This window comes from Cheilinus undulatus, linkage group 22, assembly GCF_018320785.1.
Source record: "Cheilinus undulatus linkage group 22, ASM1832078v1, whole genome shotgun sequence".
Taxonomy (NCBI): Eukaryota; Metazoa; Chordata; class Actinopteri; order Labriformes; family Labridae; genus Cheilinus; species Cheilinus undulatus.
In genome coordinates this window covers 1,705,442-1,993,799 of record NC_054886.1, presented here as the reverse complement: position 1 = coordinate 1,993,799, position 288,358 = coordinate 1,705,442, and the positions used below count along the sequence as shown (strand labels likewise).

The window sequence follows — 288,358 nt, the reverse complement described above, 5'->3', positions numbered from 1 at the left end:
TTCTTTAATGCCTTAGTAAATAGCCATCATTAAAATGTAATCCCCTTTTCCTAAAAACTGAATTAAAATGTGTTAAAATTGAATAAAATTTCTGGGAAATATGGGGAAATTGGATTTTGAAAGCAGCAGAAATTGGTTAAACTGGCAAAATTTAGATAACAGTGTCAAAAAGATTAAGCACAAAATGGCAAAGATTGGTTAAAGTGGCAAAACAGGCATAAAAATTGATAAAAGGGGAAAATAAAGTGGCCAAAATAGATGGAAATAGGAAGAAAAGTTGGTTTAAACTGGCAGAAATGGGTTAAACTGGAAAAAAATGGCATAACAAATCGTGAAATGTGGTTATAATGGGCAAAAATAGGAAACATAACTGGTTACAAATGGTAATAATGGGTCAACAGAGGCAAAATAAGGAAAGATTTGGTTTAGAAGTTGCCAAACAGTAAGAAAAAAATGGTGAAAAGAGTTTAAAGTCAACAAAAATGGGTTAAAAGAGCAAAAATGTGTGGAAAATTGGTAAAAAAAATGCTTAAATGGGATTCTGAAAGTAGCAGAAATGGGATAAACAAGCAAAATGAGATTAAAAGGGCAAAAATACGCACAAAATGGCTGAAATGGGTTTACAGTGGCTAAAAATGTGTGGTTAATTTGGTGAAATGGGAAGTAAAATCGGGTTAAACTGGCAAACATAGAAGTAACAAATATGAAATGTGTTAAAATGGGCAAAAATGGGTATATTTAACCTGAATAATAACCACTCTTATTAAAGAAACAAGACAGAGTTTATTTGTGTAGTAAGTAGCCTTCTTAAAAATGTAAATCATTTTGTTAAACACAAAATTAGAAATACATTAAAAATAGCTAAAATGGGTTATTAATGGCACAAAATGGTGGAAAATGTGGTGAAATTAGATTTAAAAATAGCAGAAATGGGTTAATAATGCCAAAAATTAGGTAAAAATGTCAAAAAATTTAAAAAAAAAAGGCAAAAATGGGTTATAGTAGCAAAAATGGGCATATTAAGTGGTAAAAGGGGATTAAACAGTGGCTGAAATGGCATTAAGGTGGCAAAAATAGGTGGAAATTTGGTGAAATGGGATGAAAATTGACATAAACTGGCAAAAACGGGTTACCTTAGGCAGAAATAGTGGGAAACTGGCAAAAACAGGCATATCAAATTTTAAAGTGTGGCTTAAAAGGTGGTTAATAGTGGCAATGATGCGTCAACAGAGCCAACAATAGGCAGAGAGTGACAATATTTGGTTTAAAAGTGGCAAAAACTGGCAGAAAAAAGTGGTGGAAAGGGTTTAAAATGGACAAAAAATGGGGTTTAAGTTGCAAAAATGTGTAAAAGTTAGCAAAATTAGTGAGAAAAAGTGATAAAAATGGGTTCAAATTACACAAAATTTGGTGTAAATTGGCAACAGTGTAATTCAAAAATGTTCTCTGGTTTTTAAGGTGTCTGGAGACCCCCTCTCAGGGTCTTGTGATCCACAGTGGGGTCTTGACCCCAGTGTTGAGAACCCCTGCATTACAGTACCACAGACCAATACAATCTCTTCATCATTATGGTAAATATTTCTACAACACTAATCCCACATTCACCTATTTCCACTTCTCTTTCCCAGCCTTTGGCTCCCCTGTCTTTGTGCCTCACGCCTGCTCCTGTTTGAAGCCTCGAGGAGACGAGATGAGCTGAGGAAGCAGAGGAAGAAGAGGCAACGCTCAGTTGAATGAGCAGAGTGTGGAGGAGAGGACGCGATCTGGGAGGGACGCGGGGAGGGGCGGCCATTAGCCACGCCAGCTGTTTCCCTTGCATATTAATACGCCAGCAGACAGGCAAACACACATGCACACAAATGAAGACAAACATGCAAACTCATACCAGGGAGACCAAACCGAGCGAGACAGGCATAAAACTCTGACATACTGTACTCCACATAAAACATCAAAGCCGTGCAAGAGATTTACAGTGGAGACATGCTGCACAATGGGCGGATATTTGATCATGCACACGCTCACATACACATGTATCACAAAGGTAAGTGGGGAAATCAGAAATGCACAGCGCAGAGATAAAAGGACACGCTTCAGATTTATAACAGATATGTCCATATTCATATGAAATCCATTCACATGCCAAAACACACACGCAACACGGAATATTCCCAGGATTCATGAGCATGAAAAACACATGCATGAGATTTACAACATTGAGACATGCTGTTCAGATTCATAGCAGATACAAAGGAGCACACGCACACGAAAACATGCTGCCAAGGCAAAGGTAGAGATCGGACATTTAAATACACGCATGCATAAAACATCCTTACATAGGAGATCCACGCATGCAGACAGCAGTCTGAAGAAGCCAGCAGTGCAGTACGAGAGGAAGACAAACAAGAGGAGCAGAGTGAGAGGGCAAAGGGTCGCTATGATTGTGGCTGTGGCTCCAAGAATTCCCCAAGTGAGCATTATATATTGAAAGGGGGATAAAGTGCAGAATTGGCTCTTCCCTTTTTTCTCTCTGTTGTGTTTCCGCAACAATGAACAAACACTGTCACAAGCCTGAAAGCTTTCCTCAATGCTGTGAGTACAGTATGTAATATTAGATGATTCCATATAGAAGAATACAGCACACAATGCAAAAATTAAGCTTTCGCAAAACCACTCAGTGGAGTTTTACTGCATAAAAAGCCTAATGTTCCACAGAGAGGCGCTTTAAATATTCAGTTCATCCAGTTTATTTGATTGGTTGTACACAAATATTAGGAGTAAGGCTAAGTAGAGCCACAGCGGTACCAGTTAGAGCCTCTTAAATGACCATAAAATCTATAAAACAGTTTAAACAAAAACAATAATGGGAATCTTCAAGGACTGACTGTGCTGCATAGGCTGTAGCTGTCTCTATTTTATATATGGAAGCAGCTTCTGCATGAATAAATCCTCTTAACACGAGGCGTCATAAAGAATGCAATAAGAGCTGTTATTGGAGACTCAGTAATTCATCTGTGGACTAAATATGTGAAGTTTCCATCATTTCCTGAATAAAGAGCAGAAACAACTCAAGAATGGCTCCACGGGTTCATCCAAAAATCGGATGCAATGATCACTGAGGGGTTTTTTTTATGCACAAGTGTCAACAATGTTGTCTTCCTTTCCTTTCCTTTCTTTGTATCTCTTATTGATTTTGTTAAACATTAAAATTTCAGAGATACAAATTTAAGAATTCAGTGGCAAGGAAAAGAAAAGAAAAATCATAGAAAGGGTGTGGAAGAAATAACAAACAGCTAGAGCAAAATAAAGTGGAATAAAAGATAATGGGGAGTGAATCAATACCCCCTTTTGAATACAACCCCCATCAGTATTATCATCCATCTGAGCACATGTGCAGAGTTATGTCAGAGTCCATGTCATCACAAACACGCCTTATTCTAAGTTTAAGAGCACAGCGCCAGGAATGTTCCAGTCAGAGCTGATCGATTTAGGATAATAATCCCATTGTGATTTTTCCCCAATATTGTGATTATTCCTTTACTTTCTTTTATTCCTAAACAAGGGTTGAACAATTCTCTAAAAGTGTCTAATTCTGGTGAATTTGACTTCTATCACAAATTTGATATGAATTATTGCATTGAAGGGTTTTGTCAGTCTTATATTTGATTTTAAAAAGTACCAAAATGATAGCTTTTTTGTTAAATATCCTAAGAAAATGGCACCTGAATGATTGCATATGTTCTGCATAACATCTCTGTTGCAAAAAAAAAAGTTTAAAACTGGTGTTTTGACACAAACTTCAGGTTAACGAAATATTACACCTTTTGCAATTTGAAAACTGCAGCAGGCCTTATTGCGATTTAATCTAATTTTTGATTAATTTCCCAGCCCTAGTTTCAATGGATTAATGTTGTAGGAATCTGCTGGTTTCACCTGAGAAAGATGCATGTGTTTGCCATTCATAATATTCTACTCTGGGGAAATAAAATAACCAAACTTTTGCAACTGTTTTTTTTTTTTTTTTTAAAGTTTAAAAAAGTGCCAGTGCCTCCACAGGGGAAATGAATTATTACTTTTAAAAATCTCTAAGAATTAGCTTTTAAATTAATTATTTAACTCAAAATACTCCTCAGTGAAATGCAAAACACATCACAAAGTCTAGACTTTCACTTCAAATTTTCAGTTCAATTAAAAATAAAAAGACTAGAACAAACAAACAAAAATGAGAGTACAATACAAACTCTTCTTAAACCTTAAAAGCCAACTGATCATACTGGATACATGACTGTGTGAGACCTCTGTCAGATCTACATGATCAATAATTTCCTTTAAAACCTTTTGAATACAATCTGATAAATGATTAAAAAATGCACTTCAGTTGATTATCAGTTGCAGAAATGGCTACTACATCACATGTGATACAAAAAAAACATTTATGTAACAATTTTTTTTGCAATTTTTCTGTTTTAAATTTTAATAGAAGGCTAAATAAACATCTAATTTCTGAAAAAATTGAGAATTTCCTGGCTTTTCTCTGAGGTATCAGGCTTTAAAGCAGTGAAGCTCGACGTGTGGCTCTGCTGTGATTATTTGTGGCTTTTTTATGTCTTAATTTAAGATTTTATTTCCCCAGAAAACCTTAAAAATGTCAACTTTGACCTCAGAACTTATCCATTGCAAGTCACATAAATCAGTTTGTTTTCCACGCTGCTACAGTTGGCTTTAAATGTCAACCTTTATTTTTGTCTATATATTCTCATTGCCCTTATTTGTGATTTTTTGCCCCCTTTTTTCATTTTTTTGCCACTGTTATCCAGTTTTTGCCCTTTTCCCCATGGTTTTTGACTCTTTTATCCAGCTTTTTGACTTTTTTTTGCTTTTGCTTTTTCCACTTTTCTCCCATTTAATCAGCTTTTTACCATTAAATGCCCTTTTAGTAACTTTTCACTCATTTTTTGTCATGTTTTTGCCACTTTTTCACCATTTTTGCCACCTGTTACTCTTTGTTTTGTCACTTCTCACCCAAATTTGCCACTTTCTGCCATTTTTGGCCACATTTTCTTCCCATTTGTGTAACTTTTCACCCAGTTTTTGGCATTTATGCCTACTTTTCACCCTTTTTTTGATGCTTTTTGACCATTTTGCCTCCTTTATCTGAATTTTATTGCCCCTTTAACCCCTTTTTTTGCCACTTTTCACCACTTAGATTGTGGCTCTTTCAGAGGTATTTTTCATTATTTTGGCTCTGTGGTTGAGCAGGGTTGAGTAACGCTGCTTTAAAGGGTTAAGGACTGAAGTGAGTTTTGGCCAATAATACCCTTAAATTCAGATTTAATCTACTAAATAAAACGTTGCAGGCCGGTTTCGTTGCTTGTGAGCGAGTCCAACAGCTGCTTTACTCGCTGGTGTGCAGAGACGATCTGACTTTATTTCAACAGATAAATCATGTTTCATATCAGAGACGGTATTTCATGTCAAGTGAATAATGTGACTAGTAATCAGAGCAGTTGTTGATGCTTATGCACTGATTTTAAACAAACACTTCCGCTCCAAAGTTTGGGATCACAGGCAAATGTCTTTGTTTTCCAAGGAAAAACATTTTGATGCAGTTCACAAACAGTTTTCATCAACTGTCAGTCCTCTGCATCAGTCTCCTAGTATGGCTGCTAACCAGTTAATCATGCTGCACAGCTAAAAACCATTTTACTAATAAGGGAGCAAAAAGACTGGACACTGGAAGACCAGAAGAAGGGGTCGTGCACAGATGAGTCCAGGTTTGAGGTCTTTGGATCAAACAGAGGAACATTTGTGAGACGCAGAACAAATGAGAAGATGCAAGAACAGAGCTTAGGACATCAGTCAGAGAGGTGGAGGCAGCGTGATGGTGTTTGGAGGTGGTAGGATAGGAGATATTCAAGAGTGGAAGGACCCAGGGAAGGAAAGCTATCACTAGATTTTGCCATACCCTGTGGACAGCACTCGCTTGGGTCCAGTTTCATCCTGCAACAGGATACTGACCCAAAACACACCTCCAAAATGTCTGCGAAATGTTGAAAGAATAATCAGTCAGCCAGAACTCTGACTGTCACGGAGCGGCCAGCACAGCCTTCAGATCTGAACCCGACTGAGCTGTTGTGGGAGGAGCTTAACCGTACGGAGACTCCATCAAGCCAATGGGAGATTCTCCAGGAAGCATGGAGGGAAATCTCACCAGATTACCATGAAAAACTGACAGAATGCCTCAGGTCTGCATGGCTGTAAGTGCTGCAGAAGTTTTCATTAAAATCTTATTTCTAACTGTGACAGTGTCAGCATGTCCTGTTCATTTGCCGTATTTCCTATTCAGACTAGTTTCATGAACTTTTCCATGGAAAACAAGAAAAATCCCAAGTGATCCCAAACTTCTGAGGGGTAGTTCACTTGTCCTCTGTTCCTTGAATGCATGCATTTTATGATTCTAAATAATGTTTTTGTCCTCTGATAATTATCCCTTTGTTTCAGATAATTGAAACTAATTCAAATCAAGAAGCCACCTTGTAAAAGGCACTTTCATGTTATTTCTCCTCATCTGTTAAACCTAGAATCAAACAAACAAACACAGGAATGAAACTTTTAGCATCCATATAAAAACAACATATGGTTATTTAATCAGCGTCTGAAATAATCTCAGATGTGGTCCTCTTTGGCTCCATTATGCTTTTTTGATAAACTTGGCGTATCTGCAGTAAAGGAGCCACAGATGTTCCACATAAAAACACCAAATCTATGAAACTTTTAATCGCTGTGTTGCAGTTAATAGTGTGTTTCATATTTCCATTGGAAAATACACCATCCGTCCTATGAGGCAGGGGTTCTCAACGTTGGGGTCGGGACCCTATTGGAGGTCACAAGACGGGGCCGAAGAAGATTTTTGAATTTACACTGTTGCCACTTTACACCAATTTTGCCAAATATTAAACCATTTTCATCACTTTTTCCCACCAATTTTACCAACTGTAACACATTTTTGCTACTTAAACCCCATTTTTGTCCATTTTAAACCCTTTCCCCCACTTTTTCTGCCTGTTTTTGCCACTTCTAAACCAAATCTTGCCACCCTCTGCCTATTGTTGGCTCTGTTGACACATTATTGCCACTATTAACCCCTCTCACCACTTTTTACACCACACTCCAAAATTTGATATGCCTGGTTTTGCCAGTTTCCGACTATTTCTGCCTTAGCGAACCATTTTTGCCTGTTTATATCAATTTTTCATCCCATTCCACCAAATTTCCACCTATTTAAGCCACTTTCTAAATCCCCTTTACTACTTAATATGCCCATTTTTGCCACTTTAACCCATTTTTACCACTGTTTGGTTATTTTTTGCCACCTTTATCTAATTTTTGTCATTTCTAACCCATTTCTTCTACTTTTAAAATCCAATTTCACCACCTTTCCTCCATTTTTGGCCATTATTAACCCATTTTAGCTATGTTTAATGTATGTTAATTCTGTTTTAACAAAAGGATTTACATTTTAAGAGGGCTACCTACAACACAAATGAATTAAAATTTGTTTCTTTGATAAGAGTGGTTATGATTCGGGTTAAATATAAAATACTGCAGCTCAACTTTGCGATGGACCATGATTTTGCTGGCCCCCAGAAAGCTCTCCCGTTTTTACCTCCTTATGGACGGCCTTGTCTGACTCTTCTTGAATGTTCATGGCTGTGTTCAGCCACCCTCAGGTGCAGTCCCCGGTCTCTAGCACCTTTATTTTGGGGGTCATGGGCTGACAAGGTTGAGAACCCCTGCTACAAAGTCAGAAAAATAGTCAGGCAACCATCACAAAAATTCTATTTCAGCCCCCAAAAATGTATGTATGAGCTTAACAAATCCCATATCAGGACGATGGCCAAAAAAAGGAAATAGACACAGCGGTAGAAATCCCCCTCATGCTTTGCACCTACATCTATAATGCATTAGTACTGCAGACAATTCTTTCTTCAATGTTCTATACTAGAGGCAGAAGAGGCAGATGAGTCTATTGAAATATAAAATATAAAACCTCTGCTTCTCTGAGCCTCCTATCGGGCTGCGACTTCTGACAGCCTGAGAGAGAGGAAAGCCTGTTTTTTACCAAGCAATTGCTCGTGGGGATGTGCAGCATTAGTTCAGATATTGTGCCACAGATAGCATCAAGGCCTTGGAGACTGTGCACCCTAATGGCAGGGATACCTGGACAAAAGCAGAAAAACAACTGGATAAAAGACACAAAAATGGGGAGAGTGGGATAAATGTGGAAAAAAACGGCGTGTCATCTTAGCCCAGACGACAGGCAGACAGGCTTATGAAACAAAAGACAAACAGAATGACAGTGAGAGGAATTCAAAGGAGCACATCCTCACAGACTCAGAGTATGTTCTTAGACAGGTGCCAGCAAACAGGCGCACACACATGTGCACAGATGCTGCAGAAAGTAATAAGTGTAGTGACATAGACACTGAAACACTGAGACAGGGAAAAGGATGATTGTAGTGTTAGCAACACACACACGCACACACACACATCTCTGGTGTTAGCTTGACTTATGAAACCCTAACTGTGGCTCAACACCGCAATATTGTCTGAAAATGTCAAGGCTTCCATGGAAGCCCCGCTGGGACAAAATGTACTGTCAACGCACACAGGGCTCAATCTGTTCTCGCTCAGACATATGGCTTTCATTTATCACATTCTACGCCAAGACAAATAGTTTCTCCAAAACCTCGACGTGCAACACAACAAGAATGGTAAAGATGAAGAAGAAATGTGACCATGAAGGAGGAAGAGCCCACAAGCAGAGGTAACGATTCTGCTCTCCAGAATTAAAGCAGTGGTTCTTAACCTTGGGGTCACGAGACACTGACAGGGGTCTCAAGATCCCCCCCCCCCAAAAAAAGGAAGAATATTTCTTAAATTACACTGTTTCCACTTGACACATATTTCACCAAATTAGAACCCATTTTCATCATTTTTTCACACCAGTATTTTCCAGTTAACACCTATTTTTGCCCATTTTAACCCCTTTTTTCTTCCTATTTTTGGAACTTAAGCCTAATGTTACGATACGATATGATACACATTATTGTCCCCTTAGGGAAATTTGTCTTGGACTCCAAGAGCTGCACAGGTGAAGCTGCCAGTTAATAACACAGAAGTTATAGACTAGAACAAAGATACAATAATATAACCCACACATATTGCACAAGACTCTTATCTAAATACACTGCCTGGCCAAAAAAAAAAAAAAAAAGTCACCACCTTGATTGAACTAAGCTAATAGGTACGAGCCTCCTATTGGATAATTACTGCATGGGCGATTATCTGTCAGCTGGCAACAAGTTATTTAACCCCAGCTGATGCAATGAGTAACTTCTCATTTCTTAAACAACCATGCTGAAAGACACATCCTGTGGTCGTGGAGAAGATGTTAGTCTGTTTAAGAAGGGTCAAATCATTGGCATGCAAAAAAGGCTTCAGTTTGCTAGGGAGCATAAAGATTGGACTCTGGAGGAATGGAAGAAGGTCATGTGGTCTGATGAGTCCAGATTGACCCTGTTCCAGAGTGATGGGTGCATCAGGGTAAGAAGAGAGGCAGGTGAAGTGATGCACCCATCATGCCCATCATGTGGGGGCGGGGCTATGATCTGGGGTTGCTGCAGTTGCTCAGGTCTAGGTCCAGCAGCATTATGTGGGTCAGCTGACTGCCTGAATATACTGAATGACCAGGTTATTCCATCAATGGATCTTTTCTTCCCTAATGGCACGGGCATATTCCAAGATGACAATGCCAGGATTCATCGGACTCAAACTGTGAAAGAGTGGTTCAGGGAGCATGAGACATCATTTTCACACATGGATTGGCCACCACAGAGTCCAGACCTTAACCCCATTGAGAATCTTTGGGATGTGCTGGAGAAGGCTTTGCGCAGCGGTTAGACTCTCCCATCGTCAATACAAGATCTTGGTGAAAAATTAATGCAACACTGGATGGAAATAAATCTTGTGACATTGCAGAGGCTTACTGAAACAATGCCACAGCGAATGCGTGCTGTAATCAAAGCTAAAGGCGGTCCAACAACATATTAGAGTGTGTGACCTTTTTTTGGTGGCGACTTTTTTTTGGCCAGGCAGTGTAGTTCAAAAGATAACACCATGACGTTACTGAACTGTCCAGCTACACCCTCATGAAACTTTATTCAAAACCCTAATTGAGGTCGGCATGAACGAGTTTTTAAAGCGATTCAAGGTTGCCTCTGTTGACCCATTATTGGCACTTTTAACCCCAATTTACCACTTTTTAAGCCCAATTTTTCCAATTTTAACCAAATTTCACTGTCTAATATGCCCATTTTTGCCAGTTTAACCATTTTCTGCCAATATCTGTCTAATTTTTCTTACTCAGTTAACACTTTTTTGCCAGTTTATATACATTTTTCATCCAATTTCACCAAATTTCCACCCATTTTTGCCCATTTGATGGGCATTTTTGGCCACTTTTTAAATCCCTTTTACCGCTATTTATGCCCATTTTTGCCTTTTTATTTTATTTTATTTTATCTTTGCAATTTAAATCTAATTTTGCCACTTCTAACCCATTTCTTTTCCTTTAAAATCCAATTTCACCTCCTTTTCCACCTTTTTTTTTGCCATTTTAAGTCTTGTTTTACCAAAGGGGATTTACATTTTTAAGAAGGCAATTTACTACACAAATGATTACAAAAGATATTTGTTTCTTTGATAAGAGGTTTTTTTTCAGGTTAAATATAAAGTATAGATATCACAGTTTAACTCTACAATAGACCAGTACTCAACCAAAGAGCCAAATTGTTGAAAAAAGACCTTTGCAAAAGCCACAATCAAAGTGATGAAAAGTGGGTGAAAGTGGCAATAAAAATAAGATTAAGCTGACAAAATAGGTGAAAAAGCTGCAAAAAAGTGGCCAAAAATGGGTGAACGGGGTAAAATAGGTAGGAAATGGCAAAAAACTGCGTAAAAAGTAACAAAAAAATGTGACGAAAAAGTGGCAAAAAAGGGTGAGACATGACAAAACAACTTACAGGTGGCAGTAAAGGTAAAAAAATCAGCAAAAAGGTGGAGGAAAATGAGTGAAAAGTGACTAAATTTGGCAAAAAGCAGCAAAAAAGTGGGGGGAAAGGAGTGAAAAGTGACAAAAATTGGCAAAAAGCAGCAACAAGGTGGGGGACAATGAGTGAAAAGTAACTAAATTTGGCAAAAAGCTGCAGAAAGGTGTCTCCACATGACTGTTCTTGAATGTTCATGGCTGTGTTCAACCACCCTCAGGTACAGTGGGGGTCCCTGATTTCTGTCACCTCTTTTTTGGGGGTCACGGGCTGAAAAGGTTGAGAACCACTGTGATAAAGGTTCAAGACAATTAAAACAGCACAAACTAAACATCCTGCCTGATGGATTATTTGCCTCCTCCTACTAGTCTGCCCCTGAGGGGGAAGCACAAAACAAATCATAATCTAGTCTGTTAAACTTTGGCTTAGCATAATAGCTTTGTACTCTTATAATTAACCTTCTCTGCTGTATGAACAGTTCAAAATGCACACAAAAATAGAATCTCAGCATCTGCCCACACTGCAATCTGCCCCAGTTATTTCTTTTTTTCTGTTATGCTTTCCAAGCATCACTGACTTGGCTTTAAGACGTTATAATCTGTCTCTGTATACCCATAAACCCTTGCGTTCCAGAGCAATTTCCTGTTCAGATTATGTTCTCACTGCTACAGAAAACATGCTGCAGTTGTCTGGGAGAAGGGACGAGATAGAGCTGCGTACAAGGTATCTGTGTAAAGTTCAATGCTCCTTTTAAATCAGAATAAATCTATCAGAATCTTAAAAGTTCAAGAGTTTAGTAAACTGCTGCCTGATGTGCTCCAGAGAGCTGAAAATGAGAGTTTAGGCTTCAGAGATGAGAAAAGCTTTAATCTGTGAGCTTCAAACATACAGAAGACATGCAAGGTGCTGAGCATGTGCAGAGCATTAACTCAGACGGCAGCATTAGCGTTACCTGCGACACCACAGGGATGCAGGCGTACGGTGCATGCTCTAACACACTTTCATGCACCATATGTGCACACATCCAGATCCTGTGCTTAATTACAGTTCCCTATATTTCACTACTGTGCTTCACACTAATTAGACTGAAGTGGTGTGTCGCGAGATAAACGATCCCATGTGGGTGCCTTATTTTGACTTTTATCATGCCCACACCCGCACACACACACACACACACACACACGTGCACAATCATAACACTGTTTACATCTGTGTAAGTGTGAAAGCATGCTGGACGGATGTACCGATGTATTTAAGCATACATGTACCCATGCACAGGCTCTCACATAGGCGCACGCACATGGATGCTAATTAGAACCTGCTGGTTTTTAAGTTTTATAAAAAGAGAAAAAATGCGTCGGCTAACCTCAGTTTCCTGTTCAGAAGGGCTGCTGGACTTTAAAATGTCTTTACAGGCTCTCAAAGCAGGGAGGTGCAACACGCTGAGTGCATGACGCCAGCCTCGTAAGGCTCACCGCGGCGCTGCCACTGTCGCCACCGGCCTCTAACCTGTACCTATCGCCAAACACGCCGCCCCAGCTCTGGCCGCAGGACCGCACCCTGGCCTGCTCCTGTGTTTATAGATGGGGATTTGAGTGTGCAAAATGTTTCACTTTCTTCCCCCTGGGGCACACTCACACTGTGACTTCCACCTTGTGAAAGCCTGCGGTGCGGCAGGCGGGGCGACTCAGAAATGAACCTGGCACTGCACTTTTATGTGCCCTCAAATTGATCCAAGATGGCAGAGAAGATTCCAGACTCACAGTGCAGATGTGGGCCACTGTTGCTCATCAGAGGAGGCCTTATTAGTTTAGCCTCGGGTTAACGCACAGGGGATGATGAGGCATATTAACTTTGGGCTCCTTTTCAATGGGGTCTTAACCTTCCCCCCACCACCACCTCCATCCCTGTATTCTCTTCTTCCCTTTCTTCTGACCTCTCCGTTTGCCACTTTCACTTCACTTGACCCCTGACCTGCCAGCTCCACCCAGCCAACGCCGGGGTCCTGTGTGTCAAACGCCGTCTGTAAAAACACAGTTAAGATAAGCCAAAGAGAGGGCCGGCCCAAACAGCAGCAGGGTCCACAGACCCAGCAGCCCTCCACTAATGGACAACACAATGAGATAAGCCTGTAAAGTATCAACACTGTGGCAAAAGTGATTCAATTTTGAGAAAACATTGCACTGAGATAAGATGAACAAACTACCACACATTATGATTGTGTTTATTTCCACATTGCAGATAACAAGATGCTGCTGGCTGGAAGATAAGCCGGTTCAAGTAAGCAGGCAAACATATAGCTTTGAGCTTTTATGCATAAACACGGAGAACAGAGGGCTGCAGGAGGAGCTCTGGGCCGCTGACATGACAGCATGTACTTTATTATAGAGATTAATCTTCAATTACGGCTCTGTTTCAATGAAAGCAGGACGTTTCCAGATGACAAATGTTGGTTTTAAGGGCTTCAGCCTGACGTCACCAAGAATGCCAGACAAAGGCAGTCATTTTATTATTGTGGACCAATGAATTTCACCACAGTTCCTGAGTACGGTTGGTTTTGTATTAATGTGGCCTTCCCCAGGTTAATTCTCATGCCCTCCTCAAATTTACTACCCTCTGGACGCCTTTGTGGCAAAAATGGGCACGTACAAAAAAAAACTGCTTTTAAATCAGCATACATCAATATTTTTTCTACTTTTTTTTGTAACTCTCTTTAAAAACTTCAGACTTGCTCAAAACTACCAATCATTTAATAATGTTCAGAATTTTAACCCTTTAAATGCCAGTTTGATTATTTGTTATTTTTATTATTTGTTCCCTGGGAAGACCGGATGGAGGAGGCCTATGAGAGGAAGAGGGCCAAGTACGAGGAGCTGGCAGATGAGTGTCGGAGCAGGGGATGGCAGACCCGTCGCATCCCCATTGAGGTTGGGTGCAGAGGCTTCGCCGGCCATTCTCATGTCAGGGCTCTCAAGTTGCTGGGAGTGAAAGGACTGCACAACAGGAAGGCCATCAAGAACATCACCGATGCCACAGAAAAGGCATCGAGATGGCTGCGGATCAAGCGGGGGGGATCCGTGGACCACTCTTGCTTCTCAGACACAAGTCGGGACTAGATCACCCCGGCTGGGTCACCTTGGCGAGGGTGTATGATGTCGAAACACCTGAGGACCCCAGGAACATCAGAGGATGTGTCTGAGTTGCACCAAGAGGTGTTTGCCAAAGCATTTGAAATATTTTAATTTTTCCTACAAAAAAACACAAAAAGTGGATTATTTTCCATATAATAAAAAGTAGAAAGATGGGGCTTTGGGGGTGATAGGAGTCTTGGATGGGTCAAAGATTAGCAACAGAATTGATTTGATTGCATGTGTATTTTTTACGTAGTACCGGCTTTAACATCCGGACACCCTCTGGACACCTTCGAGGCAAAAATGAACAATAAAACTGCTATTAAATCAGCATACATCAATTTTTCTTCTGCTTTTTTTTGGGCATTATTTCAATAAAGAGAAACTCCACCATTAGCAGCGGCGGCGGTAGCCTGCTAGCTCAAGAGGAGAGCATGTGTACTAAATCATTCTTGTCACTCTGATTGGCCCGTCATGAATATGACAGACAGAACGCTCCTCCGATCAACGTATGACGATGTTTTGAAAAGTCCTTCCCTTCCCAAACACTTTCTATGGGAGCTTTCCCAGATAAATGTGAAATACATCCATGCTATGGAGACATATAAGTCTGTCTGGCATTGAAAACTAACTACTGGTCATCCTAGAACAGGGGTGTCAGACTCAGTCACAGCAGGGTCCGGATTCTGGGTCTAGGTCCAACCTGAGAGCCTAACAGGGCCAACATTTAACCAGAACTGTCAACCTCATTTTCACCAGTAAGAAAATATGAAGAAAAAAAAAAAAACACTGATGATAAATCATTTGGAAGTTTTAAAAAAATTAAAAAAGGTAAGTTTAAAAGCTCAAATCTGAGATAAAAATTCCAACTTATTAGTTCAAAAGATGATATTAAAAATAGAAAAATAATGTTTTTAAAGAGCAAATATATAAGGAGAAAGTTCAAATCAAATGTCTGAAAGGTCAAAATATGAGATCAAATTTGAAATCATGAGTTTAGAAGTCAAAATATAACTAAAAAAATTTAAATTATGAGTCTGATAGGTCAAAATTTGGGATTAAAAAGCCAAAATTAGGAGTTGAAAATGTCAAAATATGAGCTAGAATTCAAAATGATGATTTAAAAAGTTAAGAATATGACTTAAATTTAAAACTGGGAGTCTAAAAGGTCAAAATATGATATAAAAAGTTAAAAAAAAAAATCATTTAAAATGTCAAAATATGGAAAAAAAAAGTTGAAATCATGAGTTTAAAAGTCAAAATACAGGATTAAAAATCCAAATATGACCTAAAATTTAAAATTGAAAATGTAAAAGATAAAAATGTGATATATAAAGTCCAAATTATGAGTTGAAAAGGTCAAAGTATGAAATAAAGACTCAAAATCATAAGTTTGAGTTGTAATCTTGAGATGCAAAATTAAAAATAGTACATAAAAACACAAATTAATTTCTTTCCCCACATTCTTGACTTTTATGAAATTACATTTTTTACTTTTTCAGATTTTTATGGTTTAAACAGGATATTTAAAATAATTAAGTTGAAGTTTACATTTTTATACTGGAGGAAATCTGCAGACCTCATACTGGTGGACCAGTAATAATACAAATATGATCTTGTGGGCCGGATATTATCGTTCCAGGACCGGATTTGGCCCCTGGGCCTTGAGTTTGACACCCCTGTCCTAGAGCCAGGTGAGGATGAGGCGGGGCTTAAACCTCCTGACCAACCTCGAAGCTGTGAGTCTAATGAGCTTCAGATGTCATCGTTCCTCATCTTAACGTGATCAGAGCGTGTGGGTGGTATTCACCACTCCTCTGAGGCCTCTCTCTTGTTCATGTGCTGTACAGATCCTTACGTATAGTAACATGTTACTACTGTATTACTGCAGCCTCTGATTTCAAATATCAGACTGAAGCTCAATTATCATCTTTCCATTTTCCTCAGAATTACCAGTTGAACTCCTCTGCTGGGTTCTCTTCAAATTCAAATCAAAAACTTTCCTCCAAGGTCGTACTGGGAAAAGAAATATTATCACTTTTGAAATGAGCAAATGGAATGAGTCATGTGTCACTTTGTCACATTTTACAAGCCCAGCCCGCTCCCTGCTATCCCTTTAAAAGGCAAAAAATGTCCAACTCTTTATTCTGAATAAGAAGGCTCCAACAGGTTTCTGTCACTGGGATGAAAAACCAAAGCCCAGACACTCAGCGCTCTCGAATAGAGAGCCTTTTAAATCCTCTGACAATGAGCGAGACAGATAAGGAGAGAGAGAGGAGGGCAGGAGAAAGGGAGACACACACAAACAGAGAAGAGAGAGATAGAAAGGTGTAAAATGGAGAGGATAACGAATGAGTGCGCCGCTGAGAGGGAGCCTTAATGATGTCAATGTGATAAGTCTAAAACGAGGTGAAAATTGAAATGAGTGCTGCTACGGCGGTGGTCGGCGGGGAGACTGAATAGGAGTTGTGCCGCCATCGCCGCCACATTCATTCTCTTAGATTAGCTGGGGGAGAAAATGGAGAGGAGGTGAGAAAGAAGTGAGATGTGAGGGGGGGTGAAGAGATCTGTGAACCTGTAAACAGAAAAAGCAGAATGAAAGAGCAGGTGATGAGGTGGGGACAAAGCCGGGACGAGACGGAGAGGGACAGAGGCTAAAAATACAGAAGGAAAGAAAGAGAGGAGGGAATCTGGTGGAGACAAATGGGAGAGTGGGAGCTAAGTTCAGGCCAAAGTCAATTGAACAACTAATGTGAATCGATTTGTTGCCTCTGCTTTTGCTCTTTCGGGAGAGAGTGACATTTTAAAGGCATATTTTATTGTTGGGAGGAGGTGGGGCTGTTTGCCTGGCAACTGAACACACTGACAGCCTGCTGACAGCCGGACGGAACACACTGAATAGAAGAAATACTGCAAATGGCCTGTGTGTGCACAGGGAGCCATTGTGTGTCTGCTGAGCGGGGTGTAATGTGTGCCTGATAACATGCAGGAAGAACATGGAAGTGTGTGTGAGCTTATTTGTGTACATTCTTGCATGAGATCTGCATCTCTGTGTGTTTACCTTCACAATAAATACTGCAAACGGCCTTTCACTGAGGGGCTGCATCATCGTTAGCATAGAGCAGGGGTTCTCAACGTTGGGGTCCGGACCCCATTGGGGGTTGCGAAACACTGATAGGAGGTCTCCAGATGCCTTAAAAAACTAAGAACATTTTTGAATTACACTGTCGCCTATTTTGCCTAATTTTAAACCATTTTCATCACTTTTTCCGAACAATTTCGCCAATTCTAAAATATTTTTTGCAGCCTAAACCCCATTTCTGTCCATTTTAAACCCTTTCCACCACATTTTTTCTGCATGTTTTTGCCACAAACCAAATCTTGCCACTCTCTGCCTACTGTTGGCTCTGTTGACTCATTATTGTCACTATTTATCCGTTTTACCACTTTATAAGCCACATGTCACAATTTGATATACCCATTTTTGCCAGTTTCTAGCTATTTCTGTCTCAGCTAACCCTTTTGTGCCAATTTATGTCAATTTTCATCCCATTTCAACAAATTTCCACCTATTTTTCCTCTTTTACCGCTTAATATTCCTATTTTAGCCACTTTAACCCATTTTTGCCAACTTTGGTTATTTTTTGCCCCTTTTGTCTAGTTTTTGGCATTTCTAATCCATTTCTACTACTTTTAAAATCCAATTTCACCACCTTTTCCACCATTTTTGCCAGTATTAACCCATTTTAGCTATTTTTGATATATTTTACTTCTGTTTTTAAAGAGTTTAAATGTTAAGAGGGCTACTTACAACACAAATAAACTCAGATTTGTTTCTTTAATAAGAATGGTTATTATTCAGGTTAAATATAAAATACCACAGATTAACTTTACATTGGACCATGATTTTGCTGGCCCCCAGTTTGGCTGGGCCCCAGAATGCTGTCCCATTTATCCCCCTAATGGGCGGCCTTGTCTCCACATGACTATCATTGAATGTGCATGGCTTCAGGTACAGTGGGGTCCCCAGTCTCTGGCACCTTTATTTTGGGGGTTGAGGACTGAAAAGGTTGAGAACCACTGGCATTGATGGTGTGTGTGTGTGTGTGTGGGGGTGGGGGGCGGGGGTGTGTGTGTGTGTGTGTGTGTGTTGCATGTTAAATGGCCATACAGAGCTGCAGAAAAGTATTCATCCCCTTCCAGATTTCTTAGTTTTTGCATTTTTTTACACTTTAATGTTTCAGATCTGCAAACAAATGTTAATATCAGACAATGATAACCTGCATAAATGCATTTTTTCAGGTTAATTTTTTGCCGTTTTTGAATGATGGTTTCATTTATTAAAGGTGCAGTGTGTAAAAATAGGACTATCAACATCTAACAGTCAATTCTGGAGTGTGATGATCATTTCTCTGGTGATAACTGTGGGAACCAGTGAAGTTTAAAATCAATGCATGCTTAACTGTTATTTGGTTCCTTCTATGGTGCCATAGAAACAGGCAAAATGCAAAAATCCAAGATGGCAGCTTCCTTGGAGGGGACCCTTTCTATGTATGAATACAAGGCTTATTCTGAGTTAATTTAAAACATACATTTAAAAAATGTGTCATCAGATGTCAACACTACTTTAGACCAATCTACTTATAAATGTTATGTTTCATTTTAACCAAGCTTGTTTTGCTAAATGCTAATAGGCTAAATATTACACACTGCACCTTTAAGGGAAAGAAGCCATCCAAACCTACTTGGCCAAGTATGAAAAAAATAAATGTCCCCTAAACCTAATAATAGGTTGGGCCATCCTTGGCAACAGTAACCGTAAATAACTGACAGAATCACTGTGGAGGAATTTTGGCCCACTCTTCTCAGGATTGTTGTAATTCAGCCACATTGGAGGGTTTTAAGCATGAAGTCTAGACAATGACTCGGTGACTCCAAGCCAATCAGAGTTGGACCCTCTTCTGTTTGGGATCGCTGTCCTGCTGCATAACCCAAGTCTGCTTGAGCTCAAGGTCACACATGAATGGCCGGACATTCTTCAGGATTTTCTGGTAGAGAGCAGAATTCATGATTCAAACAATTACAAAAAGTAGTCCAGGTCCTGGAGCAGCAAAGCAGCCCCAGACCATCTCACTACCACCTTGACTGTGCTATCATGGGCGTAGCACGGGGGGGAAAAGGGTAGGGAGGGGGCCTTGGAAAGCCTGCCATGGAAAGCGTGTTTTCATTTCTTTTTCTTATTCTTAGTGTCATTTTTGAATAAAAACAAAACTAAATGCATCAGTCAACAGGCTGAAATTTGTATCAAATAGCATGAAATAAAATGCTTAGGGGTCCTACTCCTCCCTTATAAATGTCCAAATGGTACAGTCCAACGCTGCAAAAATAACACAAGTAAATTTAATTTAATCCTTGTAAAAATATCGCTCATAAATTCAGAAATTATGGTTCAAAATTACATTCAAATGCAGTGATATCTGTAAAAATGATGCAACATTTGTTGCTTGGTTAGCAGGTTAAGGAGGGCCCTGTGTAATTTTCTTTCTTGGGGCCCTAGATCCCAGCTACACCTCTGGTTGCTACACCCCTGGTTGCTACACCCCTGGTTGCTACACCTCTGGTTGCTACACCCCTGGTTGCTACACCTCTGGTTGCTACACCTCTGGTTGCTACACCCCTGGTTGCTACACCCCTGGTTGCTACACCCCTGGTTGCTACACCTCTGGTTGCTACACCCCTGGTTGCTGTAATTCTCCTTTATGAAATGCTGCGTTAGTCTTATGTGACTGATTTTTCTTTATTTGGGTGTCATGCACAAAAAGTGCCCAACCCTCATGGGTTTAAAAGACACCAGAAATACTACTGCAGTGTTCTAGAAAAAATCAATGTATTAAAGCAACTATAAAGTTACACGATCTTTCCCCAGCTCAGTAATAAACTAGACGCTCTAGCTTTTCTCCCAGGCTTTGCCGATAAAATCTGCTATAAAAAGGTTTCTTATCTGAAGCAAAACTCAAGTTTTCCATCGTCAACCAAATAAGTCAGTATTATTCAAAGACATTTTCCTTAAGAGTGCCTCCCTTTAACCAGTGTTTCCCAACTACTTTTCCTTGGAAACCCCCCCCCCCCCCCCCCCCCAGGACCCAAGAGAGAAGACAAACTGACACACTGCCATCAAAATCAACAGATTTTATTTATTTCACTGATAAAACCCTAAAAAGGCTTATTTTCTTATCAAAATGCCTTTGTATGAACTACTTAATAACTGCTTTATCACAGTTTTAGTCGATATTTACAAATCTAATTTTGGCAGCCTCAGAGCAGACAAAGCCCCGTGCCCCCCTGGGGGTCCCGAACCCAGGCTGGCAGCCTTAAATCATCATGAATTGGACCTAAGTTCCCTCAAAGTCACACAACAAAGTCCCACATCCTCCACAGTGTTTACATTTTTTCTTGTCAGCCCACAGAATATTTCCCCCAAATTCTTTCTTTCTTTCTTTCTTTCTTTGTTTATTTATTTATTTATTTATATGATTCATGCAGTGGTCTTAGATCTGTCCCATGGATGCCATTTTGCCCAGTTTCTATCTTATTGTTGAATTAGGAGCACTGGTCATAACCTGCAACCAGCGAATCGTACTGCAGAGCACATCATTCCCTTTCTAGCCAATCAGAGCAGTTCCTCTGCCCGCGCTCCAGTCCGTCTGTGAATCGCCACATCGCTGCACACCTTGTTGTAGATATGCTCCAGGTCTGTTTTCAGCCCTGGCTGCTGCCAAACAACATCAGTTCCAGTCAGAACGCTCCAAAGAGGAAGTCACAAACGTAGAATATCAGGTTCTTTCAAAATACAACACAATGCATGTACTCCTGATCGTACGTCTCATCCTGCAGCGAGAGCAAAGGGTCACTGAGAGGTCAGTGGGTCCCAGAGCTACAGCAGCACCACTGAGGAGGAAAAGTGAACTTTTGAGGAAATTTAGCCAAATAATTTTACACAAAACCACAGATCCTTCAAGCAAACATTAACCTTTTAACTTTCTAATGTACTCACCCAGTGGAGGAAACAATAATATCACGGACTTATACCAGAACGGATGATAAATGAACCCAAAAAGATGAAATAGTCTGCTGGTGACATCCTATTCCTGTGTGAACTTTCAGATCTCTGCCCTCTGATCAGGACTGGCACAGCACTCTAGACACGTTTCCAGTGGGCGAGGTCGCTCGCCTTCAGTCAGAGCAAAATCGTGGTGCTGCAGAACGCGGCATCCATGTTTTATATGGATATTGTGAGGCCTGCAGGTCTTTAGATATTTTGAGTTCTTTTGTGACCTCCTGACTGAAACATTAGTGCACTCTTGGAACAATTTTGGTAGGTTGGACACTCCTGGGAAAGTTAAGCACTGTTCCAATTTTTCCCCATTTGTGGGTAATGGCTCTCTTTACCTACCCTCTTTGTCAGAAAGGCCTTTTTAATGGATTTCTTAAGGTCCAGCAGTAATCAGACCTGGGTGTGGCTAATGAACCTGAACCCAGGAAGGTTTGGATGGCTTTTCCCTTAATAAATGGAATAGTTATATTTTACCCAGGTTATCTTTGTCTTATATTAAAGCAGTGTTACTCAACCCTAATCAACCAAAGAGCCAAACTGTTGGAAAATAACTTTGCAAGAGCCACAATCTAAGTGGTGAAAAGTGGCGAAAACAGCTTGAAGTAGCAATAAAAAGAAGTTAAAGGTGGAAAAATAGTCAAAAAGCAACAAAAATGGGCAAAAATGGGGAGGAAAAGTGTCAGAAAGTAGCAAAAATGGCTGAGAAGTAACCAAAAAAATGAGTTACGGGTCACAAAAAATGGTCAGAAAGTGGAAAAAATGTGGCCCAAAAATGAGTGAAAAGCAGTCAAGAGAAACTAAAATGTGGAAAAAATGGGAAAAAAGTGGTATTTAATAGCAAAAAGTAGCTTAAATGGGTGAAAAGTATTGCAAAAAAGGGTCAGACATGGGAAAAAAAATAAGAAAAAAGTGGTATTTAATGGCAAAAGGTATCTTAAATAGGCAAAAATGGTCCAAAAGTGGCAAAAATGTGGAAAAAATGTGGCCCAAAAATGAATGAAAAGCAGTCAAGAGTAACTAAAATGTGGAAACAATTGGAAAAAAAGTGGTATTTAATAGCAAAAAGTAGCTTAAATGGGTGAAAAGTGGCAAAAAGGGCAAAAATGGAAAAAAGTGGAAAAAGAAGTGGCTAAAGTGGGCAAAAACTCGTAAAAAAAAAAAAGTGGTATTTAATGACAAAGGTAAATTAATGGGTTAAAATGGGGAGAAAGAACTGAAAAATGGCAAAAAAAAAAAAAAAAAACAGATAAAAGTGGTAAAAAAAATGGGTAAAAAATTGCAAAAAAGCGTCAGACATGGGAAAAAATAAGAAAAAAGTGGTATTTAATGGCAAAAGGTATCTTAAATGGGCAAAAATGGTCAGAAAGTGGCAAAAATATGGCTCAAAAATGAGTGAAAGCAGTTAAGAGTCACTAAAATGGGCTAAAAATAGGGAACAAGTGGTATTTAATAGCAAAAAGTAGCTTAAATGGGTGAAAAGTGGCAAAAAAAATTGAAAAAAGGGGATAAAAGTGGAAAAAGAAGTGGCTAAAGTGGGCAAAACTAGGTATAAAGTCGTGTTTAATGACAAAAGGTAAATTAAGTGGGTGAAATGGGGAGAAAGAACTGAAAAATGGCAACAATGGAATAAAAGTACTAAAAAAATTGGGTAAAAAATTGCAATAACGGTTCCAAAATGGGAAAAAATAAAAAAAACATGGTATTTAATGGCAAAATGTAGCTTAAATGGGCAAAAATGGGGAAAAAGTAGGAAAAAAGTGGTATTTAATGGCAAATGATAAATAAAGTGGTTGAAAATGGGGAGAAAAACTGTGTGAAAGGGCAAAAATGAGATAAAAGTGGCAAAATTTGCAAAAAGTGTCTAAAATGGGCAAAAAAGTAGGAAAAAAAGTGGTATTTAAGGGCAAAAGGTAGCTTAAATGGATGAAAATTGGCAGTAAATGGTGAAAAGGGCAAAAACATTTCCCTTTTTTAAGGTTTTCTGTGGGAATAATATTTCAAATTAAGACATAAAGAGCCACGAATCATCACAGCAGAGCCACACGTTGAGTATCAGTGCTCTGGAAGGTAGAAAATAAATCCTAAAGGGGGGAGAATACTGTATTCTGTTATGCAGCTGAGCATGCCTGCCTCCACAGTGGGCTTCATGCTTCATCCACGTGTGTGATTGTGTACAGGCATGTCTGTGAGAGTGAGCGTGTTCTTGGAGAATAATTCATGGAGGCGAGTTAGTGAAATGTGGTGGCTGTCCACGGGCAGCCTGGAGTTCTGCCAGTATGGAGGGCCAGCATTAATAATTAAATACACTTTAACAGGGAGGATCTCTGCAGCGTCTGCTGTCAGCTGCTCTATTCAAGGGCACATTCAGGACAATCACACAGAGAAAAAGTTTGGAAACATTGCAGAGGGAAAATCCCAAATATAGCTCTGTGCTATGCAGAAAGGTCATCTTACCATGGCAACAAAACTTCAGCAATAACAAATTTTAATGTCTTCCCCTGTCTGAATAAACCGGCTTCTTTTGCAGCTTTTTTAAAGGTGTTTCTTCTGTTCTTTTCTACCAAGAATGTGATCATTTTGTGTTCAGGACAATGAAAACTCAAAAAGGCGGCTCAGGAATTCTCTCCCTGGCAGGGACTTACATCCAAAAGCAGGGCGCCAAAATAAATAATTGAATCAGAGCAGTCTTAGCGGACCTCATCTCTCAGCAGCCTTTGGTGGGATTCCAGTGAGTCCTCTAAACTACTTTCATGGTATATGTAATCCTGTGGATAGTCTTCCAAGCAGCATGCTGTGCTGAGGAGTGGATCAAAACAAACAAACAAACCAACATAGCTGTTCACCAGCGTGGCTGCGTTCCAACCCAAAGGAGTCATTCTTAAGCCCAAATGGCTGGCCAAGTATCTGCACTGGGCCAATCCACGCTTTATTGGAAACACTAATGACTAGCGTGGGAAATCAGCTTTTGCATATTACAAATTCCGAACCACTCATTATGGCACATTGCGGACACTTGCACATAATTTTTTGATATGCAGCTAATTAAAAATGAAGACATTTTCCTCTCAGTCATAAACCAACAGCTTGTGAGTGGTGTCTCGCTTTTATATTTAACATTCTTCCATCTCAAACAAGTGGAGGAAAATCTGAAATATGTTGAGGTTGTTGCCTAAATAGAGCTGTTCACAACATAAAATCATTAAGTTTGCCTCCAAGCTCTAGGACAAAATCCATCCAACCACTAATTATACTTATAAAAAATTAACCCAGAGCAGTCAGTTATCTTATAATGTCATCTTCTAATGACAAGAGCCTGCACAGCTACAGCTTTTTACTGATAATGTCATAGTTACCATTATTGACTGCAGTTAAAGTTCACTTCATTATGTTTTAATGATGCTGCATGCTATCAGGAATACAAACGCTTTAAGATCTAACATCCTATAGGCCAGGGGTTCTCAACCTTGGGGTCAGGACCCCCTTGAAGGTCGCGAGACACAGAGAGGGGGTCTCCAGACCCCCTAAAAAACTTAGAATGTTTTTTGAATTACACTGTTGCAAATTCATGACAATATTGTCAAATTTTAACCCCTTGTTGTCAGTTTTTTCCCATTATTGCTACTATAAAACCCTTTTCCCACTCTTTATGCCCATTTTTTTCCATTTTGACCACATGTCACTATCTAATATGCCCATTTTTGCTAGTTAAACAATTTCTGCCAATATCTTTTTTTTCTTTCTCAGTTAACCCATGTTGCAAGTTTATATCAATTTTTCATCCCATTTCACCAAATTTCCACCCATTTTTGCCAATTTAAAGCCATTCCAGCCACTTTTTAGCACCCTTGTTCCACAATGTATGCCCTTCTATCGCCAATTGAACATATTTTTGCCATTTTTTGCCATTTTTTTGCCAATTCTAAAATCAAATTTCACCACCCTTTTCACCATTTTTGCCTTTACGAAGACATTTTTGCAATTTATAAACCATTTTAATGATTTTTTAAACAAAGGAGGATTTACATATTTAAGAAAACTATTTTACTACACGAATGATTAAAAAAATACATTTGTTTCTTTGATAATAGTGGTTATTTTTTCAGGTAAAATATGAAAAATGGATTTCACAGTTTAACTTTACATTGGACCATGGTTTTTCTGACCTCCATGGGCTCCCAGTTTGGCTGGGTGCCAGAAAGTTCTCCCATGTATCCCCCTTTATGGACGGCCTTGTCAACCACCTTCAGGTACGGTGGGGTCCCCGGTCTCTGGCACCTTTATTTAGGGGTCACAGGCTACAAAGGTTGAGAACCCCTGCTATAGGCTGTGAATAGGCATGTGCATGACAGAAGGCCATGTGGGTGTGAAAGTAGTGATGTTTGTAGTTAAATAGTTCAGTTTGCTTCATACTGGTCCCTATACAAATAAACATTACAATAAATAAAATATCATGTAAACAAAACTGTACTCAGATTTTCTCAAAGCACTTTTTCTAGACTTGTAATTTGTGACTTCATTTGTCTGATTTACATTTATTATTAGTTAACCAGTTAGGAGTCTGCTCATGTTTTTCTATATGCAGATGACACAAAACTTACAGACATGATCCATAGTAACAAAACACCGACTACAGTAAATATATTCTGTACTAGTATATTTATGGTTGTTTCTATTCCCTTCTCCTGTGGATTCATTCATGATTTCATCAATTATTAGTCGGAGTCAACTCAACTTTTATCACAGCAGTTGAGAAAAGTCATGTAACCCCTATTATTCACCAATTTATCCAATCAATCCACTTTATTTATATAGCACATTTCAAAAACATCCAAGATCACCAAAGTGCTGCACAGCAAAATCAAAGAAGTCACAAACACTGCAGAAGTAAAACCATCAAGAGGAAAGGCATAAAAGCAGGCAAGAACAACATAAAAACATTTAAAAAGAAATAGAAACACATTAAACAAATAAAAGCCATAAAAACACAGTGATTAGGAGCATAAAAGACATACAAGGACAGAGATCACACAACTCTCATAAAAGCCAAAGAATAAAAATGAGTGTTAAGATGTGATTTAAAAGCCGGTAGGGTGGGGGATGTTTCAATTTCGAGGGCAGTTTGTTCCACTATTTGGGAGCCGCCGCAGAGAAGGCTCGATCACCTCGGGTTTTTGATCTGGTTTTTGGGACAACGAGGTGAAGCTGATCAGCAGACCTCAAGGACCGTGAAGGGGTGTAGACATTTAAAAGGTCAGAGATGTACTGGGGTGTTGATCTGTTTCAAGATTTAAAAACAACAATAAAACTTTACAATGAATTCTAAAATGAACGGGAAGCCAGTGGCAGGACGCCAGGATCCAGTGATGTGGTCATGTTGTCGTGTACATGTAAAAAGACGAGCAATAGCATTTAGCAGTGTATCATCTGATGTTTTTTTTTTTTTTTTTTTGGTAAGAGAATGACTGCTCCTATCTTTTATTTTTAGTTGACATTCCTCGTATATTTCCATCAGATTTCAAACCAGAGAAATTCTAAATCTCTTTAACTGTAATACGATGGTCTTGTACCGGTTCTTGTCATGACAAAGCTACCATAGCAGACGCGACCTGTTTACCGTTGCCATGGAAACGCTGGGTGTAACATGAAGGACTGCTACATACTGCTAATGGAAGCTGCCATAGTGCTGCTACATCTCATTCATGTTTTATGCTGCTTACTTGTGATCTACTGTGATTACTCTCTGCCATCTGTTATGAGCTCAATCGCTCAAGCACACCCCATAACATGACCCCCCCCACCCCCCCCCACCCCCAAAATGTTGCAGCCCCACCAGGCACTTCAAGGTTGAGTAGACACCAATCCCATTGCTCTGCACGACAACCTCCATGACTCACTTCTTAGTCTGGATCTGTTTATCAAGAATGACGTTCCTTATGGCGTATTTACCAAACAGTTTACCAACATTCTGGGTTGCTTTCATATCAGAGCTGTTTGGTCCACTTTAAACGAACCCTGGTTCAGTTCCCTGGATAGTCCAGTTCATTTGGAGAGATGTGAAAGTAACTCTAGTGTGGACCAAACAAGTGGCCCACTTTAAATCAGGTTCTCAGCTCCAAACAAACCCTGGTGTGGTTCGTTTGAGGTGTGCAGAATATGTTATTTCCTGATTATTTTACAACGGTTTCACCCAAAATAACATCGAAACAACACGTCCTAAACTTGGCTTTTTCTATTGAAGTAGAGTTTCTGAGTGTCACCGCTGTCCTCCATCAAAGCATCAACTCCTTTGGCCTGTTTGATTCACCGGTGGACAATTATGTTGTATTAAGTCCCTTTATCATCTCCTTAGAATGTTAAGGTTGGCGTTAAGGCCTTTGCAAACCGACTCCTATTGTTTCCTAGTTAAAATAAAAAAAACAATCTCATGCTCTAATCTTGACAACAAAACTTTTATCACTGTTTAATGTCTTATTTTTGGAAAAGGTTAAATTTTGTGCATTTTTCGCTTCAGGCCAAGTCATTTAAAACAGTGATGCAAAACCACATCTGCTACTTCCTTCTCGCTTGCTTGCCCGCCACTCGCCCCTCTCTCTCTTTAACACTGGAACCTCACCTCAGACACAGATTCACCTGTGTGGAAATCAACCATGGGGCATAATCGATAGTGTGCCAAAGTTTGAGCTCACAGCCTGGTAACAGAGACAGAATTAAAAAGTTGCTCTCAGACTCTGCACAGCGCTATGATGCGTGAGCAGGGCTGATCCATCTCTGTCAGGACGGATCCAGAGTGTTTTTTCAAGCAGTGAAAGAGGCTCAGAATCATCTTCACTATTTTTTCTCTGAAACAATTTGCCATCTTCTGGGAATTTTCACAGGGAATGCCAAAAAAATGTGACTTTTTTTTGGAGCCTGAAAAAATGCTTGTGATGTAGGAGAGAGTTAAAGTCTTAAGCCCCGAGCTTTAAAAAAACACCTTGGTAAATAAACGCTGCATGCTGTCTGATAAATTACACCAGCCACAATTATCTGTGGTTATTTTGTGGGATATATGAAGCTAAAAAGTTATCATAAATTATAGGATTAAAGGGTAGGTGCAGCTTAACGTCTCAGTTGTTATCGTGCTACATAATTCAGCTAAAAAACTTGAATAATGCTGCTAAAAGCACGTTGTTCTAATCTTTAAATTCCTTTAGACCACCAGACGGGTGCAGTGAGGGACCTGACATGACTCCAACTGATCCTCAGATAAAGAGAAGGTTGTTTTTTTTTAACCAATGGATTGATTGGTGTGTGGGAGTGATCTGAAGTCTTCCTCAGTTTGACTTCAGCCCTGTTAATTACAGCTGCTGCTACCATGATGGCTCTGCTGCCTCAGAGCCTACAGCCTACATGAGCAGGAGTCAGGTGTGACTCATACCTGACAGCATCATCTCTCCTATAGACGACCATCTTTGTGCACAAGAAACCTGCGCTGGAGCCATGCTGGCCTGTTTATTCAGACACGTCAAGAATGCTTGTGCTGTTATTTCCAGGGCTTTGGTGCAGACGGACGCTGGTGTAAACCAGTGCAGACCGTTCAGACAGACATGATCTTTCCTTAAAACACAAAAAGGCAGAGATATGTACACCTTTCACATTGAATGTGAGGTTCAGAAATTGATCACACACCCCTCTTACCCCGTTTGCTCACTTAGAGTCTTAAGTGCTGGACGTCTTGCCTCAGGAAGAGCACATAACCCGAGGCTGTTCGATACTTGAACTCTAATGCATTTGGACTTGTGGTAGAGTAAGCATTAAGGCAACAAGCACTTTAAAAGTGGGATGGTTTCAGCAGTACAAAGCAATAACGACTAAAAATGATCTACCAGCAGAGCACTCTGGGACCTGAATGTATGTCAGGATGCATAAATGCAGCGACTGTTTACCATCCTCAGCTTTTCAATCCTTTTTTTCTGCTCTAGCTGATATTAAGCTACGCTGATATTCTGAAACATTTATCTCTCTGATGTAACATGAATTCAGAGACTTTGTTCTCAGTGCGTCTGCTGATATTGCTGCTAATTGCTTTTACTCTTCAGTAGCTGTTGCTGTGTTAGAAGCCGAACCACGCCATCCACCATCCAAGCCCCCGGTCATACTTTATTTCATTTTGTTCAAAACATAACCGCTGTGAGCCATGTTTGTTGATAAGTCCACACTAGCCACTGGCTAGCAGACAAGGCTGTCATGCATGATAAGCTGAAAAAAAAACATCCATCACACAAACCCTCTGCCATGCTTTTTAAAAAGAGACTCATGTTAATGTTACAAACGCTGCTGCAGCTCTTTATTTACTCTTATATTCAAAATATTAAAGACCTACTTCATTTACCACTTTCATGCAACGATTCTATTCTAAATGTTTATTTTACTGGATCATGTGCCATGCCTCAGCACCATTTAAAAAGCTTTTTTATAACAAACAACTGCTGTTTACAGATCAGTTACACCAGTTTACATCCAGTCCACATCCGTGTTTTGACTTCGCACAAAGACAAAAACTACTTGGCTCAAAGCTGAAGGCTTACCAACACCATCATGTCCATTTCTTAACCTTCAAAATAACAGCGCATAATGCACATAATCTATTATAGCAGTGGTTCTCAACCTTTTCAGCCCGTGGATGTGGCTGAACAGGCATTACAGTCGCAAAAATAGGTGGAAATTTGGTGAAATGGGGTGAAAAATTGATATAAACTGGCAAAAAAAAGGTTAGCTGAGTCAGAAATAGGCAGACATGGGTTAAACTAGCAACAATGAGCATGTTAAATTATGAAATGTGGCATAAAAGGCGTCAAAGAGGGGTTAATAGTGGAAGTAATGGGTCAACAGAGCCAACAATAGGCGGAGAGTGGCAAGATTCGGTTTAGAAGCAGAAAAATGTGGTGGAAAGGGTTGAACACTGACCAAAAATGGGTTTTAAGTGGTGAAAATGTGTTAATGTTGTCAAAATTGGTGGGTAAAAGTGATGAAAATGGGTTGAAATCTGGCAAAATTGGTGTGAAACAGCAACAGTCTATATTAAGAAATATTCCTAGTTTTTTTTAGGGCATCTGGAGACCCCCTCTCAGTGTCTCGTGACCCCCAGTGGGATCCAGACCCCAAGGTTGAGAACCACTGTGTTATAGTGCACTCAGTTATAAGTCCTTATGGACACTGGCATTATGATTGGTTATGCTTATTGTTATAAGGCATTATAAATAGTCATTAATGCTGGTAACTATCTGTGTGTTCTAACACATATAGATATATGTTATAATGCATATAGAGAGTGGGGGCATAGACAGTGTTACCATACTTCTGTATGTCACAGCTATTCAATGTTAAAGCACAAAAGAGAAAAGTCCTTTTTTTTTTACATCTAGATCTTCATGAACCCTCAGGCATTACTTTAATTTACTACTCTTTAAAGCCATTAAGGACAAAAATGTCCATGTCCAAAAAACTGCAACAGATTAATATTTTTTCTCCTTTTTTTTTTTTTTTGCATAAATCTCTTAAACAACTTCAGCTATGCTCAAAGCTACCAGACATTCAATCATTTTGAGGATTTTAACCCTTTAAATGCCAGTTTGATTACTTAAAGTCAATGTTGTTTTTTATGGGTAAAAAAAAAAGGATAAAATGTGATATCTTCCTCAAACCAAATGTTGGATGGCTGGGGCATTATTTCTAAATCCAGCTTGGACATGTCAAACATTAGCCAAAATATGGACTGATGCACTGTCAGTTTTTGTGTAGCAGCTGATTTAACATTTACTACCCTTTCGAGTCATTAAGGACAAAAACGTCCACTTCCAAAAACTGCAAAAAAAATAGGATACATTCATATTTTTTTCTGCTTTTTTTGGTCAGATCTTTTCGTCAACTTCGGTTCTAATCAAAACAATTTATTATTGAATAACTTTCAGGATTTTAACCCTTTAAATGCCAGTTTGATCACAGAATGTTCATAATTTTTCTAAAAAAAACACACAAAACATTAATTATTTTCCAGATAACTAATGTTGGGGGGGGGGTTGTTGTTGTTGTTGTTTGTTTGTTTGTTTGTTTGTTTAATCAGTCCTGGGTATGTCAAACATTAGCCAAAATATTGACTTTGATGCACTGTTAGTTTTGTGTAGCAGCTGATTTAACATTTACCACCCTTTCGAGTCATTAAGGACAGAAACGTCCCATTGACTCCCATTAAACCACATTTTTTGATCTCATGCGTGATATAATCATGCATTCTGTAATGTTATGGTTTCATTATTGAGGAAAACAGTCAAATCTATCATTTTTACTGTTCATTACTAAAATCAGCCATTTCCCCATTATAGGCCGATAGGCCTACAGTGTTCCCCTGACCTATTAGAGCAACTGAAACCAGACCATATGCACTAACACAGCCAAAATGATGAGCAGATAAGGAGGAAACATTTGCCCTGATGGACAAAAATGTCCCTAGTGATGCCTGAGGGTTAAATGTGTTACATGTTAGCTGGATTAAAACCAGGGCTGAATTACTCAGCCTCGTTTGAACTCATAATTCTTTTTTCCCTTTTGAATGAACTGTTTGTCAGATTTGAATTTGTGATGTTTTGGAATAATGCAATGACAAGTCTAGTTCTGCTACATTAAGAAGAACGTACTGTATGATAAAGTTTCAGTGTTGACCAGCCTCGGTGTCTTTGTTGTTTACTGCTGCAGACTTTCTGTCTAATTATGCTGCAGATGGGAAAACAAAGAATGTCTGATGAAGTCCTAATGGGGACCTCGAGCCATTAAGTATTAAGAAATATCAAAAATTAATAGTTTATTACCAGGAGATTGGCAAGGTGAACACCCTTTCTCTGCACCCATCCTTGAGCAGCTGTTCTTCTCCTCACCGTCCAGATGTTTGTGAGGTCGACACACAGGAGTGGGTACCTGAGTGAAAGGTCAGAGTGATCCCTGTTATCCTCCCATCAGTAAACTGAGATAAACTGTACCGCTGTCCTGGTGCATCATGGTTCCTCATTATAAATAAAGGATCAGACTCTGTCAGGCCTCTTAGAGGTGCTTGTGTTCGGTAATAGGCACAGATGTTTGCCGAATGTGGATCTCGGGAAAAGACAAAAAAAAAAAAAAACATGCCAACATGTCAGTGCTCAGAGGGGTGTGATAGGAAGGCTGAAAACGAATCCCCTCTGCACACACTCACATCCATTACACACCGCCCCAGCTCCCTTCCCCCCATTCTCGTGGGTGTCGGAGTGAGAAATTAAATTTTTCTGATGAGAAAGTTTTTCCTGCCCCCTTTCCACTCCTCCCTCTCTCTCCTCCCATCCATTCTTTAATTTATTCGCTTATTTATGAACTATTAATTTATGCACTGAGAGAGAAATTAACAGTTGTGCAGTCAAGTGTTAGGGCTGCTGCCACGCTCACAATAGATGATCGTCATCAAGGGATTGGCGTGAGTCACACACACACACTCACACACAGCAGCACCATACATTACCTCTAGAAAGCAAGGCAGGTCTTGCATAGCAATTTGTAGCAAAATTTTGTTTGAATGAAGCTTTGAGTGGGGATACGACACACTTCCACTTGGTTTTAATTGTTACATCCAAGCCTGATCACTCCCAACAATTATTCTGACAGCAGGAGAACAGGAGGTGTGTCACATGTTTAATGTGGGGGAAATTAATTGGATGAAGTGTTTCTCCTACACTGATGTATTATTTTTTAATTGCTGTGTTTATACTATCACAGGTAAGATGGAGAAATGGCTCTAAAAACACAGCCTATGTGAATAAAAACACAAAAGTTAGGGTCTTATAAATTTTGCTGTCTTTTAAGAGCTGGTCAGATCCCTTTTTTGCTATGAAACGTGTTATTAAAGCTAAAACACACCTTTTAAATGGTCTAGTGCAGTGTTACTCAACCAAAGAGCCAAACTGTTGAAAAATAACGTTGCAAGATCCTCAATCTAAGTGGTGAAAAGTGGCTGAAAGTGGCAATACAAATAAGGTAATGCTGGCAAAATAGGTGAAAAAGCTGCAAAAAGTGGCCAAAAATGGGCGAACAGGGGTAAAATAGGCAAAAAATGGCAAAAAAAATTGGCAAAGAGACAGAAAATGTGGAGAAAAAGTGGCAGAAATGGGTGATAGGTGACAAAAAAATGACTTACAGGTGGGGATAATGGTAAAAAGCAGCAAAAAAGTAGAGGGAAATAAGTGAAAAGTGACCAAAAATGGCAAAAAGCAGCAAAAAGGTGGAGGGAAAATGAGTGAAAAGTGATCAAAATTGGCAAAAAGCAGCAAAAAAGTAGGGGGAAATAAGTGAAAAGTGACCAAAATTGGCAAAAAGCAGCAGAAAGGTGGGGGAAAATGGAAAAAGTAACTAAAAGTGGCAAAAAGCTGCAAAAAGGTGGAGGGAAAATGAGTGAAAAGAGACCAAAGTTGGCAAAAAGCAGCAACAAGGTGGGGGAACATGGGAAAAGTGACATGTATTAGCATGAGACACCTGAAATGGGTATAAAAAAGGGAAACAATGCAATTTGCAAAAACCAGGATTAAAGTGGCCTAAAGGGTAAAAAAGGGCAAGAAATTGCAAATAAGGGCAATGGAAATATACAGCCAAAGAAAGGCTGACAATTAAGTTCGAGAATTAAAGCCTGCTGTAAAAGTGTGGGAAACAAATTGCAATGGATAATCCTGAGGTCAAAGTTTCCCCTTTTTACGTTCTTTTTTTCTGGGGGACTCATATTTCAAATTTAGCCACAAATCCTTACTAAAGAACCACATGTGGCTCTAGAGCCACGCGCTGAGTATCACTGCTCCAGTGAGTCCCATCCTTTAAGACTAGTTAGCTGTCCTTCCTATAGGAATACTGAGGAACATCAAAGGGAGATTGGAAAAGGAGTCAGGGGCCAAACACAGAACTAATACAATGTTTAAAGGCTAATTCTCTATCAGCTGCAGGGCCTCTGTGTCTTCACACTCCAGCCTATAGCCGCAAGCTTCGCCTCAAATTCCCACGCCCACGCTACCCCAGCATGCTACATGTTTATCCAGTCACTCATCGAAAGGATCTGTCAGTAATTCAGCCAGTCAGTCAGTCAATTAGGCGAGGCACTCCATCAGACAGTCGGCGTGGGCGGGAATAAAACCGACACGCCGACAGGTCGGCCGGCCCCGTGGGGGCAGCTGAACACGACACAACCCATGCCGCCTCATTAGTAGGTTAACTGGCACGTGTGGGCGGCCAATGACTGTGGTTACGTGTGCATTCATGTGTGTGTGTGTGTGGGAGGGCAGAGCGAATGGGCGGAGCTACAAGTGAATGACAGCGCGTGGGCGCAGGTTGAGTTTTGGTGGCCTGAGAGCACCCCAGGGAAGGTGACAGTGTTTAAGTGTGTGTCTGGGGGAAATTAAGTGTGCTTATGTGGTCACGTGTCGGCGTCTACAAGGTTTTCAGAGGAAAAACACCCGTGGGTGGACAGGCCGTTAGTCGAACACTCAGTTTCCTTTTAGCTTGGACAAGAGAACCACACAGGGCCGGACGGCTCAGAGGCTGACTACTGCGACACGTCAGAGACTTCAGTGGCCTCAGCTGGGGTAGAGTTGAGCTTTTCAGTGAGCAAAGTTGAAAATTCTTGGTTTCCTTTCCTTGAATAAGTCCAGAAAATCAAAAGAAAAAGCTGGGGCACTGTGTAAAATGTCATTAAAAACAGATTGCAATGATTGTCAAAGCTCATAAACCCACATTTTATTCATAAAAGAACACAAGAATCATATCAGATGTTGAAGCTGAGACATTCTTCCATCTCATGACAAATTATTAGCTCATGTTTTAATTTGATGGCAGCAACAACACTTAAAAATGTGGCAAGACTGGGATGATCAGCGGCACTTATGGCAAACAGCTGGAGGAGCATTTTGCAACTAATTAGGTCAAAGGTCAATATGTCAGTAACATGACTGGGTATAAAAGGAGCATTTTAGAGAGGCAGGTGGAGGGTGGAGGTTAAGCAGTCTGATGAAAAACTGCATCTAAAAATTTGTGGAAAAGTTTCAGGAAAAATTCTCCAACACCAAACTGCCAAGACTTTGATTCTCCCACCATCCACAGTCCATAACATCAGAAGAAAGATTCAGAGGATCTGGAGAAATCTCTGAGAGCAAGGGACAAAAATCACTATCTGTCAACACTGTGCACTGTGCAAACCAAGAAAACAATGCTTTAGTGGACAAAAGCTCATTTAAATATGGACTCAGGCAAAATGGAAAACTGTTTTGTGGTCAGATGAGTCAAGATATTAATTTTTTTTTTTTTTTGTAAAACATGGGTGCTGTGTCCTGTGGAGAAAAGAGTAGAGGGGAAATCCAACTTGTTATCAGTTCAAAAGCCTGCATCTTTGATGGGGTAGTGCCTTCTGGAAAGACACTATCAATGCTGAAAAGTAGAGAGAGGTTTGAGAGCAACGTATGCAACAGAAGGGCCTTATCAAGATGATGCTAAACTGCAGACCCAGAACCCTACATTAGACGAGAATGGGACAACATTCCTCCCTGTAACTCCAGCAACTGGTCTCCTCACTTCCCAGACATTCACTTAAAAGAAGAGGGGATGCTACACAATGGTAGCAATGGCCTTGTCCCTACTAAAATTAAAAAGGTGATATTCTTGTGTCCCAACTTTTTTGGAATTGGAGTTGTGGATGCAGAGCTTCCCTGTCGTATCTTAGCCGAGTGATGGTTGTAAAAAAACTGAGACGAGCAGCATTAACAGTGAGAAATAGCAGCTCTTTCTTTGATTTGAGTGGTATATTTTTGTTATTGGCCTGTCAGGAAAAACGCTCCACCTAGCATTCAAAACGGCGTCGGCTTTTATAAGAACACTGACACATCCTGTCACAAACAGGATGTTGCTTTTCATCTCACTCACTGTCGCTCAACCTTGTGTTGTGGAGAGCAGAAAAAAAAAAGAGATAAGAGACAATAAATATCTTTTGCTTTTATACGTTCTGACAAGTTTATTCACTGTGGATCTGGAGATATCCTGAATAAAGAGTGGAAGCGGAGTCACGTTTTACATAATTTTATATTATACCAAAAGAGTTTGTGTTTGTGCCTTCCAGCTATCTCCCAAATTTAACCTGACGCCTCACAAATATGTTGAAATGATTTATTAATGTCAAAATATTAGACTTTGTTGTGCTGAAGCGCCTGAAAGTGGACATTTCACTTGGGGGATAATTAAACACAAGCCTTTGTAGTGTGTATTTAAGTATTCACCATGTACAAAGATGCTGTTTAACATTATCTAATGTCTTTTATCTACTTTATAAAGCTGCAGGTGGTTGGCTAATGGTTCTTTTGTTGCAACTGCTCCAATTACTGGACCACATGGGAAAATTTGGATGATCAAATGCTCTAACCTCCTTCCACAATTGATGTCAAAGTGCCCTTCAGCACAGCAGTTAACCCAATATTCAGCGGTGGGGGGATTGTGGTCTTACTGTGTTGTGACATCATCCATCCTGTGTGTTTGTGTGCACAATAATTCCACAAAATTTGACCTAGAAGTCAAAAGTTTCTGGAGTTATCGGATCTGTTTGAATGGGAGTGAAAGGAGGAACTGGCTGACCCTGAGGTTATATATATTGTAAACTTATATTGGGATTTCATTCTTTGCAGGAGTTATAAGGAACTTAAAGTTGTTGTTATTCATGCACATACACATATACATGAGACAGATGGACCATGCAGACACATAATATCTCATCTGAGTTTAGCACACAAACACCAACATTAGCCCCCTTCAGCGTCCTAGATAGGCTCGGCCAGAGCGGACCTATCCGCACTTTCATGATTGACGGCTTGGCCTAAATGAACTGCTGCAGAGGGCTGTGCATGTGTGTGTGCTACTGTGTGTGTGTAAACCTGCAGCGGGGTTTTAAGTCAGGTATCGATCCGCGCAGCCCCTTAAGGCCTCTAATCAAATGAGGCGGGCGCTGAGGGGACACGAGAAGCACTCCAAAGTTTCTCAAGTTTCTTATTCTTGTACAGCAGACACACAAACACACAGTCTGTCGATCTGTTGTTCACTTTGAGAATGTGTGTATTTTGTGTGTAAGTGTGTCTACATTTACCCCAACAACCTCCCTGTCTGTCTCCGCCATCCATCTGCCCCAGTGACTGATGGGTTCACTCCATCAGGTCCAGCTCCACAGATGGACTTTCCCTGCCGGTGAAGCCCACAGGGAGAGGCCTTCCCAGGGCCAGGCCTGTGAGGGAGGCTGGGTGTCTGGATGGAAGCCCTGGAGCGTTGGAGGTTGTCAGAAAAGAGGATCAATGGTTGACTTCGAGGCTTTCTGGCCATGTGAAATTGATATGATGCGAGTTTCCAATACATATAGGGGCTGGTGGTGGGCGGTTAACCAGTATCAATACTGGCACCAATAAAAATTTAGCCACAGAACAGATTTTTGCAACACCATCATCACTGGTTTGAATGCATGCACTGTGCTGAAGAGCACACATGACCTAACGCCGCTGTTATCATGGCAGAGTGATACGTGACCGAGGACAGCTCAGGCTGAGTAGAGTTTGGCTCTATCATTAGGAGCAGCCAGGTATACTCAAACGTCAGCCACTGGTGCTGTTGTATCAATGTGCAGCTGAGTTAAGAGGTAAAAAGTGTCTCCCTTCCTCTCCAAGAGTGATGTTTATAGTGGGGCCCCCCCACAGACCTGCCTGGGTCCCTGAGTAAGCTGGTGAATGGGCCCTCCCCAGTTCTTATGTGCTGGAACAGTAACAGTGGTGCTAGCATCCTGGCTAATAGTCGCCTCATTTTGGAGCTGATGGAAAGTCTGATGTTCAAATTATTCATTCAAGCCATTTCTAACCCCTTTTCATCACTATTCCCACCCCTTTTGCCACATTTGTTTCCATATTACACCCATTTGCAACTTCTACATATTTTCACTACTTGAGTCGCCCAGTTTGAACCTTTTTGCCTCTTTTAACTGATTTTTTTGCCATTTTCTAACAACTTTTCATCATTTTTACCACCAATTTTGCCACTTTTGATACACTGTTACCACTTTCAGCCCACGTTTTCCTCTTTTTACCCTCTTTGAGCAAATCTTAACCAGAAGTTTTACCACTTTTAAAACATTTTTGCCTCTTTAAACCCTTCCTTAACTTATATTTACTTAAATGTCAGAAATGGCATAAGGAAGAACTGATTAGATATTGGGACTGATCTGGATCACTGTCTGGATCCAGGAATTTTGTACTATTGGGAGATAGGGCTAATGGCGGAAGTCTGAGCTGTTACCACTTTACACCAGGAGATGGCGGACATGAGTAACTTCAATCCCAGCAGCATTTTTTGGTGTGTTTCTATTCAAAGTTTTGGAGTTTATAGAGTTTGAAAGACGCATGCCACGGTCGAGGAAACGAGTCGGAGCGTAACAGAGAGAAAGACAGCGAATTGTAGCGAGAATACTCACAATGCTGGGAGGAATAGAGGAATATTCACCCTCTGCCATGACTTCCAGTCGTCCAGTGAGACCATGGGTGCTTCCACCATGACATCGCGAAGCCAATGCTTTGCCTCACCCTGTCTCCACCCCACTGGAGAGGGAGTAATCAGCGAATTAGGTTTTGGGAGTGATCCGGATCACCGTCTGGATCCAGGAATGTTTTTAAAGGATTCTTCACTATTGGGAGATAGGGCTGATGGTGGAGATCTGCGCTCTCTGAGTGCTTTTCTAGTTGCTACTCTATTCCTTTTTGACCCCTTTTAACCTATTTTTGCCACTTTCAACCACTTTTTGCCACCATTTAATCCCTTATTGCCAAATTTTGCTACTTTAAACACTTTTTTTTTAACTTTTTAACTGCTCTTTGCCATTTTAACTCTCAATTTTCTTTTATTGTAATCTCAGGCATCCTGACATCTGTGAGAACCATGGCTTAGCTATAAGGTCTGGCATTACTTTCCAAACAGTTTAGTTCACTGAGCCTATCCACATTGCTAACATCACCTAAAGAAAATGGGTTTACATTAAAAAGGTGATACTGTACTCAGGCCTGTATAACTTGTTTTTGTTTGTTGCTTTGATAAGAGTGGTTATTATTCAGGTTAGATATAAAATAACGCTGTCACAGAACTTTTCAATGGACCATGATTTTCTGACCTTCATGGTCCCCACATTTGGCTGGACCCCAGATCCCCCCTTATGGGCGGCCTTTTCTATAACAGCAACAGAGGAAGTGTGGCTTAAAACTCAGGTGCATCTCAATAAATTAGAATATCATCAAAAAAATAATTTATTTCAGTAATTCAATTCAAAAAGTTAAACTCATATATTATATAGATTTATTTCACACAGACTGATATACTCCAAGTGTTGATTTTTTTAAATATTGATGATTATGGCTTACAGCTGATGAAAACACAAAATTCAGAATCTCAGATGATTAGAATATTACTTAAAACCAATCAGAAATGATTTTTAAAACTAAAATGTTGGACTACTATAACATATGAACATGTACAACACTCTGTACTTGGTCTGGGCTCCTTTTGCATGAATTACTGCATCAGTGCAGTGTGTCATGGTGGCGATCAGCCTGTGGCACTGCTCAGGTGTAATGGAAGCCCAGGTTAACCTGATAGCGGTCTTCAGCTCTTCTGTGTTGCTGGGTCTGGTGTCTCTCATCTTCCCTTCACAGTCAGGCCAGTCTAGGGATACCGTGGTCTTTTAACCAGGAAGAACCACATAGAGACAAACAACCAGATATGCTCACATTTACACCCAATTTAGAGTCACCAATTAACCTAACAAGCATGTTTTTGTTAGTAGGAGGAAGCCGGAGTACCCGGAGGGAACCCACATGTGCATGGGGAGAACATGCAAACTCCACACAGAGGTTCCTGGTTCGCTGTAAGGCAGGAAGGTTTAGAGTTCTTCATGCTTCAGCAGAGGGAATCATGAAGAACTCTAAAACTTCCAGGTAGATGGCTGCGCTGACCTGTGACCTGATTAAAGACAGTGGACCAACACCAGCAGATGACATGGCTCCCCAAACCATCACTGACTGTGGAAACTTCACACTGGACTCTCTTCCTCCAGACTCTGGAACCTTGATTTCCAAATGACATGCAAAATATGCTTTCATCTGATCTACTCTCAGTTATTGAAATGCACCTGTGTTTTGACTTAGTATGTCCGCAGTGATTTAAAGGGTTAAAAGACAGTTTAAAGGTGTGTTTTAACCCATGGCTTGCTTGTCATAAATTCATGACATGTCAAAGAGTCAGGCTAAGGGGTTAATCTAGACTGGAGAACCAGTTTTAATCTCCCTAGCTGAATAGTTACCAGTACAGCTGCTGAAGCTCAGTTAAACCAATGACATTGTATTATTTCCATTAAGTTCCCCATAAAAACCTCTGCAGTGTTATTTTTCTCCAGGGCACCTACATTAGTAAATATTCTATCATCAATAGAAGCTTGACACCTCAGCAGGAGAGAATGAAACTTAAAACTAAGGTGCAGCTACAGAGAAGTGAAAGCAGAGGGTTTTATAAAAATCATTGTCTGTGATCTAGTGCTCAGACATGAGGTGAGTATGTCATTACAGGCTTGTTTGGATGAAGAGGAGGGGTTGAAACATCTAAACGTACATTTTCTCTTTAACATTGTGATTCTACCATCACCATGAAGGGCAAGAAAAATACTGATAGAAGTTTTAGGCCTTACGCCCAGGCCAAGGGGATAAATAATGATTAATAGGACCATGGCATGAATGAAAGGGTATAAAGAGAACTGTTTCAGATCTATCAGGCAATGAGAGGAGAATGGCTGCTACTCTAGAAGAGCTACTTAAAAGTGAGGTACCAATACTAAGACGTCACAGGTTCAAGTGTAGCTCAGGACTCTGTACTGGGTCCTTCCATTTCTGCAGCCACTTAACTGCAGAATAAAGAAGAAAAGATTTACAATTTTCCTCAGACAGAATAGCAAATTGCAGGCATTTGGAAAAGACTACTCAGTGTGATTCAATATGCTGGGAAGCAGAGCAACAATACAGCACAATCACTCTTCCCACATCTGTCGCCGGGGTTAATCAATGACTATACAGTAACAGCGAATAGACTGCTGATTCCATATGCCCGGCACAGAATAGACAATCATCGACTAATAAGAGCTTGATAGAAGCCACACAGGGGGGAGGACAGCTGCTGTGCCCAGTGAGTCTGACTGTAATCATATTATATTTTATTGATCCGTCAAACTGAGGATTATGGCTTCTGATATTTCTATTGGGAGTGAGAGGAGTCACAGTATGAAGGTCACTGTAGCATGGCTGGGACTGCACTAGTTACCACTAGGTTTATTAAACGCTTGGATCAGTGGTGCAAAACAAGGAAAAGCAGCTGAATGCATGCATCAACCACTTTGAAGGGTATACTTGTTAAACTGCTCATTGATGCAAACTTTTCATCAGCCAATTACACGATCGATGCATTCAGGCCTGCAGACATGATCAACATCTGCAGAATGCAATGACTTGCAAATCAGCTGAACCCATTTTGATTCTAATTTCTCACAAAAAAAAACGTCTACAGTTTGAATTTGATGGCAGCAGCATGCAAAAAAAGTAAACAAAAGGCTGGAAAGTGTGAGTGGAGTTAATGAAAAACAGCTGGAGGAGCATTTTGCAGCATATTAGGTTACCTAGCAACAGGTCAGTGACATGACTGGGTATAAAAGTAACATTTTAGAGAGGCAGAGTGCAAAAAAAATTGCAAAAATTGAATAAAACTGGCAAAAGAAGATGCAAAATTGGGGGAAAAATAGGAAAATAGTGGTATTTAATGGCAAAGGTAGCTTAAACGGGGCAAAAATGGGATAAAAGTGGCAAAAAATGGGGAAGAAGTATCAATAAGAAGTTGCAAAATTGGGCAAATTAAGAGGAAACGTGGTAATTAATGGCAATTGCTGGAATGGTAAAACAAGGCAAAAATGGGAAAAAAGTGGCAAAAATGGTGAAAAAGTTATAACAAGAAGTGGAAAAAAGGGCAAAAAATAAGAAAAAAAAGTGGTATTTATTGGCAAAGGTAGCTTAATTGGGTGAAAAGGGGCAAGGAAATGTTAGGGCAAAAATTGGGTAAATGTGGGAAAAATGGGATGAAAGGGACAATTAAGTTTGACAGTTAAAGCCTTCTGTATAAGTCTGGGAAGGAACCTGATCAGTGTGATTGATTTCTGTGGCCAAAGTTCCCTTTTTAAGGTTTTCTGGGGGAATAATATTTTAAATTAAGACATAATAGAGACACAAATCACAAAAGAGCCACACATTGAATATCAGTGATCTAAAATTTCAGAACAATTACTTAAAAATGTTCCTCCCTGTTGAGTTACATAGACTTTGACTATCCCAGCACCTATAGAACTCAATATCATCAAAAGATTGAAAGGATCTGGGGAAATATCTGCGTGTAAGGGACATGTCAGAGGGTCAGCACTCCTCTGCCAATCACTGCATGGGCTCAGGAACTCTTCCAGAAATCATCGTCTGTCAACACGGTTGGCCGTGCCATCCACAAATGACAGTTGAAGCTGGATCTTGTTCAGAAGAAGCCATATGTGAACAGGATCAAGGAACCTGGCGTCTTCTCTGGACCCAAGCTCATCCAAAATGGCAAACTGGAAAACTGTTCTGTGGTCAGATTAATTTGCAATTTGCTTTTTGGAAACAATGGATGCCATGTTCTGTGGTTTACAATGAGAGGAATCATCAAGTTTGTTAGTTCAAAAGCCTGCATCTTTGATGGTTTGGGGTTGTGTCGTTGCAGAGTGTGGGCAGCTTACTCGTGTGGAAAGACACTATCAGTGGACTGGGTGTGAGGGAATGACTTTAATTGTCTATGTTAAGCAAAAGGTGGGGGTGGGTGGGTTTGAGGGAATGTTTTTATTTTGTCTATGTAAAGCACTTTGAGTTACATGCTATGTATGAAAAGCGCTTTATAAATAAAGTTTGATTGATTGATTGATTGATTGACTATCAATGCTTAAAAAAGGCAGAAACCACTTTCTGCATCCATCACAACAGAGTGACCCTGCAGTAGAAGAGTCCAGGTGCCAGGTCCAGAGCAAGCGGAAACCTCCGGTCCTGAAAAGTGCAAAAAAAATTGCAATACAGCGAGTGTCCACTTGAGTCTGGCTGCAGGAACACCAGAAGTTTTTGTCACTAGAAATAAACTGGTTTCCAGCCTGGTTCAAAACACCAAACATGTCTCATTAGCTAATGTCTTCATGTGCTCTCACTGTACGGGGGGTGAATTTTTTAACTACAATTGTTTCGGTTAAATTTAAGAAGAACCTCACTGCGGACTGATTGGCGGGTCTCATTTGATTGACAGCTAGCTTGACGGGCAGAAGCTACGTTTCTGTCAACCATAATGCTAGCTAGCTAGCTGACAGGAAGTCTAGCTTAGTGGACGGGCTTTTAGGTTGATCCAAAGTTTGTTTGAGACAGAGATTTCAATATGGTAGCCCCGTGGATTGGCTTCAAGAGCCGTTTGAGTCCACCTATTGTAAGCAGACAGCTGACACCACACAGGGTTTGTCCAGTTCTTTCTGCAGTCTATGATCCAGACCTTTGAATAATAGAAAACATTGGCAAATTATAAAACATAAAATCTGGCAGAGACCAAAGACTGCTGAGCAGCTAGAGTCCTACTTCAGAGTTACCTTGCAAGCAGTTTGGGCGCTGTTAGAAAGTGACAGGACCAATCAGCGACGAGGAGCAGTACTTTCAGCGCAGTGGAGTCATAACGTAGGCAAGCAGCAACAAGAGGCCGGTGCAATTATGGCTGAAGAGATTAGTGTGGATGCTGCTAAAGCGCCAGTTTTATCAGGACTTGACGACATTTCTTTGTTAAAAGAAGAACAAAGAACAGCAGTGAGTTGTTTTCTTTTCAAAAATGACAAAAGTCGAGTACTGACATGTCTACAGTCGCCATGGTTGGCGTTATGCAGTTATGGAGTTTACTCCTTGGTAGCGGCTACATCACGTGTTTTGTCGCTCTGATTGGCCCCTAAAGATGTGACAGACAGAGCGTTCATCCAATCACCCTCTGAGTTTTATTTTCAAAGGCTCTGCCCTTTCCCAAACGCCGTGTAAGAGAGGATTACCAGATGGATGTTTGAAACAAATCCATTTGGTCTGCCAGGTTAACTTCAGACAAGAATGGGACAACATTCCTCTCCTAAACCTCCAGAAACTGTTTCCCTCACTTCCCAGATGTTAACAGACTGTTGTTAACAGAAGAGGGGATACTACATAATGGTAAACATGGCACTGTCTCTACTTTTCTGACATGTGTTGCTGCCATCATACTCAAAATAAGCTGAGATTTTTCATAAATGTTTTTTGTTAAAATATGGATTAATGAGAATTGCAAATCAGTGCATTCTGTTTTATTTACATTTTAAACAGCATCCCAACTTTTTTGAAAGGTGACTTTAAACATTCCATGGTTGTAGTTGTTGCCAGACAGGTATGTAGCAACCTCAGATTCTACTATTAAAGTGTTGCTTTAAACACATGAGTGCTTTTATTCTCTATCTAGTCTTCTATTGTCTACTCTCAGTGAGCATGTGCAATCATAGCCTCAGTTTCCTGTCCTTATCTGACAGGAGTGGCACTTAGTCTGCTCTTCTGCTTACCTTGGTTCTAACATGGCCTGTCTATTAGCTAAACTAGCCAGGTTATTCTGATGCGACATCTACAATCAACAAGGTGTTTGTGAGAGAACTGCTCACAAATCAGGGTTTTTTTTTCATCCTCTTTTTTTGACCATCCTCTGTAAACCCCAGAGACGGGCATGCATGAAAACCCCAGTAGACCAGCGGTCTCTTACCAGACCATATGGTACTAACAACCCCGCCACGTTCGAAATCATATAAATCCCCTCTCCCCAGTCTGATGTTCAACTTCAGCAGATCCGCCTGAGCATGCCTACATGCCTGATAACGTGATTGGTATTTCTTTTAGGCACCGTTAAGGTTGGCTGTACTTATAACTGGTCCCCTGTGTAAGTTTTCAGCAGCCAACGTTTATGTCAAACACATTTACACAAAGTTTACTTACATGCACATACTGCTGCTCGGTTATTAGAGTTGGTGCTTCAGGCGTTAGAAGTGTTGCTGCAAACTGTCTGCACTGCACTGCAGAGATATTGATGTCTTAATACAATAAAAAGCAAAATAAACATTATTATCCTGATCGTTATAATTATCTTCAGCCCAGAGGCTCAAACTGAATTATTCATGGAGTGCTTAATTAAATGGGTAGACTAGGCTGTGAGTGTGAGTGTGTGAATTTATGTATATGTGTGTCTCTGTTGCCTAATTTCTCTTGGACAGTAGCATTAAATGAGAGTAAATATTCAATCATTCTGGAGGGACTTAGAAAGAAAGTGATGATGTGACAGGGAGGGAGAGAGGAAATGGATTACACGCACATCCTCGCCTGCCCTTCACTACACTCCCTGTCGAGGAAAAGGAAACCGACAGCCGTTTAACGTTTCAGAGCAACTGAGGCTTTTTTTTTTTGAAGCATTTCTTTCATTTAAACCCGCACATATAAGCAACCAGTCACTGCACTCCACAGCAATGCTCATAGGGCCATAACACACAATCACAATCACCAGCAGAAATGAGTAGCAAAGTGGAATGTGAAGCCTCAAATGCAGTCAATAGTGAAGTCAAGGCCGCAGAAGTTAAGCAGCTGCATAGACAGTCATTATTGCTTCTCCTTCACTGTGATTACTGTATCAGTGAATGAAAGCACTTCCTTTAGTCCTGCCACTAATATTTCTCTTGGAAGATGAAGATCAGGTCAGAAACACACAAACTTTCTAAAGCATGCATGCACAAAGAACACTCATATCATACTAGCATGAGTTCATTTGCTCAGCATGCACACATAAAGGCTACCTTGAAAACACTAACGCAGTGGCACTATTATAAGATCTTTAATACATCTGAAAGGTCCCACTCATTTTTTCCTCTCCATTTCGCACTAGCTTATGCGCTGGCGTTCTGTCAGTGCTTATGGTTCTGTCATCTTTTCCTCGGCGATTGATGTGGCGTCGTTACACACAGCCACACGTACACATGCATGCAAAGCAGCGAAGTGCTTATGTGCCAAACGGCCTAGCCTGGACAATGTGGTAATGTAACAGCCCATTCGCTTTATTATGCATTAGTACCAAGGCTGCTTTTTCATTACACTCTAATGACATTTGGTAGGGTCCACTAATCAGCCTCATGGGACCCCTGCTGACTCTATTATACACACACATATAAATCTATATAAATACGCAAGAGCTGGTCCCTGTAGGCCAGGGGTCATCAAGTACATTTGCACAAGGGCCAGATTTAGTCTCGACAGAAACTCTGGGGGCCGGACTTTCAAATCCACAAAAAGTCAAAGAATATTTTGGTCTGGTTCACATGTTATTGTAGTAGTATTTGTATTTTCTTTCAAAAAGCAGGACATTTTTAGGCATTACCGGTGAGATCAATCCCAGTTATCTATAATGCAGCAGGCCACAAGGAGACAGGCCTGACAGCAGAACTGGCTGGACTCCTGAAAATCACAGAGAATTGGCCCTCCACAATTGTAAATTACACCGTTATTAACTCATTTTTTGTCTCTTTAACCCAATTTTAACCATTCTTTAATCACTTTAAACAACTTTTCCTGCATGTTTTATCCCCTTTGTGCCACTTTTCTTCTATTTTTGCCACTTTTTAACCTATTTTGACAACATTTTTTCAACAATAGTTGCAAATTTTAACCAATTTTTGCCACTCTTTAACCACCTGTTGCAACTTTCCTGCCAACTATTTCCCTTGTTTGCCACTCTTGAACACCTTTTCACTAATTTGCCAGGCTATATTTGCTGTATTTTTGCCACTTTTAACCAATTTTTGATACTTTTTGCCCCTTTTGCTTGCTAAACCCAAGTTTTAACATTCTTTAACCCATTTAAACCATTTTTTCCACATGTGTTGTGCCTCTCTTTTATCCATTCTTTGCCACTTTTCTTTTATTTTTGTCCATTTTTAGCCCATGTTTATTTATTTATTTTTGAACCCTTTTTGTCATTTGTAAACAACTTATGATACTTTTTGCCCCTTTTTCCATCTTAAACCAATTTTCGCCACATTTTAACCTCTTTTCACCACTTTATCTTTGCAGCACTTCTGCCAACCTTAACTCTGTTTTTAAATATCTACTAATTATGACAGTAAATTTCTGTAAAACCGATCAAATATTAAGCAATTCTCAAACTTTTTCAATATTAATTGTTCGTGGGATAGATTTAACAGCTGCAAATATTAAAAGTCAAAGGATACTCCTAAAACCACAGCATCTTCTTTCCTCCTTTTCTGAATTTAATGATCTTTTGGGGGCTGGACCGGAAGCTTTCCATTGCAAGTCACAAATCAGTTTGTTTCCCACACTTATACAGTTGGCTTCAATTGTCAGATTTAATTGTCAACCTTAATGTTTTGTCTGTATATTTCCATTGCATTTATTGCAATTTTTGCCTTTTTATCGCTACTTTTCGTTGATTTTTGCTGCATTTAGCCCATTTTCCCCTTTTTAATCAGTTTTGCTTCTTTTATCCTTTTTGCAGTTTGCATTTTTTCCCCTTTTTACAATTTTTTGCTACTTTTTTTGCACATTTAAGCTGCCTTTTGCTATTTAATGCCACTTTTTACCCATTTTTGCAACTCTTAGCTGCTTTTTGCCCATTTTCCCATCTTTTTGCTGCTGTTTGCCTATTTTAGTCACTTTTCATTCATTCGTTGCCATATTTTTGCCAATTCTTGACCAGCTGTAACTCATTTTTGTATCACTTTTCACCCATTTCTGCAATTTTTCCCCCTATTGTTGACACTTATCACCCATTTTTTCACCAATTTTCACCACTTAGATTGTGGCTCTTCCAAAGCTATTTTTCAACAATTTTGCTTTTTGGTTGAGCAGGGTTAAGTAACACTGCTCTATGGGGTTCAAGTCTGGAGGTTGACTTGGCCAGTCAAAAACCTTCCACTGCTTCCCCTGATGAACTCCTTTGTTGTTTCGGCAGTGTGTTTTGGCTCTTATCTTGTTGTGTGATGAAGGAGATCTGGATAATATTGGTTGCATCTTTCTTTAAAAATGGCAGACAAAATGTTTCTGTAAACTTCTGGGATCATGAGCAGGTGCTGTCTAACTGCAAACTTTGGTCTTTCCATCACTTTGGTAACGTCTATTTTGGTTCATCAGTCCATAAAACTTTGTCCAGAATTGTTGAGGCTCGTCCCTGTAACTTTTGGCAAATTCCAGCCTGGCCTTCTTAATTTTCTTGCTAATGAGAGGGTGATACCTTCACTCCTGTCCTCAGGAGGTTGTTGTTGATGTCACTAACAGTAGATGGTGATACCTTCACTCCTGTCCTCAGGAGGTTGTTGCTGATGTCACTAACAGTAGATGGTGATACCTTCACTCCTGTCCTCAGGAGGTTGTTGTTGATGTCACTAACAGTAGATGGTGATACCTTCACTCCTGTCCTCAGGAGGTTGTTGCTGATGTCACTAACAGTAGATGGTGATACCTTCACTCCTGTCCTCTGGAGGTTGTTGTTGATGTCACTAACAGTAGATGGTGATACCTTCACTCCTGTCCTCAAGAGGTTGTTGTTGATGTCACTAACAGTAGATGGTGATACCTTCACTCCTGTCCTCTGGAGGTTGTTGTTGATGTCACTAACAGTAGATGGTGATACCTTCACTCCTGTCCTCTGGAGGTTGTTGCTGATGTTACCTTGTTAATAGAATTGAACTAATGTTATCAGGTTTTTAAAGGCCATTCTGAATGCTACTAAACTGTAGGTAAATTGTGGGCTGATGTAGAAAGACTGAGAAGCAGGAATGTAAAAGGCTCCAAGGCCTAATTTTCCTTTGGCAAATAATCAACTTGCACATTTTTAATGTTTGCTTCTATTACACCATTACTCTGTTTTTCAGACACAAATTTTACTTTGCAAAGCACACACCTGTGTTCTTGGACTGTATACGTAAAGCTTCAGGGTATCTACTTGTGTACAAACATGCACACAATCGCCCCCCACCACACACACACACAACAAAGCCATCTGTGGAGGGATTAGGCTGGCCGTGTATAGTGCAGGAGTGTTGCCTCCTCTGAGTAATGAGTGATTAGTTTAGAGTTTCAACCTTGGGGCAACAGTGGGCAGAGAGCATGGGTGTGAATGTTTGTGAATGGCTTGGTGTGTGTGTGTGTACTTGGTGCCTGAGGCCTGGAGTGTTATTGTACCGGGGCTAGGTGTATCGTTTCAGCCCTAGAGTGACCTTCTTTGCAACAATCTGTTGACCTCTCGCTGAAAGCTCTTAAAATTATTTCACAAACAACACATTGGTATGCTCTGCAGTAATCATCAGGAGAGAACGCATCATTTAAAGAACAATTTCACCAAAATAGAGGACCAAGGATGTTTTTTAATCCACTTTATTGTTTTCCGAATATTTTTTCTATATTTTAATTGTGCCATTATGTGTGTTACCTTGTAACTGACCTCCGTCTCAGCTGATCCTGCAGGGTCATACAAATAAAGAGCTACTGCACCTGGTCTCTATAATACCTTTATTTTTGTAGCTAATTGTATGCAACATTGCACAATGAACTTCTTTGTACTCTTAATTATTTTTTGGAAATAAAGCTCTGCCTGACAGCGCACCCACCCTCTCCATGTGGTAAGGAGTACATGTAATTGGAAGAGGGATTAAATGGGGGGAATATTTTAAGTGTTCTGCCACTAAAGACATTTTTATTCAGCGTCTGTTTTTATTTTTGTCCTTTTTGCTGTTAATTTGGTGTCTGTTACCAGCCAAACCTAATGACAGCAATGATAGCTCACTATTACTGGCACCGAGCATTGTCAAGCTTGTGGTCAATCTAACATTAATTCTACCAATAACCTTTAATCATTTATACAGATGACCAATAATGCAATGGTTAGAAAACATTTCTGTTTGTTTTTCTTTATCAAAAATGGAAAAGGGATGCACATTAGAAAGTAGACACCATGTATTTACTGTATGTAAACTGTTACACTGTTTATCTTTTCATTTGTATTTATAAAGCATAAGCCAATATCAATCAGATTTAACAACAAAAATCATTTTCAGGGGTGTTTTTTCGACACAAAAACTCAGTGACTGGGCCCTCCACAGTAGTGATTTATTGATGACATCAATGCATGTGTGCTGGATCGGTGAAATCGTGGTTTTTTTTACCCCTTTTCACCATGTGAAAAGGGGTTTATTACACTTTTTCCCACTCTATGTCCATTTTTTCCACTTTTAATTCACATTTTTTATCTTTTCTAATTTTTTTTTTTTTTTTTTTTTGCTATTTAATCCCATTGTTGCCTCTTTCAAATCCTTTTCACCACTGCTTTCACCAGTTATGCCACTTTTTTCTACATCTATTTCATTTTTTTTGTTTTCACTTTTAGGTTGTTCAACCAATCACACGACCACATCAGAACGTTCAGTCTGTTTGATTCAGGGACTTTTTTAGTTTAAGTCAAGAAAAAAGTTGTGCAAGGTCTCTTACAGGACATTTAAAGGTCATGTGACACCTGGGTTAAGTTGGGTCCTTATGGGTTAAAAACAGTACATTAAAGCTATCATATGTAATAGGTTGTGAATGAGGGAATAACTGCTAGGAAATCAGGGGAAGACAGGATAAACAATCACAAGGTAATCGGCATCTGGTCGGGTCTGGTATGGGAGCACATGCCGGTTTGGCACTTTGCTGCGTCAGCATTGGTCCAGTACTTCTCCGGCCTCCAGATGGCCATCCTCAAGGCCTTTCCCAGGCCTGTCCCAGGCCCATGCCCCTTCTCTCCACGTATTCTCCCAGCTACCCCCAGCATCTGGACCAGCCCACCAAGATCCACCATACAGCTACCTGGTCAACTCTTGTTGCACAGTGGATTTCCTTGGTTGTTATCAGGGTGGGACAATAGCACCCACCACCCGCCGAATGCAGGTATTTTATAACAGTGTCAGGTAAATTTGCTCAGCCTACCAGCCTCTGAGACAGGCAAGTTAAAGTGACATAAAATAATGATTTTGTGATGGTAAACAATGTAAACTCAAGTGCCATTTTTTTGTACTTGTTTTTTTACCAACTTTATGAGCAGAACCAAGCAGACCTACTCACTAACTGATCGATGGACCCTCCTGCTCTCTCTATCTCTAGACAGTTAACCAAGGCCTGAACACTGGTGTCAAATACAAAAAATGTAATTCTCATAAGTCTGACTCTCATAATGCAAGAAAATACTGCATGAATGATAGTAGCACTGCAAAGGTTTGCATGGATGGGTATCGGACAAAGTTTAAAATGAGCACCAGTGTGTATTCATTGCTGCACAAACTCCCAATAAATGTACTGATCCTGACTCAGTATATCTACTCTTCTATAGCACTGAATACTAAGACTTAATATTGCTATTCTTTATTTTGACATAATATCTCACCTATTTATGAAAATAAAGTGGCTGTTAAAAAGTGAGAGGCTGGTAGATTTTTGAATCCACCTGCCAAAGCTGAAGGGAGGTGAAAAATTATTATTATTGTTATTATAATTTCACACAATTATACTTTCTGCAGCTGATTAATTGAAAATGATTCATTATCTTGACAGTTCAAATTGTTTAATCCTAATTTAGTACATTATTGTGTTGCTTAAATACATAAGATGAGGAACTGAAAGAATTATCACATATCAAATCACAATTTTGGGGGAAAAATAAACACAATTAAATTACTTTCCTGAATCATTCAGCCCTTGTTGTTTCCCACGTCTCTGCAAAAGGATATAAAAGCATTAAAACATGAAGGTATAAATGACCAATACACCTGTACTTTCTCCTCCAGGAAGAGGTCTGATGTCATTTATATTTAATGAAACCTGTTTTGTTGTTGTTCCTTTATGTAAGTGACTTTATGTAACACTTAGAAGAAAGACGTGAGTAACTACTGAGTGGATTGTTATTTTTAACAACAGAGGACACTAAATGAGTAACTCATGAACCCTTAATGATTAATGATTACTCAGGATTTAGTGAAACCCCACTGATTAACTTAGAATAAAGCATTATAAAAGCTGAGGCTTTTCATCATTCACCCATTACCTAGTTCAGTGGTTCTCAATCTTGGGGTCGGGACCCCCATTGGGGTCATGAGACACTGAGAGGGGGTCTCAAAATTCCCTAAAAAAATAAAGGACAAAATAAATTACACTGTTTCCACTTTTGCTGGGCCCGTCTGTCCCCCTCATGGACGGCCTTGTCTGCACATTTCTCTAGAGTGTTCATGGCTGTTACACCACCTTCAGATAAAGTGGGGGTCCCTGATTTCTGGCACCTTTTTTGGGGGGGCTGAAAAAGTTGAGAACCACTGACGTAGTTGATACTATAGGTCAGGGGTGTCCAAACTTCTTGTACTGCAGACTAAGTAAAAATAAACCTACGGATGATTTTTAATTTAAGATATGCTTAGTGATTGAGTAAGCTCCAGTGACTTGTTCATTGCTGACTTGGCAAACAACCAATCTTTTGAACTATTTAGGGGAGGCCAGTCAGATTTCAGGGGGCTCTGGTCAGCCCTGGCTACTCCTGTCTGTCACTGTTGGCACTGTTATTTGCTTCTAATCAGAAAGAGCCTTATAAATCATTCACCATTCCCAGTGTTATCTGAATTTAGTTAAGACAAAAAATTATTCTTGTCAAAATGTTTGTTTACAGACTTGGCACAGTAGCACCACCTTGTGCTGAAACTAAGAAGTACACTACAGTCATGCACAAGCTTCATGGCATCATGGGCAATGTTTCCTTTTATTTAAGAGTGTACTGTAGGCCATTTAAAAATGGACCGCAGGCCGCCCCTATGGATGCCCCTGCTATCGGTCCTCATTCGTTTCCAGATACGACATTTTCAGTACCTTATGGATCATTCTTTATCTATTAAGTTATCAAAAAAGTTCCCAGTTAGTTAAATACTCTGTATCTCATTCTGTCCCTGCTTATGTAACAGTTATTTACTCATTTGTAGCTCAGTAACTAGGCCAGTCTAGTGTAGACTAAATTGCTATTGGCTGCAGATTTGTTCTCCGGTTAGCAACAATCTATTTGTTTGTATTGTAATAAGTATATCAAGTTTTTTTCTACCTTAATGTTGATTGTTGACCCAATGGTGAGGCTTGCCATACTGTTTGGTGTCCTATGAGAGCATTTTATTTTTATTTTATTTTATTTTATTTTATTTTATTTTATTTTATTTTATTTTATTTTATTTTATTTTATTTCCAGTAATTTAATTTTTCCCAGTGATTTTATTTTTTCCATTCATTTTATTATTTACATTTATTATTTTATTTTATTTTTATTTTATTTTGTTTTATTTGTTCATTTTACTATAGCGTATTTAATTTAATAATAAATCACACTGTGGAATGACATTAATCATTCACATGCAATAAATAAATAAGAATCACTAATTTCCATTTATGGTCCCACAAAGCAAAGCAAGACATACATTTGGCCATAAATATATAATATATATCAATATATATGCACTATCTTGTTTTATTCTCCTAATAGACCAGTGATTAAGGCTGGGATTTACTGTTGTAGCAGTACTGTTTGTCTAAAAACCTTATAATGCATAAATAAAATATCTTTAAAAGGAAAACTAGATCCATGGACAACAATAAAACCAACCAAATCAGTGATCATGAGGCAACAACTCTCATTTTCTCTTCATAATATTTTTTAAATAATTTTGTAGCTTTTAACTTTTGATTTACTGAGAGTTTTAGAAAAGCCATTTCATTGTCTGCCTCTACGACAAAATGTTCCACTGCTTTGTTCTTCTTAAAATAATGGAGATTTATCTACAGTTCTTCCTATTAACTCTGCAAATTCTTAATGTTCCCTGTAATACCATTTGTTTCCTTAAAAGCATAAATCTTAGCTGTAAATTCAGAGTTCCTTCAACAGAGCAGAGAAAATGCTTAGCCCAGAGCCAGTATAATGGTTCCCTCTCCAGCCTGCCCTGAATGCCCTTTCTTATTGTACTGACATAGTGGTGTAGAGCTAATCTAATATTAGTCCTGCTCAATGGAGGCAGGTGACCTTTGAGTCAGGGTACTTTAAAATCCTCCATGATCAACTAATGGTGTATGTATAGTCTAAGCAAGCAGGAGTGGAGGGCTTCATTGGATACTTAATGGTGGCCATTTAATCGAATTCCCTTTTCCTCCTTCTCTTAATTCCTTGTGACTTTTTTATTAGTAATGTTGTTTGAAGGGAAGAAACCACTCAGTGTGTGCAGATGAGGCTGGATGGCAGAACCAGATGTGCTCTTTAAGTGTGTGTATGTGTGGAAAACCCTTTCCAGACTTCAACAAAGTAATGTCAAATAACAAAAAATATGTAATGTCAAACCGTCATGCTCCGTGCAGCCCTGAACAAAGTCTCTACTGGACTACAGTCTGGGCTTTGACTCGGCCGTTCCAGAACATTCCTCTTGTTGTCTGTGCAACTTTGGTTGTATGCTCCAGGTCATTGTCTAGATATTTTTCTGCATCCATTACCCTCTACCTTTCTGACGCATCCCCCCAGCATGATGCTGCCACCACCGTGCTTCACAGTGGGGCTGGTGAGTTTGTGGTGATGTCAGTGCTTGGTGATGGTCTATGCCACTGATCATCAACTGGAGGCCCGGGGGCCAAATCAGGCCTCCCACAGCTTCCAAGCTGGCCCCTAGAGGATTATTAATTCAGAAAATGTGTTATAGGATTTGTGTCTTTTCGTTTTCAGCTATTGAAGGAACCCCAAAAGCGAGATCAAGGGAGATTGAAACCTGGATTGGCTTGATGCTTGAACAGTTCCACAAAAATCCCCTTTTAAATAAATGAGATGCATGACAAACTCATACTCATCAGTCCATTCTTGATTAAAGCTGCTGGTTACCGTATCAACCTACCAATTCAGGTGATTTGAGATTGAGAAAATAAAAGACCAGCTTCATGCTCGTGTTGTTCACCAATCAGGATTTGACATGTTTGACGCAAACCACTGATGAATAAATGCGACAGCCTTAAAATACGGGGCTAAATATGTCAATCGCCCCCTTGTGGCTGGCTGCAGTATAGGCAAGAGGGACTGAAATCACTGCTAATGGCTAAAAAAAGGTACATTTCAAAGGAAACTGAAGATATGTAAATAGATATTATTGCTTATTTAACAATCAGACCCCCACAGTGTCTGCCAAGACAAAATGTGGCCCTTGTGCAAATGAAGTCTGTGATCTTTGGTCTGGGCAGATTTACACATGTGCCATATTCCTTCCATTTCTTTCTTCGTTTTAAAGATTTATTTTGGGCATTTTTGTGCCTTCATTTGATAAAGGAGGACAGTAGATAGAGTCAGAAACAGGGACAAGAGTGGGGAGATACATGCAGTAAAGGGGCCTCAGGCCAGATTTGAAACCGGGCCGTCCGCGTACATATGCCCTCCTCAAATTTACTACCCTGGGGACACCTTCAAGGCAAAAATGTACACATACAGAAAAATTGCCATTAAATCAGCATACATCAATTTTTTTTCTACTTTTTTTTCATAAATCTCTTAAACAACTTCAAACCTGCTCAAATCTACCAAACATTCAATTATTTTTAAAGATTTTAACCCTTTAAATGCCAGTTTGATTATTTGAAATATTTTATTTTTCACTACAAAAAAAAACACAAAAAGTGAATTCTTTTCCATAATATTAATAGTAGAAAGATGGGGCTCTGGTGCTGATAAGAGTCTTGGATGGGTCAAAGATTAGCAACAAAATTGATTTGATTGCACTTGTATTTTTTTTGTAGTGCCAGCTTTAACATTAGGGCACCCTCTTGACACTTTTGAGGCCAAAATGTACACGTACAAAAATACTGCCATTAAATCAGCATGCATCAATATTTTTCTCTACTTTTTTTTCATAAATCTTTTAACAACTTCAGACTTGCTCAAAATTACCAAACATTCAAAGAGCGATGCCTGAGGAGAGCACAAGGGTTAAACCACCAGGCCACCTGTGCCCATTCCTTCCATGTCTCGGTGATGTTGACTGAAGTCTTGGGATGTTCACCGCCTTGACGTTTTTCCATATCCATCCTTTGACTTCAACTTTTCCTATAACATTTTCTCTGATTTGCTTGGTGTGTTCTTTTGTCTTCATGGTGCAATGGCAGCCATGAATACTCATTAACTTGTGACTCTTTTTGTCAAAATGTTTAAATTCAGTGAACTTATTTGGAGCCCGGTTGATTGATAAAGTCCACTAAAGGGTAAAACCTCCAGGGTGTGGTACTGCCTCCCATATGTAAGGGCCCCTTGGCTTAAAGGATAAGACACAGATAAGACAATAGTGTTTGCTGCTGGCACTAAGGGCTCATGATTGGACGCCCCTCCTCACACAAACACTAACGCACACACACTATGAAACCCACACTCCAGCTGGGACGGTACCCAGTGACAGGCACTAGGACTCACAGATGCCCAGGTGGCGCAGGAAACCCTGGAGCAATGCCCAGACTGGCATAAGAGAGCCTGCATACACACTTTAAAGAAATAAGAACACACTCACTCGCACGTACAGAAGTGCACATACAGTTGCAACGGCTTACACACACACCTCTAAAGCTTATGAACCCATGAACTGACACTCACACAAAAGCAGCCCCCCCACCCTCCCCACCTTCTCACAATTAACACTGCTCCTATAGCTCGGGGCGCAGAGGAAATGAGGTTTTGGTATTGTAACTGTGTGTGAGAGAGGGAGAAAGAGTTGTAAGCAGTAGAGGGATTAAGGAGGAGGTGGGTGGAGGGTTATGGTTGGAGAAGGAAATATAATGTGTGGCATGAAACTCAGGGTACGCTAATGAGTGTGCATGTTTTGTGTGTACCTGTACCCGGATATGTGCGCATGCATGCTCCCACATGAAGTCATTCCCACCCATTTTCTCTCTAAGTATCATGTTCAGAGGCTGCAGTTCATTCCTGTCTGTCTGATTGTGTTGTTGTGCAGTCATGGCTAATTACCTTGATAGTCTGTTGACAGCGCTGAGACAATTAAACAGCCAAATGGAAAACAGGAGGGGGAACTTGTCTGAAATGTCCTCTCTGAGAGTTGAACTAAGGAGTGATTCATCTCCAACATGTGTTTATAATAGGAAATCGTTTACAGGAAAAAGGGATGGAGTTTATTTAGCCGGTTGTAGGAGGGATGCCTGCTCCACTGTTAGCTTCAGAGTCAAAGTGATTACGCTTCTATTCGTCTTTGTTAAGACATCCCAGTGTACACATCTCAGCCTCGTAGGAGAGCGGTTTGATCAACATCATTATGAACTCCTGTGCAATCAAGTATTATCCAATACATTAAACCTTGTGTTTGCCAGATGAGCAGAATTAGGATGGAGAAGAAGTGCCACGTCTTATTTCACTCATACAATAATAACATAATAAATAACCCTCCATCAGAAACACATGTTAACATGTTTCTCTAATAAAGAATGACAGGCAGGCGGCCCACAGTCCCAAGAAAAGTCTGTATTTAAAACGCATTTAAGGCGTTTTACTGAAAATAACGTTGTGTGTTGGAATTTCCCCTTTTTGCCTGTATTTATTTGAGGTTTTTGACTCATTTATGTTGTCCAGTCATTGTTAATTTTTCACCTCTCTAGTGGTCTGCCAGGCCTGCCCACAGATTTGGACCCCCGACAGACACACAGATGTTTGATCAGTAGCATCGGTGCTAGCATCATGGCTAACAGTCTCTTTATTTTGGACCTGAAAAATTGTTTAAACTACAAATGGGTTCTGATATTAAGGCCCTGTCCACATGGAGTTTTGAAAATTTTTTTTCCATAAAGATTGTTTCAGGAAATATCCACGTAAGCATGAAACCTCTGAAACGACTGAAAACGCTGTAGTGCTTATGCTACGCCTGTACGTGGCGCTGTGTTGCTGCCACGGAAATGCACCAAAAGAGAAGAAGAACATCACAGAAAACTGACACAAACTTTCTTCCAGCTGCCCCTCTGGTTGTTCTCCACGTTGGATTTGAGAACATCTGGTGTGTGTGTTTCACGGTGGTGGTAAAGGAGCATCAGATTTTTCTGTAAAAGCCATGACAAGCTCAGTAGCTTCTGCAGCGCGAACACAACCGTGTAGACGCTATTATTGTTCTGGCCGGACCCACGCAAGCGCCTTAAGGGCGCTACGCTGTGTGTGACATAATCGTTTCAGGAAAGATGTGGGTAGCTGTCCACACGGAGACAAAACGGTAGTCGTTTACGGATTTATGCACTCAGGGACCTGTTTTCAAAAAGTATCGTTTACAGTCACCCGAAACGCCGTTTCCGTGTGGACGAAACGCCGATACGACAAAAAACTTTTGCATATATGCCTGAATTCGTCTCCATGTGGACGGGGCCTAAAATTATCCATGTGTGCCACTTTCTAACTACTTTTCCTGCCCATTTTTACCACTATCATGCGCCACTTTGAATCAATTTACACAGATTTTTGCAACTTCATATCAAATTTTACCACATTTTAACCCGTTTTCATCACTATTTTCACCCTTTTTTGCCTCGGTTCCCAATTTCTTCCACTTTAAACCAGTTTTTGCCACCTTTTAACCAACATTTGTTGCCTCTGTTGGCCAATTATTGCCACTATAAACCCTTTTTACCACTTATTACATTCACTTTTGCCACTTGTAACACCTATTTGGCCTATTAACCCATTTCTGCTACCTTTAAAGGCCCATTTCGTCACTTTTTCTGACCATTTTTGCCATTTTTAACTCATTTTTATTCTGTTTTAACCCCTTAAAGCCTGAAAACACAAACTATAGCCAGAAAATTCTAAATTTTTGGAAGTGAAATGTTTATTTCATTTTCTACTGAAATCCCAAAAAATCGAATTTCCATAAAATTTAACATTTATATCTTTTGTATCTTATTTATTACATTAGATGTTTTTGGTAACTGATAATCCACTTGAGGCCATTTTTATCATTTGTCAGATTTTATTCTGATTTTTTTTAGTAATTTATTGATAATATTGATTAGATAGAGGCATCATTAAAGTATGCATCAAATATGATACAACAGGCTTTAAGGGGTTAAAGAAAAGGTGTTTACATTTTTATAAAGGCTATATTTTTTGCTTTGCTAAGAGTGGTTATCGTTCAGGTTGGAAGAATAAAACATGGTCACTACAGCTTAACTCTGCAATGAACCATGGATTTGCTGGCCTCCATGGTCCCCCGCTGAGCTATCCAGCCCCCATGATGTTACCGTATGAGTGTGTGTCCTTGGTGTGTGTATACTTTTTACAAACTTTGCCACACTTTAGAACAACGGAGACACCCTTGTTGATCTTCTTTAGAGCCCAGCTTAGTCCACAGGAAACAGTCATCATCTGACCGTTGTTAAAACTGTGTAAATATTGAGAAAACCACAGGAAAATCCAATTCTCCAATGTTTAACCATGGAGGTTAAGGGTTCTGAGTGAATCTGTGATGTTGGAGGATGGGGCTTCATGACGGCTAAATTATTACAGCACTTTGGTTTTTGAACACATAGGTCTAAACTAATGGTATTTCACTAATATAAAGCATCATTACGGAAGGATTTGGTTAGAACAAGATTTCTACATACGTCTGAAATGTAAAGCACAGTTTTTGCTGAGGTTGGCCAAAGTGGCCGAGGCTAGTAAAGATGTGAGAAGCCAAAGAATGACGTTGACTGTGAGACATTACAGTAACTCTGACTGTTTGATTAAGTATGACTGTACAAGTGTTTACATCTAGTTCTTTTCTAACTGTATTCATGTGAGGTCCGTGCATGTTTGTCCTCCATACAGTAGCAGCGTAGCCAGTAGGGTATCAAACATGCAGTACCTGTTATGAACAGCTCTTGCTAATGTGCGAAAGCCTGTCATTTGTTCACTCTGTCTCTGAATAGTTCCAGCTGACACTATCTCAGTGTCAGCTCCTGTATATAGTAGCACAGAGATTGGTTAGCCTCTTTCTTACTGACTGGAGGTGCTGTAAAGCCAAATGCACTTGTTACTAGAGAACTGCTGCCTGCTGACACGCTTAGAGAAGGGGACATGAGATGGATGCCATCCTCACTGTTAAAGTCATCCTGCTGTGAGTTTAAAGTTGTATGGTTTTGCTTTAAATGAACAGTAAGTTTGTTTGAATTAAGACAGTGAGCAACACCAAACCTGCTTGAAATTAATGTCTTCATATTGTCTTGAAATATGAAATGTTTGTCCAAGTGCTGCTAACCAGACACACCATCCATTACGTAGATGTAGTTCATATGTTTCACATTAATCTGGGAACCTCCCATATACAAAGCCTTTGGGATGGAAGGACTTTCTTGGAAGGTGATTGGATAAATGATCTTTCTGTTACATCAGTGATTCTCAAATGGTCTTGAGGAAAGTCTCGGTGTGCCTTAGCAATTTGTAAAACTATATGTTATTACTATAACTTTATGAAAAACACTGTAACCAGGCCTGCCCACAGATCTGGCTGGACCCCTGAAAAAAAAAAAAGTTGTGATTTATTGATGTCAGTGCATGTGTGTTGATCAGTAGCATTGGTGCTAGCATCCTGGCTAACAGTTACCTCATTTCGAGATGAGAAGTGTGGTAAGATACTATTGGGTTTGGTGTTGAAATCATTTATTCATGCTTCTTTTAACCAAGTTTACAACTTTTTCTACCCATTCTTGTCACTTCATTCGACACCTTTAACCCCCTGGGCAAGAAGTGGCTAAAAGGTGGCAAAGTCTATTAAAAGTGGTTAAAAAAATGAGGAAAAATTGGACAAAAAGTGGCCAAACAATGGGTTAAAAGTGGCAAAACTGGGTGAAAAGTGTCGAAAAGATAGCAAAAAGGTGGCGAAAGAGAGTTAAAAGTTGCAGAAAGTGATAAAAAGGGCTCAAAAGTGATGAAGAAAATTTGGCAAAATATGGCAAAATCTGGTTAAAAAAAAGGGTGGGGGGGGGGGGCAACCAATAGCAAAAGTGGGTCAAAAGTAGAAAAAAGAAGTGACTTTTTAAAATCACTTTGACACATTTTAGCTACCACATCAACCTATTTGTTGTTTCTTTTGCTTCTGGATTGAAGTTGTCTCTCTATCTTCTACTTTACTGTCCACCATCCTGGTGTTTCTCAACACTGTGATCTAGCTATTAGGTTGACATTACTTTCCTAATCATTAAGTTCAGTGTCTCCAAAAACATTTTTAACATTATCAATAAAAAGGTCATTCTGTTTTAAGAAGGCTACATCATACCAAAGCAGAAATAAATGACTTAACAAAGGATCCTGGCTTTGCTGACCTCCATGATCCCCCAGTTGGCTGGGCCCAGAGAGCGCTCCCTTTATCCCCCCTCAAGAGTCTTGAATTAATATAAATACGGTGTACCTTGAGACTTTGGCTTGACCTTTGGTGTGCCTTGGGTAAAGTAGTTTGAAAACCACTGTGTTACATTCATTATGAGCCAATCAGCTGTAAGCTGAGCTCGGCAGACAGGCTGGTGCTGCCATAGTGTATGAACCGTGGTTCTTGTTGGTGGATAAAACTCATGCCGAGACTGGTCTGGAGAAGTGCATAAAAAAATTCACCTGTCTCTAATGTCAAAGATAGGAAATGTTACTTATATGTCACGTTTGGCTTTTGTGGTTAATCTATAATGGGAAAATACATTTACTCTCCAGTCTTGATTGCAAAGTGGTGTAATTTTATCTTTTGATTTGTATTTATACAGCATAAGCCAAAATCAATTAGATTTAACAACAAAAATCATTTTCAGGGGCTTTTTTTCAACATGAAGACCCGGCGAATGGGCCCTCCATAGTCCTGCTTTATCAATTACATCAATGCATGCATGCTGGATTGATAAAAAAGCGGCTTTTTAACCCCTTTTCACCACTGTTTTTGTTCATTTATTTTATTTATTTTTCCCTCGTTATGCTCAGTTTTTCCACTTTTAATTCACTTTTGAATCCCATTTTCCTGCCTCATCTAGCCAGATTTTGCAACTTTTTTATTAACCTTTTTTTTTTAATCTTTTTTGGCACTTTTTAACAGCTTTTCGCGATTTTCCACCCATTTTGGCACACTTTTTGCATTTCTGTAGCCCACTCTTGCCACTTTTCCCCATTTTTTGTCACTTTTAACCACTTTTCACAATTTTCTTCACACTTTTTCTCTTGTTGCATTTTTTTTTTTTTTGCCATTTAATCCCATTGTTGCCTCTTTTGAACCCTTTTCACCACTGCTTTCACTAGTTATGTCACTTTTTCTGCATCTATTTCATTTTTTCCACGTTTAAAAAATTCAACCAATCACATGACCACATCAGAATGTTTCAATCAGGGACGTTTTTAGTTTAAGTGAAGAAAAAAGCTATCCAAGGTCTCTTACAGGTCATCTGAAGGTCATGTGACACCTGGGTTACAGTGGGTTAATAAATAAGATGTGGTCCAGTTCTGATAACACTGCTGCTATACTACAGCTACATCCATGCTAAATGCTACGGCGGCAGCCATTGTTCAACTAAACCACACCCACAGCTGTCGCATCTCTCTCCATAATTGATGCAGGTCGCTCAGGTCTGTTTCAGACCTGGCACAGTCGTTTCAGTTTGGAGCTTTGCAGGATGGATTTGCCTGATGACAGACGTGGAATCTGGTCAATCCATCTGCTTTGTGGTTAAAGTGCTGCTATTCTATCCTAGTTTCAGCTATCTTCCAAACGGGGCAGAAGCCTGACCGAGTATATGTTTGAGCTTGTGAAACTGTTTCAGTTTAGTTTGTTAACATTTGAGACTTCTTGCTAATTTGGCCTGCATTAACATGGACTTTCACACTAATATTTAAGTAAAACATAGAATTATGTTCTCAGGTGTAAAAGGTCTAAGCATGAAAAAGTCCAAGCACTCTGGTAGAAACAGCCAGTCAATTGCAAGTCATCAAAGCAGGAACATTTAATCACATTTCTGGGATTATTTGCTTATCTTTAAGTTAATATGAATTTCCAGAGCATCCCCAGGTTATAGTACAGTATTTGCATAATTGTCTAGCTTGCTAAGATATAAAAAAACATATTTTGCTCATCAGAGGACTCCTTATAGACTCTATCAGGCCCCCTGTAATAGAGAAAGCAGCATAAGGCAGGTCTGGCCCATAGGTGATAGGAGCATCTATTATACACACGCATTGCATACAAATGGAATTTGCATAAACATGATTAGGGAATTAAAAGGGTTAGGGGTTAGTGCTGCTTGGGGGAGGGGGTTGGGCTAAGAAGAGGTTTAAAGATGCATTATGGGATTTCTAACAATGATTTTTGAGGCGTTTCTGCTAAGATAGCAGGCTTTGATGCAAACAGGGAAACTAAGAGGCGGGATGACATGGAAAAGGTTGTGAGCAGAATTTAAATAAACAACATCGGCTTTAAGTGGTTCTACATGTGTCGGCTGAACCACCACTTCACCCCAGGGATTAGATAAATAGCGGGTTTGTACACAAAGGTTCTTCAAGGCTAATGGTTGCCTATGGAGAACGATCTTTTCACAACCTACTGCTCCCAGCATTATACAGCAGCAGATTGATTCTGCTCAAGTGTTTCAGAAGAATTCAAACATTTTCAAACAATTTACAGCTTCAAACTGCACCTCAACCTCCGAGCGCTGAGATGTGTGATCAGTCTTTATGTCGAGAGTTCAGTCACTCAGTGAAATATACACGAGCAGGGCCGGCAGCGGGGCGAGCTTGGCACCCGAGTTGTCGCTGCAGACTGATTCCAGATTGGGTCTTGAGGGGTTATGGGGGGGGTGCGGATGGATCGGTGCTGGTGGGGGAGGTGAGGGTACAGTTGGCAGGGTTGAACACACTTAGGGCCTGGCCTGGGGGTGCATGTGTGTGCGTCTGGCTCCGGGTTCGTGTTGGCAGGATGTGCGCTGGCAGCACCCATGTCTGACACCACTACAGTTGGTCCCCCCTGGATATCTTTCACACCCCCTGCCCTCCTGCTCCACGACGCCCCCCCCCTCCCCCCCTCCTCACACTCTCTTCCGGGGAGCAAGCCTTGGTGCCCTCTTCCCCTCTCAACATCTCTTCTTCTTCCTCCTCCATATCCTCGCTCCCATCAGCTCCAAGACTATAAGATTCAGAGGCCAGTGCTCATATTTTCAGAGTAAAGATGTCATTTTCCAGTAAAGTCTGTGTTTATAGCTGGCATTTAAATAAAAAACCCCACAAAAATATGCCAGATTAATAGAATAATGAAACATTGTCTGCACAGAAAATAAAACTTTACTGCAGGTTTTACAGGCAGTTTGCAAGCAGCTTTATTCAGAGAGGATCTGCCATCATACTGGCTGTGGATGCCAGTATATACCACGCAATAAACAGTCAAAGAGACGTTTCAGAATCAGACCCTGAGGGGTGCTCAGCTCCTAAAGACTTGGTGACATGCAGACGTCTGCAAGTGTTCAGTGCACCCGCCATTACACAGTAGAACAGGGGTGTCAAACTCACGGCCCGGGGCCAAATCCGGCCCATGGAACGATGATATCAGGCCCACAACATCATATCATATTAGTATTATTACTGGTCCACCAGTATGAGGTCTGCAGATTTCCTCCTGTATAAAAATGTAAACTTCAGCTCGATTATTTTAAATATCCTCGTTAAACCATAAAAATCTGAAAAAGTAAAGAGTAAGAAACATTGCATAAAAAGTCAAGAATGTGGAGGAAGAAATAAATTTGTGTTTTTATTTTAAATTTTCAATTTTGCATCTCAAACTCATGATTTTGACTTTTTATTTCATACTTTGACCTTTTCAGCTCCTAACTTGGACTTTATATATCACATTTTTATCTTTTACATTCACAATTTTAAATTTGAAGTCATATTTTGACAATTTTAACTCCTTACTTGGCTTTTGAATCCCATATTTTGACTTTTCAACACATGATCTAATTTTTTTCTCATACTTTGACATTTTAAATTAATATATTTTTACTTTTTATATCATATTTTGACCTTTTAGACTCCCAGTTTTAAATTTAAGTCATATTTGTAACTTTGTAAGTCATTATGTTGAATTCTAGCTCATATTTTGACATTTCAATTCCTAATTTTGTTTTTTTAATCCCATATTTTGACCTATCAGACCCACTTTTTAAAATTTGAAGTCATATTTTGACTGTTAAACGTATGATTTCAAATTTCTCCTCATATATTTGCTCTTTAAAATCATTTATTCTTAGTATCGTGTTCTGATCTTTTGAACTAAAAAGTTGAATTGTTATCTCAGATTTGAGCCTTTAAACTTATCATTTGGAATTTTTTTGAATTTGCAAATGATTCATCATCAGTGCTGGTTTTTATTACTGGTGAAAATGAGGTTGACAGTTCTGGTTACATGTTGACCCTGTCAGGCTCTCAGGTTGGACCTAGACCCAGAATCTGGCCCCTGCTGTGACTGAGTCTGACATGCCTGCAGTAGGAGTAATATTGTCCACATCATTTATCAAACCAACACTTAAAAAAACAGATAACGTGGTTTCACCTCACAGAAAAATGCACATTTTCGTAAAAGGAACAAGCTTTTCTCAGTTCTACATGCCATCATCATTATAGCCTGTAGTTCAATCATTGTTTGGTGTGGTATAATTCATTCAGCATACCAGAAACTTTTCCTCATTGTTTGGACGTATCTTAATGCTAATAGGCTGTTGTCATGCTATCATATAAGCTAAACCAGTGTTACTGAACCCTGCTCAAACAAAAAGCCAAATTGTTGGAAAATGCCTTTGAAAGAGCCACAATGTAAGTGGTGAAAAGTGGAAAAAAATTATTCAAGTGGTAATAGAAATAAGTCAAAGCAGGCAAATAATGGTCACACAGCAGCGAAAAAGAGGCAAAAAGGGGTGAAAAGGGGCAAAGTAGGCATAAAATGGCAAAAAATAGGTGAAAAGTGGAATAACAGGCAGGAAAAGTGGCAAAAAAGGGGCAGAAAAGAATGGCAACAATGGGTGAGAGGCTACCAAAAAATGAGTAACAGGTGGCAAAAAAAATTGCCAAAAACTGCAAAACATGGTAAAAAAAAAAAAAAAGTATAAAAAGTGACTTAAATTGGCAAAAATGTGAGAAAAATTGTAAAAAAAAAAAAAAAAAAAAAAAAAAAAAACAAGAAAATGGCAAAAAATGAGTGTAAAAGTGACTTAAATTGGCAAAAATGTGAGAAAAATGGCCAAAGAGCAGCAAAGTGTGGCAAAAAATAAGGTTAAAGATACTTAAATTTGCAAAAATGTTTGAAAAATGGTCAAAAAAACTGCCAAAAACATGGCAAAAAAGTGTAAAAGTGACTTAAATTGGCAACAAAAAAGGGGGGAAATGGTCAAAAAAAAACAGCAAAGAGTGTCAAGAATGATGAAAACCATGGCATTAAATGGCAAACACGGCTTAAATGAACAAAAAATGGAAAAAAAATTGCCAACAGCAATAAGCAGGATAAAAGAGGCAAATATATTGGTGGCAAAAATGGGACAGTAGTGGTAAAAACGGGCAAAAAGTGGCAAAAAGAAATGGTAAAAGTGGGCTTAAAGCAATAAAAATGGATTAATGGATTAAAAATTGTAAATAAGGATTCAAACTGATTAATGTGACAATGGATAATTCCTGGGGTCAAAGTTTCCCTTTAAAAGGGTTTTCTGGGGGAATAATATTTCAAATTAAGACATAAAAGAGCCACGAATCATCACAGAAGAGCCACAGGTTGAGTATCAGTGCTCTAAGATGTTCCATATTAAAGTGCATGGTTTAAATATAGCGTCATTACAGTCCGTGTTGGCGTGACAGTCAGGCGGCTGAATCAGTCCATGTAGTTTAGTTATCTTGTGATAATCGGACTAAACCAACTGTCAGGAGAGAAGGAGGGTTCCCATAAGACTGACAAAGTAATGATTATTGCTGCATTTTCCTCGGCCAGTGCCCTCCTCATAGTGAGCAGCTGCTGAAAGTAAAATAAAAATGTCCCACGAACAGTAAAGCATTTTTCTGTAACTACAGATCATACATCCGCCCTGCCAGGCTGTTACAGAAAACCAGATCCTGTGTCTTTGTTTCTGTTCAGGACCAGAAAAGTTCCATGAAACATCTATGAAGTCACATTTCCTTTGGAGAAAAACAGATTTTCTATTAATATTACAAGTTACCACATCAAGGAAGAGCTGGTGTTGTCAGAACTCAGGAAAAAAGCAGCTTTCAGATGTTTTTGAGAAGTATTTGATAAGCCTGCAGAATTTAGCTGCATTAATAAAAAATAACTAAAGAACTGAATGAACATGGTAACAGCCAGGTCCTCCCTCCCCCATCAGTCCCTGGGATGTCTTTGTTCCATCTCTCTGTTCCTCATCTGTTCAACATTCTGGACAGTAGTTGGCCTGCTTCCTCACCTGTTTTCTTTATTTACCATAAGAAGGCGTAGACGGCTCCTGTTCAGCAGACGAGAGGTTCTAGATAGATCCGCCCCAGGCTAACACAGATCCATTTTGTTCCTGAGGTGTGTGTGTGTGTGAGTGTGAGTCTGCTTTGTGTTGGAATGGAGAAGCAGAGAATAAAGAAAGAATAGAGGGGGCCAAAACCACTAAAACTTCTCCAGGCATCAAACAGCACATCTGTGCTAAAGTGGACTCAAAATGTACCGTGAAGACACATTCTTACTCCGCTCTGTCCCGTCCAGAGCTGCTCCACTGCCCCACCCCCTGGTGCACTCTCTTAGCCCCGCCGTCCCGCCTGCTCCCCTCCCTCTGTGCCTCTCTGTGGCAGATGGGCACTGTGTGTGACAGCAGGGTCATTGGGTCACATCCACATGGGGTAGGGCTCCCCTTTTGTGTGTCTGTGTGTGTGAGTGTGAAATTTGACCTTTCATATGCACACATGTTTTTGAGTGATATTTTTCATTAGTGTTTATGCTAATTTATGTTGTGTATCAGAGCTTTTATGCAGATTTTTCTGGTAAGTTTTTCATTTTTTAATGTTGTTTGTGTCCATGTTAATTTTGTTTACTAAAACTATGACTAACATGTTGGTGGCCTATCTTATTTATAAGGAAGACTAGATTGTGACCAGCTAAATTAGACCCTCAGTGATAAAACTCTGAAATAAGGCAGTTTAGCTTGGAGACTAAAATGAGGCTAAAATGTTAGCTGCACTGTTGGACATTAAAAATCCATGATATTTCTCCACTTTGCACACAAGATAAGTTGATATTTTCGGCAATGTACACAGCCAATTCCAAAAAAGTTGGGGCGCTGTGTAAAATGTACATAAAAACAGAGTAAGATGACTTTCAATATTTTATTCACAATAGAAAATAAACAACATATCAAATGTTGAGACAAAGACATGACATTCATTCGTGACAAATATTAGAACATTTTAAAATCCGTGGCAGCAACACATTTCTAAAAAAGTAGGGACAGGACAACAAAAGGATGGACAAGTAAGTGGTGGGTATAAAAGGTTTTAGAGAGGCAGAGTCTCCCAGAAGTAAAGATGGGCAGAGGCTCAGTATCTGCATCTGAAAACATCCCACTGTTCATCTACAACAGGAAAAATAACCTAAATAGTTGAAAATGCTCCTCCAGCTGTGGTACTTCTGGGTTTTCAGTAGTACCACTTACTTTTCCAGCCTTTTGTTAACCTGTCCCAATTTTTTTGAGATGTGCCATCAGTTTCAAAATGAGCAAATATTTCTCATGAAATGGTCACATGTCACAGGTTTAATGTCTGCTATGTGGGTTATCTGCTATTGTGAATAGATATGTGTTAACACTTTTTAAAAAAGAAGGGACAGGACAACGAAAGGCTGGAAAAGTAAGAAAACCATCTAGAGGAGCATTTTGAAACATGGGGGGTATCTAAGACGTAGTTGGTGAACCTTTGCCCATCTTTGAGAGACTCTGGCAGTCTAAAATGCTTCTTTTATACCCAGCCATGTTACTGATCTGTCACCAAATAATCGTATTAGTTGCAAAATGATCCTCCAGATGGTTTTCATTAATACCGCTTACTTTCCAGCTTTTTGTTACCCCGCCCCAACTTTTTTTGAAATGTTGCTTCCATCAGTTTCAAAATGAGCAAATATTTCTCATGACATGGTCAAATGTCACAGGGTCAATATTTGCTATGTGGTTTATCTGCTACTGTTAATAGAGTATGGGTTAACACTTCTCAAAAAAAAAAGGGACGGGGCAACAGAAGGCTGGAAAAGTAAGTGGTACTTGTGAAACCAGCCGGAGGAGCATTTCGCAACAACGAAGGTTGTAATTGGCACTTGAGATGTTAGGATATTTTTACACATAGTTGGTGCACCTTTACTGGCCTGATGCCTGTTAATTTTATTAGTTGCAAAATGATCCTCCAGATGGTTTTTATGAGTACCAGTTACTTTTCCAGCCTTTTGTTGCCCTGTCCCAACTTTTTTTGAAATGTGTTGCTTCCATCAGTTTCAAAATGAGCTAATAATTCTCATAAAATAATCAAATGTCAGAGGTCTAATGCCAGCTATGTGGTTTATCTGCTATGATAAATAGAGTATGGGTTAACACTTCTCAAAAAAGAAGGGACGGGGCAACAGAAGGCTGGAAAAGTAAGTGGAACTTATGAAAACCAGTCGGAGGAGCATTTTGCAACAACGTAGGTTATTTTTGTCACTTGGTCACAATGTTGGGATATTTTTACACATAGCTGGTGAAACCTCACTGACCTGATGCCAGTTAATCATATTAGTGGCAGAATGATCCTCCAGATGGTTTTCATTAATACCACTTACTTTTCCAGCCTTTTCCTGCCCCGTCCCTACTTCTTGAGATGTTTTGCAATCATCAATTTCCGAATAAGCGAAGATTTTTCATGAAATGGTGAAATGTCACAGGGTTGAATCTTTTATGATGTTTTTTGTTGTATCATAAATAAAATATGAGTTTATGAGTTTTGCAAATCCATGCATTCTGTTTCTACGTGCATTTTACAGGCGCCCCAACATTTTTGGAATTGTGGCTGTAGTTTAAACCATTTGCAGTATTTAGAGTGCATTAATATGGGTGTTTTATGATAAAATCATTTCAAAATGTGTCTCATTAAAAAAGTTTTAAAAAATAAGTGCCTTAGCTAACAGTTAAATCTAAAATGTCTTTGAATTTCCATAAACTAATTCTGGACTCAAACTATAAAGGTTAAAAATTACTTAAACACGACTAAACTAAAATACATTTTAGTCTAAAGACTCAGAATAATACTGAATTTAAAATCTCTGCCATGTTTAGCACTGATATGCTAATTTATGTTGTGCATTGGTGCTGTTATGCAGAGTTTTTGTGCTATTTCTGTTGTTTTTTTCTCTATTTGTGTTGTCAGCATGGATCTGCAGCTGTTTGTATTGGTCTGTTTGAATGTTCTGAGTGTTTTTGAGGGGTTTCCAGTGCAGCCATGTACAAGGGAATTGGGGGAAATGGTTTGTAACCTGGAAATGGATTGTAACTTTAAAAATCCCCCTTTAGCCTCAGCACACACACCAGCTCCCGCACACACAAGCGTGGACACACACTCCCTGCCGTGCCTCCGGTCTCAGACATGATATGCGTGACTGTGTCTGTGTGGCACAGTCACGCATGTTTTCATGAGTGTCTGAGCATGTATGTGTCTTAGTGTGTGTGTGTGAGCGTGGGGAAAAGAGACGGACTGCATGGATGAGAGTATTTATATGCATGAGTGTGTGTGACGGAGACCGAGTGTTTGTGTGTGAGTGCCATTGTGTGTGAGACAGAAGCCTGAGGGCATGCTCATCAGCACAGAGACATAGATTTGCATAATGAAATTCCCTCTATCGCACCGCCGCAGAGGACAAAATAAAACAAGACCCTTAACAAACCCTTTAAACACCAGGTGAATACAACGGGAAGTACACACATAACGCACACGCTTATCCTTCACACCTTCGATTCTACCTCAAACCTTTGAAAGTTCATGACTAGAGCTAGCACCGCTCTCATGTGTGTGTTCTAGTGTGTCCACTCGCCTGCGTGTGGCATTTGTTTACCAGGATTTGACAACAACAACAATTCTATTATGTGTTGTGATTGTTTTATCCTCTCTAGGACTGTATGTGAATAGATTGTTGAGAGCACATGTGTGTGCGTGATTCATTTAAAACCCAGGCAGACACGTGGAATCACAAGCACATCCAACATTTTCAGCATGTTCCAAACACTCCAGTGTTAGCTGGCACATGCTGGCCTTCATATTTAAGATAGGAGAAATAAATATTAAACATCTGTCTGGGCTTTTTAAATAAAGTAGGCAGGAGTGGCTGTTTAGCTCAGGTGGTGGAGCAGACCTGATCCTCCTTTACTGGCTGCTGGTTCCAGGCCTTTAATGTATGGATTAGAATCATTAACAAATAAGTATAAGACAATAAATGAAGTGTTGTGGAAAAGCACTTCCACTTCCTGATTATTTTATTTATTTTTTGTGTACTTGTCCCACAGCATGTTTCTAATTAATTTAATATCAGGCAAAGAAAATCCAATTAAACATGACTTAGACTTAAAGATCTGAAAAAGCAACACACCAAGAAATTCAAGAACAGATAAGAAACAACATCAGTGACACTGTTCGGTCTGAAAAGCTTATAAAGCCATTTCAAGGCTCTGGGACTCCAGTAAACCACAGTGAGAGCCATTATCCACAAAGAGAGAAAACTGTAAATGTTGAACCCTATCTGGATGGTGTATCTGATGGAAACCATGCTACTCGCTAACAGGAAATCCTGAAGATGAATATCAGGCCATCAGTTTGTGATGTCAAGCTCAAGCACATTTAACTGTGATCTGAAATACATCAGCAAGTCCACATCTGAGAGGCCTAGTCAAAGTCTGGACTGGAATCTGATTCAGACACTGTGGCATCATGCTGGAAAACTCTCCAGAGGTGCTGAATCAAAACATTTTTGCAAAGAGGAATTGGCCAAAATACTTCCAAAGTTATGTGGAAAACTCATTGCGAGTTATTTGCAGTCACTGCCACCAACGGAGGCACAACCAGTTTTAAAGTTTAAGTGGGCATTACTTTTTAACATGGGCTGCAGGGATGAAGGTTCCTGGTTCGCTTCCCGGTCAGGGTCTTTCCGTGCAGAGTTTGCGTGATCTCCCCGTGCATGCATGGGTTCTCTCCAAGTACTCCAACTTCCTCCCACCATCAAAGTCACGCTCATTTGGTTAATTCTCTAAAACTGGCCATAGGTGTGAGTGCTTTATATGTCAGCCCTGTGATTGACTGGCGACCGGTCCAGGATGTCCAATGACAGCTGGGATAGACCCCAGCACCCTGTGACCCCCAATGGGACAGGCAGTAAAAAAAAACGCATGGATGGATACTTTTGAACATAAGGCCACGGATGGCTTTTTGTCTTCGTAAATACAATCAACTTTTAGAAAGTGCATTTTCTATTTACTTGGGTTGTCTTTATCTATTTAAACTTGCTTGATGATCTGAAACATTTAAGCGTGACAAATATGCAAAAAAAAGAAAGAAAGAAATCGGGACTGGGCTGATGCTTTTTCATAGCGCTGTACATACGTGCATGCAAAGAACAATTATGGTATGATAAATCCTCTAACACTTTCAAAGAAAGCTTATGGACAATGGGCAACATTTCACAATAAGGAAGACAGAAATTGGCACTGTAACTTGTGAATTAGCAACTAAGAATGGGTAACTTATTTCTAGTTAACCATTAGTTAGCATGCACTCTATAATACGCAATCAATCACTCTACATGTAAGGCACAGACATGTTACCATATCATTTATATAGTCCCAACATGAATCCTCTCTGAGCTCAGAAATAAGCAGCATATTTACAGTGGGCAAACTCAAATTAGTGTCTATCAGATGGAAGTTATTTCCTCATTTGATCACCTAACTATGTTGTTGTGTATTTCTGTTCTTTTCAACCTTTTCCTGCCCAAGGCACACCACAGATCAGGCCAAGATCACCAGGCTCACCATCTCCATCTCTATCAAAATAACCTCTTTATTACAGTATCTCCAGTTCAGTTAGGACCACTCTGTCATTAAACACATAGGTCCCAGTAATAACAATTTCATTTTATTAGCGGCTATTATTACGTGTTTATTGGTGTATTTTACAGTGTATCTGGTGGTATGGCTGTTCTGGGACTGTCTTGCCCTTCCATGAACCTTCGTGGAAAGCATGCCTTCCTGTGCCTACAAGGAAAGCCTGAAGCAGGGAGAAAGAAGCCAAACATTTAGAACAGGCATCAGTGACAACAGAATGGCATTGATTAAGTCAGATGTAGCATAATGCAGGAGCTGGGGTGGAGGAGGGTTGCAAACGCAGCTTGCAGAGGGAGCAGCCAAAGCAGCTTGTGTGGGCTTGCATGGGATCAGCTGACCTCAGTGGAATGGCTGCACTATACGGAGGCCTGCTTGACTAACGTGAATGTATGGCACACCATTTGGGAACCACTGGTGTGTTTTATTGGAAGTGTTACTGATGCCAAATCTTTCAGATTTAGACATGCAACCTTCTTAGCAGATGTTCAGTACTGTTTAATGGTCAGAATAAAGGTCAAAAAGCACTGTCAGGCCGTCAACATCCACATAGGTGTAAGAGACTGAGACTGTGATTGGACATGAAGTTCTTTTTGACTGACAGCTCCACTGCCTTTATTAATTTTGTGTAACCTGTTTTTGCAGAAGGACTTGTTGACCTATTATCATTTCTTTTGGTCATTAGAGTTTATTACTTCATAAATTCCTACCACTCCTGGTTCTGCTTTAATCATCCGGAGTAATTAAAACCCCTGTGAGTGTGCAGGGCCTTAAGGAGAAGAGTTTGGATAGGAACACAGAGTGCAGAGTCAGACACCATGCCTCGACTTCCTGTAAAAATAAATTACGGCCACGATGAGTGCTCATTTATTGCACATTTGAAGACAATAGTAGGGGTTAAAATGCTTATAAGACACAAAAATGTCCATTATGAAATACATTTAGACTCCAAATTATGTACCTACCTTGAGAACTTCCCTTCCCAGGTTGCTGCCAAGTTTTGCACCCACTGTGAACAATGCATCCCATTACTTGTCTTGTCTGCATGGTTTTAGACCAAAGGTCTCATCCTGCTGTCTTCTATCAGGTCAAATGTACCACACTCTGTGATAATTTCCTGCAGAAGAATATATTTTAAAGGATTTCCCCTAAGAGTGCTGTAAACTGGCTCATCTAACACCTACTCTGCTGCAGCCTTAGAGGCATTAAAACAGCAGTTAAGAAAAAAAATATATTTCACACAAATAAACCCATCTTGTAGTTTATGTACAGTGCCTATGAAAGCATTCACCCCCTTGGATGTTTTACCCTCTTATTGATTTTATAAAACAATCAGATAAAGTAAGTGACTGCATAATTATTCACTCCAAGTCAGTATTTAGCAGAGTCACCTTTGGCTGCAGTCACAGCTCTAGGATAGGTCTCAGTCATGCTCAGACACTTCAATTTCACTCCATTCTTCTTTGCTAAACTGCTCAAGCTCTAACAGGTTGCATGGGGATCAGGTGTCAACAGCCTTTTTCAAGTCCAGCCACAGATTCTCCTCTGGATTGGATCTGGGCTTTGACTCCAGGACATTTCTGTGTCGCTTTCTCTGTATGCCTCAGCTTATTTTCTTGTCTTGGAAATAAATCTTCTCCCAAGTTGTCTTGAAGACTGAATAAGACAGTCCTCCAGGATTTCCCTGAATTTTGCTGCATTCATTTTACCCTCTACCTTTACATGCCTTTCAGGTCTGATTGCTGAAAGGCATCCCCACAGCATGATGCTGCCACCACCATGCTTCACAGTGGGGATGGTGTGATTGTGGTAATGTGCAACATTTGGCGTCTGTTTTGATGGCACAAATTTGGGAATGAGATCCAGCCTCAAGTGGAGGAGTTCAAGAATTTTGGGGCCTTGTTCACAAGTGAGGAAAGAGTAGAGCGGGAGATCGACAGGCGGATCGGTGCGGTCTTCCTAGTGAGGTTTCGGGCAGGTCCCACCAGGAAGAAGACTCAGGACACGCTGGAGAGACTATGTCTCTCGGCTGGCCTGGGTACGTCTTGGGATCCCCCGGGAATTGCTGGACGAAGTGGCCGGGGAGAGGGAAGTCTGGGCTTCCCTGCTTAGTCTGCTGCCCCCATGACCAGACCTCGGATAAGCGGAAGAAGATGGATGGATGGATTTGGTCTCGTCAGACTAAAGAACTTTTTCCCACTTGAGTGTGGAGTCTCCTACATGCTTTTGGCAAACTCTAGTTGAGATTATATATTTTCCTCAACAGTGGCTTTCTCTTTTCCAATCTCCCATAAAGCTTTGCCTGATGAAGAACCCACGCAACAGTTGTTGTATGCAGAGTTTCTCCCATCTCAGCTGCTGACGCTTTTAACTGAGCTCTGGGGGATGTTCAGTGCTTTGTTTGTTTTTTTTAATCCATCCCCTGACTTTTCAATAAGTTTTTCTCTGAGTTGCTTGAAGTGTTCTTTTGTCTTCATGGTGTGATGGTAGCCAGGAATACTGTTTAACCAGTGACTGGACCTTCAAGACACAATACTGCATCTTCAATGTCACAGCCAATCCATGAGCTAGAAGACAGTGAACCAAAAAGAGGCTGGAAAAGGAGAGGTACCACATCTTGATGTGTCCTATCTTGACAAGGTTCTGTATTTGACAAGCTGGAATGACTACAGGTTGACTTTTCACGGTTTGATTTGTCTGAAAAAAAATCTCATTACTTTGACCCTGTGATTCAGTCGAGGAAACTGCTCTCAATGAGCGTGATGTGAGCGGCCAAGTCGTGTCTGTGTGTGCTTCCGTGCACCACATAGCTGCTATCAGTGTATCTGTCAGGCGAGATGATAAAGGCAACCTGGGACCTTCACATGTGCACGCTTGGCAGACAGGAAATCTCCCATCACCACTGTTCTCTGCCTGAATGTAATGTGCTACACGCTTCAAATGCAGACGGAGGAAGAGTGAGCGAGGCGGCGGGGGCGTGGGGCTGGTCGATAGAGGAGGGGAGCTGAGGGCACAGAAGGAGGCTGAATAAGGGAGGGGAAGGAGAAGAAGAGAGAAAGAAATCACTTGTTTTGTACAAGCATCATTTTTCCTCCCAAAGACACTGGCAGCTGTTGCGTGTAATGGTGAGGGGTGAGGAGGAGGGGAGGGTGGGTTAGGACAGGAGGAGGAAGAATGGGGGAGAAGGGAATGCCGTGAAAGCATTAGGGAGGAAAAGCATCCTTTAGCTATTATGGAGTAAACCTAAAGGGAGAAGGAGCGTGCGTGAGGGAGGGGGAGGGCGGCTGTCGGATCTATACAGAGACCACCTGTTTCGTCGGAGGAAAAAACAAAAAAACATAGATGGAGCATGTCAGCAAACAAGGACAGAAGCAGCGGAGGATTTCACAGGTCTTAAGGATGTTATTCCTCTCTGTGCTCAGACACTATAGACTGAATTTAACTACTGCTGGCAGCCGCTCGCTTGAACGAGGCCCTCTGTGCACGCTCAGCTGGCATTTTCCAGCTCTTAAAACAGTGCTTTTCCAAAATGATCTCCACGTTGAATACATTCACAATGTGCCGTGGAAAAAGGGAAATGGAGCTTTATGAAAACATTGATGTATGGCTGTAAACCTTCACATTGACATGATTAGGCACAGCCGTCTTAAGCCAGGATTCTATCAACTGCAACAGGTCCTTTCTGCGATTTATGCCTGAATGCAAACTCTGCACAGCCCTTTTACACAATTGGGTCATAAAGCCCCTTTTTTAATAAAACTACTGTAATGCAGGAAATGAGTCTGGCTTATTGGCACTTTGTTTTGGAGTTTTTATTAAACTCATTTACTATTTTGCCTTTCCAGCTGGCAGTTCCTTCCCATACATGGCCCAGTGTCGTTTCCCTTTTCAGAGGATTGAAACTTTGTGGAAAAGTTTGATTTCACAGCATTTGTCTGGGTGCAAAAACCTGAAGATGATATCCCACACAATGGCAGACAGAAAGCTACCATCTTTTTTCCCTGTGACTCACATACAGCAGGGCTGGCAGGAAAAAAAATCACAGTTCACTTCTGGGGAACTTTTTGGTTCACTGTATTGCCAGAATATTTTACAGCATGCATAATAAAGAATCAATAATGATACCACTGACGACAGAAGCAACCAGAATAAAGATCAGCACCCTCAGTAGTCTGCTTTACATAAGCCTCCAAGAAACTAGAACAGATGGAAACTAGTGCTGTTAATGGGTTTAAAATAATAATCAAGGTGATCACATCACTGCTGTGATTAACCATGATCTATGCACCGGTGTAGCTTAATGCTACGGTTTGATCCTGTGTTGTTGTTAGTGTCTTTGCTAACATTAGCAACATTAGCTATCATGGTTTGATCCTGTGTTGTTGTTAGTGTCTTTGCTAACATTAGCAACATTAGCTATCATGGTTTGATCCTGTGTTGTTGTTAGTGTCTTTGCTAACATTAGCAACATTAGCTATCATGGTTTGATCCTGTGTTGTTGTTAGTGTCTTTGCTAACATTAGCAACATTAGCTATCATGGTTTGATCCTGTGTTGTTGTTAGTGTCTTTGCTAACATTAGCAACATTAGCTATCATGGTTTGATCCTGTGTTGTTGTTAGTGTCTTTGCTAACATTAGCTATCATGGTTTGATCCTGTGTTGTTGTTAGTGTCTTTGCTAACATTAGCAACATTAGCTATCATGGTTTGATCCTGTGTTGTTGTTAGTGTCTTTGCTAACATTAGCAACATTAGCTATCATGGTTTGATCCTGTGTTGTTGTTAGTGTCTTTGCTAACATTAGCAACATTAGCTATCATGGTTTGATCCTGTGTTGTTGATAGTGTCATTGCTAACATTAGCAACATTAGCTATCATGGTTTGATCCTGTGTTGTTGTTAGTGTCTTTGCTAACATTAGCAACATTAGCTATCATGGTTTGATCCTGTGTTGTTGTTAGTGTCTTTGCTAACATTAGCAACATTAGCTATCATGGTTTGATCCTGTGTTGTTGTTAGTGTCTTTGCTAACATTAGCAACATTAGCTATCATGGTTTGATCCTGTGTTGTTGTTAGTGTCTTTGCTAACATTAGCAACATTAGCTATCATGGTTTGATGCCGTGTTGTTGTTAGTGTCTTTGCTAACATTAGCAACATTAGCTATCATGGTTTGATGCCGTGTTGCTAGCGTCTTTGCTAACATTAGCAACATTAGCTATCATGGTTTGATCCTGTGTTGTTGTTAGTGTCTTTGCTAACATTAGCAACATTAGCTATCATGGTTTGATCCTGTGTTGTTGTTAGTGTCTTTGCTAACATTAGCAACATTAGCTATCATGGTTTGATCCTGTGTTGTTGATAGTGTCTTTGCTAACATCAGCAACATTAGCTATCATGGTTTGATCCTGTGTTGATGATAGTGTAATTGCTAACATTAGCAACATTAGCTATCATGGTTTGATCCTGTGTTGTTGATAGTGTCTTTGCTAATATTAGCAACATTAGCCATCATGGCTTGATGGCGTGTTGCTAGCGTCTTTGCTAACATTAGCAACATTAGCTATCATGGCTTGATCCTGTGTTGTTGTTAGTTTCTTTGCTAACATTAGCAACATTAGCTATCATGGTTTGATCCTGTGTTGTTGATAGTGTCATTGCTAACATTAGCAACATTTGCTATCATGGCATGATCCCGTGTTGTTGCTAGTGTCTTTGCTAACATTAGCAACATTAGCTATCATGGCTTGATGCCGTGTTGCTAGCGTCTTTGCTAACATTAGCAACATTAGCTATCATGGTTTGATCCTGTGTTGTTGTTAGTGTCTTTGCTAACATTAGCAACATTAGCTATCATGGTTTGATCCTGTGTTGATGTTAGTGTCTTTGCTAACATTAGCAACATTAGCTATCATGTCTTGATCCCTTTTTGTTGTTAGCATCTTTGCGAACATTAGCAACATTAGCTATCATGGTTTGATCCTGTGTTGTTGATAGTGTCATTGCTAACATTAGCAACATTAGCTATCATGGTTTGATCCTGTGTTGTTGATAGTGTCTTTGCTAACATTAGCAACATTAGCTATCATGGTTTGATCCTGTGTTGTTGTTAGTGTCTTTGCTAACATTAGCAACATTAGCTATCATGGTTTGATGCCGTGTTGCTAGCGTCTTTGCTAACATTAGCAACATTAGCTATCATGGTTTGATCCTGTGTTGTTGTTAGTGTCTTTGCTAACATTAGCAACATTAGCTATCATGGTTTGATCCCGTGTTGTTGTTAGTGTCTTTGCTAACATTAGCAACATTAGCTATCATGGTTTGATCCTGTGTTGTTGTTAGTGTCTTTGCTAACATTAGCAACATTAGCTATCATGGTTTGATCCTGTGTTGTTGATAGTGTCTTTGCTAACATTAGCAACATTAGCTATCATGGTTTGATCCTGTGTTGTTGATAGTGTCATTGCTAACATTAGCAACATTAGCTATCATGGTTTGATCCTGTGTTGTTGATAGTGTCTTTGCTAATATTAGCAACATTAGCTATCATGGCTTGATCCTGTGTTGTTGTTAGTGTCTTTGCTAACATTAGCAACATTAGCTATCATGGTTTGATCCTGTGTTGTTGTTAGTGTCTTTGCTAACATTAGCAACATTAGCTATCATGGTTTGATCCTGTGTTGTTGTTAGTGTCTTTGCTAACATTAGCAACATTAGATATCATGGCTTTGATCCGTGTTGTTGTTAGTGTCTTTGCTAACATTAGCAACATTAGCTATCATGGTTTGATCCTGTGTTGTTGTTAGTGTCTTTGCTAACATTAGCAACATTAGCTATCATGGTTTGATCCTGTGTTGTTGTTAGTGTCTTTGCTAACATTAGCAACATTAGCTATCATGGTTTGATCCCGTGTTGTTGTTAGTGTCTTTGCTAACATTAGCAACATTAGCTATCATGGTTTGATCCTGTGTTGTTGATAGTGTCTTTGCTAACATTAGCAACATTAGCTATCATGGTTTGATCCTGTGTTGTTGATAGTGTCATTGCTAACATTAGCAACATTAGCTATCATGGTTTGATCCTGTGTTGTTGTTAGTGTCTTTGCTAACATTAGCAACATTAGCTATCATGGCTTGATGCCGTGTTGCTAGCGTCTTTGCTAACATTAGCAACATTAGCTATCATGGCTTGATCCTGTGTTGTTGTTAGTTTCTTTGCTAACATTAGCAACATTAGCTATCATGGTTTGATCCTGTGTTGTTGATAGTGTCATTGCTAACATTAGCAACATTTGCTATCATGGCATGATCCCGTGTTGTTGCTAGTGTCTTTGCTAACATTAGCAACATTAGCTATCATGGCTTGATGCCGTGTTGCTAGCGTCTTTGCTAACATTAGCAACATTAGCTATCATGGTTTGATCCTGTGTTGTTGTTAGTGTCTTTGCTAACATTAGCAACATTAGCTATCATGGTTTGATCCTGTGTTGATGTTAGTGTCTTTGCTAACATTAGCAACATTAGCTATCATGGCTTGATGCCGTGTTGCTAGCGTCTTTGCCAACATTAGCAACATTAGCTATCATGGTTTGATCCTGTGTTGTTGATAGTGTCATTGCTAACATTAGCAACATTAGCTATCATGGTTTGATCCTGTGTTGTTGATAGTGTCTTTGCTAATATTAGCAACATTAGCTATCATGGCTTGATCCTGTGTTGTTGTTAGTGTCTTTGCTAACATTAGCAACATTAGCTATCATGGTTTGATCCTGTGTTGTTGTTAGTGTCTTTGCTAACATTAGCAACATTAGCTATCATGGTTTGATCCTGTGTTGTTGTTAGTGTCTTTGCTAACATTAGCAACATTAGCTATCATGGTTTGATCCCGTGTTGTTGTTAGTGTCTTTGCTAACATTAGCAACATTAGCTATCATGGTTTGATCCCGTGTTGTTGTTAGTGTCTTTGCTAACATTAGCAACATTAGCTATCATGGTTTGATCCCGTGTTGTTGTTAGTGTCTTTGCTAACATTAGCAACATTAGCTTTCATGGTTTGATCCTGTGTTGTTGTTAGTGTCATTGCTAACATTAGCAACATTAGCTATCATGGTTTGATCCTGTGTTGTTGATAGTGTCTTTGCTAACATTAGCAACATTAGCTATCATGGTTTGATCCTGTGTTGTTGATAGTGTCATTGCTAACATTAGCAACATTAGCTATCATGGTTTGATCCTGTGTTGTTGATAGTGTCTTTGCTAATATTAGCAACATTAGCTATCATGGCTTGATGCCGTGTTGCTAGCGTCTTTGCTAACATTAGCAACATTAGCTATCATGGCTTGATGCCTGTGTTGTTGTTAGTTTCTTTGCTAACATTAGCAACATTAGCTATCATGGTTTGATCCTGTGTTGTTGATAGTGTCATTGCTAACATTAGCAACATTTGCTATCATGGCATGATCCCGTGTTGTTGCTAGTGTCTTTGCTAACATTAGCAACATTAGCTATCATGGCTTGATGCCGTGTTGCTAGCGTCTTTGCTAACATTAGCAACATTAGCTATCATGGTTTGATCCTGTGTTGTTGTTAGTGTCTTTGCTAACATTAGCAACATTAGCTATCATGGTTTGATCCTGTGTTGATGTTAGTGTCTTTGCTAACATTAGCAACATTAGCTATCATGGCTTGATGCCGTGTTGCTAGCGTCTTTGCCAACATTAGCAACATTAGCTATCATGGCTTGATCCTGTGTTGTTGATAGTGTCTTTGCTAACGTTAGCAACATTAGCTATCATGGCTTGATCCTGTGTTGTTGATAGTGTCTTTACTAACGTTAGCAACAATAGCTATCATGGTTTGATCCTGTGTTGTTGATAGTGTCTTTACTAACGTTAGCAACATTAGCTATCATGGCTTGATCCTGTGTTGTTGATAGTGTCTTTACTAACATTAGCAACATTAGCTATCATGGTTTGATCCTGTGTTGTTGATAGTGTCTTTACTAGCATTAGCAACATTAGCTATCATGGTTTGATCCTGTGTTGTTGATAGTGTCTTTACTAGCATTAGCAACATTAGCTATCATGGCTTGATCCTGTGTTGTTGTTAGTGTCTTTGCTAACATTAGCAACATCTGCTAACATGGTTTGATCCTGCGTTGTTGTTAGCATCTTTGCTTACATTAGCACCATTAGCTATCATGGCTTGATGCCGTGTTGCTAGCGTCTTTGCTAACATTAGCAACATTAGCTATCATGGCTTGATGCCATGTTGCTAGCGTCTTTGTTAACATTAGCAACATTAGCTATCATGGTTTGATCCTGTGTTGTTGTTAGTGTCTTTGCTAACGTTAGCAACATTAGCTATCATGGTTTGATCCTGTGTTGTTGCTAGCGTCTTTACTAACATTAGCAACATTAGCTTTCATGGTTTGATCCTGTGTTGTTGTTAGTGTCATTGCTAACATTAGCAACATTAGCTATCATGGTTTGATCCTGTGTTGTTGTTAGTGTCTTTACTAACATTAGCAACATTAGCTGTCATGGCTTGATCTCAGTAGAAAGAGTTTGGACACCTCTGTTGTAAACGCTACTTGTTGAAACTGGATGAATGAATGAATGAATCTCTACATGTTTACCATTTCGTTACCATGTGCACAGCCATCCTTCTTGAAACCATTACATCATAGCATAGCCCACTTAAACCGCATGCACATGTCAAACCCAAACAACTATGGCCAATTACAGGGATGTGTACATGCTGCAGAAGATACTGAGCTTTTACAGCCAAATCTGATGCTCCACTGAGAACAGCAGACACCTGACGTTCTTAAATCCATCATGGAGAACAACCATAAGACATCCAGGAGAACATTTGTGGCAGTTTTCTCTAATCTTCTTCTCTCTTTTGGTGCATTTCTGTGGCAGCATTGCAGCGCCGTTTACAGGTTTGGCGTAGATACTGTAGCATTTTCAGTTGTTTTCAGTGATTCCGTGCTTCCGCGGACATTTCCTGAAACGATCTCGTGTTCATGGAAAACTTTTTCATAACGAAACAGAAATATATCGCTTTCATCTCCGTGTAGACAAGATCTTAATCATGTCATTCAGTTGTCATTGATGCCTGCTCTGCTCTGAAGTTCTTGCCCTGCCTCAGGTTTTCCTTGTCGGCACAGGAAGGCAGGAGCATGGGCTCTTCCTGTTTGATACTTTCCATGTCAGCTAATGGAAGGGCAGGGAGATCCCAGAAGATCACCCAGGCCTATCTGATAAATAGCCATGCCGTGTTTTGCCAGTTTACAAGACTCTTCTTACTCACTGATTAACATCAGCGGTCCTCTCTGACTCACATGGGTTATTACTGTATGCCTGATGTTTAAGCATTAAGCCCTGAGCCTCACAGGTCTTTATGCGTTCTGCAAACACAGCACCAGCTTCCTACGGAGGATTTTCATGGTCATATTTACACCAAGAACTAATATGTGTGGGCAGGGTTGGTAATATGTCTCAAAGTTATCCATGAATGTACTCAGATTACTTATTGACAAATAATGTAATGCTTTAGTTCAGCGTGTATTCATGAAAGTAATCTGCTGCTGAAAAGCTCAGGAGCATGAGCTCTGTCTCCTACTGGGTGAAAACCTAAAGGTCCTTGACAGTCAAGGAGCTGCAGGGTTTCTGCACATCTTTTCCTTGGTTTTCCAAGAGGTTTTCCCATCTTCTAGTATGCATGAATGGGAATAGGTGTGCAGGGCGTCCAGGTCTAGGGGAGACATGTGAACCGGAGTTCATCCTGTAAGACAATACAGCTCACTGATTATGCTGACAGTTTTGATTTCAAGACAACACTCCTGCCTGTATTTCTCACACTCCCTCCCCCTCTTCATCACCTTTTTTTTCATCCGCTGATGATTTTGAAAATGAAAATGATGTAGGTGTTTATTTGCATAAAGAGCGGGGAAGTGGTCACTTGAGATGCATGTGGTGACACATTCCAATACCAGGTGTGAACAGATGCACTTAGAGATGTCCGCTTTGATTGGATCACATAAGACCCATTTAATGCCAGGTGTAAAAAGGGGCTAATGCACTTTGAGCCCAAATGAAGTCTGACTTTATATCAGGATGAATAGGCAGAAAACTCATCTTCAGTTCCCTTTGTGCATCTACAGCCTTTCTGTGAAAAACAAGCTTCTTAAAAAGATGTGCTAATGTCAGAGAGGAGTGAAAACTTCATTTTATAAAACAGGCATTATTTGATTTTCTATGGCTGCTCTTTATGTCTCTGCAGCAGTGAGACTCAACGCGTGGCTCTTTTATGATGATTTCTGGCTCTTTTATGTCTTTATTTTAAATATTTTTCCCCCAGAAAACCTTAAAAAAGGTCAACCTCAGAAATTATACATTGCAAGTAACATTATTCAGTTTGTTCCCAACTCTGGTACAGTTGGCTTAAATTGTCAACCTTTTTTTTTGTTTGTGTATTTCCAATGCCCTTATTTGCAATTTTTTCCATGTATTTTACAGCTTGTTAAACCCATGTTTTCCACTTCTTTCGACCCTTTTCACTAGTTTTTTTTTTTTTTTTGCCCTGCTTTTTTGGTATTTGCAATTTTTTTCCACTTTTTTTGCCATGTTTTGCCCCTTCTCATCCATTTAAGCTGCCGTTTTCCATTGAACGCCACTTTTTTCCCATTTTTGCCACTTTTGTCCATTTGAGTCTCATTTTTGCCACATTTTACAGTTTTTGGACCATTTTTGCCACTTGTAACTAATTTTTTTTTATCAATTCAGCCACTTTTTTCTTCAAATTTTTGCCAATTTTCACCCAATTTTTGCCACTTATTTCCCATTTTACCACATTTATCCTCTTTAGTCTCTTTTCACTCATTTTTGCCACATTTTTACAGTTTTTTGATCATTTTTGCCACCTGTAACTAACTTTTAATAAATTTTGCCACTTTTTCTTCCAATTTTTGCCAATTTTCAACCATTTTTGCCACTGACTCGCCACTTTTTTCCCATTTTGCCACATTTATCCACTATAGTCTCTTTTCACTCATTGTTGCCACATTTTTACAGATTTTTGACCATTTTTGCCAATTTTCAACTCATTTTTTCTTATCAATTTTTGCAATTTCTCACCAGTTTTTGCCTCGCCTATGGCTAGCTTTTTGCTATTTTCATTTTTTTCTCCCTTTATGCCATATTTTGCCCCGCCTTGCACATTTAAGTTGCCTTTTGCCAGTGAATGCCACTTTTGCCCATTAAAGTTACTCATTTTTGCCACATTTAACTGTATTTTGACCATTTTTGCCACCTGTAACTTATTTTTAAATCAATTTTTGCCACTTTTTCTTCCCATTTTTGCCAACTTTCACCCATTTTTTGCCACTATTTGACCATTTCACCACTTCACCCATCTTCACCAGTTATATCGTGGCTCTTGCAAACGTATTTGTTAAAACTTTGGCTCTTTGGTTAGGCAGGTTGAGTAAACTGCTCTAGAGTCTTTGTTCTTCTATGTTACACTCTGCCTACAGTAAGGTGGTATGTCTATAATCTGCTCAAGGATCTGTGCATGCATAATGGCTATGTTTAGATACTAACATGTATGAACAAGTACACACTTTATCACTACATGTAGATACAGCATCTACAGATTTTTCCATATAATTATGTACCTAATTTGTGCTTAAGTGTGTGCGTAATGTGTTCATGATTTTGCATAATTTTTCAAACAGCACAAAGGCTTACTACTCCATCGCCTTAGCTGTGTACATCTGCACATGAGTACATGTTTTTCTCAAGTGTGTGCTGCTTTGTTCAGTAATATCTAAGAGTACCAGCACATGGTAAGTGTTTGAGTATGCAGAAGTGCTTTATGGAGGTGTGTGTGTGTATAAGTGTGTCTAATGTGTTCATGTTGGTGCATAATGTCTTGTATATATGAATGTATAAATGAACGATGCAGCCTTTTACATTCATGTGTATGATCTTACCAGAGCATTTATGGAGATTTTCAGGCTTTCCTGCATCAAAGGGACTGGTGGACTCAGAGGGGGGAGGGGGGTGGGCAGAGAGGTGAGTCCCAGTGTCAGAAAAGATACCGCTAAAGCTCCCTTCTGGATGCTTCTTTCTCTTTTTGTGCCCTTTAAGTAGATAAAATTTGAAAGTGCTCTTTGGTTTCCTGAAAGGTCCAGTGGCAGACTTTGGCAGTGCGCCCTCGGTGGATCAAATGTGACAAAGTTCCCTCTTTAATGCCCTCTAAATCAGTGGTTCTCAACAGGGGTCGCGAGAAGCTGTGAGGGGGTCATCAGATGCCTTGAAAAACAACCAAGAATGTGTTTATAAATGATTTCAAATTGTTATTTGGGTGATATTTCTACTGGAATCAAAGTAGTTTTTAGAAATCCCATAAAAAGTGAGTCTGCACACAGGCCTGGCCACGAATGACAGGGCCCCAGACAAACCCAGAGGATGTTGTCATCTCTTTCATCATAATGAAATTAAAGGTCGTAATTATAAGATAAAAAAAAAGTCATAATTATGAGATAAAAAGTCATGATTATGAGATAAAAAGTCAGAATTAGAGGGAAAAGTCATGATTATGAGATAAAAAGTCAGAATTAGAGGGAAAAGTCATGATTATGAGATAAAAAGTCAGAGAGGGAAAAGTCATGATTATGAGATAAAAAGTCAGAATTAGAGGGAAAAGTCATGATTATGAGATAAAAAGTCAGAGAGGGAAAAGTCATGATTATGAGATAAAAAGTCAGAATTAGAGGGGAAAAAGTCATGATTATGAGATAAAAAGTCATGATTACGAGATAAAAAGTCAGAATTAGAGGGAAAAGTCATGATTATGAGATAAAAAGTCAGAATTAGAGGGAAAAGTCATGATTATGAGATAAAAAGTCAGAATTAGAGGGGAAAAAGTCATGATTATGAGATAAAAAGTCAGAATTAGAGGGAAAAGTCATGATTATGAGATAAAAAGTCAGAATTAGAGGGGAAAAAGTCATGATTATGAGATGAAAAAGTCAGAATTAGAGGGGAAAAAGTCATGATTATGAGATAAAAAGTCATGATTACGAGATAAAAAGTCAGAATTAGAGGGAAAAGTCATGATTATGAGATAAAAAGTCAGAATTAGGTGGAAAAAGTCATGATTATGAGATAAAAAGTCAGAATTAGGTGGAAAAAGTCATGATTATGAGATAAAAAGTCAGAATTAGAGGGAAAAAGTCATGATTATGAGATAAAAAGTCAGAATTAGAGGGGAAAAAGTCATGATTATGAGATTAAAAAGTCATGATTATGAGATAAAAAGTCAGAATTAGGGGAAAAAGGCAGGATTATGGTATAAAAAGTCATGATTATGATATAAAAAGTCATGATTATAAAATAAAAAGTCAGAATTAGGGGAAAAGTCATAATTATGAGATAAAAAGTCAGAATTAGAGGGAAAAAATCATAATCATAAAATAAAAAGTCATGATTATGAGATAAAAAGTCATGATTACGAGATAAAAAGTCAGAATTAGAGGGAAAAGTCATGATTATGAGATAAAAAGTCAGAATTAGAGGGAAAAAGTCATGATTATCAGATAAAAAGTCAGAATTAGAGGGGAAAAAGTCATGATTATGAGATGAAAAAGTCATGATTATGAGATAAAAAGTCAGAATTAGGGGAAAAAGGCAGGATTATGGTATAAAAAGTCATGATTATGATATAAAAAGTCATGATTATAAAATAAAAAGTCAGAATTAGGGGAAAAGTCATAATTATGAGATAAAAAGTCAGAATTAGAGGGAAAAAGTCATAATCATAAAATAAAAAGTCATGATTATGATATAAAAAGTTTTGATTATGATATTAAAAGTCATGATTATGAGATAAATAGTCAGAATCAGGGGGAAAGTCATAATTATGAGATAAAAAGTCAGAATTAGGGGAAAAGTCATGATTATGAGATAAATAGTCAGAATCAGGGGGAAAGTCATAATTATGAGATAAAAAGTCAGAATTAGAGGGAAAAAGTCATAATCATGAAATAAAAAGTCATGATTATGTTATAAAAAAGTCAAAATTATCAGATAAAAACTCAGAATTATGAGTTAAAAGTCAAAATTATTAGATATAAAGTCAGTATTATGAATTAAAAAGTCAGAATTAGGGGTAAAAAGTAATAATAATGAGATTCAAATTCAAGAATATGAATTAAAAAGTCAAAATATAACATAAAAACTTTTAGTTGCCTAAATGACTTTTTATCCCACAATTTTGACTTTGTATCTTCTAATTTTGATTTTTTTTTTTTTCTTGTCTCATAATTTTAAATTTTAATCTTATAATTATGACTTTAGATTTTGTTTTTTATTTCCTTACTTCCACATTTTTCTTTTTAAGTGGCAGAAATGGGCTTCCATATGCCTACAATGAAAAGTGTGTTTTTATTTCATCTTTCTTAATAATTAGTGTCATTATTGTATCAAAAGTGACTAAATGAATCAGTCAACAGACTGAAATTTGTATCAAATAGAGTCAAATACAATTCTGGGTCCCTCTCTTAAAAATGTCCAGATAGTGTGGTCCAGCACTACACGATAATGCAAGTACATTTGATTTAACCATAGTAAAAAAAATGCTCATAAATTGGGAAATGATGGTTAAAATACATCAGAATGCATAAATATTTGTAAAAAAAAAAAGCTGGCTAAGGGGAGCCCTGTGTAATATTCCTTCCTTCTAAATCTCTAGCTACACCCCTGCGTGTGCATACAATAAACGGAGCCTGCAGAGGAGCTTCATTCTACATTTTGAGTCTCTCCGCCCCATTTAGAGAGACGGAGTGTTTTTTGACCCACGTCCATCTCATCCCATCAGCGCTGCCCCCATCTCAGGGATAAAACTCTACCCAGCAGCCAAACTTGTTAACCTGGCCCACTTCACAAAACTCTTCTGCTGCTATTACCGTCCACTTACCACACCTCACACACCAGCTTGAAAATCAATACCCCCCTCCCCACCTCAGTTTGCTTTCACCCTATCATTGACCCCCCAATCACACACACACACCCACACCCACACACACACCCACACACACAGCACTACCAACACCCCCGCTCTCTTCCGCCCCTGCAACTATTCAAACACTCACACGCCTGCATCTTTGAAACAAAGCGCCCACACCTTTGTCTGTTTGTCTGCTGCAGCTGCACGCTGTGTGGTTTAGGGCGCCTGTGGTTGGAAGGCAGGACACGCACGCACAGCGACACACATGCACAGATAAACTTGATGAGCAGTTGGAGGATATAAAGCGCTAAACATACTGATGTCATTGGTACAGTGAGGAGCAGAGCCCCTTTGGTATGCTGGCCACACATGCACACACACACCGATACTGGGCCTTGTGTTCTGTTTCCTTTGGCAACGGAAGTTCAGTATTTAAGAGCGCTGCTAGACAAAACAAATACCCTCCTGCACTCCTCTGTCTCTCACTCCCATCATCCTCCTTCTTGTTCTCACCCTGTCTTCCTCATGCCGTTCTCTATCTCATCATCTTCTCCTCCTTTCTTCATCATTCCCCATCCTTCCTCTCTTCCTCCCTCCTTCTCTCCCTTACAGCCTCTCTCTCTGCCCGGTTCACACACTAACACGGCTCAGTGCCTCCCTGGACACACACCATTCTCCATGCTTATTGTTCCCCCTGACAGCTTTTGTAGTAGGCAGAAAAAGCGACCTCTCCCCTCCTCCCTCTCTCTCCCAAATTCACCAGCTCACCCCCTCCTCGCCTGCCGTCACCCCTCTACTCCCTTTTTCACCATCAGCCCTTTACCTCCACTGGTCCACACACATTCCACAAGCATAAAGGTCAAAGGGTGCAGCTGCTTCAATAAAGAGCGGAGGGAGGGAGAAACGGGGAGACGGAGAGAGGGAGGCGGGTGACTCATTCACTTTCCTCCCTTTGGGCAGAAAGAGAGTTGGAGCATCAGGGTTGGGGGTATTTGGGGGAGTTGTGGGGGTTTGAGGATGGAGGGGTGGCTGACTCGTTTTTTTTTTTTTTTTTTTTGGCTTGTTTGCAGCATTTGTGTTCGTGGTTGTTGTTCCTCTTTCTCACACTCTGTTTACTCTCTTTGGCTGCAGCAGATGTAAACACAAACTCTCAGTTACAGCGATTAGCTAGGAAGGATCCTTGGCCGTGTCCTCTTTGTGTTTATGATGACCAGCATGCTGGAACTGTTGCTGGCTAATGGACAAAGTCCCTGAGTGCTGGCTGCTTTTGAGTGATAGTTAGGGCTGATTTCAGCCTTTTCAGACAGATTCACATCCAGCAAGTCGTGCCTTTCTCTACAAACCATGATTTCCATCTGCCCAGAGCTGTGAGAGTAAAACATACAATATTTCCACAAAGTTAAAGGGGGAGTATGGAGTAGGAGTATGGCTCAGATATTCAGATATACCAGCGGAGGAAAGGCCCTTTTTCCATGCGGTTTGAAAGCAGCAATAACCTCTCACCTGTGTGCATTTTGGGAAAGTATTGTACTATATTACATTTTTAGAGGCATCCATTACTCAGAAAAACACAAACTCAGAGTCAAAACAACAAGGCTCTAACTCTCTGACACCAGTACGCAACTGTTCAGTCGTTTAACTTTGAGGATGGCTCCACATTACATCACAACGCTGCTGCTGCTGCACAATCACTGTGGAGATTTACATTTTTAGAGTGGCGAACAGGAGCGAAAAAGTAGACTTAAGGTGGAACAAATGGGATAAAAGTGGCAAAAAAGGCAGAAAAAGTGGTAGAAAGGGATAAGAAGTTTCAAAAAGAAGCACAAATTGGAAGAAAAAATGGGCGTAAGCCAAGTGAAATGTGTTAAAAAAAAAAAGGGGGGGACAGAAAAAAGAAGTAAAAATGGATTAACCATAGGCAACAATAGGCTGAAATTGGCAAAAATTGGTCAAAAGTGGCAAAAACGTACAGAAATAGCGATTGAATAGGATTAAAATGTGGAATAAATGGGTTACTAAAGGCACAGATGGGTGTTATGTGGCATAAATGAGTCAAAATTGGCAAAAACGTGCAGAAATAGTGATAAAAAGGGGTAAAAATGGCAGAACAGGGCAGCGAAGGTAGTAAAATGGGATCAAACTAAGAGCAAGAAATGACTTAAAAGTTGCATCAGTTGGCAATAAGTAGCAAAACATTGAAACAAATTAGTGAAAAAAAGTCAAAAATTGGCTCAAAGTGGAACAATGGGTAGAAAAGGTAATGAAATACTGGCATAGTGAGTCAAAAGTAACAAAAACAGGGAGAGAAACTGGTGAAAAGGGATAATAAGTTGCAAAAATAAGTCAAAATTGAAAAAAAAATGGGCATCAGCTAATTGAAATGTGGTTTAAAAAATGGGCAGAAAAGAGAGGTAAAAATGAGTAAAAAGTGGTAAAACTGGGTTAACCATCGGCAAGAATAGGCTGAAACTGGCACAAATTGGTCAAAAGTGGCCAAAACATGCATTTCATGGGTGTGTTGAAAAAACTCAAAATGGTGGACCCAAAATGCAGATGAAATAAAATACTTTTAATAAACAAAAATCCTAAGGGAAAAACCTCCAACTAAACTTACTTTACAAAAATAACAAACTAGTTCACAAAAATCTAGACATGAGGGAGACTTCACATGCAGCAGAACATCAAACAATGAACTGACACAGACACAGAGAGACAGAGAGACTAAATACACAAGGAGTGATTAGACAAAGGGAAACAGGTGAGGACAATGAGACACAGGTGAATCTGGTGAGTGTAATCAAGGCAGAGGGAAACTCAGGCAGGAAGTAGACTGGAATTACACATAAGGGAAAGCAACTACAAAATAAAACAGGAAACATGGAACACTACACAAGAAGCAGACTCAAAGACAACTAAACAGTACACTAGAAGCTTAAATAAGGAAACACTGAAAACACAGGAGGATACAAAGACAGCTAACTAACACCCAAAGGAAATTCAAAGAACACAACACAAGGAGGAAACTCAGACACGGAGGGAAAAGGATTACAAAACCACTAGAACTATACATAGACACACAAAGGCCACATAAAACACCTAATAACCAACCAAAATCAGGATCATGACAGTAAACTCAAATACAGGGAGGCCCAATGATATATAAATACTAGAACAATACAAGAAATGAAGAATCACAAAGGGTAGTCAACTAAACATTAGAGCATCATACAACTTAACGCACAAAATACACAGAAACACAAGGGCTACAGAAAAACTCCTCATAAACTGAAAACCTAAATACAAAGTCAAACTGGAAACATTGAAATCCCAGAATTAACAAAGGAAAACACTAGAAAAACTAAGGAACATAATAAACCAAAACCTGAATCATGACAATGCAGAAACCATGGTTGAATAAGACTGAAATGTGGCGTAAATGGGTTACTAAAGGCACAGATGGGTGTTATGTGGCATAAATGAGTCAAAATTGGCAAAAACGTGCAGAAATAGTGATAAAAAGGGGTAAAAATGGCAAAACTGGGCTGAAAAACTAGTAAAATGGAATCCTAAAAATAGTGAAAAATGAGTTAAAAAGTGCAACAATCAGCAGAAAGTGGCAAACATGGAAATAAATAGGTGGAAAATGGCTTAAAAGTGGCAACAACGGGTAGAAAAGGTAATGAAATAGGATCCCCTTTGGCACACATGGGTTTAATATGGAAAATATGAGTTAAAAGTGGCAAAACAGGCAGAAAAAGGTGGTGAAAAGAGGTCAGAATGACAAAACCGGGCTGAGAAAGAAATAAAATGTGATCCTAAAAATAGCAAAAATGGGTTTAAAGTTGAAACAACAGGCAGGAAGCAGCAGAAACATGCAAACAAATAGGTGGAAAAAGTTAAAAATGGCTTAAAAGTTGCAACAATGGCTAGAAAAAGTAATGAAATAAGACAAACAGTGGCAAAAACAGGCAGAAAAAGTGCTGCAAGGGGATAATACGTTTCCAAATAAGTTCAAATGGGAAAAATAGGCATAAGCTAAGTGTGAGAAAAACATGAGCAGAAAACAGTGGTAAACAGAATTAAACAGTGGTAAAAATGGGTTAAAAAGGCAACAATAGGCTGAAACTGGCACAAATTGGTCAAAAGTGGCAAAAACGTGCAGAAATAGTGGATGAATAGGAATTAGATATGCCATAATGGGTTATTAAAGGCACAGATGGGTTTTAAATGGTGAGAACCCCAAAAAATGGGCAGAAAAGTTACTGATATCTGATCTTTATCGCAGCAAAAATGGGTTAAAATGACAAAAATGTGTCCAAAGTGGCAAAACCAGGCAGGAAAAGTGGTGGAAGAGGTTAATAGTGGTAAAAATGTGCAGAAAAGTTACTGATATCTGATCTTTATCGCAGCAAAAATGGGTTAAAATGACAAAGACACACTTCTCAGCTCCAAAATAAGGTACCTGTTAGTCAGGATGCTAGCACCAATGATCCAACACAAATACACTGATACCATCAATAAATCACAGCTGAGGAGGAGGACACTTTCTCGGGGTTCATCAGGGGCCCGGTGATGTAGTGGCATGTGCAGAAGTGGGTAAACTCTCCATTTAAAAGTGGGTATACTCTATTAAAATAAATACATAAGCACTCCACCTGAAGGCCCAGCCACATGTGAGGGCAGGTCTGGTGTGCTCAAACATGAGTATGACTCTGCAGAGCAGTGCAGCAGACTGTCACCAGTGGACAAAACAGGGCTTCACATATCAGGTGGACTACATCTACACGTCCCATCAGAAGAGGTAAACGTAAGCACAACTGTTTTTATAAGCTACCAGTTTAAACTGTGTCTGATTTTTAGGGCTGCTGCAGCTCGCTCACACCTGTACCTCACGTCTACCTAATTTGAAAAGAAAGCTGGAATTTCTCCGTCACCCTGACAGAGCTTCGGCTGGCTAAAGATTTTCAAAGACGACTGTTTGACATGACAGAGCAGAAAAGAGTACAGGAACACCTTAATAAAATTAATCATGGCTGGATTTCTTTGGGATGCTTCAGTTTCAAGGTCCTGGTATTGTACACGCTGACTCACCGTCCCCCTGTCATGCCTTACCCGTGTGCTTGAATAGCACAGAGCCTTCTAAATCTTATTAGTAACTCCTGTGCTTCTCCTTCACAGAAATGTCAATGTCTCCTGTGAAAAGCAGAGATTGGGCATGTAGTGACACATCTGCCACAGCTGAGGGACTCAGGTTCAGGGTGTGCTGCAGCTCCATCACCTCTTCTGGGAAAACTGCGCCATTTTTGATCAAAACCTCCACATTTTAATAAAAGAATACAATGGTTATAGATGGAGGGGACAAGGCAGTGCAGCTGGGCATTCATCTCAGACCACCGACGTTTATTCAACCCTGCTTAAATGTTTGTTCTATTTACATGCTGCACCAGTCATCAGTCTGCCGTCTGTCTGTCATTAACCAACAGTCTGATCACATAAATGGAAACATCTTTTTCTTTGTGCACACGCAGGAATACCAAATTAATCAACCTGTTTTTCCCAGAATCCTTACACATTTCCCTCAGCCCTCATTCAAATCAAAACAATCTTTTTGTTTGGTTTAGGAGAATTTCAGGAATATTTCCAAGATGCAGCTTGCATATCTTTTGCATCACTTTCAGAAAGTCTGGTAGAACAGTTGCTTGTGGGGTTTTTTGTTGTGAGCAGCATCTCAGCCTACTGCTGATGTTTGCTCTGTAACTGCTCTGTTTTCCAGAGTTTCTCTTTTAATGTTACAGCAAAGGGAAGAGAAACTAAAGCACATCCTTTCAGTCAGAGCTACGAACCATGTCATTGTCAACCGACATGTCAAACAACAGTGTTAAAGGGACAGGTCGTGTTTTTATGTGGGGTTTTGTGATGTACCTTAAATAAGGTAAGCATACTGCGTAGACCATAGATTGCATCATCCTGCAACAAAAATACAGTGTGAACTAAAAATATGTTCTTTACAGAAAAAATAGATGTTTCATTTCACATTTAATCTGTCAGTTTCTATTGGCTTAGTGCCAGGTTAAAACCGGGTTAATATCATCAGTAAAAAAGAACTGGGGGCCATTCTCTGGGTTTATCAGGGGCCATTCTCTGGGTTTATCAGGGGCCATTCTCTGGGTTTATCAGGGTCCATTCTCTGGGTTTATCAGGGGCCATTCTCTGGGTTTATCAGGGTCCGTTCTCTGGGTTTATCAGGGGCCATTCTCTCGGTTTATCAGGGTCCACTCTCTGGGTTTATCAGAGGCCACTCTCTGGGTTTATCAGGGGCCACTCTCTGGGTTTATCAGGGTCAACTCTCTGGGTTTATCAGGGGCCATTCTCTGGGTTTATCAGGGTCCACTCTCTGGGTTTATCAGGGGCCATTCTCTGGGTTTATCAGGGGCCATTCTCTCGGTTTATCAGGGGCCATTCTCTGGGTTTATCAGGGTCCATTCTCTGGGTTTATCAGGGTCCATTCTCTGGGTTTATCAGGGGCCATTCTCTCGGTTTATCAGGGGCCATTCTCTCGGTTTATCAGGGTCAACTCTCTGGGTTTATCAGGGGCCACTCTCTGGGTTTATCAGGGGCCATTCTCTCGGTTTATCAGGGTCCATTCCCTGGGTTTATATGGGTCAACTCTCTGGGTTTATCAGGGGCCACTCTCTTGATTTATCAGGGGCCGTTCCCTGGGTTTATCAGGGTCCACTCTCTGAGTTTATCAGGGTCCACTCTCTGGGTTTATCAGGGGTCCGTTCTTTGGGTTTATCAGGGGCCATTATCTGGGTTTATCAGGGTCCATTCTCTGGGTTTGTCAGGCCCACTTTCTGGGTTTTTTAGGGGCCTGTTTGCCGGGTTTATCAGGGTCCACTCTCTGGGTTTATCAGGCCCACTCTCTTGGTTTTTCAGGGGTCGTTCTCTGGGTTTATCAGGGGCCATTCTCTGGGTTTATCAGGGTCCGTTCTCTGGGTTTATCAGGGGCCATTCTCTCGGTTTATCAGGGTCCACTCTCTGGGTTTATCAGGGGCCACTCTCTGGGTTTATCAGGGGCCACTCTCTGGGTTTATCAGGGTCCACTCTCTGGGTTTATCAGGGGCCATTCTCTGGGTTTATCAGGGTCCACTCTCTGGGTTTATCAGGGGCCATTCTCTGGGTTTATCAGGGGCCATTCTCTCGGTTTATCAGGGGCCATTCTCTGGGTTTATCAGGGTCCATTCTCTGGGTTTATCAGGGTCCATTCTCTGGGTTTATCAGGGGCCATTCTCTGGGTTTATCAGGGGCCATTCTCTCGGTTTATCAGGGTCAACTCTCTGGGTTTATCAGGGGCCACTCTCTGGGTTTATCAGGGGCCATTCTCTCGGTTTATCAGGGTCCATTCCCTGGGTTTATATGGGTCAACTCTCTGGGTTTATCAGGGGCCACTCTCTTGATTTATCAGGGGCCGTTCCCTGGGTTTATCAGGGTCCACTCTCTGAGTTTATCAGGGTCCACTCTCTGGGTTTATCAGGGGTCCGTTCTTTGGGTTTATCAGGGGCCATTATCTGGGTTTATCAGGGTCCATTCTCTGGGTTTGTCAGGCCCACTTTCTGGGTTTTTTAGGGGCCTGTTTGCCGGGTTTATCAGGGTCCACTCTCTGGGTTTATCAGGCCCACTCTCTTGGTTTTTCAGGGGTCGTTCTCTGGGTTTTTCAGGGGCCCTTCTCTCGGTTTATCAGGGTCTGTTCTCTGGGTTTATCAGGGGCCATTCTCTGGGTTTATCAGGGTCCATTCTCTGTGTTTATCAGGGGCCATTCTCTGGGTTTATCAGGGTCCATTCTCTGGGTTTATCAGGGTCCATTCTCTGGGTTTATCAGGCCCACTCTCTTGGTTTATCAGGGTCCATTCTCTGGGTTTATCAGGGTCCATTCTCTCGGTTTATCAGGGTCTGTTCTCTGGGTTTATCAGGGGCCATTCTCTGGGTTTATCAGGGTCCATTCTCTGGGTTTATCAGGGGCCATTCTCTGGGTTTATCAGGGTCCATTCTCTGGGTTTATCAGGGGCCATTCTCTGGGTTTATCAGAGGCCACTCTCTGGGTTTATCAGGGTCCATTCTCTGGGTTTATCAGGGTCCATTCTCTGGGTTTATCAGGGGCCATTCTCTGGGTTTATCAGAGGCCACTCTCTGGGTTTATCAGGGTCCACTCTCTGGGTTTATCAGGGGCCATTCTCTGGGTTTATCAGGGGCCATTCTCTGGGTTTATCAGGGTCCACTCTCTGGGTTTATCAGGCCCACTCTCTTGGTTTTTCAGGGGTCGTTCTCTGGGTTTTTCAGGGGCCTGTTTGCCGGGTTTATCAGAGGCCCAGGTGAATCTTTGGCCAGGCTGACTGTAGGTGGAGAAAACAGATTCATAGCAGTTGTAGTGTTTTTTTAAAAAAAGATGGTTTTCTAACTAAAAGGGAACATTGCTGAGACATCTCTCTGTATGATGTGCACTTACTTGAAGATTGTTTTAAGATTTTATTCATTTGTTTTTTTTAAAGTTTGTAGCTAAATTCTGTGGTTCGAATGGCTCCATCTGCAGCTAAGTAAAGCAGCTTGTTTGGTGTGTACTTCAGCTGGTTTCTCATTAAACAGGCTCTGCATCTCCTGAGGCTGATTCACTTACTATTGACAGGTACCTCATTTAACCCCACATCTAAAAGCAGAACAATCCCTTGATGCACTGAGTGAAAGCCCAGGTAGCTTTCCAGCATTCTCATTTGTTGCTGTTTTATCAGACATGTGTGGTCATGGAGACACACAACTTTGTGTTGAATGTAGTGACGAAATGTTTTCATGCTAAAGTAACTTGTTCATGGTGTGTAAAATTTCCCCCACAATACAGACGTGTGATCCACTGACCAACATCTCTGCATGGCTGTTTTGCTTTCCCGACATGCAGAGAACTGGAACTCCATCCTCGCTCCTTCCAAAGGGTTTTGCTGACAAGCAGATGTGCAGAAATCTGCCGTGAACCACAAAATCTCAGCAGTGGAGAGAGACGTCTTTCTGCAGCCGCTGTGATGCATTTCCAGCGGTCTGGATTTGACATTGCACTTGTGTGTCACACTGCGAGTGATGCAAGAGGCACTTTGAAATCTGTCTGTTCCAGATTGAGCAAAGAAACCTGATTTGAATCACTTTTCAAAGAACCTTCAAAAGGTCTTTGATCCGATTTGCAAAAATCACATTTTGACTTAGCTTTTAGTGTCATTTCTAAAACCTCCCTGGACACTATCTGGAGAAAAGTGATATCTAAGGAGAAGAAGAAAGTTTGGGTTTAAACATGTAGGTTTGTAGAAGCCTTTAAACTCTCTGTAATACTCCTGTAGTCACACACTTTGTGTTGGTGACACAAGCACCTTTTCAAAGCTGCCAACCCTGCAGTGATTGATATTTTTAATAAAAACACATCTCTACTCTACTGAAGAAATATTGTATTTGATTTAATATCTTTTAAATCCAGGAGTGTAGGTTCCAAATCAGGGAATAAGCCAGAGAGCTGTGAAGAGAGGAAGACTGACATTCTGAATAAAATTCTACTCTCGCTGACTGCTACTACCTGCAAAAGCTAATGGGAGGCTGCCACAGCACAAGTGGTGTGAAATCCTTCTTGATGGATTGAAAAGTGTCTTTAGGGATCCAAAAGCGAGCTTTCTTGAGCATCTCAAAGGGTGTGGTGCTAACCAGGATGACTTTGGCATGATCACATTTAGACTTGACTGAGGGAAAATTAAATCAGATTTCCTTTGAACAGGGTTTCGCTTTGAACTCTGCCCGGCATCATTTAGAGAAAGGTCTCATGACACAATTTGATCGTGGAAATGTGTGCAGGTAGAAATCCGCCTCCCTGTGGTTAGTCCCAAACTTTGAACTTCACATGAAAAACTTCCCAGCTCTTTCTGCACCCTCTCATCTCGTTATGCCCACATTCCTCGGGGCGATGATGATGCATTAAAGACTTGAAATAGGTGTGACATGCACCTATTGGTATGATGAAAACACTTTTATATCTTACATGTTGCACACTTCTTTGCAAAACAGAACAAGTCGTCCATTGTTAATTAGTTTGGCTTTACAGTAAATAAACCTCCAGAACATTCCTTTCAAATTCCACAGATACTGGAAATTAACCCATAAGAGCCCACACCTGTTCCTCCTCGAAGCAAAATTATTGCCGGGCATTACTCAGACAGTAGAGCAGGGGTGTCAAACTCAAGGTCCAGGGGCCAAATCCGACCCGGGGAACGATAATATCCGGCCCACAAGATCACATCATATTTGTATTATTACTGGCCCACCAGTCTGAGGTCTGCAGATTTCCTCCTGTATAAAAATATAAACTTCAGCTTGATTATTTTAAATATCCTTTTTAAACCATAAAAATCTGAAAAAGAAAAGAGTAAGAAACAATTCATAAAAAGTCAAGAATGTGGGGAAAGAAATACATTTGTGTTTTTGTTTCATATTTTCAATTTTGCATCTCAAACTCGTGATTTTAACTTTTCATTTCATACTTTGACCTTTTCAACTCATAATTTGGACTTTATGTCACATTTTTATCTTTGACATCCACAATTTTAAATTTTAAGTCATATTCTTACATTTTCAACTCCTTACTTTGCCTTTTAATCCCATATTACGACTTTTAAATTCTTAATTTCAATTTTTTCTCATATTTCCAAATTTTAAATGAATTATTTTTTACTTTTTATATCATATTTGACCTTTTACACTCCCAGTTTTAAATTTAAGTCATATTTCTAACTTTTTAAGTCATCATTTTGAATTCAAGCTCATATTTTGACATTTTCAACTCCTAATTTTAGCTCTTTAACCCCATAATTTAAGCCGTCAGAGTCACAATTTCAAATTTTAAGTCATATTTTGACTTTTAAACTCATGGCTTCCAATTTGATCTCATATTTTGACCTTTCAAATGTATGCTTTCAAACCTTCTCCTCACATATTTGCTCTATAAAAGCATTATTTTTCTTATTTTAATATCTTTTTCTGATCTTTTGAACTAATAAGTTGGAATTTTTATCTCAGATTTGAGCCTTTAAACATATCATTTCTCCTTTTTTCAATTTCTAAATGATTCATCATAAGTGCTGGATTTTATTGTTTATTTTATTTGTTTGTTTGTTTGTTTGTTTGTTTGTTTGTTTGTTTGTTTTTCATATTTTATCACTGGTGAAAATGAGGTTGACAGTTTTGGTTAAATGTTGACCCTGTTAGGCTCTCAGGTTGGACCTAAACCCAGAATCAGACCCCTGCTGTGACTGAGTCTGACAGCCCTGCAGTCGACCATGTACAACACATTCTGACTTAAAAAAAAAAAAAAAACGTTTATCTCTAACGTTAAAGTCAGGAAATGTTACTTATTTGGCACGTTTGGCTTTTGTGGTAAATCTATTATCATCTCTAATTGAAAAATACATTTACTCTCCAGTCTTGATTGCAAAGTGGTGTCATTTTATCTTTTTGTTTGTATTTATACAGCATGAGTCAAAATCAATTAGATTTAACAACAAAAATCCTTTTCAGGGGCTTTTTTTCTACATGAAAACCCAGTGAATGGGCCCTCCACAGTCCTGTGTTATTGATGACATCAATGCATGCGTGCTGGATGAGTGAGATAGCAGCTTTTTAACCCCTTTTCACCACTGCTTCTGTTCATTTATGCCACTTTTTCCCACTCTATGCTCATTTTTCCCAATTTTAATTCACATTTGAACCCCATTTTCCTACTTCATCTACCCAGATTTTACAACTTTCTTCCTCTTTTTACCATTTTTGCATTTCTGTAACCCATTTTTGCCACTTGTCTCCATTTTTTGCTTACCTTTTTTTAAATCTGCTACTGTTTTTTTAATTTAAGCCATTTGTTCCCATTTTTAACTCAGTTTACACCAGTTTTTACACGTTCATGTGTCTGTTTTTGACCTGTTTCTGCCTCTTCAACCCATTTTTGTCACATTTTGTCACAATTTTCTTCACATTTTTTCTCTTGTTGCATTTCTATATTATTTTTTTGCCATTTTAATCCCATTGTTGCCTTTTCTGAATCCTTCTCACCACTGCTTTCTCAAGTCATGCCATTTTTTTCCACTTTTAAATTATTCACCCAATCACATGACAACATCAGTCTGTTTCAATCAGGGACTTGTTTAGTTTGAGTCAAAATAAAAGCTGTGCGGGGTCTCTTACAGGACATTTGAAGGTCATGTGACCCCTGGGTTAAGGTGGGGCTTAATGGGTTAAAACAGAGACTGGAACAGATGCAGCAGGTGTCTCAGAGAATAAAGACTTCCTCCTCAGCAGGAGAGTCAGCTGCTGAGGTTCACGTTCAGAGTCGCCAAGAATGCTTTGTGAATGTTATCTGCATATTTTTTGCGCATCAGTTGCTCGAACCATAGAAGAAATTTTTCATCTCAGTCTGAGAAATTTATGCAAAACAAGCAGAGGCACAAACAAGCCCTAGAAGATGAGCGCTGCTCATCCAAAAAGCCCCTTCACCAATCGAAAGAGCAAATTGCAATCTTCAGCTGTTAAGACTAATCCAGCGAGTTTGGCCGCCTTACCCAGAAGCCCCGACGTAACTGGAAGTTTTTCTGATCTAAATGGAGAATCTAAGATGGATAATCCTCTCTGCTGGTCCACAGCTCTTTCTCCTGTAGGTTCACCTTAATCAAAGTTTTCATTCCAACTGGACAAAAGACTTTCTGCCGTTATTGTGAGGAAGAAAATACAAACTATGATGGATGTTAACCTAGATTCCTGAAAGTCCACCCAACTAAAGACATCTTCAGGTCCTGAAAGCTCTGTTCAAATATTTCAAAAGATGATTTTCTGCTTTGATAAACTTTGTTAGAATATAAACAGGATAGGAGGAAAAACATAACGCTGAACGGGAAAGATCAGGGGTCTGTGTGTGTGTGTGTCTGTTTGTCGGTGTGGGTGGGGGGGTACTGGTTACCCAGGGGAACAGTAGGGAGGGGCCCTTGAGGAGCCTGCAATGAAAAATGTGTTTTTATCTATTTTTTTCTTGGTAATTAGTGTCATTTTTGAATCAAAAGCTACAAAATGATCAACAGACTGAAATGTGTATCAAATAGAGTGAAATAAATACTGAAGGGCCCCTGCTCCTCGCTCAGAAATGTCTAAATGGAATGGTTCAGTGCTGCAAAATAATGCAAGTAAACATGGGAAGTTATTCTTCAAAAATACGTTAAAATGCATATATATTTGTAAAAACTGATGCAACATTTGTTGCTTGGCTAGCCAGTTAAGAGGGGGTCTCTGTAATATTCTTTCTGGGGGCCCATAATCCCTAGCTGTACCCCAGGGAAAGATAAACAGAGGAGACAAAGAAGCTTCATTTTCAGTGAAAATAAAAACATTATTTTCTAAGCCGAACTTCAGACTTCATAATCTAAACTGGAAAAATCTACCTATCCTTAGATGAAGTGGACCTGACTTCAACAGGATCATGCCTTACAGAGCAGCTGGATCTGTCGCAGTGATGCCTCAGTCAGCAGGTCAGGTACCCGAGGCTTGGTGTGGTGCTCAGGGCGCTGATGCTGATACACCTCAAAGCCACATATATTTAGATTAAAAAGATATATATATCTATACATATATGAAACTGTATTATATATAAAATTATTTTATTCTAAATCATGGAGTACGTCTTTTCATTTAACTGAGAAAATACAAGAAAGCGGATTCAGCTTTGATGTTTCACTGTCAGTTTTTATTGTAACATGGATCATTTGTTATAAATGATTCATTAAAATCCATGTAATCTTGTTGTTTGAGCTTTTTATTCCTCAATCTTGAACAGTCCTTGTCTACCGTGTTGAATGATGTAGCCACTTTCCTCTGACAACATGGCGGTGACGTCGGCGGCTGGCCAGCTGAGAGGGGTATGGCTGCAACCCAGAGACCTCTTGGATACAGACCTCACCCGTCCAGACCTCTTGCCTCCGACCGATTTGCATAATGCAATCTCAGCGGGTGCCCAGGCATTCACAACAGCAAGGGATGATTTTTTGTGTATGTGAATAAGGGGGCTGTTGTTATGGTGATAACTGAAGACTTCCCCCAAGTTTTTAACTCAGGAAAGCGTTTATGTTTGGGGCTGTCTGTGCTTTGTAAAGCAACCACTTGATAACCATAACTTGGATGACTGAGAGCCTACAAGGACAACATTTAGACAACCTCCTTATTACAGAGTGTCAACCCTGATTGGTGGCTTGGATTAGATAGTCAGTGGACCAAAACTATGACAACACTCATATCTACTAGCCCTCAAATCCAGGGGTCCCAAACTTTTCAGCCAGCAACCCCCAAAATAACAGTGATGGAGACCTGGGACCCCCACTGACCTGAAGATGACCACAGCCATGCACATTCAAGAATCATCAATGGCAGGACTTTTAAAATTTTATGCATGTATTTCAACAGATATGTGCAGAAATATACAAACCATTTTGAAATACTCTATATTCTTGGAAACATCTCGCGACATGTCATGACCTCAACTTTAGGAACCACTGGCCTAAGCAAATGTTAGTTCGATCTGGATGGCCATATAAAACCTGATTTTTATGTGCTGTTGGGCTTTTTAGGCCTTGATTCGAGACGTAGGTCAGAGATCGATGGCATGCACAAACGGAGCCACAGGTGGGACTTGAACCCAGGCTGCTTGTGCACATGGAGCGAGACCTGATCTCTAGGCTGTCTACACCCCATAAATGTATTTGTCCCATGAAACGTGGTCTAATCTCTCTCGACTTCCAGTCCATGATGTTTATGTTGTTGCATTTCAATCATAAGACATTAACCAGTTACCAGAATCTCAAAGTTTATCCAACAAACAACCTGGAATGTGACAGTATGGGAGAATATCTGAGCCCTCAGCCCTGACTGTGACCTCAGAAACATGGCCACTGTAGGACTTCACTCATGAGGCAGGGAAAATACAACAGCTTTAGCCAAGGCTGATTACTTGCGTCATTTGTTGTGTTAATTTGAAAGTGTGTTCTGCTGCAGCAAATCTACCTACAAATGTCCGTACTTTTAGTTCTGGAGCTACCTTGTTTTTATGCTGGAGCGGGGTCGGGAGGATGGGATGGCAAATTTTTGACAGAAGTGTGGGCTTTCTTTTTTCCAGAGAGAGATTTGTAACATCGTCAGTGGACGTCTGTCATATTTTGGACATTTCTTTCAATTCATGGCAAGAAATCTAACAGAAGACAGATGGTCAACAACAGTTGCTGAATTCTTCCTTCGTGTTTCTGCAGAATTTTGCTTCAAAAATGCACAGATTTAACAAAACATTTAGCAGGGACCAGTTCTGTTAATGCACAGTAGTCTGACATTACATCCTGACTGTGCTCAGCATGCTATTCTTGGTTTTATTGCTTGACTTAAAGTATTAATGCCATCGTTGAAAGAAAGCAAACAGCGCTCTACGTAGCAGCGAGCCCAACCAGGAGCTGAAGTTGTCCTCGCAGGTCGTTGCAGTGAATAAGTACTCTACCTTCTGGTATGGTCGTTTACGTGCTCAGACCGGCATACTTCAGTGTTTCTCTCTGTTTGACGCTTCTGAGTCATAGATGTTTGTGAACCCACAATCCTTCAGGACTGTCTAACCACAGGACCACCCTGATAGCGGGTTCACATATTCTCCGTCAGAGGGCTCATTCCTTCAGGTTCACAGAGAACTTTCTCTGGACCTAGAGAAGGTCCTGGAAACTGGCAGATGGAACAAAAGAGGGGTGTTTTAGAAATAAACATCTATCCTGATACACAAGAGCATCAGTATCCAGTTTGTTATGTTGGTCGGACTGGAATTTCTCAGAGAATGTGGTTTATGTAAAGACTGCTTGGGTTTGTTTATCTGCTCTGGGTGTCTAGTTTGAGAGGAATGTGTTGGCGCGGTGTATCCTGGTTTGATGCATTGTTTTTGTTTGAGACCGAAAGTGACACCTTGGAAAGTATTTGTTACACTAACTGGAAAAAAGAGGGTGCTTCAAAGAGGCTGTCTTTACAACCAGATTACTCTAACAGCCGTAGCTTTAATCCTGTAAATACAAACAGCTCTATCTACAGCAGAACTGTAGTTTAAAGCAGGGCTATTCAATTACAAATCTGACTGGGCCGAATTTTAAAATCAAGAAATGTAGCCAGGCCAGACATGTTCAGCGCCCAGTCAGCAGCTGGTAATGTCAAAATTCAAACCAATACAGATCAACCTGATGAAAAATGTGCATTTTTATTCATAGTCTCCCTTTTCAAATTCGGCAACATGACAAAAGCACATCAAAAAATGCATAAAAACACAACAACAGAGCTGCATTTAAACATAACCTGAGGTAGTGAATGTTTTTTTTCATGTGAATAAAAATGAAATAAATAGATGGACAAAAATTAATGGCCAAAATTTACATACATCTAAATCATTTTTTTGTGTAAATCCAAACAAAGTAGCCATAATCCTAAATTATTTTACCCAAAAACCACAGTATGAATTATTTAAAAGTTTTATACTATGATTTCTGTTGATATGTGCACATCTAATTTTAACAACCCCAAAGCAGACAGAGCCTCCCGCCCCCCCTGAGATCTCTGGCGCCCCCTAAGGGGGTGCTGCACTCCAGGTTGGGAACCAAGGCCTTAAAGTGCATGAAAACTTAATTTGCACAGTTCTAGTTACAGTTGAAAAGGGCGTGTTTAACACCTGGTACCTTGGGACTACTTCTGCCGCTAGCCACGCTTCAAAACAACGCCGTGCATTGTAGGTAGACTGTTGCTAGGCTATGTGGAGTGTCGCATTCATGGTCTGAAATACTGTGGGAATTTATGAAAAATTGCGAAACAGGTTGCCCTCTGTACTTCTGGCATGACCACAGGCTGGGCCACTTGGGGGTTGGTTCTGGGCCACACACGGCCCCCAGGCCACTAATTGAATAGTCCTGGTATAAAGCATTAAAGGGGACATATTTTACCCCTTTAAGATACGTTTGTATCGGTCTCAGAGGTCCCCAGAACATGCCTGTAAGGTTTGTTGCTGTAAAAACACTCTAGTATAGGATTTGTGCATGTCTAAAACCCCCTCTGTTTCAGCCCTGCTCAGAACGAGCTGTTTCTGTGTCTGTGGCTTTAAATGTTACTGAGCTGTCTGACTCCGCCCCTGACCACGCCCCTCTCAGGAAATGGATGTAGCTTGATAATGTGTTTCTCCTGATCCTCCTCTCAGCTGATAAGGAGAGGAGAGTGGAACTTTCTGCCAAGCTAGGAGGGGCCAACCGAACCTGGGGGCGTGGCTAACTCCCCACATGACATCATGAGGGGAAAACCTGAGAACAGCTTGTTTCAGCAAACATTTTCTGAAAGGTGGAGAAAGGGGGGATTGGATTTTTCTGATCTTTGGGGGATTGTAGACAGGCCAGGGGCAGATTTTTTGATAGAAAAGCCTGAAAAAGTGTATTTTGCGTAATATGTGACCTTTAAACACTCTCTTACATTAGTTTATATTTGGGCTGTGAAACTGTGGCTCAGTGGGTAGAGTCGGAAGAGTAAATATTTTTCATATTTTGCGTTCTCGGGTGCAGATGGCTTAGGGGTTAGGTTATTCTCCACTCTCTCATTCCTATTTCTGGCTCCATCCACTTTCCTCTCTCTCTCAAATAAAGGGGGAAAAGCCAAAAATAAATCTTGAAAAAAAATGCATTCCAGTAAAAGTTTTTTTTTATGTATTTTACAAAACCTTGATTTGTTAATAAATGCAAAGACATCCATTCTAGAATCTTGACTTTTGGATTTATCATTCAGATGGGTGCTGCTCTGTGACACTAATATGGTTGAAAACATGGAAAAACTCAGAAAGAATGAGACAGCTTTAATGTGCTTATTCTGTAAATACACATGCATATGTATGCAGGAGTGCATGTACAAAATGACACACTTAAGTCCTCAGATTCCTGGTAGCTGTTGCTCTTTTCAGGAGTTCCAGAATATTTCTATTCTCTGTAAAGAACTGTGCAGAACTTTAGGCATGTTTGGGACAAAGGTTAAGGCTGAAATAAGAGTTCCCTGAAAGCACCATGGAGTGGGATGGAGGATTGACAAAACCCAGATCATGCTCTGGATGTCCTTCCACATTACTGGGGGCATGGAAAAAACCTGTTGAAAAAAACAGTCCTCTTCTTCAGGGTGGAGAAGGGTTGGATGCAGCGAGTAAGCACAGTAAAGGGTACTGTCCTGGTGGGTAGTGGGGTTGCCACAAATCCCCGGTTGTGCTGTGAAGGTCTCAGGGGTCCAAAAACTGCCAGAGGTCAAAGAGCTAAAAACTGCACAAAAGAACAGTAGAAAAATGACATGATTATGTGTCAAGCTGCATGAACCTGCCCTCTGAGCTGTTGGGAGTTTTCAAGTGAAGTGTAGCATTCAAAAAGCAGTGGTTTCCTTGTTTTCCATCCCAGTCAGAGCAGGAAAATGCTGAGCAATAGCTTAACTATGGTTATAAAAGTGCACAATTCATGTGAACACAAAAGTTAAGAAGCTGGTTTCAGACCTTAATTTCATCACATGTGCTTTCCTGTTTTTCATGGCATCTTATAGAACAAAAGGTCAGCTGATGACCCAGATTTGTGGTTTGTTGTACCTTTAAACTGACAGACAAAAACCTGCTCTTTATTTGAAGCACTCTAGCAGGTTACAGATATTTAGACTTCTACTCATAGGCATTCATGAGTAAGAACAGCCTACTGTCTGCCTTTGATTTGTTTTAAAATGCAAAACATGACAAGGGTTTTAAATAAGCAATGGCTGGATGCACAATTTATAGCGCTCTGCAGTGTCAATAGAGGTTAGGAAGGTGAAAGAAACAGGAAACCTCACAACCAGTTAACGCTTCAACATCTGAATCTTTGTGTTTGATCCATTCTGTTTCTGGTTTGAGTCGAACTCATTAAACGTGGATGGGAATAAAGACAGCTGTGTTAATGTCACAATAAACATAAATATAATAATGTGCTAATAAAGTTTCCTTAATCTTGAACAGGGGTGTCAAACTCAAGGCCCGGGGGCCAAATCCGGCCCGTGGAACGATAATATCTGGCCCACAAGATCATATCATATTAGTTTTATCACTGGTCCACCAGTCTGAGGTCTGCAGGTTTCCTCCAGTATAAAAATGTAAACTTCATTTTGATTATTCTAAATATCCTTGTTAAACCTTGAAAATCTGAAAAAGAAAAGAGAAAGAAAGATTTAATAAAGGTCAAAGATGTGGGGAAAGAAATTATTTGTGTTTGTATTTCATATTTTCAGTTTTATAACTAAACTTCTCATTTTGACTTTTCATTTCATACTTTGACCTTTTCAACTCATAATTTGTAGTTTATATATCACATTTTTATCTTTTACACTCACAATTTTAAATTTGAAGTCATATTTTGACATTTTCAACTCCTTACTTTGGCTTTTGAATCCCATAGTTTGACCTTTAAACTCATAATTTCTTTTTTTTCTCATATTTTGACATTTTAAATTAATTATTTTTATTTTCAATATCATATTTTGACCTTTTAAACTCCCAATAGTAAATTTAAGTCGTATTTTTAATTTTGTAAGTCATCATTTTGAATTCTAGCTCATATTTTGACATTTTCAACTTCTTACTTTGGCTTTTGAATCCCATATTTTGACTTTTAAACTTATAAGTTCTTTTTTTCTCATATTTTGACATTTTAAATTAACTATTTTTACTTTTAATATCACATTTTGACCCCCAGAAAGCTCTCCCATTCTTCCCCCCTTATGGTCGGCCTTGTCTGCACATGTCAATGCTAGAATGTTCATGGTCATGTTTAGCCACCACACAGTGGGGGTCCCCGGTCTCTGGCACTTTATTTTGGGGGTCACGGGCTGAAAGGGTTTAGAACCACTGCTATGCTTCATGGTCCACTGTGCCCTATGTGTAACAGTAATTTTTATATCAAAATAAAATGATCATATTTCCTGTTTTACTTGGCCTATTGACATCAAACAAAAACTGAAAGAAAGTTTAAAGATCATTCTTTCCACACAAAGTGATTGCAATGCAAAATGTGGCTTTGTTTTCATGCTGTCATGTGACAAAAGTAGTGCACGATGAAATCACGCAGCACATAACCCAGTCATGATGATTGCTGCACCTGATTTTGCAGCAAACACGTCTCCTTCTCGTCCATTCTGTACACTTTGGCATACATGCAGATTATCCCACAACTACAGCCTCAAGCAGGCCGCTCCAGTGTGAGAAGGCATCTGCACTCTGACAGGCCTGCTGTGCCTATTTATGGTTGTTTAGCTGCGATTGGACGATCCCTGTTAGGGGAGGGGTCGATTAAACGCTTAATTTGATTTCATTACTCTCTGGAACAGAATATTATGCTTGTCTTACTCTTTAAAAAACATGTGTGAAGAGAGAAAGTACGAATTTACAGCAGTCAGGAGATTTTTCTAACAGCAGCTGAGGATTACATTAAGAAACAGAGCGTTTTAAATGAACACAACCTACTTTGTTCCTTTCCTGCGGCCTTAGTTGTGTTATTCATAGTGTGTGGATGTGTGTGGTAGTCGGGTTGGGGGACTCTGGGAGTTGTTTGCGTGACAAGCAGAGGCATTGCAGTGCTTTTCCTTGTCTACAACAACAAGGGCTATCTACTCAGGAATATTAACAAGTTAATCATCTGAAATTAACACTGTTATATCCTCAAGCCAAATAATGCACAACCCCCCCACCCACTGCGCCAGCAAGCTATTTTCTAACCTTCCTTTCTCTCTCTCCCTCCATCAGCTCTGAATTTACAGATTGCAGCTGCACTTGTCATCAGGCCTGTTATTAACTGTAACATTTTTCTCACTGTGAGATGGAGGGAAAGGTGTAGAGAGGGAAAGATCCAGGGGGGAGAAAACAGGAGCAGGAGAGAAAAAAAGACAAAGAGAGCCAGGTGGTGAAAGGGGAGCAAGATTGAGTTAGACAGAGAGCAGAGCAAAATTACAGAGACGGGGGCAATAAGAGCAATCTGGAGGCACAGAGGCAGAGCTGAGAGCAACAGTACTGTAAAATCAAGGATTTCTGCTGATAATTTCTCCTCTGCTGAGGTTTAATTACTCTCTGCCAGAGCTATCTGTCCGCCTCCAGGTCTGGCTTCACACATTAAGGCCTTTGCATCCAATCAGAAAGCTTGACCTTTTAACCCTTCATCTCTTCTGATCATGACATGACATTTCAGGTCTGTCAGGTGTGAGCCGTTCCTGCTGCATGCGTAGCTCTGCTCCTCAAGGCGACACACTACATTAATCATGGTGACATTGTAATCACTGCAGTTTTACCCTGATTCAGTATGCAGATTCCTGGGTATATTTCTTTGATTTAAAGCACCGTCTCCCTCGCTTTCCAATTCTCCCTCTTATCCTTGACCTTCGCTTATTCCCATGGTAACTGCGTCTTACTTGAGGATTGTTTCATTGGTAAGTCAAGTGGGCCAATCCTTGGGTTTTAAGTTGCGCATCAGCGGCAAAGCTTTTCAAAATCTAATTTGGGGGATTATCTCTCTATTGATTTCACTTAAAACTGATTCTTTTCTCTTTCCATCCTTCTGCTGCTGTGATAAAGTATCAGGGAAGGAAGCGGCGCGTGTGCCTCTGTGTGTGCGAAGTATCAAGCTCCCCTTCCTCGATGGAGTTGAGAAAAGGAGGCTCAGTCGTCTCACTTGGCAAAGCACGGAGAGCACGAATGAGTGTGCGCGGTTCTCTTTGTGTGCCTGTGCGTGCGCCGTTCCAACTTTTGGGCGCCTATCTGCATCTGTCTGTGTGTGTTCATGCGGGACACACGCGCACAGCTATCATCCTCCGTGGCATTAATATTCATCTGTGTGTGCATTGAGCAGAACAGATTAGCAGGAGTAATGATGAGCATGTAATGATAAGGGGACCACAGCAGTCCCGATAGTCTAAACAGGCCTCCTTTAAACTCCACTGGAAAGAAGCAAGCAAACTCATTACAGCTTAACAGCCATTAGATTAGCATTAGTTCCTCTTTGAGGGGAGTATTGCTGCTGGTTTCCATGGATTAGCACCAGTGGTGAGCCATTCAGGGAACATTATCACTACTGCTGGTTTGGTAGTAGAACTGATGACTTGTCTGCAGCGATTAGCATCCCTGTTGTTAGCCATATTAGCAATACAACATTTCACTCAGGTAATTTAATCCTCTATTAACCAGCTGATATAATCATGAAGGCTGATGCAATGTCATGGAAAATATAAACCAAATAACATGTCAAAAAGATAAAAATCTTAATTGTGCTTAATCTTGGAATTTCTTGGGTTAATTGTGATTAATCGCATCCTATATGTACCCTAATAAAACGCCATTATTTTGCATTCAAAACTGTTTTTGTGTCATTTTGCATTTTTTAAAATTAAACTCAGCACAAAAGCAAATTTTGTTATTTCCCTTTTAAAAGGAGCTACATTTGTAAGGAGCATGCATTTGCAGGATGAGCAGCAGAGCTGAGTATGTTTATCTTCTTAATGCCAAACAGCTTATTCTGTTGTTGCTTTTGGCTCTTGTTTTGAGCTTCTTGCACCCTGAGGTGCTGATAATCAGGCGCCTGTGAGCACAGGCCCTGCTACAGAGGTCAGTCGGTGTCTGCTCCAAGAATCAGCCTGCCCTGTTTGACTGATCTGGATAGGGCAACTCTAAGTTGGTGTCCCACAAAGCCATGCGGCAACACTTGGAGTGAGCCTGAGTACCATCTACAAGCTGTAGGCCGAGTTTCAGCTCGGGGAGCTCAGAGTGTCATTGCTGCTGTTTGCAGATGACGTGGTTCTGTTGGCTTCCTCGACTGGGGACATCCAGCGGGCTCTGGAGCATTTAACAGCTGAGATTCCTTAGGAGGGTTTCTGGGTTCAGCCTTGTAGTGTGAGGAGCTCGGACATCCGGAAGGATCTCGAAGTAGAGCTGCTGCTCCTTCATGTCAAAAGGAGCCAGTTGAGGTCTTCTGGGCACGTCCAACTGGGAGGAGACCCCAAGGCAGACCCAGAACTCGCTGGAGGGATTATATATCCCATCTGGCCTGGGAGTGCCTCTGAATCCCTCAGGATGAACTGGAAAATAACCCCGGATAAGCGGAAGAAGATGGATATGTCTGAGAAAGGCTGCAAAGTGGGTGTCCCAAGAAGACGACACCCTAAGAAGACAGTATCCTCACCCTGACAGCACTCAAGTTTGCACCATCATGCCCATGGTGCTCTACCCAGGCAGTCAGGAAGGGACTGCTATGGCCTCATAGGGCAGCCAGGGGCCTGCAATGACCACCCTTCACAGTCAGGCCCATTTACGCTGGTGTTGGCAACACATGCACCAGAACCTGAACATGTGGAGGAATATTATGTTCAGAGATGAATCCTGATTCTGCCTACGGTAGTTGGACTGTGGAGTCAAAGTGTGGAGAAGATGAGAACGCTATTCTGATTGCTGCACTGATAGAGTAACATCTTTTGGTGCGGAAAACGAGGCTTGTCATCATTGGGGGTAATCTAGTGCAGAGAGATATGGAGATGAGATTCTGCAACCAGTGGCAATCCCATATCTCCACAGTCTGGGGCCAACACAACCACGTTGGCTGGCTTGTGACAAATGCTGGTTGAAGAATGGGATGCCATCCCACAGCAGTGTGGGACCAGGCTGATGACCGGCATGAGGGGGAGAAGCCAGGACGTTGTGGCTGTGTGTGGTTCTTCTACACGCTGCTCAGCTTCCTGTTTGTTAAATTAATAAATCATTAAACTGCCAATATGTCTTGTTTCTTCAGACTTTAGTCATCCTTTCCACCAAACACCAAACAAGAGTCAACAGAATAAGCTGTTTGGCATTGGCAGAGAAGATATGACACACTTTTAATGGGTGCAACCCACATACTCAGCTCTGCTGCTCATCCCACAAATGCACGTTCCTTACAAATTTGGCTCCAATTAAAAGGGAAATAAATCGGCTGTAGATTTCTTAGTAGATTTATTACCAAGAAGCATTGTTACAGCAAAGAAATCTACCAAACACAATCATCCTTACTTTTTGTGCAAGTTTAAGACGGAAGATTTCATCATGGCATAAACCACAGAAAAGGGACTTGTTATGGATTGAAAATGATGTAAAAGGATAGGTCCAATTTAGATAACACAGGTTGTAGATGAACTTTGACCTCTTCACTGACCTGAGGAGCAGTGGTGGACTCATTCACATCACTGTGGAAGATGCTGCAATTGCTCAACCAAAGTGTGTTGAAAGGAAATTAAGTCATGTCATTCACCACAATTAAATAGAAAAATGCACTAATCGAGGACCTTAATTAATCTTGACAGCCCTTATTACAATCCCTTGTTGCATAAGCGTAGAGTATTAGAAGCAGAACATACTATGAAAGTACATCTGGTTATGTAAGGACCTGTGCCCTCACTGAGAGCTGTAAGCTGCTGCCACTTTAAGACATGCTTCCAGGCTCTTTGCTTCTGCAGGGTTTCATGTGTTGTCAACAAAATCCATGTATTAGTTAACAAAGAGAGAGCAAACGTCTACGAACTGTTGCAGCATCACAAGATTTAAGTCAGTCAGGCACAGTTTGTATAACCGTCTGTCTGGAAACATGTCACGCATGAAATTCAACTGACAAGACCTGTTTCAGTGTACATAAGGTGTGAAGGTCTCTGGTGACTTTGGTGGGCTTAGTTTAGTCAAAATCGTCTTTTTTATCATTTTTGGGGTTGTTGGCCAATGATCCAGCGGTCAGCACTGCAATCCCAGCCTCCCTTAAAATAGATAGGACCCTAAAATTGTTCCTGATGGTCAGTCCACATGCAAACAAACTAAAATCAAGTCTTGTGGTTCACCAGTTCCATAAAGTATGGCATCTGCAGTGGCTTGGACAGAAACTCTGTGGTGAAGGCAGTCTCAAAACAAAAGATGCCTTTTGTTAGCAGTTTTATCTCTGCATAGTTTTATCTAGAAACTGCAGAATTAGAAAACTCTTGTTGTGTTCGGCAGCATTGCACAACAAAGAGCAATGTTAATTGTTTAACTACATTTCTCAGTGTATTGGTGGTTGTGTTACTGGATGAAATAACTTTTAAAAGCTGTTCATCAAGTCGTGTGGTTGTATCTAGCTCTGTTTCCCACACAACAGAGTGGAACATTAGCGCAGCATAGCAAAGCTCTATGTCACGGTCTGAATCAAACTTCTAGGATGAGTAGGGGACACCAGGTGAAAGCTGTACATGTATTCTGAATGACTATTTACTGCATGACTGTGACATCACTGTCTAATCCTTGGTATTCACAGCTCTGCTGCTGGTGATGATGCAGACAGGTGAGCCTGAGTTCACACACTGGGGAACAGAGGTCAATCCCAAATAAACTAGCATGTCAGACCTCTAAAGTTAACCCTTTTAAAGGAATAATCTGAAGAACTGTAGCACTGCAATATCTATATCAAATAAAAAGCCACCATTATTTTTCAGTCAAGGTTGTTCAGTATCTGAAAAAGTTCCTTTAGTTTTCAAGGACAGGGAAAATGTTCATTTTCATGATTGTAAACGGGCGTGTGTTTTCATGGAGGCTGCCATAGGTTGTAAGTTTAAGTACCCAAAGTAAACGCTGTGACATGGCTCTCGCCCCTAACAGGCAAAGGGGGGGTAAAGTAGGGAGGGGCCCTAGAGAACCTTGATTTTTTTCTTATTAATAAGTGTCATTATTGGATCAAAAGTGACTAAATGAATCAGTCAATGGACTAAAATCTGTATCAAATAGAGTAAAATACAACCCTGCTCCCCCCTAAAAATGTCCCAATGGTAAAGTCCAGCGCTGTGAAATAATGCAAGTAAATTTAATGTAACCAGAGTACAAATATTGCTTATAAATGGGGGAAATATGATTCAAAAATACATTACAGTACATAGATATTTGCAGTAATTTTGCAACATTTATTGCTCGGCTAGCCAGTTAAGGGGAACCTGTGTAATATTCTTGTTTGGGGCCTGTAATCCCTCGCTACGCCCCTGCTGACAGGTATGGCCACAAAACTGAAACTAACACTAGAACCAGTAAAAACTGACCTTAAATGAAGCAAAACTAAACTAAAACAAAGGGTGTTAATTAAATAAGAATTAGAACTAAAGAAAAATCCAAAACTGTTACATCCTTGGTATGAAAACTATTGAGGTAGAAATATTTAGACCAGGGCTGTCAGACTCAGTCACAGCAGGGTCCAGATTCTGGGTCTAGGTCCAACCTGAAGGTCTAACAGGGTCAACATTTAACCAGAACTGTCAACCTCATTTTCACCAGTAATAAAATATGAAAAAAAACAACAGCACTGATGATAAATCCTTTGGAAATTCAAAAGAAGTAAAAATGATAAATTTAAGGCTCAAATCTGAGATAAAATTCCAACTTATAAGTTCAAAAGATCAGAACATGATATCAAAAATAGAAACATAATGTTTTAAAGGGCAAATATATGAGGAGAAAGTTTGAAATCATTTGTTTGAAAGGTCAAAATATGAGTTCAAATTTTAAACCATGAGTTTAGAAGTCAAAACATGACTATAAAATTTTAAATTGTGAGTCTGATAGGTCAAAATATGGGATTAAAAAGCCACAATTAGAAGTCAAAAGGTCAAAATATGACTTAAAATTTAAAATTGTTAATGTAAAAGATAAAGTGTGATATATAAAGTCCAAATTATGAGTGGAAAAGGTCAAAGAATGAGATGAAAAGTCAAAATCATAAGTTTGAGATGCAAGATAAAAAATATGAAATAAAAACACAAATTAATTTCTTTCCCTACATCTTTGACTTTTATGAATTTTTTCTTACTCTTTCTTTTTCAGATTTTTATGGTTTAAAAAGGATATTTAAAATCATCAAGCTGAGATTTACATTTTTATACTGGAGGAAATCTGCAGACCTCATACTGGTAGCCAGTAATAATACAAATATGATATGATCTCGTTGGCCGGATATTATCGTTCCACAGACCAGATTTGGCCCCCGGGCCTTGAGTTTGACACCCCTGATTTAGACCATCGCCATCCACTCTCATTTATAGTATTCATGTTTTGAATTTTAAATCTTCGGCATGTTTTTAAAGGAAATTTCACCAAGAAAATTGATTGGCTGCTGAGGGAGAAGTGGCATTGACAGGTAGGGTGACTATTTTCAACTGAGAGTGCTTTGAGAGCGGCGACAAAAAACAGCTGAGGCCAAGGTCATTTTCTCCTCTCATGGAGCTGAGAACTAAAATCACAGTAATACACCAGCTTTTACTGAAAATGAGCAGCAGCTGTGGACACAGGCTCTAAACATCATTATTCTGGTGCTAAATTAGCACAGACAAAAATATTAAAGTGCTGATCTGAGTCCTTATCTACACCACTATCAGTACTTTCTATAGTTTGGTGGAAAAAGACAAAACAAGGGCAAATATTTAAACTCCAAGTGTCTTAGCTGAGTAGTGTTTGAGTTAAAACACTGTGATTCAGTCTGTCACATCTATTGTACATCCCTCACATATAAACACAGATTCACACTGGATTTGTTGAAGTTTCTCATCAAAAACTACATTTTTATGTGACATTTGAACACATCATACATACAATACAGTCGTCTAATTTACCGAGGTTACCTGAACGCGTCGTAAAGTTCGCTAATGAACCTCAGTTTTGCTGATTCCACTGCAGATTTGGATTAATATTGTTAACAAACAGGACTGTCTCAAAGTTTTGGAGCTCTTTTCAGCATTAATCTGAGCAGCTGAAGAAGAAAACTGTCCTGGAGCAGCTGAACAGAGTGGTATGACCATGGCTTGATCCCGTGTTGTTGTTAGCGTCTTTGCTAACATTAGCAATGATATGCTTTGCCTGAAGGTGGAACTTCAGACTCGTGCTTCGGTGTAAAGACAGTTCATCACTGCAGCATGCACCCACAGCGTTGGTTTTATCTTCACTAACATTCTCCAGCTTTTTAAAAGGAAATCACCGTTAAGCAGACCTGGGTCTGTCTCTTCACTGCTGGCTGTGTCTGACCCTCTCACCTCTTCACCCCCGGGCAATCAGGATTACAGTCCTAGTATGCTTTGTACTTCACATTAACCAGCAGCTGCATGAATGAAGCTCAGCTCTGAATGAGCGTCTGATTTGTGGTCTGACAACACCATATTAATTTCCTGTAATGCCATTTTTACAGCTCCTGTGGCTGCCTGACTTTGTTTAAGGCCCATGCGTTTGGTTTTCATGGCCTGCAGCTGCTGGGTCCCGTATCAAACGCTGGTGAGCGCGGTTTCATCTCAAGTCAGTAGGAAAAGCGATTGACGCACTCAGGAAGGTCTAATTAGAAACCAGTTCTCATTTCCAAACCCCGAGTTAGAGTTAATAACCTGTTTAGTTTTTAACAGGATATGATTACAGCTTATGAGATTATGGTTGAAAACTTTCTGCTGGAGTGTATTTAAGCAGAGAAAGAAGTCCTGATTGACTGAAGGTGTTTGCTAGATTAGCAGCTCTGGCAGGCTGCTGGTGAATGCCTGTTTACTGTTTACCAACCTTTATTGTACCTGCATCAGTAACAGCGACAGGTTGTCATGGCGAAGGCAGCGGCGAGTGTCTGCGGGGATCAATGCTGGTGCGTCTGAGACTGAATGAGGGCATATGTTAGTGTTTGTGTAGTCGTGGTCATTGAACCTGTGTGTGTGTCGTTGTGTGTGGGATGTCTATTCACACGGCGCAGATCAAAGGGTTAAAGCAGCATCCTAAAGGCCACCCTGGTGGATCTCTGTGCTCCTCAAGGGCTTTCAAATCTCTCACGCTGACACACATATGCAACCGGATGAAACTAATTTTGTAAAGGAGGAAAAGACGCTACCAGTTACCATGGAAACATGCCTCTAGCCTGAGGGGGGGGGGGTCGGCCTTACAGGGTGCTGTGTTGTTTTGTTTCTTTGGTTATTTTTACAATATTAATGCTGATAAAAGAGATTTTTTTCAATATAATTTTGAAATTTTAGTATCAGAACCTGTAACAGGTCAAAGATGAGCTCTGTGCACTTTTTGAACCCACACTGAAACTTCTTAAAACCACAATTTTTGATCCCATAGCAGCCAAAAAACATGCATTTCATGACATGAGGCTCTCATTCTGGATTCAAAACTTCATATTTTGCACATTTTCCTGATCATCAACAAACAGCAGCGATTTTTTTCTATAATATGTTAATTGGAGATTGCAGGATTATTTCCTGGTTCCCGGTAGGAATTTTTAAAAAGAATCATAAAAATCAAAGTTTTAATTCAGTGAATAATTTGGTATATGATCAGGTCTGATCTTAACTAAGAGAAAAATGGTGGAAAAAGTGTTTGGTTTTCTTTTTTATTTATTTCTTGTTTTTTTTGTGTGTGTGTTTTATTTATTTACTTATCTTGTTTTTGTCAGGACCATCCTAATTGTGTAAATTTAAAAAACATAAAAAAAAAAACATATAAATCAAACTTGTCACTCAATATTAACATATTTAAGGCTGCGATTATCACCTTTAAGAAAAAACAGCTTTATAAAGATTTATAAGGGTGAAATTTTTAAAAATTAATGAATATTTGATATATGTGATCAAATCTGCATAAAGTAGAATGTGTAGTATTTATTGATATTTATGTGTAGAGTCCATTTTTGGTCACAAGTGGTACAACTGATTAATTCTTAAAATCTGAAATAATAATCTTGCAGAAAATCAAAGTTGTTGCTCATTTTAAATTCAAGGCTGTGAGAATTCCCTGTGAGGGTGTCTAATTTTCATGTAGTGTATGAATGATATTTATTTTTGTATGTTTTCTTCAAATATCAGGGTTTGGCATTCAAACTGGCATTGAAAGGGTTACATTTCTAAACATTTATCAATATTTGATTTGGATAATCAGGTCTGAAACCGACTGAAAATTACTGCAATCAAAATTTTAAAAATATATTAATGCATACATTTTTACTGCTATTTATGTATTACAACCATTTTTGGTCATGAACTGCCTGAATGTGAGAATTTATTAAAATCCAAAAGAAAAAAAATCAGAGTTATTGCTCATTATTTATAAAAGCTGTGATAAGCCCCTTTAAGGAAATCTGATTCTGATTTTTTTTTTTTCAATGTTTTTGCACTTTATTGAAAGGGACTTTTTTTTTTTTTTTAAATAAATCCATATTTGATACTGGTTCAGGTCTGATCTTTAGAGAAAAGTTACTTTAAATACGTGGGAAAAAATACTTCAAGTAAATTGTTTTGCCACTTATGTATGGTTTCCAGTTTTGGAGTGTAAAAATTCATTTAAAATTAAAAAAGTAATTCAAAAAATCCAAATTCTTTCTCATCATTGACGCTTTTAAGGCTGTGATATTCCTCTTCAAGGATCCGGATTGTATTTATTTTCTTTTTTAATCAAAAATATCACATTTGCTTTTTTTGCACTGGCAGTGAAATGGTGAACCTTTCAAATAAATGACAACTGTTATTTTGTTTTTTGTTTTTGTTTTTCTGAAATTTTTATAAATTCCTACACTCATTATGTTTGGGACCAAAATTGGACACCATATAATAAAATAATAAAGTAACAGTTAACTATGTGCATTAATCTTTTAATCAGCCCCAAGATTTTTTTTTTTTTTTTTGGGGGGGGGGGGGCTGTGCCCTCAATGCAAAAACCCCTGATGTCTGTAGAAAAAAAAGAAATAGAAAAAATTATTTTTCCTAGAAGAGTGATTTCCTTGAAGGGAAATATCACAGTCTAAAACATGTAAATAATGAGAAACAACTTTTATTTGTATCCATATTTTTAAAAATTATTCAAGAATTTTAATAAATTGCTACTTTCAGGGTGTTTGTGACCAAAAATGGATACCTAACATAAATAGCAATACAAAATATACTATACATGATTTTTTACTGCTTGCATTAATTTTGTAATAAAGATAAATGGTCATAAATGTCAAAGATTGGTTGATTTTTAGACATTTTAATTCATAAAAATGAATTCATTTTTGATATTTATGACCAGGTCTGATCATTTTAAATGTATATTATTTTTATTGCTTTTCATTTATGCTGCCATTTTAGATTTCTTGCATTTCTTTTACATCATCTCAGGGTTTTAATATCCCTCACACTGTCACGCATTTGCAACTGGATGAAACAAATTTTTGTAACGGAGCAGACGACGCTACCAGTTACCATGGAAACATGCCACTAACCTAGAGGGAGAGGGGGAAATAAGTGGGGTTTTTTTAGAGAGGCAGACAGCGAATGAAATCGGCTCCGTCAATACGTTGCCAAGCAACACTCAACACTAACGAAGCTGGGTTTGATAACTTGTTGATAACACCAGTGGGAGAGTGAGTGTGTGCGTGTGTGTGTGTGTGTGTGTGAGTCTCAGTGTGTGTAATGGCAGTGTTATTAGCAGAGGCAGTGAAAGAGCCCCTGCTGAGACAAGCCCAAAGCACAGATAAGGGGAGAGACCTTGTATTAAAGGCTGGGCTGCCAGTGGGCCTCAGGAACTCACACAGTAGCAGAACAAAAGACCCTCACACAATAATGAATCACACAACACGACCAAAAGAGTGGTGCTTAAACATTTTTGTTTGTTTTTTTTATTCAACCTTTTTTTTCCAAACCAGGAATGTACTAGTTTTTTCCTCTCTTTAGAGGTGTGTTGGGGGAGGGGGGGGGAGGGGAAGAGGGACAGAGGGGTTCAGGGGTCGCTGTGATGAGAAGGGGGTAAGGAGGAGAGGACACAAAAAAACCTTTCTCACACAGAGGTGTCCCAAATACAAAGTCTCAACACGTCACATACGAGAGCCGCCTCGCCTCGCCCCGCTCGCCGCCGCTTGGCACGAAGAAACACACACCCGCACACGCACATACACTCACACTTTCACCAACGGAGAGGTGAGGGGGCTCGGCGGTAGCTTTTTTTTTTTTTTCTCTCTTTCCCCCGTTCCATAGAAACAGCACTTTTACTTCTTTCTCTTTTCAACATGACAACCAGTGGCCGTGTCCGTGGTTTTTAGAAAAGCCGTCGAGCCGGCCAGTCAAACACAAACAGTGAGAGCCAGAGACACAACTTTGAAATAACAACAACATGAAATCAAACAATACAGAAAAAAAGACTTGACATTCTGCTGAGAGGGAGGCGGGAGCGAAAAACGGACTGAAAAGCTTCTTTTGCCGGTTACATACCGCTAAGTCCAAGAAGTTTTGTTCTCCCCTCATACTGTACGGCCGAAAAAATACTGTCAATCTGGATCAGAGGGCCCAAAAGAGTTGTTGAAGAGAGAGAAACAGACACTTCATTTGGCTTGGAGGATATTTTAGGTATTCTGAGCTCGTTTAAATAGACACAGACTTAACAGCATACATTAAAGAAAAAAACACAAGTCGGTAGTTGTACAAAAAGAAGATTTTTGAGGTGTTTTCCTCCCGTTTCATTGTTGAAATCATTTCCGGTACACTCAAATACAATCCAAACTCATTCATGGTACAAAAACATATCATTATCATCATGTGAACAAAGTCATAGCGGACAAATGTGACACTTCATGAAAGATATCTCAGTATAAGATGTTAGATACAAAACACAGTCGAGAAATGCTGTAAGGTCCAGATTTACTGGCGTCACACAGAAACATGGCTACATCACAGGAGGCCGAATCGTGTGTCTCTCCACTGCCACCCAGGTTACACATAAGCAATAAACATGTTTGAGCAACACAAAACAGCTTCTTAATATGCACATGTGAACATATTGCACCTCTGAACACAGCGCTGCGTTATTGCCCTCTAGGTCGAGGTGCTGGGCACTAGCGTGTTTGTTTGATTGTGTGTGTGTGTGTGTGTGTGTGAAGGAAAGGAGAAAACACACAAGCGCTCTTTTCATCCCTTCCCATGTCCATGGGGTTAGTCTTAATCACAGACAGTCATATGAAAGCAATCGGCAGATTCGTCGCGTGTGGGTGAGAGTGTTTGCGTGAATGTGTTGAGCAAGTGGGAGCGAGAGAGAATATATGTCACTCAATGCAATCAGTAGGCATTTGTGACAGTCATTAAAAGGTGTGAAATTCGTGTAAGGTTGTGTGGGAGGCAGTGAGTGCGTGTCAACCAGAGAGAAACGGAGTGTGCTGACTGCTGGGGGATTTCTCGTGTGTGTGTGTCCACAGCTTGAAGTGTAGGAAATAAGAGTGCCTGTGTGATACAGAGATGCATTTCAACTCAAATTTTGGTGGAAGAAATCTGAAATGCGCCACCTCACGTCAACATAAAGTGTGACTGAGTCACTGTCGATGTGTGTGTGAGAGAGTGTGTGATGAAATCTCTCCGTCTGCGGTTAAAGTTCAACTCCTCAGAAATCCATTTTGGCTGTTTGTCCGGCGCCTCCGCTCTCCTTCTCCAGCCACTCTTTCATCTGCTCTCCATCCTTGGGATCCTTCATCTCTCACTCCTGCTGCTCCCATCTTCCCCTCCCCTCAGCTTCTTTTAGTGTGCAATTCCTTCACAGTCTTTTCTTTCCACGTCTCCCTCCCTCCCTTTCTCTTTTTCAAAGTTCTGCATTCAGACGCCGCTTTATTCCTCCTCCCCAGACAGCACTCTTTCTCGCCCTGTTCCTTTTACTTTATTCTCCTTTTTTATTTCAACCCCCCCCTTTCCCCATCAACCCCCCCGCCCAGCCCGCCTCTCACTTCTTTCAAAAAAAGCGTTTGAAAAAAAAAAACTTTCATAGATGGTTCTACCTCAACACTTCCACAAACGAGGTCTAAACTTCAAAACTACAGCATAGTACAAGGAGCTATAAAAATATACACAGAGTTCAGAGACCCTAGAGGGGTGGGAGGGGGGAGAGGGAGGGAGGGAGTGGATGAGAGAGGGAAGAGAGGAAGAGAGACACAACCTCTGTTCGCCAAGTAAATTAAAAGGTGGATTAAATTAATATGCAACGCAAAGGGGGAAAAGGAAGGTCGTTCTAAGTCGTGAAAAACAAAAACAGCAGATAAAAAATGTCTAGCAACAGAAGTGGGTAGAAATCATAAAACAATAGAAAACAAAACACCTAGAAATTATTCACTGGATATTCATATATATAATCTATAAGTGTCGATAGCGATAAAAAAATCTCACTTTTTTGATATTCGCTCACTATTTTGTGTTTTGGTATTTAAGACAAGTCTAAAGAACGCACGCACGCACACACTCACGCACAAAGCGAACACACACACACGCACTAAACCCACACACTCATATGCTTTAACTGCACACGCCTAATGTGGAGCAGCAGCGCCATAATTATTACCCAGGGTTGTATGCCCACTCGCACAGTCACGCACGCACATTATTAAAATATACAAGATTCTGAGTGTCACCGATTGGTCAGACCTCCTCAGGCCCGGGCCCGGTCATGTGACCGCCGCCCAGGCTCTGCTGATTGAGTGAGTCCGAGGCCCCCCTATTTTTCTCAGGAGAAACAAACACGAACAAACTAGAATCCTATTGGTGGTTTAGTGGCAGGGGCTGGTCTCTGTTTGGCTGATGGAGCTCTGAGGGGGCGGGGTGGTGAGCTAGGCAGGTATGGCCTCTGGGAATCAGAGTTCTCAGGTGCAAAGTGAGATTAGGGTTCTTTTTTTTTTCTTCTCCTTCTGTAAAAGTCCCAATGCATGGTCCATACTCCTAGAAAACTGTGTTTCCACACACACATACATTATTAGGCATTATGGGTTCGACTCTTCCATTTAGCAAGGGTGGGCTGCAGCTCTGAGTTAGCGAGAAGGGGGCGCTCAGAGGCTTTGGCCCCTTTATTAGGGCCTTGTTTAGAAGGGCACTGTACAAATATGACATCGCCCTTAACAAACATTTGGCAGCCCTGTTATGTGAGAATGGGTCAGGGTGATTTCTTCAGCTAGAAACACGACTGTGGCCGACTCACAAGGCAGTGAGAGGGGAGTCCATGGGGCAATACTAGAAGTACTGAGGGGTTCAGGGTCGGCTGTGATGGTGAGCTTTACTGCGTCTTTAAATGGAGCGGGGGATTGGTCGGTTATGGAAAGCGGGGAAGTGGGCGTGTCCAGTCGACCGAAGCAGCGGCTGTCTCATACTTTGTAGTAGATGTTAGCCGGGCTCTGAGGCGGCATCTCCTGGACGATGTAGACGGGGTGCCCATAGTCTCCGCTCACCTTCTCGTAGTGCGGGCAGTAGGCTGAGTCCGACGTCCGCAGAGGGATGATGATGTCGCTGGGTTCAGAGCCGTTGTTGTTGGAGCTGGAGATGCCCCCGCCTCCTCCCCGTTTAGGGCTGGTGAGGGAGGACAGTGAGAGCGGAGGGTGGTGGGTGTCCGAGTGCTTGGCGTGCCTCCGTCTGTAGCACACCACGCAGATCACGGCGGTCACCAGCAGGAGGAAGGCGGACCCTCCGGCGGCTCCGGCGATGAGGGCGATGTTGGAGGGTTGGAGGGGCCCGTTCTCGCCGTTGCCCTCGCTGCCTAAAGTGTTGGGTCCTCTGGACTGGGTGGAGTTTCCTGCACCGCCTGAAACAGATCAGAACAATGTTACTCCAACATCCACTGTTGACATATCCGTCGTCATGGGTGATAACACAGCCTACATGTGAGCTTTAAAATTACCATACCCATCCGTATGGATCTGAACCACAGTGATGACTAATGGGGATGGTTTAGCTCTGCTAGACCAGGCTGCAGAGATTTAACCCTGCAGTGATACTCAAAGTGTGGCTCTTTATGTCTTCATTTGAAACATTATTCCCCAGAAAACCTTCAGAAAAGAACTTTGACCTCAGAAATTAATCACATTGATCAGGTTTTTTCCTGGACTTATACAGAAGGCTTTAATTGTCAAACTAAATTGTCACATTTTTCCCCTTTTTCACATGTTTTTTGCCACTTTTCACCCAATTAAGCTACCTTTGCCATTAAACACCACTTGTTTGATTTTTTTTACCCATTTTTAACACTTCTTTTTGACACCTTTGTCCCATTGTTGCACTTTTTCACCACTTTTTGCCCATTTAAGCTACCTTTTGCCGTTAAATACCACCTGTTTCCTGTTTTTGCCCATTTTTTTTAACTTCTTTTTGCTACTTTTTCCCCATTTTTGCCACTTCTATCCCAGTTTGCCCTTTTTCACCATTTAAACCATTTCAGCTACCTTTTGCATTTAAATTACACTAGTGTCCTATTTTTTGCCCAATTTTGCAACTTCTTTTGAAGTTTTCCCCATTTTTGCCACTTTTCTCCTATTTTTGTCCCTTTTCACATTTTTTTGCCCATTTAAGCTACCTTTTGCCATTAAATACCAGTTGTTTACTATTTGTCAATTTTTGCAACTTTTTGTTGCCACTTTTATCCTATTTTTGACCTTTTTCACCATTTTTTGCCCATTTAAGCTACGTTTTGCAGTTAAATATCACTAGTTTCATTTTTTTTTGCCCTTTTTTACAACTTGTTTTTGCTAATTCTTCCCTGTTTTTGCCACTTTTATCCTATGTTTTCCCTTTTCACAATTTATGGCCATTTAAGCTACCTTTTGTCATTAAATACCACTTGATTCCTAATTTTTTGTCCATTTTTGCAACTTCTTTTTGCCACCTTTATCCTATTATTGCACCTTTTCACCACTTTTTGCCCATTTAAGCTACCTTTTGCCATTAAATACCACTAGTTTCCTAAAAAATGTTTGCCCTTTCTGCCACTCTTGCCTGCTTTTTGCCCATTTTAGTCACTTTTCTCTTATTTTTTGCCATATTTTTCTGCCACCTTTGGTACATTTTTGCCACCCTTAATCTATTTTTATGCTACTTTAAGCTGTTTTTGCCACTTTTCACCACCTAGATTGTGGCTCTTGCTAAGGTATTTTTCAACAGTTTGGTTCTTTGGTTGAGCAGAGTTGAGTAACACTGACCCAGAGGAATGCAGGAAGTATGCAGCAAATCTCACAGGCGCTTATATGCGGTCTCTTTATTGATGCAGTGAAGTGGACAGCAGTGCATATAAAACGGAGGGTGGTGTCTGCAGACGAAGAGAACTGTACAGTCTTGTGGACGGCCTGTCTGACCCACAGTATGTGTCAAGGTAACACACTCTATTTCCCTAACCTTAACAACTGTATTTACTTAGCATTAAAGCTAGCCACATAAAGAGCGCCTCCCCGCTTTGCTTCAACCACCAGACCACACACTCCGCCTGCCTGCTGGCCTTCCTGCCTGCCTGTCTGTCTTTTTTATCCGTCTGTCTGTTTATCAAACTGTCTGTCACGCTATCTCTGCTATGTTTGCTGGCCGATTCCTGCCTCTGTCTGTTGTGCGTCTGCTTGAAACCCAAGATCCTCACAACCCCAGAGCGCGCAGTTTTCTCTGCAGGAGATCGGGTCAGAACTCAGCAGGTGGATTCTGGTCTGGATGCGAGTCTGAGCGTGTGCATCTATGTGTGTTTACAAAGAGGGGGTCTGGCACCAGACCGTGTGAATGTGTGTGGCGAACTGGTTAAGGCTGGTAATGCGAGTCCCTTCAATATAGAGCCTTTGGATTGGCCTATCATTATTCTTGGCACACATCCCTTTCTTTTCTCCCTGTCTGTGTCTCCGGTGCTTCCTCGCCCTCCCCTGCTCCGTGGTTCATTCTATCTTCAGGTTATTCTAGCCGTAATGACCTGCCTCGCTCTGAGCTCAGGGCCTTGCAACACAAACACATATGCACACATGCACACACACACACACATGCAGGCAAATACATGCAAACACACCTCATCCCCTGCTGTTAGCCCCCCCTGCCGTGCCGGACCGACTGAGAGCAGAACGCTAATGTCAGACGTCGATTACACTTCCTTCTCTTTCTTCAGCTTTCTTCCTCCCTCCATTAACCCAATATCCCTCATTCTCCATCTCCATTATCATTGCCGCCTTTCACCGGCGCTCTTTATTATCTCCTCTTCCTTCACCTCTCCTCCTCCTCCGTCTTTTCTTCTAACCACCCCTATTTTCCAATCCCTAGTCTGTCATTTGTTTCCTTTTTTGTCACAAATGATCTTACTTTGATGCCGTCTTTTCTCCCTTGCCTCCGGCTTTTTTATTCTATCTGTGAATTATTACCTTAGAGATAGAAATTCAACAAGTCCATGATGACAGAGCAGGTCAAGGTGATGCCATAGATTTATCCTTGTATACAGAATGGCTGTTTTTCTGCCCTTTGTAATTCTTTAGATGATTTTTCAAACATATCTGGGGATGGCAGCAGTAATGCTTAAGCCTGATAGATTTTTTTTTCAGTTGCAGTGAATAATAACATGCTTTATTGTCTCTTTCAGCACGCTCCAGCTAAGCCACTGCAGAGTCTCCCTGCAGCCAGAGAACACAATTCATCACCACGATCCATAATTCATTTAATAACAAGTCTGTATTCAAACAGGAAGTGCATCATTAGATAAATGTAACTAAAAGCTTCTGTAAAACTTCTGATATCTGCAGCAGGAGTTTGCACTGACAGTGCTCCGTTTGCTGTGTTAAACTGTTTTCTTCTGTTATTGCCAAATCTAATTGTCACATCACTCATGCACAGTGCCGGGCCTCCATCATGTGAGGCATGCCTTGTTTTTTTCATCACTTTCAACCATTTTTTGCCACCTTTTGCCCACTTTTTCCACCCCCAGTTGGCTGGGCCCCAGAAACCTTTACCTGACTGTTATATTAGTCGGTTTTGTATTGATATGAATATGGTGTGCCTTGAGATTTTGGCTTCACCTTAGGTGTGCCTTGGGCGAAAAAAGTTTGAAAACCAGTCATCTAAGGGGTTTGACTTTAGCAAAAGAGAAAAAATCAGTGCAAATCTGTTTTTGCAAGTTCATATCAGAAGAGCTTGATCAAAGTTTGCACAGTCTAGTTCATCAATCTCTATTCTAAACCAGTTTAAAGGGGCCTAGTAATGAGCTTTTCCTATCCATCCACCCACGGCCTCACTCACTACCACTGCCCACTGTGAAGTTTAATGAATGACTACAAACGACTTAAGGAAACAAAGGCAGACATGACTGATGATTATTGATGATCAGGACCTCCTCAGATTGTCCAAACCCTTATTGGATGCATTAACTCCTTACCAGTTTAAGTCATCATTTATAATGGGTAATACTGGGAATTAGAATAAAGCCATATTAGAGCTCATGCACATAAAAAATAAGTATTTTCCTTCTGCTTTAAAGCACATTACTGCTCAGAGGTGTTTTGAGTCCTGTAATTTACTAATCAGTTCACATCTGGATGATTCTAGAGACTTTAAATTCCTGTTAATATTCCAGCAGATAATTTCCACTGTATTCACAAGAGCATACAGGTATATGAATTAACAACTTGAGCTGCTGTTATATCCTCGTCTGACCATGAAATGTGTAAAATCCCTCATTATGTGCATGATGTAAATCAGATTGGGTGGATGTCCGGTGTTATTTGTCTCATTCTAGTAAAAACAAAAGATCCTATTGTTGCTTTTTCACACATCCAATTCTCACCTATTTGAGGTATGGACATGTGATAAGACAATGTGTGAATACCCCCAATTCTCACATTTGGTACAGAACACAAATTCACAAAAAGGAGATTTTAAGACGACAAATCCTGTTCTGTCTCCTCCTCTGAATGACTTTGAGGCATAAACGTAGCCTTGAGATTTCCATCTCCTTCCTCTCTTTCTCTCTTTCTTTCTTACTTTCTTCCTCTCGTTCTCTCTTTCTTTTTCCTTCTTTCTTTCTTTCTTTCTTTCTTTCTTTCTTTCTTTCTTTCTTTCTTTCTCTCTCCTGACAGAACCACAGAATCCAGGCCAACCAAACTAATGACAATAATAATTCTCCAAAATGTCGCCTCCGGATGACTCCCTCTCTCTCCCGCTGCCCTCTCTCTTATCCCTTCTGCCTCTTTTTTCTTTCTCCCCCTCTCTTTTTCTCATCCTTCTCCCAAGGTAGCTATTAGCCATCCATTCCCCGCCTGCAGCACTTAGCTCGGAGGGCCGGGCGCAGAGACGAGGAGGAGAGGGATAGAGTGAGAGAGAGAGGACGGTACGGAATTAAATAGAGAGATCCACAGATGTCACCGCTGCACATTCTCCATCTGTCGCCTCCTCCCTCCCTCTCCCTGCTGCCTTGCTTTTTTATCTACCACTCTTTGCTTATTCCCCCCATCCATTTTGCGGATGGATCCGCCGAGGATTATCTCCATTTGGTCTCTTGCTTACCTGGGTTTCTGCTGGGGGAGCGTCCCGCTGGCGGATCTTTCTTCGGAGGCAGCCCGTATTGGCCTACGGAAAAAAAAATAACAGTGGAATATGAGAAGAATGGCACGGATACAGATACGGCCTCTATCTTCTGAAACAGCCAAGGCTCTCTAAATTGGAACCAATATGTGACATTAGCAAACAGAGAGCCCCGCCAGAAAGAGAAATCAACCAGAGGAGCTTTATTAAAGGCTTCCCTCCCTTCCATTCCCATTATAGGAGAGCACATATTGATTGGGCCTCCTTGCGCTGTGTATGAGCACTTTTCCATTTGTTTGAATGGGAAACCAAAGAGAGGCCGATTGTTGTTTGGGCCAAAGTGAATTTACACAAGGCCATAACGGCTTGTAATCTGTAGTCGCTAAATAAGGCCATCTGTCTAGCAAGCCCTCAGTAATGGTGACGGCATTAAAGTGCGTTTATGTGACACATGCAAACGCACACACATCCACACACACAGATGCAGCTATTGTAGAAGCGCCACTCCTCACGGCTGAAAGAGATGGTTCAGAAAACACTCATTTTGTCTGCTTCCGAGCCATCTGCACGCTGAAGAGCTGCAAGAATAGACTTATATATTGGGATAAAGCGCTGTGGAAAGTATTAGCCCCTTCCTGATTTCTTTTTTAAGCATATTTGTCACAATTAAGACGCCATGGAAGAAATTCAAGATCAGATGAGACGCAAAGTTGTTGACATCTATAAGCCTAGAACACTGGTTCTCAAATGGTGTTCCAAGGCACGTCTAGATGTGCCTAACTAAACATTCTGTAACCCAATTCCTAACTGCATGCAGGGGTCAGACATCGCGTTGCATCCTGCAGCATTGCATGCCCACTGTCCATCTGTTATCTGTTAAAAGTGCAATTTTTCCCGTGTACAAATATGACATCTCATGAAAGTCATGAATTAAAGGTGTGGTGTCTTGCCCTAGACTTTAACGGCTGTTGCACATAGTTGTGTCTCCAAGTTTGATGAGTGAGGAAAAGGGAAGAAAATTAAAAATATATTCTGATAGGACACTCCTGGTGCCTTGTCATCCTCCAGGCAACCTCTTTCCTTGGCCACTTGTCCATCTCAATTCAAGCAACAGAGAGGAAAATTAAAAGAGTGATGGGGGAAAACGTTGGGCCATTGAGCTGCAATGCACTCTGTCGCTCACAGACTGTCAGGATACCATAAAAGGAAGCTCCATAACCAAAGTAATTTGCGGCTGAGACACATGTTTTAGGGTGCATTCACACAGGAACTGTTTGGTCCACTTTTAACAAACTCTGGTCCGTTTTCCTGGACAGTCCGGTTAGTTTGGAGTGGTGTGAAAGCTCACGAAAACTCTGGTGCGGACCAAGAAAGCGGATTCTGGTCTGTTTGAAAACACAAGGTCTCGGTCCGCATCCAAACGAACCCTGGTGCGGTTTGTTTGAGGTGTGAAAGCAAAGCAGACCAACTTGTGAACCAAAGGCAGGAAGTGGCATAAAGCATAATGATATACTGATCTATATGTGATTTAATACAGTCAAATACATGTCGGTACCTCACTTGGCGTCTGTGTAGCCATAGCAGCACGTCGTAGTGGGTGCTGATTTATTCATATCATGTAAAGTATGACATGCTGGACAGCTCACCGCCTTGTTGGCTACTCATAATATCCCAAGGCAAACGCAGAAACCCCAAGACGGTGTAAATTCTGTGTTTTTTCATTGTTTTTGTGGAATAAAAGGCAGATGTTGTAGGTGTTCAGACGGTTTGGTCCATTTGACCAAGAGCAGTGTGAATTCAAACCAAACCAAAGGAGAGTCCGGCGATGCTGCAATTTCCATTCCAAAATCGACCGAGTCCCCCGGACTATCAGGTGTGAAAATGACCTAAGAGGCTATGAATATGGTGTGCTTGATTTTTGGTGTGCCTTGAGCAAAAACAATTTGAAAACCCCTGGTTCAGAAAGAGCAAAAAAGTCTTTTACAGGGCTTCAGAACTCCAGTGAACCACGGGGAGAGCCGTTATCCACAAATGGAGAGAACTTCAACAGTGGTGAACCTTTCCAGGACTGGCCTGCCTGACAAAGCTACTCTAAGAGCACATCAATGACTCATCTGGGAGGTCACTAAAAACCCAGACCAACATCTTAAGACCTGCAGGCCTCACTGGACTCAGTTAAGGTCAGAGTTCATGACTCAGCATTAACAAAGAGACCGGGAAAAAATGGCGTCATGGGAGAGTTCTAAGGTCTCACATTTGCCAGTAAACATCTTGCTGATCAACAAGATTTTTGGGAAATATTCTGCGGACCGATGAGTCTAAAGCTGAGCTTTTTTTGATGGTGTAAAACTAACAAAGCATTTAATACAAAGAACATCATACTGGCAGTCAAACATGGTGGCAGTGGGATGGTCTGGGGCTGCTTTGCTGCTTCAGGACCTGGATGACTTGTCATAATTGATGGAACCATGGATTATGTTTTCCACCAGGAAAATAAAAAACCATTGTTTCAGCCCTGCTCAGAACGAGCTATTTCTGTGTCTGTAGCTTTAAATGTTAATGAGCTGTCTGACTCCGCCCCTCTCAGGAAATGGATGTGGCTGATCCTCCTCTAAGCTGGCAGCTGAGCGGAGGATCAGGAGAGGGGGGTGGAACTTTCTTCTCAGTCTTTTAAGCGGGGCGGGGCCAACTGAACCTAGGGGCGGGGCTAACTCCCCACATGACATCATTTTTTTAGAAAAGCTTGAAAAACTGATTTTTGCATGATATGTCCCCTTTAAATCTGATTGGGATGCTGTGGGATGACCTTAAACATGCTGTTCATGCTTGAAAACCTCCAATGTGGATCAATTAAAACAATTCTGCAATGAAAATTGGGACAAAATTCCTCCTTCTTTGCTCACAGTTGTTGCCGCCAAGGATGGCACAACCAGCTACCAGGTTTAGAGGGCGATGACATCATCACATAGGGCCAGGCAGGTTTGGATAGCATTTTCGCTTTACTAAATAAAACTGTCATTAAAAAAAGACGCTTGTTACATAGATTTGGTTGTCTTTGTCTAATATTAAAATTTGATTGCCGATCTGAAACGTTTAAGTAGGATAAAAATAAGAACTCAGGATGGGTGCAGATGCTTTCTCCCAGCATTGCATGACTGTTCACTTTATGCAACGTTCTCCTAAAGTCTGTTATTGGTCAAAACAGCAGAAGGAGTGAGAAAAATAGATCTGACCACAGGGTGCTTATGGATGAAACTGTACTATAAACCCACACAAACACACATTGATCTCGCCCATGCATGGAGTAGTAAATGTGTGTGTGCATGTACAACCATCAACCTATACATACTGACATTTAGAGAGGAGTGAGGCTATTGGCCAGCAGCTCCCTCATGACAATCAGCCAAACAGAAGTTAGGGGCGGTGCTGTCTGGATCAATAGAAACTGCCCCTGCACTAGTCTCTAGTGTGTGGTCAGCAGGGGCTAGGTTCACTGCATGTGTGTGTGACAGAGACAGAGAGCGAGCAAGATAGATAAAGAATAAAATAAGAGAAGACAGGTCAACCAATGTGTGTGGGCTGAGGGTGAAAGTCTGAATTTTCTGAGTGTGTGTGAGTGTTCCTCAGAGCGAAGCAGAGCGCCATATCTCATCAGAGATCACCACGAGGCGGCACGCCGCTTATTTAGACGACAAACAACACAGACGTGACCTTTCAGCCACGTAGCAGATAAGACAGAAAGACAGAGGAGAGGAGTGAAAATAACAGAGAGGGGGATTGAGAGGGAGAGTTGTGAGGAGAGATGGCCAGCATGCAAAATGAACAGGAAGTGATGAGGACGGGGAAAAGGGGAATTTGAAAAGGAAGCGAGCAATGTCGCTCGATTGAAAAGGGGATAAAAAAAAAATGGAAACGCAAAGGGAATAGAGGAGAGGAGAGGTGAAGGAAGGACGGAGGAGAGGGGAGAAAGATGGGAGATGAAGCAGGAAAGGAAATGTGTCCGTGCCTGTATGAACCTCACGGTGGGAGCAGAAGGGTTTGCGTGTGTGGGGAATTAAGGTAGCATTTCCACCGCCTGAGTGGTGAAAAGGCCAGGGGACAGGAAGTGTATGTGTGCTGCTTTTCTATTGAGCTTAGCTGACTCTGTTGATGTTTTGGGCTGATAGAGCCACTGCAGCACCATTTTAGCCTTTGATGAGGAGCACCTACAATACACAAGGCCTGATAACAAGGGATGGGCGAAAGAAACAGGAATAGGAGGCTGTATACAGGCTGTGTGTGAGGGGGGGTCGTGTGAAGGACAGGTGCCTATTATGCGGAGGAATGCACAGGTCAGTGAAAATGCTTAAAAGGCCTTTTTTCTGCTGCTTTTCTTAGAAAAAGCCTGCATGTGAGGGTCATTACCTGGGAATATTTTCCAAACAAATTAGAGGTGTGTGCAGCCACGAGTCATTAAAAATCCCTGACTGTGTGCTTTAACACTGAATGGACTCATTTTGTTATCGGGATGTAGCTGGCAGGTCTGCTACGGGGGGAAATGTGTGCATGTTCACAATCTGTGGCCATGTTTGTGCTCATGCACTAGCTTAATGTTGCACCTTTAATGAATATAGCACACGGAGATAACGCTAGTGTGTGTGTCCAGCATGGTAGTTAAAAGGCAGAGTGAGAGGGGAGTCAACAGGGCTCATTAGAGCTGACTGATCCCACACTTCTCCACTGTACTCACCACTTAACAAGCCTTAATACTCTGAGTGAGAACACACTCACACACAGAGGTCACACACGCGTTTGTGTCTACACGTTTTGTATGTGAGTGTAAGAGAAGAGAAGATAAAGGAGTGGGCTTAAGACGAGAAGATGCTGCATGCCAGATAAGGTGCTGTAATGAATGCGAGCTGCAGATGGGAGATGATGTGAGATGTGGTGAACTGGAGCCAGTTTGTGTGAGTCATACTGTGTGTTAAGTGAGCAATTGTGTGTGAAGCATGAATAACCATGTGTGTTATGAGTGTGTGAGAAGAAGAGGAGTGGACCCAGGAGTTTTATATACGCGATAGCTCGCGTGTGTGTGTGTTGACATCATGATATAGGGAGAGAGAGGTGAGAAAACTTACTCTGCCCCACTTTCAGCACCACCTTCATGCCTTGCGTGGCACATACTCCGCCTCTCATGCTATCAAGGCCTTGGCGTGTCCCATCTGATGTTGCTGCATGGGGAGAAACACAAAACAGCATGATTAGGCAAGGAGAGACTGTTTTCAATAGAGTGCCTATGTAACATATTCACCCCCTGAATGATTACCCGTTTAGGGATTTCTTGAACCAACCATGGTCAGTATAATTTGGCTTTTTAATGGAAAACAAAAAAACCCCTCTGTAACGTCAAAGTGGAAACAGATTTATACAAAGTTATTAAACAGAAATATGTAAAGTAAAATAAGTGATTGCAAAAATATTCACCCCCTTATGTCTCAGTGATTGTAGTATGACGATTCAAAAATCAGTATTCCTGGCTACCATTACACCATGAAGACAATTTCTGCACAGTTTGCCTCTTTTTACCTATTTTTGCCACATCACACCATTTTTGCCATATTTTAACCCCTTTTCTCCTCTTTTTCCCACCAATTTTTGCCAATTTAAACAACTTTTTTGCAGCTCTAAACTCATTTTTGTCTATTTTGAACCCTTTGCACCATTTTTTTCTGCCTGTTGGCCTCTTCTAAACCATTTCTTACCACTTTCCACTGATTGCTGCCTCTGTTGACTCATTTTGCCACTATTTACCCCTTTTCACCACTTTTTTACGCTCATTTTTGCCCACTTTAACCACATTTTATAATCTGTTATGCCCATATTTGCCAGTTTCAACCACGTTTCCCCACTTTTAAATCCCATTTCAACAAATTTTCCACACATTTTTGCCACTTTTATATATTTTTGCCTTTTTCTAATCCACCAATTTTGGTGCCTGTTTTTGCCACTTCTGAACTATTTCTTGCCACTTTCTGGCTTTTTGGCACTCTCTGACCCCTTTTGCCACTTATTGCCCCTATGTATCACTTCTTACGCCAATTTTTGCCAGTTTAAACAACTTCCTGTTGTTCCTAAACAACAAGAAGTGGCTTATTTTCCTGGGAGTAGTAGTTTTTTCTGTGTAATACACCGAAGACCTTAGCCTGCACACATACTCGCTCTTGCTCTCATTTCAACCCTATTCTTTTACAAAAACACTCAGACACACAACCCACACACACCAGACATCCATCACACACACCTTTGACACACTTCCACACATATGTTGTTATGGATTCGCAAAAACCTGGTTGCACCAAACGCTTTCACAGCCAGCACGAAGCTTTTGGAACTAATTACAGCCTCAGATGAAGAGTCCAACTACTCATCTGGCTCGTTTTTTTTTTTTTTTTTTTTTTTACAGGCAACAAAATTGACTATACCTCAAAAAGCAAGTTATGTACAGACTCCAAATAAATTTCATGTGGTTCCAAAGGATATTGTGCAACTTTTTTAAAATTATTATTATTATGTATTATTTTTATTCTATTTTATTTGAATATTTTTTATTTATTATTATTATAACTATTATATATATATATATATATTTTTTTTTTTTTTTTTTTTTTTTTTTAAAGATGTGCAACTTTTTACATTTACAAATTTGAGAAATACAGCTGCGGAATTTCTGTATTTTGAAAAATATGAGGAAAATCTAAATGTTTTTTTTTTTTTTTTTTTTTAGGTTTATTGCACTTTTAAGCAATGTATTGTAGTAGTTAAGACATAAGTCAATGCATGATAGTAAAACTTGGTTTATAAGGGTTTTATTGATGTAAAGCAAATAAAAATACTCCCAAAAACTGCACTACAGAATGCAAAAATGTAAGAATATTTCCTGGCGGACTGAGACCGATCCACACAGACTCAGAGATGTGACTGCACCCAAAGGTGACTTTACTAAATACAGACTAGAAGGGGTTGAATATTTATGCACTCACTTATTTTAAATTACAGATTTTCACAGTTTTCACTTTGACATTAGAGAGGTTTTTTTTTATTATTTTTTGTCAAAAACATTCAAACATATGTCGGCCCTGACTGATTTTTTTTAACAAAAGGGTGAAACATCCAAGAAGGTGGATACTTCATACAGGCGCTGTACACAGAAACTGATTCATACACACAAACAGAACAAATCTATACATTAAAAGCAACAACATTCACCCTCTTTCAATCTATACCCTACACCCACAACAGCTTCTATTCACATGGCCGGCCGTTCCAGAGAGTCAGCAAGTGACATTTGCAGAGGCAGCGATTTAAAACTCCACCAGAAGCTCTGAAATGTCAAACTACAAGGCAGCAGCACTTTAATAAGTCCTCATTTAGTAGTCCGCTGGAATTCATTAACACCCCCGCTGCGCTGCATGGACTCAACCGCTTTCACTCAACTGCAATTGCTGCTCAGGTTGGAGAAATAGCAGGAGAGGGGGGTCATTTAGGAAGGCAGAGACTGGCTAATGGGAAAAAAGCGGAGGGTAATCCAATCAGGGAGCGCATGAGAAGTAAAATGGAGCCCCTGAGACGCCAAACAGTGTGTGAAGAGAGAAACGAGATCTGATTGGTCGGGAAGCCGACTGTTTAAATGAGTTCAAGCTCAAAGTTGGTAATACCCCATTACTATCACTGCTTATGTTTTAATTAAAAGGAATTAGAACTCATTTTTGACTTGAAATTGAGGGACTAATGTGTTAATACATGCAATGCCTGATCTGAAAATGCATTTTCATGCTGCTTAAGCTTTCCTTCAGTGATAAAATGCAAACTAGAAATACAGAGTTGGAGCAAATCAGCAACAAAGCATGCTCTGGATTTCTCAGTGCAGCTGTGAAGGAGGCCAAAGGAGGTCAAGTGGTGCATGGACAGCAGGGAGTGTGAGTATGAATGTGCATGAATTCCTGTAACACCAACACTTCTTATATAAAGCATGCCAGTGAATGCATTAAAGATCACTGGTGTGCAGGTCACAGAGGCTGGAGGAGGAGGAGAATGGCACACAAAGAGAATGAGGACAGGGGGAGAGGGGAGAGAAAGTCTAAGGGAGGTCAGAGAGAGAAGGTGAGGAGGTGAGGCCTTCTTGATGAGATCCACACCTCTGCTGCTTCACTTTTAACTATTTTTAGATCTAAAGTTTGGCTAGACGTAGAGACGGGTTTGTAGAAACAGTGAAAAACAATATTAGACAAGTTCTTCGTCCTTCCAGCCGAGCAGCTCTTACAACCCTGCACACACCACCCAACTCTCCTTATTTTCCCCGTTATAGCCCTCGGGGCTAACCCTCACCTTGTCTCCTTAAAGAAATATAAAAATCATTTTCCCCCCGCCACTTTGCTCCAGGCTATAGATTAGCCTGTCTGAAGTGATGCAGAAAGGGAGGGATGGCGGAAGGCTCCGGAGAGGGAGAGGGAGTGAAATGGAGGTGTGAAAAAGAGGCAGCTTCACTTCTAACACCTCCCTCTCTCTCCCTCCCTCTCTCTCTCCATCCCTGCAGGATGCAGAGTGTGAAAGCAGAGGAGGAGAGAAGCAGGCGGAGGTCACGGTGTACAGCAGTATGGTGGGAAAGCCAGAAGACAGGGATGGATGAAGGGATATATAAAGAAGGTTTCAATAAAGTTCTGTTCAAAGTTTGTAAGCTCAAGCTGCTTTTTTACTATTAGCTGCATTAATAAATCCTCAGATCCACCAGAGACCTTCCTAATATATTTGTAGAAGTAGGAGGATAATCTATGACTTTTAAAAGTGGCTGCTCATAATGTTGTATTCAGCCTGCATTTAAGACTATTCAGCGATGGGAAGAGAAATTTCAGACTAAAAAGATCAAGCAAAAGCACTTCTATGAACAAACTAGTTCAGTCCAGCTCAACCACAGAGCCCAAATGTTGAAAAATACCTTTGCAAGAGCCACAATAAGTGGTGAAAAGTGGCAGTAAAAATACATTAAAGCTGCAAAAACAGGTGAAAAAGCTGCAAAAAAGTGCCAAAAATGGGTGTACAGGGGTTAAAAAAAAAGAGCAGAAAATGGAAGAGACTGGGTGGAGAAAAAGGTGCAGAAATGTGAGACATGACAAAAAAAAAAGACTTACAGGTAGCAATAATGGCAAAAAAAAAAAAAAAAAAAAGATTGAAAAGTGAATGAAATTGGGGGGAAAAAAGCAAAGAGGTGGGTAAAAATAAGTGAAAAATAACTAAAATTGGCAAAAAGCAGCGAAAAGGTGGGGAAAATTGGTGAAAAGAGACTAAATTGGCAAAAACCATCAAAAAAGTGGGGTAAAATCAGTGAAAAGTGACTAAAATTGGCAAAAAACGCAAAAAGGTGGGGGAATATTAGTAAAAGGTGACTAAAATTGTAACAAAGCAGCAAAAAAGTAGGGTAAAATGAGTGAAAAGTGACTAAAATTAGCAAAAAGCAGCAAAAAAGTAGGGTAAAATGAGTGAAAAATAACTGAAACTGGCAAAAAGCAGCAGAAAGTTGGGGGAAATGGGAAAAGTGACATGTAATGGCAAGAGGCACCTTAAATGGGCAAAAATTGGCAAAAAAAAAAGGGAATAAATGGGTAAAAAATTGCAAATAAGGGCAATGAAAATATACAGACAAAAAATGAAGGATGACAATTAAATTTGAAAATTAAAGCCTGCTGGTTAAGTGTGAGAAACAAATTGCAATGAATAATTCTGAAGTCAAAGTTTGTCTCTTAAATGGTTTTCTGGGGAATCATGTTTCAAATTTAGACATAAAAGAGCCACAAATCTTCACAAAGAGCCACATGTGGTTCTCGAGCCACACGTTGAGGATCACTGCTCTAGTCCATGTATTTTAGGCTTTCTTCTTTTTTCTCTGAACAAATTTCAAGGCTTGTAATAAGAAAGAAAGGAAGAAAGAAAGAAAGAAAGAAAGAAAGCTTTTATGTCAAAGATCATTTCAGAAAAACTGTGTCCACTGCTTCTAAATGATGCATCGCATCTCTGCTGTTTTAATGCATGCTCTAATTCTTCCTGGTTGTTGTTAAATTTCCTGTTCTCATATCTTCCTGCACTGAGACACTTCAAACAAAGCATTTTTGACAAGTCTGAGTGAGTTTTGTGGCTCATTTGTAGGGGAAATAAAACCACGGTAGGATCAATGGACAGACTGAGAGAATAAATGCAGCATCAGAAGGCAGACACGGTTCTGGAGGCATTCTGGGTTCTGTTTGTAGTCTGAGTGTTGTTGACTGCTGTTTCTGATGAAGAGTTTGTGTTAAAAGTAAAGGAAATATGTGCATTGGCACATATGTAGACCTATAAAACTCTGTTGTACCTCACATTTCTGTTGAGGCCGGTGTAGTGAATATTTATGTGGCCCATTTTAGATGAAAATTGTGACCCAGTTTACCTAGCTGGTAAATGGGCCAGTACATTCAGATGCAGTAAAAATATATTGTGTTAATCCAATTTAACTGGACTTTTGAAAAAAAGTTGAAATTGTGCTCAAAGTCAGACACGCACACACACACACACACCTCACTAATGCAGTTGGAGATAAACGTACACCTTAATGAGGCCCAAACTGCACCAGGAGATCAGAGCATGTTCCATGGTGTCCATGCACAACTTAGACTCTGAAGAGGATGAGTAAATATGTGGAGCAGAGCAGAAAATGCTTCATCATCTGCCATTTGGATACCACTGTAAGCTACAGGATAGCATGTATAGCATTTGTGCCAAGAGTAATGCATAGAGGATGTAGGAAAGTTTACAGAGCTGAAAACTGTGACAAAAAACCAGCATGTTCCCTTGTTAGCAGAGTCCAGAGGGACATCCACAGAAACTATCTAAGGGGGAATATCACCACAATAAAACCAATGTTTCACTTCAGATTTTCACCCTCTTATTTAAAAAAATAACCAGCAAAAATCATTGTTAACAGTAATCATGAGGGTTGCAGCAATAAAGCTAGATCAGCATTTAATCAGTGACATTATTCTTTAAAGATATCTTTTAATGTGAAGATTGATTTTTCAAAATCACTCATTTTGAAAACTTCCCATCTGTGAGATTCAGCTTCTATCGTTTGTGAACAAACATGCACGCTTTACTGTCAGTCTGTTTAGCAGAGAAAGAATTATTCAGACATTCTTGCGTGCTAAAATGCATCACACACAACCTGCATAAAAGCATCCTATACTGTAGAGAGCTTGCTAAATTACAAGTGCTTTTATTGTGAAATGCTGCTTGACCCATAAAGTTACATGCTTATGGAGCTCTGCAAGAGTGCAGACTTGGATTTAAAAAGTTTCTGTTATTTGTAGATTTGCAGCAGTCTGTGGATCTTTCTGGATATTCAATGCTTGTATAAACTGTTTTTCTCCATGTATTTTTCTTCTCAGATATTACCAGGAGAGAACTGTGGGACTTCAAATGGTGTGTTAAAAGAGTAGCTTCAGCACAGAGCTGTCAACATGAGTCTGGTCTGCTCCACAGTGCTGCCTGTTAAAGGGAGGGTTTATATCGCCACGGTAACGAGGCTGAATACTGTTGGTGCTGAGCTCATGGTGATTAACACTGGTCTATTATAATAGGGTATATTCTTTATTATATTATTAATGATTAACACTGGTCTATTTTAATAGGGTATAGTCTTTATGATAACATTTATGATTAATACTGGTCTATCATGGTACTGTCTAGGCCTGCCCTCCTTATAAAATGTCTTGAGATAACTTCAGTTATGATTTGGTGCTATAGAAATAATGATTGATTGAAATTCTATCAAAGTTAACCTCTGTCTATGAATTTAGTAGCTCTATCACATGCATGCAGCACATTTATGTATGCATTTTCACGTTGTACCAATCTACCTTGCTCTGCAGTTTATTTAATTCTGTTTTGCACAATGCATGCCTATATACACATACATGGGCATGCAATGCACTACTCTGTTTTGTGTATTAGAATTGCTGTATGTATTTGTGACTATTTGTTTTGTCTGTAAGCATGTAGGGGGGCAGATGAATCACCTTTTGGTGCAGCATTTTCTTGCTTTCTGTCTACCCGGGGCAGCAGGAGTGCTCAGAGTCAGTAAGAACGTTTTAAAACCTGCTAAAATGGCTATAAGCTCCTTCTTTTATCAAACCTGTGGTACCTGACTAGTGTCTACAGCACATATGTGAGGAAAATTAGTCCCTGCATGTAAGCACTTTATTCAGTGAAGTATATATTTATCTTGTTGCCATGTGTTTGCACACTGTTGGACTGTCTTTTCATGCATAACCTGCAAAAGTATCAGTTTTACTAACTGCAGCGTGTTTGCATTTGTCTTATATATTTATGTTTGCTCACCTCTAAAGATCAGACACTGTGATTGCAAGTTGAGTTTGAAAGCGCTCTCATGCTCCAACCTGCTGGTTCATCTCAGCTGACTTCAGTTGAGAAAATAAGTCAAAATCTACAAATTTGTGCTGTAATGAATGCATAATAGTTCCTGTAGTCAGCTACAATCCTAAAACATACTAATTGAATGCAACAGCACTGAGTTCTATTCATCTCTAATCATTAATTCATACTGCTGTTTATTTTTTAAACATCGCCTATTACATATTCTTGTCCCTGGGCAAAGTGTTTGAAAACCAGATTATTAAATCATAAAATGAATTACTTTACATTCATAATCTGTTTGAATTATCTGACATGTTTTTTACAATACACAACATCCCAGGACAGGGGGCACAGACTGATGTAAGCGCTGATGGAGGATGGTGTATCTGTCCTAACCGGCCTGATAGAGAAGCATGTAGGAATATGATTTCTGAGAGTAATAACATCTGACACACGAAGAAGGACTCGAAGGTGACGGGAGACGAGGGAGGTGAGGAAGACAAGGGTGAGGAGAGGAGGAGGAGGAGGGAGGACGGTTGATTGCCTGTGACAAGCCGTTGGTGATATGATGTGGGCAGGAGACTATGGAGATGACCTAGAGCCCGGTGGACGTGGAGGAGGTGGAGGAGAGCAGGAAAGTTAAAAACAGAAAGTAAGGAAAGACTTTAAATGACAAGACAGATAGCAGAGAGGTAAAAGACTCTAATGTCTCCATTACGGGAAAGTGGAGCAGTAATGGAGACGAAGAATGGCGAGACATTGAAAGAGACAGAGACGGAGAGCAGGGGAGATAAATTGAACCAGAAGAGCCTCCATGTAGGTGATTTTGCAAATGTAAGTTATATTTTTAACATAATCAACAGGTCATAAATATCCCAAAGGTAATTTATGATAAAACAGTATCAGGACAAATCCTCTGCAGTCCATTAGATATGCTACAGGAGACGCTAGTTCGATTTCACAGGAACAAACCAAACAAAGAGATCATCACGGCTTTATCCCTGGATCCAAAATATTCCTCCTATCAATCTAGCCCTGAAAATGCTGAATGTTCTGCAGCACTCGATGGAAGAAAGATATCACCAAAAGAGGAGGAAATAATCACAGAACATCTGATGAGAGTGGGAGATGAGAGCAGGAGGAATATGAAGATGCAGGAATGGTGCCTGAACCTTTTGGAAGGACAGGAAGAGAGAGGGAGGAGTGTATACGGCAATTTGGGATTAGATAAGAGGAAGAACAGCACGAGAGAAAGAGTGAGACAAGGGAGGGAGAAAGGGGATGAGTAATTGAGACAATGATCAGCAGTGATGGGGGGGATGTGAAGCGCCAGAGGACAGAGGAGAGGAAGGGCGTCACTGCGACACCCTCATTCGACAGGAAGACAGGAGGGAGAGGCGGAGGAAGTGGAAAAACTTAATTAATGAAATAATACTGCAGTCAAGCTCAATCAGACTGCACAGCGCCACGGCTCTGCACAAACAGAGGCAAGGCGGGGATGGAGTGGGTACCCAGTCCATATAAACGATCACAGAGTGGATGAGAGGCTTTCTCTCTCGTTATAACCAAGGTCAATATTCGGCCAAGCCTCCTCGCTGCCTCCCTTATCGCTGCCAAAGTCGGCCCATCGTTATGCAAAAGTGGAAAATGACTCTACAAGAATCACATCTTGCATTGTGCATCCATTCAGGGACTTAAACCCCCGTCTGACATGCGTTCAGCTCCATATTGACTGTCTTCCGCTGCAGTGGACTATGCAAAACTACTTCATTTGCATTAAGACGCAGACCAGACCTCAATGTTTGCCCTCCCACTCTATCTCTTCCCCCTCCTGTGGTGTGTTTCGCAGCCCCGGTTATATATTCCGCACATGCTGAGTGACAGCCGGCCTCCCGCTGCAAAACACTCGCTCCTATGTGAGTGATGTGAATTTGTGTACATGCTGATGTTGTTATTTCCATCACGTCTTCTTTGGGACACGACTCACATTTCACTTTTCTCAAAAGTCGCAAGATGTGCTGCTATAGAGCCTGATTTAATAACAGTCTGGTTCCAGCTTACGGTAGGAAACGCTTTCAAGTTCTGTGGCGTGGTGTGTTATTTGAGGTACAAGGCCTCTTTTGGACATTTAAACCCAAAATGCACTGCTGAATCAAAGGATGGATTATCAGAGGGAGAAGAGAGAAGCTACTCCACGGCCCCATAAGAATACACAGCAATAAAGAAGTGAATCAACTGAGTAAACAAGTGGCACTTCTGTGGTCCTGTTCTGTGAAGAGGCCTTGCTCAAAAGGAAAGGCAGTCTGGCTGAAGACAGTTCATCTTAGATGGCCACACTCACAGTCTATTTCTCTGAGACGCCGATCCATCCCAGATCAGAAACACATCCTGAAACTTTTGTTTAGGGTTAGGGCAAGGGTTAGGATCCTAGACGCTTAAGTCTAAAACCTGCAAAACATGTAATAAAGCTGAGCAAACAGACTGCTTATAGGGGAAAAACTTGACCTCTGTGTAAAAATTCTGATGGAGCCAGCAGAGCTGATGTAGCTCCATCAGCTGCACAAGCTAAGCTCACAAATCAGCTACAATAGCTATGTACATATGTAGCTATGTTAGCTTTAGCTATGTTTACTAAAAATCACATGGAAAACTAACTTAGTGTAGAAAATTGAGCTACGTAGCTAACAAAGCTATGTAGCTAACAAGGCTAAAGCTAAGCTCACAGAGCGACTATGTAGCTGCATAGGCACGTTATATAGCTAAGTAAGCTTTAGCCATGTTTAGTGCTAATGTTTACAAAACTCAATTAGCTATAGATAAACGAGCAATGTAGCTAACATAGATATGTAGCTCAAATTGATAAAGCTAAGCTCACAAAGTGTCTATGTAAGCCACATATGCATGTTATATAGCTAAGTGAGCATTAGCAATGTTTCCTAAAGCTCTTGTGCACAAAGCCCCCTTAGGTATAGAAAATTGAGCTACATAGCAAACATAGCTAAAGCTAAGCTCACAAAGCAGCTATGTAAGTTACATATGCACGTTATAACGCTGAGTTAGCTTGAGCTATGCTGACTTAAGCTCACGTTTACAAAGCTCACTTAGTTATAGAAATTTGAGCTACATAGCCAATGTAGCTATGTAGCTAACATAGTTAAAGCTAAGCTCACAAAGCAGCTATGTAAGCTACATATGCACATTGTATAGCTAATATAGTTAAGTTAGCTTTAGCAATGTTTGCTAACTCTCACATTGACAAAGCTCACTTAGTTATAGAAAATTAAGCTACATAGGCAACATAGCTAATGTAGCTTACATATCTAACATAGCTGCAAACAAGCTGCAAAGTTGCATCATATAGCTAAGTTAGTTTTAATGCTCAAATAGCTTTAGATAATTGAGCTACGTTGCAAACATAGCTACATAACTCAAATAGCTACAGCTGAGCTCACATAGCAGCTATGTAAGCTATGTAGCTATGTTATTTAGCTTTTTTAGCTTTAACTACATATGCTCAACCCCACATTGCTTAAGCTAACTTAGCTACACTGGCTTTTGTAGTTACATTAATTATGTGGTTAGCATAGCTTTGTTAGCTTTAGCTAAAGCTAATGAGGCTAAAGCAAGCCACTTTTCATTTACCTACTTCTAAAATAGGGCTAAACAAAATCTAATCCCAGATTAGACACATGACCCCTTTCTTAGTTGTATTTATGATGTTTCTTAGTCTGTTTTCAGTATGTTTATTAGGTGAATGTGTCTATGAATTACTTGTGTAAAATACCACCTTATTACCAGAGAATTACCACAATATTACAAGGGTTAGGGTGGGATGCTTGGAGTTAGGATTAGGGGGTTACAGTTGGGGTTAAATACCACCTAATTACCAGAGAATCGCCACAATATCTCAATGAATTACTTGATGATAAATACATTATTTCTAGGAAAAGACTTGTTCAATATTACCACATTATTATGAGTTATTACACTGTAAATTGCCAACTTATTACAAGGTAATTACCACCTCTTTGTTGAGAAATCATGGGTTAATTACCACATATTACTAAAAAGAAATTCTCGGTTATAAAGGCCCATTTAAATAAAGGGTTACTGAGTTTTAGAAGTCTGTCTTGAGTGTTTCTGACTTATTTGATCACTTCTAAGACTATTATGGGGCTCTAAATAATAAAAAACAAATCAGAATTTAATGTAAGGAAGGCATTATTTTATTTTCATAAATCACGTTAAACTTCTTGATCATTTGAAATATTTTCTGAGGTAATTGCTATCTCCTGAGGCTAGAGTTTGGAAAAGCAATCAAAAGGTTGCAGCCTGGAGGCCAAAATTCAGGGCATAAAATCTCTGCAAACAAGCAGACAATAATTACTAAAAAGGATTATATTTTTCCCATTTCAGACAGGATAGTGAACTAAAATGATCTAACACATGCCAGGTGACACCCCTCTTCTATGGTATGGGTAAATAGATGGCTATAATATATTTGACTTGAGGGTGACAGGATACATAATGCATTAAGATGAAGGCAGATCAACTGGGGCTCACAGCTCAATTTTTTCCACAAGTCTCCCAGGCAGCTTTATGTCACTCGTCATTGGTAAAGTTATGAAGTTACAGTTTATTTATGAGCGGAGAGATTGAGGTGAAGCCACCTACGTGCTGCTGTTGTACATAAATACTGGATGTGTGGCCGAGCTCTGCAACAGTCCAATCCAGCTACTGTACCACACACATTCAGATAACACACAGAGAATTTAGTGGGGATGGTTTTCCGATGACAACTTGATTAAAGGAAGTAAAAACGGGAATGTGGCACGCGGCAGAAGAGCAGATTAAACAACAAGCAGAGAGAATAAACAATCAAACGAGGAACAAAGCTCATTTGTTCGTGCGGTCCCGTCTCACGTCCCATGAGCACAGCGGCACCCCCCCCCCCCCTCGCTAGCCTCCGGTGTGTGATGGCATGTTATGCACATCATGACTGTTTCAGGTTAGCGAGCCCAGAATCATGAATGCAGATGCATGGTAGAAAGACTCAAACAGGAGTGGGTGTTTAGCTTTGCTGCGGGGCACACTGATGCATGCTAAGGCTGGAGTGGTTTCAGTGTGTGTTTCACCGTCTGTGTGTGTGTGCAAAGTGCTCCCATGTGTGCAAATCCAACTTAAACCAATGTATTGCTTCACAGCAGCGTTGCCTTTAAAATCCTCCTTTTAGTTCCACTTGTTTGGCTTTTGGACCACATTCTCCAAAACAACCACGAAACTATGTTTGTCACTTGGGTGGACTGGGATGTCTGTGTACGTGTGGGTGGGTGCAGAGGGGACTGGGGGGTGGGATTTACAGTTGCCTTCCTGTTTAAATTTGTAGTCCTCACCCTCCAGAGGCTGAATGAGCTCCGTGTGTGTCATCTAGATGATGAAGAGCATATAACCTGATCCCTTTTCCCTGGAGGCAAAGCTGAGGGATTCATTCCCTCTCTCTCTCCTCCACATGTCCCAGCTTCCCCTCCTAAAAAAAAGCATCTCACCATTGAAATTTCCTGTAACTAAAAACGTCTTCATAAATCTTCAATGGCGCTTTAATAACCTGGCTATGACGCATTAACGAAGCTATCACAAGCCATTACCGCGCTGCAGCGGCAAGGAAGGGAAGACATTAAGTTGTGTACTGAAACAGAACGGGCATTATTTTAGCTCCCCTTCCAAAAAAACCCACCAGTGGAGTATTATTTTCACATTCCACATCCAAATACACGACACTCCATTACTTCTAACATAGCATGAGGTTTTCCGAACTTTTTCCTGCAAAGAATGCAGGTTTTTTTTTTGTTCTATTGTTGCAGACAAAGGCGCACTGTTGACTGTGTTGTGGTAGCACTTGATCCACATACGAGACCGGCAACAAACAAGGACAGCACAAAAGACGTCTGCATGCTTGGCGCCTCTGTTGCACAGTGACATGATGGTATGTGCATGTGGTTGAGAGAGCAGACGAGTATGTTATGTGTCTGTCATAAGAGTCGGAGATTTGTGCTGATAAAGACCTGTGTGTTGTTGGTACGTTGTTTTTTTGAACATGGAAGGTGTTGGCTTTTTGATCTTTGATACCATCCAGGACATGTTTTATGTTATCTCTATATAAAGACAAATGAGATGAGCTTTGAGTGGAAGAAGTGCAAGGTGGCATCAAATACTACTATCAAAAACTTTTTCAGGATCTAGAACAGTGTTACTCAACCCTGCTCAACCAAAGAGCCACATTGTTGAAAAAGACCTTCGCAAGAGCCACAATCTAGAGGTGAAAAGTGGGTAAAAGTGGCAATCAAGACAGGTTAAAGCTGGCAAAATAGGTGAAAAAGCTGCAAAAAAGTGGCAAAAATGGGTGAACAGGGGTAAAACAGAAAATGGCAGACACTGTGTGAGACATGATAAAAAAAAAATGTAGAGAAAAAGTTTCAGAAATGGGTGGGAAATGACAAAAAAAAATAACTTATGGTAAAAACGTGGCAAAAAATTAGTGAAATGTGCATAAATTGGCAAAAAGCAGCAAAAAGGCGGGGAAAAATGAGTGAAAAGTGACTAAAATTGGCAAAAAGCAGCAAAAAGGTGGGGAAAATGAGTGAAAAGTGACTAAAATTGGCAAAAAGCAGCAAAAAGGTGGGGAAAATGAGTGAAAAGTCATTCAAATTGGGGAAAAAGCAGCGAAAGGCGGGGAAAAAAGGGAGTAGAGGAATTCGCAAGAAGCAGGATTAAAGTGGCAAGAAGGTTAAAAAAGGCACAAAAAAAATTGCAAATAAGGGGAAAGGAAACATACAGACAAAAAAATAAAAGTTGACAATTAAAGCCTGATAGAAACAATTTGCAATAGATAATTCTGAGGTCAAAGTTTCCCTTTTTAATGGGGAATAATATTTCAAATTTAGAGCCACATGTGGCTCTAGAGCCACGCGTTGAGTATCACTGCTCTAGATCTATATTTTGATCGGGCGTCTATTAACCGATACAGTTTCTAACATCCTCTGATGTTGCAGTAGAAATACCCTTTTAATGCAAGCAGCTCAGATTTGAGTTTGGCACAGAGTCAGCCTGAGGCAGAGTTTAATTTATTGATCATATCATTTAAATACATAATGTGTGGTTAACTTTGTTTAACGTAAATACGAGAAGTGAAATTACTCGCACTTATAAATTTCAAACTGCCTTATGAAAGATTTATCTTTTGTTGGGATTTGTTCAGACACATCTTGCATGTTGGAATGTTAGAGTTCACAATCACAAGAAAAAATAGTGCTTCAGCCTAATCTGACTGCTCTGATCTTCTAAATGAGGGAATGGGCATACATTGGCTTGAATTATTAAGGTGCAGGTACTTAACTCTGGGAGAGTAGCAGCCAGACTTTCAAAAAAACAAAAATTAAACAAATATTTTGGCCTGAGTAACATATAACTGTAGTAGTATTTGTATTTTCTTTCAAACACAGGACGTTTTAAGGCGTTACCAGTGAAATCTATCCTCTTATGTATCCAGAAAAGTTAATTCTATTTTTAAAAAATGACTTAATTCTTTGTTTATATGCATTTATCTCAGGGTTAAGGTGCAAAATTGAACAGACTTTGTTCAAATCAGTTTTAGTCATGCTAAACATGAAGCGGGTGTGTCTGATGAATGGCAGGGGGCGGAGGCGGGGTCGTATGCAGAGAATCTCATACCAGAATCTTCTCAAAGCCTCACTTTTGCCAAACGTGTCCTGTCTAAGAAGTTTGCTTCATGATCCTACACCTGCTTTGGACAAAAGAAGACAAGAAAGAACAGACAAATGAAATAAAGCTTTACTTTTTAGGCTTGTTTTTGATTGCTTATGTTTTTAAGTAGATTTGGAGCAATCCACTATTAGAGTATTAATTGTTTGGAACATAATTTGCTTCTGATAAAAACCACCATTTTTGGGCCCATGCACTGAAAGGGTGAAATAAATCAAATGACTTTACTCCCCAAAGTGCATGAGCAAATTAAAGCGGCACTCTTATTTCTGCTGACAATAATTGGCTGCTTTCTAATAGGAACTCTCCATATTTTGTGTTGTGGAATAATGCAATTTAAAATTGCTCTGACAACTTGACAAGAATGACATTTATACTTCTATAAACTTCTATTAAAAAAAGCTAATCCAGTCTGTGTCATCCTCCCCTCTCTGCTGCAGCGAATGAACTTACGTGAGAGAGCGGCAGGGACCTGGCCAAGTCATGGTCACAGGTTGAACTCACATGACGCGTCACATGGGGCCAGAAAGGACGCCGCACAAATTCACATAGAGGAATCACGCGAGATTCCTCTATGTGAGCCTCAAAGACTCAACAGAAAGAAGCGCACGTATTAAAGCAGAGCAAAGTGATCTCAGCGTCTTTGCTCGCGTGCAGCTGATCTCTCTTCTGTGCTCAATGACATTTTAATTCTCAGCAGTTATTCGCTTTCCATCCATCCTGTTCTATTATAATCAAGCCCCCCCCACTCCTTCTTCCAGTGCAGCCTCTGCCCTCCCCTCCCTCCCTCTGTCTCTCCGTCTTTCCATGTCCCATGTGCTCGGAGGGTGGGCGACTCAGAATCACATCGTATTAACCTCTAGCACCAAAACACTCGCTGCAAACTGGGCCACGGTGCAGCAGCCTCCACACTCCCTCCTTCCCTCGACTTTACCTCCAATCACAGATCCCTGAAGGAGAAGTGGAGTAAGGTACACACCTGAGCCTCGCTCCTGACATGCATGCTGAGACGGAAGCTGATTGTTTGTGGCAGATCCCCTGCCATTTCATGCTTTAGTTCAGAGCATTGTTGGAGGTCTAGTAGAGGCTGTTTTATGTCAGGTTGTTGTTTTCCTTTGAATGAATCCATATTATGATTTATGAGACAGTCCTGCCTCTGCAACACTCATAATCCAGCCGTGCTGGTGTGTGTGTGTGTGTGTGTGTGTGTGTGTGTGACCTTCTCCTACATCTAAATGTTGCATGTATGTGTGCATGGTGATGAATGTTTATGTGTGTCATTTTTGCACGTATGTATGAGTACATAATCTGGTTTGATGCTCGAGGTCAATGATGGTTGTCGACTGCAACATTAACACAGTATGATGAGTGTCTCTGCACATCAATAAACAATCTACGCACATCCTCCTAAAGCTAGCGTCCATAGGAGATATATAGGCACAAGGGGGGGGAGGAGGGGGGTCATTATCACTGTAAGAGAGGGAAAGAAAGGGGAGGGAGGGCATAAATAAGGTCATCAGTGGGCACAAACACAAAAGGCAATTTCCTCCTTTCATTCCGACGTTAATTAAATGACAAGAAGCGAAACGTGGATGAGCAAATATGTCCGACTCCCCAATTCGGGAAAATAATCCACGCCAAATAAATGCAACTGCCAGTGCATAGACGTGCATAATGGACCAAAAGAAAGAGGCACAAAGCAAGGGAGAGAAAAAAGCAGAAGAAAAGAGGGAGCCAGGCCATTAAAGGAGGCCTAGTGACTGGCTTGTGTAACGCCAGTAAAGTGCTAGCCATGTAGGACAGTCACGACCAATGTTCCTTACAACTGGGTCAATGTACCCATCCTGGGGCAGCGAGGGCATTCTGCACGGGTTTCTGTGAGTACTCAGTTTCTATCTTTTAACGTCCACAAACCTGCTACAAACTGCTATCCCTGCAACGTCTGTCAAGTGCACCTTTGAGTGGACCTCGGTGCATATTGAATGAATACTTCAATGACTACTTATCAATACTTAATGAATACTTATCAGTGTATCCCTGAGTGACTTCTGCAGCAGAGATTTTCTAAAGGCTTTTAAAAGGCATGTGAAGCCTTTTTAGATGCGACTCGGTACAGCCAAACGCCAGCGGGGCAGAAGAGAGGCGGCGAGTTCACGGTCGTGTTTGAATGTCTGATTGTGATATTTTCCAGTGCCAGTTGAGGTGATGCAGGATTCGCACAGACTCAGAAGTAACGCCGGCTGCCTGCAGCGTGCGTGCGCGTCCCCGCCTGCCGGTGTCTGGCAGCATGTGTCCGTCTTAAGGTTTGTGTGTGCAAGTCGGTAGCCGCTGTGCATTAGATCAGCCGCTAGATTGGAGGCCTGGAGAAATGGGTCAGCGCCAGCCTTGTCGTTCCCTCTCCCTGTCTGTTCTGCTCTTTCCTCATGTTTTTTTTTTTTCCCAGCCTTTCTTATTCCCAAGTCGCTCCCAGAATAAAAACGAAACACCTCCGGTTGTCCACTGCTCCCGCGGCTGCCTGGATCTGGGTTAAACCAGAGAAGTCCATCACTCACTCCCTTTTCCCCTTTGTTTTCTTTTTTTTTAAATAAAGAAACTCCAAGAACTCTCAGCTTGTGAGTCTTTATTATCCCGGCTGAGGAGGAAGATAAATCATTGAGATTCAGGGGAGGGAAGAAGACATCAGATTTCTGGAGTACACAGTGAAATGTCTGCTAATATTCATACTGAGGATCTCTGAGCAAAAAAGTACAATCCAATACAAACTAGGAGTGAAATACAAGAGCAACAGAACTTAATGACTTTACACCACAGAGACAGCAGATCTCTCACTTTAACCCCTAAGGACCCACCGTAACCAAGGTGTCACATGACCTTCAAATGTCCTGTAAGACAGGGGTTCTCAACCTTGGGGTTGGGGCCCCTTTTGGGGTTGTGAGACACTGAGAGGGGGTCTAAAAAACTAAGCATATTGTTTAAATGACACTATTGCCATATTACACCAATTTTGTCAAATTTTAACCCCCTTTCATTATTTTCCCATCAATTTTAACACATTTTTACCTTGTAACACCTATTTTTGTAAGTTTTTAATTCTTAACTCCACCACTTTTTTCTGCCTGTTTTTGCCACTTCTAAATGATTCATGTCACTGTTGACCGGTTGACCGATTACTGCCGCTATTAACCTCTTTCAACATCAAATTTTTCCCATTTTAACCACATTTCACCCTTTTATATGCCCATTTTGCTAGTTTAACCAAATTCTGCCAGCATCTGCCTTTAATTTCTTTCTCAGTTAACCCTTTTTACCAGATTTTTAACTATTTTTTCATCCAATTTCACCAAATTTCCACCAATTTTTTCCAATTTAAAGCAATTTGTGAAAAGTGTCAAGAATTGGTTGAAGAGGCTAAAGCAGCCTAGTGCTACTGAGTATCAAGAGTCCTACAACTGGCAAAAATGAGGCTACACAACAGTAAACATGGCCCTGTCCCGACTTTTCTGACATGTGCTGCTGCCATCAGATTCAAATTTTTTCATGAATGGTAGAATTTTTAGTTTTAGCATCTGATATGTTGTTTGTTTTATTGTGTGTCTACTGACATTTTACACAGTGTCCTAACTTTTTTGGAACTAGGGTAGTAATGTAAAGTTCTTGTTTTCTTTTCTAATTATCTTGCCTATCATCGTCTCCCTCGTCAAGCCTCCGTGTTCCTGTTTTTCTCCTGATGACTTTTAAAGGATGAAAAAGGAAGAATGATCAATGACTTTACAAAAACTCATTCCTCTGTGTTCTTCATCCTGACTCAAACACGTCGCTACAACTGTCACTTGGTTTCTAGCCCACGGCTCGGCTCAGAGTGTCTGATCACCCCCCCCACACACACACACACACAAACACACTCACACACACACACCTGTTGCCAAACCAGTCAGAGGGGTGAGAAACGACACAGGTAACACAACACCACTGTCATGACTAATCGCTCCTGAGGGATGTCTCTATCTCCCTCCCTTTCATTAATGCCTCTATCATTCATCCTGCAGTCTTTTTTAGGACACTAAGTTGCCCCCACACCCCCTCCCCACCCTCAGAAACCCATTTGCTCGCACACTACCACCGTCACACTGAGAGGGCGGCACATTTACACAGCCATGTGAACACACAATCTCTAAATAAAAGCCCTCCGTCTCACATTAGCCTGATTTACAGTCTCAATTTAGACATGAATTCTGCTCAGTGAAGGGGAAAACAGGAGACAACTACACCTAACTCGCAGTTCCACGTCTCCTGTCACTTTGTCACACTTTCATCACGTCGGAGGGAAAAAAGAGGCTTCTGTTGCTGCAATCGCTCTCTCCTCCAGAAGATCTTGCTTTCCCTCCTCTCCGACATTTCCCTCTCCCTCTCCTTTCAATTACCGCCTTTATGTTTCCAGCCTTCCTGCCGTCCCCCTCTTTGTAGGGGCTTCCTCTCAGGCAGAGCCTCGCTGTGACATTGTCTGTCATTGCAGGATTACAGCGTTGGCACCTGGCCATAAACATGCCGAAGACGTGGAGGAGGCGACCCTCGCCGCGTGCATTCTGCTCTTCCATAGTGAGGGGGGAAAAAACCCTTCTAGAAAAATAACTCAGTGAAAACTGTAGATATCTGCCATCAAATCATGCCTCCAGGGCACTGAGCTGTCAGATTTCCTTAATATAAGCGACTTTGAGTCAACTTTGTAGCTGATTTTGAGTTTAAGATGTTAAAATATTGCTGTAAAATTGGCATGATGGAGAGTAGAGAGCACTGAGAGTACAGCTTGACCCTTGACTTCATCCCTGTGGGAATGCTTTTGAATTCATTTATTTGCTTCTATTTCATGCTGCATGCTCCATTTAAAATAAAACCATTCTGGGTTCTCTTGACATTTTATAACTGATGAAATAAAATAAACACTTTATAAATACACTGAGCTGCAACACTGCTATCAAGCGTGGGTCGATGTGCATTTTTAAGCATCAATCAACAACAAGCCCAGTGTTCATGAGACTATATAAAGTAGGAGTGTCAGACTCAGTCACAGCAGGGGCCGGATCCTTGGTTCAGGTCCAACCTGAGAGCCTAACAGGGTCAACATTTAACCACAACTGTCAACCTCATTTTCACCAGTAAGAAAATACGTATATATTATATTATATATTTCAAACATTTAGTTCAAAAGATCACAACACAATATTAAAAATAGAAAAATAATGTTTTTAAAGAGCAAATATATGAGGAGAAAGTTGGAAATCATATGTTTGAAAGGTCAAAATATGAGATCAAATATGAAATCATGAGTTTAAAAGGCAAAATATGACTTAAAATTTTAAATTGTGAGTCTGATAGGTCAAAAAATGGGGTTAAAAGCCAAAATGATGGGATTAAAAATGTCAAATATGAGCTTGAATTTAAAATTGGGAGTCTAAAAGGTCAACATATGATAGAAAAAGTAAAAATAATTTATCTAAAATGTCAAAATATAAGAAAAAAAATGAAATAATGAGTTTAAAAGTCAAAATATGGGATTAAAAAGACAAATCAAGGAGTTGAAAATGTCAAAATATGAGTTCAAATTTAAAATTAGGAATGTAAAAGATAAAAATGTGACATATAAAGTCCAAATTAGGAGTTGAAAGGATCAAAGTATGATATAAAGTAAAAATAATTAATTTAAAATTCTAAATAACACTAAAATTTTAAATTGTGAATCTTATAGGTCAAAATATGTCATTAAAAAGCCAAAATTAGGAGTTGAAAATGTCAAAATATGAGCTAAAATTCAAAATGATGACTTAAAAAGTTATAAATATAACTTAAATTTAAACCTGGGAGTCTAAAACGTCAAAATTTGAAAGAAAACATCAAAATAATTGATTCAAAATGTCAAAGTATGAGAAAAAAAATTAAAATAATGAGTTTAAAAGTCAAAATATGGGATTAAAAAGCCAAAGCAAGGAGTTGAAAATGTCAAAATCTGACTTAAAATTTAAAATTGTGAATGTAAAAGATAAAAATGTGATATAAAAAGTCCAAATTATGAGTGGAAAAGGTCAAAGTATGAAATAAAAAGTCAAAATCATAAGTTTGAGATGCAAAACTGAAAATATTAACTAAAAAAATGTATTTCTTTCCCCACATTCTTGACTTTTTATGAAAATTTCTGACTTTCCTTTTTCAGATTTTTATGGTTTAACAAGGATATTTAAAATAATCAAGTAGAAGTTTACATTTTTATACTGGAGGAAATCTGCAGACCTCATACTGGTGATGATCTTGTGTACCGGATATTATCGTTCTACAGGCCGGATTTGGTCCTGATATAAACCCTCTGTGAAGTGCATGTGGTCAAATTTGGGCCTATTTTCCTGATTCTAGGTTCCATATGTAGGTTACACTTATTTTGGTAAAATAGAAGTTGCTCTGAAGGACAAACGTCTGGTTTCACAGGAAGCTCGGAACAATGCAAAAAAAGAAAAAAAGAGGGAAGTGGGTCAACGGTCTGAAGGGAGGAACGTGACAGCGATCTGTGACATGTAGCAGGAGAGAAGGAAAGCGAAAGCGAGTGGGAAGATGGCGGCAGCGAGAGGGGAGGGGTTTCTAAATTAAGAAGAAGGGATGCAGAAGGGTGTGAAGGCAGAGGAGGAGGGTGAAAATGTGAGAACGATGGGAGACGGCTGAGTCGATAGGAGGCAGGAGCTGTTAGAGAAAAGGGCCTCATAAATGTCACTCCTTTCTGGGCTATATTGATGGCAAATGTCAAAGAGCCAGAACTTAGAGGGGGCTAGGTCTGCTAAACGCACGCACAAACACATGCACAAAGTTTTCCCCTTCAGACAATGACTTTCCAAAGGAGGCAGTGAAGGAGTGGGCCTGCAGAGAAGCTGTACATCTTAAAGACTGTAATTACACATAACTGTCAGTCTAATTAAGGCTTTTAATGAACTCCACGAGCGCTCGGAAAGGACAAAAACCACCAGCCGCAGGAAGATGTGCGTGTTTGTTTGTGCGTGTGTGTGTGATAAATGATGCGCTCAAGGAAGAACGTTTGCACAAACGCCAACACAATCAAACATTTTAATGAGCCCGAGTGCAGCTTTGAGGTCCAGCATTTAATAAACATGCATACCTGTAAGAGCCTATCCTCTGCTGCTGTAACACACATGCACACACACACTGACACAGAACTAATTGTTGCTGCCGCCGTCCCTAGGCTGATAAAGCGATAGAGCTCTGCCCACGGCACAAGCAGAACTAGACCTATAGGAAGACCTTTGGGACAATTGACTTAGCCATTAAGGAAAACCTTTATTTAAGATTTGGCTAAAATACTTTACAACACAGTTTAATCTGCATTATACATCATTAAACCCGGCTGCTAAAACTCTTGGCTGCACTCTCTTGTTGGCTGCCAAAGTATAGGAAAATAGATTGCACTCAAAGACCGGAAAAATGTTAGGTCTTGATCTAGTGACAGATACAGAGCAATAACCAGGATCTAATTTTGATCGATTTTGGGTGGGTGAGCTCGTGTATAATAATGGCACTGAGTTCAATCTCTGTTGTGTACTTTTGAAAGGGTTCAGCTCAGCCAGGCTGCAGAGAATAAACATATATTCTGCTCTGGTGCAATGTGGGTGGGAGTAATAGCCTCTGTAGTTAAAATCTTACTGAATATGGCAGCAGATTTGTTCTTCTTCAACCCTATAACCAAACATCTGCAGTTGAAGACTGTTACAACAACCACAAAAATACAGAGCAGACACTTGGTGGCAAGACCAGCCCTGATGGGAGGAGCATAGAGCCATGGTAAAGTTCTGTGATAGCCATATCTAATATCTAACCTGAATAATTAACACTCTATCAAAACAGGCCTCCTCAGGGACTTTAAAATGTTAAGTAAATATTAAAATCTATTCTGATTCCATCCATCCATCCATCCATCCTTGCATCCATCCATCCATCCATCCATTTTCTTCCATCTATGCTGTCATGGTGGCAGTGGCTGCAATGAAAGCAAGTAAACCCAGACCCTGAAGACCTCCTCAGGGAGGTGTCCATGGAGCATCCTAATCAGATGCCTGAACCACCTCAAGGATCAAGGAGGAGTAGCAGTGTCTTTATCATCCATCGGGATGTCCGAGCTCCTCACCCTATCTCGGAGGCTAGGCCCAGACACCCTCCTGCAGAATCTCATTTCAACTGCTTGAAATCGCGATCTAATTTTTGCAGTCATTACCCAGAGTTCATGAGGGTTGGGACAGAGATGAGCTGGTAAATTGAGAGCTTTGCCTTCCTCTTCACACAATGGTCCAGTAAAGTCTGCAGTACTGCTAATATTTAATGCACACTTGTAAAGACTATCGTTAGGCTCCTTGGACCATGAGGCCCTTGCCAACTGCCTGTCTCTGCATCATGGTAAAACTTCCTATAATGATGAAACAAACAGGCTCCACTATAATGAGATGATTTGCCTTCCAGTGTTTCCCACACATTGATTGCACTCAGGCAGGCTGCCTGGGTACATAACTGCAGAACTTTCCCTGATAATGGCATAGTTGGCGTTGCAAGTGCATGCAATAGAAATAACCAAAAAGTGGTACATTCCTCCAATAACATCACAGATTGAATAGTGATGTCGAACCATCTATGCCAGGGGTGTCAAACTCAATCACAGCAGGGGCAGGGGATTCTGGATTCAGGACTAACCTGAGGGCCTAACAGGGTCCCCTTTTTAACCATGAACAGTCAACTTTGTTTCACCAGTAATAAAACATGAAAAAAAAAAAAACTTGGCACTGATGATAAATGATTTTGACATTTAAAAGCTAAAAAGATAAGTTTAAAGGCTCACAATCTGAGAAAAGTAAACTTATGAGTTTAAAAAGGTCAAAACATGAAATTGAAATTGAAAAATAATGTTTTTTAATGGCAAATATATTAGAAGGAAATTCAAAATCATGAGTTTAAAAGGTCAAAATATGAAATAAATGTTTTAATCATGAAATTAAAAGTCAAAATATGATTCAAAATTTTAAATTGCAACTCTTACACAGTGGTTCTGGGACCCCTAAAGGGGGCGCCAAAGGGGGTGGTCTGCTATGAGGTTGTCAACATGATATTTGCAAATATTAAGTAAAATCACGATAAAACACGTCATAAACAGTTCATATAATGGTCTTTTGGTGAGAAAAACCTGTGAAGAACCACTTTATTATGGTTTTATTAAAGAAACAATTAAATAGGTCTTGGTTTTTGGCAACAATATGACATTACATTTTTTGTTAGGGTCATGGGGGGGGGCTCAGCTTGTCTTTGAAATGATTAGGGGGGGCTCGCAGGCAAAATGGTTGGGAACCACTGCGCTAAAAGGTCAAACTATGGGATTATGAAGTCAAAGTTTGGAGTTGAAAATATAAGGTAAAATACAAAATTATTTTCCCACATTCCTGACTTCTTATCTAAATATTTTTAATCCTTACTTTTTCAGATTTTGTGACTTAACAAGGATATCTTAAATCATCAAGGATAAGTTCATTTTTATACTTGAAGAAATCTGCAGACCTCAGACTGATGGGACAGTTCTAACAGAAATATGAGATCATGTTGTGGGCCGGGTTTAACTGTTCCACGGGCCGGATTTGGCCCCCAGGCCTTGAGTTTCACACCTGTGGTCTATGCCATTGTTTCAGTCGTTTTCTGCAGTGGCGTGCTGCTTATGCTGTTTGCACTCACAGTTCAGGCTGATTCCTGTGACGTGTTTCATAATAGAGTCATAACATACATGCATCACCATTAGCATTACTGGTCATAATAAGTGTCTGTAATGTGCTGCTAATAAATGCTGTCAAAAGAGAAGAAACACACAGAAAGCAAAGTTACTGAATGAGATGGGGTGTGATAACACACTGAGGGGAGTGGATGTGTGTGCAAAGCATGTGCATGTGTGTAGAAGAGAATAAAAGGAAAGTAAGGTGCAGGTTATATCCCCCTGTGAATTATACTAGCAAAAATAAAGGAGCCGTTTCAGTACCTGCACAGGGATTGCAGTAGTTCATTATACAGTCTGTGATTGCAAGATACTGACGTCATCACCCCCTCCCAGGCTATAGCGGTGAGTTCTCCCTGAATATTTCCTGCTGGGTTGCACTGAATTCACAAGGAAAATTTACGATGAGGCTCACAGGAAAGGTCTGGGTGACTGTTTGCTGGTAAAAGCAGCTCACCTTGATCATTTAAGAAAGTTTTCTGAAGTCATGTGTCCATGGGAATACAGCTCTAGAGTTGTAAAGATGATTCCTGTGCTTGGACTAAATTAATGCTCCAGTCAGTGGAGCATTTCATTAACCACCGATAAAACCTCTTATGAGAAGAAGGTTAAATTACAATATTTTATAACATTTTTATACGAGATTTCAGCCTGAGCACTACTCGATAGACCGCTGTTAAGCTCCAACAGGAGAATCAGGCACATTCTGCATGCAGAGAGCTCCTCAGTAGCAAAACCAAACACACACCAGCAGAACAAAGGCAGTGGACATTTATGGCCGGTTACATGGGAATGGAATTTTGCTCATTTTGCCCACAAAGGGAATGGCATTTCCCCTTTTGCCCCTTCCAGTCATATATTGACTTTTTAGGACTAAACTGTCAATATTTTTCTTAACTTGTGTAAAAAGTTCATTTTAAACACTTCATAGTTTGTTGTAGATTAGATTCAGACAGTAAAGGGATGTCAGCAGCGTAGAACTCCCTCTGGGGGGCATGTTGTGATTCCTGCATGGAGAAACTCTACTAAAATGCCATGTTTAGAGCTGCTCATGACTATGCCAATCACTCAAAGTTTAACTAGAAAAGCACTCAGAGAGCGCAGACCTCCGCCATCAGCCCTATCTCCTAATAGTGAAGAATCCTTTAAAAGCATTCCTGGATCCAGACGGTGATACAGATCATTCCCAAAATCTAATTTGCCGATTACGCCCTCCGCAGTAGGGTGGAGAGGCAAAGCACTGGCTTCGCTACATGTGGACTGTCATGGCAGAAGCACCCATGGTCTCACCGGACGACTGGAAGTCATGGCAGAGGGTGAATATTCCTCTATTCCTCCCAGCATCGTGAGTATTCTCGCTACAATTTGCTGTCTTTCTCTCTGTTACGCTCCGACTCATCTCCGACCGGGCGTGCGTCTTTCAAACTCTATAAACTCCAAAACTTTGAATAGAAACACACCAACAAATGCTGCTGGGATTGAAGTTACTCATGGCCGCCATCTCCTGGTGTAAAGTGGTAACAGCGCAGACCTCCGCCATTAGTCCTATCTCCCAATAGTTCAGAATCCTTTAAAAAATTCCTGGATCCAGACGGTGATCCAGATCAGTCCCAAAATGTAATCATTTCTTCCTTATGACATTTCTGACATTTCCAGTTTTCTCATGGTTAAAAAAAGATTTTTCTGGTGTTTCCTCAGCTGATTCCAACCAGTCTCACTGGGTGTGACAAGAAATCCTTCTACTTTTAGAGATCCAGACCATTTGGCTTTTTGGCCCCAAAACAGCTCTTTATTTGGTTTAAATGTGGATTAAATAAGGACAAAGGATTGAGGAAAAGAAAATGGCACTCAAACTGGAGCTAGCTACAGTGGCTCACAATGAGGAGCCATTCTGGCTTGTTCATGAACCACACCCTTTTTTGTATGTCTTCATTTTCAACTGTTAAAACACTCTTAAAATGCAGTAAAATGTCATTAACTGTCATATATCAAACGTTCTAAGCATTGTGAAAAAAATGGACAGCACTACTAACCCACAGGATATTTTCTGGGCCTTTTTATGGTTGAAATAAGAAAAACGGTCCAGAAACTCAGGAGTTAAAGGGATATTTCGGGATTTTTGAAGTTGGGTGGTATGAGGTGCTTGGCTATAGTAGCGGCGTTAGCCTCCAGTGATTTCTGTGAAAGTTGCTCCTGTGGCTATAACGAGCTCAGAGAGATCCGCGGGGTAGCGGCTGTAAATGGGAACGTTTAAACTGCATAGTTCAATGAGTTTTGTATAAAAAAAGGCCAAGAAAATATGTTGGCTCACCAGTACACTGCGCCGAAAATATGCAACACGATTCACCCCCCCCCCCCCAAAAAAATCCTCTCTTTGTCAGGCACTAATTTATACGATGGAGTATTAGGGCCACATGAAGAGAAAAAAAAAATAAAAGAATAAAAATTGTATTTATTTTTATTTTATTTTTTCTCTTCATGTGGCCCTAATACTCTGTTGTAAATTTACGATGCAGCTTTTGGCATTTTGTCTCCTTCCACCTTCATGCACTGATATTCTCTGATCAGTTGTGTGGGTCTGCAGGCTTCTACAAGGATAATAACACCACACCAAGATAAAACAAAGATAATGTGAGTGATTTTGACTCACATTTGAAAGTTTTGAGCAGGAGAGATCCCGAGCATGGGTTTGCATTTCCACACCTACACACCTAGGTAACTCGGGATCTCTCCTTGGCCAATTTTTACCTAAAACTTGTTAAACTACGCGGCCAAAACATTCCCATCTACCTCCACTCTGAGCTCTCTGAGCTCATACTAACCACCGGAGCAACTTTCACAGAAATCACTGGAGGCTAACGCCACTACTATAGCCAAGTACCTCATACAACCCTACTTCAAAATCACGAAATATCCCTTTAAGTCAGAGTCATTGCCTCCATCTGAACCAAATCTGACAGTCCATTCAGAATTTGCACCTATGATGTCAAATTACAGTCATTATGATAATACCTGACCCTCACTCTGCATGTCTAGATGTGAGCTGGGAAGGACCTGATTTGCATTTAAAGAGGCACAGACCAGAGTGGACCATAGCTGGTTTAAACAGGGTCAAAAACCTCCTCTGGTGCTTGACCCAAATTATGTTTTGACCACAGCACAGCACAAATGATTCATGTGTAAAAAGGTAGAACTGGGGTGTGATATATCACCTTTAACGCTCACTCTCTGCAATGACTGAAATGGGTTGCATTTCATCAGGCTGAGTCAGACTACCACAGCCATTCCTTATCTTATTAAAGATGTTTTTAACAAGGCTCATACTTTTGTGAGATTTACAGTTGTAGCTGACACAAGTCCTTGTGCACACATGTTTTTATCTTCCGTGACAGATTTTGTGTTTACAACTTTCCTTTGGCAAAACGAAAATGATGCTATCAGTCTGATGAGGCTTGTTTAACTTGAGCGCCAGACAGACATATATCTTTCTGCTGTTGAAATGAAATACACTCCACATGAAACAGACAAGAATGCAAACAAACCTAAGGACAGCACATGCAGGGAGAGAAACAGAGCGCACACACAGGTTTTTCCAGTCCTGCATGCACCAGACATCCGTGGATGATTTCACTTAAGTAAACGAGACCCGGAGATTAGACGCTAAAACACACATTTTGGGAGGAGATGCAGACAGACTTCAAGTAGCACGCAGACGTCAACCTTGAGACACTTATGACGTGCAAATAAGATTTAGGACACACATATAAACAGCATTTGAAAGCAAAGACAGACTGACACATGCAGTGTGGGTACACATCTCTGAAAAGCAAAGACAGGCAGCAGCGTGCATGCACACAGGGTTTATAGAAAAAAACAGACAGACTGCCGTACAGCTAAGCACACAGCTTGTGGAAGGCTTCTTTAATCACTGAGAGCTAAACAAACACAACTGTCATCACTCTGTTTCCCTCACTGTTGCTCACATATAGAGCTATAAACGGCCATGCATGCAGTTTACATGCACATGCACACACTAACTGTTTATAATTGCCCTCTGCCTTCTGCTGTCCATCATTTCCCCCTTCATATCTCGCCCTTCTTCTCTCTCTCCAATCTCTCCCTCAAGCAGTATGCAGGCACAGATGTCAAGATGTATTATTTCGGCTGGCTGGCTCCCATGTTCTGTACATGTGTGTTTCTCTTGCTTTCTTCTTTTGGAAACAAGACATACGGCTGGGGCTGGTGGAGAAGGAGAATAACGGCCGTACTGGTAGTTTTGTTAGATTAGATTTCTGAATTCCACTGCATATGCACGCTAAAGCATTCAAAACAAAGAGTGCACACACACACAAATGCACACAAACTCGGCATTCAGGTATTGCAGTCATGGTTCAAGGACATTTAAGGCAAGCAGACGCACACACTGCCGCATTGTATTGAATCCGTGTTGATCCATTAGAAGGACCTCCGTGCTCGTCAGGATTGTGTAATAGCCGGGTCTTGGCCAGTGTGTTTAAACACTCGAACCGAGCCAGGTTTAAAGTGCTTCTGTATGTGTCTGCTGTGTGCATTCACACACTTTCACAGCTTAAGACATCGCCTCTGGTAGAAAGAACGACATGCCGTGAAAGAAGGAAACTGGAGGGAGAAAGAAAAGAGAGACTGTTTCTGTGTCTCCAGTGTTTTCTTGATCTACGAGCCCGGGCTCTGAAATGGATGGTGGCAGCGGCCTGTGACATGGAAAGAAATAAAAATAGTAAAAGCAAAACCGAGAGTAATAGAAAAATAATAGTAGTGAGGGTAAAAATGTGTTAGTGCCTTAAACAGAAAGTCTTTATATAAAGACAGAGTTTAACACAAGTGGGTGTAAGGAAGTGACTTTGACAGTGCCGCTCCTGAAGCCACAATGTTGGTTTGAGCTGGTTCTTAACTTCTAGTCTTGGAGGGATATTTTATAACCTGGCACGCCAGATGGATTTGTTTCACACATGCATCTGGAAAACCTTCAATAGACAGCGTTTGGGGGAGGGCAGAGCCTTTGACAAAAAACTCTGAGGGTGATTGGATTAATTTTCTGTCTGTCACATCTTTACGAGCTAATCAGAGCAACACAACACGTGACGTAGCCGCTACCGAGGAGTAAACTCCATAGAGAACTGCATAACACGAACCATGGTGACTGCAGACGTGTCAGTACACGACTTTGTCAATTTTGAAAAGAAAACAACTCGCTGCTGTTTTTTGTTTTTTTCAACGAAGAAATGTCACCAAGTTCTGATAAAAACTGGCACTTTAGCAGCATCCACGCTAATCTCTTCCGCCATAACTGCACCGGCCTCTTGTTGCTGCTTGCTTACGTCATGACTCCGCCACGCCCGAAAGCCCTGCCCTTTGTCATTGATCGGTCCTGTCACTTTCTAACCAGGCCCAAACGGTTCAGACGGGAGCTTTGCAAGATGGATTTGCCACTGAGAAACACGGAAACAAGCGAATCCATCAGCTTTTCCAAGGTAAGGTTACTACTAATAGTTACTAGAAATATTTCCTCTAGAGCTGATGAGAAACTCTGAACACAGATGAAGTTCATATCTCCTCCTGCAATAGTGAGATTTTTCTGTTAAGAGCTTGCACTCTTAACAAAATAACAATTAACCCCTTAAAGCCCAATAACTCAAATATTATCCATTTTTTGGAACTGAACTGATTTTTTCACCTTCTACCAAAATCCCAAAAAAGAAGAAATGCCATAAAATGTCACTTTTTTATATCACATTTGATACATCAGGCATTTTTGTCCACTGATAATCCACTGTAAGGAAATTATCATTTATCTGACTGTATTCAAAAGCTTTTTAAGTAATATATATATCCCGTTGATTAGGTAAAGCAGTGGTTCCCAACCTGGGGTCTGGGGACCTCTGGGGGTGGGGGGGTGTCTGCTCTGACATCGTCAAATTTAGTTGTTCATTTAAAAAACAAATCATGATTACAAACCTCATGTACAATAGAGAATAGGGGCCAACTTAAAAGATTAAAACATAAGGAGAACCTGAAGATTTCTAATTAAAAAGGTCAAAAATTACTTTGGAAAAAAAATCCAAATTTTTGAGATTATAAAGTCTTATATTTACAACATTTCAGACTTTCAAAAGTCAGGAATTTACAAGAAAAAAAAATCAAAATGTCAGAATTTAAAACGACTTTAATTGACAAGAAATTCAAAAATTAAAATTTTGTTAAATACTAATTTTACAACAGTGTATAGTCAAAAATTGACAAGAAACCAAACTGAAAACAGTGGTCAGATTTTGACTTTTGGGCTTATCTTAAAATCTTAAAAATTCTTATCCAGCGTTCTGGGACATTTCCTGCTTTTAAAGTCATAAAAATGATTTTTTTTTAATAATTAAGTTTTTCAAACCTTTTTTTTGTCCTTGAAATTAGTCTTATGTTTTTTCATGATAATAGACAGTTTGGACATAGATCTTATTCAAGAACAAGTCTATATGCTGTAGGTCTATTATGTCAATGAAAACAATTTCAAATGATGCGTTCTTTTTCAGAGGGGGGCTTAGATTTCTGTGATGTGAGTGGGGGGGCCCTGAGGAAAAAAGGTTGGGAACCACTGAGATAGAGATATCATAAAATGTATCAAATATTATACAACAGGCTTTAAAGGGTTAAAAAGTGCTTTTCTCTAACCCGAGTCTTTTAAAAAGTAAACGTCCTTCTGCTAGAGTGGCATTCAGCGATGAGGTTCCTCCATCAGCCTGCCTTCCCTAAAGAGAACTCCCACTTCATGCATGAATGATAGCATGATGCTTATTTAATTATTGTGCTTTTATTTCAGTGAAAAACAAGCAGTGTTTCACTCTGAGGCGCTTCAGCAGGGTGGATGATCATATCTCTTTAACCTGCTTAAACAGAGTCTCAGTCAAACCCTTCTGTTTATTAAATATCAAGGCTAAATCAATAGCTGAGAGCTAAAAAAAAGTGCTTATTAGCCTGTTGTGATTGTTGAGATTATGATTATGTCTTGATATGGTTATTGGCAGTCATTATCCTGCTGGAACTGACACCGACACAGATGCATGAATCCCCCTACTGCTGACTTTTTAGTCCTGTCTGCAACTTTACAGCAGGGAACTGAAGGAGAGGAGCGAGCACCTAAAAGAGTAATAAGCCTGCTGTGCAGACAGAGAGCTGACAGACATGCAGAGTGACAGACACAGGCAGTGAACACAGAGATGGAATGGAGAGAGATTTCTACCTGAGTAAAACTTTTAACAGGGTCAAGTGTGAGGTTCTGGCATAAAAACAGCTCAGACTTATTCATATTTTAAACTTGCCATTCACACGCCAACACACCCGGCTCCCGCAGGATCAGAAGCCCAAAACTGTTAGCTCTTCGTCCTGCTATCATCTCTTTTAAAGGCCCGGTTGAAGAAAAAAAAAGCCACCATGCTATGCCAAAAAGCGGCAGATGGGAGATATGTTCCACTTTTAAACTGACTGACAAATTCTCACAGAACAAGAACAGATTTTCTGTTGTAAGGCTTGATATAAAGTGGTATGTGCTTTCTGTAATCAGGGAGCAAAGAGAGCGCACTTCAATGTCAATGTCTTCAACAAGGGGTACTCAGCTAAAAATATCACTTCCACAGGAGAACTCAGGGATAAAAGGTAGTATAAATCCTAATAAATAAGCAGAATCGTGTTAGCATCTCACATAATGTGCCAGCCCTAAATAAACGATGACTAATTCGTCATTCTGTGTCATTTTTGTGGGGGTGAACGACCTCTTTCTTCAAGAGCGACACCGCCAAAACTTCTTCGATTACTTTATCTGTAATCCGTTTAGAGCGGCATGCTCCAAGTGTCGTAAATCTGTCCCGCTTCCCTAATCTTCAATTCATCACACATTTCCTAATCACGCTCCAAAAATAACAAACCTGGAATTACTTGCTCTCTTTCTTTCTGTACAGCATGAGCCGAGCCAAATGCAAGCTATCAAGGGTTTATGGCATGCCTATGAATCATTAAGCACTAACAAACCACCTTGTTTACATGCTATATTGTAAAATAAAAGAAAATATAGGACTTAATTAAAGCTTCATATATTTTCAAATAGACCTGCAATAATGTAAAAGTGCTTTTCTGGCAAAGTCAAGCTTGAGAGCAGAGTTCTTACATCTGAAAAGGAACAAACCTGGTTAAATAAAGGTTAAACTAATAAAATAGACCGGGCATTCTCCTTTAAAGCTTGTCTTTCCTCCCAGCCGGCGGACTTCCAGAGGCAATGACAGCAGAACTGTTGCTACAGATGAGGTAAGGTGCCCAAACAGGGCCCTCTTCTCTCACAGCGCCACCAAGAGAGCAGCCGAGCGAGGCTGGAGGTGCCAATGAATTAGTTCACTGTTTTCACTCATTATACCGAACTGACTGCCTCACTTTTTCTCTGTCTTTATTTACACCCTTTTCTTCATCTCCGACTTCTCTGGCACCACACACACACAGCCAACAAAGACCCCGCTCATAATGAGGGCATAGCGGTGTCTGGGTGTGTGTTATTCTTTGTGGGGTTAGTGTGTGTGTGTTTGTGTGCAGGGAGGAGGATTATGGCAGTTCCAAAGCTGTGAATAGGGGCCAGGCTGGGCCTTGGCCCTGGCTGAATTAATTACACTAATTAGCTTCTTAATTGCATATATTAAACCAGTGGTTAGCAGGGCTGGAGCCGGGGTTTGGTCCTGGATCTATGCTCGAGCTGGGGGGTGGGTGCAGTTGGACAAAAGGGTATTACACACAAACACGTACATGCAAACGCACACAAAGTGGCAAACCTGCTTCACCTTCCCCCACAACTTGTCGTTGTCTGAAGTGGGAAAACGAGGATCCCCTCCATGATGAGGGTATTCAATTATCCAAGCCCCCCCTCATCAATATATAATCAGCGTATAGAGCAGCAGATGTGTGGTACTAATATGGACGATAAGCCCCCCCAGAGGGAACACAGAGGATTAATATAAGAACTACAGGGACTCCTTGAAGCTGTCTTCATCTGAAACTCTTTACTGTATCACTTACTCAGCGCTCCACTCCCCGTGACATTTAAGATGCCAAACTTTGCCGCTGATTTGCGACAAATGAGCCTCGCCCCGTCTGGCCCCTCGGCACATCACATAAACTAACATAGACCATGACAACATCAGAGCTATTGGTTCCAGCACTCGTTCCACTTCCCAGCTCTCTCGGCGCCTACGTTTTGCACATTCTGAACAATTATCAAACCTCCTGGCTCTCCAGAGTGGACGACATGCATCGGGTTAAGCTTTTAAGGCTTAATTTGTGGCCCTGTAGAGCAGATGGATTTGCCAGATTCCGTGTCTCTCATGAGGAAGATCTGTCTTGCAGACCTCCAATCTGAAACATTTGTGCACGGTCGGAGAACGGACCGGACCAATCAGCACCATTTGAGGAGGCATTAGCTATGGGCAGGTTTAAACTGGTAGCAATGGCTGCCGCCGGTGTAGCAATTAGCTCTGATGTAGCTGTAGTGTAGAGGCAGTTTTACCAGAACTGGGCCACATTTCTTTATTAAGGGTGCTTTCACATTTGGCCCAGTTGTTTTGAACCGTGCCACGGCGCGATTCCTCCCCCTTCCTCCCCTGGCTTGCTTTCACACTAACATCGAACCGTAGCCAGGCCCACTTGTGTATTTACTTGGTGTTAAACAGCAGGTGGCTGGTTTACAACCCTGCAAAGGTGGAGAAAGAAGAAGAAGCTACCATGGCAACCACTGGGGTCATGAGCTGAGCAAAGATTATTTTTGTTTTGACCCGGCAAAAAGTCCATCCAGCAGCCATGGATGATTTAAAATCACTTTTCAAGATGCCAGCAACTTAGCTTTTCGTATCTTCACATCTACGTGCAGCTCAGAGGATTAAATGGGCTTGCGCTGCACAGATACAGCGGTTTTTGAGGTGACATGAGACTTTTATTGCCTTTGCACCTCCTCTCACTGATTCCAATTTGTGTTAATCCATAAGGTGAGTCACAACAGACTGTTTATTGACTGGATTCTGATGATTTCTGCTTTTTATTGGGGAAAATTGTAAATATATTGCTGCGCTGTTGAAGTCTACTTGAATCGCGCCCGAGACCACATCCCCAAGTAGGCCAGGGCCCGGTGCCCAGGCGTGGTTCATTTGCATTCACACTACCCAAACGAACCGAACTTTGAGCTCAAGTGCACTCTGATATGGGACCGGGCCCCTAATGTGAAAGCACCCTAAGAAGAGCTTCATGGCAGAAAAGATGTTTACATTCTTCTCCCGACTTTCTTTGGCATGAGTAAGCGATTGTTCAGGGTTTGGTTGTATTGCAAGCCTGCACCAGTGTCTGCTGCTAGTGATGCTATTAGCTCTGATGTAGCTATAGCAGAAGCTCGGAGGGAATTTCTGTATTGAAAGAAGCGCAAAGAACCACACTGAAAGCTTCTCTTGGTAGTGAAGGTGTTTTTTCACTTCTCCCAATCTGCATGATGCATCTTACTGTTTAAGTTACTGGCTGGAGCTGCGCTTGACTGCAACCTAAACGTGCCTTGTCCCTCTGATTGGCCTGTAATGGATGTGGCAGAATGTTCTTCCATTCACCTTCTGAGATCATTCTGAAAAATCCTGCCCTTCCCAAACACTTAGAATGGGAGTTTTCCCAGAAGAATGTGAAATACATCCCATGCAATGGATAAATGAAACAATCGGGTTACTTGAGTTGACCCTTGGCTAAAAATATAACAGGCTGAAAGGGAAAGTTTCTCCTGCCAACCGAGGTCTGAGGCTGTTTTTGAGTCTGCATGTGGGGGGGTTACATGGGCTCTGTCGGTGAGAGGCGGAGGGGAAAAATTGCCAAAAATGCCTTGTTGTATTTGTGAAATGCACCCAAAGTAACTCATAACAATGACGATTAGTCAAGAACAAGCAAACAGGCAGTCCGCTAATGAATCTCTCTTCAACAAACAAGTGAAGAACACGTGCACGCACGCAGACACCACGCACACGCACAAGCGCTTAGTGATAATGATGTTCTTTGTGAAGTTTTTTTGGGATAATTAGGGCTGCTTAAATGGTGGTTAAAAAGGATTTGCAGCTGATTGTTTGTCCTTGTGTCTTTGAGCCATGGGCCCTCTTGCTCCACTGAGTGTCAACACAGTCTTCTTCTACAGTGTCCTCGTACACACAGACGCAGGCATGCACGCACACACAGAAATCCTCTTTCATCTGCCGGTCCACAGCAAGCCCTTCCTCCGCTTCCCTCCATTCCTCCCTCTCCTCTTCTGCACGCTCAAATTACTCCAGCTCGTCTGTTTCCCTGTAATTTACTCGTTCTTTCACTTTCCTCCTCCTGCTCCTCCTCTTCCTCTCAATCTTCTTCTACTGAACAGCTGCCGGGTCCAATCCGACTCCAAGCACACCATAATCTCCCTCACACATGGCAAACATCACGCTTATAGACAAACTAGTCCCATTAAATCACCAGCCGCGCATGAGTTTATTCTTTTTCTTCATGGAATAGTTAAACATTATTGCACAGTACTATTTTGTTTTCTTTGGATGAAAACATTCAGATTTATTTCACGTCTTTACATTTAAAATGAGCTGCAGTCAAGATGCTGTTAGCATAGCTTATCCAGCATTTAGCGACCTCTACCACCATGTCAGGCGACCTCCATTTCAACGGCTAGATCAATGATAGACTGTTAAACAACAGATTTCCACTTGCATCACACACTGTTTAACATTTAAACACACACAGGTTGGACAAACCTGATAAACCATATTCATATGGTTGCTTTAGATTTAGTTGTTGGACCGCTCTTTTTGTTTGGCAGAGCCCGAATAGCTGTTTGCCCATCTGCTCTAACTCCTTATGCTAAGCTTGGCTAACACAGCCTTACTTCTGATAGGGATTTATTTCACTTTATGAGCAGTAGTGGGTACAAATACAGTTTCTAAGCAGGTATGAAAAACTTTACGCCAAGCTAGCTTTAACTCCACCTACTGCAGCTAAATTTCAGTAAGTTACAGGATGCAAGAAGCCTACCTAAGGTTAAAAAAAGACCACGCTAAGATGAAATAAGTTCTGCCTATTTCTGTAGTATATCATTTACCTCTTTATTGTGGAGGTCCTTAAAACAAGCAAGGCTAAAAAGTGCCTTAGTCTACTTTAGCAATGGTTTCACTTGAAAGACAGCAGGCACAAAAACATTACTAATGTCACAATTTCATGTTGCACTTGGCTAAACACTACGGCAGTCATGATTTCATCTCACTTGAATAAAGCAGGTACAAATATACTGTTTAAATATCCAAACTCCGTGCTCAGATATGCTAAATGAAACCTTACTAGCTACTAGCTAGCTACTTTTTCATATTAATTTGATAACACCAGCTACAGATAGCTAACATCACCCCAGTAATGCTCCTTAAAAATGTCCAAACACCAGCCTACTCCAGCAGGCTTACAGCAGACAGGTAGTCTACAGGTATTACCTACTATTCACCTAGGCTAAACAAACTCCTTCTTCAGCTATACTTTTTTGTCACTTAAGGGGAAATAAATGCTAGAATACTTTTTTTATGCGTTAGCTAAAACACTCTCACTGTAAGACAACAGCAGCTATAGCGTACATGCTAAAAGTCTCCTAACTTAATTCTAAGCTAGGCTAAATGTAGCTGTAATTGAGTGCATACATACGCAAAAGTGTGTTGAGACTTAGAAGTTTAGTCAAACACTTTGGGCACTTTGCACCCTCGGCAAACGCCATTTTGGTTATGTAGCACATATTGCACTGTTAGCATGCTAGCGCACAAGCTAATGTAAGCAAATGTGTTATTGGCAACACTAGTAGGTTTTAACCAAGAAAGGGGCATTTAAGGCAAAATAAGCCCATATTCGTCAGGCAGTAAGGTAACCATACATTACAGGCTACATGAATTTAATGGAGTGGTGCAGTTGTGATGCAATCTTGTAGGCAATACCTGGAAGTTAATGTCACACGGTTTCCCTCGGCGGTGAGCCTATGGGATTTTTTAAATGGTTTTTTGGATCATTGCTGAAGATAATATCCGTGTCCAATAGAAGTTTATGAAACATACACGTTTTGTTCATAAAGATAATCAGAAATTGATCATATAAGCATCAAATCTGGTTAAAAAAAACTGATGAAAGTAAAAACCTAATGTTATGCTATACTGAACTACAACACAGTCAAATTAATTGAACTTCATCAACCCCAGATACAAGTGAGCGGCAGGCTCAGTTACTGCACTTCTGATGAAGATGTATAGTCCTCCTAAGAAACGCTGTAGTCCTTGTTAGCTGTCCTTTAGCAACCGCCTGTATTAAGACGTGAAAAGCTACACAACTCTAAGGTGGGGCACGCTGCAGATGCATTTTATGTTGTAAGATAAAACGCTACGCTCCCTCCAACTTATAGCATACATGTTAGAAATCCTATCTTAATTCAAGGCTAGGCTAAATGTAGCCATGCTATGTATTGGAGTTCCTATGTGTGCAAAGTGCATTGAGACTGATAAGTACAGTCAAAACTTTGGACACTTTGCACCCTCAGTGAACGCCATTTTGGTGGTGTAGTGCATATTAGCATATCAGCGTGCACTGTTAGCATGTTAGCACACTCGCTAACATTAGCATCAGCTAGCTAGCTGATGTGTTGTTAGCAAAAGCCATATGTTTTAACCAAGACAGGGGCATTTATGGCAAAATTAGTTGATCTTCTTGAAGCCAGTAATGAAAACATACATTATAAGTTACATTAGTTTAATAGAGAGTGAAAGTAGCGGTCAAATTTTGATTATTATCACTAACGACTTTTGTTAAAATAGTAGTAAAAGAAAACAGAGGCAGTTAAACTGGCCTTACTTCCTGCAGTGTGTGACTCGAGACTATACTAACCTGCTGTGATTCAGAGCTTTGAGCTGCATTTTAGTTTATTTTAATACAGGATAAAGTTGAGTCATTCTGCAAAAGCAGAATTTGGTTTTTAAAATGTCTAAACTTTACACTTAGGATAGGTGAACCATAATCCTTTTACAGCTCTCCTTTAAAGAAAGAAGCAGAAATAACCTTGCATTAGCTATGTTTTAATCTCCCTTTCTGGAAAAAACAAAAAGTCAGAATAAAATACATTTTATCAAGTTTCTGCTAAGCTATCTCATTAGCTCCCTTTCCAATAAAAGTCAGGTTTGCATTCTCAAATGTACAAATTGAAAGCATGTGTAGCCCAGAAATACATTTTAGAACAAATAAAGATGGAAATTTTCTTACTCCATGCCAATATCAGCTAACACTACTCTTCTGAATCCAACATTACGCTTTTAATGAAAAAGAGAGGACAGATGGGTTTCCCACAAAAGACTCGATTCAAAGTTTGTCTGCGTGTGTAAGCAAACAGAATCACATCATGTCTGCGTGTCTGTTTGTCGACTACACATCTGTCTGTGTGAATGTGTTCATTATGTTGATCAGAGGTCATGTTTGCCTGAACCTGGGCACTAAATCAAGGCTATATTAGTAGGCTAATGCCTTCCCCTGATGGCAGGGGTCAGCCCAGGGGTGCACTCGTTTTAAACTCCCTCATGTCTGATTGCAGGGCAACACACCCTTCTGCAAAAGGTTCCCGGGCAGACGGCAGCAACACAATGATGCTTTTGTCTGTCAAGCTGCGATGGGCAACGAGAAAAGTTTGCACATCTGTGTGTTAGTGTGTGAGACAGGCAGACAGTGAGGGAAGGTTAAATGAATCATACAATGTTAACCAAGCCCAATCCAATTAGGGTGGGCTTCTTCTTGTCTGACCTTTAACTGGAGCGACGCATTCACACTCACTCACGCAATCAACCCCCAACCCCACTGACATGACTACACAAACTTTACCACACAAACTCTCTTAAACTACAGGGTCAGACTTCAACAGAAACACACCCACAAACATGACACCCACAAAAAGCAGCGTCCGCCTGCACACAAGAGCACTCATGCAACTTCACACACATACCAAAACACACACGCATAGCCAATCTCGCAGACAGTAACGCGCCTCTGATTGCTGACCTAAATCGGCCAGGCGATCTGTCACTTTCTCTTACTTACACTCGGCACACATCTTTTTTTTCCTCTTTTTCCCTCCCTCTTTCTCTCCTCCCTCTCTCTTCTTTTTCTTTCCCAAATACCCCTCGATCTCTCCCAGTGTCGCTTTGCATCAGCTCATCGCCACCCCACTCCTTTCGCTTATTATTTTGCCAGAAATAGCCATGTCCTCATTTGTATCTCTAAAACTAGGTGTTTGATGGGCTGTTTTGCATGTTTACAGTGGTGCTGTATTGATCTTTTTAAACCTCATAGAAGCACGGCTGCATAGTCTCGTGCATATAATGAAGATATGCAGGAATGCTCAGGGGAATCTCAGGCTTAATCATTTAAAACACTTGACCTGACTAACATCCTCTTTAATAGAGTCATCTTTTCTTTCCTCTATCTCTTATCCTCTGAGAGATGCAGATAAACTTTATCTTTAGAGGGGATATTAGTCAGATCCATTGCACCAAACCCCTGCTGGCCTATTCTATTTCATTTTCCACTTTTGCACTTTATTTGAGGCTATTTTCACACATGAGAGTTTAACTGAGGCTTTTTCGCCCCGAAGAATCCGATGTGTTTAGCAGAGTGTGAAAAATGTGTTGCCGGCTAGAAAAGCAGTCTTGGGTCCACCTCAAAATAGCTGTCAGGGGCTGGCTTGGAGCGATCTCTAGGCGTGTCCCCCGAGGGCCGTAGCAGATGTGAAAGCTTTTATACACTTTAGGTTCAAAAATGGATTACACAATTTTGCTCGTTTGCAACAAAGTACAGAGTATGGCTGGGGTGGACATGGGTACTCATTTTTACAGCACTTTGTAGGATCCGCATCAAGTCAAAATGTTAAGTGACGGAACAACCCAAAGGTCAAAACTGCAAAAAAAAAAAAAAAAAGGAGAAAAAAATCAAACCATGCACACGTGCAGAGAGAGTTCCCCTTATGACCTTAAAGACCCTGGGAAGTCAAATCTAAAATTTGTTTTTATCACACTGGATATGTTGGAATATGGCTGCTGTAAACGTGAAAAACTGTGACTGCATTCTGGATTTAGACCCACAGAAAGTCTTTCCCCTATTCCTGGCTTGGTTTAATGTGGGCGGGGCAAATATGTGGACTGGTGATGTCATCGGCCCACAATAGAGAATAGCCCCGCCCCCTAACGCTACGTTATAAAATCACAGAGCAGTTCATCTCAGTCCAGTCTGTAGTTAGCTGATGTCACTGCCTTTATTGAAAGTTAACAGTCAGTTAAATGCTGTTTTTTTTTTTGTTCATTATGAGGTAAATTTACCAAATCCATCAGCCACAGTGGTCTATGGATCATTTAGAGCAGTGATACTCAACGTGTGGCTTTTTTATGTCTTAATTTAAAATATTATTCCCCCAGAACACCTTAATAAAGGTAAACTTTGACTTCAGAAATTATCCATTGCAAGTCACATTAATCAGTTTGTTTCCCACGTTTACACAGTAGGCTTTAAAAATTTGTCTGTATATTTCCTTTGCCCTTATTTGCAATTTTTTGCCACTTTTAATCCATTTTTACTGCTTTAAGCCCCTTTTCGTCACTTCTTTTTGCCATTTTTTGTCAATTTTTTTTTCTTTTTACTATTATGCAAGTTTTTTCCCCAACTTTCCCACTTTTCCCCCATTTAAGCTGCCTTTAAATGCCACTTTTTTCCCCCCAAATTTTGCACCTCTTTTCTGCGTTTTGTCCATTCTCCCACCTTTTGCTGCCATTTGCCCATTTAAGTCACTTTCCACTCATTTTTCGTCATGTTTTTACCACTTTTCGACCATTTTTGCCACCTGAAACTCATTTTTTTCTTACTTCTCACCCATTGTTGCCACTTTCTGCCCTCTTTTGCCCCCTTTTCTCCCCTATTTTTGTCACTTTTCACCCAGTATTTGGCTTTTGATGTTATTTGTTAAATGTTTTAAAGATCTGTTTTTGGGCTGTTCATGCCTTTATTACATAGAGGAGGACAGTGGATAGAGTCAGAAACAGGAGAGAGAGTGGGGAGAAAGGACCATAGGCCAGATTTGAACCTATAAACTTAGAGATGTTTTTGACTGAAATTGATGAGACAATACTAAATACAGATTAATTTCCACTTTACAGGGTCTTTAACATTTATCTGATAAAGGTCTATTCAAACAACAGACGATCAAATTCTACAGCTATACGGGTCAATAATGTTTTTCTCTGAGTCATGGTGGTAATCTGGAGAAAGAGCAGGCTACTGTGGACCAAATATCAAGATGCCTGTAGTTGAGGGAAAGGGAAGAAAGCAGATATTGTTTGGTGCCAAAAGTAGTGGGTTAAAAACAAAAGATTAAAGTGAAGAGATTATAAATCACAGTTATTGGCTAGCCCAGCACCAGTGTGGGAAATGAGCTCCAACCACCAGGAGTACTGCAGCTGGTGTACCTGCTAGACCAGTCTTTGGAGTCCAAGGTAGTAAATCAAGACCTGAATCTGTCATGAGATTGCAGGAATCATGCTCAAATATTTGATTTCTGTAAGTCTGACACTCATAAAACAGAAAAATGACGTTTAATATCTCACTTTACTAAACATGAGGGGTCTCACTGACTATCTCCAGACTTTACTCATTTGTCCAGTCCTATTTGTGCGGTATGAGGCGGCTGACTCAGAATCATCAAAACTGAGAGAAAACTACAGATTTAGAGCCGTTTTATAAGGAAAAGTAAAATCATTCTTGGTGGAATAAGCACAGTTTGAAATGAAAATGAAACCTGCTGGTCCTCTTCACTGCTGTTCGATGTCTTCTTGAATCTCTACGACCACTCATGCTAATCTCATCAGAGGGTAATCTTACAGTGTGTCCTGGCACCGGGGGAAGGGATTGTGATAGTGAGGGAGAGCTGATGAGATATTGATTTAAGATTTGAGTTGGATTATTTTTTCAAATTGACTGGTGATTATGGGATAGTTATGGCCAACCACAAACACCAGCACAGATAACACAGCCGGTTTGAATGTTTGCGATAACGTGGATCGATAATTAACATTTGGTATTAGTTCTCTAAGTAAGTGGTTCTCAATATGGGGGTCAGGAACCCCTTGGGGTCACAAGACACTGACAGGGGGTCTCCAGATGCCTTTAAAAAAAAAGAATATTTTTTTAAATTACACATTTGCCAATTCACACCAATTTTGCCACTTAAAACTCATTTTTGTCCATTTTAACCTCTTTCCACCTTCCATTTCTGTCAAGTTTTGACACTTATAAACCAATCCTTTCCATTTTCCACATTTTGTTTCCCTGTTGATTTATTATTGCCGCTGTAAACCATTTTAGGCCCATTTTTACCCATTTTAACCACATGTCATTGTTTTTCATGCCCATTTTTGCCAGTTTAACCCATTTCTTCCCATTCTGTCTATTCTGCCTCTGTAAACCAATTTTTGCCAGTTTTAACCCATTTATCTTTCTATTTTACCAAATTTTCCACCCATTTTTGCCACTTTAAACCCATTTGGCTACTTTTAAAACCCATTTTACCTTTTTTTTTGTTGCCTGTTTTTGCCATTAGTTGCCTATTTTGTACCACTTTTATCTAATCTTTACAATTTCTGCTTCTTTTAAAATCCCCTTTAAACATTTTCCATCATTCCACCCATTTTAATTCTGTTTTAAAGAAAAGGGATTTACATTTTAGGAAGGCTGTTTACTACGGCACAAAAGAATAATAAGAGAAAAGTTTTTAATAGATTGGTAAATATAAAATAAGGATATCAGAGCTTAACTTAACAACTGACAATGACTTTCCTGACCTCCATGGTCCCCCACATTTGGCTGGGCCCCAGAAAGCTCCCATTTATCCCCCCTTATGGACAGCCTTGTCTGGACATGACTGTGATGCCATGATTATGCATGGCTGTGTTCAACCACCTTCAGGTACAGTGGGGGTCCCCGGTCTCTGGCACCTTTATTTTGGGGGACGAGAACCCCTGCTGTAAGCTGTCCCACATTGCTTTGTAGAAAAAAATCTGACTATTTGACTTCATAAGCCTCTTCAGTGTGATTACAAAAGACGGCGAAACAGAGACTTTACTGTTCTGGGTCTATTCATTTTGAGGTAGTTTGCCAGAATGATTACACTTAATTTTTCTAATGGATTGTACATCATCAAATCATCCACTGTCTGTGCTCAACGTGTTATATGAGATGATGACAGCCACTTTCTGAATCCTGTTCAAGCTGATCACTGAATAATTTAAGATGGGGCTGCTCCTGTAAACAGGCATTTTGATTTCCAGGGGATTATTGTGTATAAAACAACTCCTACCTGAGCTTTAATCCCTTCACTGTGGTCATCTTATTTCCCCCTCTCCTCTCCCTCCTTCCTGCAGCTCTTCCTCCTCTCTCCCCTGTGTCTGTGGTTTCTTTGGAGCCTGGCAGGAGGCTCAAATCAGAGGGCTTAAACTTGATCAAATATTCAGCAGATATAGATTTCTCACAGTCCCTGGATTCCCCACCTCTTCTGCCCAGCTGCTTTCCATCCCTCCTTTTTTCTCGAATCCCTCACTTCTTTTCCTCTCCTCGCTGCAGTCACAAATAAAGTAGTGTGCTACACACAAACAGACACACACTCTCACAGACAGCCACGCACGTCTGCGCATGGGGAATCATAAACTAACGCAGAGTGGCGGAGAGGTGCAGCTCATTTAGGCTGCAGTGCAGCGTTTCTCTCCGCTTCCGCTCCTCCATTGTCTCCTCTCTCTCCTCTATTTCACTCTCCGCTTCGCTGTCGTTCCCCATCGTTCTACTGCTTTATCTGCCTCTCGCTGTTTTCTTCTCTTTTTACCCTTTTTCTCGCCTCCATTCCTCCCTCCCTCTCACCCATCTGGATTCTCTGTCATTTATTTCAGCTTAACCCTGATAAATAAACCAGTGAGTACCTCTGCATTATTGAACACTGCTGTCTGCACGCTCTGCACCGGCCCCGTGTAGTCCAACAATTAGACCACACACAAAGCCACACCCTGTCCCAAGCTGTGCTCAGGGACAATTAAAAAAAGCCGTAAAGCGTGAGGAGGCGACACAAATTCCTATAGATATAAAAGAGGAAAATACACAGAAGACAGAGAGAGACAGATGGATGGAAGAGGAAGATAAACAGAGAGACGGAGAAAGGGAAAACAATACCAGCGAGAAAATAAAGTTTGCAGAGAGAGACTAAAACACCACGGTATGCAAATGACTACCATACAAACACGCATGCATCAACACACCATTAACTTTCCTCCACATAAACTTTCAAGAACACACACACACGTGAAAATGCACAAACACACAGATTTATTTTTCTAGGTTTGCATGCTTCAGTCAGCTCTTCTATTATTCATATTAGCGGCTGCTTGTTTATCTCTGCCATTGTGCGACGCCAAGCACCAGGCTCTCCGCAAAGCCCTTGGGGCCCTGCTCCCTAAACACACCACTGGGAGTCATTCATGTGCACACGCAAACACATCCATCCCATCCATACATCCACGTTATCCTGCACTGTACACCCTGAGAGGTCAGTAGAACTCAAAATATTACAGGAAGTAAAAATCCAAAGAAATTTGGGTTGGGTCGATGAATCAAACCCCAATTTATGACCGACCTATCTCAAGACACTTTCCAAACAGAGTAGTCTCTGATGTCTTAGCCCAAAGCCCAGGATAATGACCATTAGCTCAGCATTAGCAGTACTTAGCACAGAGGCCTTCCCTTTACCCTTCAGGGTCCCTGCAGAAAAACACTTGGGACCCAAACAGGTCCCTTCAGAAAAAGTGCAATAAAATTCATATCAATGAATATATACTCACACTTAGGACACTAAGAGCCAATGTGGTCCCTTCAGAAAAAGTGTTTAAAAAATAATATCAATTAATATTTTTCCACTTTCAAAGCTTAAATCTTTCAGTCAGCTTCAGCCTTAATTAGAACTATAACATTTTTAGTCATTTTTTAGATATGTTTTACATATTTATGCTGTTTTTGTCATAATAGCACCTCCTATTTTAACCAGAATGCAAAATATAAATTATGAACTGCAGAGATAAATATTATGGGTGACGTTTTCTACAGTCTTGTATGTGTCAATAAATTATAACAACATTGATTTTGTTGCATTATTATTTTTTGAGCTGTACAGGTTTATTTAAAAAAAAAAAAAAAATCACACTTAGGACCCTAGGAGCCAAAATGGTCCCTTTAGAAAAAGTGTTTTAAAACATCTATTTTTTTGCTTTTTCAAAGCTTTAATCTTTAAATTAGCTTAAATCCTGATAAGAACTTTTAACTTTAAATATCTAATATATATTAAAGGACCCAACTGGGTCTTCAGAGGGTTAAACAGGCAGGAAACTTGGGCAGAACCAGACCAAAGACTTAAACAGCTTTTGAAGCCAATCTGTGGCAGCCACTTCCTGTCAGCTAAGCTAGCATTCTGGTGGTAGCATCTGCCTGTTATGCTATCTGTCAGTCAAATGAGACGTGCCAATCAGAGCACAGTGAGATTTTTACAATCAAAACGATTGTGGTAGTATTGTGTGAGGAGAAGAATACATTAGCTAATGAGACACGTTTTGTTTTTGAACCAGGCTGTAAACCAGTTTATTTCTAGTGTAAAAAACAGGTTTTTAAAATGTGATGTGTACATGACACCCAGTGTTTCTGCAGACAGCCCCTAGTGCACAATTGCTGCATTGCAGTTTTTTGCACTTCCACATAAAGTTCATTTTTCAAGACTGTGGGTTGCTGCTTGAGCCAGACTCATGTTGGTGGTCTCTGCCAGAGTCATGCTGGGGTTAAAAAGAGGGCACCGCAAACTACAGGACGGGCCGAGGATCATACAGAACCCACATGAGGTAATCATGAGATAAGAAAAATAGTAGCATTAAAATGAATTTAAGTTAACACAGCTAAAGTAGCTGTTCTGGATAACACGACCATTTTTAACAGCTTTTTCCCGTTCATCCTCAGTGAAGCAGCCACACATTAACGACACGTCATCCTGCATACCTGTATCTTTGCACACACTCCTCAACACTGTGCCATCTGTCTCAGGATGCAACAACAACACTGCAGTCCCACAGCGACTGACCCATTCAGATCTGACCAGCCTTTGTGTGTCATTATGTGTGTGCGTGAGCTATTTTCAGACTGTTTTGTGTGTGTTTACAACCACAAGCCTGCTTGGACGCCAAAGTGTGTGTGAGTGCATACATTTATATGAAAGCCCTTGTGCATGGTGATGTGAGCATGCATATGTTAGTGTGAGCAGCTAGGAAAATTACTGGTGTGTGTGTGTGTGTGAGAGACGGAATAAGAGCCCTCCCATATGAGGTCATATGTATGTTGACTGTGAGCATGCAATCGTTTCACCGCTACCTTGTGTGTCAACTGGTGTGTGTTCAAACATGTAAATGTATTCATCGCACACATGCTTGTGAGAGTGTAAACTCCCATTTCCCCCGACAGCAGCAGCAATTGAAAGTGACCGGGTTGTTTCAGTGTCACCCAGCAGATGAGTTGCCATGTCTATGTGTCAACTGACACTCACATCCCATCCGCATCACCCGCACGCACAGAGGCAGGCCTGTCTCTGTGTGTTGTCATCTTCTTCCATCTTTCTTTCCTTTCATCGCTGTGCACACATCTTTTAACTAACTTCTATTTCCTCACTCATCCTCCCCCTCTCTCGTCCTTGTTTTGACTCTTTCCATGCAAATTTACAGCCTTCACTTCAGTCAAGTCTCAAGAGAAGGACACATACAAGACTGCTTGCAAGGCATTTTGCTTGTAAAGTGAAGTTTAACAGGGTGCCTGTTAGCCGAGCTGTTAGGTTGCACACCCCATGTTTACTTGCCGTGTCCTTGAGCGGCTGAGGTTCAACACCTAATAGGCGCTTCGCTCTTTCCCACTCCCTCCCTCCAAACTTAGGATGTCAGACAAAAACTACATTAGATTTTTGTCTAGTTTTAGTCATCTTGATGAAAACTAAACTTAGTTTCTGTCAGTTTTAGTCATCACAGATCTATTTTTGTTAGTCTTAGTCTAGTTTTTAGCATGGAAAAAGTCTGTCGACAGTTTTAGTCAACAAAATTAACACTGCCGGGCGTTTGGTGTCAGGGTCCCTCAACTTTGGAACAACCAGCCTTAGGGGCTAAGGCTTAGAGAATCAGGAATCACTTATCTTTTATTCTCTCTCTTTCTTCATTCATTCTGCTGCTCTAACTCTGTTTATCCATGTCTTATCCTTCTGATGCTCTGTCTTATCACCTTCTCTTTTTTAATCCACTTACTTCTATCCTTTTATCTGTTTATCTCCACTGATGGGATGTCGTCTTCTTATGTGTTTTTTCATTTCTATGTGTCATATCATTTGTCAGATCATCATATAGTATCACATTTGATTGATTTTCTTACATTGAAAAAATATTTACGGTACCACCCTGTCTCTGCTGATCTGTTGAATTTCCTTTCCTGTTTTCCTTCCTTTTGTGCAGACACCTTTGTTCTTGCATGTTTGCCTTTTAAAGGCCTTCTCTGTTTGTTGATTATTCCCTCAGTTCCACAGAAATGTGGAATCTGGCCAATCCTTCAGATATGCAAGGTTTCTGTCCTATCTCTTCACCAAGGCATAAAAAAACACAAATTCATACAAAGAAAAAGCACGTGTAACCCTTTTCTGCACACCACAGGTTTTGTATTTCACAGTTGCTTAATATAAAAAAATGATCAAAATTCCTTTAAGTAAATTAAAGAGAACTGGAAGGCTCTTGGTGTTGTAACGTGGGCACTAAGCAGACTTTCTAGTCGCTTCTCTTTCCTTATTTTCTTCTGCAAATTGATTCCACAAAGCCTGCCCTGCATTGCAAAGAAATATATTAAAATATCAGACAGCCCTTTGAGACTGAAAAATAATCCAGCAGAGCTGCATATTACAAGATATGTTCTCCAAATTACATGAAACAATCAGGATAATCCATAAAACACATTGTTATTGGGTTTTATATGGAACGTTTCTTTGGATGAAAACTGCTCATAGTGGATTATTCCCAGTAAAAAAGAAAAGGGGGTATTGTTTTGGGGGCTGTTGCTGTGGATTTTTGGAGAGGAAAGTCTGCACAATTATCTTAAAATCTGAGCAGATCAAACATAAGTCTTTACCCATATTGCTGGGTACCACAAAAACAAAGAGAGAAGCAGTGATTCATTTTGCTCTGGGTGAACTGACCCTTTAAAATCAGCCGATCCTGGAGCGGTTTTTGTAACAGCTCCTTTAATTCATCCTCTAAGCTGCAAACCAGATCAGCAGCATAAAGATGTTTTCTCCTTCAGCTCTCATTAAGAAGACGCGTCATCACGACCGCACTCTGATTGTGAATGTTTGTGAGCGTCGTGTGTTTGTGCATGCATGCGAGCAGTGTGTATTACACAGGGGCCTGGCGCCTGCTTTCAAAGGATTCATTAAAAGCAGTGAAAGGCTTGATCTGCGGTTGGGGTTGGATGTACTGAGCATGTCTGCGTGTTTGTGTGGAGCTGGATTTGAATGGTGAGAGAGGGAGAGTGTGACGAAGAAATGGGTTTACATAAACCCTGACCTTATGTTATGAATGAAAACATCAATCAATAAGGATGACTAATCAATTTTCTCTCTTTCTCTCCTCTCCACAGGATGTGGAAGTAAAGAATTACTTTTAATGGGATTCATGTTATCTGGTTACAAAACTGCTGCATTTGTGCAGAATTACAAAGTAAAAAACTAGATACAAATGCATTTAAGGCTGAAATTGTGTGTGTGTGTGTGTGGGGGGGGGGGCTGAGAGCTGAACTGTGAAAGAACTGCTGAAAATAGCTGCAAAAGCAAAAAAAGAGTTGAAAATAGTATAAAAAAAAACCTTGAAAATAGCATAAAATAGCTATATAACATAAAAAATAGCTAAAAATAGCATAACAAATCTCTAATAATAGCATAGAACAGCTGAAAATAGTATAAAAATCTCTCAAAATAGCATTAAACAGCTAAATGGCATAAAAATAGCTGAAAATACTATAAAAATCCCTGTAAATAACATAAAATAGCTAAATAGCATAAAAATAGCCAAAAATAGCATAAAGAATCTCTAAAAATAGCATAAATCAGCTAAAAATAGCTAAAAATAGAATTAAAAACTCTCAAAATAGCATTAAATAGCTAAATACAGTATAAAAATCTCTAAAATACCATAAAAATAGATTAAAAGAGCATAAAAATCTCAAAAAAATAATATTCAATAGTTGAAAATAGTATAAAAATCTCTAAAAAAAATAGCATTAAATAGCCAAATAGCATAAGAATAGCTGAAAATAGTATAAAAAATACATGAAAATAGCAAAAAATAGCTAAATAGCAGTATATATACAGTATAAAAAAAATCTCTAGAATAGCATAAAAATAGCTAAAAATAGTATAAAAACTCTATAAAAATAGCATAAAATAATCTCTGAAAACAGCATAAAATAGCCAAATAGCTGAAAATAGCTGGAAATAGCATATTAATAGCATAAATAGTTAAAAGGCATAAAAATCTTGCAGAAAAAGTTAAATATTTTCAAAATGATAAAAGTTAGAAATAAGAAAAGTCATAGCCATCGTGTCCTAAAAGAGCTGAAAAGAATATTTAAATGATGAGTATAGCTCAAAGAGTGAAAGAGGAGATATGCAGCAAATACGTAAGCATCCCGACTATTGATATTTGCGTCTGCCATTTTTTTTGAGGAGAAATGTTGATTTTATTATCACAGATTGCTCGCAACAAATGCTACTCTCTGCAGAAATCAAGCTTTTTGATGAGAATGAAGACGAACGAGCAGAAACCCTTTTTGGTGTGATGGGAATGTGGATTTAAAGCAAGTTACTGGTAATCTGTAATGGGTTTAACTTTGAAATTAACCTCCACTCTTTTTCTCTCCTGCTCCTCTACAATCTAACGGCTCCAGATCGCCACGCTTACTTTCCGTGTTTGTCTGCATGATCTGCAGTGAGCAAATTAAATCACGCTATATGCTATAGGTTAATTAAAACAAGATTTCCCTGAGGCCTGTGCATACATTGGTTCCCTTCTACACATGCACATACATACATTTACTGTAACTACACTCAGGGACAAATCAGTCCACTGTGAGCCGTGTGCATGCAGTCCTCCCTATAGGGCCGGTTAGCGTGTGCAAGCTGCAGCAGATACGTGGCTCTAAATGAGCAGGAGGATTAACTGTTATTAATTATCTCACAGCCTCATTAAGTACACAGAAGCTCTGTTGAGAGACTTCACACAATTCTTCATTAGGAGCAAATGATCAAAGACACTAAATGATGTACACAAGCTATCTGGTGACGATATCAATAAGTTATCAGGACCGAATGCTCTTTTCCGATCAGCCTCTCCCCTGTCTTTTCACCTCTCCCACTCTTCCTCTCCACAAATGTGCGATAAAAGGGTGTGGGTTTGTGTGTGACCTTGTGTTGCAGCCCTCATTGATTGGGCTGGAGCTGTCAATCGATCAGTCTGGTCTGTGAGCGGAGATAAAGGTGTTTCTATCTCTGGACACTTCAGTTGCCAGGTTGGAGTGCAAAAAAACAGGAGGTGTGCAAAATAGAGAACGAGGGCAACATTCGGCACATGGCTTTGGCCTTGTGAAGGATTTTATGACTGTTTTTACTTTACTGCAGTGTAATGAAATTCAAGTTCAAGTCAGATGTAAGACACAAAAACTAGTTATTGATGGAAGAACTCCGCTGCTGGCTGATTCTGTGCAAAATGAGCGGTCGACTGGGTGTGTTGACACATAATCAGTATCAGTGCAATCATGTAAGATGAGATGTTTGAACCCGGGTCACACTGAATAACTTGCTGAATTGCAAAGATGAAAACAAGCTAGGACAGTTCCTTAAAACAACAGGCGCTGTGGTGAAAGTGCAGAACCGGTATGCTCCTGATTGCATGTTTCCCTGACACACAACACATAAAGACGTCTTGCAACAGATTCTGACTGATGCCTGCAATTTGTCATAACAAAATGTCTGAATGATTTACCCAGCTTCAAGCCTATTTTTCAGAGATTACGTAAGACCAAAGGCAGAGTTCTGTGATTTACAGGAAGCACTTGTGTGTTTTCCTCACCAGAATTTTGAACTGCATGAATTTTTAATATGAAGAAACAAGTCTAAGAGTTGTCAAGACAAAATGTTTGTCAGTGTCAGTTTATACACGAGGAGGACAGGATGATGACAAGCTAAAACTGGCTGAGATAAAGCAGCGACAAATGTAAAGTTTTAGTTAATAAGACAGGACAAGTGTTGGAGGTGAGCTGCTAAAGATTAAGAACATTATTTCCAGCCAACAAGCACAGCAACAAGTGCATCAAGTTTAACCAGAATGTAAAAGGCTATATTAAACTGTCATTGAGAGAAACTCTACCACTGCTCCAACTAAAACTAAAGCTCATTTATGCTCAGTGTTTGATTCGCACGCTGACGGAGCCGTCTGCCTGTTCTCTGTGTTCATTACAGACCAAACGTTGAAGTTCCACCGATAATCATGAGGGTAGTGCTGAGTAGTTTAACCAGCAGGTCAGGCCAGACCAGCAAGACAGAACTAAGAATATACATGAAAACTTCCTGGGGAAATATTACAGAATATTATGAGGTTGTTTTGAAACTATAGGCAAAAATAAACAGCATGATGGTGGCTCACATAAACAGAACTAGGCCCAAGTGATTTAACTTTGAAGCATTATTCTCTGATTTTGATAATAATAATAAAAGCAATATTGATAATAATAATAACAATAACAACAAAAATGATAATAATAATAATAATAATAAAATAATAAAATAATAATAGAAATAATAATAATAATAAATAAATAGTAATAACAGTAATAATAATAATAATAATAATAATAATAATAATAATAATAATAATAATAATAGTAACAACAAAAATGATAATAATAATAATAATAACAGTAATAATAAAAACAAAATAAAATAAAAAAAACAGTAATAATAAAATAATAATGATATTAATAATAATAGTAATAATCAAATAATAAAAATAATAACAATAATATATAAAAAATAAAAATAGGAGAAATTATCAATAAAAATATTTTCTTCCTGAGGTTAATTTGTAAGCTGTAAACTCATCTTTAAAAATGCACCATGATATTTTAGGGGTTGTTTATCAGATTTGTATGAGAACAAATGTTATAGATTGCTTTTTTAGATGGATTTTTAGGTGATAATGCCTTTATGTTTTAGAGAGAAGATGGGTGAAAAGAGGTGGAATCGGGGATGAGAAAGTGGGGACGAGACATGTGGGAAACAGGAAACAGGACCAAATTGAATCCAGGCGCCTTCGTATATTGGACATGATATAACTGCTCTGCCATCTGTACCTCTTTATTGTGCTGTGTATTAATATGAGGACAGTATTTGTCTTTAAAAACACATAAAGACAGTAGAGTTTTTCAGTAATCTAGTAGAAGTCTGAACAATTGTCTAACAAGCATGTCAGAAATTGACTGACCTACCCTATTTACAAAAGGTTATATTATTGATTTTGTTTATTGGGATTAATTCTGAAACTTCCTTTTTTCCAGTCTTAAACTAGGGATAATTTATTCCCAGTCCGGATAAAGGCCCACCCAGGTTGACAGAAGATCATGGCATTATGTTGGCTATGGTAAAAGGAGGTGTTATGGACTGAAAGGGAAAAAGAAATAGCAAAAAGTCCAATGTTTCAAACACAAGATAGAGATGACTTTTGACCTGTTCAGTAAGCTGTCAGCAAATGATATCGGAAATTAAGGAGCAGCTGTGTCCTTATTTACACATGCTGTGGCTGCAGGAAGAAGCTTAAGTGAGTTAAGTGTTCTAAAACGTTAGTTCCCAACCTGGGGTCCAGGACCCCCCAGGGGGGCACCAATAATCTTAGAGGGGGGTGAACGGCTCTGCTCTGAAGCTGCCAAAATTAGATGTGCAAATATCGACTAAAAGCATAGTACAGCAAGTATTAGTAGTTCATACAAAGGTCTTTGGATAAGAAAAGCATGCATAGGCCTTTTTTAGGCTTTTATCAGTGAAACAGTTAGAATCCATGTTGATTTTTGGTGGCAGTGTGTTAATTTTTCTTTTCCGTTGGGCCCTCTGCTTTTCTTAGGTAGACTTGGGAAACGTTGTTCTAAAAGGAACAATAAAACATGCAATGCAATAAAGAATGCATGCACTAATCATTGACTTTTATTCCACTGCTGTTAATGCACTAATGCTGCTTTCTTTACATATGAACAACTGTAATCTGCTTAGATAGCCAGTGCACAAATAATCCAAATGTTCCTCATTCTGACGGAGCGTTTCCGACCAATTCATCCTGAACTTAGCTGAGCAAAGCTCTGGGGGAGCGGTGGAGGAAGTTCGAGAGATTTTCATTTGCCAAAATCTAGATTTTCCACGAAAAAAGATTAATTCATAGAATCCATGTGTCCCCTAGGACACAACTGAACATTATAACAACAGAGCTGTGCAGAGATCAGATGGGCAGGGGCTGGGGAGAAGTGGAGGTCCACATGGGGCTGGGTTCTCCGGTCCATTATTTGTTTAATATCCACTCCAATGAATCAGACCTGCATGAGCATGAGGGTACAGCTGTGTCATTTAGAACTTACAAAATCTGCAACCTGCAATTATTTTTAAATTAGGAAGTCAGATTGGATGAAAATATACTGTTTGGTACAGCATTTTATACCTGCAACATTATACAGAAAAGTTTTGTTAGATCTTGCACACTACATGCACCCTTGGAGGTTTCTGTACAGTTTCTGTGACCTACGGCATGGACATGTTTTCCTCTGTTATATTATCCTCCTTTATGTTAGCACTAATAAAGGGTTAAACAACTAAATGCGTGCAATGGTTGCGACATATGCAGGCATAGAAATGTTCTGCTTAAGTATACAGGGCAGCATCTCCTTCATTAAAATGCTACAAAAACAAAACAGATTTCCAAGCACATAATTGGATTTCAAGTTTTCAAAGCCCCTGTTTCATGGGCACATTTTCTATGGCTGCCATTCAACATCTTTCACTCATTGAAGCACGTATCAGCAGGTATCAGGTTGCATTAATTTTACCCCGCACTTATCAGACCAAATTCCTGCATCGTTGGGTCCCTGTGTGCACAAGCAACCCTCACATTCTGCCATGGTGGCACTCTGAATGCTACCAGGCCCCACGTATCTAATCTGAGGAAAATATTTCTTTGTTGATTATAAAGCAGAGTCCAAGATAAGTATGGCTAGAGCCTCACCTTGCTGAAAAGAAACAAACATGGCTTCTATGAAAACCTGAAACTGTTGAACAAATCCAGAACACAAAGAGGCATGAGGGACATCACATACTCCGGTGATCTTCTATTCTCTCTCTCTCTGTCCCAGTGTTTCTCCTCCTGCTGGCTCTCGTCGCTCCATCTTTTTTAGTTGTTTTTTTTTTCCTGCACGGCAGATGAAAAGAAGTGAAAAGAGCATTTGCACACCTGAGTGAATAGAGCTTGCAGGTGCGTGGGAGGAGAGCTATGGGAATCGAACAGGGTCTTTCTCTCTCTGTCTCTTTGTGTTTCCTGCACACTCTCCCTCACTCCTGAGGTGTTTTTACACCGCTTGTGTTTGTATTGGAAATTCGTGTTAGTGTGTGCTCACATGTACCTGTGTTGGTGTGTGTTTAACGTTTGCTATTGTGAGCGTTGAATGCTCCTGGCACTCAGGCTGTATTTAAAAACAACCCTCAGGTTTCGGTTGACGCGACCTTTACTTACAGATTGTTCTGTCCAATACATGCGATTGGCCCGGCTCGCTTTGATGACCTCATCAGGTCTTCTCACAGCCTAACTCCAAACAAACCTTCTGGATAAACCAAAACAAACTGTGCTGCGCCATTTGCGGTCACTGCAAGGCTGGCAGTAACAATAAACAGGCCTGAGGCCGGCGTAGCAGCCGAGCAGGACAAAGACACACTAATGATATATACACAGCAAGTAACAACACAGGAGCACAATGTAGCCATCATTTACTAAATACAAAATCCCACACAAGTGGTGAACACTTCAAAAAAATTAAAGGAAATACATTATAGTTTTGATTTGTGCAAAAAAGCCAAAGTGTGTTTTATCTAATGCATGCCTCATTTCAAAGATGCATGCTCTGGACACTGAATCACAAAGCTCTGAGGTTCATCATGAATTTTCATGCTTTTACTCATCACTCATGACTGTACCAATGTGATGGATGTCTTCTTTGACTACACACAGACTCAAACACTGGAATATTTTTTACAAGGCTATTTAGGCTCTCTCCCTTCGTACTGTATGACCTATAACTGGGTTGCCAGTCTAGTTTCAGGGCCACAAGGGCCAGTGTACAGTACTTGTGGCATGGGCAATGCATGTGTTGTGTTGTAGTGAACATGCAAGGCAAAACAGCCACCACTGCTCGTAAACCTTCCATAGACAGCGTTTGCGAAAGGGAAGAGCCTTTGGAAAAAAAACTCAGAGGGTGATTGGACGAACGTTCTGCCTGTTACATCTTTACAGAGCAACAAAACACGCAACGTCATCGCCGCTACCGAGGAGTAAATCCATAGAGAACTGCATAACGCGAATCATGGTGACAGTAGTCACATCAGTACTCGACTTTTGTCGTTTTTGAAAAGAAAACAACTCACTGCTGTTCTTTGTTCTTTTTCTAAAGAAGAAATCTCGTCAAGTTCTGATAAAACTGGCGCTTTAGCAGCATCAACGCTAATGTCTTCTGCCATAATTGCACCGGCCTCTTGTTGCTGCTTGCTTGTCACAGCTCTGCCACGCCCCTCACCGCTGATTGGTCCTATCACTTTCTAACCGGGGCCCAAACTGTTCAGACGGTACCTTTGCAAGATGGATTCACCAGTGAGAAACACAGAAACGGGCGTATCCTTCTATTTTGCAAGGTTAACAATTACCTGGATAACTAACTGAACATCCCCCACTCATCCATTGCAATTGTAAGTAGCGAGTGAGCTCGCTTTGCAAAGCGTCTCCATCGGCTGCATGCTGAATTGGATCGTCTTGGTTTGTCTTTAGCCCAGCACTGCAGCGATTCATCTAATAACCGCTATAACATTTATTTAACGGCATGTTTGAACTCATGACATGCTCATTTTAAGTTCCTGATGAGTCAGGGTAGCAGGCTGTGGCGTTAGACGAGGCCAGAGAAGCAGCTGTGGACTCTGTATAAAGTAGTCGGTGTGGCTGATAATAAACATGCTATCTCCATCAAGTTCTTCACAATAAAAGTCGCCCACATCAGGAACTATGCTGGTTTGAAACACCTAAGCAGGGTTTAGATGAAACATATTACTCTGTGCAGTAAAAATACAGAAACTTGTGATCTTAAGCTGAGATATTAGTTGAGTTTGCCATCACAGGCTTGTTTTAGGGGGAGAAGGGGGATTATAACACCTGAATATGCATAAATGCATCATCTCTTTTTAATTTTGTATACTATGATATAATACAGTTACTGTGAAGGGCAGGAATATGCAGGGATATGATATTTAGGCCATAACAGTAAATACATCAGACAGGCTGCACCCACAGATGGCTATAGTGATCTATACTGGAGCTGTGTTTCACTATACACAGTAATGTTCTCAAACAGACAACAGGCCTAACAGGGAAGGCCCCTCCTTCCATGTCTGACTGAAAACACAAGTTTATTTGTTCCATACTTACGGGATGGGATTATAAGGAGATAAAGATGGATAATAAAAGGAGCAAAGGTGGTGCTGAAAAGGAAAGCTATAGCTGAGAAAAGTAATACATTTTGAAATCCAAGTTAGCCAGCAGTGCCATGTGCCAGATGTGCATCACAAAACAAAACACACTACTGCCCAAGTTGATGAATCCGGTCAGTGGTTTTCGCTGATATACAAACTGATTATTTGTGATTATTATGTGTGGTTCTGCTCTATCTGTGCCAAGAAAAACGCACTGATTTAACGCTATATAAAAACACGTGACTAGATTTAAAGAAAGAGAAAGACATTTGTAAGGAGGCAGCACAGGTTTCAACCTGACTCTCCTGTCCTGTCCTCTTCAAATAAAAGCAAAAAGACTCAAAAATTAAACCTTAAAGACAAAACAATTGAAATCACTCTAATTTTCACACATATTTTAAGAGGTGGAATTAGCTTTTTAGGCTTGAAAATTCCATTAAAACAATTTTTAAAGGTTTTTGTGTCAGAAGCAGTGCAGGATAATCTGACATGTTTAAAAATCTGATTTAACTGAAATTCTAAACTGCACCATGAATAACAACATTGTAGAGACTACTGCTCTATTTCAGACTTCTAGACTAGTGAGGCTAACATTATATATTTACAATTAAAGGTTGTGAACTGAAGTGGGCTGGTCTGAAACTCCAGGACTAGGAATCAGTCCCACTCTGGCTCCTCTTCATCAGTCAGTAAAGTAACGGAACTCGTAATCTTCGATCTCCAAACTTTTAATGTCTGTTCAAAAGGTCAGAACTGATGTGGGGGAAATGTTTGCTGCTCCTTTTACTAATGAAATACAAAAAAGGTCTGAATTAAATGAGCTGCTCTGATTGGATGATATTTATTAGCATGTTAAAAACTATTAGGAAGCTACATATGGCTTTCTGACTTGGAAGCAAATAGAAAAATCATAATCAGGATTATTTTGACTGAGATCCTGATTATTCAGTCTGATTACTGTTTTACAGCTGTCTGTGTGCATATTTCAAATAAAGCCTCAGTCTCCAAAGGCAGTCACAGCTTTGTGACATAAATTTCATGGTTTCAAAATGTTCATACAGGCCGATTCTATACAGGGATTCCTGAAATGTGCATTCAACTATATAACATTTCATGCATGTCAATAAAACACACATGCTCTTTATTTTGCTGGCTATTAGACAAACCTTACAGTTACAGTCGAAGTTATTGTAGGGATGTGAAGAAAATGATCTTTTTACATTTAAAATCAGAACGTGAGAAAAATCCGGGTGCAGAAAAAAAGCGGTGCAGTCTGCATTTGCAAACATTTGTTATACAAATGTGTCGTTTTGAAGAGCTCGGTGACTTCAAGCGTGTAGTGATGGACGCCACCTTTGCATTTAGACAGGTTGTTAAATTTCATCCCTTCTGGTTACTCCACAGTCAGCTGTGAGTGAAATTAGAAAGTGGAAGAGTTTAGGAACAATAGCAACTAAGCCATGAAGCAGAAGACCAGGTAACATCACAGAGAGAGGTCAGTGGTGTGTAAAAGTCGCCAAGCTCTGCTGATTCCATACAGTGGCGTAGCTAGGGACTATGGGCCCCTGGAAAGCATATTACACAAGGACCCACTTAACTGGCAAGCCAAGCAATAAATGGTGCATCCTTTTTTACAAATATCTATGTATTTTAATGCATTTTTGAACCATATTTCCTTCTTTATGAGCAATATTTTTACTATGGTTAAATTCAATTTACTTGCATTATTTTGCAGCACTGGACTATACCACTGGAACATTTTTGAGGGGGGAGCAGGTGCCCCCAGAGTTGTATTTTACTCTAGTTGATACAAATTTTAGCCCATTGACTGATTCATTTTGTTGCTTTTGATTCAATAATGACACTAATTAATGAGAAAATAATAAAGGCCCCTCCCTACTGTGAGCCCGGGTAATCAGTACTCTTTATCCCCCCTTTTCTACGCCCATGATTCCATAGCTGAAGAGTTCTAAACTTTCACTAGCATTCATTAAGGTGCAAAAAACTGTCCTGTGGGAGCTTCATGAGTGGGTTTAAATGGCCGCTCACATCACCACATACATTGCCAGTGAGTCTAGGAGGTCAGTGGAGGATGCTGGGAAACAATACATGCCTTATTGCACTGGTCCAAATGTGAAGTTTGGTGGAGGAGGGATAATGTATAGGGCTGGTTTTCAGGATTTGTTCTAGCCCCCTTATCTGCAGTGAAGGCCAATCTTCATGAGTCAGCATATCAAGATATTTCAGACAATGCTATGCTTCCAACTTTGTGGCAACAGTTTGTGGAAGGCTCTTTCCATCCATCATGACTGTTCCCCAAGGACTATAGAGACATGGTTTGGTTGGAACAGAGATTATGAGCCAGGCTTTCTAGTGCACCATCAGTGCCTGACCTGATAAATGATCTACAGAATGAAGGGGCACAAATTCCCCTCCAAAATCTTGAGGAAAGTTGGTGTAATGGTCAGGCAGCTGTGCACCTTTTTTTCATGTAGAGTAACTGCCCCAGACACAAACTGAGAATAAAAGCATTTTTGAAACATGGTTGGTTTTATCATCAATAAAAACAGATCAAGCTTTTACTTTGAGACATCTTCTACTCCTACTTTCTAGGCAAGGATCACTGGAAACAACATTTTAATCTCAGGGAGGTTTTCCTGGTTTAGTCGAAGTAGAAATAAAAAAGGGAATCTGCAACAATGTCTAAAAACTTGAGGCTCATCTGGTCATTTCTTACAGCGTACGTCCTCCATTGTATCCGCCTGCGGACCGGATCACACACAATTCTCAGTTCTAATTACTCAAAACACACCCGCCCAATCATCACCATCATCATGGAAATAAACAAACACACTCCGACACAATCAGAAATCAGCCATGCAATCATAACAAACCCCCCCTTCACACACTCACACTGCAATAAAAGCTAAACACACATGCCCGTAAAGCCCACACACACATTCTCCGTCCTCTAATCCCCCCTGTTCCCTCTTCTTCCTCGACTTACCGATGATGTAATAGTCGTGCATGCTCTTGAACTCGTGGCCCCAGAGGTTGGGCGAGAACTCCTGGAACTTGATGGTGAAGCGCCGCTCTCGGGTGGGCTCGTCGCAGGTCAGCACGATGTTCGGCGGGCCGCTCACCTCGCAGCGGTCCGCCTCCTCCCGCGACGACACGAGGTAGAGCTTGTAGAACTCGTACTCTGGTGTGGACCTGACCGTGTCCAGCGGAGGGCAGATGAGGTCCAGCCGGTCCCCGATCTGAGGGTACAGAACGTAGCCCTTATCGTCCCTGAATCTGCGAAGAAAACAGAGAAAAAGGATCATTAATTAAAGTAAACAGCCACATGTCCTTGTTTCTGAACGAGGAACAGATGGGACCTTTTATTTCTCCTTCTTCTTTCTTTCTCTTTTCTCTCCTTAACAGCGAACAGGTGCCTAACAGAGACACTGCAGAATTAAATTTTTACCACACAATCCCCTGTTGAACCCAGAAAAAATCAGGGAAATATGACCACCTGTTGATGATCCACAAGAGAAAAATAAGCACTGCATCACAGCCAATCGGGACTGAGTTAAAGAAAAACATTAATATATGCTTTTCCCAGTGAGCTACTCAGAAATGACCTCCAGTTCAGGCATAAATCCTCGACACTTTGGAACAAAACAAACTGCAAACTCACTCTCAAAAGTGTCGGAGCAGGAGCTCGACTGCCTTTAAATTAAAAGCCTCAAGTTTGCTCAAGGCCAAACGGATCTAAAACAAAGCATGCTGCAGACAAATGCCGACGTGCACGTGAGAAATTAATTTGAAATCCTGTCAACAACCAGCTGCAACAAATCCAACTTTTTCAACTTTTTCATTTGAAATGCAAATTTTCTTGCAGCACTTATTGTCTGAAGCCAGAACTAAGGCAGGTCCACAGAGGAAAGAAGAGACAGAAAAGTACTGCTGCAGATCAGCAGGACCGAGCTGCCACTGCCAAATCTCAGGTACACGCAGTTAATTAGTTTGCAAATGAGCTGTTTTGATGTAAGTCTCTCATCCACTTCTGATATAAATGATGTGCAGTGTGTTTACGGCTTAGCGGACGATTTGACACCTGTCATTTATTGAAGATCTTCAGAGCGAGGATTCAAATGCAACTGTTTGTCACCATTCAACAAAAACGTGCACTCATATGGTTTATTGTCATGATTACGGTAGATTTAACGCAGCTTTTGGTGAACACCTCTGAGTTTAAAAGCTTTCCAGAGATAAAAAAAACGACTCGGATTCCTCCTGAAATCTCAGATAAATTCTGGTGTAAAAGCAGCCGGAGGTAGACATGAAAAGTGCTTCTCTAGTATGGGTTTGGAGGACTGGTGGGCCCACTGTGGGCTTTCAGAGGGCTTTCCAGAGCACAGAACATGAAACGCAGCAGTCAGAGGGGCATAAACTCGACAAATGACTCAGACACTGTTATTCCCCTCACAGCGCAGGGCCATCTCTAACTGATAAGGCCAAATACTGTGAGTTATCAACTTAGGTCCTGAGGCCTGTGATGACTTTAACTCTCCAAGCTAGCATGCTTTGCTGACAGCGGGAAACCAGAAAGTAGTCTGTGCACGCTCATAGCAACTTTATCTCAGGTTAAAACAAATGTCACCACAAACGGAGATAAGTGTTTAGAGAAGTAAAAGATAAAAAAAAGGAGGAGAGTTTCTGGATTTTCTCCACTGTTAGCATCCTCTCAGAAATGACACTTTGATGTAAAGTGGGAGGATGCAAACGTCTCTAATGTGAAGACGCCGTTTGGGCGACTCCCCAACTGAGGCGCTTTTTCTCTTTCCAGCAAATCCACGTGAACACTCGGGAGTCACAGCACTCAAACCTGCTTAATTATTCTCTCTGTTCTGCTGTCAGACAACTGTTTGACCATTAAAAAATCAACAATACAAGATCACAACACATAAACAGAGCGAGAAATGATGTTGTGTAACTCTGGTGTTTGAATCCTGCTGCTGTCACATTAGCAACACTTCCCTTTGTGAAAGAAACAATTACTATTGTCTTTAAGCTTTACTGGAACGCTGACGGAATTTCACGCTCATAATCACACAACTGTGAGCGGAACAAAAGTGTCCAGTTTGATTTTTGTTTTAATGAATTCAACGTAACTTTTATTTTCAAGGAATCCTAATTGGTCATGGCTTTGCAAATCAAGAAACAAGAGTGGAAATTCAACACTGTAGTTCTTTAAAAGAGCTAGACTGCTACTGAAGTGTTTTCAACCCAAAATAAAAGAACCAAATTTTAATTTGAGTGTACTTTGATTCATTTATTCTCTCATTAATCCCTAGGCAGAGTCGGGCTCATGAAAACACTGGTTTTTATTTTTCCTGCATGTCACTTTATCTTTATATGAGAAGCCTCTTTAATACCATCATCAGTGACCTGATACTGTTTACAAGTACTTACATTTATCACACAGTGATACAAAGAACAAACACTATAATGAAGTCTATTTTCATGAAAGTGTAAGTAAAGCCCCAGCTCAGAGCTAACCCCGCCCACTTCAGACTAGGGCTGAATGATTTGCAAAACAATCTAATCTAATAATCATTCTATTGACCTTGTAAAGCAGATGGATACATCCGTTTCCGTGTTTCTCACTGGCGTATCCATCTTGCAAAGCTCCCATCTGAACCGTCTGGGCCCGGTTAGAAAGTGACAGGACCAATCAGCGACGAGGGGCAGTACTTTCGGGCGTGGCGGAGTTGTGATGTAAACAAGCAGCAACAAGAGACCAGTGCAATTATGGCGGGAAGACATTAGCGTGGATGTCGTGTGCCGACATGTCTACAGTCGCCATGATTCGTGTTATACAGTTCTCTATGGAGTTTACTCCTCGGTAGCGGCTACGGCATGTGTTTTGTTGCTCTCAATGGCCCGTAAAGATGTGACAGACAGATCATTCATCCCATCACTCTCTGAGTTTTTTTTTCTTCAAAGGCTCTGCCCTTTCCCAAATGCTGTCTATCGAAGGTTTTCTGGCGTGTCAGGTTACAGTAGTCCCGCAAGTTTTGGATTCCTTCAGTCACATGTCAATGCGTCCTAAGGCTAGATATTTCAGCCTGGTTCTCTCCCTCTGCTTCATAGTGTAAGTGGGTGTGGGTTTGTATGAATGGGGTTAGCTAATGATGGCCAGTTCTCCATAGCAACCTCTGCCATCACTGTGTGAATGTGGAGTGAACTGGTGTGTATAGTAGCTACTCAGTACTTGACGTACACGACCGTCAGTCACACACCGTGGGAGACTGGTTCTAAGTTACATCCAAAAACAGATGCTTTATTTTAAAGATGTGACTTTACCTGAAGAGCCTAGTTGGAGATTATTATTCTCATGTTTTTATTGCCAATATTTTCCTGTAAAACTCAGCTCTCAGTACTTTAACTAAACTTTCAATACTTTTACTTTTACCTGACTAGATTTGTAGAACAATTCTTGAATTTCTACTTTAGTGAATTCTTACAATAGTCGCAGTAGTTACAGTAGTTTTGATGGTGTAGTTAAGAGTTGTGGTGTGTTACACAGCAAAGCACAGGACAACTAATCATTGTCATCTTGAGAGCCACATTGTTAGCATGGCTACATTTCAGATGAGATAAAAGGCTTACATGAAGCAAATGTTTGGCAGACAAATATTTGCCAGTTATAATTAGAGCGATGGAGAGAGCTTGCTTTCTAAAAGAAACAACATGTGACGAGGATAATGATCATTCTTTTCGCTGCATTTCTAGAAAGATTCATTTGTTGTTACCTGCATCTTTCTGACTACAGCCCCCCAAACTTCCTTGCAGTCAACTATCTCTTCGCCCTCCACGCTAACAGCATTACACCTGTGCAAATTGAGATGTAAGTCTTATCTGTTGGTGTTTTGGCTGCCGGCGTACACCAGAGGGGAACTTGAGAAAGCAGTCTTAACGGCAGAAAAGCTTTAGCTGAGGCAGGCCTAGAGGCCTGCTGGGAAGTCACTGTTCCACTTCTCATTACCCAGGTCACTCGGGGTTATCAGGCAATACTTAGGCTGGAGAGGTAGGCACTCAGCTTCACTCAACACGTACGCACACACACAGACACACATATTTCACCTTCCTGTCGGCCTCAGACAGGCGAGCACAGCCACTCACACCATTTATAGAGTATGAACTGTAAACATGGCGGTGGTTCCTGGGGCTTCTGTTCCAAATCCTAAACAGAAAAATCTATTCAACACACACAAACATAGACACTCACACAGCCCCATACAAATGCCCTCCTGCTAAACACAAAAGGTTTGCCCAAACACATCCACCCACATCCAAACACACCAGTTTAGTTTTCCCTAAACATGAACGCTGACAGCCATGCACGCACACCCAGCTGCACATGCCTACAAGCGCACACACATTTCTAAAAACAAGCACCTTTTGCTTCCTGCATGACGCATTCTCTGAGTGGTATCTGATGGTACCCTGAGTCACAGTTGAGCTGCAATGCAGAATGGCAGAGCAGCTCACACACAGGACGAGATGACTGCTGAGGTAAAATGCCATGGGGCAGGTGCACTGCTCGAAAAAGAAAGATAGAAAGAAGGAGAAATCAGTGAAGCTGGGGAGGGGGGTGGAAAAAGATATTGAACATGTCAGGGAGGGTATGTGGCAACAACAAAGAAAGGTGGAGTACAAGCAAAGCAGACACAAAGGAGGGGGGGGCGCTCCACTGAATGACCTTAAAACATACAGAAAGACAAGAGAAGGAGTGTATTCCTGCACATCGCTGCAACAGAACTCAATTTTACTGATATGCGCCATGTTCAGGGTGTTAGATTTGCCGAGTTAACCCCAGTTAACCCAGTGTGTATAAGTGAATGATTGCTTGAGTGTGTGCGCTGTAAACAGGACAGGGTAGAGAGACCTTGTTACAATCCAATCATGTGATAGAGGGATGAAGATAGTGTGTATTTATCCCACAATTCACATCTTTTCCTCTTCTACCTGCAACACTGACACCATTCATAGCATGTCTGCATGCACAGTTAAGTTGTACTGCGGTTACATATCCATTAGGATGTTTAACTAGTCAGCTGTCCTTGTCCCAGTTTACATGTGCCAGGGGAGGATCAATTTATGACAATGCATGCCTGACTGCTGTGATAGGGGAAGCTACGACCGTGCTAGCAAGTTAGCTGTTGGGTGTACATCAAAGTAGGGAAACATGGCTGCAAATACCATGCAAAGGGGAGGTAAATCTTTGCCCCAAGTGAAGGAGTTCAAGTATCTTGGAGTCGTGTTGATGACTGATGGTGGAATGGACCATAAGAGTGACAGTCAAGATTTGCTCCAACCTGAACTGATAGTCATGAGCTTCGGGTATTGCCCGAAAGTGTGAGACTGTGGAAACGTGGTCGATATTAGATTCCTCAGGTGGATGTCTGGGCTCAGCCTTAGACGCGGAGTGAGGAACTCAAGCGGCCAAGGGTGGAGCCACTGCTCCTTCACATTGAAAGGAGTCAGTTGAGGTGGTTCAGGACTATGATCAGGATGCCTCCTGGTCGCCTCCCTGTGGAGGTCTTCAGCCAGGAGGAGACCACAGAGCGGACACAGAATTCACCAGAGGGAGTATAAATCCCACCTGGCCTTGAACGCCCCAGAATCCCCCAAGAGGAGCTAGAAATTGTCACTGGATGGATGATAACCAAAGGCAGACAACAACCCAGCGTTTTCAATGGTTTGCATTTATGCTGTTCTGCTGCCAGGGCAAAGTCAGAGCAGAGCACAAAATACCAAGTCCAGTTTTGGCACAACTGTACCATACTGTGTAGAACTTTTAAGCATGTTCAGGCCAATAACTGAGGAGAAAATAAAGCCTCTAATAGGGAGTAAGCCCATCTGAGGGCACCATGGAAGAGGGATAGGCACAACCCAGGCCGTGCTCTGGATGCCCTTGGGGCATGGGAAAATCATCTGTTGATGATAAAGCAGTCTGCACCTTTACAGCACAGTAAGAGGAGAGTGTGGGGAGTCAACACGGCCTGGGTTACTGTCCGGATGGGTAGTAGGGTTGCCACAAGCCCCTGAAAGCCAATGGCGTTCTCTGGGCCTATCAGAAGGCCAGGACTAAAGAAATGCTGTTGAGCCCCTCCATCCTCAGGTTGTGGCACACAAGGCCATGTGATGAACTCTTTGCACCAGCTTGTGCACATGACCATGCATGCAGATTTGTTAGATAAGAAATTCAGTTTATAATGTCAGTCAGCCTAACATGCATGCAGGAGGACTAACGATAAACCAACTTTTCCTTCCTGCTTGTAAACATACAGACTGGGTAAATGATCCCAGCCTGTTTTCAAACATCCAACATGGGGATACACACCCCCTCAGATATTGTTTTCTGTATTAAATCCACTGTAACAGAGCAGTGTTTAAAAGCTCTGGATACTCTGAGAGCCACACGGTCAGGTTTGCTGCTTCAGTGGAGAAGAGAGGAGAGAAAAGTGGAGTGAGGTGGACTTATAAACATTTTTATAGAGTTCATCTGTGACCACATCTAAATAAATCATCCCATTCAGACACAGCCTTTGGCACTACTACGTTTTCCCTTTACTCTCTCCTTTTTGGTGTAGAGAGAGTCCCTGTCTGAGTGTCTGTGTGTGTGTTTTTTTTTCTCCTCATCTCTTTTGCTGTCCACTCTCTCCCTCTCCCTCCTTCCCTTTTTCTCAGCCGTTGACAATAGATTCATTCATGTGGCCACACTTTGAAACATGGCGTGGGGGGTTGGAGTGGGCCAGAGGTGACACTAAGGGGGGGGTAGTAGGAGGGAGGAGCTTTCCTCCCTTTTCTTCTCCGCAGCTCTTTTATGAGGGCAGAAACATCATTTTCTCAACCCAAGCGTTGCTCCGCCACGACCCTTGAGCTGAGCTGAGAAGACTCAAGTGTCAGCCTCTGTGACCTCCCCCGCCGACCCTTTACACCTCCTTCTTTTTACCCTCCATTCCCCCTGATCTACTCCCCAACTCAATACTGCTGTAAATGTTGACACTAAAACCCCTGAAAGATGTTTTCTTGTATCCAATTCCCAACAGAATTTTAAAAAAGCAAAAAGTGGTTGTTATGCAAGAGATTTAAACGGCTGTATTTGCAGCCCAGATGCTGTGCATGCTTTTTCTGTGACCTGCGTGTGTGTTTCTTGTGTCCATCTGCATGTTGTCTGCCGTTGTACCTGCTCTGGGCGGCATATCGGACAGCTCAAACATTTCCCAGATTCCACAGCGGCAACCCGAGCCATGTCCGGACCGAAGCCCGGGCACACAGGTGCAGCTGGCGGCAGAGGGGAGACAAGGGAGGGTGTGTGTGCGAGTGTATGTCTGTGTGAACATGAGAATATGAAGGGCAGGGATGAGGGAGGGCAGACAAGAGGGACCGCTGAGTCCGTGAGAGAGAAATCCAATAAATGGAGGAGAGAAAAGAGCCGAAAGAGAGAAAACAGAGGTGGGATTTAAAGTGATAAAACAAACACATAAGGACAAAGAGAGAGCAAGAAGTGGGACAGATTGCAACAGAAAGAGTGTGGAAAATTATACTCAAGTGCAGAAAACAAACAGAAGGAGGATTAAGAAAAGGGAGAGGGAAGGACACTGAAGTTGGCAGGGAGCACAAAATAAACCGAAATTGAAATCAGCGTGGAGGATTTACTCGAAACTCCACATCAACTTTGACCTCCTCTATCAGCTGTGGGGGTTTTGTCCTTGAGCTAACCACAACCTGGTGTGAGCGGGAAGCCGAGGAGAGACAGCAAAGGACCGATCTATTAGGGAATAATAAACGATGGCGGTATTCAGGTCTGTGGTGGGGAGATTTATGGCGGGCCTTGCGCATAAAGCTGTCTGCACTAATCTCATGGTATACACAGCGTAATCACACTCACAGGCGTCTGAGTGCACCCCCCCTTTTAATGTACACACGCTGTCAGACGCACGGCAGGGGAGCACGCACGCTAAAAGAGAGGCAAACCGATCGGCTGCGGGAGGAATGCACGCTCTGCAGTGCAAAGCGTGTGCGCACTCACCAGCACGCTGAGCTGCAACACCTGCAGGCCATCTAGTAGCTGTCTAAAGTTAATCCGCTGGGCCTCATTTACTGGAGAGGTGCTTTCCAAAGAATGCCACAATGAGCAAACACATTCACACAAAGCGGAAAACGCCCATTTTCTACATGTCATTTGAGTCCACATGGGATCTTTAAACCTCACCTTTAAGCTCAAATTCTGCAGCATAATTTACCTTATCCCAATTAATGCTGCTTTCCTTTCCTGAATGAGCTTTTTAACAAGTATTTTGAGCATGAGATGTAAAAATTGTCTCACTGACTGACTGTTTTACCTACTTTTAGACAAATATTATTCCAAGCCTCAGTGCTGGATTAAATCACTCGCTATGAAGAAGATTTTTTGCACCCACACAGAAATGAGACTGCATATGCTATCACTTTCCACCGCTCTGCTGCAGCAATCAGTCCTCCTATATGCTGCGAAACCAAGAAACACCAACAATATATAATGTAAAACATATGGCTGGGAGTCTATCTAACATGAATCCAGGTTATGCACAATCTGTCTCCGACACAGAATTCGTAGGAAGCGGAGCTCAATCATATTGACCTGTTGCACTCAGCACGTCTCACCTACATCTCCAGCCTGCTGCTCCATCTGATGCTTTACAATAAAAGATTCAGGAGCTTTTAAATTTTACTCATGTTGCCTTCTTTCATCTTGACCTCATCTTTGATCGCTTCTGTTATCGAAAGGGCTTTTTCAGTGCTGGTACAAGAGTGTTTGAAGCTCGTTTTGCTGGCTGAACTTGAGGCCTTGCTTCAAAAAAGCCATTATGATCTGTAGCTGTATCAGTGTGTGAGGCCATCTAATGAAATATTACTGAATTAGGTCTGTCCTCATGTTTTTATAAACCTTTTTGTCCTATATCTGACTAAGAGTATTAAATCGTTTAATCCAGAGCGCCTTAGATCTTCACTGTAGCTTTCTGCGACACTCCAAGGAATTATTCAAATCCCAGACACAATATTTGTCATCTTAAACTCTTCTTGGAATTAATAATCAATGATATTTTAAACATCCCAGGACCCTTACGAGCAGACACTACAGCTCCTGCCACTAGTGCACAGGGCAGACAGACTGCTTTAGAATATCCATAATCATTATTAGTGTCTTCATTAAAGAACCATATACCCTGGAGAGGGGCTGGAGAAAGTGGTCTTTGACTGTGTGTACAGAGCTGGAGAGAGATAGGGATACATTTGTACGAGGTAGAGGGAGACAGAGCAAGGGAAAGAGAGTGATAATGTAAATTGATGAGAGTTTGAGTCTCTCTAGAAGGCATGGCCCAGATACCACCGAGCATTTCTATTATGGATGAAATGGTGGAGTGGATGAGGGAGAGACAAGTTGGGTTTCAAACCAAGTTTTTCTTAGTTTATATTCACCGTTTTAGTCGGGACAGAGCAGATATTAGCAGGTATTTCTATCACTTCTACTTTGAAATGAAAATATATACAACTGCATTCACTTCAGCCCTTCTGTCTGGGGCAAACATGCTATGCAGCCAAATTTTACTCCAACCCAATTTACTTTCCTCTTACATTTTTTCAAATTTTGCACCAACATTGGAAATATTTCCTTTTCCACTGGGCCAATGGGCCACATGGCTGAGTTATTAGAAAGGCTGAGCTGTAGGCTATAGAAAATACTTTACATGATGGCAAGTAAAAGAAAAAGAAGTGAGAAGCCGGCTTAAGAACGTCCTCAAACAATGAGCAGCTTTCCTTCTGGAGCTGGTGGAGACCAAAAACAGCGCAACAAATATTGCATCAACATTAGTTTTGAGGGCAAACACAGCTTATGCTGGCATTGCTAAATTAACAGCAGACATAGCATGATATTTCATTACAAAAAACATATATTTATAAAGTTTTGAGACAAGCACTGCCAGTGGGGTGGACATACTACATTTTTACTGCACTAATACGCTGGCTAGCTAGATTAACTTCACTTATTTTTGGCTAGTTTAACTGAACTTACTAGCTAGCTTTACTACCTAGCAAGTTGGAAGCAAGGCAGAGAAGTTAGCATGTAGCTTCTTTGCTGCCTTGGGGTTGCTAAATAAAGCTGCAAGATAAGCATGTGAACTGAAAATATGTTTTAAACTAGCTAGCTAGTTAGCTAGTTAAAATTCAAGGCACAAATGTTAACATAAAGCCTAGCTTGCTTTACCAAGTTAGCAGATTAACACAGAGCAAATGAACATTTAAAATTTATGATGGTCTAAACATAACTTAAAGCTGAAAAACCAATAATTAATTAGGTAAAACTACTTAAAAAGATAGGTTTGTAGTTTGTTCTGTTGCATTCAGTTGGTCAAAACAAATTTCACAAGGCTACTAGCTTAAAGCTAGGGGACAATTACATGTGTAACTAACTAGCTAACGGCTAAAAATCAAACTTGTGCAAAAGAGCAAAATAAGCAGCTGAGAAACTGTCTGTATGGATTCAAAGGAGGCAAGATATGACCCAAAAAAGCACCAGGGTAAGATTAATGCTGTAGACAGACTTAAGGCTTGTGCTAGCATGGCTCAACTAACAACAAACCGCTGGTATAACAAGGTAATAATAATTCAGAGATAAGTTGCACCCAAATGATGAAAACATCAATAATTAAAGCTGCAAGATAACTATGAGCTGAAAATGTTTTAAACTAGCTAGCTAGTTAGCTATTTCAAGGCACAAATGTTAACAAAAAGCCTAGCTTGAGATTTCCATTAGCTTCTGTGTTTTTACAGATTAACAGAGCAAGATGAATGACTTTTAGAAATCAGGATGACACCAACATAACTTGTAGCTAAAACAATAGCAACACTAGCAACAAGAGGTATAGTTAAGTATGGAAAATGGCATTTTAGTTTGTTGTGTTGCATTCACATTGTCAAAACTGATTCCACAAGGCTACTGTAGCTTAAAACTAGGGGGGCAAATTGACGTTTCATAGCTAGCATGCTAAAAAAAGCAGGTAGTTTGGGAATAAAGTCAAAAATTTAGCAGCTAAAGCCTGTCCCTCTGGATTTGTTGGAGACCAAATATGATAAGAAGAACATTAGATTGAGGTAAATCTGTTGGAGCGAAACAAGGCTTGTGCTAGCAATGCTAACTGCAGAATTAACATCATATTTCTGAGATGAGTTTTCAGTTACTTCTAAGAGTTTAAAACATTCATAGACAAGGATGTAAGATAAGCACAGTTTAAAACTGAATTTTAACTGAACTGGCTAGCTAGCTAGGTAAATTCAAGTGTTAGCATATAGCCTAGCTTAAGTTTGAGAATTTGTTTCTGTCTAGAGTATAGTCAACAGTGGAAACCTGTGTTGTGTCTTTTTGTTCTATTCAAGACGTCAAAACTAATTCCACAAGGCTTTTTTTAGCTAGGGGGCATTTGGATGTTTAACTAACCCGCTAATAGGCTAAAAAGTTAGCACATGACTTGAGAACATTGTTAAGAATCTAACAGTTAAGGAAACGTTTCATTCAGGAGTTGGGGGAGACCAACAGTAGTTGCTAACACTGCAGTAGAAAACTAGTGTTTATAAGTTGCTTTTTCAGTTTTTATTGTCATGTTTTCAAGTGGACAGTAAGAAAAACATAACCTGTGCAGCTTAGCGGTGTAAACGGAGGGAACAAGTGGATGTTGAGGTGTTAGAAAAGGGAGGCAGGCAGAACAAGAGATTAGTGGACTATGAAGAGCGGTGTGAACAAGAAGAGAGGAGCACAAGGTTGATGTAAAGTCAGTGAACGCTGCAAAGCCCTCAGGAATGTTGGTGGTGAGAAACGACAACGGCGGTAATAGTTTCCATATGGTGTGAAAGGAGGGTTCAAGAGAGAGAGGAGGGAGAAAAAGAGACGGCGGAGAGAGAGGTAAAGAGACAATGATGACTTTTAGGAGGCAGAGAGCGAGAACAGGGAGGTGGCAGCCAGCAGGTAGGGATGCAGAGCCTTGTTTGAATAGTTAGCTGGCATCCTGGGACTTTGAAGGTAACCGCGCCCTTGTCATCACACATACACACGCAGCCGTCCTCCTGTCCAGAGGCGGTCTAGAATGCCGCAGCGTCGGTGTCACATCCAGTATATATCACACTCAGCATAACCGCTGAGACACAGGATGGAGACACGCTGGACGCCTTGGCATTTACAAAGTGCACACATGCAGACGCACACATTGTGTTTGCCTCTCCTATAATCACACACACTCGTCATCTGCCTCGCAGCTTTGCTCCTGCTGTGTCCCATACATTCCCTACAACACAATGCAGCAGACGAGCGTATCACATTAAGTTGAAACTTGTAGCTGCACCATGAAGAGGAACTAGAACTAACTAAGCAACTGTGGTGAAAGACTTCTGCGCGTCTTTGAACGAATGTGAACGACGCAGATATATTCAGGTCAACAGAAACTTTTCTCAAGCAAACATCTCCCGCTCTCTTTCTCCTCATCCGTTCTCATTTGCATCCTTGTTCCTGTTTTTTTTCTTCATGTTTCAGCTCCTGCATTTCAAGCTACGAACTTTTGTTCGCAGCTTCTTTTGACTCCTCTAAACATAAGTTCTAGACTCTGCTCTATATTCAACAACAGCCTATGCTCTATTTCTCATTTTTCCACTTCTTCACACCTTCCTTTATTCTGTTTTTTTGTTTTTACTCCGGCATCAGCATGCCACCTCGCTTGTTTGCAGCTTTTTTAGTTTCTTTAGTTTGTGCAAAAAAACTTAACAGTGGAGAAAATAAGAATGCAAATACAATCAGATATGACTATTAGTGAGGAAAATGTGACATAAAAGATTCAGGAGTTCTGTTCTTCACCAAACTCTAAAACCCACAGCAGAGCCCCCTTGGGGCGTTGTAGGAACACGCTTTCTTGTTTCAGTCTTTAAATGCTCCGTGTAACTGAGTGATGTCTATTTTTACTTAGTATTAAAATTCATTTGGTACTAATGTTCCTCTTTTAATTATGATTTGTTGTACATCTTGCTTCTTTAATGCAGGATTCTGTCTTCAGGGTGTTGATTTATTTTTACAAATGAGTGTCTTTTCAGAGAACCAAAACCAAAGCCAGTGAAAACTAAAAGCTGTCACTGCTGCATGGAAACTAAACCTCTCCTCTGTGGATATACTGTAGGTCTCATCTTGGTTCAATACATTTCTTATGTCATGTTTTTATAGCCTAGAAATTAAGAGCACAAAATCCCCTATCTTGATGAGTGCTTCCATTTTGGTCACTTTCAGTTTTCTTTAAATTATGATCTTTTTTACAATAACACAACACAGGGAACCGTACACTCAGGAGGCCTTCTATCTGTGTAATCAACACTCAGAAAGCTTTTCCCTCATGCTCCTGTTGAAGGCTATGTTGTGGCTCATTTATTTTTGGTAATTTTTCAATAGAGCCCATTTATGTTGGCACCATTTCATACATCCGTTTGAAAACGACCACGATGACATGTGCTAACCAGCAGCCGTGAAGTCATACTGGAGACATTTAGTGTCCAAACTGCAGGAGTTGTTCCAGTGAAACCGGAACGTTCCTCTGGGAAGTCGTGCAAACCTAAAGTCATACCGTTGACATCCTTTCTCATGGCTGCAGTCTTCCCCGTCTCTCTCTCTCTCTCTCTGTGTGTCCTCAGTCATTCTGGCTGCTAGTTTTAATTCAGCCTTTGTCCTACAGATGCAGGGACTGAATCCTTTAGTCTAGTTCTAGTAAAAAAAAAAACTCAAAAACATTTTCAGTTTTAGTCAATAAACTGTCCTTGAATTTTGGTTATTATCATTTAGAAAAGTAGAAAATAGTAATTTAATTAAAGTTTACTCAAAATACTGATCACTTGTTTGATTAAATACACTCATTTTTGATCAACTGTAGTGCAATTGCAAATTTAAGATGTTATGTACAAACTTTGGCTTCATCCCATTTATAAGTTTTCTTTGTTATTTTAGCAGCTTTTTATGATCTTGAGTTCAGGTTTAAATTTTCCTTCGTTTTAGACACGTTTTCTTTTTCTTTTTTTTTCTTTTTTTTACATTTATACATCGTAAAATCAAACAGGTTGAATAAGTTCAAAATATGTTCTCATAACTGAGCATAAAAGCTTTAAACTAGTAGAAATACATTTTCTGACTGTGGTTTAAGTTGAAATATAAAATTAACACATTTAATATTATCATTATTATCATTATTATTATTATTATTAATAATAATAATAATATTATCACTTGTTCTAAAATATGTATTACCATTATTGATAATATTATGTTTTACAATATCATTATTAATATTATTATTATTATTATTATTATTATTATTATCATGTTTTTGTTGTTGTTGTTGTTCTACATTAATAATAATAATAGATATTAATATTATTGTTATTTTTATGCTAGACATTAATAATAATAATACTTATTATTTTTTTATTTTATTTTATTTTATTTTAACAGTCTAGACCTGCAGTTTTTACCTGCCCCCTTTAAAGAGTGTCTTAGGACAACTCTAGTTCTGAATTGATGCTATAAATCAAAGATTGATTGATCGATTGATCGATTGATTGAAAGTAACAAAATTGTAAGGTGAACTTTAACCCTTAACATGCTCTTCCACAGGGTTCATTAATCATCCTCGCTATGTTAGAGTCTATCCCTACAGACAGGACTTCTCTAACTGAGTCAGTAACTTCACTCATGGTGCAAAGTCTCTAATGTCCAAAGGCATTCTGGTAAACTATTCAAATAAAGAGATGATTGTCAAATAATCTGAGTGGCAATCACACAATAAACTTAGCATTTGAGTACTGTTTACTTAAAAGTAACCCCGTGTTCTATCAACTCAATTTAAAAAAAATATGCTGAAAAATTTTGAGGGTTTTTTAAATTGACACATTCTTTTAAACAGTCTTTTACTGATCTGTTAATTTTAGTCTAGCTGTGGTTGACAAAAACAAAACCATTTTCACCTTTACTCAAAATATTAATTCTCTTTGCACTAATAAATAAATATATAACACTTATACTAGTCTACTACTATCCTGATTGATTTAGATACAGTGATGAAAATATTGACTCCCTATATGCACAGTAGAGAAATATGGATTTAGATGTCCAACACTCTAACATTTTAATCTTGTTTTCGTCTCCTTGATAAAAATAAAACTAAACACACACTTTTAAACCAAAGATCTACTTTTAGAAGGGCTGTCAAAATGTACCCAATAAGTCCATCACTGCCCACCTCTTACGTGTCATATTATTTAAACAGAACACACAGACATAGTCAAAAGTCCTATGAACCTTTTCATATCAAACATTTACCTTTTTCACTAGAAATTATTGCCCTTATTTCCTTTTCAGTCCATTACAGGTTCTTTTTTTTCTGTGGTCAAGCATATGCTTAAACTTCCAATAGCCAAACAGGAAGTCAGTTATCCCTCGTTTAAAACAACAGAACAAACCAACATGGCAAAAAAGCCACTTTAAAGGTAAAATAGTTTATCTTTAAAAAAGGATGCAATCAATTGCAATTAAGATTAATTGGGATTAAATTTCTCAGCGTAGTCTCGTCTTTCTCGTGGTAAAAAGTAGTGGACAAACATTTTTGGTCGTAGTTTTAGTGGACAGATTAACTCTGCTCTTGAACCTCAGCTTCCTCTGCTCCTGTGTCTGACCTCCCCTCCTCCTCTTCCTCCTCCTCCTCCTCCTCTCCTCATTTTCCCCGTTTTCAGCATGCACTCGGGATGATTTGCAGCAGTCTGGATTGGTCCCATTAAGGTGGTCTAGTGGAGGTGTGCGATGATAGAGCGCTGCGGCTCTTGACAGCTATGTGTGAGAGAGGAGAAGAGATTGAGAGGGCCCCCCCAGCTCACAAATGGATACACCTACGCGTGAACCCCTCAACAGAGGCTGAAGGAGACCCCTGAGACTCAGACACAAACACATGCTGCAGACCCCTGACTCCCTGCGACGTCTGAGTGTTTAAGTGTACAGCTCAGGATGACATATACACACATACATGATAGTGGCAGCTGGTGTTTATGCCTGGCGTGTGAAAAGTCTTTGAGCTTCGACTCGTTCCCTCCAACCACCTCACTAATTTAATTAGGTCACCCAGGGCTCTGGAGGAATGAAGGTTATAATGCATGCACTGGCTCTCAGTCTCATTCTCTATGCTTCATACGCACACGCACACAAAGACAACCATCCAGGAGTCGTCCCTCGGGGAGTGAAGAAGTGAGGTGAGACGCTGACCTGCCACAGTGTGGGTCACCTACATTTTCAAAGCTCCCTTCGCATGTGTGTATTCATGTGTGTGTATTTGTGTGTGTCTCTGAGTGCATCCACATGCGTTCATGCATGTAGGCGTACTCCACGGGGTCACCTCTCCCCATCTGTGACCCGGGAGGGCCAGTTGGATGTATGTGTGAAGGCTCAACTTTGCTCCGGGGAGGCCACAGGGTGCAGGGAGTCTGAAACTTTAGCTACAAGGGACTCGGCTTAAGCTCAGTCAGGCCACGGTGTCAGGAGAGCAGTGTAATCCATAGGGGGCCCCTGGGGGCCACCAGGAATGCAGGGCTCTAGGGACTCTTTTTTTTAACCAGGCTGCAGAGTGTGTGAGCAAAATAATGTGGAGATGTGTATCTAGAGCAGGGACGGGCAACTTCAGCACCAGGAGGGACACACTGATTTAATTCCCACTGACAGAGGGCCAAGTCGATATCAGAATTAACAGCTTATAATTTAACAAAGGCAGAAAATGTAAAAGTTTCATCAGGATTCTTCATGCAAAATATGAAAGCCCATTTCCACCACTTAAAAAAGAAAAATATGATAGTTAGGCAATTAAAAAAAAAAGTCCTAACATAATTATGAGGTCAACAGTCAAAAATTGATATTTGATTCTTACTTAAGTTCCTCATTTTATGTATTTTCCAACAAACATAAGCAATACATAAATATATATTAAAATCAACACAATTTTTGATTAAACAAGGACTGAGGACTTTTGAAAAAACATCTAATTGTGATGATTTTGACTCATAATGCCATAGGAATTATTGCATTGAAGGGAATGACAATTCATCAGAAAAATGCACGAAAATGAAACAGTTAGGATTTTGTTTGGTAATTCTAAAAATAGGTCTTGTACGTTTGCAGGATATGTCATGTATAACATCTCTGCTGCAAAAAAAAAGTTTCAAACTGGTATTTTGACACAAATTTCAGGTTAAAAAATATTGCAACTGTGATTTGAAATTTGCAGCAGGCCATACTGTGATATAATCTAATTTTCTATTAATTGTCCAGCCCTAATTTTAATTTCTACTTGATTTAATAACAATTTAAAGCAGTATTGACTCAGAATAGTGAAAATCAACATGAGGAAACATCTCAAACAGCTTAAATGGTGGTGGCTCACTGATTAAGAATTCTTGCTAATTTTGCATTTAAATAATTCATTACTTTACAACTTATGTTACAGCATTACATACAGGGAAGTTGAGTACTATTGCTTTGCCAAAAATCACTGCACCTTTAATGACTTTTTCCACATGGTTAACTAGCTTTGAATGTGCTGACTTGAACATTTTTGCACAGCCGTGTATACAAGGCTCATAATTTATAACTGCATGGCTTATTGACAGAATAACAGGGATGATCACCTTTACAGCTCTTTAATATGATTGCAATAGGCTAATTCAGTGCTGTTTGATTTGCCTTCACGATGAACGTCATGGAGGCAGACAGTGGGAATAAGGTAGTAGAGGTAGTAACAGGATCAGCAGAGCCAGCAGGAGCAGCAGTATGTAACTCCTGCTGTGCTTTCTCCCCGTCTCAGAATGCTGGAACACACTCTTAATAATCAATCTGAATGCCTTCCACTGTTGCATAAATGCACAGTGGGAACCTCTAATATGGTAACAAACTGGGCAGAGGCATGCAGTCTGCAGATTGTGTTATTAACTTTACATAGAGGGGGTTATTTCCACAAAGCAAATGCATCCTCTTATATGTAAGGAGCTGAATTAGCCTGATATGCATGCACACTCACACAGCTGCAGGTTTACCCTACAGGTGGGACAGAAACAGAAACAGTGCAGATGCTTCAGATGCTTTCCTTTATGTTTGGCAACAAAGAGAAAGGATAAAGCATTTAAAGGAATAATTCTAAAACAGTTAAAATAACAGAACTAAAATGTGAGATTACTTAGAGCAAATAAGTGATCTGACTGCTGCAGCAGATTACCCTAGCACTGGATTTAAATTCAGCCTTCAAAAGTGTATGATTTTATAATCGTGATGACTAAGAAAAGTTGGGACTTTGCAAAGGCGAATGTGAAAATTGGAAAATATGATAATAGTATAATTACAGCAGCAGAAACCTTCATACTTCCTTTGTGTCTCTGAACAACATCTGCAGCCATAGCACTGAGGAAACAGATAGCCAAGCTTGTCCAAATATTCAAAACCTGCTTAAACAATCTCATATTTTCAAATAACATAAAAAAGCAGCTGAATGTTTATGTTCAGATTTAGGTTAGTTTATGGAAAGGGAATTTTTACACCTAAAGGGGACCTTATAAGGAAATAAGGTCAGTGCTACATGTGTGTTTGCTGTGTGTTTCCCAACAGGGTGCTTGTGTATCTGCAGCAGAGTTTAATCCACCATTGGAAATAGGAACCTGGCTTCCATTCGCTTTCCCCACAGGCTCCAAGCAGCACCAGACTCTCAGCGACTCTGACTCCAGTGAAACGCATCTTGAAGCGATTTGGGGCTCAAACCCTTTGCTTCTCCCTCTCTTTTCTCTTTCCTCTTTGGCTCTCCCACCCCCTCCCCTACCAAACGCCCCCCCTTCTCCCGTTCTTGGCTGAAGGAAGCTTTAAGGGCTTAGGGGAAAGCGCTGGAGCGGCAGTCCTGGCTCGACCCAGGGGTTGCAGAGCCCCCGCGGTAAAATCAACAGTTAGCCGGCTGCATGAGCAGAGTCCAAGCATTCAGGGAGGGAGAGATGTCTGTGAAAGTAGGACAGACGACGTCCAACGTTTGCTGATGGCCGCCGCAATTGCAAACAGACCAATCACATGCGCACACATGCCCGCACACAGACATGCTAAAAGAGAAAGCCTCCAGGTCATCAGAAATCCTTTTCACTTGCGTCAGGATATTGAAGTGTGTCATGCCAATATTTCAGTACTGATAGCTCTGCCAGAAAGTGTGTGTGCGTCTGGATGTGTGCATGGCGGTGTGTGGGTGTGTGCTTGAGCACGTCCGTGCACGCACTTCGCCACTTCCCCTCCACTTTAGTTCCTAAAGAGTGGCTTTTTCAAAAGTCGCCCGGGTATTTTCAAGGGGCCTGTCTAATTCATGCAGGTGAAGTGTTTTAAAGTTCCATTCCCCCGTTTACCTGCGGGGCCTAAGGAACACACAACAGAGGTGTAGAAATAACACCTCCTCTCCCTTCTCCCTTACTTTTATCCCAACTTCTATCCCTTTGTCCTTCACTTTCCTCCCTGCACACCTGCCATCTACCCGCTGCACTCCTCCTCTTTCTTTCCGTCTTTCTCCTCATCCTCTCCTTCTCTCTCCACCTCCCCTGCTCTCTTTTTTACCTCATCCATCCCTCATCCTCTCTCTCTGCCTCTCATAGTGTTTGAAGCAGAGTGTTTGTCTCTAGGGCTGGATGATTGACAGCTGAGAGAGAGCCAGGCAGCTCTCTGGTGACAGATAAGGACTTTGGCTCTATTACTCACTGGGTCCCACAGACACGCACACAAACACGCACAGATTCAAACTCTCACCCATCCTCCCACGTGCACACGGATTCGCTTACTCGCTTGTGCACACGCGTGTGCACACACACACACACACACACACGCCAGGTCCCATGCTGCTCGCACAGTTCGGCAGGGAGCAGACAAACTTATTTGCATTAGGAAGCAGCGTGTAAAATAAATAAAGAATCGGATGAATCGAGGAATAAATAGACAGGAGGCACGGCTGGGGATGAGTATGACTGATTTGTAGTGTGTGTGTGTGTTAGTTTGTGTAAGTGTGTGTGCTCTCTTTTTCAACCTCTGGGCTCCCGAGTGAGCAGAGCGGCAGTGCAGCTAAAGCAACACCCTGTTGAGCACACACAAACACAGTCAAATATACATGAAAAGATTCTACAAAGCCCAAATCATTATGGTAATGAAAAATGAAAGGGTCTAAAAATACAGTTTTATTCCTCTCTTTGTTTCAGGGGAACTCCAGAGAGACCACCGGCTGACAATGAGAGAGGGAACGAGCAAGAAAAAGAAGGACAGAGAAGCAGTTTTCCTCCTATCTGCTTTTCCACGAACATCTCCCTCTACAAGCCAACCAAATCTCTGGATTGCAACACTCTCCTTTCTTCAAAGAGAGGAATTGGATTGAGTGCAACTGGTTCAAATTGGGTGCATGTTTATGTTCTTGGCAGGGAGAAGGAAAGCTCAGCGACTGGATGTTGATTGACAGCAGAAAGTGAGAGAAGGAATGGAGAGAAAGAGAGGCAGCCGGAGCGTAAGCAGGTGCAACATAAGAGAAAACAGAACAAGAGCAGGAAATGAGAGCAAACGTGGAATTAGAGGGAAACATGGCAAGGTTAAGTAGTTACGTAAGCAGGCAAGAGTGAAAAATAGACTGACAATTTTGGGAAGGGGTTGTGCAGAATGGGAGGGGCAGGGGTGAAAAAGACGGGAGCGTCAGAGTAGTTAGGCCCGGTTTCCAGGACGAGATAAAAGTGTGAAGCAGCGGTTTTCAAAGTGTGAGCCGGGCCCTCCCTGGAAGGTGTCAGGTGTGATAAAACAAACAGAAAAAGAGGGAGCTAACTTCATCAGTGGGGCTAAACAGGAAGGTTTTCAGTAAGTACAGAGAGAAGTGAGGGAATCAGGAAGTACGACCGATTATTTAAAGGATTTTCCTGGACCGGCTCTGATGACGCCCCACGGCCACGGGGTGTAATTTGCAAAGAGGTGCTGGCTAATGACAGCATCAGTGGTTCTTAAATGGTGTGGCAAGGCACGCTGGTGTGGTCTGAGACAACTGTAAAACCATATGTTGGTACTACAGCTACAGACGCAGAAACAAGGGTTACACAGGCTGCTTTTATGGAGATGAGGAGGGTGTGCCTGGAGATTTCGGCATGAGCTTAGATTGAAAACCACTGGTATAAAGATTGGTGTATTCCCTGGTTGAAACTCGGGCTGAACGATTTTGGAAAATAATCTAACTTAGCTGCGATTATTCCGTAACTTTCTTTTATTCCTAAACAAGGGTTGAGCAATTCTCTAAAAGTGTCTGATTAATGATTGTGACTTGTTTTGCAAATTGGACATAAATTATTGAATTGAAGGGTTTTTGTCATTCTTTCATTCTTTTTCATTTTTTTTTTTTTTAGACAGAAAATGGGGGAAAACTCCAGAAAAACAGTGGATGGCTATGTAGGCTGAAATATTGACATGAGGGATTTTATTTTGAAATGCTCACCTTCCCAAATTTTACTTATTTGTTTTTTATTTAACCAGATAAAACCCATTGAGATCGAGATCTTTTTTACAAGACCTGGCCAAGAGGTCAGCAGCACACCTCATAATAAATAATACAATTCAGAGACAGAATACAATAATAAGTTAAAACGAACAGTACTTTTAGAAGTGCATAGGTATTTGCAGATAAAATGCTGGAAAATGACTCGCAGAAACAAAATTATAAACACAGGCACTGTTCCATGGTCTCACAATGTCTGTCATTTAAGACCGAACGAAATGAATTCAGACAAGTCAGTCTGAAGAGTATTCCATGCAGAGGGGGCAGCAAAACTGAATGCTTTGTTTTTCTAATGGGTGGCATGATTTCCTTTTCTTCAAGTATTTCATTAAAACAAGAAAACAGAACAATGGGCAAAAAAAATGGTATTGTCGGAAACGACTCAACTCCACAAATACAGCAGCAGCAGTGTTAATTTTGGCAGCTATTTTTTAGTTTTAGTCTAGTTTTAGTCTATAAAAAGTCCTCACATTTTAGTCTTTACTTTTAGTCCAAGCATTTATTCTCTTGCCTAAATCTGGTACCAAACCATGGTAGTGTGTTCTCTGCCAAACCTGGGGTCCCTGCTTTCTACAGCTGAGAGGCAGAATAGATACAGATGCATTGTTCTTAGATAGATTTACCCACAGTGGAGAAATATCACAGATTTTGAATGTCCGACGAAAACTATATTACATGTTAGTCTAGTTTTAGTCATCTTGATGAAAACTAAACTTAGTTTTTGTCCGTTTAAGTCAGCCCAGATCTATTTTTGTTAGTTTAGTCTAGTTTTTGTCATGGAAAAAAGGCTGCAGATGAACATTTTTAGTCATAGTTTTTGTCAACATAATTAACACTGTCATTTACATTATAGAAATATTATAATTGATCATCTGTATCATCAGTCTGTATTTGTTAAGCTCTGATTTATGACTTTTACTTGAAACGTTGAAGTATTACAATGCTTTACATCCCAATGACTGCCACAGGGTTCATGTAGTACCAGAATTAAGATAAATCCAACATCACTCCCTCAGAACAATCAAACGCCTTTAAATGAAAAACCTGAAAAACTGCAAACACATGATTGTTGTGTATTGCATAATGGCATAATGATTATTAACACTGGGACAGCTAATGATCTTCACAGTCATGGTAATCCTCAGCTGAATTTAAAGCATTTTGAAGGCGTCCTTCATGATGCCACAAGGCACCCCGGGGTGCCACGGCACCCCTGTAGAGAAAGGCTGGTCTAGACCGTACTCTCTGTTTTATTATTCATAAAGAAAGGCCAAACATTAATCCACCATACGCTCAGCATGAAGTGCCGTTTAGCGTAGTTTCAGTGGGAAAGATAAGCTTCCCTTACTTGGCAGAAACCCTGAGCTGAACTGGAGTCATGTGGACCAGAAATCTCCTGAAGCTAAAGGGATGGAAGCAAACGCAGGAGGACTGAGGAAGAAGAGAGCTTCAATAATAAGCAGCAATAATAAGATAGCATTATGCCTGTCCTGGCCATAGCCCACTCTGAAACACATGCTGTGGACCAGTGGTTCTCAACCTTGGGGTTGGGACCCCCTTGGGGGTCACGACACACTGAGAAGGGGTCTCCAGCTGCTCCAAAAAAACTAAGAATATTTTTTAAATCACACTGTTGCCACTTTACACCAATTTTGTCAAATTTTTTTACCCCTATTAATTAATTTTCCCACCAATTTTAACACATTTTTACCACTTAACCCCTATTTTTGTCAGTTTTAAACCCTTTCCACCACTTTTTTCTGCCTGTTTTTGCCACTCCTTAACCAGTTCTTGCCACTAAAGCTTAATTTTCCCTCTATCGACCCATTTTTGCCACTATTAACCCTTTTAACCACTTTTTACAATCATTTTAACCCCATTTCACTATTTGATATGCCCATTTTTGCTAGTTTAGCTCATTTCTGCCGATCTTTGCCTTTTTTTCTTTCTCAGTTAACCCTTTTTTGCCAGTTTATACAAATTTTTCATTCTATTTCACCAAATTTCAACCCATTTTTGCCAATTTAAAGCCATTTCAGCCACTTTTTAACTCCCTAATTACCACTTAAACCCATTTCTGACTAATTTTGTCTATTTTTGCCACTTCTCACTAATTTCCGCTTCTTTTAAAGTCTAATTTCACTACGCTTTCCACCATTTTTTGCCATTTTTAACCCATTGTAGCAATTTTAAAACCATTTTAATTATTTTTTTAACAAAAGAGATTTACATTTTTAAGAAGGCTATTTACTTCATGTACAGTGGGGGTCCCCGGTCTCTGGCACCTTTTATTTTGGGGGTCACGGCCTGAAAAGGTTGAGAACCACTGGTGCAGACAACCTCAATCGAAGCCAATGCTGCCATTACTTTTGTACAATCTGGACAGTATTTAGGATTTTGTCTCCAACTTTGATGATAAATCATGAACGTTTTGCCCAATACTGGGTGTTTGGGGCTTGATATAAACAGATTTCAGTCTTTGCTGGAAAAAATGTAAAATATGTAGTGTATTGCCTGGTGTATAAGGTTTTGCAGCTCCAGGAATAGCATGCTGCCTTCCAGCAGAGGTGTGAGCAGAGTGAAAGGACGAATGAAGGGAAAGCAATGAGGAAAGATGGATGAAGAACCGACGAGTTGAAGGCAAGGACGCAGTGACATCGCAGGGGGAAGTAATGGAGAAAGGACGCGGCTAAGGCATGACTAAAGAGACGGCAGGCTCAGCGTGAGGGGGAGAGGAAAGAAAGAAGGAGGGCAGCCTGGAGCACAGAGGTTTTAAAGTAAGAGTGGTGACAGGGATAGACGCAGAGCATGAAAATGGCCTTTGTCATTGCTTCTGAAATACACAAGACTGGAAGACAAAGGGAGCGTAAGCGTGAGTCGCTTTTTCCAGCATCTCTTGGATGACAATAGCTATTTGTCTCCTCATCAGAGAAAGAGGAGAGAAAAGAAAGTACACTACACACTGTTCCTCATGTCTCTTCCCCTTCATCGTTTCAGATCCCCGTCCTCCTGTCTCGTTTTTCCCCCTCCTCCCTTTTGTCACACTGTCCATGCAACAAAAACAGCAACAAACTTGAACACAGTTTCTTTCCCTCTGCATGTCATGGATCTAAAACGCTCTCCCTCTCTTGTTAATGGGTGTCACAGGGTGCAGCAGGGACCTCCACACCCCGTCCTCCCTCATCTGAGGTTAGTGGTCAAGGGTCACGCTTGAGTGCTGATGGTGCATCCTGCCAGACAAAGCAGATTAACACACATACACACACACACATACACACATGAGGCGAGCAGTGGTATGTCGCCCATATGAGCCCCCCCCCCCCCCCCCGTCCCGGCTCGTTCCCAGGCCGCGGTCTCATTGGGTGAGATAGTATCATAAGTTGCAGGTTGCACCAATGAGGGGTCAGGGCCTCGATTGTGCGTGCGGTCAGCGGTCAAACCACCTCTCACCACGGGTGGTGATGTCGCTTCTGAGCGTGTATTCAAAGCAAACAAACTGGAGAAACCCCCCAAGCTTTATTTGGGTATTAAGTGCTACTTTTTTCTGCATTTATACACTTTAATTCCACCATCTAAACTAGCTGCTGGCTTTAACTCAGTCTTTAAACTGGATAAGAAGAGAAAAGGGTTATCTGAGTGATGTTAAATCCAAATTAATCTCTTGAAGTCATCTGTTCTGACAGAGAATTTAAGAGCAGACTTTAAAATATTTAAACTCAGCTGATGCTATCGGCTGAAATAATGTGATCACTTAAACAGCTCCTTAGAGGAAATTTGTGCAATTTCCTTCCAAAAGAAGGGACCGCCTGATAGTTTCTACAACCACATGGAATCTGCTCCACAAACATTGGATGACATTTAATAAGAAGATCTCCCAGAGGGTATTACATTTCTGCTTGACTTCAAGTCTAAAAAATGTGCCTATTTACATTCATAAAGCCTTAATCAAACACCAGAATTTAGAGCAGTGATACTCAACGCGTGGCTCTTAAGACAAATGTGGCTCTTTTGTGATGATTTCGGGCTCTTTTATGTCATAATTTGAAATATTATTACCCCAGGAAACCTTAAACAGGAAACTTCAACTTTTACTTTTGTATGTTTATTTCCATTGCCCTTGTTTGCAATTTTTTTGCCAATTTTTTTTATTTTTTTGCCACACTGAATCCATTTTTACTGTTTTAAGCCCATTTTTGCCATTTCTTTTTACCACTTTTTGCCCATTTTTACTACTTCTATCCTATTTTTGCCACCAGCTTTTTGCCTCTTTTTATCCTCCTTTTTGCTACCTCCATTTTTTTCCCTTTGTTGCCGCTTTTCGCCCATGTAAGTCATGTTTTGCCATTAAAAGCCACTGTTTTCAACATTCTTGCCACTCTTTGTTGCTTTTTTACCATTTTTCCCACATTTTGGCCCATGTAAGTCACTTTAACGCTCATTTTTTGCCATGTTTTTGCTGTGTTGGCCATTTTTTGCCACCTCTAACTCATTTCTGTTAACTTTTTATCCATTTTTCTACTTTCTACCCCATTTTGCCACTTTTTATCCCTGGTTTTCCACTTTTCACCCACTTTTTGCCATTTTATGCCTACTTTGCCCCTTTTCGCCCCTTTTTTTGCCACTGTTTGACCATTATAACTTGTCTTTATTGCCACATTAATCAGTCTTTGCCACTTGTCACCACTTAGATTTTGGCTCTTGCAAAGGCATTTTTAAACAGTTTGGCTCTTTGGTTGAGCAGGGTTGAGTAACGCTGGTCTACAGCAGTGGTTCTCAAATGGTGCAGCACACTAGTGAGTCTAGGTGTGCCATGGGAATTTGTACAACACGTTATTACTAAAACTTTATGGCGAGTACTGTTACCAGGCCTGCCCACAGAAATGGCTGGACCCCTGAAAAAAGCCCAGAGTATGGGACCTCCCCAGTTGGGATTTATTGGTGATATCAGTGTATGTGTTGGATCACTAGCATTGGAGCTAGCATCCTGGCTAACAGTTACCCCATTAAGAGCTAAAATACATGGCAAGCTATTATTGGGTTGAAATTGGTTGTTGAAATTATGAAATCATGCTATTTTTAACCAATATAACCAATATTTCTACCCATTTTTGCCACTTCTTTTGACAACTTAAACCATTTTGCTGCTTTCTTTTACATTTTTTCCACTTCTTATTACTACTTTTGACACTTTTTTTTGGAACTTTTTGCCCCATCTAACCCATTTTTGCTACCTTTTGTCACTTTTCACCCAATTTTGCTTTTATTTGGCCATTGTTTCCCATCACTTAAAACCTTTTTGACCACCTTTTAGCAACTTTAACCCTTTTTTGCCACTTTTCTGCCACTTATGATCTATTTTGCCACCTTTTCGACACTTTCAACCCATTTATGCCACCTTTTTGCCAATTTTTGACCACTTTTGCCTTTGTTTGACCACTTTTTCACCTAATTGTGCCCTTTTCCATCACTTTTAACCCATTTCTACCACCTTTTTACACCGTTTAGCCTTTTAGGCCACTTGTACCCCATTTTTACCTCTATTTTGACACTTTCAACAAGTTTTTGCCAATTTCAACCCGTTGTTTGGCCACCTTTTTTCACCCATTTCTGACTACAGAAAGCTCTTCTCTTATAGGCCAGCTTGACTGTTGCATTACCCAAAATGTCTATTTTGTATTGGTTTAAATATAGTGTGCCTTGAGATTCTGGCTTAACCTTAGGTGTGCTTTGGGCAAAAAAAGTTTGAAAACCACTGTCTAGAGGATATGTTGTAGTATTTAGGTTTTATTATTTGGTAATATCCCCATAGTCTAAAACAGTGGCTTAATGTTTGATCCATTTTACAGAAATCCACCCTCTAGTCATTAGAAGCGACTATGATGCATGAAACATAAACTCATTAGTCTGCTCTCACTACAAACGACACCTTTCCTGCCCATTTTCCCCACCAATCACAACTCTTTTGCATCAAACCCAGTGATGGCAGCATGCCAGCCCCAGAAATATGTAGCATAAGTTTTGCATTGGCCCCCTCGTGGTAGTTGTCACCGCTAAAGGCAAAAAATTATCTTTATTTTTGAGGAACAAAAAAAATGTGATAATTGAACCAAAAAATGTTGCCGTCGCCACGGCCAACCAGGGTTACCCTGAAATCTGATTGGTCACCAAAATCCTCAGTGATGATTGGCTGTTTGCCTTGTCAGCTGATAATTGAAAGCTGTGATGTAGGTTGTTTCTAAGCTAATTAAATAAGTTAACATATCAGTTTTCATTTGACTTGTTTTACTCTTTTTAGTACACATAAGGAGGTCTCTCAAAGGCATCCAGTCTTTATTCTATTTTCCAGCATATGGTGCTCAGTGAAAACGGCTCAGACCCCTGGAAACAGCTTACTATTCTGCCAATTCATACAAATATTCACGTATCAGAAATGTTTGTGTTTGCACAAAGAGTGTTTGGCATTCAAACTTCAGTATTTTTAGTTGCTTTGGCGTCTGTGTGCACAGCTATAGTCTTGTGAAAAGTCATCTAAATGCAGAATATTTTCAAAAAACTATTTTGTTTTCATTGGATTGTTGTCATGTTAATGTGGCATAAGACTGAGTGTCATATGATCAGTGAATGCACGTCATTCTGCTAAACACTAGAACCACCGTGGATCTCTACATAACTAAAGCGGGGTACACACATAAGGATTTTCTAAATCTTAAGAGATTTTCTATCTTTTACAGACCCCATGCATGAAGATAAAAAATCAGGCATTGAACAGTTTTGATCGTACTGTGTGTGGTGTGCTCCAATAATCTCAACACAGCACACCACACACATCATGATTCTGTCCCACCACCGATCTAGAATCTCGTCCTCCAAGCCAGAAATCTCGCGTGATCACACGTGATCTAAGAAGAAACACAGCAGCAACCAGAAAACACAAGACGCAACATGGGAGAGGACATACAAGAAGAGGGAATGATGGTGTTCTTGGGACTATTCTTTAACGTAAAAATCCCAAACTAAAATGAACAAAAGACTGTGAAGAAAATCCTGGAGACAGCATGAACTCCTCCTCGAAGTCCACCAAACTTCATGATGCTTCAGCAGGTCAGCCATGCTTGTTTTTATTTACACATGCTTCCCTGTTCCTCAGTCAGCTCACTTCTTGATTGGCTACATACCATTCCACGTCACAATTCACAGAGTGATGACTCTGTCGTTGGCTTTCCCCTCACATGAAGATTTTTGGTCGTAAATATTTACGATTGTCGGCCCGGACCGTTTTCTGTGCTGATTATTGGGACAAATTCACTCTTAACACAGGATAATCTTATATGATAATCTTATAAGACATAAGATAATCAGGCGTCTGCCATCCTTGGTTGGGAAGGGGGAAAATCGGGACAAAAACAGCCCGATTATATTTATGTGTAAACACCGATTGAAACAACCAACGGGCCAAATTAACCTGTCATTATTGTGCCTTGATTTTCATAAATAGCACTGATCAAGAACTGTTAATTAACCACTGACATTGAACAGCTTATTAACCATAGCGAACTGGATCTGACTGCCAAAACTTCCCCATCACGGGATTCTTAGTGGTTAAAAGCACTGAGATTACCTTTTGACATTTATCAGTGGTAAGTCTCTTTTTCCCTGTTGTATCCACGTTGAAGGTTGATCTATCAACTTCTGATTAGGTATTACTGCAATAGAGAGAACGTATTTCCATTGCAGCATCTATTTATTGCTGGTGTGAAGTAAAACAGTGGGATAGTCAAGGCTTTCTTATGGGGTAGATTTGACCTGCATGGTGGTTCTAGATATAAATGTCCATTAACAAAATGTGGGTTTAGGCAAAGATTTTTTTTATGACACCAGGTGCTATAAAACAAACTTTTAGGTAAAGTCTTTAAAACTGTATACACATCAAGTAAGATACAATTAAAGAACAGCCTTGGGTCAGTTTTACCCATTGGCAGTTCTAGTGTTAATGCTGCTAACATATTGTCCGATTAGCTTTGATGCTCATGCTGCTATCAAGCCTAACATGGACAAAACTTTCTGTCTAAATGAAACCGTTCTAGTAGCAAGCATCTGCCAATGCTCTGCTTATTTTCTCACAGAAACAGCCCCTTAATGGATTTTCCAGAAGGAAGTTTATGTAACTCGACAAAAGAAAGATCGTTGTGCTGAAACAACAGCAGAATTTGTAAAATAAGTGGAACCATTTGTTTTTATACATGAAACTATCTGAAATCATCTTGCTTCCCTGACAGATTTTTTTCCCTTTGCGGGCTTAATTACAGAGAAATATAGCTCATTAAGGAGATTTTTCCACTGTCGAAGTTAAAACATTCAACCCAAGAAGGAATGCAGAAGAACAACAGATCCGTTTGGATGTCTTTTAGTCCATTGTTGATGCGAGTGTGAGGTCTTCCATCTGAGCCGGCATCAGTGGGCAGCTCTGCCAGTGTGTTTAGAAGTGTTAAATGCCCCCCTGACCTGCTGCAGTCTGTTATTAGGCCTACCGACTGCCATGCCTGCTAACTCATACTGGCATCAACACCCACGCACGCAACAAACACACACATCGGTCAGATACACAAACTCACATGTGCAAACACTTAGCGGGAAAGCATGCTGCACAGACGCTCAGTGGAGGGTGAATAGCCAGTGATCCTCCTCCCTCTTCCGCCTTATCAGTGAGTTGCGTTCTGCCTTATCCATGCATACTGTACAGTCATTAATCATGATTCTCATTAATTATCTATGCACCCGGCTGGCTAATTAACACATCAGCTCAAGCAGAACTAATGCTGCATGCTAGTTCACCTCCCACTCATACCCAACACTCCCCAACCCACACACTCCCCACAAACTAGCTCCAACCCGGCTTCGCCAAAACTTCAGTTCCTGTCAGCTGCGAGGGAGAAACACGCTCATGAGAAAAAGCTTTAATGTGACAACACAGTCGGAGGAGCTGCAACATATTAGCAGCCTGTGATGTTTAATGCCTTGTGTTGTAGCTCACATGTCTGGTGGTCCCATATTTGCTCTTCTTTTCTTGTCAACACAAGTTGGAGGTTTGCTCCAGTCAATTTCACAGACTGTGTTTAGACAGCCCCTAATGAATGGCTATAAAACTGTATTTTCACTACCTGAAGGTGACACAATACCGCCAGCTTTACAAAGGCATAAAGGCTGAAGAAAGAGCCTCAAAATCCTCCAGAAACCTTGTTATCCCTTTTGCAGCTGCCTTTGTAAGCATATAATATTCTTTGTTGCTTTCACATTGAATGCATAACCCAGTGACACCAGCGTTTTTCTAAACTGTGCCGTGTCCTTTCAAGGGTAAAGTAAAGCCGTGCATTTCTTAAAGACGCTTAAATAGCATGCATATGGTCTGCCACTTTGCAGGATGTATGGCAAAAGTTGCAGGCTCTTAAATAAACTGTCTTTTGTGACACTATTGTATCTAATCCATGCATGTTCCTTGCTGTCTAGCTGCACCCACTCCCACACTGCCTCAGCTTTCACACTGCCTCAACAAGTTTCACATCAGTTCACAGGAAGTCTGAAAGATACTCCTGCAGGGAAAACATACTGCAAAAGGTAAACAAGCTTTCTCTGGGCATGAAAAGCAAGTCTGGTTTTTTCCTCTCATTACATTCAAAGGAGTTTCATTCATTGATAGTCCCCAAGAATAAACAATTTCTCTGTGGGAAAGTCTTTTAAAGAAAAATAATATATAAGGCTGGAGGTATTCTTAATTATGCATATGGTTGCCACACGTCTGATACCGTATCCTGGGATATTTGAAAATAGCCATGATGCTGCTTTAATTATCATCAAGAAAAATCTGCTGTGCAATGTGTGCATGTGCAAATTATATATATTTTGTGTCTGTTTCTTGCAGCAGCACTGCTGTCTGGATATGATGGTGCTTTAAAAGCAATGGCAGGACTCCTGTTGATGATGCTGGCCTTTGCTAAATAACTTGAAAAAAAAATCATACCTGCACATCACTGCACTATGGTCTTCTCTAAAGTCAAAACATTAAATGTGCACCACTGGTTCTAATGTGATCCACAGCAACGATTAAAAACACTTCAATTCTTCTTTACAGGGTTGAATCAGCGATGAGAAATAATCAAAAGTTTGTTTTTAACCATACGGTAGAGCTGGGAATTTAATTGCAAATTCAATTTAATTGCAATATGTCCTGCTGCAATTAACAAATTGCAGAAATTGCACATTTTGCAAACATTCAAGTGTCAACACAGCAGCCCGTTTAAATATGACGTAACACTGATGCACCATGCTGCTGCTGCTGGCAAAGCTCCACCTCCTCCACCCTAGCCTCCTCCTTTATAGCTTAAAACTTGTTGCAGCCTCATATTCAGATTCATGGATTAATTGCTTCTAAAATAATTTCATTGATTTACCACACATTATCATTAATGTATCTACCCATATGGAGGTTTTCTAGGTATGCACTCCCTGTAAAGTCAAAGCATGCTGCCTGACTAACCCAGGGAGCATCTTTAGAGCAGATTCTTCTCTGTCAAGTAAAGCTTTATATCCATCCATTGCTTGAATTTGTTGAAAACTACACAAGATGAGAAGCCTAATAATTATCACATATTAAATTGCAATCACAATATTGGGGTGAAAAATAGATTATTTTTGCAAATTGTCAGCCCAACTATACATGATCCTTGCTGCAGCAGCAACATCATGCACAATTAAAACAACAGTTTGAAAAATGTGTGCACTAACCTTTTTTTAGGGGAAATGTAGATTAAGTTAATCTGAACTGTAGTTGTTGGTTATTCTGGATGCTAAAGTATTCTGTGTAGTAAACTTCCTGCAGAGTGTTTGATGGAGCTCGGCTCTGTTGTGCAACAGGAATATTTACGGCCTGTTTGAAAGGGTACAGAACATGACTTCACATTTCTAGCTCCTGCCTGATAAGAGTTTTTGATCATTATCTCTCAAATAACCTCAAAATCAGGAGAGAGAAGTGAGTGCACATGTGCCACCGCTCACAAAGAGAGAGGAAAACAGAGGTAAAAGTTTGATTATCTTTCCTAATAGTATGCTTTTCCCTGAAAGTTGAAGATAATTCTGCAGCTGGGACTTGCTTCCAGCACCCATGTGCCAAAAATCCTCTTTTTATTTATTTATTTACTGTGTTGTATTTGTAGAGAAAGGCAGTGGACTGAGTTAGAAACATGGTCATACAGTATATAAATAAGTATACTCATATTTGAGCTTACTTGAATGTAAGATGTACTCATACTTGGTCTGGAAAAGTGATATCTGTGCACCTCTACTTGCAAATGCATGCTGGCAAATGCTTGGTCCTACCTGCTTCTTGTGTGATGTGGTTTTTAAACACCTGGGGTGTGATAAAAATACAATTTTGGTAGGGTTTAATGGTATTAAAAATTGGGTATCGCCCAATCCTTATGTGTATGTCCTCATAAATAAATGTGGAGCAGCTGCAGAATGCATGATCCATACAAAAACATGTTTCCATTGAGGTAGTTTTGATCTCAGATTTATCACAAACCCTATGTGTTGCCATGTTTTCAGGTGTCCACCACTCACACGCACCATGCATAGTCAAGTATATTTACACTTTCACAGACATGTATGCAAAAGCAAGGTTAAACAGCAAGTTTATCTCCAGCCTGTGATGATAGGGAATGTCTGTAAATAACATCCCAGTGTGTTAACACTGCAGTAATTGAACTGGATGCATTGAAAACTTCTCCAGCCTAACTCTGTGTGAAATGCAGACTTAAACCAGCAGACACCAACCAGCAGGAGGGCTTCATTTTAATTTGGTCATTTCTTTTTTGGTTCCAGCATATGGGGAAGAGACAGAGATAACAAGCAAAGAGATGGATTCAAACCGAGTCCATTCAGAACACAGTTGAGGTGCCGCATCCTGCTGGGATATCTGGCCACTCCATGTGGTTTATATGCTGGTCCAGCTCCCATAGTATTTACTCCTTTTAATCTCCCATGAGGCCTTGGGCTACAGTGAGATATGAGCCTGGGGGTAAAGCGAAGGGTAATTCACACTCAGACATGGAATTATAATGTTTCCATGCATGAAGCTTCTGAATAATTTACAGCTTTCAATGGCTTAACGTTACTCATTTCTGCAAACACACTCACGTGCACACAAATGTCTGAAGCGGCCAAAGCTGTGGTGCAGATTTAGTCATTGCCTTCGCCTCACCAATCCCTCACTGGTGCATCACTAAATACAGCCCCCTGCATCTCATTCTTCCTGACAGCCTGTGCAGCATATAATTATGTCCCCCCTGAAACCAGAGCCATAATCTGGCACACTTGTCCGGCCATTATTACCGAGGCTCTGGCTCCTCTCCGCCCCTCACCCTGCCTCCCTCCACCTCCCTCATGCCGCACTTGTTCTCTCGGCTAAGCTCTGATTTCTCTATCTCTGCGTCTTCATATCTCTCACTTTCTTTCTTCATGGACCAAAAGCCTGAATGAGAGAGACTGAGAGAAAGAGAAAGGGTGAGCTTTGACATTAACGAGATTGCTCGTTAAGAAAGGAGGGAGGGGGAGAGGAAAAGGGTGGTTGGAGTGGCTGTAATTGGGAGGTTTTTGAAAAGGAGGGAAAGAAAAGACAGAATTAGGTTTCCATCCTGGACCTGTCTGAAATGTGCGAGCGTGGGGGGGCAGATACAGAGGGGACTAAATATAAGGCGAGAGAATGACTTGTTGGAGTTTTCAAGAGGTGCTAAAGGTCAGACACACCTATCAATCAGGTCCATACAAAAGGCCCGGTCTCCCTCTCTCACCCCGCTCTCTCTAGCTGCCTCCATCTCTCTCCACTGAGACAAAGGAACACTTTACAGTAACAGGCTTCTGGAGACTATTTCCTCCCTGCGCTTGTAGCTGCTGCACTGTCAGCAGGCCCATTACAGGAATGCATTTCATTGGCATTTCACTTCTCATTGGGCAGGGAGGCTAGAAAGCTGCTCCGCTGCAGCAGACACATCCTGCCGAGACAGCTCGATATAAAAGCAACATGAAAAAGTGTTGACTTTTCCCTGCATGTGGATAAAAATATTTACTTTTTCTCAAACATATTGGGCCTCAAGGAGTGATGTGCACCGTTTGTTGGTTCATATTTTCATTTTGAAGGATGGACTCCTCTTGCAACTTCTCCAGCTCGTAATACCTTCTAATAAATTAATGAAACTTATATCCCAGGGTTTGAAGGATCCAACCGGCCCAAAACGTGTGCGTGTGTGGCTCAAACACGAGGTTTTGCATTTCCTAATGTGCAATAATGTGCCAGCAAATGTGTGTTTGTGTTTGTGTGTAAATCGGTGTAATCCCTCGCTATGGGACGTCATGCCTTCTTCCTCTGCCAGATGAGGAGATATTCTTGCCAAATTCGGCGGGCAAGTGGGCTGCCAGCAAACATACACTCTCAACCACACATCAGAATCATACACTGGCATGTGATGCATGCATATAGGACACAAAGAGCCATGTGGATGTGCAGAAGCACACACAGACATGCTGGGTTGGGTGTGGGCAGGTTTATTCTAGTCTATAGGTCTGGAAGAAATGCTGCAGGATTAGGGAGAAGGCCTACTGAGAGGTAGATGGAGGAGCTACGGGAGGGGATGGAGGATGGAGATGAAGATGGAGTCAAAGTAAACGAAAGATAGCATGAAAGGAAATTTGATCTGACGGAGGAATAAAAGCAGACCACGCAGCTGCTATGAAACAGTTAACTCTATGGTTTATACAGCAGGATGGATTATCTCTACCTCTGTTTCCCCCCCTTCCTGCTCCAATCTCTCCATTGTGTGCCACTATGGAGCTCTATGGAAGCAGCGGTGTAGGGGGGGATTGAAAGAAATTCCCACTCTTTCTCTTTCTCCACCTAAATTAATAATATGAAGCTCTCTATCCCTCTCAGTCTACTTGATCCTTTTATTCGCCCCCCTTCTCTGCTTTATCTCAGAGTATTCCTTGATTCTATTATTCCCTCGGCTGTATGCTAGAGTCATAGGAGTGTATGCTAGAGTCGGCGCATGTGTGTGTGTTCAAAGTAAGCTCGACAGGCTGCACACCAAACCGAGCATAAGAAGTTTTTTGCTGGTGAGAGACTGCAGGGTATGAAAGAGAAAAGGAGTGAGAAATAGCGCGATATAGATACAAGTGTGACAAAGAGAAAGCACAAGGTAAGGGGTGGGGAGGCGTGGGAGAGGCTGGGAGGGAGTGGATGGGGAGTGAGAGAGAGAGGGTAAAATAAGAACTGAGACGGAGACATGCAAAGGTGAGGTGTGAAGAAGTCTGAAGAGATCAGAGTCGAAGTTTCTAATGAGAAGTACACACTCAGACTTAAACTTTTGCTTTCATTAACCCTCCTCGACACAAATCTTTCTCTTCCTCTATTCCCTCTGTGTTTGAGCTGAAGTTAAACAAAATACCATGCAATAATACATGCACATGCTGCATTCACGGGGAAATATGACATGAGAGTTAGTTTTAAGGCAATGAAGAACTTCACATTTCTGCAGGGCTTTGTGCAGTTTTCTCGTGATTTTAGGCTGTGCATGCAGAAACTACAACCCAGCAGCTTTGGGACTGAACTGAACTTTATACTGCACCTCACACCTCCACTCACCTCTCACCTTTCACCTCTGGTGGCTTGTTTTAAGAGGAAACAAGCTCTTTTACTGCTTTCCATGCAGGCTAGCCTTTATTAATGGAGCCAAGCTATGATCGCATTATTTCCACTACAACACCACATGGAAAAGAGCGGACTCAAAAATGCTTTTGAGATTAGAAACTTTTACCTTTTTAACTGATCGTTGCAGTGACCAGCCCCTCAAGGATTTACAGGATTTTCAAATGATTATTGCAAGCTAAAATCCCTGATTTTTCAGTGGTTAAAGTTATGTAGTTTTGAGTACTTTTTTCCACAATGCCACTCTTAGAGTCAGTGAATTTTTAAAGGTAGTTGCATCCGTTTTTAGTGGTGTCAGTAGCCTTACATTAAAGGCTAATCATGCTTCATTCACCATCATCTTCTTAAGATTTCTCTTAAATTTGCTCTTAGGAAAGTTTCCAACCTCAGTATCATGACGTATTCTTAAACTGGTGAACTGGTCACACATGCTTGCAAACTGGAAACTCGTGCAGATTTCTCCTAATTAGCATAAAAACAATTTTTGATGCCATACAGGGCATGAGACTGCAGGGCTGTGTGCAAACACAGGAAGACTAAGAGTGAGAAAAAAATTAGCAAGATGTCAGGGATGTCCCCATTGAATCAAACTACAAAAACAGTCGTGCACTGGACATCATGTTTAAGAAATACTGAAGAGTCCTAAAGTCAATGTAATACTACTAATTATATATACAAGCTCATAGCAAATAGAACACATCTATCGCAGGTGGGATATCATTCCCAACCCCAACATGCAACTTCAGAGGTAAATGAAATGCAGCACAAGTCCCCGAATTATGACTCAGTGCAATATTTTAGGATTTATAAAAAATTATTGCAAAAACATGGATTTTTGGGAATTCGTTATGGCACCAGTTTCAAACCAGTACACCCAAGAAGTCTTCTGGGAGATTTCAAGGACAATGGAGCAACGGTGTGGCGTGAAAATCAATACAGACAGACACACCGCCAACTAATTCCCAAAGTTAATATAATTTGGTGGAAATCTAAATTTAAAATGGATGCTGTCAAGTGATGGACCGTCATTTAAACCCTAACCCTATCTAACCCTAACCCAAACAAAGAAATAATTGCATATCAAATCGAAATTGCAATACTAGGGAAAAAATAATCACAATTAGATTATTTTCCCTAATCGTCCAGCCCTACCTAGTGGTTAGGTCACACCCCATGTAGGTTCAAGTCTGGCCTGTGGCTTCTTTCCTGCATGTCCCTTATACTCTCTCATGCATGTATCTGACTCCACTCTCTTTCAGCTTAAATAAAGGCATAAATCACCTTCTTTTTTTTTTTTTTTTTTACATGATGTTGGATGTGAAAGTCTCTATCACCTGGGACCAGAACTCCCGTTCAGCCAACCAAATGGATGATGTCTCCAACCCTTTGTCCATGTTTTTCTCAGTGTGTGGGTTTAAAGTGAATAAAGCATTGATATATGTCAGGCTAGGGTGTTTGGTCAATGTTTGAATGAATATTACAGAGTAGATGAAACTGTAAAGGCTGTAACAAATTTATGTAAACAGTCGTTATCGTGCCGTGACAACTTTCTCAGCACCCAGAGCCCTTAATTGTGAGGCATCTGCAGTAAAGAAGTGCTGTAATTTTCCACACGTTCAGTTGTGGTGCTTTTCTCAGGAAAAAAAAAAAAGAGGTCTACACAACAACATATGGTGCATATTAAGCTCCATTTGGCCACAGATCCGTTCGAATATTGCAGGGATGAACGGGACAGGCAGAAACAGGGAGAGGTTGAGCTGCAGACAACAGGAAACACAGTACTTTGTGCTAACCAGCTAATGTTATGTCATCAAGGAGATTTCTATTCCCTTTGTGGTGCCAATCAGGGGAAATATAGTCATACTGTGCCAGCTTGGCTTAACAGTCACAGTTGCTCACCGTTGGAAGAAGCAGTTACAGCAGAGTAGCGTGATCATTTGCATGGGACTGTTGTATGGGTGCATGGACGGGACGTTTCACACTGCAAATGCTAATCTTTGAAGTGTGGTCATGAAATGTAACTGTGCTATCAGGCTGCTGTTGATGGTTTAATCTTAACACGGAGTGCTTTATTTTTTACATGTATGTCAAAACTTAAAGCAGTCTTGATGAGTCCGGCAATGGGTGCAGCACAGGGGGGAAAAGGGTACTGATTCCCCAGGCCCAGAGTAGGGGGGGCCCTTTAGTTGCCTGTATGGAAGCCCATTTGGGACAAATAAAAAAGAGAAAAAAGTGAAAGTACAGCAATTCTTGAAAAAAAATCATAATCAAGTCAAAATTATGATATAAAAAGTCATAATTATAAGATAAAAAGTCAGAATTATGAAATAAAAAGTCATGATTATGAGATAAAAAAAAGTCAATTAAAAGATAAAAAGTCAGAATTATAAGATAAAAAAGTCATGATTTTAAGATAAAAAGTCATAATTATGAGATAAAAAAGGTCATAATTATGAGATAAAAAAGTCATAATTAAAAGATAAAAAGTCATAATTATGAGATAAAAAAGTCATAATTAAAAGATAGAAAGTCATAATTATGAGATAAAAAGTCAGAATTATGACATAAAAAGCCATAATTATGTGATTGAAAGTCAGAATTAGAGGAAAAACGTAATAATAATGAGTTAAAAAGTCATGATTATAAGATAAAAAGTCAAAATTATAACATAAAGAATAGTAGTTGACTAAATGACTTTTTATCTCATAATTTTGACTTTGTATCTTTTAACTATGATTTTTGTGTCTCATAATTTAACATTTTAATCCTATAATTATGACTTTGATTTCTTTTTTCCTTTCCTTACATTCACGTTTTCTTTAAGTGGCAGACATGGGCTTCCATATGCCGACAATGAAAGGTGTGTTTTTATTTAGTTTCTTAATAATTAGTGTCATTATTGTGTCTAGAGTGACTAAATGAATCCGTCAACAGACTGAAATTTGTATCAAACAGAGTCAAATACAATTCTGGGCCCCTCTCTTAAAAATGTCCAGATAGTGTGATCCAGCACTACTAAATAATTCAAGTACATTTATTTTAGCCATAGTAAAAGAAATGCTCATAAATTGGGAAATGATGGTTAGAAATACATCAGAATGCATATATATTTGTTAAAATGATGCAACATTTGTTGCTTGTCTAGCTGCCCTGTGTAATATTCTTTCTAAATCCCTAGCTACACCCCTGAGTCCGGCCCGCATAAAAAAATCAGATTTTCTTTATAAAATTACTCAGAGGAGAAACAGAAACTGTGCAGATGAAAAAACTACAATATGTAAACTGAGGGCCCATGTATTGTGATAGAAGTTGTATTTAATCACAGCTTTCATGATTCAAGTGTACCGAATAAAGGAGCAGTGTTTTAGTTTCAGCACAGCTCCTCGCCCTCTTTTCCTCTCTCCCTCTCTGCCAGTGGATGTCTTTAATCAAAGCGTCAATCAGAGTGCGACGAGCATTAGAGAATGAAGCTTAATCCAATATAAGATACACAAGATAATACAGCTGTTAAAACCATCAGCGGCATGCTTGATAACAACCCTGTCACCCACATTAAGACACCGTCTCTCGCACGCTCTCACTCCCCGTCTTTGTCGAATCTCTGCCCTCTTAATGGTGAAATGAACGGCTGTTAAATCCCCGCATCTCTCTCTTTCTGTTTAACAGGCTCTTTGCGTCATAGTCTCCTTCAGGGTTGTTATTGTTAACAAGAAATCTAAATCAGGCCGTGAAAGTCTCTTTTGGATGCCCTGGAATGAGATTTGAAATAAAAGTAAATAAAATCATGAAAGGGTTTGGTCCGTGAAGAAAGAAGATAGAGGTTTCACAACTTTATCTGGAAAGTGACCCCTTTTTGGTGGAGGCTTTTACTTACAAACAAACCTCTTAAAAGGCAAAAAAATAATTAAAAAGGCAAAAACACCCTGAATAGAAAGTAACTGACCTCTGCAGGAGCCTCTAATACAAACCTAAAAACAGGAACTTTAATTAAACATCAGTGTGAGACTAAACAACCCTGACCTCTGGATCACTTTCTCACTCCTACCCACAAGACTTGTCTCTGTTTGTCCTGACTCCTGCATGCTGGATTAAATCAGTGAGATTATACAAAGGATTGAGGAAGATTAACCAGTTATTGTGACCTACTGGCCAAACTGGTCAGATTATCAGGGACCAGGGAAACCGAGCAGGAGTAATAACACATGCAAATGTGAACAGCAAAAGGAGACAACAGGTGGGCGAACCGGTTACAGGAGGTGAAGAGTGAAAGCTTGTTTTAGCACCCAGAGACGTTTAGGCTAAACAGACGTTTAACAGACAGGTAGATGGAGAGATAGTCAATAAGTAAAACAAGGGAATTAATGGAGGCTGGCTGCATGGGGAGGGGCCTCTGTCAACGCCTGGAGGAGCTGAGGGAAGTGGTGGTCGGGTTTAAATCAGCGTGGTTAAGGACAGAGAGATAAGATAGGACCCAAAGCTATAAGTCACATTTATAAGAGTGGTGACATTTAACCAGACGGCAGCTCGGTGCATGTGGGTTTTGAAGGTTCAAAGGCAAAAAGGAAAGAATATTTTAAAAGTGGATCAAGACTTGAATACAAAAAAGGAGGATGTAGCATTCCAAGCAGATGGTTGTCTTACTGTGACTGTGGTTTCTGTTTCAGTGGTTCTCACCAGGACCCGACCCCGCCTTAAAACTAAAACACTCATTTACAGAGGGAAGGGGGATGCAGTTTGGACCTGAGATGGTTCAGAAAGTATTCAGACCCCCTTCACTTTTCACATCTTATGTTTCACCCTGATGCTGCAGCCAAAAATGTCAGTTTTATTCTCATGAATCTACTCTCAGCACACCATCATGACAAAGGGAAAAGAGAATTTTAGTGGACATGATTTGGAAAGACACGCTTCTCTAGAAGGCCTCACACCTGAAAACGATATCGGAGCAGAAACCAAGCCATGAGGTCAAAGGAGCTTCCTGAGAGCTGCAGAGACAGGATTGTTGACAGGCACAGATCTGGGGAATGTCACAAAAAAAATCTGTTGCACTGAAGCCGTAAGCCCAGATCAGTGGAGGGCTGCAGTGATGGTTGTTCTTCTAGAACTTTGTCCCGTCTCCACACAGGTTCTCTGGAGCTCAGTCACAGTGACCTCCAGGTTCTTGGTCACCTCCTTCGCGAGGGCCCTTCTCCCCTGATTGATAAGTTTGGCCTGGCGATCAGCTCCTGGAAGAGTCCTGCTTCAACCAAACTTCTTCCATTAGAGAATTATTATTATTTTTTGTAGCTTTTCCCAGATCTGAGCTTTGCTGCTCTGCAGTTCCTTTGACCTTATGGCTTGTTTTTTACTCTTAAATGAATTGACACTTCTGATGCCTTCTATAAAGAGGATCATATTTAGACAGGAACCGGAGCTAAGCATTTTTTTCAAAGGGTGTAAATGTTTTGGTCAATGTGAAATTTCAGTTTTCTATTTTTAATAAATTTGCAAAAATTTCTAAAATTCTGTTTTCACTTTGTCATGATGGGCTACTGAGTGTAGATTAATGAGAATAAAAACTAATTTTTTTTCACTGTAGCATCAGGCTGCATTATAATAAAATGTTAAAGAATGGAGGGGGTCTGAATACCTCCTAACGCACTGTAATTTTAGGTCAGTGGACGGCTGCAGTGATGGTTGTCCTGTGTGTACACCATGCTTCAGCAAGCTGTCAGCACTGAATCAAACTTTTCCTTTTCCAAAGCAGAGGCAATTTTAGAAACTGAACTTTAGTAGTGCTACAGAGAATATGACATGAAGACATCCTAGCAATGTTTTTGGTGCACTAAATCAGTGGTTCTCAATCTTTTCAACTCCCAAAATAGAGGTGCCAGAGACCGGGGACCCCCACTGTACCTGAAGGTGGCTGAACAGCCAGGAACATTCAAGAATAGAGGTGTGCAGACAAGGCCGTCCATAAGGAGGGATACAGGGGGAGGTTTCTGGGACCCAGCCAAAATGGGGGCCCATGGAGGTCAGCAAAACCATGATCCATTGTGAAGTTAAGCTGTGATAACCATACTTTCTATTTGATCTGAATAAAGAAACAAATATCTTTATTTATTCAGTTTGCCTTCTTTAAATGAGAATAACTCTTGTTAAAAAACATAATTAAAATGGCTAAAATTGGTTAATAATGGAAAAAAATGGTAGAAAGGTGGGGAAATTGGATTCTTTAAGAACATAAATGGGTTAAAAGTGGCAGAAAATTAGATAAAAGTGGCAAAAAAAAATCGAAAATAAGTTAAAGTGGCAAAAACAAAAAAGTGTTAAAAGGGGATTCAAAAGTGGCTGAAATGGCTTTAAAGTGCAAAAAAATGGTGGAAATGAGGTGGAATGGGATGAAAAGTTGATAAACATGGGTTAACTGTGGTTAAATGGGCAAAGAGAAGAGTAAAAAGTGGTTGAAAGAGGCAATAATAGGTCAGCAGAGGCAACAATAGGCAGAAAGTGGCAAGAATTGGTTTAGAAGAGGGATTTAAAATGGACAAAAATGGGTTTTAAGTGGCAAAAATGTGCTAAAATTAGTCTTAAAAGGTGACAAAAAAGGGTTAAGATTTGGTTAAATTGTTGAAAAGTGGCAACAGTGTAATTTAAAAAATATTCTTAGTTTTTTTAAGGCATCTGGAGACCCCCTCTCAGTGTCTCGCAGACCCCCAAGGGGGTCCCGACCCTAAGGTTGAGAACCACTGCATTAAATCACTAATATCACTGAACAAGTATGGCATATTTCATCAGAATGAACAAAACTTAGTGACTTGAGTTTTACATCCCCAGCTGCATAGAGAATTCTGCAGGTCATCATCATGCTGCTGCAGAGATCTCAGGTTTTATTTATGCCCACCTGAACATGCCTTATATCAGACCTCTTTTCAGGCATGTGCAGCAGAATTAATTTGACTAAATATTACCACTCTTAACTCACAATAACAGCTTGAAAGCCAGATTAAGATATGTGCAGATACCTGTTAGATTTCATCATTTGTTGGGGCAATGCTGCAGATATTTTAGGGGTGCTGAGATCAAATTTAGGGATACTGACGCCCCCTTAAAAGGGTCTATAATCACCCATGTTCCCAAAGCAGCTCTTTGAAGTTTGCAACTACAGTCCAGAACCAAATCAGTTGGAGTTAGCACAGGCAGCTAGCACAGAGACAGCGATGCACAGGACATGGAGGAGGAGGAGAGGATAGTGGAGATAGTGGGGTTTATCAGTTATAATGTCCACACCATTCAAGGCATCCTTACCACAATGGTATATATTTTAAAAAGCATGTTTTTATCTTTGGAACCTCGTCTCAGTCGTGTTTCTGATCAGATCAGCCAGCTGCTACCATGGAAATGTTTACCCTGTTGTTTTTATAACACAGGATTTGAATGGGAGTTTCACTCCTAAAACCACAGACGCCATAAAGTGTGTGGTCACTGTTAAGCTGCATGATAAGCCTGGCACTAGTTGCACCTGTCTCCATGTCAGCCAACAGAAAAAATTCAAATGCAATAGCTGAGTTTCAACCTGGAGAGTCACTAAACACAACATCCATGCATGCATGCATCTCTGTTACTAATCCATTCATGGTCACAGGGGGGCTGCCACTGGGAGAGAGGTGAGGCGAGGTACATCTTGGTTTGGTCGCCAGCCAATCACAGAGCTAGAGACAAACAGCCAGACTCAAACCTGTGGTCAGTAAAGAGTCACCAGTCCATCTAATGAGCATCTGAAGCTTGGAGAGAACCCACTCATGCACTGGGAGAACAAGCAACCATGAACCTGCTGCTGTGTGAAACAATGCTAATCCCTGCACCGCTCTGCAGCCGTCTAACTCAAGATGAAGAACTTAAATATTCAAATGTTGAGTTGTGGACCTGAACTGACCAGCAACATGACTTAATACCCTCAGACATCAGTTTAAAGCTGTTACAATAGGGCCTGGGGGTTTAATTCTCCATAAGGACGTTTTTTCTTGCCCCTACTACGAGGTGCTTTCTTTAAATTGTGCCGACAGATCTTTTGCTTTGGTGCTAAATGAGTAAAAGTGTCATATATCTGCCTTTTTCTTAAGTAAAGTAAATGAAAAGCCATGATTGCAATGATCATTTCAATAAAAACCTAAGAGATTAATGTCATATTTCCAGTCTGACGACTTGGCACTTGTCATTCCCCTCTCAAAAATCCACAATAACATGCAAACACCTGTCCCTTGTCTAGGTAAGACATAACTCACGGGTGGGACAGAAAGATAGAGAAAGAGGGAGAAAGGCTTTAGAGAGAGAAACAGGGCTTAGAGGGGACAGAGGGAGGACGGATGGAAAGCTGCAGATAAACTAAGCTTCAGACAGCAAAGCAAAAAGGTGTGCTGGGAGAAGGACGCACTTTGTTGTGAGGGGACAGTGGACGAGGGGACTGACGGACAGGTGTGAAGGTTGAAAACAGGGGGCAGGATGCAAAAGACGGCCCAGGAGCAAGAGCAAAAAATGAACGGGGGAGAGGAGAAAAGGGGAAAAGGCAATAAAGGAGGAAAAAAGGAGAGGGGTGAGGGAGAGGAGGGAGGGTCCACGGGTTCATAATCCCCTTACAGACAGCTTTGTTGAGTGATTGACAGCCCAGTGCGCCACGTTAGAGCCCGAGCACACGGGGCCGCCGTGACTGGGGGGATTATCTCTCCCCTGGTTTACAACTCCCCCTCCCCACACACACACACACCACCTCATCACCACCTCATCACCCCCCCCCCCCCCCCCTCGATAGGGTCAAGTGGTAGAGGCCAGTTTCTGTTGTTTTCACACTCTCTTTTCATGCTGCACAGAAACCCTGCTTTGTCTCCCCTGATTGTGTTGTTTTGCAAATAATAGTTAATACGGCCATAGAGGAAGGAGGGGGGGGTGAGGTGGTACGCAAACCCACGCAGGGCATGTACACAAGTGCATGCACCCACGCATGACGCATGCCTGACATCCACACAAACACCCTTAAACACACAGTCAGGATCACACACAGAAAACTCACTCTCGTCAGCATGCAGAGGCTACACAAGCACTTAAACAAGACCTTGAGTGAAATCTTTTGTTCTAGCTAAGTAGTACCATAATAGAGTTAGCTCGCCATCACAAGAGTGATCACATTTAAGAGGAAACATAAGTAGAAAGCACAGGTTTTTATTAAAGAGAGATGCCATAGAATACACGGATAAATTACGGCACTTATGCTGCGTGATTTGGCCACTCTTGCAGCTATATTAAGGCTTTCAGAAATCAGATAATGTACGAGCAACAAGCCAGAATACACACATCACAGGCTAGACGTGTTGCAATGCTCAGCTGTGTACACACACACAAATTACAGCAGCCCAGGACTAAGGCTCCAGATGGGCTAGGCCTAACTGGGACCAGCGGCTTTACTGGAACAAACAAAGTGGGGAACCAATTTGGAACACCATGCTTCAGCAAGAAAGTAAACAGTTAAAAAAGAACTGTTTGTAGAGGAGAAGGCAAAAAACAGGACCTCAATCAGTGATTTTTGTTTGGTGTTTCTTATGAATGCTGGAGCTTTGATGAAATGCAATGAGACCAGTCTAATCTTAGCCAGTAAGGAGTTCAGATCTAAACCCCTAAAAGCATATTCAATCATATTTGATACAGACTTTTATGAGACTTCTATCTAATCAACACAATCAATAAATTACTTAAAAACTTTGTGAATACATTCTGATCATTAAAAAATCCCCCCCAGTGGATTATTAGTTGCCAAATATGCGAAACAAAAAATATATGTGGTAAAATCTTTTATTTTTTTGTTTCACGATTTCGAAAAAATCCGAATTTTCCTTGTTTTATTTGAGTTATCAGGCTTTAAGGGGTTAAAGTTTAACAAAGCTGTTTCTGTGTCTGTAGCTTTAAATGTTACTGAGCTGTCTGGCTCCGCCCCTGACCACGCCCTCTCAGGAAATGGATGTGGCATGATGGATGTGGCTCTCCTGATCTCCAGCTGAGAGGAGGATCAGGAGAGGAGGGCGGGACTTTCTTCCAAGCGGGGAGGACCAACTGTACCTGGGGGCGGGGCTAACTCCCCACATGACATCACGAGGGGAAAACCTGTGAAAGGCTTGTTCCAGCACACATTTTCTCAAAGGTGGAGAAAGGGAGGGGGGGTATTTCTGGTACTTGAGGGGGTTATGGACCGGCCAGGGGCACAATTTGTTGTAAGAAAGCCTGGAAAGTGATTTTTGCATATTATGTACCCTTTAAACTTTAAGGAATGAGGAAACAGACTTCAGCTGATGTCGCTCTGATGATCCTGCCTAAAATCCACAAAGCTACGTCTGATATTCATAACTGATTTATGTCGATTTTTGCAACAGGTGTGATATCTGCCGATACCATGCCAACAATGCAACAAATTTCTACTGTGCATTTTTTTTGTCTCTAGAGTCTTTAAATTTATGTTACAGCTAACCCACCTTAACCAAGGTTTAGAAAGAACTGCTTGCAGGTCTGCATTCAAGAAACCACTGTCATCCAGTCTCTGCATCCTAGTACAGAGCTAAAAACCCAAACAGGTGTGGTTTTTGCTGCCTTTGGTATCGTTTATGGCCGTTTTTGTAGGTATTTTGAGTTCTGTTTTCTAGTTGGACATGCATGTGAATGAGCAGTATGGCTGCAAGCGTACAGACGTTAGCTTAGCTTAGTTCTCTCTTCGTTCAGGCCTCAGACTGTGACCCGGGGTTAGGTTTGGGTTAGGTTTGGAATATACCCGTTCGTATCAAATAAACCAGACTGGTTGAAAAATCTCTGATATTTGGCCGAAATTTCTCTCGTAATGGTGGGTCCTGAAGCTGGACCAGCTGAGAACCACCACCAAAGAGTAGACTTACTCCTAAATCCACTCTAATGCACATCTTTCAGAACGCTGGAACATTTTTTCCAGAAGATTAGGAAATCATGAAATACTTTTCTCTGCTTCTGATTGGCTAGGACTTATGAGGGTTATCAGGGTCAGCCAATCAGAGAATACTTTGTGGTTTTCTAGAATATCTAGAGCAGCAATTCTCAACTGACTGAGTCACAGGACTCAGCGTCAACTCCCCAAGGAGATTTGTGAAGCAAATTTTGGAGATTTTTTGGTCATTTATATTTAGTTAATAAGAGATAGTAGAGATTGGGCCTAAGACAGCACAAACAATGAAACAGGACAAAAACATCCATGTTTTATAGCGTCTCATAGACAATTCTGCACAGTTTTTTTCCCAGACACACATCCATGACCACTGAAAAGGGGTTCGAGACCTACTTTTGGGTCAAGACCCACCATTTGAGAACCACTGATCTAGTGATGCTATTGTCGATCAGTCAGTCAAACTCAGGCTAGTCATCCTTTGCTGGATGGGTCACAAAAAACAAAAGTTGAGCCAAAATTAAGATGTAGGGATGCATGCGATTGGTCAGCTAAATGGTTAAATCTTGATCTCTTTGTCGTGGAACACAGCTTTGCTGCCACACTGCTAACTGCTTTAGCACTGATAGCATCTCTCTGGAGCAGCCTGGTGGGCACTATTTGATCCAGAAAAAGGGGATTAAGTTGTCCAGCACTGAGTGAAAATATTCAGCACAGGAACGTGGATGCTAGCCTGTAAAAGAGAATTGAATGCCAGTGGTGCTAGCACAGCTAGCAATAGCCACATCCTGCAAAACTTGCACCACTGCGCTGTGATGTTGCAATATAAAGTTTTTGACAGAATTTATTCAAATGACTTTACATGAGTCAGCTAAATTCAGCTCTATCCTGCATCCAGTCTGGCTGGAAATGTTACACCGAGGAGCATCACTTATGAAGAGCATGCCTACTTCTGCAGGCACTGACTGATACATAACAGTTATGGCTATTACATGCAAATATGCATGAGCACAACTCAACACACAGAAGGTACAGGACTGCACATTTTCAGCACAGTGACCCGCAGTCATGCCACACATCCATCAACTGAGAACCAAAGAACACAAGAGAGAGAGGCTGTGGAAAAGGAGGGCTTTTGTCCCATCTCCCCCTGTCTTCCCCCCCTGCATGCAGCATTCTTCTGGCTTGATTTTTCTTTGTGGGGCAGGAGGGAGAGAGGGGATGAAGAAAGGGAGGATGAAAGAAAGAAAGAAAGGAAGAAAGGAGGGTGCTCCATCTGTTTTTCCCCCTCCTGTGGCCCTGCAATACAGCTGCACCGCAATGAAGAGCATGGCTGATACAGAGCAAGATGGAAGGACGGAGATTTTTGGAGGGGAGGTGAGACGACAGGACAGCTAATGAGGGAATGGCTTCCTGATTTCCAGAGAAGATTGGGAGAGTGGTACATCTGCTCATGCTTTTACGTGTGTGAGAGTGTGTTTCTGCAGGCCGAGCTCTGGTTCACAGTGACTCCCAAATTACTCTGACACCCCAGTGATAGGCAATCATGATTATTCATCCTGTCCTCACTACAGAGGACCTATTTATTGCTTGACTGTGATGAGTGAATGAGGAGAAACAGAGACTACACATCAAAAACCACCCACAAAGAAAAAGAGACACAAAAGGGAACAGACTGGGGAGAATGGGGGTAAAAAAAGAAAAAAGAAGAGAGCAATTTAAAAAAAAGGAGGGAATAAATTTTAGTGTCTGCCAACTTGCTGTAACATGATAACTGCTTGGATATGTAGAGAAGGAAATTTACACTGGTGGTAAGCCAGGCGACGAGAGAGAAAGTGAAAGAAAAGACAAAAGGAATGAAGGGGGGATTAGTGCGGAGAAGTGGACTGGTTTTACAGACGACGAGAGGGGTAAGAGTGCGTGTGGGAGAGCCGAGTGTGTGTGGGGCTTTCAGTGGAGGCGCTGGGAAGGTGGTGGGGGCTCTTTTGTTCGCGGGGAGCGAGTAGTAGAAGGAGAGAGAAATATGCTACTGATGGAGAAAGAGAGGGGGGGGTACCTCTGAAGAAATTCAACCCCTCCACTTGGACTTTTTCCAACACTGAGAGCAATAACATTTTTCATCTGTGCATGCATGAGTATGTGTGAGTGTATACAAGCTCTCCTCTGTGCTCATGCATGCCTGGATGTGTACATGGCGCTGTATGCGAATGCTGGCTTGTATTAATGCTTTGCTGGACAAAAAAAGAGGGAGAAAAAGAGTAAAGGAGGACTAAAAAGCAGCTTTGAGTCATGTATTATACCCAGTACTGGGGTATCAGATGATGGCATGTCGACAGGGCAACAACGATCCACTTCACTGCTCTTTCTATACAAGATGGATCTAGTTAGACTTACTTGTCCTAGACAACAAAGCTCTGCACTGCGCTCTATATACTGTGAAGAAAGAACATTTGGAGGCAGTCTGCTCGTTTACTTTTGTACTTGGCCTTAAATCGGCGCCTCAGGTTGAAGTATTTTATGAATAGAGTGTCAGTTTAATTCAGAAAGAAGGAGAAACAGATCTGTTTTACATGAAAGTCATGTACCAGAGTTCAACCATGGAGGGCAGTGACAAACAAAGAAGCAGGATTTTTCCTTCAGTTCAAAGCAAAGATGGCCGACCCTTCCACTTAAGTCTGTTAGACTTAATATTTAAAAGGCTGGTTGCTTACTAAAGGAAATCCAGGCAGCATAATGCAGTCTTGATTACTGCAGCGGATTTTGAATGATATGACCATGACTTTCAGAGGACTACTATGAAACTGTGTAAGCTGAATCAGGGGCCTATCTAAGGATTTTTTCTCATGTTCTGGAGGTTTCCTAGTGCAGTTTTTGCCATTTGATTTTCACTACCTTCAATCCATCCTTACTGCTCAGTGATGCACTTTTGGATGTCTCTGACACGTCATGAGTGAGCAGAAAGTACGGGAGGAGCAAAGGGCTTTCAGTGTTGCTATAAATAAGCCAATCTCTCCCCAACCCTAAAAAAAAAAATCTTTATTTTCCCTGCTTTTCCAACATCCTCATTTTCTTGCTCTCTGTCCCTGCTTTCTTCTTCTCCATCATTCTCATCTTGCACTCTTTCCCTGCTTTCATCATCCTCACCTTGCTCTCTGTCCCTGATTCTCCTCCATCATCCTAATCCTGCTTTTAATCCCTGCTTTCCCCTCCTCAATCATCCTCATTGCGCTCTCTTTCCCTGCTTTCTGCTCCTTCATCACCCTCATCTTTCTCTCTATCCCTGCTTTCTGCTCCTCCATCATCTTCATCTTGATCTCTGTCCCTGCTTTCTTCTTCTCCATCATCCTTCTTGCTCTCTTTCCCTGATTTTCTCCCTCATGTGCACAGGGGCCCACAGTATTTTATTTTAAACTATTTTATACAAATTTCAGTCTGTTGACCAATTCTTTAGCTGCTTTTTATATAACAATGGCACTAAAGTCTAAGAAATACAAAAATAAAAACATTTTTAAAACACTGTTCATTCCAGGCTTCTCAATGGGACGTCCCGACTAAGAGCCCAGCAAATCAGCATCCTGTTTCCCCTCCATTCTATGAACCTGATTTTAAACAGGCAGGTGTCAGACACATACGCTTTAAACTCCATGGCCTGTGTCAATTTTCACAATCCCTGCAGACATAAAGGAGCATCACTTTGCTGATTTTCGTCCATGATGTGTGCTTTTTATTTTGTTTAACAGAAATCAAATCCTACACTCTATCACTATTTGGGACTTTTATCAGTGGTAATATGTTAAATAAATAAATAAATATGATTTAACAGCATATTTTTAATTGCCTCATCTGACACAGACTCTGCAGCAGAGGTTGCCTGCATTAAAAATAACCGAGTTGTCCGTCTTAATGCTGATGGCCTTGTGTACTTTTGATACTAATGATGAAACATCAATATTCATTTCAGCCTGTTTCATAACCAGATGAAGCAACAGTACGCAGGAATCCAGTTTGGCATCCATCAGAGGTCTCTGAGGGCAAATGCACAGTCGAATAACACTCATCCTGATGTTACCCCTGCCTCAGCGTGCATTCACTGACAAGCAGAGAGCGGGAAAGATGTTAAGAGAAGCAAAAACACCGGGATGACTGATGAAGTATAGTAATGAATTCTGCAAATATCCCTCTTGTACCATCTACAACCCATTGTATTTGCATGTGGAGTATGTGCATGCAGATTCAGCAGCAGTTTGTTACAATCTAGATAGGTTTTCGAGTTTCCAGATTTAACAGGTCAAAAAGGACAGAGAGGACTTTCTGATGTGGGACTGAAAAACATGACACCACTGGTATTAGTGCAGCTTTAGACCAGAGTCTTCTGAATGCTCAGACTAGATGGTTTGTCCACATTGTGAGACCTGTTGTTTGATAGTGGCGATTTCACAGACATAAGGTCTCACAGAAACTCTCGATCAATCGTGACCTCAAAAGAGAAACAACTATGGAGGACATTAGACGTCATCAGATAGCCGTCCTGGAGCCTGAGGCCACGCTACCACCTGTGATGGATAAAAACTGCAGGGATGTTTGCTCTGCTGTTTAAATCCCGCTTCTTTCTTGGTGACTCTCTTTATCTTAGCTTTATCCGTCACCACATTTTTGTACTTTGTGTTGTTTTTGTACTTTGTCTTGTCAGCCGTGGTCTTGTCAGGTATCTGCCCTTGTTTTTGGGACCTTTATGCATGTTTGTGTCAGTTTTGTATGGGACAGTAGATGGAAATTAGTATAATAAAATATGAGATAAAATTCAAAACAATAAGTTAAATTTTTTAATCAAAAAGGGCAATAATTGAGAATAAAAGTTATATTTAAATGTTTAAAAAGCCAAAATATAAGATAAAATTCAAACCATAAAATTCTAAATATGAGATAAAATTAAAAATATTGAGTTATAACGGTCCAAAGATGAGGTAAAAATATAAGATTTTAAACCGAAAAGGTTAATGTTTGGGATAAAAAATTCAAACTCATGAATTTAAATATGAAAATATGACTTAAAAATTTAAAGTGTGAATCCAAATGGTCAAAATATGAGATAAAAGTCAAAATTATGATTTAAAAAGATTGAAATATAATATAAAACATCAAAACCATATTTTTAAGTCATAATTGTGAGATGCAAATTAGAAAATATAAAATTCAAACACAATTTTTTTCCCCACATTCCTGACTTTTTATCAAAATATTTTAACTCTTTTCTCTTTCTAATTCTTATGAATTTACGAGTAGATTTTCAATCATCAAGGTTAAGTTTACATTGTTACACTGGAGTAAATCTGCAGACCTCATACTGGTGGGCCAGTTATAATAAAAATATGAAATGATCTCATGGGCCGGGTATAACTGAACCACAGGCCGGATTTGGTCCCCAGACCTTGAGTTTGACACCCCTGGTCAATAGCATCTCATAGAAACAGCCCAGTAAGCACTATTTTGATCTAGAAAATGGAGATAAAGTTGTGCTGAGGCTGTGCCGGGTTACGGTGTTCAGCTCGAGCCTGCAAGACAGAACGAAGGGCAACAGTGCTAGCACTGCTATCGTTAGCTACATTCTGCAAACCAACTTTGCAGCACCACAGAATGTAATCATTCTAGTTATTTATTTGATTTCACTAAGTTTGATGGTGAAACTGCATTTTGTGTGAAATATGAAGTCAAACTAAAGGATGTGACAAAAGCCAGGAGGCATGAGCATACCCTAAAGACTCAAACAATTTTTCTCTACAGAGCAGTTTATGTTCAAATAAAATAAACAGGGTTCTAAATGTGATTTAGCAAGATTAAGGGGTGCAGCTGGATGGATTTCTAAACTTTAAGGAGAGCTGAGCTGACTCTTTTCCTCTTCTTCTAGTCTATATGCTAAGCTGGAAAAATTGCCTCTTTGTTCCACTTGCATACTCAGTGCAAAGATGTGAGTGGTATTGATCTTCTCATCCAACGCTCCACCAGGAAAAACAAATACGCATGCTTCCCCGAGTGTCGAACCGTTCCTTTCAGCTGGTAATATTCCGTGGCTGATGCCGAGGCTGAAAATATGCATGATTTTGCTTTCACAGTTTCTGTTTTTCAACCTTGAGACAAAAGTGTACTGTGCTTAACCACGAGTGAGAAGTTTTCAGATCACATTAGCAGTTTAAATGGAAACACTTGTGCAAGCTTCAATCTCAGCGTGTGATCTCCACAGACTGCAAAACAGCCAAGCCACCCCACACGGAGCAGAGACCTTCTGCATCCAAAAGTGAACAATTAATCTTAATCTTACATTTCCATCTTAATGGTGAGTTATTAACATCAATCCTACTTAAATTATGGTCCAAGCAGAGCCCAGGAAATGGTGCGTGATTTTCCCCCGCCCTGCTAGCCGAGGTCAGTTTTCCCTATAGACTGAAAGAGTGATGGGCTAATGCCAAAGCCAGATGGACTTTCCTCACTGTATGGTCTTTTACCTCCTAATTAGAAGTATGCATATGTGCACAGACACATACACAAGCATGCACAGGAGGGAAAAAAGCACGAGGCCTGGAAAAATAATCAAGGTGCTAGGAATTTGAGATTGAGAATGTTACAAAAGATCAAAAGTGGTTGAAAGGCTTCCTTACGGGGGGGTAATAAATGTTTGTCAGACAAGTTTCATGATTATTGCAGACACAGTTTCCCCCCCAAAGCTTCTTAGCATGAGGATCATCTCTGACCCATTGTAAGTAAATGGGTAAAGATTATCTTAAAGCTAAGATGCTTTGGAGTAACAGGTCTCTTCATCTCCCACACAGCAGACCAAACATGTACTCCAACAGCCAGAGGATCCACACCCCCTCCACACACAAAAAAGCCATGTATTGTTTTGTTGTAGAGTGAGTAGCTGCTGTGCTTTGTTACCAGAGTCCTTGCAGGCATAGTGATTCATGCATGCTTACTTTTGCAGCTTTGTGTGTTTCAAATCTCAGGATAACAGCTTATGCCAAAAATATAAATGCAAAAGAGATATTTAAAGAAAACGCCACCTGTAACCACTCTGTCGCGAACAAAAGGACCTTACTTTGCTGTTTTTTCTAGCATTTCTATGTCCGCACCAATGTTTGACAGTGTATTATTGTTACCCCGAACAAAAGAAAGACTACGTTCCGGCTCGACAACAATGGAGAACAATGAAAGAAAAGCATACTGGCGAATGTCAGGATTCGAGTTTGTGGAATCAAAGAGCAAGGACTCCTAGACTCTCCAACAATCGCGCAGGATGAATTCCATCAAAGGTGAGGCAGAGACACCATTTGACTGCAGACTCAAAAGACCAGAATGAAAGTCGACACTTGAATATGAAGCTCAGAAAAACTTCACCTTATTTTTATCCTTCTTTTTCCTGCACATAATACAGCTGATGAAAACATTCAGTCTCACAAAAGGCCAGAAATTAGAAAGTGGAGTAGGAAGCCAAGGCGGAAAGAAAAAAAGGTATAGGTTCACTACTAAATTTAAATAACAACACATCCTGGAGTGCAATGAACTTCAAATATTGATTATGCAGTGAAACAAAGAGCTTTCTTTTAAAGGAATTGATTTAGCTTTTGGCAAATTAAGACTATCAACAGCCTGTTCTGCCACGAGGCTTTTGGCATCATTTCTGCCTCTTTGAGCCCCGCATAGTGTGTGTGAAGTTTAAACACAGCCTGCCTATGAAGCATCTTATTATATGATCTCTTGAAAATACAGAGATGGGAAACAGCTGCCAGTTTCTTAATCGTGCCGCGCAAACTTGATCAAAGAGCTCATTCAGCTCAAAAAGTCAATGAATTCCTTTAAAGCTTACCAGGTTTCACGCCGGACTTCACAGGGATAAATATTATGGGACGTGTCAGCAATGAGGAATGAGGGGGTCGGCTCGCTTGTATGTGAGCAGGAAGCTGCTAGTCATGGTGGTGACCTAGGGATCATCAGTCACTCCGCCTGTCTGTGCTGTGTCACATCAACTAGTACCACCGTCAGACCCAGCAGCACTCCCCAAACATCCATCTCTCTTTTTACTCGCTTTCCTTTCGCTGTCTTTCATGTTTTTTGTTTCCTTCTCTGACCCCACTGCTCCTCTATCTCTCCCGCTACTTCAGCTCCTCCAAGTCGAAGATGTTTGTGAGAACTTCAGCCGTGACGAGGCACAGCTGTCCTCAGCAAACCTGCTCATTTGTCTCTCTTGTGCAGGCGCTCTTTAACATTCACTTATAAAATCATTTTGGGCTGGCGTCCAATCAAAGCGTGGCGCTGACATTCGCTGGCAAACGGGTAAGGAGAGTGATGGAGTTTCAGCGCTGATGAAAGTGACAAGACGGAGAGGCTGAAGCAGGAACGGACTGTGGCTGTAGAACAACCGGCAGGGAGATAAGAGGTGTGTTCTTTAGTTTGCATTTTTAGTCCTGCATAGCCATGTTTAGGGCTATGCAAATCAGAACTCCACCTTAGGGGGACAGCAGCTGTAACAACACCTCACACTAAAGAAAGCAACAGAAGTCTCAATCCAGCAGGGCGTTTCCACTTTTAGGAAACTTAAAGTTCATTTTGTATTTTTTTAAAGTGAAAGAAATGTGCAAGAAAATTAGGACCGTGTTTTATTGTCCCTTTCAGCACACTTCTGTTGAGTAAGGTGCTCTGTTAAATGAGAGCACCACTGCTCCTTAATGCCTCACTTAAAAAAAGACTCACAGACAAGTCAGAAAATATCTGACCTTTTAATGTACCCTTATTCCCTTTTCAAGCCATAACAAGTTCATTTTTCTGTGGTTAAACAAAAGTCATGATCTTCGATCTACCTAAAAACAGCAGCTCTGTATCCACACAGGAAGTCAAAAACAGTTTAGATGCAAAATACTGGAATATAAGGGGTGCAGATATGCGCCCCATGTATGCGGAAGGCCCAGGTTCAGGCATGTCGTCCGTTGAGTCATAACGGACAGTTTATTAACTGGATTCTGATGATTTCCACCTTTAATTGAAGAAAAATGTGAAGAAAACGGCCGTGTTGTGGAAAGAAGTTTAGTTTTTACGATGACATAATAAAGCAGATGTAACGCTCTGTCCCGTATCCGGGCACGGCTGCATTTACATCTCATCCGAACCATGTCAGAGTCCACTTTAATAGCACCTGAGACCACCTCCCTAAGTGGGCCCGGGCCTGGTGCCCAGGCGTGGTTCGTTTGCATTCACACTAACCAAAACGAACCAGACTTTGATGTCATGTGCACTTGGATTCGCTAGTGTGCCTGGTCCCTGTGCTCCACCCACTCTCCTATCTCTCTATGATAAAGCCCCAAAATAACTATTTTTTAAAAACAAAGCAGAAGAATTTTTAAATGTAACAAAAAAAGAATGATGCTATTAATCGTGATGAGCTACTGCAATTCTTAAAACTAGTCTGGCTGTAGACCACCTCTGTCAGACACCACCACAGGAAGGCAAAAACTTTCAAAACAGACCAGATTAGACTTCCAGTCAGGGTCAGAGTGACGGTTAGGACACCGAGAATTAAACATTCAAATTATGATTGCAAAACCTACTCAAAAAATGTTGAATGAAGTAGCTTAAACAGTGCTCATACAGAAAAAAAGTTGTCCTATATTAAAAAACTCTAACGTAGCTAATGTAGCTAAAGCTAACATAGCTACATTAGCTCACATAGCTAAAGCTAATGTTGCTACCTTATCTACAAAGCTATCATAGCTATTTTAGCTTATGCAGCTAAAGTTAACATAGCTGAGTTACCTACAAAGATACAATACCTACGCTAGCTTATGTAACTAAAGCGAACATTGCTTAAGTATGCTGATGCAACGTTTGCTGAAGCTAACATAGCTACATCAGCTCATACAGCTAAAGCTAGCATAGCTACATTACCTACAAAGCTATCATAACTATGCTAGTTTGTGTGTTTATTTTAGATTTCTGGGGCTTTTTGCCATTATTGGAACAGGATAGATCAAGGGAGACAGGAAATATGAGGAGAGAGAGTGGGGGCAGGCATGCACCAAACAGTTCCCAAGGCAGGGAACTGATCCAACAGCCACTGGGTTGAGGACTTACAGCCCCTGCTCTACCCACTGAACTAAAGTGGCACCCTGAACTAGCTACGGTGGCTTCGATAGTAATGTTGCGATTGCTTAGCTTGGTTAGTTTTAGCTACATCACTTAAACAGGAATTCCAGCAATAACATCACTCTTGTCCTGACAGAGGTGGTGTCTTACAGTAGTGGTCTGAGAGGTCTGGCTGCAGACTGCAAGAGGAGCGTCTGAGAACTGCAGTCTGCAGCCAGACCCCTCTAAAAATGAAAAATTTTTAATCTTTTGACAGCCCAAGTAAAAAAAAAAAAAACCTCTCTAGAGTTGAGTTTCTGTATCTAAAAATAAGAGAAGATAATGACTGCTGTACTGGAACCAGGAATATTTTAACTTATTTTTAGAAAGTGCTTCGAAACAGTTTATTTTCTATTTATTGCAAGAGCTTTACGAATAAATTAAAGACAAAGGTTCTCTTTCATGATTGGACTTTTTGCAGTGGAAATGCACTTGGGAAACATCACAACGACTTGGAGATCTTAACAGACGTTTTAGTATTCCTGGCACAAACACACATGCCAGCACATCCTCTGCAACAAACCAGAATCTCCACACACACATAAAATGACAAGCGTCAGCGTCAACTCCCTCCTGCTGCTTTCCCATCTATCTGGAGCGACGCCGTAGCCGCAGTAGCTGCCGCTGAAATACATCCCAGTGTTGTGGTGATGTGCAAAGCTGCAGCAGAGCTGGGAGTCTCATGATACTGAGCCCAAACAAAACTCAAGAGCAAGGAGGGGGGGAGGAGGAAGGAGGGATGAAAGGGCGGAGAGACGGAGTAAAAGGACGGATAGTGAGGGCGATGAACGGAGTGACAGAGGTTGCATCTGCGTCCCACACACCCCTGGCCTAAGAAGTCTACACACACTTTCATAATGGCTTCTCATCCCACCAGTCCGCTTCTCTGTGTCACCCAGGGGAGGAGGATTGACCTGGCCCAGTCCAAATGCTGCCAGGAGGATTGGATGATCCTGCTTAGGGAGGGTGTGCTGTGAAGCAAGCTAATGAGAGGCCGATGTATGTGTGTGTCTCTGCGTGTGTTGGCTGGCTTTGCTAAGGGGCTCTGGGTTCAGCCACCCGGGGCAATCTGCCCAGTGATGCCGGGACACATGTGACCCCTTCAGACCTGCGGCCTGGATTACTGTTACCACTACTTCCTCGGTGAATGTGTGCGTGTGCGTGTTTCCAGGGAAGGCTTGTTCCTGCATGTGTTCCAACATTGTGAACTCGCTCAGCCAGCCGCACGCTTTTAATCTCCTTCATCCTAATCATCAGCACTTTTAACAATTACCAAAATCCCAAAGTCACTCCTAAAGCCCTGGAGACTGGGGAAGTAAATTAGTTCTTTAGCTAACCCCAGCATATTTACAACACCGCTTTATAGTTGTTATGATGTTGATGAATGCACACTGCCCCTGCCAAATAAACTTATAATCGAGTGATAAAATAATGAATGAATTCCGAGTGGAACAACAGTCCGTGACGCCTGCCAATTTCCTCACCTCTGCCGTGTGCGTGCGTGTGTGTCTGTCTGTGTGTGCGCGCATCCTCCTGTCTGTGTTTACCGTCTCATTTTAACAGTGTGTGTTAAATGCTCACTTACAAATGCAACGAAAGGAGATGCATCAGGACCACACAGTCTTTACACACGTGTCCGACGCAGACAAGAGTGGAGGTTGTGGCCCCTGAGGGTCATTTATGTACGTGTGAGGGCGCAAGCATCTGGTGAGAACATGCGGCTGTGATGGATCTGTCTGTTCACGTCTGTATTTCCACAGTCCAGCTACACATGTGTGCAGAGACAGAAAGAAACCGCTGAACGGAGAAACTGAAAAATGAATACGCATGAAGACAGGCTGCTTAAACACCAGGTTATGTTCAAATCTAACCAACTTTAAAAACATGGAAGACCACAAACATAGGGGGAGTTTCAGCCAGTTTTTAACATTATAACCCCCAAAATGACTCCACATTTGGCTAGACTGTGAAGCCACACACATGTGGTTTGTAGTATCAATAACACAGTGGCAATTCCACAGTCATGAGATCTCATGTCAGAGAATTTGTATTTCTGGTAGGTATAGGATGTGTTGTGCATATCAGTACTGTAGGGCTGTGGTCAACCAAAGAAAAATTTGGTCGACTAAAATCGCACCAGACCATCAATTAATTGATTGGTCATGGGACAGCCAAAAAAAATTTAAAAATAAAAACTTCATGTTATTTCTACATCAAACTTATCACCGACAATGTAGTCGGTGCCTTTAGGTGGTAACTAAAATTCAAAATGAACCCAAAATAAACTTAAAAATCTCATGATTTTTGCAGTATAACCACCTTATGTTGTAATTAAATAATAATCCTTTTTAACAAAATGTTGCAACAACGCTGACTTAATTACCCTTAAAGGCACGAGTAAATTATATTTGAATAGTTATATTCTTTTTTTTTTTGTAAATCATATTTTGTAATACTAAACTGAAAAAAATAAAAACACATGACGTCTCCCTTCTCACCCCTGCAAAAAAAAAAAAAAAAGGATTCTTCCAATTAAAGTATCACGTAAGGTCATCGACCAATTAATCGACCAATCCACTTGAGGCTATCAATCCTATAGTACTGGATCTTGATACACATCCCTGTTCAGGACCCAAACGTGGGTTGTGGAGCTGTTTCCATGTGTGTGGAAAAAAGGTTTTCAAAAATTGTATATGCATCCATTTATTTTAATGACGCTTAGCATTAGTTCATGCAGGACATGATCACCTGATGTCAGCTGATCCAATGTACCGCCTCCCAGCTCCCGCAGCCAATCACAGCTCTTTCTCTCAACACATTTAAACATGACGCTCTTCTTACTAACCTCTGCTTGCATCAATGCTCATGCACCATGCTTCTGCAAGCAAAGCTTTACCTCCTCCACCCCAGCTACTTCCTTTATAGCATGAAGATTGTTGCACCCTTCAGAGTCATGCTACTATGGATTAATTGATCTAATTTCATTGCATTCAGCATTGTCATAAATGTCTCTATCTATAGCGGGGTGTCTAGCTATGTTTTCCCTGCAAAGTCAGAGCTTTTGCAATAAATGGTTAAATGTATAATGAGGAGGCTCCAATGTTTTGTTTTTATAAGGAATGTATTTATGTTGTTATCTTGGGATAGCAAAGCCATAAAAATGTGTTAATTTGTTCTGTTAAAGGTTAAATCTCTATTATCTTTTACGAGATACATTTGAGTGGTTGAAAAGTTAAGTAGACAAATAAAAGATAAAGCTAACAATAAACAAACATTTAACACTAACATATAAGAAATAAATGATCAAACATGAGAAAACCCAATAAAAAAGGAGAGGAGGAACCCATAAAGGACCGACAGGCAATCTGAAGAAAACAGGAAGTGATGAGAGAACCAACAAACTAACAAGAAAGAAAGAAAGAAAGAAAGAAAGACGGCAGCTTCTCCTTCCTCTAGCCTTTCCTTTCTGCCACATCAGCTGAAACCTCTTTTCACAGCTCCTGTTGCTCTCAGCTCGTAAACTTACACACACTCCTCTTTCTCTCCGAGGGAGAGGGAGGCTGGAAGAGAAAAGAGAGCGAGAGAGGAAGAGGAGGAGGAGGGGGCTGCTGCTGCCGCCGCTGCCTTCTTGCTTTAACAGGCAGCTCCAGCAATATGGTTCATATTCTTTCCTCCTCTTGTTCTCTCCACGACATTCCTCCCCTTGTTCTTACACTCCCCTGCTCCAAAAATAAATGTAAAAAAACTACCCAGTGGATATTCTCTAATCATTTAGCCTAAGGATGCGTGTAGGCTTACGAGGCTCCTGCTTACTTATCCACACAGCCCAGAAAAGCCCCGGTGCATTCATGAATTATGCATGAATGGGAAACCTATGCGTAGATTTTTTACGGGGGTGAAACTGGGTGTGGACAAACAATCAATAAATGGGTGCTGGAATGCAGCTCCTTTGATATGACACCCCGTTTGACCCACTAACACATATTACACTCTCTGAGCTCAGTCCCAGAATGCCCAAGAAGATTTCCAGTGATTTTTTTAAAGTCCTTTCTGTTTTTTGTAGCTGAAACACTTAGCCTAGTTAGCTGGTCTTTTATCCAGCGCCAATTAGCCGGCGATTAATGAATTATTGAGAAACGGGAAAAGGGGGGATTAAATTTTAATGTGGATCTTAGGGGGGAATAGTTGTATTACAAGTCACCGCGAGCGCCGAGCAAGGAAACGCCCACCCTCAGCAGGCGTTTACAATAATCTACAGCCGTTTACCAAAGCATTGAGAGGGAGAGAGAGGGAGAGAGAGGGAGAGAGAGGGAGAGAGTGGGGCGAAGGGTGAATGAGAGGTTTTGGCTTCAAGAAAAGACAGTGATCAAACTTGCAGAGCGGCCAAAAGCTACAAAAGTCCATATGCTGTGATTGGAGGAGTGACCACAGCCAGAAACGCTGCTTAAATCATCCTCTATGTTCAGACGCCAGCGTGACCTATCCCTGGCTCACCTGCCACCTTTGCACCCTCCCAGCCTCACCCTCAGACCCCCCCCCAAACTCCGGAGCAGTAATGTAAGATTCGATCTTTCATTAGGGTGGCCGTGTAAAGCCGATAATGGGAGATGCTGAGATAAGGATAATGTATGTCTGAGAGGGAAGCTCTCTCCAAGGTGATCGTTCTGGTTCAGTTCGCTCTTCCTCAAGCAGAACCTGTATTGGCACTTCAGACTTAACTGGTATTGATTTACTTAGGGTTAGGACTGCCCCCCCCCCCCCAACTCCGCTCCCCGTGTGGCTCCTCCTGTTTCTCATTCACCTCCTGGCACCTGTCTGTGTTTATATTCCTCCCTGAACACCTCTGTCTCCTCTCCCTCTGCCAGGGCGTAGTAATTTTAACTGATGGAGCAGTCAATAAAAGGGCGGCTGCTGCAATTGATGGCATTCTGACACTATGTTTGACTGTAAATTACATCAGCCTGATCCTTCTATCTACTATCTAATTGAGCTTTGATTTCAAAATGGCTTCCTACAATCATAAAAACAAGATAAAAGCATTACTGGGCCACAGCTGTGTTGCACTTATTGTGTCCATAGGATTGTCATGTAAGGTAAATAAACAGCATATACTCTCCCTCTCCCACTGAAACAGCTCTCACTTTAATTTAAGTGAGGAGCAAAGTGAGTAATGCATACTCCAGTAGTAACAGATCTGATCATTGGGCACACAAAGTGGGATAACTTTGGCCAATAAAAGGACAAAAGATCTTAAACAACAACTCCTGCAACCTCAGCAAAAATCCGCTTTAATTCTATTTTCTAGAGCAGTGATATTCAACGTGTGGCTCTTTTGTGATGATTTGTTGTTGTTTTATTTCTAAATTTGAAACGTTATCCCCCCAGAAAACCTTAAAAAAGGAACTTTGACCTCTGAAATTAATCACATTGATCAGGTTGTTTCCCAGACTTACACAGAAGGCTTTAATTGTCAATTTTAATTTTCCCATTTTTGCCCCTTTTCACCCATTTAAGCTACCATTTGTCATTAATTACCACTTGTTTCTTTTTTTTTTTTGCCCATTTTTACCACTTCTTTTTGCCACCTTTACTCCATTTTTGGCCCTTTTTCACAAATTTTGCCCATTAAAGATACCTTTTGCCATTCAAAAACAATTTCCTCTTTTGTTGCCCATTTTTGCAGCTCCTTTTTGCTACATTTTCCCCTTTTTTGCCACTTTTATCCCATTTTTGCCCTTCTCACCATTTTTTGCCCACTTAAGCATCCTTTCATCATTAAATACCACTTGTTTCCTATTTTTCTGCCTCTTTTTGCCACTCTTGGCTCTTTTTTTGCCATTTCAGTCACTTTTCTCTTATTTTTGCCATGTTCTTGCCACTTTTGGAGCATTTTTGTCACCTTTTACTTATTTCTATTGCTACTTTAAGCTGTTCTTGCCACGATTCACCATTTAGATTTTGGCTCTTGCAGAGGTATTTTTCAATAATTTGGCTCTTAGGTTGAGCAGGGTTGAGTAACACTGTTCTAGAGAAACATTGAGAGGTTTGACTGATTACAACTCTGTTTTCATTTTAGGATATTTGTTTAGCTTTTTGCCTTTATTTTGATTGGACAGCTAAAGAGAGACAGGAAAAGGGGGGTGAGAGAATGGGGAAAGACATGCACCGAGACTGGGAATTGACCCCAACCAGTTCATCAAGGACTATAGCCTCTGTATATGAGCGGCTGCTCTACCTACTGAACATAAAACTGGTTCAAATTAGGGCTGAACGAGTTGAACTGGATCTACAGTTTTACTTGAGAAGGCTCTGCTTCAAAGAAGGTCCCTGGATTAGTCAAGCAGATACATTTATGACAATATATATCGAAAACTATTAAATAGTTTCAGAAGCATTGAATCCATAGTGGCATGAATCTGAACATGAGGGTGGAACATGCTATAAAGGAGGTAGCTGGGGTGGAGGGTGAAGCTTTACCAGCAGCATGGTGCATGAGCAGTGATGCAAGCAGAGATCAGCGAACAGCACATCATTAATAAATACACTGCTGTGTTGAGACAAAGAGCTGTGATTGGCTGTGGGAGCTGGGAGCAATCAGCTGATTGTGGCTGGGGGTATGGCTTCAGTGAACTAATGCAAGCGTCATCATTAGATAGAATAAATTAAGGCAGTTGTTTTTGCTCATATTGCAAATTTGTTATCAGTAGCTTTATTGAAGGGGATTATCACTTTTTTGTCTCTTTTTCTGATTGATAAAAACATGCATTAAACAGGAAGAGGAGGATTTTTGTACATCGTTCTAAAATAATGACACCTGAATGTTTGCATAATACGCATGAATTCTCTGCTGCAAAAAATGAATGTATGAAACTGATGTTTTGACACATTTCAAGTTAAAGAAATATTGCATCTTCTGTGATTTGTTAAGTGCAGCAGCCATATTGCACCCAGTGCTAGTGAAATTTATGATTTGGTGCAAAATAAATGCATTTGTGGTTGTATTAAGTATTTACCATTAAAGATAACAGTCAGGCTCGGGTTTAGCTCATTTGGTAGAGTAGGGTCTCATAAAAAGAGGCCTCAATTCGATTGTTGGATTCTTTAGGTGCATGTTTTCCTCAAGTCCTCCATATTTCCAAAATAACAGCAAAAATGCAAAAAAATAATCTTTAAATAAAACTAAGAAAAAAATCAACTTCATCATCTCCTATAATAAGCCACAAAAGAACAACAAACTGGTTGTGTCTGATCAGATTTTTTAACATTTAATTTTCACCCCTGGTTTTAATGGTATGTCTAAGTAATTTATACTAATTTTACTTATATTTTTTTCTTTTTTTTTGCCCTGATCACTGTTATGACTCTTGTGTAATGCTGCAGTGGAGTTACTACCTATTCTAAAGTATTTTACCTTTTTTTACCCTAACAGTGCTAAGCTATTTGCTACGTTTTTTGCCTAGAGGCAGGTCGTGGTGAGCCGTGGGACTTTGTGCAACAACTACAACTAGTTAAACTTCAATTATCAGTCAGTTAAAGGTACAGTAACACATGTTAGAGAGGCTGGTGTGCATGCATATGCATGTGCATGTGGTGCCTTGAGATTTTGTTTGATCTTAGGTGTGCCTTGGGCAAAATGGTTAGAAAATTAAAGCTTTTTGTCAATGCCACTTTTGCATGATTAGTTGCATTTTTTTGTACTAAAATAATGAGCTTTTTTTTCAGTTTATGATACAATGACATCTTTCTCTATAAAAGCTGGATAGAGGTGATGTCCAAGCATGCTCATCCCTGAAGCTGTCATCCAGTCGGCCTTTGATCAGCACCACAGAGCGACCCGTTACCCTGGCTAATACAGCCTGATTTAATTAGACTACCAAACAGGAAGTTCACCAGCAGCTCTGCAAGTTTGATGGCAGCAAAGCTATGTGTAATATAAATGTGCTATTGCCTTTCTAGTGTTAAGGATACAATGCACTGCTTATCCAGCTCAAAGAGACATGCAATAACTGCTGCAGCAGCCCAGGGTTCAAGAGACACTTTAGACAAGGGTTTCTTATTCCTTTGCATCAATCAGAGTAACTGCCTTTGATAATCCTGATCTACATATCAGTGCAAACAATCAGGATTGAGCCATAATGGAGAAGCAGTTCTATTTATTACAGGGATTAATCAGATAGAGTCGTAGGCATGGGCGCCCACTTTTCCTCCTCACCCTGTCACTCCTAACACATCTTTGAGTGTGTCAGTGGCTGCTGTAGCGCTATAATTAGTGGCTGGATGTGACACATGTTTCCAATTTGCTACGTCTGGTCACTGCACTGGAGGGGGGGTGGTGGGGGTGGGGGTGACGGAGCGAGGTAGAGATAGAGACAGACGGAAAGTGACAGGAGAGCAAAAAAAAAAAAAAAAAGAGGGGAGAGATGGAAGGGGATGGCGGAGCGAGGAGGAAGGGGAGAAAAATGTAAGAAAGAGGGTGAAAGGTGGAGGAGAGAGGAGAAATTGCTCACAGAGGTGGAAAGAAAGACGGGAGGAGGAGGTGGAGGAGATGATGCAGGTGGACGGTCTGAACTTCAAAGCAGCACATCCAGCAGAGGTCCAGGGGTTAACAACGTGACAGTCCATTTGCTACACAGACAAGATGTGAACCATACAAACGCTCCTGCACCCGATTGATACACACTACTGCTTCTGCTTACTTTTCGCCTCATTTCAGAAGTACAAACCAGATGTGTGTGGGCTCAGGATTCAGTCCCTGGAAGATATACACTACTTGGACAAGCATGGGCCCTTAACATATTTCAGCCCAGGGCCAAAACCTATTTCGCCCTGAGGCGGCTGAAACTAGAGTAGTGCTCTTGTCATGTAGGGAGGAAGGAGAAACAAGTACATGGAAGTGCGTGAAAGGGCCCAGAAAATAAACTGGAGGAATGACTAAGCTGATTAGCTGTGAATGGGAAGCTTCGTGAATAAGCTTCATAGTATACAAAAGGCTTTGTATTTTGAATATATGAGTGAGCAAATCTGTGGAAATGAACACGGAGGCTGGCGTCAAAGCCACCACCCCTCTAATTGCCAGCCAGGCCCATTCAGTAAGCCCTGACACCCACCTAACGCTAAACTCCATTAGGAGACAATCACCTGTAAGGCCTGAAAAGCCGGGGCTGTTAGCTTCTCAGTGAAAATTACCCTCCCGTGTCCGATTCTGCTCCCTGTTGGGTGAATCCACCCACCGCTGACAAAAAAAGCCCTCATTAAGGGCTTCATGCCTGGATCCACAGCGGGGGCCCACGCACAGTCACATCTGTGGAGAGGGGAGAAACTGGGCAGGTCGTAGCCTACGGCATGGGTGTGATCCGGGGGTGGCAAGTTTTGGTAGACCGGCTAAGGATGTGTAAATGCTCTGAGTGATGAAAATAATCATGTTTGCATAGATACAAAAAAGCCGAGGCCACTTGAGACCAGTGTTTCCTTCAAGCTGATAGCTTGGTGGCCCAAATATTCAGTAGAAAAATGGCATTGTCCCAGTTTTTCCAGAGAATTAGTCAGGAATTGTAAAATTGAAGCCTCCATACAAGTCCCCTGATTATCCTCCCCCCCCCACACCTTCCTACCCTGAAGGAGGACCATTCAAACAGTGGGAAATTGGCAGAGGTGTGAGAAAAGTGGTGTCGGTCGTTAAGCCGGCCAGCCGAAAGGTGTTTAAAATGACATTTCCTCAGCTAATGCCTGACACCTTCTCCAGAGGCAGCAAAAATGCAAATGAGCGGGCAGTTCATGAGGCCTGCAGGCCGAGGCCTACACTTTAACCAAGGTCATCCAGCAACTGCAATTAAAGCATCACACACATCTTTATTATCCTGCAAGAACAAGACATGCAGCTGGATGATCCTCCATAATCGACATGAGCTGCTTCTGCTCCAAGTGTACACATTTATCAGATTTCAGTGTTTACATTCAAGCCTTGCTGGACTCCAAACAGCAATGATGGAATGATGTTATGTTGGGAACTGGCAGCTAGATACCTCCTTACATTGGGCCTGCATTCAGGAGTTTGTTGATTTTTTAAGTTGCAGCTTTACTTTTAGACTCTTTCTTCCATTGCATGGTTCCTAAATCCAAAAGACAGCATCCAAACATGCAGTTAAAGTCATTATTCGATCAGTTTGTTCCCCTGCAAACTTCATGTTCATACCTGCAAAGAAGCAACCAGAGGGGACTGCTCTTACCTTTCGTTCAGGGAATTCCAGTAGATAGGCTCCATATTGCTGGCTGTCGTCCCCAGTAAATCCAGTAAGAATACCAGCAGGATCCACAATCCATTCCCACTTCTTCGACACGCCATTTCAACCCTGACACCCAGCAGAAGTAGCCCCATTTAAAAGGAAAGGGCACTATTTTCTGTGTTTGCAGTGCTTGATGCAAAGACACTCTCAAAAACAATGGATGTGTGCGTACTACAGCCGAGCAGGCTCAAAAAAAGGCAGTCAAAGTGTAACCTGGAAGCCTGCTGCAAACAACCACATGGATCCAGAAAGAAAAAAAAATCAAAGTGAAAGAAGACACAGGAGAAACTTGTTCAATCCGTGCGCCTTGATCTCCAGAATCGACCGTTTTTTCTGCGCGTCCACGATCGTACTATTTCAGTGCCAATCCCATGACTTTCCCATTAATTTGTCATCAGTCCTCCTTTTTCTCCAAACCAGCGCTCCTCAACTCAAATATAACTCCAAGGAATTGAATTTTCTGAAATGTATCGCCACCCAGGAGCTATTTCTGCTGCCTCTCGGTGCGCCCTAATTGTCTTTTTCCGAACAATGTTCCCTTGTTCTCGGTGCCGACTCTGTGTAATTTCTCTCCCATTACCTTGTTTTCTCGCAACAAGATCTTCCTTCCAACATATAAGGCAGGACTGAAAGAAATCTTATCAGTCTGTTAGAAGCGATCAGGCCAAAAGTGTGAAAGCTGAAGCGTTTAATAAGGAAAAGATGTCACTCGTGTCCACAGCTCCATCCCCATAAAGACATGTTGATGCACGGTGGGCTTAGTCAGTGCGCATTACAATCCTTACTCTCCTCTTTGTCAAATTCTCTCTGATAAATCCGCAGATCCGGCTGGAACAGAATCCTTCAGAATGACGAACAAATCAGGATCCAAATCCAAAAGTCCAAGATTCAAATCAGCCCAAGAAAACTGGGAGAAACAAGTCAAAAAGCTAGAAAAGCATCCCCACTGTGATCGTGTCGCATCAAGGCCAGCGTGGAACTTGTGAAGTGATTAAAAAATAAGATGCGAGCTGTACGCATCAGTCCCTGGTGGAAATTGACGCCTATCTGATGCGGCGCATCGTTTGGAGAAGTGGACGGCCGGGGGAAAGCGCTTCGTTATCTCATCCGTCTCTGTGCCTCAGAATCCCTCTGCTCTGACTTGCCCTAATGCTCGCAGCGCATTGACAGACCGACTGGCTTGTTTGAAAGAAGGCGGAGGGAAAAAGGGGACGTGGATGAATGGAAAAAAAATCCCCATCCTCCGACTGGCAGGCATGGGCGCACTGACGGAGCGCAGTTCTTCCAGGCTTTTTTTTTCAGGGGGGGGCGGTGTCGAGTTCCTTTCAGCACCTCCTCTGCTCCTCCTCCTCTCTTGGTTTCAGGGGCCCCCCAACTCGGACCTCTGGACTCCCTGGCGCTCTATTCTGACTCCTTTCAAACGCCGAAGAAGAAACACCCCCCCCCCCACATACACCTCTTTAGACGCTCGCCAACGTGCGCCCTCCTCTGCTCAGCGCCGTGATTGAAGAGCACGAGCGCCCTCCGTGCGTTAGGTAGGCATCACATGTGGCACAGGAGGACTGAAGAGAGTCCAGCTAAGATTTAAGAGGGATATTTAACAGAAACTCTTCCTCATGGGATGTTTTAAGCTTTTTTATTTGCCTCATGGCGCGTGTTGAGAAATATTATGACAAAACTTTAAAGGATAAAGTTCAGTCAAAACCAAACCTTCAGTTATTTGCTCATTTCTGGAAAGCATTTCTTCTACAAAATAAAAAGTTCTTTGAAAGGATGATGTCACTGATATTGATTTCACCTCGTAAGTCTGCAGTCCAAACTAAACAAAAAGAATTCCCCTTTCTGTTTGGGAGGATGCATTTGTACTTGTCCTGACAGTAAAGGAGGGGTCCCATCCAAACACTGCAGAGCCTAACATGATGAGGTACAGGATGAGCGGGGGGGACAGGACCCACTGAGGGGCCACGCACCAGTGTTTACATTGAGGCCCCTGTCGCCAGGAAAACAGATTCAGTTATGCATACACCACTCCACAGAGGGACACATGCATGTGGGTAGAGGGCTGTCAAATCCGTGGCTGTACTGCCCCCATGTGGTGGAGAGGGAGTATGAAATACACAGGACTAGAGATGGTGTGGTGAGTTTCCAGTACTGGCTGTATTTATTATGACTATCCTTACACTCTACTTCTCCATATGTAAAACAGAATACTCTAGCTCACTGATCATCAACTGGTGGCCCGGGGGCCATATCAGGCCCCCAAAAGCTTCCTGTCTGGCCCCCAGAAGATCATTAAATTCAGAAAAGGAGGAAAAGAAGATTTTAAGAGTATCTTTTGGCTTTTAATGTCTGCAGCTGTTAAATCCAACCCACAAAGAATTAACATTGAAGAAGTTTTAGAATGACTAACCATTTGATCTGTTTTTACAGATTTACTGTCATAATTAGTCAATATTTTAAAACAGGTTAAGGTTGGCAGAAGTGCTGCAAAATGACCAGAAAAAGTGGAGAAAAGAGGTTAAAATGTGGCAAAAAAAATGGTAAAAGAGGAAAATGGGCACAAAGAGTATCAAAAATTGGTTACAAATGACAAAAAAGAGCAAGAAAGTAATGAAAAGGTGTTAAAAAGTGGCAAAAATAGAAGAAAAGTGGCCAAAATTGATAATAGAGTGGCACAGAGGGGATAAAACATGCAGAAAAAGTGCTTCAAATTGGGTTAAAATCTTTCAAAAAATGGGTTAAAGAGGCAAAAAGGGGCAAAAAGTATCAACAATGAGTTAAAAGTGGGGAAAATTGGTTTTAAATTTGCAAAAATTGTTGAGAAATGTAATGAAAAGGGGTTAAAAAGTCGGAAAATAGAAAAGTGGCAAAACGTGAATAAAAAAGTCTCACAAAGGGGATAAAACATGCAGGAAAAGTGGTTCAAAAGGGGTTAAAATCATGTTAAAATTGGGTTAGAGGGGCAAAAGGGGGCAAAAAGTATCAACAAAAGGGTTAAAAGTGTCAAAAATGGGTTAATATTGGTGCTAAATGACCGGGGAAGGCCCATTCTGTTGGATTTTCAGGGGTCTGGCCGATTCTGTTGTCAGGTCTGTCTCTTTGTGGTCTGCTGCAGATGGTAGGGACGGAGCTCACTGGTAATGACCAAAAATGTTCTGTGTTTGAAAGAAAATACAAACACTACTACAATAATATTTAGATCAGACCAAAATATTTATTAAATCTTTGTGCGTTTGAAGAGTTCCTGTGAGAATAAATTTGGCCCTTGTGCAGATGTACTTGATGAGCGCTGCTCTAGGTCAATCCCTTTGTTTGAATTCAAATCTTTAGATTGAGATTTTACACCAAAATACTGGCAGAAATGTTTAAAAGTTAGACCGTATGTGAGACTTTAAAATGTGATGAACCCATACACACTTGTCTTATATGACAGTGCCCACAGTATTTTCCTTTTTGAAAATAAGACGCAAATTTAAGTCTTTAAAGGAGCATTACACTGTTGATAAAAATAGATTTCATGGTGCTCCTGTAGTTGTGTCTTCTTTCTTGCTTTAATATGATGAGCCTGGCATTCATTTTAATGTTTGGCAGCAGGAAGTCATTTACTCCGAAGACAAGAGAAGCCAGTAATAACAGACTCCAAAATACACAAGGACAAAACGGTGCAGATTGGTCCAAACAGATAACATAAATAAAATGGTACATGGGCTTAGGGAACTATTTTTTGGTTGCAATAGTAATCCATCCATGCATTTTCTACAACGATTATTCCATTGGGGGTCGCGGGAGGCTGTAGTCTATCCCAGCTGTCATTGGGTGATAGGCAGTCACAGGACTGACATAAAGAGACAGACAACCATGCATGCTCACACTCACACCTACGGGCAATTCAGGCCCGTTTATACGACAACGTTTTGCTTCATTTTCCGTTGTCATTTCCAAAAAAGTTTCATGTTTAGACGGCAACATTTTCAAAACGATCTCTGTTCACATGAGACAGAAACACCAAAAACGATGTAGTATACATGCCAGGCCAGTAGATGGCGGTGTGTTTATCGTGCCTGCACCAGATTCTGACTCGACCCATACACCGCACCAAATACGTCTCCGCTGATCCAGGTGATGGTGAGGTAAATCAACACTTTGTTGGAGAATTACAGTGAAATTCAAAAGAGTGAGGAGCACCAACAGCACACTGGTGTCGGCCATCGTTGTTTTGGGCTTCTCATCCGAGCATGCGTTATAAGCCGACTCGCACTTGGATATTTACTGCAGCTGCAGTGTGCATGTTCGTTTTCAGAAAGTGTCGTTTTCCCTGTTTACATGGAGATGGGGACGGGGGCGTTTTGAAAAACTTCCACTCTGGAGCCCGTTTCCAAAAAGTTCTGATTTCAGGTACCAAAATGCTTGTTTGGAAACCCCCTTTAGTTGGTTAGATTGCAGGAAGGGAAACATTACACAGTGGACAAATCCCCATTATGTTAAATTTTTGGATGAAGTAGACAAGAAAATCATTTAAAAAAGGTACGCTCTAAAACATATGTTTATTCCATTGAGGCATACAGTATTACGCACAGCCTGTGTGTATTACTGTACGCCACTTGCAAGGTTGCTTAGAAGGACTTTTGTGGTCATGTTTATGGATTTATTGGTTTTATATTTAAGTATTCCATTAGTTTAAAACAAAGTCACAAAAGTAATCAGCTACTGAAATTGCTACAAACACATCCCGATACATGTGCACTGTTTCTGTTTCTCTCCTCCTTGCCAGCCTATCAGCTGAAGGTCAGTGTTCATGCTGTATCTAACACTGCATTAATCTGTTTCTTCGTCAAATATTGAAGAATGGTAAAGGTGATCTCATTTTCTGTTATTAGGGCGGAGAATGATGCTGAATGACAGTAAAGTCAGTCAACTCATGGGCAGACGTGAAATCGGCTACATGCTGTTTTCACAACTAGCACTTGGAAAGAGTTTGAATAATTTCCTAATGCAAAAGTACTGTAATCCACTTCTTAGTAGGTAACACAATAATTCAAGCTACTTTAAAATGAACACTGCCCAACTCTAAGAACAGAAGCTTATGAAGTTTCTCAGTGCTACTCTTGTAGCATAGCAGCTTAGCATAGCAGCTTAGCAAAGCAGCATTATGAGCCTAAATTGCACAACAAAAAATGACTATTGAACCTTATTGAAACCATTTTAATATTCCTCACCTTTAGTGTGTTAAGTTAGTAGAAACAGTCCAGCTGTTTAGGTTTCAGGAGGGCCCTAGTTGACCAGGGCTACCAGTGGAACCACCTCTGGTCAAAATAAAAGTGAAGCTCTGTGCAGAAGGGAGGGAAGATGCCAACATCCCATCTTCACATTCAGACTCACAACAAAAGCAAACTGCAGGAAGCTGCCAAACTTTACAGGGGCGTTGTGCTTGAAAAAGATTAGAGCAACATACTTCAGAAATCAGACCCTGAGACGGAGCACAAAACCAAGCAAAGCAGCGCTGTTATCAGCTGCTGTAATGCTTTTGAATTTATGTGTCATTATTATGACTGTCAGTGTGATTTCTAATCACTCTTTTATCTCAAGTCAGGCATAAAAAAATGACCCTTTTTTCATGTCAAAATGTTTTTTTACAGAATCAACACAGCAGCACCACCTGGTGTTGAATCAAGAAAAATACAGAGCAGTTAGCCTCATGGCCATATTTAGGACCCGAGTGCCAACATTGGAGCGAGGACCCTACAGAAACTGTAGGAATTACTATTGATTATTAGTATTATTCATCCATCAAATTGTTTGAGAGCCTTAACATGCTTAAACCATAATCAAAATTTGCACTCCTATAAGTGCTGGTGTTTTCTGGTGGTTTTTATGCTTGTACAACAAAAACCCTACAGCGCCCCCTAGAAGCCTTTGTGGGGCGGCCAAAAATCTGTTCACAATCAGTTCAAACAATAAGACCTTTCAACCTAGACTAATTATTTTGGGTCTGCACATGCATCATTACTAGATCTACAAAAAAGCCTTTTGGACTCGTATCCAAATCCCAACAGGAAGTCCACTAGCTTCAGCTCAATTTCAAAATAAGGCTTTTTCATGGTTTTATATGATTTTAACTTGTAATAACTTTTGTATGCATTAGTCTGTGTTCTTCAACATGATTTCGCAAGACAACAGTATCGAACTGAACATGCAAACATCTCATCACAGCACCCCAACAGCAACAGGAAGTGTTTCTTCCTCTAAGTGTGCTGAGCTCAGATTTTGAAAGAAAGGCCTCGATATTTGTCCACAAAACTGACATTTTTCATTCATGGCTGCCTGAATGCGAGCATTTCGATACTTCACCAGCTGGCATTTCTCTCCTATGACACTTCTGATCTACTTTAAATTTCCCATACTGTAAATAATCATGATCTGCCCTGCTGCACATTTAAATGTTAATTTCATACACTGAGTTCCATCTGATTTGAGAAGCCAGTTAAACAGGAAACATTTACAATAAATTTTACATGATAGTTTTCAGTTTCGCTCTGATATACATTTACACATTGGCATCTTGCTTTGTCATACTGCCACCTAGTGTTGACAAACAGTACTACCTCATATACAGAGGGCTACATTATTATTGATTTGGCTACAGTACTAAGAGCACCTATGTGGTTTCTCTGCAGAGGTTTCACACCTGTGGTTGCAACACACCCTGACATGCACCAGGGTGCCAGGGTCCGTCAGTGCAGCGTGTAGTCCTAGTTCTTTTGATTTCTAGAATTTTCTTTAGGATAATGAAAAATGGATCGCATTTGGCACCTGGGCCATGGTTTTGGCAACCCTGCTCGAGAGTGATTTTTTACAGAATGGACCAAGAAACGGCATTATCCAAAGGTAAATGTTGCACCAAATTTGACTGAAAAAGTCAGTATCTCTCAGCATTTGATGCTCCAATTTTGACTTTTCCTCTTTTTAATGTGCTCCTCTGAGTGCCCTGAGTTTCTGAAAGAAGGAAGTTTAATCTGTAAGAGTGCCTCTTAAAAAATCATGCTTTTGGCCGCTCTTTTCTCTTTGAAAATCACTGTTAATTACAAAACTTCCTGAGAGTGCTCGTTTCTGTGAGTTTTTCTGTCTCTGATTGACTAAAACATGACTTTTCTGCCATGTTAAGAAGGCAGAGAATTTCTCAGGTTGTGTCTTTGCAGGTGAAATTTAAATACGGGTGCCCAGATGACATTTTCAATGGAAAAATTCCTTCTGCACAAAAGCTGAGCAGCCAGCACTGCCTGCAATGTTTCAGCATAATGCTGAGTCCTTGAAGTTCTCAAATTCTCGCAGCACAACAACACAATTACAGAAACATGCAGGGAAAGAGAGAGGGGGGAACTAAGAGAGAAACCTGTAATACTTTTCATGGAAAATATTTCACTTAGAAAAAAACTGTGGGAGGAAACACTCAGTGCACCAGCAATGCCTCCTGCTGTTACAGCACTGTCAGGGAGAGAGAGGAAATGAAAGTGAGATGGAGACAGAAGAGAGCATGGGGAGGGAGGAACAAAGATTATAGTGAAGTCAGGTTTACAAGAGCTGCAGACCTGAAGCAAGGAAGACTTTGTTGTCTTGCTCAAAGGCACTTGAGCACAGCAGATGAGTCAACTCACAGGTGCTCGAAAATCTGAGGATTCATCTGCGAGCATAAGACTCAAAAGTGCAGACTTTTTTTTTCTCTGCAATGTGAAAGCATGCTTTCAAGTAGATTTCTAATTGCAGGCTATGAAATCCAAACAAGCAGCAAACGCAGCATTGAGATTTTATAGAGCCAGTCATGGAGAGAGACAGAGAGAACCGAAAAAAGAAAAAGACAGCATTGATGGAGTTGTTTCTGTTGAGCTGACCTCCCAAAACCTTGGCAGGGCAGATGACAGAGCTAAATGTAGTGGAGGAAGACAGACTGGTTTATAGACAACAGCAGTTCAGAGGTGGAGCTGGCATGAAAAACAAACCTTCTGCTCTGTCTAGGAATCTATGTGTGGGGAAAACTGGCAGAAATGTGGCTCTCCCTGGCATTTGTATTTATGTGTATTGAGCATGAGTCATTTTTAAAAACTGCAGCGCTATAAGATACCACCTACATCAGATCTGCTGAAGACTGAATGTACTGTCTTGGAAGGTATGTGAGCCTAAGGAGTGAGAAGATGTATTTGTTTAGCTGGCTTGTTGGCGGTTATTACAGCTTATTTATTGATGCTGACCTCATTTACTGCACCGACCTTCAACTCTTCTTCATAACCGCATCCTCTCCCTGGTGGCTCTGGCTACAGACTGCTCCAGCTGCCAGACCACACTGCACACACATACATTATGAACTATAAATACACATGCATAGACACATTTGCACCACATCAAATATGTGCATCTCTTTCACGCTGCATGTTAAACTGCAAAGACAATCAATTAGAGTAAGTGCAGGGTTAGCATGCATGGAAGGGTTAAGGTTAAGAAACAGGGAGACGCTAACAGACACCCACAGTGGCTGCAATACAAAGACCTCAGACAGGAAAACATGCACCCTGATGGGAATGAAATTCACACTGAGGGTGGCGCACAAATGTGTGCGTGCAGGGGAGATGTGGGTCGGTGTCAGAGCATGGCACCCTCGCCCGCCTGCCAGTTGATAGATCTCAGCTGCACGTCTTTATCCTTCAGCATCTGTCTGTCCCTGTGAGCTTCCTCATCTTTACACACACCAACAGTGCTGCAGCGAAAACCGCTCCCCTGCCAACGCGTTCACACATCCACACACGCCCCCGGTATCTTCCTGTGGCAGAGATGGGGGCGGTGGGGATTAAATGAGGAGAGGTGAGGGGTTGTGCAGCATTTGATGTGCAGATCACACATATGGATCGTACAGAGTGACTGGCTGATTCTGCATCAGCAAACAATTTGTACCTGACAGTTGCTCTCACTCACACATCTACCTACATTTGCATACTTAAACAGTCTAGTGCAGTGCCTCCCAAAGTGTGGGCCGGGGCCCACCGGTGGGCCCAGAGGTACTGTAGTTGGGCCCCTCAAGATCACAGTGATAAATAAAGAAAATGAAAGCTCATTTTAAACGATCATAAATAACCTGGTTGTTATTTTAAGACCCAGAAATAACGAAACATTGTCTGAAATTTTCACTCATGCAAAAAACATTAGATATAATTTTGAGCTTTATATGCCTTTATTGATAGAGGAGGAGCGTGGTTAGAATCAGACACAGGGATGAGAGAGTGAGAGAGACATGCAGGGAAGGAGTCACACGCCAGACGTTAACCTGGGCCGCCCACGTACATGGGGCACAACCAAACCACTAGATCCTCATGTCAGCTTTTATTATTCATTTTCGCCGATGGATCCAATCGGTGTCACAGTTTAACTGGTGTTGGATTAACTGGTGACTCTCTAGTAAACATTCTACTGCTGCTAGCTTCTTAGTTTTAAGGAAATTATCTGTGTTTTCAGAGACATTAATACTACTTGGAAATGTTTTTCTTGGCAAAAAGTGCATGTGCAGGGATAAATATTAACAGAGAAAATTTAAGTGACTTTGCAGATGTTTGATTAAACAAAATAAACAGCAGTGGCTCATGAATTGTACTTTGTGACCCTAAAACATTTGCATTGAAATGCTTTTTTTTATGAAACAAAAATATGATAACTGAAAGGTCTCACGTTGTGATTGTTCAAGGGTTTGGGTGATCTTCAGAAGATTTTCAGAACTCTGACTGGGCAGATTTTACCTTGAAATTACTCTGGCCCTATGCAATGAAAAGTTGCACTGCACACCTTCAGTATGCAATGAAGAGCAGTTCTCAATGTGGGGGTCTGGACCCCTTTGGGCTCATGAGACACTGAGAGGGGGTCACCAGATGCCTTTAAAAAAACAAAGAATGTGTATTTAAATGTATGTTTTACCAATTTTTATAAAGATATACACATTATACTGATTAAATGTAAAATAAAAACCTGGTCATTTGGTGAGATTTATGCAGAGAGTCATTTTTAAATGAAAACTATGTAAAGTAAGTCTGCCCACAGATCTGGCAGGGACCCTGATGGTTGGCAAAGGCTGATTTATACTATACAGGCACATCTCAAAAAAATTAGAAAATCATGAAAAAGTTCAATATTTTTTGTCACTCTTTTCTGAAAGTGAAACCCATATATTTTATAGACTCATTACACATAGAGTGAAGTATTTCAAGCCTTTTTTTCTTGAAATGTTGATGATTATGGCTCACAGAAATGAAAACCCAAAATTCAGTGTCTTGGAAAATTAGAATATTACATAAAATTAATAAAAAAGGACATTTTAAACAGAAATGTCAGGCTTCTGAAAATTATGTTCATTTCTATGCCCTCAGTGCTTGGTTGGGCCTCTTTTTGCATAAATTACTGCATCAATGCAGAGTGGCATGGTCAGAGCATCTGCATTGTTGGGTCTGGTGTCTCTCATCTTCCATAGATTCTCTATGGGGTTCAGGTCTGAATCAAGCACATTAACACCATCATTGAAGCAGCTTTTGGTACCTTTGGCAGTGTGGGCAGGTGCCAAGTCCTGCTGGAAAATGAAATCAGCATCTCCATAAAGCTTGTCAGCAGAAGGAAGCATGAAGGTCTCTAAAATGTCCTGGTAGATGGCTGCGTTGACTGTGGACTTCAGAAAACACAGTGGACCAACACCAGCAGATGCCATGGCAGCCCAAATCATCACTGACTGTGGAAACTTCACACTGGACTTCAAGCAACGTGAATTCTGTGCCTCTCCACTCCTCCTCCAGACTCTGGGACCTGGATTTCCAAATGATATGCAAAATGTACTTTCATCTGAAAAGAGGACTTTGGACCACTGAGCAACAGTCCAGTTCTTTTTCTCCACAGCCCAGGTGAGACGCTTCTGACGTCTCTGGAGTGGATTTACATGAGGAATGCTACATTCGTAGTCCATGTCTAGGATTGGTCTGTGTGCAGTGGCTCTTGATGCACTGACTCCAGCCTCAGTCCACTCCTTGTGAAGCTCTCCCAGATTCTTGAATGGATTTTTCTTGACAATCCTCTCAAGGCTGCAGTTCTCCTTTATGCTTGTGCACCTGTTCCTACCACTCTTTTTCCTTCCACTCAACTTTCTCTGAATATTCTTGGATACAGCACTCTGTGAACAACCAGCTTCTTTAGCAATGACCTTTTGTGGCTTACCCTCCTTGTGGAGGGTGTCAATGACTGTCTTCTGGACATCTGACAAGTCTGCAGTCCTCCCCATGATTGTGTAGACTTCTGACCCAGACTGAGAGACCATTTAAAGGCTCAGGAAACCTTTGCAGGCGTTTGGAGTTCAAACAAATTTTCGGAGAGACTGAATTTTGTGTTTTTATTATCTGTAAGCCATAATCATCAACATTTCAAGAAATAAAGGCTTGAAATACTTCACTCTGTGTGTAATGAGTCTTTATAATATATGGGTTTGACTTTCTGAAATGAGTTACAAAAATATCAAACTTTTTCATGATATTCTAATTTTTTGAGATGTACTTGTATACCAGTGGTTCTCAACTTGTCAGGCATCAGGACCAATCACCACCTGCTTAAGAGGAAATCACAACCAAAATTCTAAAAAATGTTTAACCACTTAAATGTGTGTATTGAGGATTGTTCTAGTGTGGACCAGGGGTGGAAAGTCACTAATTTCATCAGCCTATATAACTGTAGTTGAGCAGTTTCTTGTGTGCAAGTATTTCTTTCAAGTTCTACTATCATACTGTTAACATGTTTGCTGTTTTAGAAGTAGTTAATTTAATTCTTTTCAAGGAGGATAAGCTTTTTCTGTCAGCTCACTGACAGGGCTGCACGGCAGTGAGGGGTTAGCGCTGTAGCCTCCCAGGTTCCTGGTTAACTTCCCGGTACGGTCTTTCTGTGTGGAGTTTGCGTGTTCTCCCCGTGCATGCATGGGTTCTCTCTGGGTACGGGTTCCTCCCACCACCAAAGACATGCTCATCAGGTTAATTGGTGACTCTAAATTGGCTGTGAGTGTGCCTGGTGGTCTGTCTCTCTATGAAAGACCACCAGATTGACAGCAGTAAAGAAAATGGATGGATAGTTCCTCGTGTAAAAGTCTTAAAGTCCGCAATTTTTGTCCTGAGAGTGGTGGAGTCTGACTCCATGAGGAAGGCATCTGAGAGTGGCAGTCTACAGCAAGACTGTCTCTGGCATTCTGAGCTAGTAGTTGAAATGGTCTGCTACCATGCAAAAAGCCATCATCTCTGTATTATGCTGCTTTATCATAGATGTCATTTTGATAGGAGCTTCACAGATCAAGCTTCAAACAAACTAGAAACTAAATCAGAATTCAGTAACTCTAAATACATGTTCTTTATTGAAACATTTAGGCAGCTGAGTGTTATGCCGGTTTAACACTTTGCCAGGTCAGCTTTGGCCCTGTCCTGCTCAGGCCTCCTGCTGGCCATCATCCAGGCCTGCACCAAGTGCATACCTCATCTCTGCAGGTTTCTTCCCAGCTGACCCCTCCATGATGCACACAGCTGCCCAGACACCCAGTATGCAGTGAGCTTAAACAGGCCTAGGACAGTACGCCATGTACCCATGGAAGCACAGTTGCCATGCTTGTATCCATCAGCTGACCTTTCCATCCCCACTTTCCTGAGCATGTCACCCATGACACCCAAAAATGCCAAAGAGAAGTCATCACAGAGGAGTCCAGCTAGCATTTCTGGCCATTAATCAGCATCCACATCCCACAAGAGCCTAGTTAAAAACAGGGAGGACTAAGAACCGAAAGACCCTGACTTTCATCCAATGCAAAGACGCTGTGAGCATCACACAGCCTCATCACTCTGTGCACAGTGAGTTCGTGCATGGGGTGATGTTGTGTTTAACAACATTTAAATGTATAACAGAGCTTAGTTCCTTTAATTTCTATCATCCTCTCGGGTTGTAAGTGCACTATTGGACAGTCTGAGAGCCACAGTGTATTTGGGGGCAGCTTAGAGCACCATTGTGCTCTTATTTCATGCTTAAAATGTTGGCTGATCTCATATACATCCATGGCTTTCTCATGCATGCAGGCCTGCAGACCAGTGATACTCAACGTGTGGCTCTGGAGCCACATGTGGCTCTTTTATGATGATTTGAACTATTATTCCCCCAGAAAACCTTAGAAAAGGAACTTTGACCTCAGAAGTTAATCACATTAATCAGTTTGTTTCCCAGACTTATACAGTAGGCTTAATTTGTCAAACATAATTGTCCCATTTTTGCCCTTTTATCACCATTTTGTGCAACTTTTCACCCAATTAAGCTACCTTTGCTAAAAAAAAAACTTTTTCTCTAATTTTTTCCCTTTTTTTGCCACTTCTTATTGCCACATTTACCCCATTTTTGCCCTTTTTCACAATTTTTTGCCACGTTTGCCCATTTAAGCTACCTTTTACCATACCCCTTTTTTTCCCATTTTTTGCCGATTTTTACCACTTCTTTTTGACACTTTTGTCCCATTTTTGCCCTTTCACCCTTTTTTTCACCACTTTTCTCCCATTTAAGCTATGTTTTGCAATTAAATACAACTTGTTTCCTATTTTTTGGCCACTCTTGACTGGGTTTTTTTGCCCATTTTAGTCACTTTTCTCTCATTTTTGCCATGTTTTTGCCACTTTTGGACCATTTTTGCCCCCTTTAACTTATTTCCCTGCTACTTCAAGCTGTTTTTGCCACTTTTCACCACTTAGATTGTGGCTCTCGCAAAGGTATTTTTCAACAGTTTGGCTCTTTGGTTGAGCAGGGTTGAGTAACACAGCTACAACCAATGGTTTAAAGTATATCAATTACTCCCTAACAATCCATGAATCACATCCTCCTTGGAACCAAACAGACCAGTTATAAAAGAAAAAAAAAGCATGTGTGTGGCCAGAAAGACTTCTGACCAAAATCATGTCTTGAACCAAGCTTAAATATTTTAATTCAGCTTTAAAAGTGGCTTTTTTTAGTGTGTTTGTGACCTCTGGTGCTTCTGCAGCCAGACTCAAATGGGAACTAAGGCAGCTGTGTTTTTTCCACATCAGTATGGACTTCATTATTTGACACTGGATGCTGATGCCTGTATGCCATAAATCTCTGGAGTAACTGGCCAGATATCTTGACTTCATCAAACTTCTGAGAGAAATAAGTCAGCCTTTCAGTTTACTCAAACCCTTATCCAGATAAACTGCTGAGACTGAGAGTGATCTCCACAGACTGAACAGATTCTGTGTTGTAACATCTCTCTAAAGACAGCGTACTAAATCAGGCTGACATTTGGATTTGTTGTTGGATATTTAAAAACGCACATAGCAATTCACAGAAAATGAGAGGTTGCTCGCTGCTAAAACTTGAACAAACTGTAATTAAACAGGCTTTAATTTCAGGGGAGGGCACAGAAAACATGTTATTTAAGAAAAAAAGAATTGAAGTCTCACTGTGACTCAGATTTCATCTCATTGTCATTCTCTAAACCAGGCCATGGATGAGAGTATCGACACTCAGCTGATCATAATATTATTGGCTGTTTGGGTTGCATGTAGTTCCTTCCTCATCATTAAACACATTTTATGATAGGATGACCTGAGTAAATACAACACGTATTTAACTGATGATTTCTTCTAGAATAGGAAAAAGCCATCTAAACCTACCTGGCCCCATGTAAAAGACTAGTTAACCCCCCCTTGTTAAATCATGAATTAATGACTGACCACATTTTTTTTAGTTCAATTTCACTGGCCAACCCCTGGCCCTATTACTGCCAGACTTGTTGAATCCAGAAATCCCTTAAATAAAACCTGTCAGACAAAGTGAAGTAAGCAAAAAGACCTCAAAAAGCAACACATCATGATTTTAAAAAATTCCAGAACAGATGAGAAAGAAAGTCATCGACATCTATCAGTCTGGAAAAGGTTACAAAGCCATTTCTGAGGCTTTAGGACTCCAGTGAACCATGGTGATAGCCATTATCCACAAATAAAGAAAACCTGGAACAGCAGGCCTACCAGATTTACTCCATGAAGGAATCAACCAGGAGGTTACAGAAGAACCCAGAACAACATCTGAAGACCTCATCTGGCTCCGTTAAGGTTGGTGTTCATGATTTAAAAATAAGATAGACACTGGGCAAAAATGGCATCATGGGAGAATTTCAAGGCCAAACCACTGCTGATCAAAAAGCCTTTCCTCACATTTGCCAAAAACATCGTGATGATGCCCAAGACTTTTGGGGAAATATTCTGTGGACTGATGACACCCAAGCTGAACATTTTGAAGATGTGCATCCTGTTACTTCTGGCATAAAACTAACACAGCATGTCATAAAAAAGAACATCATGCCAACAGTCAAACATGGTGGTGGCAGCTCAAGAGCTCTAGGGTTATGCAGCAGGACGATGACCTGAAACACACCAGCAAGTCCACCTCTGACTGGCTCCAAAACCAAATGAAGGTTTTGGAGTGGTCCAGTCAGAGTCAAGACTAAAATCCAGTTGAGATGCTGTGGCATGACCTTAAAGAGGCCGCTCATGCTGGAAAATGTGGCTGAATTAATATAATTCTGCAAAGAATCTGTATCTGTGGAGGGTGAGAGCATGGAAGTTGGAGAGCAGTTCACCTACCTTGGCAGCATCATCCATCGATCCAGTGACGGCAAGGTTGAGCCAAACCGCAGACTTGGGCTTGAGCATGGGGGAATGGGTTTGCTGAGCAAGACAGTGTTGCATTCCCAGTATCTAAGCATGTGAAAAAGTCTGAGTCTTTCAACTCTTGGACCTCCCAGTCTTACTATACTCTCTTGAGGCCTGGACGTTGATGACTAGAAGTGCCGACAGAACTCCTTTATCGCAACTTCTCTTCAGTGCATTTTCAGGTATTGTTGGAAAGACCGTGTGTCTAATGAGACTTGCTTAGGCACCTGGCACGCTTTCCAAGCCTGATCCAGCTTATGGCATACGGGGTTACCCTGTGGGCTGCTAAGCACTCATATCAGGATACGAGAGATTAAAGTAGAAGAAATTGAGATAGCTTCAATTAAAAAAAAATTAAATAATCGAAAAGAAAGGCAAAAATGGATTACAGTGTCAACAATTTGGAAAACAGCAGTTAAACAGTGGCAAGAAGGGGTGAAAATTGCAAAAAAAAGTGGTGAAATGTGGTTAAAGGCTGGCAAAATTAGTTAAAAGTGGCCATAAAAGGGATATGGCAGCTGTAATGGGTTTAGAAAAGTTAAAAGTGGTTAAAAATGTATTAAAAGTAACAAAACTTTGCTAAAAGTGGCAAAAATTAGTGTGGTGGTGAAATTTGCTTTTGGTTAAAAAGGGGCAAAAATGTAATAGTTGCAAAAAGGGGCAGTAAAAATGGTGAAAAGTGGTTAAAAAAGGCAAAAATGTAATAACAGCTGCAAAAAATGGTTGTAAAATGGTGAAAAGTGGTTAAAAAAGGCAAAAATGTAATAATAGTTGCAAAAAGGGGTGGTAAAAATGGTGAAAAGTGGTTAAAAGGGGTAAAAATGGGTTGAAGTTGCAAAAAAATAATAAAAGTGGTAAAGATTGGCAGTAAAAATGGTGGAAAGTGGTTCAAAAATTTGCAAAAATAAGTTAAAAGTGGCAAAAAGGTGCAAAATGGGCTGCTCAAGTAGTGAAAAGATTTAAAAGTAGCTAAAATGTTCTAAAAGTTGCAGAAACTGGTTTAATAAGGACAGAAATGTGGTGAAAAGGGTTACGCAGTCCTCTATGGAGTTTACTCCTCGGTAGCAGCTACATCACGTGTTTTGTTGCTCTGATTGGCCCGTAAAGATGTGACAGACAGAACGTTCATCCAATCACCCTCAGAGTTTTTCTCAAAGGCTCTGCCCATTACCAAACACTGTCTATGGAAGGTTTTCCAGATGGATGTGTGAAACAAATCTGACATGCCAGGTTAGGCCAAACAGGAATAGATCAGCAAATCTGAGTTTAGAATGGGTTAAAAGTGGCAAAAATGTGCTCAAAGTGGTTAAAAAGTGGTAAAAATGGGTCAAAGTTGCAAAAATGTATTGAAAGTGGTAAAAAAAATTGTCAGTTAAAATGAAGAAAAGGGGTTAAAAATGGCAAAAAAAAATCTGTAAAAAGTGGGAAAAAAGGTGCAAAATAGGCAGCTCAAGAGGTGAAAAGATTTAGAAGTAGCAAGGATTGTTTAAAAGTTACAGAAATTGGTTTAATGTGGAAACAAATGTGGTGAAAAGGGGTTAAAAATGGCATGATAGAAAAGTTTAAACTTCAGATCCCGATGATAGTTTGAAACACCTTCAGCTCCAAAATGAGGCGACTGTCAGCCAGGATGCTAGCACCACTGTGACTGATCCAGCACAAGCATTGATATTAACCATGAAACACGACTGGGGAGGACCCGTTCACCGGGTTTTCAGGAGCCCAGGTAAGTCTGTGGGCCGGTCTGTCTTTGTCTAAGATGTAAATGTGACAAATGTGTAAGAACAAGAAATCAGGAAGGGGGAAAATCCTTTCCTACAGCTCTGTATGAGTGCCTTCTGAGCTTCTCTTACCTGTTTCATATTTATTATGGTTGTTAGAAGCTACAACTATGCTGTGGATAAGAAAACAGGAAAAATCAGAAGTTGTTCACACAGATAAAACAGCAGAACCTCACTCTCCTGGTCTCTAAAATGGAGCATCTTTCTCCTGTATGTATGGATAATCACATTTGTTAGTTGCCCTTGTTTACAGTCCTGTCAGCCATGAAATGCTGTTGCAGTCGACCCTGGCCACCTCATGTCCATGGAGTTAAACTAGGTAATAAAAGGCTGCTATGCAATAAAAGTCCAGGCCTAGCCCCTCCGCTATCTTTAATCTCTGACTTCTAACATCGCAGACTCATAGACGGGGTGCTACCAGGGCCAGTTTTCCTCATCATCTGTCTTCATGAGAGAATCTGTGTCAGGAGCACTCACACACACTCTTTCCTCACACATCCTCTGTACCCTCTCTCTGCCTCCCTTCTTCATTTTATCAACAGGGTGTCTCCTTCCTCCTCCTAATCTCCTCCTCCATCTGTCTCCTCAGTTCCATGCAGAGCTCCTCTGACCTGGCCGAGTGCTCCAGCAGCTCCCCCTGACACCACTCCGCCTCCAGCCGTGCCAACCGCCGACTTCCTGGTAAACCTTCCCTCCAGCCACTCTGGTGGAGAGGCGGATGAAGGAGGGGGCTTTCAGAGAGGTGTAAAGAATAGACAGATGCTGGAACAAGAGTTGTCCATGCAGCCTGAGGGCAGGTAGACGGATGAATTTAGACCCTACCGCCGCACCTTTCCCCCAGAGGGCAATTACGCAAGCAATTACCCTTCGTGGGCATCACACACCCTAAAGATCAGATCCAATCTGTCACGGCCAGCTGGGATACTGGATGCTTAATGTACTTCAATAGGAAAAACCCTCCTGATAACTGGCTACAGGGATTGCCAGAGGGGGAAAGGGAGAGCAGGAAGAGATGATGAGGAGAGAATGAGGTGAAGGATAGAGGCAGACATGAGAGGTTTATATTCTATATGCATTAAGGCTTATACAATCGTGAGAGAAATATCAATGCAGAGCTACTCATCTCTGTCTGCCAGCAAGCGTAGAATCAGTGATATGACACGTTTTCTCCATATTAATCTTCCCAGCTACTCCAGATTGAGGTTCATATGTGTGCCTCCACATCTGGAGTGAATAAAAGAGGATCAGACTCCACAGTGAAATGAAACCTCTGGTGCTGTGCTTTTTCCCAGCTTCAGAGCATGTGCATGAATACAGGTGCCAATTATTTTCACATCTAATGTAAACCAGAGAACAAGGACGTGTCAATCACTGCCGCTGCCTGGAATGGAAAAGGGATATAGTCACATGAACGCCGCTATTTTGGCGGCTGATGAAATGGATTGCTGGGGACTTATAAAAATATCCCCGCAGATTCTGGCTTTGTAAGGGAAACCTCAAGTCATCTTAACTTCAGACCGGGCCGTCTATAATGAGCTGGAAATGTGTCGGTGTGAAAATTACATTCTGCTCCTGACTGAGAACAATAAGGAGTTTCATTTTTTACACATGCTCATGAAGGCTTTCACTGTTTCAGGGTTTGGCTCCTGACTTCACTATTGTTAACAGAAGACGGCGTTGATCATCAGACAGGAAATGCATGAAGCCTGACATCAGAGCAACACTAATGCAAGGCTGTCTGCATCTCTAAGGCTGGATGTAGCGCTGCAGTGAGCTACATGCTAATGCTACATGCTCGTAACAAACCTGCTGTCATAGCAGAGAGCAGCTGTGATGAGCAACAATCACACTAGCATGCTTTTATTTCCTGTCATGTCAATTAAAGCAGCAGCAGTAGTGGTGGACAACAAGATGACGTGCATTTTGAATATTTTTACTACATTTAAAGGACTATTACAATACTTTTGACTCTGCTACATTTCTGTACATTTTCAGTACTCACTGCTTTTGCTTTAACAAAGGGGTCATCAAGTACATCTGCACAAGGGTCAGATTTAGTCTCAATAGAAACTCTGGGGGCCGGACTTTCGAATACACAAAATTAAATAAATATTTTGGTTTGATTGAAATATTATTGCAGTGGTATTTGTATTTTCCTTTAAATTACAGGACATTTTTAGTCATTACCAATGAGCTCTATCCCTGTTATCTATAACGCAGCAGGCCTGACAACAGGATTGGCTGGACCCCTGAAAATCCAAGAGAATGGGCCCTCCCAAATGTCATTGAGCACCGATATTAACCCATTTTGACACTTTTAACCCCTGTTTGAGACTTTTTTGCACAATTTTAACCACTTTTAAACCACTTTTCCTGCGTGTTTTATCCCCTTTGTGACACTCTTTTATCCATTTTTTGCCACTTTTGAACTCTTTTTATTACATTTTCTTCAACAATTTTTGCCACTTTAAAAACCAGTTTTTCCCACTTTTAACCCATTGTTGATACTTTTTGGCCCTTTTTGCCTCATTAACCCAATTTCTGAAAGATTTTAACCCCTTTTAAACTACCTTTTCTGCATGTTTTATCCCCTTTGTGCCACTCTTTTATCCATTTTTGCCACTTTTTAACCCCTTTAATTACATTTTCTTCAACAATTTTTGCAACTTTAATGGTATTTTTCCCACTTTTAACCCATTGTTGATACTTTTTGCCTCATTAACCCAATTTTTGCATGATTTTAACCACTTTTAAACCACTTTTAACCACTTTTTTTTTCTATGTTTTATCCCCTTTGTGCCACTCTCTTATTCATTTTTGCCCCTTTCAACAATTTTTGCCACTTTAAAACCATTTTTCCTACTTCACCCATTGTTGATACTTTTTGCCCCTTTTTGCCTCATTAACCCAATTTTTGAAAAATTTTAACCCCCATTAAACCACTTTTTCTGCATGTTTTACCCCCTTTGTGCCACTCTATTATCAATTTTGTCATTTTTTTACCCTTTTCTTTACTTTCTTGCACTATTTTTGTTATTTGTAATCAATTTTTAAAACATTTCCCCCCTTTTTTCCTTCTTTACCATTTTGACACATTTTAACCTCTTTTCACAACTTTTTTCTGCCAATTTTTGCAACACTTCTGCCAACCTTAACCATTTTTAAATATTGACTAATTTTGACAGTAAATTTCGATTAAAAAAAAAAAGATCAGATGGTTAGTCATTCTAAAACTATTTCAATGTTAATTGTTTGTGGGATGGATTTAACAGCTGCAGACATTTAAAGCAAAAGGATACTCTTAAAATCTTCTTTTCTGAATTTAATGATCTTTCGGGGGCCGGACAGTAAGCTATGGAGGGCCTGATGTGGCCCCCGGGCCGCCAGCTGATGATCAGTGCTTTAACGTGATGAAATTACTGGTGGACTCTGTTGTCCCCCTTGTGCTGTAATGTTCAGGACAGAGAAAAAAAAGAAAAAGTCCTCTTGGACTTTAATAAAAGTACTATAAAACATGATGAAGTGCCTCCAAGGTGCCCAAACACTGGGAAACGAGACATAAAGTGCCCTCCTTAGTGGACAGGATGCTCTATTGCAGTGTTACTCAACCCTGCTCAACCAAAGAGTCAAACTCTTGAAAAATACATTTGCAAGAGCCACAATGTAAGCAGTGAGAAGTGGCAAAATGGGTTGAAGTGGTATTAAAAATAAGGTGGCAAAAAAGGGCAAAATAGGCATAAAATTGCAAAAACTGGGGAGGAAAATTGTGGAAAAAAAAAGAAAAAAAAATAAGGGCAGAAAGTGAAAATGGGTTAGAAGTGACCAAAAAATGAGTCACAGGTGGCAAAAATGGTCAGAAAGCTGCAAAAAAGTGACAAAAATGAGTGAAAAGTGACTAAAAGAATTGGCAGAAAGGTGGGTAAAATGGGCAAAACCAGTAAAGAGTGGCAAAGGAAAGGAGAAAATGGCATTTAATGGCAAAAGGCAGCTTAAATGGCAAAAGTGGCAAGAAATGGCAAAAAAGTGGGAGGAAAAATGCAAAAAGCAGGATAATGTGTCAAAAATGGGATAAAAGTTGCAAAAATGGGCAAAAAGCAACAAAAAGGAAGTGGCAAAAATAGGCTAAAATCAATTAAAATGGAATAAAAGTTGCAAAAAATGAGAAAAAAAGGGCAAATAGGGCATTGGAAAAATATGGACAAAGAAAGGTTGACAATTAAGTCTGACGATTAAAGCCTACTGTATACGTGTGGGGAAAAAATAGTTTTCTGGGGGAATAATATTTCAAATGAAGACATAAAAGAGCCACATGTGGCTCCAGAGCCACACGTTGAGTATCACTGCTCAAACAAACAAAACAAAAAAAAAAACTACATAAACAACGTATATTTTAGGTACTCTGCCTTAAACTCTACACGGCAGCACTTGCGTCCAATTGAACCTGAAGCACTTGATGGCGCTTACTGATGTTGTTTCTTCTTGTCTAGATCATTGCTTGTGTTGTTCTTGCTCTCAAATGTACGTCGCTTTGGAGAAAAGCGTCTGCTAAATGACATTGTAACATTGTAACATTGTAACATTGGGTGACCTTCCAGTGGACAAAACCTGTTCAGGTGCCCTCTATGGAGACTTACCATTTAACAAACAAGACAAAGAGTCTTCTGGGGTTCCTTTAGGAAACAAACATGAAAAAGAGTCCTCAAGGGTGACCTTTCAGTGGAAAAATATAACAAAGTGCACATCATATTCTTCCAATTGACAATGCATGATAAAGCACCCTCTAGAGTGCCCCCTAGTGGGGACAAAGTTATAGCATGCCCACTAGGATGCACTGCCAGTGGAGGAAAAATGACAAAGTGCCTTCTAAACTTTTAACTTTTCTAACTTTTTTTTTACTTTTATGGGGACAAAACTTGATAAATTTCCCTTTTGGGTACAAAAACAGAAGACAAAAAATGAAACCCTGCCCTCTCGGCTGTCCTCACAGTGGACAAAACATGAAGAAGTGCTTTCCAAGGTGACCTTCCAGTGGTTAAAACATGGCAAAGTGAACCGGATGTCCTTCCAGTGGTTAAAACATGGCAAAGTGAACCGGATGTCCTTCCAGTGGTTAAAACATGGCAAAGTGAACCGGATGTCCTTCCAGTGGGAGGTATTTATAAAGTTCCCTCTAGAGTGGCCTTCAAGTAGGCGCTGAGCTCCACTTCTAGTGGAGAAAACATGAAAAATTGTCTTCTTGAGTATCTTCCAGGGAACAAAACTTGATAAAGTGCCCTTTAGGGTGTTCTTACACTGGACAAAAGCATGATAATCTGCCTTACTTGGGGCCAAAATAGTGAAAAAGAACGTGGTAGAGTGCCCTTCTTGGCTGACCTTTAGTGGACAAATTTTGGTAAAGTTCCCTTCATGGTGCTCTCTTATAGGACACAATGTAATAAAAGGTCCTTCCCTACCCTGACTATGCCACATTTACAATGACACTGCTTTCACAGAGTGATAGTTCTCAGTCTTACGTTGATAAAGGCCCCACTCAGGAGCAGATGAGGTCAGGACAAGCTCTCTGAGTTTCTGCTGTGATCCATTAAGAGGGACAGCTCAGCTGATCCAAACAGGTTCACTGATATCTTCAAACACCTGGACACACTACAACATCAGCATCCTGCCCACCCCTACCCTAACTCAGCTCCTCAGTCAGAGGTCAGTTTCACTGACTTGTGAAATTAATTTCTGAAGAGTTCATAATTCCTTGTCTGTTTTAATAAAGAGGTGTAGAAGGCATATAACCAGGGTTTCCAGCTTTCTCAGCATAAATATATTTGCTAACTTTTTGTGCATTTATGCATTATAAATGATTTTTAGGTATTTTCAAAAGAAAGTGCTTCAGCAGTGCAGTTAGGTTTAGACTTCTGACAAATGTGCTCATTACTTTTATTTAGTGAAAAATACTAGAATTTACATCATTACTTTTACCCACAACTTTGCTCTCATTAAACTTTTGTCTTTCTAAACTTTTAAACTGACCCTTAATTGGCCAAATTCCAAAGTTAACAAAGAACACTTATATTAATGGACAATCAAAACTTTTTAATGATTTCAATGAATGCATTAATGACTAACATATCTTGAATAAAGGACTTTTTATGTAAAAGAGAATATTTACACAAGACCAACAGTAATGGGAATGAAAAGGGTAAGCTGGAGGGTCCCATGGAGGTCAGTGAAGACATGATCCATCCTGAACTAAAGCATGATAAAGCTTTTCTCTAACGCTTAAATACCCCTCATTAATCATTAAACCCCTCAGCTCCTGTATGCACATGAGGACAAATCATTCTGGCTTTCCTTCGGCATAGTTATAATTTCTGCTGATGGAATTTTGGAAATAATTGTCTTGAATTTAAGTTAAAGTTTAAGTAATTCACTTAAAATACTAGAAGAATTGCTCTGAAATACTGGAATACATCTTGGAAATTTTCAAGTATTTTCATGAAAATATTGGAATATTTATGTTTATTTTTGAGAGAATCCCTGGAATTTTCTGCAGTGATATTTTTGAGTGTTTTCATGGGAATTTTTGAATTTTTGGGGGATTTCTGAAGAAGTTGATCTGTTCGCTATTCTGAGGGAAACTTGGGGAATCTGTTTTCAAAATTTGGGAATCTGATTGGTAGGCAGGGATGTGTGTGTTACACTGAAATATTTGACGAATATTTGAAGAAATTTTGTGTTATTTTTTGGGGGAAACTTAAGAAATATGT

General features: G+C 40.7%; 1 protein-coding gene across 1 annotated transcript; it reads right to left on the bottom strand.

Moving 5' to 3' along the window:
- Positions 1–123,649: 123,649 nt before the first annotated feature.
- On the bottom strand, positions 123,650–265,383 carry efnb3b (ephrin-B3b). Its single transcript, XM_041778794.1, has 5 exons — positions 264,011–265,383; positions 196,257–196,546; positions 135,332–135,424; positions 130,197–130,259; positions 123,650–125,490 (listed from the first exon to the last, which is right to left on the bottom strand). Exons 1-5 carry the CDS (start codon positions 264,157–264,159, stop codon positions 125,057–125,059), a joined length of 1,029 nt encoding a protein of 342 aa, XP_041634728.1. The 5' UTR covers positions 264,160–265,383; the 3' UTR covers positions 123,650–125,056.
- Positions 265,384–288,358: the final 22,975 nt, after the last annotated feature.

Bases quoted from the DNA above. Each gene is read 5' to 3' on its own strand.
- efnb3b (XM_041778794.1), bottom strand. From the start codon at position 264,159: ATGGGGCTACTTCTGCTGGGTGTCAGGGTTGAAATGGCGTGTCGAAGA. The intron at 196,547-264,010 runs GTAAGAGCAGTC...TTTTCTTCGCAG, and splicing joins TGGAATTCCCTGAACGAAAG to ATTCAGGGACGATAAGGGCT. The intron at 135,425-196,256 runs GTAAGTCGAGGA...CTCCCCATGCAG, and splicing joins GCACGACTATTACATCATCG to CAACATCAGATGGGACACGC.